Below are 264,365 nucleotides of genomic sequence, written 5' to 3'. Positions count from 1 at the left end.
GGGAATTTGGCGCTGCGATTGTTCAGTGACCCTGGAAATGATAGGTAGTACATAACTTTGCCTATTCTTCGTACTTGTAGGTGGAGAATAGCACTTGTGGCTTCGTTTATTGCGGTCTTTTGGTTTCGCTTTGAAGAAATAAATGAACCTTTTTGAAGTTCGTGACCTTATTTGAAACGGTAAGCCTGAAAGAATGAAGAGGTGAAGTGCAATCGCAAAACATTCACTTATTATCGTTTCTTTCTCGAATATCTCTAAGCCACACGAACACACACGCAGCCAGATGTACGAAAATTGGGCAAATCCGTATACCACCCATCACTCCCATGCTCGCTGAGGCGCCATGCGTTGCAGCTTCCATAGACACTACCACAAGAGTTCCCTCCAGTGTATATTTAGGAAACTGTATGGCTGCAGCTGTTCATTACGCTGAGTTCACTATTATAACTTGGTGTATCTTCTTCAAATCGCCAACTAATTTGGTGTCGAGTTGGTTGCCGTACTACCATGCGCACCTGTTTCTTTGATTCATTTGGGATCTGGCTTCACTCCCCAAAAAGTCAATACGACCACCTGTCGCACGTGGCGCTGCAATGTTTTGCCAGGTCGTGATTGTTCCAGGCTTTTTTCTCGAAATTAGCTCTCGCATTGGCAATCTTCCCTTATCTTAACTCTATAAAACACCATAAGAAGCGAAACGTTTAAAGAGACCAACGACCAATATTTGTGGTGCCTGTTTTCTCTGCAACGGAAATCTTACTGGTCTGAGCTTGTAATAACAAAATGGTATCGCGAAAATGCCGTATAACATTTATAATCAGAATTTTTGAATATGCGGCGAATATGCAGTCTTAAGGAGACATGCTGAGAACAGTGGATGTGATCGCGATAGCGATTATACGCCAGTGTAACGCCATCAGTGATGAAATGTGAAACCTTAAGTACAGACACGTAATTTTGTGTTTGTTAAGCCAGCTGTTTCATGACCACTGCTTTCTAGCGTGCTAAAATGTTTCACAGGAGTTACATATGCAGCATTTTCCCGGAGCTTAAGCCAAGTCGAGCTTAGCCGAGTCAAGCAAAACGACGCTTTTACAAGTGATTAAAGGGTGCTATACACCTTTTCACAGGAGCAAAAAAAAAAAAAACACCGCCATGATGGGCTGCGCGCGGGAGTACAAAGGCTAAGGGCGCTGCATTGTCAGTGCACTTTTGAGGAGTCACGTCAATTTGCGCAGCTCAAAGAGGACTATGGCGGCGCCCAGGGAGGCGTTTTTCAAAATGTCTATAGAATGAGGCAGTGTGCTCCTTGAGGTGTGGAGAGGGACGCACTTTATGTCGTCGCCGACAGGCAGCACGGCTAGCACGCGGCGTCACGTGAAGCTTTCCGGTGGCGTGAAACGGCGAAAGGGCGCGCATATAAAAAATTGGTATGTGAGATTTAACGTCCCAAAACTAATATGACTACGAGAGACGCCGTAGTGGAGGGCTCCGGAAGTTTTGACCACCGGGCTTCTTTAACGTGCACCCAAATCTGAGCACACGGGCCTACAGGATTTCCGCCTCCATTGGAAAAGCAGCCACCTACGCCGGGATTCGATGCCGTGACCTGCGGATCAGCAGCCGAGTACCTTAGCCAGTAAACCACCGCGGGGGGGGGGGGGGGGGGCACACGTGATTGACAATTAACGCATGGTATTTCATGCGCTGCCGTAGTCAGACGGCTTCAATATGCCATCGCTTGACCACTTGAGCGGGTTGAATGAACGAATTTTGGCTCGAATGCGTGCGCGAAATTCAGACCCCTTTCAAGTAGCGCCAGAGCGACATGCATCGACGGACGGCAGCGGTAGAGACAAATGGAACGGACCCCCACCATCGCCACCACCACGCATGAGTGATAGTAATTTTCCATAGAACAGTAGGTCAATGGAATTTCGCCTGCCGGGGAGATCACAATGACAAGCTCGCGTGCTTCTTCCAACGCACCAGACGTGTTTTACGCCCGGGAAGACAGAGACACTTTGAATCGTTTTCGTGTGTTTCAGGATTGCGAAGACTTCATATTGCGCGGCACATGAGTGCGCTCTGTGAAATTAAGCGCCAAAAAAAGAATGGCGACTTATGTTCACTACGCGTTTTAGCAAGCTGATTTGATCAGACAGGGTAACTAAGGAGACGATGTGCTTTTAACATTACTACCGTGTTTGCATCGTTTCCATGCAGATTTTCAAAAGCCAGTACGCGAGTGTGCCTAGCTAATTCGAAGCAGCGCTTCATTTTTTAAGGGTAGTTAATGTAGCAGCTTCCCTGCATATCTGAGATTTTGAGTTTCATATATTTGCATGAGCACTACAATTCCAATGCCAAAGTTTCTGATTCTGCCATATGCATTTCTTTATGGAAAAGAAAAACGAAATGAGCTCCTCGGAAACGTCACGGAAATACACTTTCACCTAAAGCACATCTCATTGATGGAGCAACCAAAATCCCGCCACCCCCGAACTTCACCCACAAAGCAGTGGAACAGGCAAAAAAAAAAAAAACGAAATGATTGCGAACGAGGTACAAACAACAGCTGAAAAAGAAGGAAGAAATATCGTTGCAGTAGCAATATGGGGCTTTTTAAAACATATTGAGGCTGCTCGCAATTTCATTGACCAGAAAATGGAGCAGGACACATTATCAGATGAAGAATTGGATGTATTCCAAGAATCGTTTTCTCTGAATATCTAGGAGCTTCTCAAACGAGTGCGTAAAATGGCGAATACCCCCCCCCCCCCCCGCCCTAGCCTTAATGGTAAGTTTGCACACACGCTCCACTGTTATTCGCCAATGGCTTAAGGTTCTGTGCGAGTGAAACTGTCATTTTCACTGCGTGTAATCACTGGTTACTTGTGTTGTGTAGCAACTGTGTACGAAACACCTTAGTGATTGTTTTTTTGTTTACAGCGAAAGCAGTAATGTTCTCAGAACATGGGTCACGCGCGGCACCGTAGTTGTCCACTGCCATCACCGCCTGTAATCATGCAGTATCAAACGAAAAAAAAAACTCGGTAAATAAAAAAAACACCAATACCACAATGGGATTGCAGCCCGGGTCCACTGTGTGGCTGCCCAGTACTCTACCACTAAGCCACGCTATAGTGCTGTGAACTCAGTAAACAAAAAAAAAACTTAATTACATAACAGTATTCGAACCCGAGCCCGCTGCTTGCTAGCCCAGTATGCTACTAGGAAGTCAAGCCACTGCTTGAAACTCGGTTCTGAGCTGGCCTTAGGCAGGCTTGATGTCGGTAAAAGAATCGCGTTAATATGAGTAATAAACCGGTTTAAAACGTCAAAGGAACAGCCAGGCGTCACACAATGCGAATCGTATACCGACTGGGTCGTGGAATGCTCGAACCCATTAGAAAACTTGTTCTTGATCACCTATTACTTTGGCGTATACACGCATATTTCTTTATTGTCACAGCCACTGCATAAAAAATTGCGCGAAATTTCGTACAATTGCGTTGCGAATGCGGCGTACGCTTCCCCAAAGAACAACGAAGGATAGCATAGTGAATGCTGGCCTACTGAATAAAAATTAACGAATATTTATGGCACTGTCGGTACACAGTAGCTTGCTTTTAGCATCCCAAAGAGTGTTTGAAAAAAAAAAAAGGCTTTGAAAGGCCGTTCTTCTAGCTTCCGCGGCGACTGTTCAGCGCGTTCCGCACACGCCTGGCGTTTTTTTTTTAACCACGCTTAAAACGCTAAGTGTGAAAGAATAATTAAAGCATATGTGCATTAGGTTTCTTCCACGTTCCCTCGCCTCTCAAGAATAATGACCAGGTGCTTTAGTAGCTATAACAAACCGCACGGCCGCAAGCGCCCGGAGCATTATGGCGCCCAAAGGGCCGCCTCCTTCTGCCCTGAGCAATACGGCCACTGCGGTTTCACTTCTATACATGGGCAGGTATAGAGAACTGCCACTCCAGAAGTTTTAGTTTAACCTCCTTGGTTTCTCTCCGGCCGTCGCAATCGCACGGAAAGCACGTGTTTCCAGAGGTGGGCGAGGCCCGCTCTTCTCTCCACATTGCGGCGCTCTTACTTTCGGTTTAAAAGGCTGCCGCACTGTTGGTGAAGCTTCTATGAGGCGAGCAAATTAGGGTTTTGCGCTTTTATATACCTTTGTGTTCATTTGGAAATGTAGGGTCAAGAAGTACGAGAGGCAAAGTCAACGCTGGAACGTTTTCTTTCAAATGGTTTTTCTTTATTTTGCTGTAGATTGGTGCCACCCATATTAGAGCAGTTAAAATCGCGATGCTTCTGCAAGAAATCCGCATGTGCTCAAAACTATACTTTGAAGTTCACGGGCTGTATATTATCAGGGGTTTGGGGCACTGGCTAAAACGAAAGAAAACTGGCCGTCCAATCCGCAATCGAGGTCTGAAGAGTGCTGCATTTTACGTCTATGGATTACTTTTTACACTCGAGTGAATGGATTCTTCTTGCTCTCATTGACCTATCGCTGATTTTTATTGTAACGCTGTTGCGAGAATTTTTCGCATGCCCCCTAATCCAATCACAGCAGCGCCGCGACGTTGTTTTATTGCTCTTAGACGCGTTCTCCGCTCCTTAGGATGGCACGCCAGCCGTCCAGCCGTGGTCGCCACAACTGGTGAGGCACGTTCAGTGGGACTTCTCAACGAGGAGCAAAACACTGTTCGGCGTGCGAAGCATAAATAAACAAAACCACGGCGTATGCATGGAGTGGGGTGAAGCGTCCGTCCATGAATTCGTTCTTTAACGCGTCTCGACTCCTATCACACTACAGCACGCATTAGACGAACGGACGCTTCGTCCCACTCGTCATATCACCAAGTCCGTGGATATGCTGGCTACGCTGTACAACCGACCAAGTGCTGCTAGAAAGAGTCTCTAAAAGCAATAAAACCACGCCGGGCTACCCGTCACAGCTCTCATTACGTCAGCGTGCCTGTAATAATTCTCCAAACAGCGTTACAATCTAAGTCTGGAGTACTTCCGCGAAAGGAACAAGAGTGTGACCCATATATTTGTGTTTATCCCGTGAGCGCAGAATGCGGCATTCTGAGTTAGCTTGTTGATCGGGCCGTCAATTTTTACTAAAGTTGGAGCATTTTATAGTCGTACCTACTGGCGAATTCCGCGTCGTCGGTGCCGTTTACCCCACCACTGCTTATGCTGGTGCCTCTTGCCCAAGTTCTTTTTTCCTATCTGACGTGCAAGAAAGCAGTATGACATATTTCTGAAATTAAATGGAAGAAACAAGACCTGCTATACTTTCTCTACCAGAAAAACTACAGCACTGACGTAGTTTCAATTGTAAAAACCGTAACCATTTGGCAACCTAATCAATAAATTACTACTATTGAATCAAACATTCGTTTTGACTTCAACTCTAAAATGTTATCTCCTCTACGAAGAATGACAGTGAGCCATGCACGCAATGTAACCACTCGAACGCCGCAGCATGAGCGCGTGACGATTAGGGTTCCTCGATGTGTGCGCCCTCTCCACCGAAGGCGGCGCGCGCGTCGAAGAACCCTAGTTACGCTGAAGAGGAACGGTTGCTGAGCAAGGAGGATTAAAAAAAATCGCTGGAGTGGAAATGATTGCGCAGAATTGAAGCCGTTCCTCTGGCAAGATGGCGGCTGTGGCGCCCATCTTACTAGGGGCATGATAAAGTATCGCCGTTCAGCGATTAAAAACGAAGCATTTCCCTCGCAGGCCCAACGAGTTTAATGTGGGAACATTTTCGGGCCACATAGTGCTCCAAGTGCGTCTTAATGTTACTAGTTTTCCGTAGTGAGCCTCTAATTGGAGGCAAAGTTCTTTGAAGATTCAGTCATCCATACTTCTTTCTGTGTGTTATTTCGTCGGGAACAACTATCATTTAAATTAAAACTAACGTAGCGTTTACATAACGTATCAAAGCCACTTGATCTTTATATGGGCACTATCAGAAAGGAGCATGTTTCCGCCATCTTGGCAGTGGCAATAGGTGGCTTCACTTCTGCTGGCAAGACATCGCAGGAGCTTCCACTCCAGCAATTTTTCTTTAATCCTCCTTGTTGCTGAGCCGACCAAACTGGCGCTCAGCATCAGCAACTGTATTGCTCTCCTCGCCATGTGCCGACGCCGTCAAGTCTGGCGCGAAAGCCACGCTCTCAAAACGTGCAACGCTTCGCAGTCTCCCACGAGGCTTCCCCAATTTCTCTTTCCAACTACCTCCCATCACGCCGCAGAAGCAGGAGACAGGGAGGAGCTCTACACTACGTCTAGACTGAACGTAACCAGCTCTGTGATGACCACGGGCTGGTTACAGGTGCGCTTTGGTCACTTATGGTTGCCAATTCGCACTGTGTGTTCTACTGTGTTCAGTGGATATGTTGGAGAAGGTAAGAACGAACATCGAGATCTTTTGCTGAAGGGGAACGCCGCATGAGTTCAGAGTTCTGTGTATCTGGTATGAAACACTGCGCGTTTTCTCTAGTAGTCTACCTCAACGAATACTTAGTTTTTAGAAAGATGCCGTTTGGACGCATGTGTGACCCTTTGATTTGGATGCAGCAGAGATGACTGTAATTGAACACGATACTGATATTGCCATAGTGCTACCAAAACATAATGAAAATACAGATGACGAAAAAAGGAGATGCTGATAACTTAAGCACTTTCACTGTGAAGGACGTAGGGAGTAAGTGTAGGTCGGCTAATAGTAGCCTTTCACAATACTCCGGCAAAATTACTTATCACAATATTAAGTGACACGATCATCCACCTGATAAATATCGGTACGCAATAAAGTAGTAAAACGATATCTGACATTAGGAAGGCAATATGATTCAACGGCAAAAACTAGTCCAGTTTACCCCCCCCCCCCCCATATGCGTCTCCAGAGAAGAGGAATACTAGAATGCCTTTGTCACAGACGAAATAATACATCCTTGCAGTGATCTATGTAAGAAAGATTCAGCAGTTTCCAAGCTTTTATTCGCCAGTTGGACAAAAATTAAAGCAGTAACAGAAACAAATACTTACCTTCAATGCAGCCAGAAGATTTGTCAGTGATTTTTGCTCACACGCGAGAAAAAAAAAAAAAAACACGTGCACGCTGAAACACCGCGCGCTCTGCTTTCTCCCGTGCTCTCCGCCGCTCCAGGATGAATGGATGGATGGATGGATATGGTTGCACTCTTGAGATCGGGCGGTGGCTAGCGCCACCAAGCTATTATGTAATACTTAATGAACTCAAAACTATATTTATTTATATAGGAACCCACTTTAAACGCGCCTCCTCACGGTAGCTGGGCGCGTGAGGCGATACTCGCTGGTTTTGCTGGGGAGTGCGGCGATTGGGACGGCCGGAGAGAACCAAGCCGTGCGCCCGCAATCTTGGAGGCTATGCGCGGTGGCGCTGGCACATACTTGAGAGAGGTGGTTTCTATAGAGGACTAGCGGGTGACGCCATAAGGAGCTTCTTTTCATCATATATTAATTATGTACAAGTACCGCCACTTAGGGGACAGTTTAGAAGCATCTTTTCATCATATACTGATTGTATACAAGTATTGCCGTCTAGCAGACCTTATAAAAATTAAACTGCCCTGTGCATGGCTTGCGAGATGGCGGGTGCGCGGCGGGTTTCTTTTCGGTCGTTCCAATCGCACGGAGAGGTCGTGTTTCCAGAAGTGGGCATGACCCGCTCTTTTTTCCGCACCCCGGTACTCCTCTGTCTGGCCGGAATGACTGGCGCGCTGTTGGCGAAGCAGGAATGAAGCGAGAAACAAAATAATTTTGTGCTTTTATCTAACTTCGTGCTCAATTGGTGATGTCCGACCAAGGTGTACCAGAGGCGAAGTGAATGCTTTGGCGTATATATTCTCAAACTGACTTTTGTTGCTGTAAATTTACGCCTACTATATTAGAGCGCTTATAATTGCGATGCCTCTGCGAGAAATCCGGATGTGCTGTAAACTTACTGTACTTCAAAGTTTGCAGGTTGTATAGCAGAGAGGGCACTGTCGAAAAAAAAAAATGACAGCCCAATCAACCAGCGAAGTCAGAAGAGTGCCACGTCCTATCAGAAGAGTGTTATGCCCTATGCTCACGGGTGACACTCGATTAAAAAGGTTGGTTTTTCTTTCGTTTCATGAAACCAGCGCTGCTTTTCAATATAACGTATTTTTATAAACCCTCCCGTCGATCCACAAAAGCAGGATTCAGGGAAGAGTGTGCAGGCGGTCGCCATGCGTCTGGACCATGTCTAGACTGAACGTCACCGATTCTGCAACGACCACGGGCTGGTTACAGACATGTTTTGGTCACTTAAGGTCACCCATTCACACTGTGAATATTACGGTGTTGAACGAATACGTTAGGCAATGTAGGGACGAACATTGAAGTGATTTGCTTGCTTGAGAAGTACGCAAAACGCGTTCAGAGTTTGATGTACTTGGTATGAAACATTGCGGTGTTATGTAGCATCGGCAATTTGCATTTTTTCTTTCTTTTGTAGTCTACATTGGAGAATACTTAGTTTTCATTAGAAAGATGCCGTTATGCTAGATGGTCAATCCTTTGATTTGAATGCAGTCACGAGTACTGATATTGCTATTGTGCTATCAAAACATAACAAACGTTCTTATGATGAACAAATAGACGATCACAACTGAGCCACCTTCTGTGTTAGGACATGGGTGGTGGTAGTTATAAGAAGGGGCCTAATTTTTGCAGCCTGGTGAGGTGCATGGCGCAATTCCCTGAAAAAAAAAAACGAAAAAAAAACGTGGGGAGTGATTGTGAGTGAGCCAATTTAAACCTTCTAGAATAATACCGCACAATTACTTCTCATGTACCGTACTTCGATGACATGAACAGGGCACTAAGTTATCTAGAGCATAACAGCGCTTCGGCTGACTCTTCTCATAAATATCTCTACGCGATATAACACTAAAATTATGAGAGGGGATTGGATGTTAATTGACCCTGTTTTTCCCTATACAGCTCTTCAGAAAGGAGAAATGCTAGAATGCCTTAAGATTTCTCAAATCAAGGTACTTAGCACTGAGCCAAATGGACTGTAATAAAGAAGTAATACTGCCATACACAAATTGATACCTCCTTGTGATGAGGTTTATGGCTTAATTATTTGTTGCTCGGAGGGAAAGCCTCGGAACTAAGAAATGACAAAGGCGTTTAAGGTGTGAAAATAAAAAGAGAAACTTTAAGCCTAATTAACAAAAAAGATGAAGTTGCGATGTGCAGACACCGAGTCTAAGTAGACAAGCTGAAACTTGTCCTAAAAGTTCTCCAGCTGGAATGTTTATGAAAGTCAACAGTCACCGGTGGCGCTGATGGTGGCGGTGGCTTGGTGGGTTGAGGCGGCGGATGCTGGCGATGTCTCAGCAGGTGGAGTCACGCGTTGACCAGCACGGCGACGCTTGGCGGAAGATGAGGTAGCCCTTTCCTTAGCAAGAACCAGTAACTCTGCTGCTTGGAATGTGCTATTGTCCCCCACAAAGCAGTCCAGACTTTCCTGAGAAATTCAACAATATACTGAACTACCTCACTGGTAAACAACCCAACGCGCATGTCCTACTTTTTGGCGATTTTAGCTATCCCGATATTGACTGGAAAGACCAAGTCGCTTTGGCAGGGAGCAGTGTTGAAACAAAAGAATTTGTAAACATCTGTTTAAACTTTAATCTCACCCAGCTGGTATCGGAGCCAACCCGCGTGACTAACAACTCAGCCAATATACTAGACTTGATTCTAACAACGCACCCCGAAAGTTTATCGTCACTTACATACCTTCGTGAAATCAGCGATTACAAGGTAATACACTCAGTCTTGAATTTTGACCACTTGTCCCGCAAGTCTCATCCTAAAGCTATCAGTCTGTATGATAAAGGAAACTACGAGGCAATAAATAACGTACTTCAAAATTTTTTTCTGGACTTCGAAGCAGACTTTTGAAACAGATCAGTAAAGGACAACTGGACGATTTTCAAAAACAAAATATGGGGACTGGCCAAAAAGTACATATCGAAAATCACATTTCGCGCATCTTGTCAGAAACCATGGTTCACAAAAACCCTGAAAAAGCTATGTAATAAGAAGAAAAAATTATTTCGGACTGCCAAGATAAAACCTATAGCTCAGAACTGGGATAAATACTACGCGGCCAAAAAAGCGTATTTTCTCGCCATACTCAGCGCAAAACACTCGTTTTTTCACACAGATTTACCCAAGATTCTAACCAATTATCTCAGGAAATTTTGGAAAATCATTAACCCCCAGGAACCCCATACAGTTACATTGAAAAATGAAGCTGGCGATGATATGAGTACCACTGACGTCGTTGAACTTTTCAATGCTGCCTTTTCATCTGTTTTTACCAACGAAACCCACATACCGTTTCCTGCGTTACCGAAATGTATCCAGTCTTTTATGTCGCCTATCACATTTATTCCATCGGGTGTTTTGTCTGTTATCAAAAAATTGAAACTGTTTTCCTCAGCAGGTGTGGACGAAATCAATACTAAAATTCTTAAAAACACAAAATCTATTTCTTCAGTGATTTCGTCATTATTATTCTCACAGTCACTTCGCACAGGCATTTTACCAGACGACTGGAAGGTGGGGAAGGTCACTCCGGTCTTCAAATCGGGTAACAAAGACAGCCCCCTAAATTAGCGCCCAATCTCTCTAACAAGCGTACCCTGTAAAATCATGGAACACGTAATCTACACCCAAATCAATCACTTTCTTGATGCCAATAACTTCTTCCATCCTGACCAGCACGGGTTCCATAAGGGTTACTCTTGCGTAACCCAATTAGCCCTTCTTGTCCAGAATCTGCACACAAGTCTAGATACTAACCTGCCGACTGACGTAATATTTCTGGATTTCTCGAAAGCATTCGACAAGGTACCTCATAAGCGACTTCTAATGAAACTTAGATCTTTAAATATACATCCCGATGTTTTACCTTGGATTGAGGAATTTCTAACTAACCGCTCCCAGTTTGTTTCAATTGATTACGTGCCCTCTAACCCCCTTCCAGTAACATCAGGTGTCCCCCAAGGCTCCGTTCTTGGTCCCCTTCTCTTCTTAATTTATATTATAGATTTAGCTTCGCATGTCTCCTCCAGTATCCGTTTGTTTGCTGACGACTGTGTAATCTATCACTCAATCACTAACCCGACAGATAAAACCGCTATTCAAGATGACCTTAACCACGTGCAGGACTGGTGTGAAAGCTGGCTTATGAAACTTCACCCTAACAAATGAAAAACTGTCTCTTTCCACCGCCGTAGCAACCCCTCTTTGCTCCTTTACTCAATCGCTAACGTCACCCTCCTACACGTGCAATCATATAAGTATCTCGGTGTCACCCTGTGCAACGATCTTAACTGTCACCTGCACGTTACCAACATTATATCATCTGCAAACAAATCCCTAGGTTTTCTGAAACGTCACCTTCGGCACGCCCCGCAGGACGTGAAGTTACAGGCCTACAAATTCCTTATTCGCTCTAAATTGGAATATGCCTCTGCAATCTGGAACCCACACCAATCATATCTCATCGACTCACTTGAGGCAGTTCGAAACCGTGCTACTAGGTTCATTCATTCTTCGTATTCGTATACTATTAGTGTATCATCCCTCAAAAAAGAATCTTCTCTCTTAAACCTTGACGTTCGCCATCGCATTTCCAGCCTCTGCCTGTTTCAGAAAAACTTTCACAGCCCATTCCGTCATCCCTACACTGTTCCACCAGCCCGCCTATCTCACCGCACTAGACATCCACTTCAAGTTGCCCGTCACACGCATTAGAACGACCACTTTTTCTATGTCCTTTTTTGTACGGACTGCAAACCACTGGAATGATCTTCCCCACCAAGTTGTGGCCATTTTCTGTCCATCAACATTTTTCGACCAACTGTCTGCACGTCTTTCGCAATGAAAACCCGTGTCAATAAAAAAAATAACAGAACTTTATTTGTTAACCCACCCCTTATGTAATACCCCCTCGGGGGTCTTTAAGGAAATAAAGTGAAGTGAAGTGAACTGCGGCCGCTTGCCGATGCTGGCTCGTACCGAAGAGATGATCACCCCGCGGACGATTCCACCCTCCACGGGTGGTTCGGGATAGGAGTCGAAGCCCGGACACTTTGGATGTGACCTTGAAGAGTCACGGCCGGAACGAACACCTGGGACGTGACCTTGAACTGTCACGGCCGGAACTCTTAAAGGCCGCGTACCTCCGAAAGGGCCGCTGGAGCGTCCTGGCCCTGCCTGACTTCACGCGGTCGGGTCCGCAACCCGACACTGCAGTCGCGCGACACCCAGGATCTGCCCTGCAGCCTGCTCGATCTCGTTCTGCCCCGACTCGTCTTCCTCTTCTTCCCTCTCGTGCATTGTCTGCAGCACAACCTTTCAGGCAAACTTCCTCTTCCTTTATGCGGGCCGCAGTTTCATGCGTGACGTTTCACGCCAACGTCATCATCGTCTTTCCGCCGCTCAATCGTGAAGCACCGCTGCCATCGCCTCCGAGCACGTTGTACATAACACCACGGTGCCACCACACTTCACAAACACCAGTACGTCACTATACTACACCCCAATAGGCCCCTTTTTGGGAAAGTTTTTCTGCACGAAAAACTGCTGCTCAGTTCTTAGATAAAGTTACTCAAAACACACACTCACACAGTTCACTACATCGTCCAAAGGTCCACATTCACTAACCACTATATACACACGAAGCAAGAAAAAGTATGAACAAATCTAGTAGTTAATGAAAATCCACAAGTTAGCCTGTTTAGTACATCACCTTTTTTCATATATACCCCATTAGGTAAAAAAAAGAACTACACGTCAGGTCAATGTTACATTGCATGAAACACCCTTCCGTGGTCCGCAATCAAGATACAAGTGAAACCAACAGGAAATCGAACTTGATGCTTAAGTTATAGCATCCCAAACAAGGAGTTTTCAGGTTGAGGCTCTTCATAATGCTTCAACATATTGATATGAAAGAACTTAGTATTTTGGCCCATGTGCAACCAGTAATCCAAATTTCCTTTCTTTCCCGTGACCATAAAGGATCCCTTCCACTGCATCAGTAGCTTGTTCTCTGTACTTGGCAGCAGTATGAGGGCTCGATCACCTATGCTCAGTCAACAGGTTTTACTTCCTCGGTCATAATACTTCTTCTGGGTCACTTTGGCATGTGACAAGCTCTTTTGTGCCAACGATATGGTCTTTTCTAAACGATCTCTGAAGTCTAAGACATACGCATACGTGGTGTTTACTTTTTCGCTTATATTATCTCCTGTCCATAACTCTTTGAGTATGCTCAGCGGTCTTCGAACATGTCTGCCATACAAGAACTCAAATGGCGAGAAGCTCGTACTGGTCTGTGGTACTTCGCGATACGCAAAGAGCAGAGGTGCCAATAATCGATACCCTGACTTGCGTTTCTCTTGACTCAATTTCCGCAGCATTTGCTTCAACGTACCATTAAATCACTCCACCAAACCATTACACATTGGATGGTAAGGCGTCGATCTAAGATGCTTAATGGCTAACAAATCATTCACTTCTCTCATCAGCTCAGATGTAAAACATGACGCCTGATCGCACAGTATCTCGTTAGGGAACCCAATGCGAGAAACAATTTCCATTAATCCGTCGGCGACAGCAGCGGAATCAACCGATGGCAGATCTACCACTTCTGGGTATCGAGTAGCGAAGTCTACCATAGTAAGCATGTAGCGGTTCCCCCTATGCGATGTGGGATTTAAAGGTCCTATGATGTCCACCGCCACTCTTCCAAAAGGAGTGTCAATTACCGGCATGCGACCAAGTGGGGCCTTTCCAACCTTGCTTTTAGGATAGGTCCGCTGGCATATGTCGCAAGATCGTACATATCTTTTCACTGCCTCCTGAATACCAGGCCAGTAGAATGCGCCTAAAACTCGGTCGATAGTCCTTTTCATTCTCTGATGTCCCGACATCAATGTTTCGTGAGCCAAAGCCAACACTTGACCACGCAGTTTTTGTTTTGGGGTAGCACCACTTGTTGAATCACTTTGCCTGAGGGTCCTCGGTAACAACGGTATAGAATTCCCTTTTCTATCTTGAACGAGTGCGTTGCACACTTTCCTCGGAACACTTGACCCACTTTCTTTCTACATGAATCTAAAGTTCTGTCTTCTTTTTGAGCTTTGCTCACATCCTCTCTGGTCAAATTCAATGTCTTCATGTCGACCGTTCTTGGTCCTTGACACCAACCACAACAGAATCCAGCAAAAATCTTCCTTCGTTCCTCTCCCACATGACCATTCTGATTTCGACTTACTTTCAAGAATTCTCTCTTTCCAGTTTTCGTCGGGATTGCGGACTTCCCTTGCTCTTGGAACATCGCCAATGATGACATCGTACAAAGGTCTTGTCATGAATTTGGCCACTGAAATACTCGAAAAACAGGGTGACTGGATTTCAACCTTTGCCTCCGGAACGGCAATGCTACTGCCATCGGCAAGAAACAACGTATCAGTAGTACCTGTTAGAACTACATCTGGTACCAGATCTCGACGGACTACTAGCGTATTGCTTCCCGTGTCTCGAAGCACTGAAACTGTCTGGCCAAACACTATGCCCTGCAAAACCGGAATCTGGCGAGTCACAACTTTTGGGCGAGTTCTCACCGGGCTAGCAACATTTCCCTCTGGTTCATTGAATGGTGGATCGGTACGTTCAGTGGGGTCCTCTTCAGGAGACAGCAAACAAGATGTTTTTTTATAGAGCCATCTCTTTTTGTGCAGACCTTCGTAGCATTTCCAGACATGTGACAATATCCACAGTAAGGTTGTTGAAGCTTGGTTTGGCAATCCGAGGCCCTGTGACCAGCTTTTCCACATACAAAACACGTTATGGTCGTTTTCCCAGATAAGCCTCCGCTCTTCTTTGTGATACTACTATTATCCGTTCTCTCACAAAACAGGAGCAAGTTGGGCTGTCATTGTGCCTCTAAAAATCATCGGCGGCTTCTGCTATGTCTACAAGCTTGCTCTGCTTCTTTTCACAAAGAACCAGCGTTAGCCGTTGATGCAATTTGTTCGAAAATTGCGCCAACACAATTAGATTACGGAGTGCCAAGTACTCTTTGTTTGTCTTTGATATTTCTCCCCACCGATCTAAGAAACTCGAAATCCTAGCCGCGTATTGTTTTCCGGTCTCGCCATCTTGGGGCTTGCTCTGGCGGAACTTCTCCCGGTAGCCCTCCGCCGTAAACCAAAATTGTTGAAGCAAAGCTACCTTCGCCTTATCATAGTCGAGTGAATTTTCGGGAGACAACCGTCCAAAGACTTTCAAGGCCTCCCCACTCAAACATAAGCTTAAGGCTGCAGCCCAACTTTCTTTCGGCCACTCCTGTCCGGTGGCGACGTTCTCGAACCTCTTTAGGTAGGCATCCAAGTCGCCGCGGTTTTCACTAAATCCTGGAATTAGGCTGTGAGGTTTCATGTTGTAAATAGCATTCCCTCCAGATCAACGTTCAGGCGTTCTCGTCTCGCTACGATTGCCTCCCGATTTGGCTACTTCCAGCTGCAACTGCAATTTTCTCTCCCTTCTTTCTTCCAGCTCTAGCAGCTCCTTTCTTGCCTCACGTTCTGCAGCTCGCTCATCTCATGCCCGTGCCCCCTGCTCATCTAACCAAGCCCTCAGCTCTTCTCCTTCGAGCCCTATACGCTAGGCCAAAGTCACTAGATCTCGTGCGCTTGCCATTCTTGATACGCCTACCACTACTGCTAACGGCTTCGTCCTGTCGCGGCGGACGCCAATTTGTGATGCAGGTTTATGGTTTAATAATTGTTGCTCGGTGGGAAAGCCTCGGAACTATGAAATTACGAAGCCGTTTAAGGTGTGAAAAGAAAAGTAGAAAATTTAGGCCTAATTAACAGCAAAAATTTGAAGTTGCGATGTACAGACACAGAGTCTAGGCAGACAAACTGAAACTTGCCCTAAAAGTTATCCAGCTAAAATGTTTATAGGAATCAACAATCACCGGCGGCATTGTTGGTGACGGTGGCTTGGTGGGTTGAAGCGGCGGACGCTGCCGATGTCTCAGCAGGTGGAGTCACGCGCTGACCAGCACGGCGACGCTTGGCGGAAGACGAGGTAGCCCTTGCATTAGCAAGAACTGCGGCCGCTTGCCGATGCTGGCTCGTGTCGAAGAGATGTTCACCCCGCGGGTGGTTCGGGATTGGAGTCGAAGCCCGGACACCTGGGACGTGACCTTGAAGAGTCACAGCCGGAACGAACACCTGGGACGTGACCTTGAACTGTCACGGCCGGAACTCTTGAAGGCCGCGTACCTCCGAAAGGTCAGCTGGAGCGTCCTGGCCCTGCCTGACTTCACGCGGTCGGGTCCACAACCCGACACTGCAGTCACGCGACACCCAAAATCTGCACTCCAGCCTGATGCTGATGCTGATGACCTCTGATGAATGGCGCTTACCCACAAAGAGGGATGGGCCAAGAACCGGGCGGCAGGAAACTTAAATGAAACTAAACTGAAAATGAAGCCAGTCTGAAAATGTAGCTTAAAATATTACTACCAAAAAACAAAAATGTTTTGCTGAGCAAGCGGTCAAACCATCTTTTGTTTTTAAAAGACATAACTACGAATTATAAACTAAAGATCTGAAAAGGTAGGGGTTCACTAGCACGGTAATCTATTAGTTGCGTTGATGTAATCAAACACAGCGGAGCATACATCCCTGTGGCAGTAACCAAATGAAGTTCCGCCCAGTGATAAAATTACTGGTAGATTTACTTGTATTCCTAGCTTTTGTAATGGGGCTACTAAAAATCTTTTTCCCTGATAAGAATAACGATGACAGAATGAAAAGAAATGTTCAATTATTTCAATTTTGGTGCACCAAATGCATAGCGGTGACGCCTTGAGCCGAGCTTTGTTAAGTTAATAATTTAGTTGGGGAACTGCACAGCGCAATCTGGTATAAATGACCTTTAAATGGCGAGGTACACATCACTGTTTGTTCCAGCAATAGCTCAAATGCTCGAAATCTTTGAGTTTATCCAAATTACCTTTTCCCCATTGCAAGCAAGCATTTCGGAACCTTAGCGCTGTTACGTAAGCCGTATCTGGCAAAACTGGGATGGTGGGCCCACCCAGGGATACTGCTGCTAAAGAGTCCACCATTTCGTTCAAATATAATCCGCGGTAGCCTGACACCCATAGCAAATGCAGTTTTTTTACGTTTTTCGGTACTAAATGCCGAAACGTATTCATGAGCTCTGAATTCACTGTCGCAGAAAGTGCATTACAAACTGATAACGAATCTGTAATGATAACTGCTAATGATTCGCTTGAGGCCAATTTGCGTAGGGCAAGAACAATGGCCAATAATTCTGCTATGAATACCGGCGTATAATCTTGGAGTCGAATCGAAAAGGACCAGTCCAAAAAAGGAGAGAAGATGCCAACCCCAGTCTTTTCTTTTGACACAGATGCATCAGTCGCTATGATATTGCTTATCTCTAGGTGAGCTAGATAATCTGCTAACTGGTCATTTAAATACCTATATGCCAATTGTTTCGCGTTATGAGGAAATATATCATCGAATTGTATGCTAAGCATTAACTTTAGGTTGTGTATTGGACCAATATGCCTAATTTTTACATTCAGTTGCTTTAGTAGCGCTTGTGCAAATACTATTTGCGGGGTGTGTAGTCGTGACCAATGGGTTTCGAAAAATAAAGTCTGTTCTTGAAGGAAAGCGTAAAATGAGATTCTTTGGTGTGAACTGTATATCTTTAGGAATGCTTGCACAGTAAGAATTTTAAATCTGTTTAGCTCGATCTCGTTTTGCCCCCGACTCGTCTTCCTCTTCTTCCCTCTCATGCATTGGCTGCAGCGCAACCTTTCGCACAAACTTCCCCTTCCTTTTGGCGGGCCACAGTTTCATGCGTGACGTTTCGCGCCAACGTCATCATCGTCTTTCCGCCGCTCAATCGCGAAGCACCGCTGCCATCGCCTCCTAGCACGTTGTACATAACACCACGGTGCCAGCACACTTCACAAACACCACCACGTCACTATGCTACACCAGACTCCTTACAATTACTTATCAGCGAAATACCGCAGTTGCCATGCTTTCCTTCGTAAATGGAACCAAAATAATTGACGTAACAAAAATATTTTCTTTCAGTTTAGCCAGAAGATTCTGGCGGTAATTCTTGCTCGTACGCGAAAAAAAAAAACATGCTCAAATTGGAAACCCATGTGTTCTGATGTCTGTCGTGTGGTCCACCACCGCCGCCAGAATCCACGCACTTTCGCGGTAGCCGGGAGCGCGACGTGATACTTGTTCATTTTGCTGGGAAGCGCGGCAATTGTGACTGCCGGAGAGAAACACGCCCGCGTCCGCCATGTCGGAGGCCATGCCCTGCGGCCCATACCCTAGAGAGGTTATTACTACAGGGGACGATCGGGTGACACTTTAAGGAGCTTCATTTCATCATATATTGGATGGATGGATGGATGGATGGATGGATTGGCATGGCTGTACCCTTCAGATCGGGCAGTGGCTAGCGCCACTAAGCCGTAATACTTAATGAACCAAAAACTATATTTATTTTTTCCTTAAAAAGTGAGTTTGAGGATCCGTACTTTGCAGTGAAGGGTTTAATTTTTACTCGTGCATTGACTTTAGCCACAAATCAGATAACCTCCTTCTAGTTGAGTCTACCCGCTTAAAGTCTATTTACCCTCCCGGTCCCTAAACTCCAGTGCTTCAAAAAACTCTGCGCCATCATCCTGAACTATAGGGTGAAGCCCTTTACAGAACATTATCAAGTGTTCGGCAGTTTCTTCTTCCTCTCCAAACGCACTGCATACTGTGTCTATCCCTTCGTATTTGGCCCGATATGTCTTGGTTCGCAGTACTCCCGTCCTGGCCTCAAACAGTAGAGAACTACCCCGAGTATTATCATAGATCCTTTCCTTGGCAATTTCTTGCTTAAAAGTTCGATAGATCTCTAGTGCGGTTATATACAAGTGCCGCCTACTAGCGGTTATTCCAAGAAGGACCTTTCATCATATATTGACTGTATACAAGTACCATCCTCTACCGGACATTCCAAGACTTTAATTTAAGTTCTCTGTGGCACATACCCAAAAGAGGTGGTTACTACAAAGGACAATCGGGTGGCTCCTTTAGGGGCTTCGACCCTAAAACTGCGTGCGAGTTGATAGAAACAATTAAAAAGAAAGGAAAATGGTGTATCCATGACACGTTGGTGACGTTGTACGCACCGTAAGAGAGATGGTTCGACAGCTGAACAGCGTAAGGCTGTGTGAAGACTGCGCATGTCTGTATGTTGTATGCATATTTCGGGGTTTGCACTCAGTGTATTTTTGTTGGAAGTGTTACTAGTGCTTGTCGTTGTATGTTCGTTTGCTCTTTATTTGTGATATTTCACGGCTAAGGTATGACATTAAGGAAGTACCAAGCCAACAATCAGGTTTGATACAATATACTTTAAAAAGGGCTGCAGCGGCATCGATAATGTAATCAATCTCATAAACTGCAAAAAATTAACAATGTGACCGGTAACTTCTATATCTGCCTGTTCCTTGACATAATGAAAGAGTTCGATAACGTGGTTAGTATGTCTACCTTACACACCCTGACGTCTTTTGGAGTCGGAAGTCGCATGCATGACTTGATTTCGGACTACCTTACAGACAGGCCACTCTACATGTCCGCAAAAGGAGTTTATACCGCCCCACATACAGTGAACCAAGGGGTTCCCCAGGGTGGTGTTCTAAGTCCAATCTTATTCAACATCTCTCTCATTGGATTAGAGAAGTGCATCCCTGCATTGGTTGAAATCTCACTATGCGCCGATGACTTTTGTGTATGGAGCAGTGGTCGCAACAGACGTGTTATACGAGCGAAATTGCAGAAAGCTATCAATGCAATAAAAAAAATCTTTATTCAATCAAGGGCCAGCGGTGTCCCCAAAAAAGTGTACCACCGTTACTTGTACGAAGCGTGATGTGTCACGCTGTACATTAAAAATTGCGCATTCTCCCATTCGGTACGTGACAAGTCAAACGTTTCTTGGAGTGACAATTGACCGGCTAAGCACGTGAACTTCCGCATTCGAATACTAAAAGAAAAAAGTTGCGTCATACGCGAGCATCTTGCGCATGTTAGAAAGCAACGCTGGTGGCTGCTTCGTTAATGCCAAGTTGCGAGTGTATACGGCTCTCTTTAAAAGTCTTGTACGTTGTAGCCTTCCTATGTTACCTCGCATTTCTCGAACCAATATGCAAGCACTGACTGGATCTTGAGCAAAGGCCCTGAAGATGTGCCTTGGCCTACTGAAGAACACATCAAGCATCGAAACCCTTACTGAAAGTAGGCGTCTCTCCGCTCCCACTCTTCTGCAGCAGTAGTTTCTTCGAGTCCACTTGCATTATGCCACCAAAGTGCCGGCTAAACTGCTTGCTTCTGACAGTGGTCCCGTTGTGCCTAGCCTCCTTCCGTTATGCCATCAAAGCACATCAGTGCATACAAAACAATTGTGGAAAGCTCCTTCGTCGACCATAGTCACCTTCGTGCCGGGGTTCAAGAACAAGTGACGCACACCCATGGAGACCAGCACTCACATAATTTACTCTAGAGCGTTTGGAAAACAGCTACAGAGCTCACCGTCACATTTGCACTCACGGCTCTTTTACGTCTACATCATCCGCGATTGGCATCTGGGTTCCATTTGTAAAGGTCACCATTTATGTAACGTCAGTCACTGCATCACTTTACCGCCACTTAGCTGGCTGCAGTATGGACTGCCTTTAGGTACTTTGTAGATGAGATAAATAAGTCCTGGGTCATCTTTACTGACTCAAGCGAAGCGTTGCAGTCGCTAAGGTCTCCATTCACGCAGGAAGAACTCGTCATGGGCATTGAACGGTTATGCAAGAAAGCATGCGACTTGCACCATCACGTTGTTTTACAGTGGATACCTGTCGACTGCAGAATACAAAACGACGTCCATGCTGATAACACTGCCAAATCTGAACATGATAGACACTTGGAGAGAAATCATCGAGATACCTTTCTCGGGGAAAGACGCTTCCACAATAGTGTCGGCACACGCTTTGGCATCTCCAGTGCTTCCTCTGGAGAGACGCTAGTCAAAAGTATAGGCCTCTGTACAAGATCGATCCATTCTGTCACTTCAGTATGCGACGACACCTCAACAGGCAAGACGAAACATGCTTACACAGCATCGAAATAAATGTCTGATATACCAATTATTCAGGAACAAAACGCGACTGTCACGCTCATAATTGTGTGTGCAAGGTAACGTTGTAGAAGACGTCAATCACGTCGTCTGTGGGTGCACGATGTGCGCAATAGAGACAGAGTCTTTGAAGATGGTCTTAAAAGTGCAACGGGACTCAAACTTGGAGTTGACAGATATCATGGGCCTATGGGAAGGCAGCTCCGGTGTGTTACATGCCACAAAAGCACTACTGACATTCCTGCGGGCCACATATCTGAACGAAACGTTGTAAATAGTGTAGTGCATGTGTGCAGTTGCATGTGTTACCTGTTTATCTGTTCATCACTGTATGCATTATAGTCCTCACCCACTACCTGGAGTAGCATGTCAGGTAAAAAATTAGACATTTCTTCTAGTAATATCACTCTCATGGTTAGGTTTCACGGCGACTATTTGTCCTAAATAGACATATTTATTTACAACTTCCAGCGTCTCTCCACCTATCGCAAAGCGCAGTTTTCTACCAATACTGTTGCAAATTATTTAAGTTTTATGCATAATAAATATCAGGCAGACTCTTCTGATTTCCGTGTTGAGGTAATTAATGATGAGCTGTAGTTAGTCCCCTGAGTTATTCATGAAGACAATGCTATCAACGAATCGCAGGTTCCCAAGATAATTTCCAATAACCCTTATATCCAACTGTTCCAATTCTAGGGCTCTTCAAAGCTATTCTAAACACGCGGTGATTAGCATTGAAGAGATCGTGTCTTCCTGCCTTACTGCCTTCTTTAATTAAATTTTCTCGCTTGCTGGAGTATAACTATAGTGGCTGTGGATAGGCTGTACATTTCTTTCGTTTTTTTTAATGTAAGTTTTGTCCATGCCTTGCTTCCATAGTGTCTGCATCACTGCTGATGTCTCGTTTAAAACAAACGCATTCTCGTAAATAATGAAAGTTATGTAAAGGGGTGGGTTGTATTCTGCGCATTTATCTATTATCTGATTCATAGTGTGATCATGGTCTATTGTGTTGAAGGCTCTAGGAAATCTTGCTCTGTCGTTTGCTTTGTGAAACTTTAATGTTGCCCTTGTTTTCTTAGCTCTAATTTTTGTAAATAGTTTGTAGACAATAGATAGTAAGTGCTTCTTTCTACAAGTTTTCATTTGTGTGCGCCTATAAATTCATTCTAACATGGCATGCTTCATTTTTATTCAAAGTTCAGTGTAGACGCACATACTTTTTCATTTGATGGTTATTACAGCCCTACTGAAGCAAAATATTTTTAATAATGACATCAAATTGTGTCTCTATTACTAAGAGAAATTTAAAAATCATCCAATTATTGTGTACAGGGAAAGTATGAGCAACTATGAACAGCTACTTTTTGACATTGTCTCCAAGTCTCCATTGTCTCCATTTGGTATTCAGGGCAACGTATCAGCTCTTGTGCCACAATAAACATTTCTCTCTCTTTCTCCTTTAAGTTGAGGGCATGTTTGCTAGCGCAGTGATGTATCCAAAGGTAGAAAATGCTATGTTACAATAGAACATTTATTGGTGAACTTTTCCTCATAATGTTTTACGACAGTTACCTTTCCACATAAAACATAGTGTACTAAACAGAGTATAAGCACCATGCACATTTATTTGCACGTGTTTTCAATTTACATGTGCCCGACAACCAGTAGTGAATTCGCTGGTGGTAAATGTGGAAACATTTCACGGCTTGTAGACTCACACCGCTAGTATCTAATGCCTGACCAACATGTGGTCTAGTATCGGTAAGCGTTTGGATTATATTCATCCGCTCGTGCCCGCATACTTTCTTGAGCACCTGTTTCTGTCACCACGATGAGCAGGGTTGCTGCGATAAAAGAGAATCAAGGCGTGAGAGCAAAGAACAAATTAAGGAAGACATGTCGTGAGTTCACAGAGCACGTTCCAAGTTATAACAAAACTTTCAGACCCCTTGTTTTATCTAATACTGAGCAGAAGCATGGTTTGGGTCAAACACAAGGGGCTGTCAACGACGAGGAGATTCAGAGCCCTTGTGAACACAGAACGTTGCCGTATGTAATGCTGACAATTGTGGTGTGAACCTTAAAAGTGGCGTGTTGTTGTGAAATATATATGAGATTAATATCAGAACCGAACACTGGTAACATAAAAATGGTCCCTTCACACAGACTTACAAATGCTATCCATATGCTGTTTATGTGCAGCGAGCTCCTGGCACGTCTATCCAAATTTTTGAGTTTGCTTTTTACTGCTACACACATTTCTTCACTGACAATCCGTAATCAGCTCTAGTCTTGCAATATAAGCGTAATAATACACAGAATACCAGTATTACATATGCACTTAAGTAATATGTAGCTGCTTTTCTAATATATTGTATAAAATGAATTCATTGATCTTACCTATAATAGCAGCTGCACCCATCAGCAAGCCAGAAATGCGAGACATACCGGTGAGTGCTGCCGAAACCAATCAGTGCACTTTAGTCAATAGATTCCCTCCCTACTTTTGAACTGTCCTTCATGTTTTTACTTTCGACTTTTTATTACTTCAAACTTAATTCATCACGCTATTCGCGACCGATATGTGAGCGGATATCAAGTTATGGTTTCCCAGAAAGCTCTTCTATATGCCCATACTACAGAAAGACATTGTACTTTGCCTGAACATGGACCTGTGCCATCGTGGTACACACCGATATCATAAAAACATTATAAGTGAGTTTTTACCAAGTTCACTTTTTTATTAGTTCGTGTTTATATCAACCCTATCGTATTCGGTGAAAACCTCAATGATTGTAATATAAGTTAACGTAGGCCTTGCTGTCACACTAGCATTTCCTTTCATATATAAAACAGCAGTTATGAATCAATATATATATATATATATATATATATAAATATATATATATATATACATATATATAAATATACATATATATATATATATATATATATACATATATATATATATATATATATATATATATATATATATATATATATGTATATTTGACAATAGGTTCTTAGTTGGTGGAAAGACATCATGGCTCGTCCACGTTTTCTCCTGCATGTACACGCAGTAGCTTTGTGTTAATAACTTTGCGTCAGAACTCGGCGAGGCAGTTTCGTCCCAAGATATCTTTCGTGAAGAACGCCCCAACACCACAGCGAGAAAATCTGAAGAAGTAAATTTAAGTGGCAACCTTTGCAGCATGCTGTGCAATGTTTAGGGTGAAATTTATCAGGGCCATCGAAATATGATTGGCAAGTACAAGGGAAGCGATTTTGTTCAGTTCATGGTTTGAAAATGCTTATTAGAGAATAAATTAGTAACCTTTATAGAGAACTCACAAGGTTAAGGCTGGTACGAATAAGCAAGCACGCATTAAAGGATTCAAGCTTTTTTTTAAAAAAAGGTAAGTCCACTCATTACCTTCACGTGCTTTTGAGAAACCAACACGCGCTTAAAATATTCCGTCGAATTGAAATTCTGTGTCTTACCTTTGAAGTACGGTACCGGCGAGAACAATTTCAAGTGAATTGTGGCAAAGGAGTTGCTGCAACGAGATTGTCACGACTTATATATACTGCACTGATCATCCCTTTCATGCGATTCTTTCAACAATAGAAAAAGCGGATGCACAGGTGTCTGAAAGCAGTTTTGTTCTTTGCTTACGATAGGTTTCGTTATATGGTTCTCTGACATATTTCTCTTCAACGTATAGGAACGATCGGCTGGTCAAATTACAGGAAACGTACGGTAATTACCCGTTCGCGAGACGGATTATACATTGACTCTCCAACAGATGTCTAGTAAGGGCAATGCACAAGCACAAGGACTTGCTATGCTTTTTCAGAGTCATTATTGAAGCTGCACCATTAAGTTATAGCACTGATTCTAGTTTTCAGTTTTCTTACATACGAAAAAAAATCACATATAGAGCTGCACCAGAATTGTTTGCAGCATAGTTTCATGCCAGTGTTTTCTTGACAATCCTTTGTCAATGGTACAGAGGTTTCATTTTAAGGGTAAAAGTTATACAAGGTCATAAGGACTGGAGTAAAGTAGCAAAGTGGGCTAGTTTGAACATACTCTTCCCAATCAGCGCACAAAAAGGACAAGAGAACATAAGAAAGTGCACGACACAAACGCTGTTTAACAAATGAAAATTTAACGAAAGAAACGTGCCATACATAGGCAATATTGAAACCATAAAAAACCTTGACACCCCGCCCCCCCGCCCCCAAGCGCGTGATCAAGTAGGCTGTAGATACGCATTGTCAGCGTCTGTAAGAGCGATTGAATGATGTTGGCTCACGAACCTGTCTCCTTCGTTTAAGATTTCATACGCTTCAGCAATTTCACGCGTGTACTGGTCTCTATGCCTCATCAACACAGTGGTCGTGTGAAACTCAACTGCGCAGCCGCACCAAAGGCAATGGAGGGCAAGATGTGTGTGACGCGTAACCTTGGAGAGCTAGCATGTTCCCTTAGACGGACGTTGAGGTAACGTCCCGTCTGCCCAATGTACATGTACCCGCATCACAGAGGGGTGGAGTACACCAATCCGCTCGTACAGTCATGCCGAGATTGCGTATCTACAGCCTACTTGATTACGTGGTTGCGGAGGGGTGTCAAGGTTCTTTGATGTCTTCGTGTTTGCATATATACGACGTGTTTCTTCCATTGAACTCTTAGTTGATAGACAGAATTTGTGTCATGCAATTTCTTGTGTTGTCTTGTTCTTTTTTTGTGCGCTGGTCATGGTGGGTGGTAGGCACACTAGCAAAGATAACCGTTTTGAGAGAATGCTGGAGAGAGTCAATTATTAAAGTTTATACAGGATGCGAGCAGACAGCTACATAATGATATTCGGATAGCAGAATGTCGCCAACAACAGTAATAGGAAAAAAGAACCAACGAAAAACCACACCAAGAAAGCGAAGAAAAACAACTACACGGGACAAGCACTTTCCTATTGAACCAACTCGCCCAGAAAGCTACGTGACTGAACAGCTACAAAAACACTTCTGTGCGCCTTTCAAAGTATTCGGAGTATCTCTTGCTTGAAACGGTGACTCCATCAATTTAAATACGTTCATAGGAAACAGATGAATATATAGTACAATAGTGACGTAAAAATACACAAGAAATTGCCAGGTTAGATGAAGATGAAAAGCAATGCAGATCATAAATATTTTGATCATACTGAATTTCTTTTCATCCCTGGCATTTCAAGTAACATAGAAAGCGTATTTCTCTATTTTGGCTGATAGAACACAAAGCTCCGACGGGCATGAAATGTAATAATGACATTGCCTATTTTGACGTCAGTTAGGCAACGCTTTGTGGAAACACAGTGACATAAACGTAATGAAGCCGCAGCCACAGAGGCACCACACAGTAATGGAGTGCTGGCTGCAAAGTAAAACGTGGCTTTTAAAAGCAGACAGAGAGGTGCAAAAACAAAAGCGACAGACAAAAATTCAGTAAAGGTTATTTAGCCTCATTCCATGCCAAACGTCACAGCCATTTTGGCCACCATCTTAGATGTATTCGCGAAAAAATTGTGCTGATAAACTGCAGTAAAAACAGTGAATACCTAGAATATTTTAAAGAGAAAAAAGTTTTGGTCATATTCGTGCGTTATGAATTTCCCAGAATGTCGCCCAAATACCGGTCATTTTGCTATACTAAATTCGGTCTACAAGTTACATATAAATGCCTGCGTCAGTTGTTTGAAGCTTAGTAATAATAGTGCAGTTTTTCTACCAAATACGCCTCCAAGAATTTAGCCAAAATGTATTATGTTTGCATTATTTCAAACTACTACTGTACTTGGTATGAATATCTGAGAACTTGGTACTTATTTCACGAATAGTATATTTTGGGGGAAAAATACTTTTAGAACACTCAAGCTGTTAAACTCACAAAAAAGAAAGAACATTTTGACAAAATTGTTGCCTTCGTCCATATTTAGAGGCAGTTTGCACCATGTGGTGGTTCAAATTAAAATTACCTGTATGGCTAAATAAAATCAAATAAATATTTCTTTTTATATTACAAGCTCTATCATTACAATTGTTGTTTTAAGCAAGAAAATACTCTATGATGTTTTTCATCGACAACACTGGGCAACTTGAAGGTGGAAGCTGTCGTATGAATGACCAAGTGGGAAGATAGCCGTCAGTCAGAAAGCTCAAAAAATATTTTATGAAAACAAAAAATGAAACATAAGACGCGCGTGTGTGTGTGTGCACATGTGTGAGTTTTGTAAAACTGCACTCAACCTAATGCGTTTCCGTTGAAGTGCTTCGGGTATTCATCTGATTTAGGCATGCATAAATAATGTCGATAGGTGACGTGTGTTTCTAGTTCACCGGTTGTCGTAATGCATTCGCAAACAGACGCTGTCTCCCAAGAAAAGTTGATGATGGGCTCCAAATGTATCTTTCTTACCATATTGAACTCAAGGTAGCTTCGTAAGATCAATGTGGCTTAGGTTGGCTTAGGTTGGAAAAACAAATGCCCCCCCCCCCCCTCCGCGAAAGTAATTGTGGGGAAATGCAAATGCATTGGATAACACAGCATTAAAAGAATGATCTTTTATTTTTTCTTACACCGTTCAGCCAATATCGCCTGTACAATTCCGGTTTTTACGATGTTGTGAAAGCAACTCTCTCCACTCGGCGCCCAATACGCACCACCCGAGGTGGTATAACAAAGTGGGAGAAAGTAACGCACTGCCGCTATGCAAGTAGCGCCAACTGACTTTCTGGTCACTTGAGTAAGAAGTCAAAACGCTGGAGAACTTCTATTAAGGCTAAAAAAACTCACAGACTGCACATAATATCGCACGTAGTTACGGACATACAAGTTGCAAAGAGAACGCACTTCGGAAATAAGCGTCTGTAGGGCAACCCTTTGAAATTTGCCGGAGCTGACGGTGTCTGAAATCATAAGCCTGATTCAGAACGCGTGGTGGAAAATAAAAGCGTCTTATTATTGCCTCGATGCTGCGCCTTTACACAACTTTCGGCGAATCGTCGCCTGTTTGTCCTAAGATAGGACTTGGCAAATCAAAAACACACCACAAGCTCGCCACAATAATGCACGTGTGAGGGCTCATGCCCTCGCCCAAAACTATAGAACAAAAATCTAAAAAAACAATAATAAACCAAGGTTATAGTAGCCAGCGCTAGCTCAGCGGGCGCAAAAGTATGTGTACCTAGAGCTACGCGTTATGGGATTTGCGACGATAAGAATGACATCCGTGATAACAAGTCAACTTCTTGCTGACATTACAGTAACCCACCTGTCCCCTGTGCGCTGTAAGTGGAACCACTCGATCCTTGCACGCAGTTCTACTTACAAGCTTGCTTGAAAGGATTAGCGCGGAAATAGCCGAAGCCATGCTGGGTGCCCTTTACCGTGACGTAAGCCACGTTTTCACGTGCGACATGAGTTCTTATGTACATGCGACAGCCAACCTCATGTAGCATTGTACGCTGGAAGCAAGTCATTTAGACACCCGTAAACTCGAAAGGATATTCAGGCTTGCTTATTCCGTAAAACCTCCAATATTTTTGGAAAACTATTGTCATGCTTATTACGTAAAACGTACAATAACGGCACACCAACGTCATCATATACAAAAAAGTTTCAGTGAAAAAGCACCAAGTATAAAAAAATTTGAGATCCGACGCAAAACGGGAATCACTTTTACGCGAAGCATTGGGACGGTAGGTGATGATTGATTGACATGTGGGGCTTAACGTCCCAAAACCAGAACATGATTTGGAGAGACGACGTAGTGGAGGGCTTCGAAAATTTAGACCACCTGGGGTCCTTTAACGTGCACCCAAATCTGAGCACACGGGCCTACAGCATTTTCGCCTCCATCGAAAATGCAGCCGCCGCCACCGGGATTTGGTCCCACGACCTGGTGTTCAGCAGCCGAGTACCTTAGCCAATAGACCACCACTGCGGGGCGGGAGGTAAGGTGACTGTGGCATACTTTTTTTTTTATTGAGCTGAGCGAAGGGATACGAAATGACGCTGAAGATACGTACATTTTTTTGGTTGAAAAGTGGCACATTCTCATATAACGAATTTCTTATAGTTCCGTAATGATGCCAACAGAAACACGGGTGTTACCAAATTCAGATGAGGTGAGCTGAAATGAAGCACTTGCGCTTGCGAGGATGGTAGTCCTGGATAGTTTGCTTTCACTGTTGTTTCTTGAAGGCTGGGGGTATTTAGAGGCACATAAAACGTGGGTTACAAGAAGAACTTCAGTTGACGTGCTTCGACGCAGACCAATATCAGTGGACGGTGCTTAAGTGTACAGTTGACGTTCACCTGTTGTGACGCCTCTTTTATTGAAATATATACAAGTCTAATGTTTCAAAAATTTCACTGCTAAAATTTCAACTGTAATTATCGTTTTTCTAAAATTACAGCTGAGTGTAAGGTCTCTTTCCAAAGCGGTTTGAGACCAGGCGTGTCTCTGCGGCAGAGTACTTGATTGTCACGGGAAATGCTTGTGTTCGATTTATGCTGCGACCACGATATTCATTGTTTGAATTCGGGGTGTCGAGGCTGCCAATGTCAACTCTTATAAAGCCCTAGCATTTAAATGATATATCTTTGTTCTCGACATTCCTGGGCAGATATAAACCTTCGATCACCTTTGGCGCATACCCGCATACTCTGGCTTGTGGCATACAAGTACGTGCAACACGTGGATGGAGGAAAAAAGGTTTGCCCACATACGCTGTGGCGTTTTCACGCTATTCGAGTCGTGACCATGGCCAGCCACAATCTCCAAAACGTCTTATCCTCTTATACAAATAAGAGCTAAGGAGTCGATAACGAGAGGAGTGCATCAAGATGTACGTCAATAGATAGATAGATAGATAGATAGATAGATAGATAGATAGATAGATAGATAGATAGATAGATAGATAGATAGATAGATTAGTAAATAGCACGAATTATCAAAACTGCTCCTCACACGATGGCAGATTGAGCAGGCTGTCGACGATGGCCGCTAGGTGATGACAAAGGTGCAAAGTCTTGAAAAAACAACACACACACACAAAAATTCACAACATACCCACGGAATTAATGATCATGAGTGAGGCGAAGCGTTCGTCAATTCGTCCGTGCTTCCGTTCATGCGTCCATCCATGCATCCGTCACTCCTTGCGTCTGTGCGTCAGTCCCTCCGTACGTGCGCCGTTCGTGCGTCCTCCTGTGCGTGGGCCCGTGCGTCCGTTCGTCCATCCATCCGTCCATTCATGTGTCTGTCTGTCCATCTGTCCGTTTCCTTGTCTGTCAGTCTGTGCGTACATTCGTCCGTCCGTGCATCTAGTGAACACTTCAAGTACCACCATCTCGCTTCTTTCTATCATACATTCATCATATACAACTACCGCCATCCGGGTGAAAATCCAAGGACTAAACGAAAATATGTACCAAATTTCTGCTGTAAGCGCTTAGTTAACACCGAGAGCGCGATAACGATGCCGTGCTACGTTTTTCAAAACATGTGGACAATCGGATATTTTCCCGAAGGCGGGTATGTGCCACTAGTATGCGGGTATGTGCTACAGGTTACGCACGACAACGGGACACCTACAAGCCATGCTATAAGAAGATTAGCCCTTAAAACGGAGCAGTAACCTAACAAATGAGCGGCCGTCACTTGTGAGTGAATATTCTATCTTGATCCTTCATCACACTGTCACCCTGGCCCCTTCCAATGTGTTTCTTCGTCGGTACGAAAAGAAAAAAAGAAATGCCTGTGTTGCTTCAAACGCTGCATTAGATCCCATCAAGACGTCATCACTAGCAAGCACGTCAACCGTGAAGGCAAGGAATGAACGCTGGCCGCATACCATTCTCTTCATGCCCGTGGATCCTTCGGTCAGCCTTCGTAAATTGAACAGGCAAGCTATCTTCACTGTTCTTGAGGAAATAGCACAGAATGAAATCAAATAGGTCCGGCTAAACACACGTAAGAACGTTTTAGCTGCTGACGCAACAAAGGCAGACACGCTGGAAAAGCTTCGAATGATGACGGAGTTTGGAGATGTCAAAGTACGAGCGGTCATACCGATGACTGGGACCAGCACTGCAGGTGTCATTTACGACACTGACTTCACAATCGCGAATACGAATCTACCCATTCTGATAAAACCGGCGTACGAAGGAGTGGTCATTAAGCACATAAGCCGCCTCGGGAACAGCCGCTGCGTTAAGATAGTCTTTAAGGGTGACTCAATCCCTATTCACGTCAAGGTGGGACATTTCCGGCATGTGGTACGAAATTTTCTCTTAAAGCCGCTTCAGTGCGGCAAGTGTTTCAAGATCGGCCATGTCAAGGGTGTCTGTGCGAATTCTACCGTATGCCCCGGTGCGCGGAGGCGCACACAGTAGACACCTGTTGTGCAATAACTTATAGGTGCGGCAATTGTCGAGGTACGCATGAAGCCACGTCTAAGGAATGCCCAAGACTCAAGAAAGAAATGTGTATCCTGAAAGAAATGGTCAGGGATATCTCCACCCGTAGACAAGGTTCACAGAAAATCCGGCGTCGACTTCACCACCGACAGAAGTGCTCCAATCATGGTGATATTCATGCACCACTTAAGACTACACCACCATCAACGTTTAGTAGAAAACCAGAGAGTTCAAGAATACTTCCACCGGCGAAGCATTTCTCCCCTGAAGACTGGCCGGTTCTTGCGAACGCACGGCCTTTCGAGCAGCCTTCCCGCTCTCTGCTCCCAGTGAAAGCTAATGCTGCTGTTGATGAGGCTCCAGCAGCAGATCGTCAAATTATTCCTATGCTGCGATCTATTGTGAGTGTCATCCGAAGTCTTTTGACAAGCGTGAATACGCCAACTGCTAGGAGCTGCCTACAGGTGCTGGACCCGCTGAGCCCACTCCTTGCAAGCCTCCAGTAAAGCCATGGCCGACAATCACAAGTTGTTCCGACAGGAGGTTAGAGAATCGTGGATTTTTCAGTGGAAGGCAACAGGTCTCAGATCTCGCATATTTGATTTTCGCCAGTTCGTTTATCTGTACCGACTTCCTATCATGACTATATGTGAACCAAAATTATCGCATCCAATCAGACTATCCGGCTGCAAGTCATTATTCTCCTCAAGTGGCATCGAAAGTAGCAAGGTTGTTGTATTTATTCGCCGGGAACTTACCTACGTCATACAGCCAGTGCAACCTCACGACGGCAATCAGTATGCGTGCTTGTCTGTTTAAAAGGAAAGGTGACATTTGCACTTCTAGGTGTGTATATATCCCCATCAAGTCAATTCGACACTAATAAACTAGACGGCATATTGTCACGTGCTTGCCCAAGAAAGACGATGACAGTTGTGCATGTGCCGCGAAGGACTACGAAATGAACCAAGAAGAAGAACTTGCTTGCGCGTTCTAATTAAAAAAGATCGACCTGCTTCTGGTGTCTCAGTCTCTATGGCAAGACCTCTGTTTTGACGTCGGGACACTGGTGGATGTGCTGGAGCCTACAACCGGATGCAGGACAGTCTTGCTCGGACCCGTTCACCTAGTCCAGAGACCCAGCCCCTCGTCACGACTCCGGTGCACCAATTCAGTCGGCGCCTACTAGGCCTAAGTCCGGAGTCCGTACCTGTTCCGCCTCTAACCAGCATGGCAGCTCCTACCACATCCACAGCTACCCTTCCATCGCAGAACACTCTTCCCTCCCAGGTGACTCTTGAACATCCTCGCGTTCCTGAAGTTTTCCATGGGGAAGAGTATGAGTATGTCGAGGACTGGCTCGAACAGTTCGAACGGGTCGCTGTATCTAACCACTGGAACGAACAACACAAACTTGGCCGTGCATATTTCGCCCTGCCAGATAGCGCTCGCACGTGGTACGAGAACCACGAGGCTACTTTCCAATCTTGGGAAGATTTCCGTCGAAAGCTCCTCGCCACATTTTTGAACACAGACCGACGGAATCGCGCACAGCAACTGATTGAGGCTCGCGCACAAAAACCCAACGATACAGCCGCCATGTACGCAGAGTGTATGATCCGTCTGTTTCGACGAGCTGACCCTGACATGCCCGAGGCGAAGAAGGTGCGTCACCTAATGCAGGGTGTCAAAGAACCAGTGTTTGCGGGCCTCGTACGAAATCCACCTACAACAGTAGATGAATTCATAAGAGAGGCGACTGTCATCGAGCGCGCACTGCGACAACGCTACCGACACTTTGACCGCCTGCCGAACCACACGGCAGTAAGTGCTGCAGCTCAGAACACTGCCGTGTGTGAAAGTTCCCTGCGACAAATGATTAGGGAAATACTGCGTGAGGAACTTCGGACCCTCTGCGTCCCTCCTACCCAACCGCCCGTCGCATCTGTTGCCGAAATCGTCCGCCAGGAGTTGAGGCAAGCCGTTACACCACCGGCGCCAAGTCCTGAGCCACATCCAGCGAGCTACGCTGATGTGGTCCGTCGTCCTCCACCGTCATTTGTGGCGACACCCTTCCAGCCACGACCTGCGGCCGTACCTTGGTGGCGACGGGATTCCATGAGACGACCACCAGTTCGCCGAACTGACTTGTGGCGCATGGCCGACCGTCGACCTATTTGCTTCCGCTGCGGAGAACCAGGTCACATTGCTCGCTATTGCGGTCATAGCGATTCCGGCTTCGGGAACTTTACTCGTCCCGCTTCTTTCCGCTCTGAAGACCGTCGTGCTCACGATGCCGATCAACTGTCGACTGGCCAAGCAACTACACCGCGTCGCTGGCGATCTCCATCTCCTGCGCGTCACCGTGACTTCCCTCAGAGCTACGCGGACGTCACCAGAGGCCGTTCGCCTAGCCCGCGCCGGGGAAACTAACTGCTGCGACCTCCGGGGGCAATGTTGCCAATCGTCGAGACACCAAAAAGTTCCCCCTATCATCGCAAGAAGATATGACGAAAACCACGACGAATACGACGACGAATACGATGACGAATACGACGACGAATACTATTGCCGGGGAAGTTGTACGTGCTGATCTTGGCGTTTTCATTGACGGACATTACGTTACAGCACTGATCGACACTGGCGCCGACTTCTCAATCATGCGACAAGAACTCGCCGACCGCCTTAGAAAGGTCAAGACACCGTTGACAGGGCCACACATAAGGAGTGCTGGTAATCAGCTGATGATTCCCACGGGTGAATGCACCACTCGACTTCGCATTGGGGATTCTAGCTTCGTGGCCACTTTCGTCCTGTTGCCAGACTGCTGTAAAGAGCTAATTTTGGGCATGAATTTTCTTCGAGATCTAGACGCTGTTATCAACATCCCTCAACGTATGGTGAAGTTTTGCGCACATCCGTATGTCGACGACAGCAGCGATGAACTACGCGGCAGTTTGCGAATAGCCGACGATGTGACGCTCCCACCGAGATCCTGCTGCCTTGTGTCTGTGTCCAGTGGGTGGCCTTCCTATAAGGATGTGATAGTGGAGCACATAGTCGCTCTTTTGCTCACGCAAGGCATTTCCATCGCGAGAGGCATCCTAACGCTTACTGGTGGACAGGCAAAAGTGCTCCTTACAAACTTCAGCAACGAACGCCGTCAAATCCAGAAGGGTACCGCAATTGCCTACTTCGACGATATAGACCAAGCCGGGGATTGCCGTGCTCTGCAATCAGATGACGCGACAGTCCCTGCCTCGACAACTTTGTCGGTGGACATCTGCTCCACGCTACCGCCCTCTGATAGGAAGCGTCTGCTTGGACTTATACACCAATTCGAAGACTGCTTTTCGCGTACGTCAAAGGTCCAGCGGACACCATTGACCAAGCACCACATCATCACCGAAGACAACACGCGACCGATTGGGCAGAACCCCTACCGTGTGGCTCCGAAAGAACGCGAGGAGATTCAGAAGCAAGTACAGAAGATGCTCGTGGTTGACGTCATACAACCTTCTAAAAGTCCTTGGGCGTCCGCCGTGGTTTTGGTCAATAAAAAAGACGGCAGCTTGCGTTTCTGTATTGATTATCGCAAGTTGAACCAAGTCACGAAGAAAGACGTCTATCCACTGCCTCGCATAGACGATTCACTCGATCGGCTGCGTCATGCGCGCTATTTCTCTTCAATAGACCTCCGAAGCGGCTACTGGCAGATAGAAGTCGACGAGAGAGATCGTGAAAAAACGGCCTTTGTGACGCCTGATGGCTTTTAAGAATTTAAGGTGCTTCCTTTTGGGTTGTGCTCGGCGCCAGCCACTTTTCAGCGTCTCATGGACACCGTACTATCGGGTCTGAAGTGGCAAACATGCTTGGTCTATCTGGACGATGTTGTTGTATTCTCAGCATCATTCGAGAAACATCTCAGCCGTCTATCCACCGTACTCCAAGCCTTACGCTCGGCCGGCCTGACTTTAAAACTAGAAAAATGTCATTTTGGTTTCAACGAACTCAGCTTCCTAGGCCACGTCGTCAGTCACGAGGGTGTTCGACCTGACCCGGACAAAATAGACACCGTAGCGCAATTACCTGCACCCCGTGACAAAAAGGCTGTGAGACGCTTCTTAGGGTTGTGCGCCTATTACCGGCGATTTATCGAGGACTTTTCGTCTATTGCGGCGCCGTTGACACGACTCACACGTGAGGACGTCCCCTTCTTTTGGGGTGAACAGGAGCAAATGGCATTCAATGAACTGCGACAACGCTTGCAAACACCTCCAGTCCTTGCGCACTTCGACCAGGACGCCGCTACAGTACTAAACACTGACGCCAGCAATGTAGATCTAGGTACCGTTCTGGTGCAGTGGCAAGACGGCTGTGAAAGAGTAATCGCCTACGCCAGCAGAACTCTCTCTCGCACGGAGGAGAACTACTCGACCACCGAGAAGGAGTGTCACGCCGTGGTGTGGGCAGTCATCAAATTTGGTCCGTATTTGTACGGCCGCTCCTTCAAGGTTGTTAGCGACCATCACTCTTTGTGCTGGCTCACCAACCTTAAAGATCCATCTGGTCGTTTGGATCGCTGGAGCCTAAGACTTCAAGAATTTGACATGACCATCGTCTACAAATCTGGGAAGAGGCACACTGACTCCGACTGTCTCTCACGGTCGCCAGTGGAAACTGTCGCTCCTGATGACGAAAACATCGACGCGACATTCTTGGGAGTTGTCAACACGGCCACTACTGCACGAGAGCAGCGCAGTGACCCTGAGCTGTTACCACTCATTGAATATTTAGAAGGACGACGTAAAGACGTGCCGCAGTTATTTGCTAGAGGACTGCCATGTTTTTGCTTGTGAAACGATGTTCTCTATAAGAAGAACTTCTCACTAACCGGTAACCCATACTTGCTCATCGTGCCTGCCTCTCTTCGAAAAGAAATTATGGAAGCGTGCCATGATGAAGCAACTTCTGGTCATCTAGGCTACACCTGAACATTGCGCTGACTACGATGCAAGTACTACTGGCCAAAGTTACCTGCTGCTGTTAACCATCACGTGCGAACGTGCACCGACTGCCAAAGACGCAAAGCGCCTCCCAGCAAGCCAGCCGGTCTTTTACATCCAGTCGAAGCACCAGAAAAGCCGTTCACCCAGATTGGAATGGATTTCCTGGGTCCTTTTCCAACTTTCACAACAGGGAACAGATGGATTATTGTGGTCACAGATTACCCGTCCCGTTATGCGGAGACTAAAGCTATGCAGCGTGGCACAGCAGCAGAAGCCGCTCAGTTTTTTATTGAAAATATCGTCCTTCGGCATGGCGCTCCGACAACAGTGATCACAGACAGAGGACCTGCCTTCACCGCCGAGCTTTCGGAGTCGGTTCTCAGACTCAGTGGTACAGCTCACCGCAGAACAACTGCATACCATCTGCAGACAAACGGACTGACGGAGCGCCTCAATAGGGCCCTCACAGACATGATCAGTATGTAGGTTGACACGGAACATAAAAACTGGGATCAGATATTGCAGTACGTGACCTTTGCTTATAACACCGCTCGACGAGAAACCACTGGAATGACACCGTTCAGTCTGATCTATGGTCGCGAAGTCACGACAACAATGGACGCCATGTTGCCGCATGAGTGTGACGACATCCATGTAGACGCCGAAGAATTCACTCAGCGTGCCGAAGAAGCCAGACAGCTCGCGCGCGTGTGCATCTGTCATCAGCAGCATCAAGATGCACAACGCTACGACACCCGACACAAGTTTGTTAGCTACTCACCAGGCGACAAGGTGTGGGTCTGGATTCCGATACGTCGACGTGGACTGTCTGAGAAACTGCTAAGACGGTACTTTGGTCCATACAGCGTCACGCGACGCTTGAGCGACGTGAACTACGAAGTTGTTTTCGACACTAATTGTAGTTCTAAGCGCCAAAAGCGTTTGCCCGAAGTCGTGCACGTCGTGCGTATGAAACCGTATTTATCGAGTTAATTAGCTCCCGGTTACCGTTTTCGTACGACCACTTCATACTCCTGGTAGAGCACCTCAGTTGCGCATCGGGACGATGCTTCTTCAGAGGGAGGCAGATGTCACGTGCTTGCCCAAGAAAGACGATGACAGTTGTGCATGTGCCGCGAAGGACTACGAAATGAACGAAGAAAGAGAACTCGCTTGCGCGTTCTAATTAAAAAAGATCGACCTGTTTCTGGTGTCTCAGTCTCTATGGCAAGACCTCTGTTTTGACGTCGGGACAATATTAAGGGCACATTCGGGTCCGTGGGTTACCACCGAGGATTTCGGTGTGCATCATCTCATCTGGGGAAGCTCAAGGCTTAATTCAACGGGACGACGTCTAGCATCATTGGTTTCCAGCCATGGTCTCGTCCTTCTGAATGACGCCATTCCTACGTTTTTGCGAGGCACTACATATGGCAGCGGCCTTGATTTGTCCTGTGTTTCCCGCCGATTTCCCACACGGGTAAAGTGGTTTTTGGACATTTAAACACACGGAAGCGACCACATCCCACTTACGTGAAGATTAAAGGTATTTCGAACACGTACTCCTCTACCACAACACGAAAAATAGATTGGACTGTGTTCAAAACTCAACTTGAGGATGCTTGTGAAGAAGGCCTGTCCAATGGTCTTCAGCAAGCTAATAAAGAAACTGCACATGCGGCTATGCGCACAGTAATATGCTCTACGAAGTACTGTGAATTTGACCTCAAGCTGGAGCGACTTCGTGCGATCCGCCGTCGTGCCGAAAGACGATACCGACGCACCAATTCCACAGACGATCTACGAACAGCCCGGCGCATCCAAAAGAAGATACAATGGTGCCTCGACAAATTAGACACCAAAAGATGAAGGAAATTTTGTGCGTAGCTAGATCCTCATAAACCACTGTCTCAGATATGGAGAATTGTGCGAAGCCTGCGTTCTGTTCTAGAGCAGCGCTTTCCCTTCAAAGCCCTTGCACTTTATCATCGCCGGCACAAAATTGAGGTAGTAGAAGAGTTCTGCGCTATGACCGCGGGCCAGGCAACGTACACAAGCCTACATACAGTGAATCATGTTCCTCACTCACGGGACCTGCGCAAGGATCTACCGTTTACATCACAGGAGCTCAATGCGGCGCTCGTGTTATGTAATAAGTTGTCGTCGACTGGCCCGGATAACATTTTATACAGGATGCTGTGCAACCTTGGTAAACGGGCACGAGAAGCACTCCTTAACATCTTCAACGATTACTGGCAAGCAGGCGTTGTTCCCCAAGATTGGAAGACTAGCCGCTTGGTACCAATTCTTAAGCCTGGCAAATCTCCCCTGGACATTACCTCTTACCAACCGATCGCACATTCAAGTTGCGTAGGAAAGGTAATGGAGAGAATGATCTTGGCCAGGCTTGAATGGTACCTGGAATACTATGAGATATATCTGAACGCCATGGCTGGTTTTCGCCGTCACCGATGTTCTATCGACAATGTTATAGATCTCGTCACACATGTACAGCATCAAAAGGCGCGTAAACGACTATCTGCTGCCATGTTCCCTGACGTAAAAGGAGCATACGACAACGTTCTTCATGACGCCATCCTCGAAGCCATTGAGTCAGTGGGCATAGGTGGAGAACTGTATTGTTGGACACGCAGCTATTTACAAGGGCGGGCCTTATTTGTGAACACTGCAGATGGTCCAACCTCCCAACACCCAACGCATCGTCGAGTTCTGCAAAGTGGCGTCTTGAGTCCAACCCTCTTCAACCTCGTTCTTATTGGTTTTGTAGGACGACTACCAAGTGTGGTCAAGTTATCTATGTACGCTGACGACATCTGCGTCTGGGCATCTGGCGTGACAAGAACTCAGGTACGCGCAAGATTTCAGAAAGCTGTGACGTTGGTATCAGTGTACCTCAAGGAACAGGGTCTGAAAATGTCGCCCGCGAAATGCGCACTGATTACTTTTAGTCGAAAGCCAATGAGACCATACGCTATATCTATCGACGGCTAAGTCATACCATATGTCAGGACGCACAGTTTTCTAGGCGTATTCATTGATAGAGACCTCTGCTGGGGCCCACATGTGGCCCACTTGAAGAGGCTGACAGAAATTACTAACTTATTCAAGTATCTCGGAGGAAAAACCTGGGGGGCTTTAGTACATGCAATGATTCAATTGTACAAGACGCTTTTTCTTGGCTATTTGCGCTACGGTGTGCCTGTGTTGACCAATACCTGTAGAACCAGCTTTTGGACACTCGAAAGCATCCAGGCTATGGCTGTGCGAGTTTCTCTGGGGCTACTGCAGTGTTCATCAGCAGATGAGACAATCGAGATTGCTGATGACTACCCGCTCAAGACGCATATCATAATGGAAGTGCTCAGAGCACACTTGAGGCATCTTACTCGCGCCTCTGCCCATCATCTAGCTTCACTGCCAGAATACCAACCTCGTGCCTCATTTTGCCTGGCAGTCTTGTCATATCGCACACGCATTCCTACGGGATATAGAACTCCCTCCAGAATTTCAACACCACCATGGAGTATGACCTATGCACTTGTTGAACTCACGATTCCAGGCATAAGGTTAAAAGCCCGGCTCTCGTCTCCAGCGCTAAAGAAGCTTCCTCTTCTCTTCTTATATGATATGATATATACTTCTTCTCTAAATACTGACGCTTCAACTAAAGCGGATGGGTCTGCAGGGCCGGTGATCTTTCCTGCAACAGCGACAGTGGTGAAGTTTCGGTTATTGCACCAGACATCATCGACAGCTGTGGAACTTGCTGCTCTACGTGGCGCAGTCAAAGTCATTAACCACCAAGAAGCAAAGAAATGGAGCATGTTCACGAACTCTAAGGCAGCACTACAGTGTTTGATATTCGCCTTACGCCGGGGACCTCATGAACTACTAGTGCTGGAAATTAGAGAGCTGCTTCACCGCCTCTTCAACGAAGGACTCAGAATCACGTTTCAGTGGCTTACAAGTCACTGCAGCATATTGGGCAACGTACATGCCGATGCAGCTGCTCGATCAGCTCACGAAGACGGTGAAGAAGAATCTATACCATTTTCAAGGACTGATGCTGTAATGACAATCCAAAAAATTGCTAATGCAGAATTAAAATCCCTGTGGAACGCCGAGTGCTAACGACACACGCGACTGCATAGACGGGACACGTCTCGTCGACTCCGGTCTCCGTCTGGGCTCTCTCGACTCGAGACAACGGTGCTTTGCCGACTATGGCTTGGTGTCGCCTTCACCAAAGCTTTCACCTTCCCAATCAGCATGGAAGACAGTGCTGCTTGCGGTCATTGCGGCAGCGATGAAACTATAGAGCACGTTCTCTGTCACTGCCCTCGTTACAGCGTGCAAAGACGGGAACTAGCTGCTGCGTTAGCTCGCCTTGACGAAAGACCTTTGTCTGAACAATGAGTGCTTGAAAGGTAACATAATTTGTGTGCTCACAGAAAATCCGTGAAGGCCTTGCTGAACTTTTTGCGTGGCAGTGGCCTATTGTATAGACTAAAGCACTCCAGCTCCCCCTTTTTGCGCGCGTCTATTTCCCTCTTCGCTTTCATTCCCATCTTTCTTCTCCATTCCCCTTCCCCTAGTGCAGGGTAGCAAACCGGATACTCCATTTTCTCTTTAACCTCCCTGACTTTCCCTCATTTTGTTTTCTCTCTCTCTCTTTCTGTTTAAAAAGTCGAAAAAGAAACAACTTCGCCGTAACTGATAAAGCGTTCTTCCTCATTAGCGCAATCGTTGCAAGATTGTGGACGGAACCTCACCTTTCGGAAGGGCCGCGGGCGTTTCAGTTCACAACTTCGGTCCATGTTTGTTCCTTTCTGTCGCATAATTTAAGCATTTGGCACCATCCTAATTACCGTGATGTGACCATATATAACCAGATTGACCAGCTGTTGGCACCATAAAAAGTACATATGCTTTCTTGTACCCATAGAAGCGTGCGCTTTATCGGTTTTTCTTTACGAGTGGAGTGAGTCAAATTAACGAGCTTTCACTGTATAAGCTTGTTACCAGTTTCTGTCTTTTTTCTTTTTTTCTGAAAAATAGTATTGTGGTTGGATTCATGCGTGTTCTAGCGGTAAGGATTGCATTCGCCACTGCATTTACTCTATTTGAAAGATGCGTGTAGTTCGTAAGTATGCCAGCAGTGTACGCTAAACTGGTGAAAATGCAAGAAAAGTAAATAAAAATAACGTTATTTTTAAGCATTGAAAGAACCCACGCGTTTAAGCCAAGTTTTTAGAGGCGAGCTCCTTGTAGCGTGGCTTGTGCATCCCCGTTGTGGGTAACCGCCCCTCGTTATTTCTTGAACCAGCCATAGAGGGCGGTACTTCTACTATGCGCTGAAAAATGCGAATGGTACGACACGGTAGAGGGCGTTCCTTGTATAAAAATTATCGATGTCAATCGTGCGGAAGGAAAGAGAGACTATCGCGCAACTAAGATGACGTGTTCTTCGGCTGCGCCGTACGCCTGGCGGCACTCTATAGTACAATAAAAGGGGCGAGTGGAAAGGGAGGGCAGGGGCGTGTGGACCCAGGGAATGCTTACGAAATCGTCACTGCAGACCTACCAAAATTTTAAGGAGAAAACTGCAAGAGAAAAGATGTACGATTGTTTTCGAGGTAGTTCTCTGCTCTTCGAGGCTAGAACGGGAATAATATGCACCAGGATTTACCGAGCAAAATATGGAGGCACATACACGGTATGTAGTGCGTGTGTAGAGGAAAAGGAAACGGCTGAACATTTCATAATGTTCTATAAAGGGCTCCGCCCTATATTTGAAGATAATGGCGCCGAATTTTTCAAAGCATTGGGGTTTAGGGACAGTGGAGGCAAAATGCCTTTAAACAGGTAAAAATAACCAGGAGGAGGCTAACAAATCGGTGGCTACAATCGAGGCGCGAGTGAAATTCAATCCTTGAACACACAGTTATAGTACTTAACTTTATAGCTAAGTGGCGTGAGCCACCACCCGATTTAAAGGGCACAGCCGCTTACATCCATCCATACACCCATCTGTCCATCCCTCCAAAGCGTACTTGTGGCACGCGCGCACATTCCGAGGCTCAGCGACGGAAGATAGACTAGGCTGCTGAGCGGCGTAAGTGCAGGGTGGCGGCGGCTCGCACTCAAAGAAGGAATTCCGACGTGCGGGAACGCGAGGCCGTAACGCGCCCCGAAGCTGTGCGGTGGCGCTGCGAGGACCCTGCAGTATACGACAGCGGGAGGCCGAAGCGGCGCGGCAGGGGCGTGTGGCACCAGCTTGGTCCCACTCTCCATCATCCACCCCGTAAATATGCTGTCATTTTTTTTCTTTTAACTGTAGGCGTAACAGAAGCTTAGAAATAAGAATAGCATTTGCATTTGAGTCCAAGTATTTGCCATTCTCGTCACTTGTTCAAGAGGAGGATGGTACTGAGTATAGATGTGGGGCCAATGTTGCTTGGGGAGGTGGCTGTGGTGGAATTGGCATATCCGCTGGAGAATTGTTGCTTGGTTACGCCCCTATAGATATACAAGCATTACTCTGCGGAAACTGGTGGTCTTGTTCTGACATTTCACCAGAACGCTTGCATGCGTGAATATTTCGCGATTTACTAGATGTTATCCGTTCATTTTCAATATCAAAGGTACGCTAAGGCAATGTCACTGAAGTGAACAAAAAAGGCACTTTCATTATTTTATTTTCCTGTGCAAAGTGTAACGTAGGTCCTCGCAGTGATAGCAAGGGAAACTTGCAATCGGCTAAATATTATGAACTTGAAAAGCGCCTTGGACACACAGCACCCTGGTACTCGTCAATCTCGATAATACCGAGGATCGAATGGAATTTTGGGGGATATTGAAATGCGTATCGAAGCTGTTGAAAAACCTGCGTGTTTATCATTTTGCGAAGTGTAATAGGGCACGCACACTAAAATTATCAAAGTGCATTTTTTTAGTTTTCGTGTAAGGGTCATTGAGAGTTCGATCTAGTGGTGGCCCTACCTCCAATAATTTGCTTTCGCTTAAGATTGCAATCTCTATGCAATTTAGAGGCATTGCGTGAAAACAGAAAATTTTACTTGAACGAAAAAAAAGTATTGTAGTAATATGTGATGTTCAACGTACCAAAACTACGATACAATTATGAGATAGTTGTAGTGGAGGGGTCTGCGAATTTCGATCACTTGGGTTCATTAACGTGCACGTATATCTCAGCACAAGAACGTTCAACACTTTCACCCCCACCGAAAATGCAGCATCTGTCGCCGAAGATCAATCCCGCGGCCATCGGGTCGGCAGCCAAGTGTCTTAGTCACTAGACCAGCGCGGTGGGGCAGCTAAAAGAAAAGCTGAGACAACTGGACATGAAGAACCTGAAAAGTGATAGGTGAATTGATTTTATATAGTTTGTTTTCTATGATAAAAATGACACTCTCATTTGCTTTGCTTTAGTGCCTGGTGGCTTTCCTCGTTGAGAATGGTTCGGACACACTGACGAAGTTTTTCGGTTGCGGCCTAACCACATTCTTCTACACCTTTTTTGCCTGGCTTTGAATATTCAATATAGATATCGCTGCTCTGTGCAGTTCAATGTGCGTTAGGCATCAAGTGCATCAGTTGCTATGCGAAAAAATTGTTAGAACATTGATACCTTACAAATTGTAGGCGTCATCGTTTTTGTTTTCATTTTACCGTTGCTGGCAATTACTGGTGCACTTATTGATAAACAAAATTATAGTAAACCTATTGTTATTCGCAGAATTAGGTTCTCAGTATGAGCACGTATTTATTGTATAAGATCTCGCCAAATAGTAAGTTAGGAAAAAGTATCGCAAAGGTAACGGAATATCACCAGTGAGTGCATGCAACGAAGCTTGCGAAGATTTTAACCATGGTGAAGATAGTATGTCGGGAACCACTGCCTGTCAAATGACTGAGAAACAAACAACAATGATTAGAAATGGCTAGAAACTACAGGAAGAGTTGCACTTCATGTACAATACTCACCCCCTTTTTTATTCAATAAAGGTTTCATTCAAGCGGTGCCATTTTTTTGTCTTGCAATGGTTCTTGTGATGTGAATTTGACCGTAGTGAATGTTAGTTTCATTTTATGCTTCTTAAAGGCTATTTTGATACAAAAACTTACCATGTGATCTTTCACTGCAATGCATAGTTCAAGTTTTAAGCTTAACGATTGGCGGTACGAAGCTTTTATGCATCACTTCGCCATTTATCTGCGAGTTCATAATCTCTGACCTGAACAACTCCTTGAGGCGTGAAAAAATAATCTGGTCTTCCATTCATATTTAGTAATGATAGCCGTGCCAAAAGTTTCCAGTTACGTTCAAGGTATACAAGTAACTGTATGAAAGTATTAAGATAGGCCATTCAGACCCATGTCTGCACAAGACATAAAGTTGTACAGTCGGAAGTACTGCCACGCATTCTCCTAAGGCACAAAATATAGTACTAAATCCACAGAACCAGAAAGATTTCTAACATGCAGTGCATCCTTCCAGTCAACGGAAGTGTGTATCTTGTGGTTTCCTCTTTTCCCTCACCAACATCATATACCGCCAATAAACCGCTGTGTCACGAATATAAAGTAATGCCATACGAATCAATATCCTCCCCTACCCTCTAGCACACCTTTCGCAAAACAGCCGACGTGGCTGTGCGGAGCAGGATTTTTGGGTGACTGCTAACGCGGAAGTTCCTGTCCCACGTGTTAATATATCTTATTCGGCGTCGCGGTAGTTAATTCTGAGCGAAAAATTGCCAATTGCCGTGATTTAAGCAGTGTGGTTGTTGCGAATACTAAATATAGAAAGAATAAAAATTACAGCATATCCAAGGAGTGAATAATGATAAGTGGGGCGAAGCGTCCGTCAGCGCATCCGTGCTTCCGTCCGTCCGTTCGTTCTTGCTTCCGTCCGTTCGTTTTTGCTTGCGTCTGTCCGCGCGACCATCCGTGCGTCCATCAATGCGTCCATCCATGAGTCCTTCCATCTATTGGTCTGTCTCTTCGTGCATCCATCCATCCGTCCGTCCACGCTTATATCCATCGGTCCATTCATCTGCGAGTCTGTCTGTCCATCCGTTCAAGCGTCCATCTAGTAAATGCTCCAAGTACCGCCATCTGCCATCTCGCATCCCCTGTGGGTTGTACCAACTCTAGAGCTGGTATGTACCGCCGGTGGCTACGTATTACTACATACATACAAAGAATGGACAGACCCACGCCTTAAAGAGTTTCGACCCTAAAATAATAAAAGCTCACTTTAAAGGCAGAACAGAACCTAGACCATCTGTGTTGCAGCCATGTCTCATACCAAACAGCTACGCCTGCGCTCCAAACATCTTTATAAAAAAACTTCTTTACAGTTGTGAAGTAGCGCAAGCAATCGCGTTAAAATTGTGATGTTTTGTTGGAGAAGTTTGAATTACACCAGGCGTAACACCAGATACATTGCACAACAAGCAGGTGATTTAAAAGCCTACCCCATACCACGCTAATTTATTTCAACAACACAACAAAACACTATAACAAAACACGACGCAGCAAAGAACACGTGTTTCCTCTCTTGCGATTGTGTTTTGCGCCAAAAAACCAATCATGAATATACTCTGATTCACTACCCAGAAAGTTCGCCTACACCATAAAGTTGCTAATGCATAATTTATCATCATCATAATCATCATCATCGTCGTCATCATCATCATAATAAATAACTAGAGCATCATGAAATCGCGAACCAGCGTTATTAAACGTACTTCGTTCCTAACGCGTAGTGATTACTTGGCTATTTCACCCAACTAAGTGTGCCATAGTGGGCACTTAGCGGCTGCAGCCAAAGTGAACTTCACATGGGTTTTTATCCTCGCCACGTCCCGAAGACGTCCAACTAGAAGGTAATCGTGGCAGGAGAACGAGAAAATACCAACGGGGCCTCATTGCGCTATCGGATCCACTCTTACAGGTGAAGCTCAATTATCCTCTAGCGTTTTCCCAGATTCGTACAATGCCCACAATAAGGAGTACATTCTATTCTTAACTCTACTTCTTATCCATAAAAAAGATCCTAGGGTGAAACGCAGGCCGAGAGTAATACAGTAATGAAGTGGCTCCAATTTCCTTATCGGTACGAGTGGGTATATGCCACTTGCTTTCTAGTAGTCATCATCAAGAACATCAACGGAGGAATGCTATGCACTGCCGTCATAAGTCACCTGCTGGAAGCTGTTTGATCGTGCTGATCTGTCTGATCTTTCTGAGTCTCCTATCCTTTCATTCCAAAAGGAAGCTCCCCAGGCACCGGCCTTCCTTAGTGATGCCCATCGGAAGCCTCTTCGACACACCTGGCTGCGCCATGCCGCTCTACCCACTGTTCCACAAAACTATTATCCATGCCAACCACACAGACATCAGTCTTCGTTGGCGCTGTCCTGGTCGCAGAGCCACAGTCGTCTACCGCAGCGGACGAGCCCTCTACTTGAACGCGACAAGACTTACGGAGTACTACGGTGTGGAATCGGCGGCGCATGCGGTGTGCACGTACCGCGAAGTGCTCAGAAACGAGACCTCGGGTGTGCCTCACGACATGGGCTACAAGCTGGGACCCAGCCGAACCATGAATTTTGGTGAAAACTTGGACGAGGAGTTCGTGGCTGTCGAGTGCGTAGCGGGCATAGAGACCCTTTTCACTGACTACTTCCTCATTCCACAACTGAAAAACATTAGTGACGGAAAGCCGAGAAAGGGACTCATGAATGTGCTCGTTCTGGGCATAGACTCCACGTCACGGATGAATTTCAATCGTCATATGAAGCGGACGCGGCAGTTTCTTTTAGGAGAGCTGAATGCGTTCGAGTTCCTTGGCTACAACAAGGTAAGAACAATGTCTACATCGCTCGCACTTGAACTTATACATAACAACTCTTGCCTGTATTAAACCTTTTTTTGTGTTAACATTTAACATCCTAAGGAACTACATTAGAAACTGCTACCCAGTCATCCTAGTTTGTTGTTGGTGCACGTAATACCAACTTGCTACTTAACCACGCAACTTCTGTCTCTATATTCACTCCAAGCCGCGTAACCAATGAATCTTTATAAATCGAATTAACAGACATATCCTTGTGAAACAGCTTGTCTATGGTAATCAGACTTGTGGACTTCCAGATGAACAGGTACTTTTTTGTTGGCATCATTTTTCTACTAATTATCAAGAACATCAATAGCTTACTAAGAACGACTGCAATATGTGAGATTGTGGAAAGGGAGTCAACTTTTTTTGGAAGTTTATGCATGAGGGTTTGGAACAAGGTGAACTAGGATATGATCGCTTACCTCTACTAAGATGCATAGGCTGACCGAAGGCGAATGGTGCTTTATCACAAGCATTCGCGTTTCTATATTTCTCTGCATGTTACAATGAAATTGTGATAGACTGTTTATCACACGGTTCCTTTGCGGTAATGCCTCGACTGCATCACCTTTAAGGTCCAACTGCGGAGAGACGTTGGTCCAATAATATTATTGCTATGTTACCAGGAATATGAAAGGTGGAGCACGATGGCGTTTTATCAACATCAGCCCAAGCTGCGAGTGAGACGTGTTTGTCGCCTGCGATTTGTAAGCGCAGTTCACTAATATATTCCTTCCACATATTGATTCTGCAACACAGGTTGCAGCTTTATCTGGATCGCTTGCAGGACCTATAAGCTACCCTCATTTCTGACTGCCATCACACTCATGGACTCATTAGCACAGCAGCCTTACCTTCAATAATTACACCAGCCTTACCTCTGACAGATGAGACCGTTATCACATTCATCCGCCAATCAAGTGCAACCTGAATTTCAATTGTAGATGAGTGGCAAGCACAAGCGCCTAACACATCAACCTTCAGATTTTCTTTTCGAGAGTTGTCACTATGTAGCGTTACATTTAACGGAGTGGTATGCATCACCATTCGAATATTATTTATTATAACGGATTTATCATTTTGTTAGATGCAAAGGAGCATTTGACTAGCCCGTATAACGCTGTCCCTCCGTACGAGTGACGTCACGCTCCATTTGCAGTGCGCGCTAGGGTCACACTTTTTCTCGCCTGCCACACGCTCGCTCTGCTACCGCGACTGCCGCTCGCTAGACAGCCAACTCGGTGGTTAACACGGCATAAAGCTGACACGCACCTAAAGTACACGTTAAAACATGGGTGTACGTGCCACCTCTTTCTCACATCATCCTCTCCACCACTCGCAACGCTGGAGCGCACATCGAGTGGTAACACTTTTTCAGCTCGTTTGTCTGTGATTGAGAGGATGCCGGAAGACAACGCTCCTTCAAACACTGAAACCTCCGCCGATGCGCATAAGCCTAAACAGGCCGTCGCTGGAGTTGCGAGGGTCAGCGAAGCCGAGCACGTTCACGAAGGGTTAAGTTATTTACTCGAGTAAGCGTTACACCAAGTTTCGCTTCAAACAGTTTTTCCAGCACCCGCGTCGACACGCGTTTGAACCGGGTCAACACCGTGCGCACCGCTGCTGCTTTGCATCTCCTCAGGGTTGACTTCAGAAAAGAACTCCAAGTTTTTTTTTGCTTTTTCTTGCTTTTGTAAAATGTTTATATGCTGTGAGATTCTTAAATGTTGACTCACTCTAGTATGGCCAGTAGTAGTAAACGTGCTATATTTTAAATGTGTCATGCGTTGTCACTCTTTAAAAATGTTTATGTTTCAATGTTGTTTCATAGGTAGGTGACAGCTCCTTCGGCAACCAGATACCGCTGCTCCTGGGAAAGCCTGCGGACGAAGTGAAACGAATCTTTCGTGACGGAAATTTAGACAATTTGCCCCTCCTGTGGAAACTCTACTCGGCACTAGGGTATGCCACTCTATTTCTGGAAGAAATGCCCTGCTACGGTTTATTCACTTACCCGAACTACCGCGGTTTCTGTAAGCAGCCAACCGACTATTACCCCGTACCCATTCTGCACGCCATGGAAGAAAACGGAGGCATCGACACCTATTGCGCAGGCTCACGCCTGAAGACACAGGTTAGTCTCACTTTCAGCAATGGTTGCAATGGCCCGTCGCCCAATCCCCCAGACTTCTCGTAGTGGGATGGTTAGCTGACGCCTTGCAGAATATCACGCACAAAATGGAGCTTTCATGCAGATGATTAGATTACATGAAGGGCATGTAGGTCAATCTGGATATGTGCCCCTGGCTGGCTTTGTTATATTTAAATTGACGCACTAAAACAAGTAGGTGATCCAAAATATCGGACAATGAACACCTTCCAGATTATAGCTTTTAATAAAAGGGCCGCTCATTGTAGCACAGTCCCACAGCTCATGCCAAGAAATATGTACCACTCCATAGGCCCTAAGACACTGGCAGGTTTATTTCATTCGCCCCCAAGCTGCAGATTTTTCGACACTAGTGATGGTATAGGGTTTCAAGGATGAAACCATTGACCAGAGTCACGAGCTTCGGAAAGGCCACAATTCCATAGCCTTTCTATGAAAACGACCAAGCTGTGCCACGGCGTCTGTCTATACTTAAAGGAGATCGGCAACGCTTTCTAGCAGCGCCACAAAAACTTGCCAATAGAAAGTCGAGGCTGCCGAGAACACTAGGCTAATAACATTGCATAGCTACAGTTGACAATGTATTCTGAAATTCAGCTGAGAAGTGCTACTTCTTTTTAAAGAAATGGTGCCATATGTCCCTTTATTGGCACCATAGTCCGATGCGTAAGTTAGTTGTTCGTCTATGAGCGGATAAGCAAGGTACCCGCTACACCTGTAAGGTATTATGCGCATTGTGTTGATATCGCAAGAGGCTGATGTTAATGAATAAAGGCTGAGCACAAAGCAATGCCGAGCATTGCTTTAATGGCCGAGCATTAAAGCCACACACTCCTTTCGAAACTAGGGTTTTGTGGTGTCTTATGGTTATTCGACTTTTCTGCCATGGTACATCACACAGGTGGAAGAGATTCTTTGTCAACATGACGCTGCATAGGGTTTTTTCTCCTAAACGTCGTTCAAGCACTAGCGTTGCCTTGTGATAGGATGCTCGACCGCCACGCTGGGGTCCCGGGATCAAATCCCATTCCGTCTTGCATATATTTTCTTTCTTCTTTTTTGTTTTGCGTCGATAAGTACCTTTGCATATATCAGTTACGTCACCGATGGCAATGCCACTCAACGAAGGAACGAGCTCCTATGAGTCGCGCTCGAAGAAAGTCACTCATCTTCAACTACGGTGTATAACGTTCAGTAACGTCTCTACGACGATGGGCTGCGACATACGTTTTCAGAGTTCCGTACAGCCTCCAACCTTACGCAACGTACCTGTTATGCCATGATTGCAACACCAAAATCTACTTCCAAATGCTGCTACATCAGGCCGCAGGGGTGTGCGCTGTGATCAGAAATGTCTGTACTTTGTACTTTATGTACCTCGCCTTAAATTCGGTAATTTACCACTTTGGCGTTTTTAATTTCGGGCTGATGCCTGCTCGCAGGTATTACTCGAGTACCTAAGAGATCTTCTCGAGTTGAACGCCGACCACGGCATCACACTGTTCTCGTACGTCTGGCTCTCGGACATCCCGCACAGCAACGACCACGCACTGCTAGTGCTGGATGATCCTGTACATGATCTACTGCAAAACATGCAAAAACGGCATGCTTTCAGAGACACTGTGCTTGTCATGCTGAGTGACCACGGTGCCAGGTTTGGCAGCAACCGCGCCACGGTCATCGGTCGTCACGAGGACAAGACACCGTTTGGATACCTGGTGCTGCCACGCAGCTTTCTAAGCCGTCATCCTGGAGGCGCTGTTAATTTAGAGGTACAGACGAGCAATTCGTAATGTCTATGTTAGCACATCCCATATTGAACATAACTTAAGTTGAGCACTAATAGCCTCGCTTCTACGCTATTTGCTTACGATAATGTCTTTTGCTACAGTGACCAAATTATTTTTTGTGTAGTACTTCTGCAGCACATACTAACAATATTCATTACGTAAAAGTAAGATTATTTATACTCGACCTATCACTTCTATGAATAGCCTAAGTGTAAGTGGAGACGAATACTTGTTTTGCATGGGTTGATCACTTGCGCAGTTATACAGCGCGAATGCCTAATTTTGCATGAACTGTGACCTGGCCCGATAATATAGTCCGTCACCGAGGACTTTTCGGTGCGGTTGATTTACCAACAAGCGAGAACATGAGGGTAGTGGACCACATAAAATACTCTGCTTTCTGGACCTTTGCTAGACAAATCCTGAAGCCCTCATGTCAAGCTTCAAATTGTTCAATAATTAGACCTCTCAAAGCGATAAGTTGGCTTTCCTGTAAGCATAGACGGTAGTAGTTCTGTCTTGAAAAGGCGTTCGTTCCCAGTTATAATAATGGCAAAGATGAATTTTGCGTCAATTTGGAAGCATTTGTTGTCAAGAAATATGTACGTGCCATGTGGTGACATGTTAGAGAAAAGCTTCTTGAGCTTAATTTAATCAGCAAGAAATTATTACGGAAAAATTAATTGAAGTCCCCGTCTAATGTTTGCCTGCCTAATGTCTCACTTCATGTGCCCAGGTGAATCAGCGGCGTTTGGTTACAGCGTACGATGTTCACTCTACCCTCGTGGATCTGTTGCGCTACACCAGCTCTGCCTCCGAGGCCTCTTTATCCGCAAATCGGGGTCTTAGTCTTCTTGATCAAGTATCTCCACACAGGAGCTGTAGCGACGCATTTGTGCCAATAGAATTCTGTGAATGCATCGGAGCTGGAGCATACTTGGATGAACAGTCAAGTCTTGTGCAGTCATTCGCCAAGTTCTTAGTGGAATACCTCAACAGCCTCAACGAGGCCAACTTTCCTACTATGTGTGAAAGGTAAGTGCTAAAGCTACGTATTTTTTGTTAGCTGACATATGACTCTCGTTGAAAAAATTTCGCCTACCCTACCTATCTTTTCTGAAGACTACTTCCAGTTAATCTGGCATGTGAAATAGGTAGAACACCATCTGGGCTCAGATACGAGTACTATCTGGCAGTTTGAATAAACCTCTCTCTTATCAAAGGAATGCATGCCACTCTCGACGTTGAACGCTCTCGTGATATTTTAGCTAATGCTATGGCTGGCGATTATAAGCCCCATGTTGATGAGTGCAATGAAACGTGTTGTAAGAAATAAAAGTAGACATTTATAGCAGCCGGTTTATTATGTAGTGTAGCGGTGCAAGGCATATAACCAAAAATATAGAAAGTCAAAGAGTGGGCTCTACTTTCTCGAGTTCTCACTTATAAGTTGAAGCTAAACAAGATGTCTTTCGATGTTGGTATTTGAAAGCATCCAATATATTTGGTAATGTAGCTAGCTGAGTGTTCGGGCAGCGCTCCGAAGGCTACATAAATTTCTACGCGCGTAGATAGTTGTAAATTTAGAAAATGCATGTTCTCTTCTTGTATGATGGGGCCGTCTATTGTTTTCAGCGCACCGAAAAAGTTTGTCAACCTAGACAGCCTATTTGAAGTAGTCGGCCGTCTTTTGCGAGCGTTTTGTTCACAGTGGTTATGACGACAATTCAAGATACCCACTGGCAATAAAGCGTAATGCTAGCTGACGATAAAAATCGGGCAGATTCTACGCATGACGATAGTTTTATCGCGAGAACAAAACGATGACACAGATACAAGAAGGATACTAAAGACACGAGCGCTTCGTGTCGTTCTTGTATCTGTGTCATCATTTTGTTCTGGCGCTAGAACTATCGTCATGCCATACCAACTAGCCCAAGCTGCCACACTCCTAAGGTTCTGCGCCTCTTGTACATCGTTTTCAAGCGAAACAGTCGGCGAGTGATTTTCTGTGCTGAAATTTTCGGCTTGGAATTAAGCGGTACCAAATTATTTGATTTGTTTTTTTTTATAAATTTACTTCTTGTGCGTACATCATGGGCTTCCCAGGAAGGTCAAATACAACGTTGTTTAAAGAACAACTTATATTTGCTACGACGTCACCGCTGTACTTATAAAGAAAACGTCAGTATTATCAAAACGAAGAGCACTCGGTGGTGTGATGATATGCATTTTTTAAACAGATTTCATTACCGTAGTCCTTCAGAGTCGAGCGACGTCGAATATAGCATGCTGTCTCATATGACCACAAATGTATTGCTCATTAGACTGATATAGATGCGTAACCAACGCGCCAACCGCCCTAATAATTCTCCCGAAAATACTCCAATGTCACATGAGTACGTACGAGAAATTTGTAAACATGACGTTTACATTTCAAAATTTACAAGCATTTATATACCCACATACTGTAGTCCATGGTAGACGAGTATGGGCCAGACGTGTCTGCAAGAGCGGGTTTCATGTTTGATGACGCACGCGCAAGGATTTTCATGAATTTCACACCACGACCAAACATTTGTGTTTGCGAAACTCTCTTACCATCTGATACCAATAGTTGTCTCCTGCAAGCTGAGAAGGTGGCAGCGGCATAACTTAGCGGTGGTTAGATAGATAGCCAGGTGTGTCTATGGAAGGGCTCAAAGTGCATTTGGTTCACAGATGAGCGCTTGGTATTTAGCAAGTGCCCGTAAACACCACCATTGTTAAATTCAGTCCTTCGAATACATATGGCTTTTAAAGCTAGAAGAATCGTTCCAATTACACAGCACACTTATGAGTTCGCTATTTCTTAACATCCCAGATTTCGGTGCGGGTTTTACTTTTGTAAATCACTTGTCGCATTCTTCAGCTTGATGTTTCCGCTGCAGGTGGCAGTTGGGAAGCGTGACAGACGCCTACATCTTGGATGGTCGGCGGAGCAGCGTCATAACCATGCGGGTGGTGATTGTCACTCAGCCAGTAGCCCACTTTGAGGCCTACGGTGAAGTGCACGACGGCAGTGAAGAGTGGCGAATGCTGTTTGTGCAGAGGCTGGACTGGTACGCCAACCAGACCGCATGCCTACCACCGAGCCTATGGCAGAAGCTGTGCTACTGTGCGGCCACTTAGAGCGACCACCATTGCGGCAAGCTGACAGCCAAAAAGGCATCGTCTTCAGTGCGTAGGCACATGTGGAACAATCAGAGCAGTCACGCCACCTTTCGCGCGGCTTGAGAATAAGGTGGGGCTTTAGGCGCAAGAGCAATGATGAAATATTTTCTTGGCTATCTGGAAACAAAGAATATTGCCATGATCTTACAAAACTACATAAAAACTATTTACACCAAATAATATATTATATGAAATCAATGATAATCCTCATGTATCTAAGCAAATCTAAGAAAAAAATTGAAAAGGTTTAAAACATCAGCGTGCATACAAAGACGGCTAGTCACAATCACGTATTCTAGTTATTCTATGAGATTTCACGCAGGGTTCTGTGGGAAGACTTTAGAGATGGGGCAGACCAAGACGCAGTGTGAACTCATAGCATCGGCAATGGTATCTTAAGAAGACTTATTTGCAAAACTACTTAAGGGCAAAAACATAGTCGACGGTTATCTTTTACGCTGGGCAAGGAATACTCATAGTAAGAATACCTATATTTATATAAACAAGCGCTAATAAGTACTTAGCTTTGTCTAAATACGAACCCTTAGTGAGCGAAAAGTGCCCCAACTTTCATTGCATTTTCGTCCCGGATTTCAGGAAGATTGCTTCAAACTTTACACGATGTGACATTAGGTTTAAAACACAGCCATTCCAAGTTGTAAATTTGAATCAAAACCTGATTCCCTTCAGCAAATAAGCGACATTGAAACGTTAATGATAAAACAGTACCATGGATGTGAGCAATATTTCAAACAGAAGAATTTAAAGGTCTTAATTGTAGCGTAGCCTGTTTTCGTCGAGACCAAACAAAGTCGGCCCCTCGCGGGGAGCCGTGTCGATCGTTATTCGCCTTGCCTCCTATAGTCGCAACGTGTTCGCATAAGTGCATACGTAATACGCGTATTCAGTAGGCAGCTTATGCTGTTGTGTTAGCAAAGTGTCGAATGCATTTACGTATGTCAGCGTTATACATACAAAAGCATTTCTCCTTCCTAGAATTGTGAGCACTCGAATAGTTGAGCTTGTTCACGTAATTGTATGATGCTAGAGGGCTATAGGGACAATCATCACACCGTTCGTACCCGCAAATAGTTTCAATATGTGCGCCACTCTGTCAGGCCAGCACATCAAATAGTGCATTTGCCGTCGTACTAATGAAAAATGTACTAAATTTTGAATTGTGAGTGCAGAACTTTAGTGACACTGTCTGGTATAGTTTTGTTGGTTTCAAAATCCTTGATACCGCAAACCATGAACGAGCACCTGCAAAAGCTGTTTAGCAATAATAAAGAAAAAAAAACCCAAGCTTAGTACATTTACAGTGTTGTGCTACTCATGCAAGCATATGACGAGAGTGCACAAAATTGATCTAATTGTGCACAAATTTCATAGGTGCTAAATTGAGAAGTAAGCACAACTGTTTCACGAGCGCAAAACGAATAATATTGCTATATAATCGAATTTTCCCAGGTCCAAAAAAAAACTGACAACCAAGGAAAAAGGTTATCTACTTTGTAGCTTTTATGAGACTCGTGCTCGTCCTGAAGCTCTCAACAGACGTTCTTCGTGAATGCCACGACGGAATCATTTGTGCTGTGCCACGCGCTATATGTCGTTTGTTATTTCATTGCGATCCTCGGGAAATGTACGTCTTACGTAGCTTAACCAGCAAACTGGCATGGCGTGTGTCAATGGCACGACAGGTATGCATAACTTCAGAAACCACGTACGGCGCGTTATATGAGCACGAGGCAAGATTAACGCAGGACGAGTGCTTTCAGCAGCGTAAAGAATTTTCGGGTACATAGTGGTATTGTCGATTTGTTAAGACATATCTTATTTTTAGAACTGTGCTGTGATCTTATGTAGAGTGTGTTGATTGCACTATTCCTGTCTTATCACGCTTACTTGAGTCTTTAAGCAGGGGTTTGAAAACAACAATAAATACTTACAATGACTCTTTCGGCGAAGAATCGCACTATGAGAACTGGTATAAGACAAGTTTTGTTGTCATAAGTTTGTTAATAGCGGAGAAAATTAAGGCTCAAGTATCGTTTTTTCAAATTTCATGCCACAGTTTCCGAACGTGTCATCAAAAATTTGAAAATGTATTCTAATACTATCACTACGTTGGCGCGATAAAATTTTCTGAATCATCGTACGCTAGGTAAATGGCACCCTCAGTCAACAAAATACTTCACTTTTTTTCAATCAATCACAAGCTGCGTAGGACCCAGTAGACGCCTTAAAAATTTGTGAAGTGACTTTCTTTGGTGCAAGAGTTTCCGTGTGGCGTCTCCACATAGATATTGTTTTCACGCGTTACTCTGTTACAAAACTTGTATCTCATTAAAGGTGGTGTTTTCGGGATCGAGAAATTGTATTTTACTAAAACATGCAACATTGTTTTGCTCTCTTTGTTTCTTTAAGCTGCTCAGCTTCACTGAGGAATTCTCGTAGACAAGTTTATGAGCCTCACAAGGTTCAGGCTGAATTTTAAAGCCGAACACGTGGTTTATCATTCCACAACCGACAAAGCCGCCCATAGGCTACACTTCAGCAGAATGAAAACATTATAAAAAGCCAGAATGCGCCTATTTTTTTGAACACTCTGCACAAACTGCGTTCACTTCGGCGGATGAAAGCTTTTAAAACAAAGTGGCACATCCGGAAGCTGCGCGCTATTGAAGGCATGCCATAGACCTGGTCACTGAAGCCCTACACCGAAAAAAAGAAGTCTCCATCACGCCTTCAGGAAGAAGAGAGAAGGGGGTTTGGCATAATGACGAAGTAAAAAAGGTGAAGAAAAGTTCACCGCTTGGCCTGCCCTCACAAAGTTTCCAGAATTTAAAGAAGTTATGGCCGCGGCCTGGTGTGGAGGTTGTGTTCTTAGTGCCTAACATATTCTGGTGTTGGTGCAAGTTAAGCTGCTGAACGAGAAAGCACAAGCCAATTTTCGCTATGAGACCTGAAGATGCTTACTTCCCGTGAAAAAGAATGCTTTTCTCAAAATCGTACTTCCACATGGAAAGCATTACGTAGGAGTGACTGCAACATGCCTCAACGTACGTCTGCTCGAGTACAGCAATAAATCTGGCGTTACCGCTGTAAATGAGAAATTTGCTGCCCACTCTAGAAAATTTAACGCGAAGCCTCTGCACCTTCCTCCTTTCAAAGAGACAATGGCGTTGTATCACCTATGAAGCCCGGCTACCAGAAAAAAAATGCTGGGGCACCTTAGAAAGCCGGGGCTATAAAGAAGTGAGTTGACATGTCATATATTATTTTACATAGGAGAAAACTTGATTCTCACGGGCATGCACGATAAGTGTTCGTTTGCTTTCTATTTTCTGCCAGTTGTTTTCTCTTGCCCTTTCAAATGCGTGTTTATACGTAATCGGGATAGAAAAAAATATATCTCGGTTGAAAGTAAGCGCTTGTCCAGTGCTCATTTTGTTTTGCCTACGTCCAGTGAGCAATAGTTTGTGAAGTATGATGAACAACCTAGAGTCTGAACATTTTTACTACTGGAGTATCAATACAATAGACGGACGGAGGGACGGACGGACGGACGGACCGACGGACGGACGGATGGATGGATGGAAGGATGGATGGATGGATGGATGTATGTGACTGTACCCTTTAGATCAGGCGGCGGCTAACGCCACCTAGCCGTAATACCTAGTGAACCACGAACTAGATTAATCTTTTTTTCTTTAAATAGTGAAGTATAGGACTGGTACTTTGCTGTGAATGGTTCAATTTTTAACTCGTGCCTTGACTTTAGCCACCAATTAGATATTCTTCTTCTAGTTAGTTCTACCCGCTAAAAGTATATTTTGCCCTCTCTGTCCCTAAACCCCAGTGCTTTGAAAAACTCCGCGCCATAATCCTGAACTATAGGTTGAAGCCCTTTAAAGAACATTATAAAGTGTTCGGAAGTTTCCTCCTCCTCTCCACATGCACTGCATACCGTGTCTACCCCTTCGTATTTGGCCCGATATGTCTTGGTTCGCAATACTCCCTTCCTTGCCTCAAATGGTGGAGAACTACCCCGAGTATTATCATAGATCCTTTGCTTGGCGATTTCCCGCTTAAAAGTTCGATAGATCTCTAGTGCAGACTTTTTAATCATGCCAATTCTCCACGTGGTAGTCTCCATTTCCTTCACTTTCTTCTTAACTGATAGTTCTTTTTGGTTTGGCCACCTCCTGTTTTCTAAGTACTTACCAGTCAATTTCCTGGTTCGCTTCCTCCATTTTGTATCGACATTCCTCGTGTACAAGTAGCTAAAAACCTTCCTAGCCCAACGCTCCTCCCCATTTCTCCCAGTCACTTCTCAAATTTTATCGTGATGCTGGCTTCCCTGCACTCAAATGATGTCCATCCCACATCACCCTGTGCTCCCTGATTTGGTGTATTCCTGTGAGCTCCTAAGGCAAGCCTATTTATGTCACGTTGCTTAATTTGTAACCTTGCTTAACCTTCTGATCTCATGCACAAGACCGCATTGCCGAACGTCAGTCCAGGAATCATGACCCCTTTCCATATGCCTCTTACACATATTACCTATTGTAATTCCAAAGTGCCATATTTTTCATCACTGCTGCATTCCTGTTACCTTTAGTCGACACGTATATTTCATGTTCCCTTATGTACTCGGCCCCATTGCTTATCCATACGCCAAAATATTTGTATTTATCTGTTATTTCTAGCGTGACTTCCTGTATCCTAAGCTCAGAACCTTCAATATCATTAAAAATCACGACTGCTGATTTTTTTTTACTGAAGCTGAAATCTAACCCATCTCCCATATTACCGCAGATGTCCATCAATCTCTGCATATCTTTCTTGTTGTCGGCCATTAGCACTATATCTTCTGCGTGCAATAATGCTGGTAGAGCCTGATCAATGAGTTTTCCTTCTTTGACGAAAGAGCGGTTGAAGCCAAGTCAACTTCCCTCTAATTTGGCCCCTAAACCTTGTTGGTACGTTATGAATAACAAGGGTGACAGAGGACACCCCTGCCTAAGACCCTTTTCAAGATTCAGCACCACCTATTGAACGAAACCGGAAACCAATTTTTCCGCCTTGTCTTGTTCACTCAAGGTACGCTCATTGGCGTACCATCCAAACGCGATACAAGTCCTGCAGGAAAGCAAGTGGTGTCCGTGTGCACTACAGGGTACGATCATCGGCGTCGCTGGGACACACAGCCCGCCAGCTTACACTAGTGAACAAGATATGGCGGAAGATCCATCTTGCCAGGCTGATTTTTCTAGAGGGTCTATTCTCTACAAACTTGCTTTGTATATCACACCAATGTTTTGAAGTTAAAATACTGGTGGGATTCCCTATCGCTGCCTTCTAACCTTACATCACATAGATAAGTACGCATACATCAAATTGTCGCAGCTACTAGGCAGAACTAATACGCGAAAAGAGTATTCATGGACATCGGCTGCTTTTCCTGGGTGATTTCTGCGACAGTTGATTTCATAGGAGCATTGCTCTAGCTCATGCAGTCTGGCTCTACATAGTCATCGAAGCGCGATGTTTTAGCATCAGAGCTGTTTAAGGTCAAAGTTGATCCTTATAAATTGTAAATGAAGCCTTACCGAGTATGTGCCACACAGTTTGGTCAAGTCGTCCAACTCACCCCTGGTTCACTAACTATGAAGACATCTGTGACAGGCCTAGAGGGTATGTGACATGGAAACTCGGCAGGTCTCACTGATAACATCCAGTACACAAAACGTTATAAGCAAAGTGAATGATGTGGCATTATTATCCCACCAGCGCGACTTTTAAACAGTCTTCTCAAAGTAAACCAAATGAAAATGTTTGAAATGCTTACGCATTTATCGATAGACAAGTACAGTCGCTAACGTTGATGACTGTAGGGTCGTGAGGTGCACAACAAAATGATCTCTAAGGTGTATAACCAACATCGAAAACTTGGTCCCAAATGTAACCAACGATTGATTGATTTGATTAAAATCTTCATTGACTTATATGTTCTGTGCTTTCACTGGTTGGCTTCTGCTTCGTGGTATAGAATGACAAGAAAAGAAACATAACAAAAAATGTCTCACTTTTGTATTCTCCTGCTGGGCGGCGACCCTTGTTCATGATGTGCCAGTTAGGTCTCTCGTGTCATTTTATTTCTATTTTGAATTGTCTTGCCTTGCAGTTAATCCACCTTGAAGTTGCACTTTTTACCCAATTAGGGAAATAAAGGAAATCCACTGAGTTCAAGTATTGGGGTAAGTTTTATTTATAAAGCTACATAATTTGCGTAAAATATTTTCATTTTTTAGTGCATTCTTTTTTTTCAATTGTTTACGGTAGCAAAATTGCCACCTTAGACAAACAGCAGGAAAAAGAGGAGCAGCATCGAACAGCGTCCAACATGTGACGTATGCACAGACTATTTCGTCCAGAACATTGGCTTCAGTGTCAGAACTTCCAGTGAGAAAATGAGAATGAAGGTTGTGTTGTGCATTTTCGTCGGTGTGGCAGTAACAGTATACCGAGCTGATGTTAATGATAATTATGGCAGGGATGTTTGCGTTAACATGAGTTGTGCTACTTGGTAATATGGTGCTGCAACAATACTTTGACAATGTTTCACTTAGGCTAGCAAAAGGGAATAATTGACGGGAAGCATTTTGGATAATCTGACATAAGATGAAAAAAATTACGAATGACTGTCATATAGAGTCAATCCATGCCAAGTGTCCCAGACGTGGCGCTCAACCATCACGAATGTTGCCGATAAAATATACCCGTTTTTCGTATACCCCATAAAGTATTGCGGCCAAACATTTTTCTCCAAAAACTTTTGAAGACCATGGTTCCCCCTCGATGTTCCGTTCTTTTTGCTAAAGTGTGCGCAAAAAAATTCATATTAAACTTATACTTGTTTGCGCAACATCGTAACTGCGCTTGAGCTATTTAAGAGGCTTTGCATCCAAATAAACCATTCTCAAATGTTTGCGTTGACCTACCAGCTAGGCCTTTACAAAAAAGCAAAACTCTGCAATGTCTGCCGTTCTTTCTTATGCTAGGTGGAACTCTCTTTAAGCAGTCTTCTTATTAATGTGATTTCTAGGAATTTCGTGCAGAAATGTTTTAGGGGATAACTAGATTTAAATTCGTCCAAAAAAATTTGGAATCAGCCAAAATATGCCATTTATTCCATATTTGACCGTATTTTTCGGGCTGTTGTGTTCCGAGAAAAACTTCTCATGATGCGCCCTGTGATAAACCGTTACATGATCAAGTATTACAGAAAGTTACATAAAACGAATTTTGTTTCAAGAAAGAAACTATTTATTGAAACTGGACCTCAGAACGCATACGGCATTCATCTGTTGCCACTTCACTGCAAAGCACGTGGTCACCCTTTCTGCTGACACTCGTCACAGAAAGCGGCAAGGTGCGAGATGTATGTAAGTAGCTCGTGAGGGGCCGAAAGTCTTGATGATTTGACATTAAGCCTACGAGTATTGAGCTCGCTTTAAGATGACGGCTTGCTTGGCGTGTCCACTGGGTAGTATAAATATTTACAGTAGCTTGCAGTATCACTGAAACACTGTGCTACAGAGGTGTCTGTACAACCAGTGTACCCGAAAGAAAGTGTGCACAATGTGCCTCATTTGTCCCTGTCTCCGTGTACTATTTGTGCCCAAGCTGCGAACGGTACTGCAAGCTGCTGTACTGCTTCCGTACTTCCTAATGAACACGTCAAGCAAGCTCACATCGTAAAGAGAACTCACTACTCATGACTTTGACTTCAAAGCAACAAGAACTTCAGCCCATTCCTAGCCGCTGATATACATCACGTACGTTGCGGTTCCTGTGACGAGTGTCAGCCGAAAGGGTGACCACGTGCCTTGTGGTGAAGCGACAGCAAAGAAATGTAATGTGCGTTCTGAGGTCCAAAATCGAAAAGTATGTTCTTTTTTAAACAAAAAATAATTTTTTTTTAAACTTTATGCATTAGCCAACTGCAAAATAGTCTTTCAAACGCAGCGTCATGTGAAAATTTTGCTGGATCGCATCAGCACAGAAAATACGGTCAAATATAGAATGAATTACATATTTTTGCCGGTTTCAAAAGTTTAGGGGAACATTTGAAGTCTTCTTTGTCCCTAAACAGTTTTGTGCAAAAATAAACTTTCTGGAAAATCACAACAATATTAAGAGTGCTTAGAGAGTTCCAGCTAGTATAAAAATTGACGAACTTTGAAGATCTTTGGCGTTTTTTAAAAGCCCTCCCTATTGCAAATCCTGGGTTGGTGGATGCTGGAATCGTTGGTGAATATGATGGAAGAATAGTGGATATGGTGGAAATATTAGTGGTCATGGTGGAAACTGTAGTGGGCATAATGGATGATGACGGCGAAAGTGGAAATAATGATGGCAGATGGTGGTGGCGAGCCAATGGTGGTGACGTAGAAAATGCCGGCTGATGACGGCTAGAGTGGAAAAAAATGGTGGCGGATATTGGTTGTGGTGGAGAGCCAATGGTGGTGGTGGTGGAAAATGCCGGCTCATGGTGGCGAGGCAAAACGTGTTTGGTGGAAGGGTTGGTGAGCAAGGTGGATGACGGTGGCATGTGAAAGCTTGGTGGATGAAGGCGGCATGAGGAAAAGCACACGACAGTATGCGAAATCAGTTATTTGTAGTGTTTCATTCTTGACTGCCCAGAGATATATGTTTACGTTCAAAAGAAACCAACGCTGGTCATTACGCTTTCTAGTACGTTTGTTTTTTATTCCTGTGGTGTCAACAACGCTTCAATTTCTGTGGAGTACAGAATATGTGGCCGGGAATATGTTTACATTTCGCGCACGTACTAACATCAGTTCGACATCGGCGATGTGTTTCTTTGCTGTGATGTTTAGAAGACTAGACTTGTCATTGTGAAGATGTCGATAAATGTTTTACGTAGGAGCGCAGTTGTTGACGAATTAATGGGCCCCAGTTCGGGATTGCCCTTTCAACCATTAGAGCAGAATACAGCGGTGGCTTGATGTCGCCACGCTAGAAACGCAACACCGGTAATTCTTGCGCACTCTGTTGTTTGAGCCGTATCTTAAAGTTAACAAAGTACGTGTGACTATGCATAAACATTCACTTTAGACATGCGTCGAGATGAGCCCCAGTGAATTTGACTTTCACGCTTCTGTTCTACCAAAATGATTTCCACCTAAGGTTAGTCATACCAACCAAGCCCGTACAAGTGTTATCGGTGCTTCTGGGTTTCAGAATACACAATTTTGACGAGCTAAACTGACAATAGAGCCCATATGGGGCATGGTTTAACCGAAATGAAGCTGTTTTAATTGTGTACGGTGTCCGCGCAAGAAGCGACAAACATCAATGCGACGCGCTTGCAACGCTTCCACCAAAAGTACGCCTCCTCTCACCGACAGCCGCCGGTCGCACTCGCCGGCGCTTCACTGGCTCTTATGCGAGAACATAGACACGTCAATTCGTATGTTTACTGAACCAATATGATAGCATAATGTTTCTGGCGCACTGCATTTATTTTGGCCAAGCCGTTATGTTGTTGTTCCTAACAACCGAGGAACAGCGGTGCGCTGACATGACTGCGATCTGCGTTGCGCGAAAAACATCAAAATCAATTGTGAGGGCGTATCTATCGAATGAGCATAGAAGCGTCATACAGCATGAACTGATATCGTTCTTTAGAAGGAGCAAGAAACGGATAATAATTTTGGCAGCAACCGCCAATAAACTCGACCTGCTCCTCAGTCCACTGAGTTGTTGTTTTTTCCTTGTGGTTGTAAATTGTAACGAAAACATACCGCTGTTGCCATTATCGCAGTGGCGATTGTTACACGCAGCAGTTGTTCGTGTTTATCAAATGTGCAAATTTTAGTATCAGGTGCGGATCCCGTCCCTCCAGAGTAGACAACAAACAAGACTGAAATTAAACAGTGACTTTTTGAGTTGGCTACTTCTTTAACACCCATAGCACCATCTGTTGGCGTGGCGCAGGGGTTGGTGTGTTCAATTCAAAATTCAGAGGTGGCAAGTTTGATTCTGCGCTGTCGCACCCTTTATTTTTTACGGCTGCTTTCTACAAGTTTTTTATACAATTATTTTTATTATTTCTTTTGTGGCAGCTCGTCACGGGGGTTCTGACGCTGCTTCGCTCTCCAGCATTGCCAGCTGGAGTGCGCCATCCACCATCCGCTCCACCATACGCCATCATACACCATGTGCCACCAACATTTCCACCGCCATAATCCACCAAAATGGTGGATAATGAAATACTTCTTTCCTATGGTGGGCGTTTTTCAATAGTGTTTGTTGTTAAAGAAACACAAAAATTTCGGGATGGGGCTCAGTAGCACAAAAAAAAGCTCTTTAGTAGCTTCAGCACAGTTTTAAAGTTGAGCAAAAATATGAATTGCATATGTATTTTTCTATTGCGCACACTTTAAGGCAACAAAGGGAACTTTGACGGTGCACCACGGTCCTAAAACGTTTTTTGCGGCCACAAATATTTGAACGCAATATTCCATAGGGTATGCAAAGGACGTTGCAGTTTCATCGGCAGAATCTGCGATGGTCGGAGCCACGTCTGGGACACTTGGCATATTACCAAATCCAACTTTTCAGCAGATTAGTGTCTCTGCTTCTTTCTGTTCGCTTAGCTCCAACAATAAAGAAAAAAACCTATTTTGGGCTTTATGAACCAGTAAATAAATTACAGATTGTCTTGAATAATCATGGTGGCTGCTTTGTCGGCAATCATCATGGTAGGCGCGTTGAGATTTCCACTCACTATTGTTGGCATGACAGATGCGTCCACGACGCGCAGATTCTTCACACCCCTTACCCTGAAAACAAAGGGGCTTTCAATAGGAAGGCAGTATGAAGAGATTAAAAAATAATGAGTTCGACATATTACGCGGACATTTGAACAAATTCAAAACTGGGGGGACACTAATCAGGCTAATTGCCCATCGCCTTCGATTGCGCTACTAGGAAATGTTTTCATGCGTAATATTGATTGTTTTCAACAACAATGACTACAGACAATCCTGCAATGCCTGCTGGATGTGCCGTTGCTGAAAATCCACTAGGCTATCTAATTTAGTAAAATCGCTAAGCGTTCGTATGGTACTTCATGCAACTGCGAAGCTCCCAATTTTTTAATTGGTTGGCAGCGTTAAACCACACTTTTTGCACCATTAATGTGTTCTGACGCCTTATGCAATTTTACGCTACTGCCCCGCAACATTATATGCGGTAAAGAAACTCTATCCACGCATTGTACAGGAAGTTCTTAAAAATTGTTTTTTAAGTAGTTGCCAGCAATGGCGTGGCTTTGTGGTTGAGCACTTGTTAGCCAAGCAGAAAGCCCAAGTTATATTCTCACTCGCATTAAATATTTTTATGCTTTATTTTATTTGAATTTTTCTCGACATTTTGTTCACGGAAGACACTGATTTTTCGCTGGCAACCTACAACACTGATGCCTTCACTGGTACCAGATTTGTGTGAACCAAGCTCCTTCACGGAATCATGCTATAGTTAGGGGTAGAGCATTAGGGCATGTTAGAAAAAATATTCTAATTGATGTGTTATTTAAGGTAAATGACTAAACTACCCTCCCCTCTGCGAACTTCTACTTTTTGTTCGCACCCTTCTAGCATTTTACGGTGCAAAATCGTACGCTGCAAAATGTTCGGCGAGGACGCCGCACTCGCTTTTGAGGAAATCGTAAGCGATGCTCACAGACACGCGATTTATTTACTTCGTGGGTGTTGATGAAGGTTACTATGCGGTGGGGTCGCGAGGTGATCGAGTAGGAAGCAGTGCATACTTGGAAAATCAGCGTGAGCTCAGCGGATACACAAGAATACTTAGGAAAGAGAGCGCCTAAAAACAGACCAGGGTGAGGGAATTTATTGAAAGGTAGACGCATGGTACCTCGTTCATTTTAAAGCGCCGTTTTTCCTTCCTAACAATAAATCACCGACTAGGCCAAGTTTTTCTTCTAGAAGATATAAGAGGGGGACACAGTCCATCACTGTGTCCTCGCCATCTAGTGTTTTGGCTGATTCACGCTGTTTTATTTTCAAGTGTGCAAGTGACCAAGGGACGATTCCAAAGAAAGCCCACCTGAGGTCAGGGTTCAGTACTGCCCTTTCGTCCATACCCATGGGACACGTGCAGCAGGCGTGCCACGTGGTGTGAGCCAAGTGGCGTACAAGGCAGGTCAGGTAGGGATCACTCCAGACCGAGCCTTCGGAGAGACACCATTTAAAAGGAATGTTCCAAGGCTTCGCCCCTACTGCTCGCATGGCATCGCTCTTCATAAGGCGTAGCGCAATCTTGACCCCTGCCACAGAGATATAAATTGTGAGAAATGAACTTTTTCTACATGATGGCAGAAGAGCTCCGCATTGCTACTAATATTTTGAAACTAAACTGTTCCAGTTTAGACACCTCTGGAAAGTTATTGTCAATGTTATGTCATACACAATATCTACAGCCTTTGTATCCCTGTAGCTTGGTCATCCGCATGAATGTTTGAACTCAGCCATGTCTAGTGGTTAAAAGTGATATTTATTTCACCGCGTCCCCAATAAAATTATAATATTCTATAGTATATCCAAAGAAGATATATGGAATGTTGCATACATTTAGTAATTTTAATGTAGATGTGAAGAAAAATTTGGACGAAAAGATAACTTGACACCGGTGGAAAGGAAACCAGCAGCTTCCTAATAACGCGTCTGATGCTTTACAAACTGTGCTAGAGTGGCGGTAATTCCTTCGTCTCAATTATAGTGTATATATGTGCATTAAACGCGGGAGCATCAGTTAGTGATGAGAGTACCCATTACGCGATTGTGTAACACTTTTCTTTTTTTTTTGCCGTTGGCGTTTTTGTAACGTAAATGTGGAGAAAGAAAAGTGGAGCAAAATATAATAACATGCAAGGACCACACCTGCATTCTTCGAATGACCGGGTATTATGAAAAAGTTAACAGACATGTATTAAGAACACGCTAGTCAATATCAAGATGAAGAAATTGGCATGTGCGAACATTTATTGCGTTGTCGTTTATACATGGTGCAATGGTCATTGGATATGCCACGCCGCGTTTCTGTAGAATCTAAGATGATGGCGTAATTTTCGTCAAGAGGGCCTCATAAAGTGTGAGGCCCACGGGATGGCTCTATGCTCCCTCTTAGTAGAGTACCTAGAACTCCGAATCTTTTTCTAAACACGAGGTACGTAGTATGTAGGCAAGATAACAACTAGTTAAGAGTGACAAACTTAATTTAAAAAGAAGGCAGGTGCACGAAAGAAAGTTAGGTGTTCAGGTGAGAGTAAGAACTGTGCAGGTATGAAGTGGGAGCAGCAAGCATAGCACAGAAATAATTAGTCATAGAAGAGGCACTTGACCTGCAGGGGACGCAGTCAGGCTGATGAAAATGAAGAAGAATAAGGACACGCCACTACACCTTTACAGTCTACAGTCTCAAGCCACGCACCTTCTACTGCAGCTTTAACATCGTCAGGATGAGTCAAGTACTTTGGGTCGATGATTGGCTTGTCAAACGGGTCAGTGGTCCTCAGTTTCACGTAACCCCGCGACTTCGGCCTGTTCATTACAGGAGCCAAAGCAAATCCGTGCCGTCCTCTGTTGGGCAGGTAATATTGATTATAAACCTGCGCAAGCATGAACACACATTATAAGTGATCATAACGGCTATTTGGATTAGACTACATAAAAAAAGGGTCACTCTCAATTCACACTTTTTTCTTCCCGGACCATAACAGTGGCATGTGTAGTGAACATCCGTTTAAACGTATTAACCAACTAAGGCGAAAGTTGACATCACTACTAGTTTTTTCAACATAACTTAAGATACACAAGTGGTACTGCAGGTTTTCCGGGAGAAACCTGTGGCCGAGTATACGCGGACTAAGAAGTCTATATTAGTGCCAGACCACTAGTTGCCTCGTCAAGTACAATAAATGAAAGTCGGTGATGTCAACACAAGAGAATTAAAAGACCATCATGCAACATCATAGATCACCGAAATCTGCGAGGTAATTTTGTCGTAACCATGGTGTCAGTTAACTCCACGTTTCATAACAGCATCATCACATGACATCCTAAGTTGCTAAAAAATGTCCCGGTCATTAAGGTAGTGAATCGTTAAGTTCAGGTGTTTGAGCGTGTCCTAGCACACGCAGGGCGTTCTTTTGAAGTTGACCGTTACAAAGCGACTTCCGGTGCGTGATCATGGAGTGAGTTATACTTGCTTCACAGCTGAGACGGTGCGCCAAGGCCTGTACGAGAGCCGGCCTCTGACATCGCTTACAGAAGATCTGCGTGTTTCCGGCTATCTCTTTCGATAAAGAGCGTTATCCTTTCCCACTTGTTCCTTTCCATAGAAGACATAACATTCGCCTTCGAACGATTCCATGCCTTCGGAAGCAGTCGACAAAAGTGTCCTAAGCTCCAAAGGCTTTCCGCTCGAAAGCAATCGAGCGTGTTCTTTTAGAGTTTGGAACGCGCAAAGTTACCGCGCCCAGTGAGAAACAAGGCAATTTGCCGGAAGCTAGCAATGCCTCCGATTCTGGACGCAATGCGAAACTAGGTTACACGCAGCAAGCTTTGAGAGGTAGGAGGGACAGTATTGATACATCGACTGCGAAGAAAAAGAAAAGGGTGCTGGCTTTCTGTCTTGATTCGCCCTGCGTGAATAAACAAGGAACCCAATGAATTTTTGAAAGCTTCAAATTATGGCGAAAATGAACTTTTTTGACAGGAAACATATATCAGCATATGGTTGTGTTAAACGCTCACGCCTCTCTGAACACGCACGCCCTACATTCCTTACCGAAGCAGGCTCTAAATGAAATGGGTGAATCCGAGCACCTTCTCTTTCTGATTAAGTGAAATAACACAAGGAAGCACGTGTTTCGAGCTGTGGCTATGATGCCCCGGAACATGGGAGGCGTGATGCAGGGAGGCACGTCTAGGAGCTACGTAGTGGCGCTTATGACTAACAAGGAATGAATTGAAGAAAAAATTATGCAGCCTTGAAGTAGTGATGCCGAGCGTGAAGAAAAGAGAGAGAGAGAGAGAGAGAAACATTTATTTATATCAATGCTAGTGTTGTATGCTTACTGTGGGTGGTGCCGCTATTCCTGGGCTCCACTAGCTACAATGGCTTGGCGTTCCTGGTCATTGGTCGCCAGTTGGCTTTCCATGTTCAGTTCTGCGAGCTGTGCCTCCCACGACCAATTCAAGGGCGTGGTTTTCAACAGAGGCGACACGAAGGCTTCCGGACGTTGTGTGCACTCATGTGTAATGTGCTCCAATGTCGGTGTCGCTTCGCACCGCGCACATGTGTCGCTGTATCTGTGACGGTACATTCTGTGAAGTCTATGTAAATGTGGACAAGTGTTTGTTTGCAAGAGACGCCAGTCCCGTGCTTGTCTCCTGTTCTGCTTAGGATAAGGGGGAGCTTTAGTTCGTCTACATGGTCTTTAACACTCGAGAATTTCTTTTGGCGCACTGGGTGTCGAAGTGTCCTCCCGGGAGATGTGGTCCGTGACTCGGCATGTAACGCCTCGAGCCAAACGGTCGACCTATTCGTTCCCATCAACTCTTGAGTGTGCCTGGCACCAGGTCACACCATGATCAGTTCTTACAGCCGTCCCCAGCATGGGTAATACGCAGTCCGGTAAGACAGGCTCAAGGAGAAGATAACAGGCGACCTATCATTCGTCCGAATAAATGCTGATTCACCCTTGGCCTCCGCAGCGCGTATGACCAAAGCTATGGGTGCAGATTAGCCATTGCAATTGATCTCCTGAGAATGGACACTGCAGTGGTTGTTCGCCGTTGGTTAGTCACAACTGCAGCGGAAGTAGGGACCTTATTTGCGGTTCGATGGCAGAGACTCGCGTCAGTAAAGTACGTGTTAGGATCGTCCCGCCACTTTTGTAGGTTTGCCGCCCGGGCTTATCTCCGTGGTGCACGATGGACAGGGTGCATGTGACGGGGGATCGGAGACACGTGGATCCTCTCACAGATATCAGGTGGCAGTAGCACGGTTCAATCACCGCGGAGCTGTAGCGAGCGTGGGTTTGCACAAGGGCGTCCTCCTTGGAGCACCACAAAAGCACATAATTTGACTGGTGAAAGTTAGTGGTGAGATGGCGAGAATTGGGGGAATTGGAATATGTATAGTGTGAGTGTGTGCGTGCGTGCGTGTGTGTGTGTGTGTGTGTGTGTGTGTGGAACAGCGGCCTTTAAGAGCCTTTACTAAACACTCTTTGGGTAACTGCTAAAAGCACACTTGCTGGGTGCCAACTAGGCCCGCCATGAATAATCTTAATTTTTGTGTAGCAGTCCAGCATTCACTATGTTATCTTTCGGCATTCTTGGTAGAATCATGGTATCCACTACACACATGCTAGGAATTGTGTGCAATGTTGAAGCAGTGGCTGACGATGATGAAGAATTATGCCTGAAGTGGGTATGCGCCGCAGTTAATAGATGATCAAGAACAAATTTTCTAATGGGTTAGAGCACTGGACAACCCTCAGTTATGCCATTCGCATTGTGCGATGCCTGATTGTTTCTTTTATGTTCTAAAACGCTTTAGTACTTGTTAAGTTCCAAGCACCCCTGTGTCACGAGCGCTCCGAACCCGCGAAGGACCTTGGTTGCTGAAACTGCTTCCAGATGTTGACTCTTCTTCTTCCCCCCGCTCGGCGCAAACGAGCCACCGTCGTTTTCCCCGGCAGTTCGGCCGCCACCTCCATCCGAATAGGAATAAACTTGTTTTTAACCGTTCGAGGCTGTCTGAGCTTTTTGGACTACCGCGACCAACGCGTACGTCTATGGGCCGACGACAACACCGGACATAACAGTGGCGACGAGGAAGTGGATTTGGACCAACGCTACGCAACGACATTGACAAGCTACAAGCTATGGCTACGCACGGGCTCCCAAATCGGCTACCCGAATTCAACGGCTCATCATGGTCATCGTGGTTTGGACGCCTGCAATTTTACTTCGAGGCTAACAACATCACTGATGCAGCAATGAAGAGGGCCAACCTGCTAACACTGTGTGGGGAGCAGACATACGACACAGTCTGTGCCCTGATTCAGCCACGCACTCCAGCAGCCGTTGAATACGACGACATCGTAGCAGCGCTACAAGAGCACTATGACCCAAGGCCATCGGAGGTCTACTGTCGAGCCCGCTTCCAACGGCGAGACCAACTGGAAGGCGAAAAAGTGGCCGAATACGTAGCGGCTCTCAAAAAGCTCGCTGCTGACTGCAATTTTGGGACGTTGACCGCGACAACTGCAGCTACTGCGCAGGAGGGAGGATCGACTGCCACACCTGCTAACACCACTATGCTCCCCTTGGATGTTATGTTGCGTGACCGTTTTGTGTGCGGACTGCGTGACGCAGGCCTACAACAACGCCTGTTCGCGGAGACGGGTCTCACCTTCTCCAAGGCCTACGACATCGCCCAACGAGCGGAGAGCGCCAGTCACCAGCAGAGGGACAGGCGACGGAACGTCGAGCCGGTGCATCACACCAGTCAGCAGTCAGGACATTCCACGCCTAAGGCGAAATCAAGCCGAAAGACACAGCGCTGTTGGCGATGCGACGACATGCAGGATCCCCAGGTATGTCGATACAAGACAGCGACCTGCAATTTTTGCCAAAAACTGTGACACAATGAAAAGGCATGCATCTCGAAGCGCAAACAGCTCGGACCGAAGACTTCAGTGCAACGGAACAACAATTTCGACGCACAGGAGGGCCAGACGCAAGATACAAGCCGAAGAGTACTAACGTCATCGGCACTATATGACTTAAACGCCGTTACAGTTCACGATTCCGAGCCTTGCCAATGCAACCACAGAAGCCCGCCAAGAGCTCCTATTCCTGAATGGGAAAGACCAGACACGCCTTGGCACACGCTGCACATTGATTTTGCTGGACCTATCGAAGGGTGTTCGTTCCTGGTGGTTGTAGAGGCATTCACCAAGTGGCTGGAGGCAAAACAAATGGCTACAACGACATCGGCAGCAGTTATCGACACTCTGCGGTCGTTGTTTGCAACGTTTGGCCTACCGCGCAAGGTGGTCTCGGACAACGGCACTCCGTTTGTGTCCACGGAGATTCTCAAGTTTTACAGCGACAACGGCGTCTCGTCTGTTACATCAGCTCCTTACCACCCGGCTACGAACGGACAAGCCGAGCGCTACGTGGCTGAGCTAAAGCGCGCCCTTACTAAAGACCAGACTGGGACAATGCAACGCCGCATCGCGCGCTTTCTCTTCAGACAGCACAACACTGTTCAAAGCACTACTGATCAAACGCCAGCGAAATTGATGTTCGGACGAGAAATGAGAACCCAGCTGACAGCAATTGTCCCGGAGCCCTCCGCGAAAGCACCGTCGAAGGAAGAAAAGCTCCCGCATAGCAGGAGAATTGAAAGTGGACAGCGCATATACGCCTGCCAGTTTCACAGAAAGCCCGGCTGGGTTGAAGCGATGGCACTCAAACGCATAGGTTTGCGGTCATGGCTCGTCGACATTGGTGTAAAGGCCACACGCCGCCACCTTAATCAGCTACGCCGTTTAGGTAATTTGCCAAGGGAACCTCCCATTCAAGCAGCCACCTCGACGGAAGCTTCGTTCCACTTAGCCTGGCATCTCGCACCAGATGAATCGGCGCCGCCGCCCGCCGGCCCTGAACACAAGAGAAACGACACCCAGCGAGCGGAGGCTTCTCTTCCTAGTGCGTCCAGAGCGTCCACGCGCCCATGGCGGCCCCCAGATAGCTTCCAAGCGACAAGCTAAGGAGGGAGGAGATGTTGTGTTTCAAGCACCCATGTGTCACGAGCGCACCCGCGAAGGACCGGTTGCTGAAACTGCTTCCAGATGTTGACTCCTCCTTTTCCCCCGCTCGGCGCAAACGAGTCACCGTCGTTTCCCCCGGCAGTTCGGCCGCCGCCTCCATCCGAATAGGAATAAACCTGTTTTGAACCGTTAGAGGCTGTCTGAGCTTTTTGGACTACCGCGACCAACGCGTACGTCTATGGGCCGACGACAACACCGGACATAACAGTACTCATATCAACGCAATTTCTTTCCCGACCTCGCCCCGCCATGGTGGTCTAGTGGCTAAAGTACTGAGCTGCTGACCCGCAGGCCGCGGGGTGGAATCCTGGCTGGGGTCGTGGCATTTTCGATGGAGGCGAAAAAGCTGTGGGCCCGTGTGTTCAGATTTGGGTGCACGTTAGAGAACCCCAGGTAGTCTAAATTTATAAAGCCCTCCACTTCGGCGTCTCTCAAATTCATATGGTTGTTTTGGGGAATTAAACCTCACATATGAATCATTAATCCCTCTCCGACAATATTTCTGCCAAAGGCCAGTTTCTAAACAAGTTCCAAGCACCGGCATGACTCAGTCGTAGAATATTGGGCTGGCACGCAGCGGGCCTGGCATCAAATTTCATTTCGTGTTTGGTGTTTTGTTCACTGAGTTTTTTTCTTAATAATATCGATACTAGTTACGGACACCGGCGGTGGCGGACAACCACAGTGCCGCGCGCGACCCGTGTTTTGATCTCTAAACCGTTTTCGCTGTAAAAGACACAAAACATCATTATTACATCAGAGACGCCATGAAAAAAAACTTTTCTTAAAATCTTTGTTGTTTTCTCTCTCTTTTAGGTGCAATCTAGCAAACGAGTGCTAAAATTAGGGTCGACCTACCTCCCTTCTCTCAATTTATCGTGTTTGACTCCCTCTCTCATGAAAAAGGAAAGAAACAAGAATGGCTGCATATTTGTACCCTGATCGCCTAATGAAGATGACGCATGTATTTTTGCCATAAATACATGTAAGCAGATGACTAGTTCCACCTAGGAAACCTCATGTATCGATCTGCAACCGGCTTGACAAATGTTCATCGCGCTCCCTATCGCACTTCAACGCACGATACCACTGCTGTTAACCTGGGACGAAAGACGTTTTTTTTCTGAAAGTGTGCCAGTTAGTTTCATTGCATTTCTAAGCAGAGGATTTTCTTTGTCAGTGCATTTCTAGGCAGACGCATGGCTGTGTGGTAGAACACACGTGGATGCTGTTGAATCCTGTCCGCTTTGGTGGATGAAGAGTTAGGCTGCTCGGCTGCTCACCTGAGCGTGGTGCGTTCGATCTTGACCACAATCCGAACTGTTAGAAAGCCGTGTGCTGTGCTACGCCAGTGCACGTTAAAGAACACAAGATGTTCAAATTTTTCGGAGCACTCCGCTATGGTGTCTCTCATCATAATATCGTGATTATTATTATTATTATTATTATTATTATTATTATTATTATTATTATTGGATTGATTCTCACTCGGACGCGAATATTTTGTTTGTGTTATTTGTAACTTTCTCGATTGTCTGGTACTGAAAAAGGTGATAATTTTTCGCTTACAACCAACGACGCCCACGCCGACAAGAGAATTATTCCGAAAAGAGCACTTTGATGCTATCCCCTAATAATAAACAAGCATATTGAAACAATCCTCTACACACTACTATCTTGCACAATAGCTAATATGTTATGAGCATTAAATCCACTGGCATTGACTGCACACAAAGGCAGGTTGAAAATTACGTCTTTCCGGAGACCCATGCTTGCGAAGTAGCATTCCAATGGTAACGCCGAAGATGGCAGTGATTGCAAGGCGATCTCTGCGTCCGGAAATTCCAGTGATTCATTCACAAATGACGTACTGACAAACGCAAGGGCTTCGATGGATGCAGGAATGGATAAGGGACCTGAGAAAGCAAACAAGAGAAGAAATACATGTTGGGGTAAAAGTTCTTATTTCCTGAGGTAATTATTACAGCACGCGTATATTTGTATATACTACTACTTCGCTAAGTCACGAACATTTAGACACAGTATATACTACTACTTCGCTAAGTCACGAACATTTAGACACAGTATAGAACGTCTTGGAACTCTTTTCACTCGGTTAGCACATGTATGCTAAAGTATTCATAAACTTAAAACCTTTGTTTATTCTAAATTGCAGCATCTTTGCCTGAATATATATAGCCTTACACATAGTCATGGTGCCTTCAGATAATTCCACAACATTTTGCGAATATTGCCTGCCCGTTTCATTGCTAGCATTAAACATGCTGTTGCTTATTCGGCCTTCGTGGTTCAGTTCGCGAGGTTGGTCAGCTTCGTTCCGTAATTTGATCAGGGTTCATTTGGTGGGCAAAGCAGGTGCATTGACTGCCCTAACGTCTCAAAGGTTCATGTAACACCAGCACTCACTTTACGACCGAAGCATAACTTTCTATCAAAATGTGGCGCAAGCAGAGTTTTTTTAGCGTGCTCATGTCGTGACGAGCACCACTAGGTTAAGTATGGCTGCTTATTCTACAGCACCTCATCTGAAATGTTTTTTACTTCGCTTAGGGAAATAATTGGCAACACAGCAACCACAATAGGTATAAAAAATTTCTACCGAGACAAATTATATTAGACAATGGTTTAAGTTATACCTTCATTTACAGTGAACACGGCCTCGTTGCTGGCTAACTATCGCGGCAGCACGTTAGGGAGCTTTTGTCTAGAGCATTCAAAACGCCCATTGAAGTGTATTGTCAGTTTTTATAGTGTAACGGGGTAGCAGCAGTTTTCTGAGGACCAGGAGAAATGCAACCGATGACTAGGCAAGGAGCCGCGAATCCTAATTTTCCAGGCTAGTAATAATCGCTGATAATTGAAATGATACCCATTGAGTGTTGTGGATGCAAACAGACACATCCGTAAAAAGTGACCTGACAACACGTTTCCTCAGGACATCACGATTGCTTTTGTATAGTTACTTTCACTCGTATGCACTTGACATGGCAAGGAAATAATACGTTATGCATTTGAGGCAAGCAGCCAATAAGAGCACATGACACCAGATTATTGAGCAAATACCTATATATTTATAGTTAAACTTCAACCACCATTTTCAACGCGCATGTCTAATACAGTGAGCTGTCATATTTTGGCCATACGTGAGTTTTCAGTAAACCTGATTAGAACATGATCTCAAGTATCAGATTATGAGCGCTGAAATTGCAACTGATGTGACTCCAATTACTAGTCTGAAGTTCAATAAGGAGCAATAGACAGCTTTTTTTGCTCTGGCGGATAATCATTCCAATAAATACAATATGGTTTTCTTGATTTTACGTCTAATTCGAGCATGAGCGCGCCTGAAAAGAATTTTTTCACGGGTTATGATACATAAAAGTTTGCAGTTTGATCAGCGGCACAATGTATTGGTAAGAACATGAAAGCATGTCGTCACCTTCTTCGAACTACGTCCGCCTCTTTTTAATGCTGTAAGCTGGGGAAAATGCAGAATGCTCTAATATTTCCTTTCCTATGGACATAAAGCTGTACTTACCTGACCGCTTGTACGCGTAGTCTGTGACCGTCGAAAGCCTGAAAAGGTTAAGGCCGGTCGGTCGACGAAGTGTACCAACGATGCCATCGACGTGCATGTGATCCTGAAGGTTCTCGCCCACTGGCAGATCGCGGATGACGGGAATCTGTACGACAGATTTAAAGGAATCTTGTTCGCAACTCAATTCGATCCAGTTGCAAGTAAAGAGCATTACTACCTATGTCCGGCAGCAACTGAACTTACCTGACCCATATTCTCTGCTATGGGGGCTTAGAAGCTAAATTATGGGTGCTATACATTCATAACGACGGCAATGCAGAAAAATATAAAAGAAGCATGAGAGCTCTGCAAAAACCATTTAAGAAGTACTCAGTCTACAATGTCTAAACAAGGCAGCATTATTTGTCCTCCGTTCACTAAATTGTCTTTTGAGACAAATTTCTACAATAGCTAAGATATATAGAGAGTGATTCTGCATCTGCTACAGAAATTGTAATCAAATTGGGTACAGATTCATTGATTGATACTGGTGAAAGTCAGGATCTATGTTTTTTGAAATCTTAAACAGTCTCATACCACCGAAACCTTTTTCTCAACGTTATGACTGACAGTTACCCACATAAAAAGACTTAGAATAGTGTCAGGTAATTATGTTATTACCGATGTATTTTTAGACTAGAGTGTCATTCTTACCTCCTTCACTAAAACATTGAAACCCATTTCGGACAAACCTGAAGCTTCTCCAGATCACGCCGAGGACCGATGCCGGACAGCAAGAGCAGCTGTGGAGAAGCGACAGCGCCAGCCGAGATCAAGACCTCGCGAGTAGCGTTAACTTCGTACACCTTGCGCTTATTGCCAAAGCGTATTCCGAAGGCACGTTTCCTATCGAACAGCACCTGGAAAAAACGGACAAAGGTACGGGACAAGCGCTAAACGGTAACAAATTGACTCGTTTAGTTCTGGCTCAGCGCTTGCGTTATTGCTTGTTTACATCTGTCCCGTTCAGAATTTTTCATATTTCTGAATTTTTCATACTTAGAACGTGGTTTAAAAAGACATGTAGAAGCAACCATGGAAACTAACTGGAAGGCTTTAAAAGAAACAGTACCACCTCTTAATCTTCACATCTTTCTGTACGCCACGCCACACATTCGACTTGTACAAAGGGAAGCTGAGATTTTTTTTTTTTATTCGTTGACAGAACCACTTTGAAAAGCAACAGACACTGGCGTCAAAGAACATTTTTCAACGCTATTTGCAGTCACTGTGATGCAAATGTAAAGGTAATAAAGTACAGGAAAAGACAAATACCACCGTCAATGACCGAAAATGTAACCTTTCTATAACGCATCCGGTGCTTTACAAAATGAGCTACAGCAGTGATCGTCCATCCATTCAACGTCTTCTAATTTTTGTAACGAAGGTGATGAAGCTATGTTACCACTTTCTTGAATGTTTTCTTCCTTACGTAGTTCTAATTGACTAATGATAAAAGGACCAATAAACGTATAAGTTTTTTGGCTTCATTTCACTGGCAAGAGGAAAGTGAGAGCACAAAATGATTTTGAGTCCATTAAGGCCCTGACAACAGAGCAGTACAATTTGCTCGACTGACGGATGTTTCGAAAGCACAAGCAAAAGAAGCTATGTCTATGGCACGCACAAATCACAATATACTTCAATTTTATTCATTACAAGCTATGCAGGACTCAGTAGACACATTGGAAAATTGATGACATCCGAGTGTTTGCGGCAGAAATCTTTAGGTGGCTTCTCCACCCACACAATATCTTTGCGCGTCTTCGCACTGAGGAAGTTTCCTGTTGCAGTAAAAGAGAAGTTTTTGGTATTGTGAAACTGTGCTTCACAAATATGCAGAAAAAGCACTTTGCTCTTTAGTGGCCCTTAAAGTCTTGTATATCATATTCTATTTCTCAGAAAAAGAAGTCACTGATTCTCTCAAGCATCCACCTAGTCTGATCTTTTCCTTTCCAGTCCAGGTATCGATACTCCTGTCCACTGTTCTTCGAAAAAAAATCACCCCATATCCACGTAATGAATTATGATCAGTCGGGCGAAGCTTCAAAGGGTTTTATCGATAAACCGTGAATCATCCCCTGCCCGTGTTCGTCTGTCCATCCATCCGTCCGTTAATGCACCTATTCATTTGTCTGTCTGTCTGTCTGTCTGTGTGTGTGTGTGTGCCTGCCTGCCTGCCTGCCTGTCTGTCTGTCTGTCTGCCTGTCTGTCTGTCTGTCTGTCTGTCTGTCTGTCTGTCTGTCTGTCTGTCTGTCTGTCTGTCTGTCTGTCTGTCTGTCTGTCTGTCTGTCTCTCTGTCTGCCTGCCTGCCTGCCTGCCTGTCTGTCTGTCTGTCTGTCTGTCTGTCTGTCTGTCTGTCTGTCTGTCTGTCTGTCTGTCTGTCTGTCTGTCTGTCTGTCTGTCTGTCTGTCTGTCGGCATGACCATCTTTCTGTATGTCTGTCAGTTTGTGCGTTCATCTAGTGAACACTTTAAGTACTGCCATCTCGCATGTTTACATCATATATTCATCATATACATGTACCACCATCCAGCGGATATTCCAAAGACTTAAACGAGAGGTGGCTGCTACATACGGGAGACGCACGACTCACACCTTAAGGCGCTTCGCCCATAAAAAAATTTTTGTACAAATTTTTGTAAAAAAAATTTTGTACAGGAGCATTCCTGTCCTAGTTGCGAGGCTGACCGCATCAGAGCCCGGTGCTGGTTCAAGGTTTTGCCCCTCAGAGCCAAAACCAGCTGCTTGCGTGCTCTACAGAGACGTGGCCGCGGCTGTACTTGGCGTAGAATTGAATTGTCTCCAGGATCGAAGGCGTTGCAAGCTTTCTGCACCCCACTTTCTTTTGAAGCACCTCAGTGATCGTCTCAACTTTGACCGAGTGACCACCATGTGATGACGCCATGAGATGGCGTAACATTATGTGTCGCTGTATTGACGTTACCAACACGCCACCAGTTTTGACGATGTGAGACGTCATGGTAATATCATGTTCTGACTTCATCGCGCGATATTTGCATCAATTGTATTGACGCTGACGGTCAGGTTTTGCGTTTATGAGGCATCTGAGGCTCTCACCCTAATAATAACTCTTCAGTGAAAACCCCTTCAAATACAAGCGCAACCAGTACAAACCGGCCAAAAAACCCGAATGAGTAGCAGTATACGAAAGACCACATGGCACTCACAAGTAATTCCATTCAATTTATGCAACGCTTCGATGACCACTCTCTTCAGCTCACCTTGGTAGCATGGCTGTGTACCGAAATGTGCAAATTTCGCCTGTGTAAGATAGGCGTGATGAAAGATTTGCTAGCGCTGCAGCGCTCACCGTTGAGCATATTGGCTTGTAGTCTGGAGCAGCCTATAAGAGAAAACAGCTGCTATAGCAACATAGTCTTTTGGAGGGCTGCATTTTTTTGTTCACACACATCATTATTTTGATTGAGCTACTAAACGAATGCTCCCTCGGCGTTCTCCGTTAACGTCGGCTGGTTTCCGGAAAGCGTGCAAATGATGCGAATGCGTCCGCCGTCGGTGTTACCGACAACCTTCATTTCTCCTGAAAATTCCATTACATCTACAAGCTCCAACTGTGGCTCGTTCGCAGACGACATGCGAGCTGGTGCTGCTTCTACGGCACTGCAATCAATCAGAATTTTTCGGTTTACAGACCTATCAAGAATTGTGCCGAGAATGTGCGTGTTAATGGTGAAATGTGGAGTTACAGTTCATATTAGAGGAGCAACAAAAGAATTTTACTCATGTGAAGACTTTTGCATCCACAAGCATTTATCCCTAGTAGCGATTCACGACCAAAAACGCAACTTTGCAACAAATAACTACTCGTTTTATTGATTTGTATTCAAGTATCTAACACGATTAAAAATGGCAGCATATTCACGCAGTGAATGATGGGAAGTGGGGAGAAGCATTCGTCCGTCCATTCGTTCTTGCTTCCATCCGTTCCTGCATACGTCTGTGTAACCGTCCATGCGTCTATCCACCCGTCCGTGCGTGCGTCTGTTCGTGCGTCCGTCCCTGCGTTCGTCCATGCATCCGCGCCTGCGTCCGTTCATGCGTCCATCCATGCATCTGTCTGTGTGTCCGTTCGTCCATCTATTCAGCACTCCAAGTACCACCATCTCGCATCTCTTCATCATATATTCTCCATATAGAAGCACTGCCATCCAGCGGACATTTCAAGGACTAAACGGGAGGTGGCACATGCACACTTTCTTACGGCTTGCGCTTCGGGTTTACTTCCCTCATTTAACCACCTCGAGTTCGTGGTATATACTAGTTCACTGTATTCATTGCTATGCGGCCCAACGCTCGCTAAACCTTTCTAAAACCAAGGAGGTTACACCCAGCGAGTATAACGTAGCACCCTTTCTTGGTCAGATCGTGCTCAATGTTCATGTCAATAGCTGCTAATGGGGAGCGCAGCGTGCGCGTTACCTAAAGGCCGAATGCTCCTGTCTCTCATTCCCCCTTAGCAGCCATTAACATGTGCATTGAGCACTATCTTTTATTGTTCAACAACGCACAGAAGAAATCTCTCACTGGAACCACCTTGGAGGTCAAAATCGTAAGGACCGCTATTTCGGGTATGTGCCACTGGTGGTTACGTACTACGAGGGATGCACAAGCCACGCTATAAGGAGCTTCGCCCTTAAAACAGCTGGCATGCTTGCCAATTTTAACACTGGCAGCGCTTTCTTACACTTCTCCTCATATCACACCCCTGCTCACCACTTTTCACAGAAAGGGTTGACTTCACAGAAAAGACCTACCAGTCAACCGACCGATGCTAAGATTTTTTTAAAATACATGGCACAAATAAACACGCCCTAATTGCAGAGGCACAGACAGCGACTTCACAGAGCACCGTAAAAATTACAGAGGGGAAGGGGTATGCTCCTGTCAATTGCTTGATTTAAAGCAATCAACGTTGCCGTAACCTGTCCACTCACTTAAGTGTTCAACACTGTGGCAATATTTGCTGTTGGGGACGTAGAAGTACCCTACAATATGCAAATTGGTGATTCACATTGCTTCATTTATCTGGCTGTTGCTACAATAGTGCTGTTTGTACCTCGAATAACAATTCATTCAGGTATATTGTGGCCATACCAATGACTCCACTGTGACGTACACATTGGGGCGTATGAATGAAACCAAAATAATATTGACAACCTGGATTTTCACTACGCGCCCCTCAAACACCATGCATGCACCCGCACCCATCCACTCTACACAATGAATGCCTTGTAATATGCTAGCCGTTACATGCGTGGTCAGTATACTTATTTAGACACCTGCGGATATTATACCATACTCCTAAGTGACCAGTCAGTTATGACCTTCACAACAAGTGATTAGTAGTTATGTCACGGTGATTGTGGACCATAATGTATTCACTAACTTTGAACAATCGCAATATTTTCGACCTCCGCCATAATAATTTCATGGAGGGGAACTCACCCGCCTGTGATCTTCCATTGTAGTCAATTATTGGGTAGCCATTTTCCTTGCAGGCTTCCAAGAAAGCTTCGCTCAGACGAGTATGGGAATTCGCGTACACCACAGGTGTTTCCCCAGTAGTACCGCGATAAGATTCTGCATTAGCAATAAACACACGGTATATCTTTTAGAGTTCACCTTCAAGCAATCAACTCGCCCTACATTCATTGCATTTTGAAATGCCAGGACATTTATTTCCTACATTTGTTTAGGAAATCTATATGTACCAAGAAGTCAGAGTTACAGGCCCTGCTATTTGGTTCCAAGGAGGTTACTTTTTCTAATAAAACGTCTTTACTAAAACATACCTTGCTTGATGGTTTGACGTTATGGATAATGCCTGGTCGAATGGCACAAAACGAAATTTGAAGTCCAGACAGAACGAAAATGATCGGCTAGTGTAAGGTTTTGCTGACAATATTTGCATAATGGTTGGGAAGATGTTTTCGCAGGCCGCGAATGCACACCTGCTGCATTGTAGCAGTTCAGTATTTCCTTTTATATCATGCATCATGGCAATATTTCCCAGCTATTTAACATACCCTATTGAAAAACAAACGTACTCCATAACAATCGTGCATTCCACCATCCACCTTTTTGGTGGATAATGGAGCTGCAACTATTCGTGGAACACGGTGTATGGTGGCATATGGTGGAGGATGGAGTGCCGGCAATGCTGGAGCGTGAAAGGGCGTCAGAGCTACTACCATTTTTTTCCACTATCGCCGTCATCGGCCATTATGACCACTACAGCTTCCATCATATCCACTATCGTTTTACACCTATCCAGTATAATTGACATCATGCCCACCCCCGATACCAGCATCCACAAATACCGTATTTTCAATAGTTTCAGACGTTCCGGATTTACTGAATAAATGCTACAGCACTGGCAACTGAAGATAATTACCGTTGCGGTAATATTTCATGAAATATTATGCCTCTCTTTATTAACAGAATAAAACTAAGACGAAAAGATGATCTTACTATTGAATAACAAATGAGTCAATGATATATTCCCTCGATCTCTCCGAAAAATTTTATACGGCACTGAACATATCACTGCTCGTGACTTCATTGGCGCATCATTCTATATCAGCCAGCAGGATCTTGTCTATAATGATATCACAGAACTAACTTTTATTTTCTTAAGTGAATAGGTGGTGATGCTTGCACTAAAAACGTATCGAGACGTCAGATTTGTGCTTTAGATGAGAAAACCCTGCTTTCATTCTCTGCTCATTAGCTTTATTGCGCTACTCACATATTCATAATTCTGGATGGCATTGCAGAAGACAGCTTTTTTACCAGTATGAATTTGCAGTTCATGGTTATGCCGAGTGCTCTTCATATTCTAGCTTCTATTTAATATTCCCTGCTCACTGAATGATCTTCTTTACCTGCCCTGCGAATGACCATTACTCACACTGAGTGTGGCAGGCACTAGTCCTATGTTGTTCCAGGCGTTTGATCAGTATGACGTCATGACCCAAGGCCTTATGTGTAAATTCCAGAACTTTTAGCTATGTCTTGGTCCCGGGGTACACGCTAGAGTTTCTCCTGAAAACGCCCACCACTGAAGCAGCTCACGCAAGCCGCATTGGAGTACGTAGGAAAGTTTTGTACTCTTTCGAATAATTCGACTACACTCACTTGATGCCGTGGTGGGAACGATGGGTTAGCGGACAAGGATGATCTTACAAGACTCGCTGTGGTACACTTTGAAGAGGTCGCACTATGCTCTCTGCTCGCCTTGCACGATTGTGGACAACGCATTTTCCTAAGGTTAATGTCGTAATATGAGCAATATTGCCTTCTAGCAAGACAGCGTTTTAACTTAGTGACACGGAAAACGTACCGTCATGCATTTAGCACCGTCGTCTTTCTGAATACTAAAGGTTGGCAAACCATGTACCTCTTCTCCCGACTCTTTCATGTGCCGTATTACCAATACAGACTAAAGTCATCCATAAACATACGCTATCAAAGGAACAAGGCTTCTACTCATCACTACCTCCCAGATTCGATGCTATAAGTAGGACAGAAAAAAACTTAAACAAAACGTTTTAAGAAGAAAACACGAAATTTGATGCGTATGTTGGGGAAACTTCTTAATAGATAATTAGCACGGATGCGTGTCAAATTTCACTCTTCTTTGGCTAACTACTTTGGCATGTCTACATTACATATTTTGCTGTAAGTGAAAGACATTTCATTAAGTTTCAAGAGAGGATTTTTAAATAAATTAGAACAAAGGGATAGTGCGTACCAATTTAACAACACTGTGTACATGTTGGCCGGAGAATTTTCGCAAAATAACAAATGTTGAATTGTCTGTAAAGGCAACATTTTCGCAAATCATTCTAATACCGCTTATGTCCAACTTCACCTACTTATATTTCAGGTCAACGGTGTCCGGCAATCATACACCCTACCTATCAAACTGTTCAACAGGATAGTGTGCAGGATAAGTGGCGACCACTGCTTTGGAACACTTTACGCAGGTTTGCACAGGCACTTAAAATGAGCAATAACTGCTTAACCATGAACCTACTAATCACTTACAGGAAACCACAGACGTGCAGTTGTCAGCAATTGAAATTCGTTCATGGGCCACCTTAGTGAAACAGCTTTAATTTGTTGGAAGTCAACGCTATTGAACAGCGATTTATTTGGTCGTTATGGTGCACAGTAGGAGAACCTAGTTTTGCAGCGGCATTTAATCCTAAATGATTATGCTGTGAAGCATGCCCAGCACTATACACACCAGTCATCTTGTTTCACTCACGTAAATACTATGTTCTGGCGCCAGATGGTTGTTACTTCTTTAACGCAATGAACGACTATATCCTTAGCCGCAAATGACTATGGACTTAAATCATCCCGAGCATGAATCTACTTCTAAGTGGTTGCCTTAATAAGAGATTGCAATTCCCGTACCGAAGCATACTCAAAGTCCTGTATTGACTCCACAGTGACCGATCACAGGCTGGCCATTCTGTATATACAGCGTCTGCTTGCTCCTTTATTACTTCGGCCTATTATTTCGCTCAATCAAAATTGTTTTACGAGGACACTCACCGTCATGGTCTGGCACTCTCGAAGTTTCTATGTTTTTGAAGTGCGGCAACACGTGGTCGTAAGACCATCCGTTCGCTCCGAATTCGTCCCTCCAATTGTCGTAGTCGCGCCGGTTTCCTCGGACGTAAAACATGAAGTTTACGGCGCTCGAGCCACCCATGGCCTTCCCGCGCGCCCATGGACACCTCTGGAGAGATATAGCGGAAAGCAGTAACAACGAGGTTTCTCCTGGCCTGAATTTTACGCATGTGCGTGGAATGCATTTCCACGTTAGTACAAATGATCTCAAAGAACAGAGAAAAAATAAATGCACTTGTGAACGTATGTGCGAACAGCTGAACTGCGGGTAGGCACTTAGAATTGTCTTTGAAAAAACTTGCAACTTGGAATATTTATTCCATGTTGTTCAAGTAATATCGTGGCCAAGTTAGGTAAAAGCATTCAAACAGCGACGCCTGACAGAATAACACTGTATAGGATTTCCCAAGTAAGAAATAACCATAGGATTACAAGCAATGCCGTAGAAACGTGGTCCGCAAACATCGACCTTGTGGTGTTTTGTAACGTGAGCTGACAACGCACTGTATAAGGCCCTATAGCATATCGCCTCCTTCAAAATGCGACTGCCGCGCTCGGGATCGTAACCGTGATTATCGCGACAGCAGCCAAACATGATGACTTCACGAACACACACATTCCTCAGCATATATGAGGTCAACATTATGAAAGAGACTGACTATATTACATATACAAGCAAACCCACTTTCTACTAACTCTAGTGCTAATACAATAAGCAAAGCGTTTTTTGTTCCGAAATGCAAAAACAATTGTGCAACCAAATCACTATACTGATTTTACACCATGGGCTGTAAGGTGAGTTATTTGGCCACTAAGATCATTTATGTCCACCTGCTTTGTCATCGCAAATAGCTCCACTTCTGTAAACGCTTTCGCACTGACTCACAGTGTCCACGTAGCCGCAGATTTTGATCACCTCGTACCGTGTCCTCATAGCGCCGATACTACCATCGTAATACGCAGGAAAAACTCCAAACACCTGTCTTTCAGCATCACTACGCTTGGACAGGCGTACACAGGTGACATCCTTTAGAGAGGAGCAAGTGACCCAACCTTAATAATGACGGACGGTCGGCGCAGGTGATGGACGTAACGCCACGCGGAAGTTATGTATAAATGTCGCGTGGTCTTGGCCTTGACGTAGGATGTGATGGCGTATACCAAAGCAAACTCTTTATTCGGCACAAATTGTTGCCGAAAAAATTGAAACAAATTACCCCAAACAATGCACATTGTACGCTGATATTGGTGAGTAGAGCTTGAGCCGGCGATAAATTACTGACAAGCACTCAAGCGCGTCAGCATTTACCCATGTATCATCAAAGATTCCAGCGTCATCGCTAGCAGCCGTGTAATTTGCAGAACTAACTGTTCACGAACTAATATTTGTCGAAGAAGAACGGCTATTTGGGCTAGTTGGTTAGAATCCATGGTGCTATTCGTCCCTTTGCGGTAGTCTAGTGGCTAAGATTCTCGGTTGCTGACCCGCAGGTCGCAGGATCAAATCCCGGCATCGGTGGCTGCATTTCCGATGGAGGCGAAAATGTTGTAGGCCCATGTGATCAGATTTGTGTGCACGTTAAATAACCCCAGGTGGTTGAAATTTTCAGAGCCCTTCAACGGCACCTCTCATATCGAATGGTGCTCTTTGGTCGTTAAATACCCCCTATCAATCATCAAATCAACGAACCAATCTTCGCATTGTGCACGCAATCTCATCGATAGGTTCGAAGAATGTCTGTCTAGTTCTGAGACATTCTGGCGCGCTTTGCACAAAGCAGCAGTCACATTGTACGGGGGTGGTATCACAAAAAAATAGCAAAAAAGGAGCACGTGTGGCAATATTGAACATGCCGTTACTACCGCATCTACTGGAATATACTTCATAACACAAAAGGGAAAATTGAACGTATCACAATCCTCTACACACCTGGTCCTTCATAGAAAGGCAGGCGTTTTCTTGCGGCTCAGGCAAGTATTTCCAATCAAATTTGTCACCGATGAGCAGTGGTGCGAACAACGGAACCTGCGCAAAGGCGTCCTCCATGCCTCCGGCCTCGATCAACAGGACCGTTTTGGTTGGGTCAGCAGACAGGCGATTGGCCAGTACGCATCCCGCGGAGCCTCCACCCACTGCAAGATGACGTGAGGCGTTGGGCAGTTAACGAAAGGAATAAATAATAATTTATACTTCCGCAGTCTCACTACAAAATTTTCAAAGAAACACAGTTTCAAACACAGCAATCTCGAATAGAAATGACCTCCACTACAGCGTGATTCACCGGTGGTGCCTGGTGAAGCGACGTGAATGGGTACGGCCTCTGAAAGTGCGTAACAACTATAGAGTTCTTCTGTCAACTCTCTCAACAAAACACTACGAATAACAAGACACGCAAGCCCGGGAAATCTGCCGCAGATTCGAATCGCGTGAAGATGGCAGTGCCTTGCACACAACCACATACAGACGTTCTTTTTCCCGTGTGGTAACTTGCATCAAAAACACTTAATGTTTCTTAAAATTATTCGAAATACACATACAACATTTTGCTTCCGTTTACAAGTCTTAACAACACTAGTGCAACAATAAAAGTGCGTGAAGCTGAGTGACGCTATAATTGAAATTTCTATATATTATTGCATCGACAACAATGCCAATGTGCCAGCATATTGGTGCTTATATGGTATACACTTCATCGGACCAGATTTTCCTATAGCGTCTCTTACGTGAACTCTGTGACGCCAGCAGTGAAATCTCGGCGACCATGTATGTACAGGGTGCCTTGATGCTGTTTCGAATGTCTTAAAAAAACCTTGGGTAAATACCACGCATTGTGGGTCTCGCTTTCATGCGGAAGGCTTGGTGAGCGATTTACAATCTACCTTTTCGGCGTTCAGCCAAACTTTACGATCTGAGTGTACCGACATCCAGTATAGTTATTTCTGTGCACATCGCGGGCTTGCGAGGCATGTCAAATACACTGAAGGTTAAATGGTAACTAGTGCTCTGAAAAGAAAAAAAAACTTCATCAATAACGTTAGAGCACATGCGCCAGCATTATCGAAACTATGTGCAGTTTACAGGAAATCGGTGTGAATATCGTACGAAACTACAATTAGCGCATTGCTCGAGGTGGAGCCATGCTAGATTATAGTTTTCTAAATCTTAGCTATAACAATGCAATGTTTATTGAACTATTATGAGAGCCGAGCTAACACTGGAACCCCAATTGGCCGCAACACGACTTGTCTCTGTATCATAGGAGTAGATATTGCTAGTTATTATTGGTTTCGTATAAAACTACACAAACTTGCACAACATCACTTGACATCGCACCATTATTACGCCTGCATAGCGCCATTGCTCGATTTATATCGGGACCAGATTGTCACATTTGCCAAATTCTATTACCATCCTACAGTAATGTTCGGATACACTAGTTTAGGAAAGTTATGAGAGTACCCAGACGTTAGCGGCTAGATACCTAAGTAGGTAAAAATACCAAAGTGTGTTTGGTTCGCTAACACAGGCTTCGCATTGCTTACTGACCCCAATCACAATAACCTATTTATGAACGTTCTTAGAAACATTTTGGTGCGCACGCAATAGACAAAAAAAAAAACAAGTGAGAACATAGACAGGCATGCCTGTTTGTCTCAAACAACTCGTGATTTCAAACTAACTCGCTGATCTTTCCATACTAATATTTATGAATACATTGAAATCTGAATTTTGGGAACGTTTTATGCCGAAACCAGCGTTTTACGAAAGGTACTATCAGCGTCAAACAAATGACGGACAGTGGAGGGCATGCCACCAGCGCTGTTAACGATCCAGTGTGCGCTGTCCTGCCATCACCACTGACATGTGAGCACATCCGGTATGGCAACGCGATCCTCCTACAGCGCGTTATCCTCACATCTGTTCCAGCTTTCTTGCGGCGATAGCAGTGGCTGGCGTGAGCTTGCACTTAGTGGAAACTATTGTTCGTTTGTCGGTTAAGATGAGGTATTGTATCCCTTGGAAGCAAAATGAAAGATAAGTAGTTGTATATATGTAAAAGACTGCACTGACCTGTATGTCTATTATGTATGTATGTCTGTATTATCAACACTGGATCCTATACGAGCCTTGCCAGGCTATCAGTCCAGATATCTGTATCTGCAATATTGTAGGAGGAGATAAAAATAAAGCACTTACAAAAAAAGCACGTTTCGTCGTACCGCGTGCAGTTCTTTACTCCAGCGCTGCATTGCAATCACCGTCGGGGCAAGAGAAACAGAAAGCTCCAATTGCTCTGGGGTTGGTTTCAAGTTATCGTCTTTGGACGTTGAAAAGCACTGCTCTTATTTTACATCTCTGTTTCTTTTATTTTTGAAGATTCAAAAGAAAAGGATCAATTTAGGCTGAAAATGTCGAGTGTTTAGTTCGGTGAACGACCACGCAGTTTTTCTTTTTAGTGGCATGACGTAAGCCAGCGTCAAAATGCCGTCACTATGAATCGTTCTTAGTGTACTGTTCATAAAATTTACCAGGCATTCCAGGAAGAAAACGCCTCGGTGACCTTCCCAGTGGACACAGGCAGCGGGTGATGGACATTGCAAAAGACCTGCATGCTTATAAAACAAGCAGCAAAAGAGGCACTGGGAATCACGGCTAGATGGATCGAAGGCAACTCAAACCTGGCTGCCAGCACGTCAATGATCATACGCCGACAGCGCGACAATGCGGAAGCTCAGCACCCCAACTCATATCGTGCCCAGACGCTGACAGCGCCACAATGATCAAGCGAAGCAGCACAACTAAATCATTCACAAGCGATTGGCACGTCCATGCTGGAATACGTAGCAGCTGTGAACGATATGCTACGATGCGCAGGTTTCCTGATCGAATGCGTGATTGTTGCAGAATTTTTTATTTTTTTCTTTCTTCCTTTGAAAATCTGAATAAAAACACTGGCAAAAAATGCAATTCAGTGGGGTGGCGCTGAGCTACCAAAGCAAATGTGTATGCTGCCTGCGCTGATTACTGGAATGCGAGCACTGTTTCCTACCGCTTGTGGCACGTGCTCTGCTGCTCGACTTTCATTTGACACTGAGAGTACATAGGTGGTGTATTCCTAACTTCGTCCGATGACCAGGAAAAGCTACAGAAAGTAATTTCACAATTAAATGCTGGATATCCTACCACGCGATTCTCTCATACGTATTCAGCATCCACCATCACCTTTCTTGATGTCAAGCGCAACATCCGTGAACAGAGAACGAATAGATCAAGACAAATAGTCGCATTTTTTGAGCACCCATGCGGCGCACTGCGAAATGCATTCCCCTTCAGCCATGTACTATGCGTCAAGCTCATATGTACTAAACGCGAAGACTTTGCATCTAAGAGAAACAACGTATACCAGAGGGTCAAGCCAACACCACACATACGGCTAAATACTCAAAGATTGACTCGAAGAATTAGCCAGTGTTCTCAACCTATGAAGGTGCCACTTAGAACGTTCAGGGACGCTAAATAAAAAAAAACGTTTATGCACGAGGCAGCGTACGTCGATATGACAGAATGGCGTTTTGGCCCACGGTTGTTGAGGTGGGAGTATTCATTGTCGATGCAAGCACGCCGGAAGGCTAATAAAGAGCATATATACACACACATTTCAAACATGCGCGCATTTTTACTAGGTATTTGAGACACATAGCAGACACAACCAACGAAATGCAACACGAAATTCATTCTAAAAAATGTTTATTCTAAAAAATGCACCCCCCCCCCCCCCCACGCCTAGTGATGACGCTGGAATCTTCGATGCCACATGCAAAAATGCCGACGTACTTTGCCGCCGATCAGATTATTCATGGCCGACGCTTCATTCACCGTTGCCAGTGCACAGCATACATTGCTTCCTGTAGTCCGAGTTATCACTTCTTCGACACAATTTCTGCCAAAGAACGAAATTCGTCTTGGGCACCCGACTACTGATTTCGTCGGCATCACGACTACGTGACAAATTGTGATGTAGTATAGCAGTCGCTTAGCCAAGCTTGTTAGTCAATTAAAAGCCGAATATTATTGAACTTGATATTTACACAGTTGAATTACATGTGAAATGAACCACACTTTGTCTACAGTTCATGGCTCGCATCAATAGAAACACTCACGCATTTAATGTCTCGGCTTTACCATTCGCTTTCAAATGACACTGTTGCGAAAGCAGATGAGGATAAATTTAGACAACTCTTGACCCTACAGCATTAATCGTAACAAATATTCATAATCATGACAATATGCATCGAGCCGTATCACGTCACGGAATTTTTTTTTTTTTGTTGTGCGAGCCATGTGTGAAGCTCTGTGCTACGAATTCCTTTCTACTTCGTTTTCTCGTTTCTACGAGTGCACAAGTGATGTATAGTTTTTACATAACTTATGTGGTGCTCTCTTTGCAAAAATGAGAAGTCTTTTATCATTACTTTCTGAGTATTGTATTCTTAGTATTACTCTGTTTGTTGATAGTTCGTGGCCTATTTTTATTTTTTTTGAGTATTGTTTTCATAATATTGTCTAGTGAGAAGTTGGTGTTATTCTTAGTGTTATCTCGTCATGTTATTCAGTTGGTTTCACCGTCTCGCAAGCACGTTACCACTGCGCTTTTCAGACTCATGTGTCGCATTCTTTCCCATTTCTTTTTGTTATGCTCCCCTTACTCATGGCTCCCTGAGGAGCCTGTAAGGTACTTGTAAAGAAATAAATACAGTTTAGTGTACGTCACCGTATTATACTGACGTGTCAACTTGCGAATATTGTGCGACAATTATGTCCTTATCGTGGTGGGAGTGGTTACACTTGCTCTGGATTTATAATACCCTCTTCATGGAGGGTAGTCTCATCTTAAGTAATTACCTAGTTTGCACAGCTGTCAATAAGAGTGCACTTTATGTTAAGCGTCACATGTCAAATTAGAACTGTCAGAATCCTGCAGATGCGACATAGATAACGCATATGTGGATTACCTTTCTTTAATTGTCTACGTCTGTCCTGATTCTGAGAGTTGTAACGTGTAATCAAAATTGCATGTGGCTCAGAACTTCAATTCATTGACAGAAGTAATTGGCCGACATTTCAGAAATCTGCAATTAGGATTCAGTTTAACGTATCTCATGATTGTGACCAAGACTGGGAAACAAAGTGTTAGTGAAAATGTGTTACCCGCGGTGGCTTAGCCGTTGGGTATCACGTTACTGCACTCGATCGCACTGGTTCGATTAGCAGCCATTCTGGCCGAATTTGCGGCCATTTGCGGCCAGTTTGTGGCCAATTAGCGGCCATTTTGGCCGAATTTTGACCAGGGCAAAATGTGAACACAAATATGTTTATCTTGCGGTGCACGTTAAGTACCCCATTTGGTCGAAATCAATCTTCAGTCTCACATACGCTGCACGTCATATAATATTGTGGTTTTGACATGTAAAACTTCATAAATTATATATTACCATGCTTTACCGCATGCACTACGCAGTATGTGACGTATGCTGAATTGTCCTACACTAAACTTGATGCTTATTTATATTGCTTGTAGTGTTGATGAGCACTATAAGTACCATGCAAAACTAAAAAGCCTGTACTTTTCATCCAGAAAACATTAATTTTTGATGTTCAGTCTAAGGTGTTCAATAAAATGGACTGTCTTTTGAAGAACTTATTCAATTTATGACAAACAATGCACAAGAGTATAGGAAGAGACACACGAAGGTATACTGTGTATCGGGCCAACACCGAGGGGTCAACAAATTACGGTGGATCGCTCCGTGATGGGATTCGGTAGAACACGAACGTAAAACGTGTCCTTACAAAAGTATGTTCATGTTTACTGTAAGCGTGCTCGCGCAATGTCCATTGGTGTTTAACAGCAATAGCACCGCTTGACGTGCATCCATTCACGTTGAAGATTAGTCATACACCTCCGTTCAGATGACTAACGCCAATAATTAATGATTAAACAAACCTTTATGGTCATTGCTGCCTATGATAGCTGTAGTAGTTAACGGTAAGAACGTATCCAGAGAAAGCGACGCCACTGCCAGAGAAACGTGACTGACCAGACGCTGAATTTGAGATACTCGCGGCATGTTGAAGTCATTGAACACCACACAACGCACGTCACGTCGTCGCTTTGGGCGGCCGCGTCTATTCACCGGAGAAGCATGAGTAGAGAACGCTGAGTTAAAGCAAGCGGGCGTTCGCATTGATGGATACTATATGAGTGGCACTTACGCTTGGTGTAAGGTCTTCACAAGTGGGTGTGTTAAGGCTTTGACTAAACTGCACTTATTATATTGGAAACGTGTCGAATGGAAAGGACCCTTAGAAATGACGTATTGAACGATGTAATCGCGTATGTGACGGTCACGATGCGGTGCTGCACTTTACCTAGAACGCTGAGAAGACAGTGGTAGACAAAAAGGGCTTATATCTTAAGCCTATGAAGCATATGCCTATAGAGCTGTGCATAGCATAATCAGCATGTATGGTTGCGAACCGAGAGATCATGGGTTAGACGCACAGTTACTGAACTCCTTTTCTTTGTTATCTTATGTTGCGTATTTTCTCCACGTCATTCTCGTCACGGAAACACTTCAGTGAAATCTTGTTGGATCCCGGTGTAAAACACTTTCGTGTTAAAGACAGACGGTACTGTAGAAATAAAAACAAAATAGCACAGTGCGCATTTCTGCCACCAATGGTAGGCACAAGCAATCGCACACCACTAGCTGAGGTCGGGTAGAGCTTGGCTGTCCGGCACTGCCGAAGGCGCGCAAAAAATTGCCAACAAAATGGGTAAGTCCCCATACTAACATGTTGGGAAGGGTGGTTCACATCCACTAACGAAAAACATGGAGATGGGTGAAACAGTCACCGTGTTGAGAAAGATTTCTTCGACGAGGCAACAACGATGTAAAGCGTGATACCGAGCTTGCAGGGAAGGCTGTTTCTACTCCACTAACTTCTTCGCGAAACTGCGAAAATGCAATTTGCCCGAAGGTGTGACTTTTCTTCTTCTTAACCTTTCTGTTCTTCTCGTTTTCTCGGTTTTTTTTTACTACCACAGGGTTGTATGTTCTGCTGCTTTTGAATACATCAAAGCAACAAAAAGTTTTCCGTGTTAGTCTATCGTTATGCATATTCTTGCTTTGTAATTTGTAATTATTCCTACCAGGCAACATTGATGGTTTGCCCGCTTGCGCGTATTTACTTAATCTAAGATTTATCTCTACACTAATTTTTTCAGGTTGGTTTTAGTTCCACAGTCCATTACTTAAGCTCCCTGCCGCAAGGTTCTTCATTCATCCCCCATTGTGGGTGAGCGCCATCCTTATGAGGTAATCATCATCATCATCATTACGATGATCAATTCTTACCCATGAGTCCAGTACCATTTCTTTAGTAGGGAATGGTATTTCAGCTTCACTGTCATAGTTGACAATTGGTTTGACTAGCTATTGCCATCTTCTCTGTAGACTGGTGGAGAATGATAGAATTCACTGAATTTTCTTGACACATGCCCTTTCATGAAAGACCTTACCTAGTTGACATACCATGACGACAGGAGACGCTGACAAGCAGAAACCCTAGGGTGCTTCAAACCTATTGTAATTCCCAAAGCGAATAGGGCAACAAATTTACACCGTTCTCCAAAACAAGGAATCATGTCGTCACTCGGTGTGCACATGCGCAGCCTCGCAAAACCACAAATTTGTCGTGATTAAGGAGAGACGCTTATTCGCTGGCCCTCATCGCGAGAGAGGCAGCGGGTAGAGCGACGGCTAAGTACAAAGTCGATTTGCTGAAGTAGCAACACAGGCCGTTCCTCCTTCGCCCCTCACCCCACCTCTTGAGTCTAGAACATCTATCTATGTTCGCCAAACAGCACAACTGTTTCTTGGGCCGGTCGCTTTAAACATCTGCCTCAGCGATGGAAACAAAAGGTTACGTAAAGTATGCTACAGAACAGCGTCTCTTTACTTACCAATTACGTAGTCGTAACGGTCATAGAGGACGCGAGTGTCGACGGCGAATTCCGTGGGCAAGTTTACCAATTGAAAGATTGACACCAGAATGCCGAGGAAAGTGAACAGGGGTTCGAAGCCAAAGGTAAAAAAGCTTAGTAAGTTCCCCAAGGTGTCCCAGAAAAAATCGAGAAGCATCGTTTTTCGATCGATCGGCTGCGAACAGCACGTGCGGCACACCTGCTTGCGAAAAGGTAACTGCTTGCGAGCGCTCGCCGGAAGGTGACCACGTGGCCGCTAGCTATTACCGATGACTGAGCGGCCTTTCTGTTGTTGTTGTCATGTTTTTACATCAAACGTTTTGCTGCTTACGTCTGAAATAGGCACACTTTCGAGCTCTTCCTGTGGTGAGAGCAGGAGCAACGTATCCAGGTGCTGGCATTGCGATTATTCAAAGTTTCGGGAAAAATAAAATTCTACCAAACAGCACCGCAGGCACGCGGACGCCAACATCAGGTATAATTTTTCTAGTGGTATATAAGATCACCTGTGGCATGGGTTACAGTGGTAAACTTGTCTTTCTTCTGCATGTTTTTGGTGAAATCTAATCCTACTTACCACAAGTGCAGATGCCTAATCCAGGAAACGAGTGATATGGGTACATGTTACCACTTTTACATAAACCAATAGGACAATCAGGCACAGTTGTTGCAAGTATTATGAAACCAATGCCAATAATTTTGTTCTTTCCCCGAGAAGCAGTGTATCAGCTGATTTGTGTGGAACTCAGTCTTACTGTCAAAAATATATATCATCCAAATAGTCACTGGTACGAGTAATTATTAAGCAAGCTGAATTCAAAGTGCTTCATTGTGGTAGGAATTCATATTTGAATTGAATTTTAAGACCCCTAATTTAATGTTTGTCTTAAATATCAAGCTACCCTTTAGGTACAATAGTAATGAACAGATAATGGTGCCATGGAAAGTTGTGTGTTAGTTCTCGTTATTATTGTTGTGTAAAAAAGAAAAGGAGGCCTTGAATTTACACTTTTCTTCATTTATAAGGGCCAATGTTATGAGGCACGGCTTTTCCGTGCGTTTTGCAAAGCTTAAAATTTTTCGACTGAAACAGCAACGAGCAGTGACAACCACTGCGTGATCGGCTTCCATACCAACTGTGATTTTCTCAACTATTAGCATCATAAAACTACCACAAAGCTCAAATAGTGCCACGGTGGTCAACGTGACTCCTCGGAAGACAACGAGTCTCTATAGGTTCTATTCCGAAACAATTTCAAGTACTAGTGTAGCTAGTACCTAAAAGTAGAGCACTTCCTTACCACAGGGAATTTCTAGGCAGAATTGCGAGTTGGGCCAGTTAGATGATGTTTATCGTAGAATATTTTACAGCCCTACAGGTTACAGACAGACAGAGCTGTGTTCCTTCTCTGTCTGTGTCTAACCCAGTGGGCTGTAAAATATTTGAAGGTGAACTCCTAGGCTTGACTATGCCTGGAGCTGTCCACGCGTTTCTACCGCGTACCTAACCCGTAATCCTAGGTTTAAGAGACCGATGCCTTATCCAGTAGGCCATGAGGGCTGTATGGAGCTGTCGAAGTTTCTAGTATTGCGCGATAGTGTCCGTAGACACAGTTAGCAGCTTGAATGACGGTGCGGACACCAGCTATTGCAGAAAAGGCGTTAAAATTATGCCGTGAATCAGAAAAGAAATAAAAAGGAGGCTTTTGAGCCGGAATAAAAACCAATGATTCTCTGTGATAGTCAACGCCAGACCGCTCAGATGAAGGATGGAAGACCTCGTCTCTCAATAGCCTCCCTGGCCTGCTGAATAGCCAAGGTTTGGTCTTCTAGTTCGGATCTGCGCAGCATTGTACGCCACCACTCCCAGAGAGGTTCTGGGGAGTCTGTGCCTTTCTCGACAAAACTGAAAGTGAGCCAAGAACTAATATACTCATTCTGCTCGTATCACTATATTCAAACGCCATTTTGCGGTCTGTTGTGATTTTTTTCCTCGATGCTTCGCTCCTTCTTTAGTGTTTAAATTACGGTAGGGTGGGGTGCCACTGAACTTGAAATAGGTGCGGTGAGAAATATTACAACGGGTTCTAAACCACTGCTCCACCTTACGCTGTGACTGTGCCTTGTAATCAGCACAGGTCTGGTGACAAAACTGCGAATAATTTCTGAGAAATAGGTAATAAATAAAACATTCTTGGTTGATATTTGCCAATTTACCCTTATGTCTGGTGTCCCTCGTCAATGCATGCAGAAAGACTTCAAAATCTAAATTGATAATAGCAGCGTATCAGGTGTTTTCTTTCATTAAAAAGGAGGCTTCTACTGCCTTGATAGCGCTGAAGCAACCTAGTTCCATCTACCATTCACTTGGAAGAGGTCACAACGCGAAAAAGCGTGTTCCGCAGAATGATCGTTTCTTGCATCAATAAAGAAAGCGGGCGTTTTGAGACACAATCAAACTCATTCACTCTTGCGAGACGCGATGTCTTCTTCAAGATGCGTAGCAAGTCGCGCTTTCGATGGCAGCCAACAGGGCACACAGCATATTCGCGAGGGGTTTTTTTTTTTGTTGCTACGTAGGATAATGAAATATTATCGTAGAGCCTTTTGAGTTAAAGCTCGCTCTGTTTTACTCGCATATCATTCGCCAGTATTTTTGCACTTCAAGAATCCCGTAAATTTGCACGTGGGAAGCCCCATGGGTTTCTCAAAGTGACATTACTTAAACATAGGGTAGTTTGTCCTCCGCCAAGAAGTGCTGCTAGGTAGAGTGCAAGTGTTGTTTCAGAGATTCGAAGATGCACTTGCTCCATGATAAGCACATAGCGGAAGTTCCAAATGCCATCCTTCACTAATGTTGATGGATAGAAACAATGTTGATGTTGATAGAAACAATGATTAGCGCACACTACAAACATCAGCTATGCAACAGCTTAATAGTTTTTTTACTTCAGTTAGTCAACTCAGCAGGAACTATAACTATAAAGAAAAACAAGAAAAGTTTATCTTGCGTTTATTAGGACATCTCATAAATTAAGGATTGGCTTTCATAATCATTTCAGCTGCTTTGTCAGCAATCATCATGGTAGGCACGTTTAGGTTTCCGGTGACTATTGATGGCATGACAGAAGCGTCCACGACGCGCAGATTCTGGACACCTTTAACCCTGCAAAGAATAGCAGGACTCAAAACGGGAGGCAATACAATAAGAAGCTTAAAGCTAGCAAACTAGAGACATGCGGCTTAGTTAGGTGGTGCGTATTACACGTGCTATGTTAATGAATTTATCAACCAATCAGCTTTGGAGACATTGCAGTTAACAATGGCACAGCATATCATGCCACAAGTGAAGAAGGAGCAAAAAAAAAATATGAATTTTCTTATGGCATATAAACCGTGTTTGCAAGATTGCTCTATACTTTTCTACAAAGAAAGCACACCCATGAGTGCTAAGTAAGTATGTTGCAAAGTACTATCAATGGCGTTGAATTGGCGGCAAGTGTCGTCGTCTTGTAGCCAGAGCCAGTTTTAGCATTCTTTCTTGTGGTGTATATCTATGCGTAATTGCAGGTGCATGAAGAAATAAATTTAGATGTGGTGACCCTGCTGCGATTTTGTAAACATCGGTCTGGTGTCACAAGGTCGAACAGAAAATTAGCGTTTTTTTAGATGCGCTTGCACTCATTGTATAATACAGTATCCATGGTATACCAAGTACCGAGCGTGCCAGGTTCTAGGAAAACAGGTGCACTGTGTGATCGACACAAAAGCAGAACTGCACAGCTGAATTAGAACAGAAACCCTGGGACCTATATAAAAGATTCGAATTCAATGGATGAAGACACGCAAAACGTGGTGAGAAAAATGACAAGTGCTTTCTTTCTGAAGAATAAGAAAGCAGGATGGGTGAGAAAACCAGTGGAATTTGACTAAACCTTAGTCGAAATACAGGAGAAATAGACATGCGCTGGGAATCCAGCGAGATTGTAAGATTTGTGGGTGTCATCAAGTGTAACCGATTGAATTTATGTAAAGAAGTTGTACGCCAGGGTTGGGCACAATATCATGTGGGTAGATAAGTTAAGAAACAGAACTATAATGTGGAGCTGTTGTCATATACTTAAATTTAAAAGCTGGTAGGACCAGCTATAGTCAGAAACAGCTTAAAGAGGTGGCGCCACCAAATTTGTGGCATGCGTGTTTTTTGCTGTAAGGGTTTCCGTCGGCTCCAGGAAGCATGATACACGCACCAAGAGTCGTGTGTTTTCGCTAAATAGTTTATATTGCTCTACTTATGTGGACCATTTTCGGTTTTGGTTTCGCGACGCCAAGCTTGGCAGTGACGTCGATGCATAGGTGGCTTGGTCAGGTGACCATAGAAGGCTGTGACGTACATTGTGCTGAGTTTCGTCTGCTCTCACAGACGTGCCACACAAGCACCAGCAAAAGAAACGTGCTGACAGTCGTCGTAGCCAGCTGCAGTAGCATCCAGGCACTGACAAGACAAAAGGCAGCCAGAAGGAATCAATGCCTATATATTTACAACGTATGTACAGAACGCTGAAGGAGGCGGCGGCAGCCACGCTGTTGGCCGCGCGCAGCGTCTCTGACGGATGCCTGCGTTGTTCGCAAAGGACGCATAGAGTGTCTCTTCGAAAGCACCTAGTGGCCTTGACCGACGCTCACAGTATATCTGAGGGAGACACCAGCACGTTCGAAACAGCAGCCTCATTTCGGAGATGGCGGCGGTCACTCACGTCACTTCAAAACTGGTGTGACGTCACGACAACTGCCATTGCTTCTTCTATTCGGAAGTGTTAGTGTTTCTGCGCGAGCGATGGGACTAGATTGCGAGAGTCATCATTCAGGTACACTTTTAGAAGTGAATTAAATATATATTTTACGCGTTTGTCAAGTCCGACCCTTCGTGTGGAGAGTCCACGCATACAGAGGAAAACCACAACAGGCTTGTGATAGCCTCGATATTTGGTGGCACCAACCCTATAGGATGGCTTCCGCAACTGAAGAAATAGCCCTGCTTATCCGCTTGGCAAAGTTGTTCGATAGGACAGTCGCCGGCCGTCCAGCTCAAAATGTCAGGTTGGCGCACGCGCTCATTGGCGAATACCTGAGCACATTCGTTTTGGATAAAAAAAAATGCTGCCGACTTCTGCTGTTTGATTTCACTATACAAAAGGTATGACCGACTTTAGAACACCTACAACAATGAATAATAATTCAACGACTGCACAGCTGCCTGAAAAAGATAAAACAATCATTATTGTTCTTCAGTCACTCCCAAACACACCTCGGATTCTCATCGTCTCGTCGGCAAGCTAAACTCACCGTACGATCAGCCCGCGCAACAGATTCTGGATGCTCTGGATGCAGTACTTGCAAGCCTTCAGTAAGCCTTATTAGTCTACAGTAAGCCTCATTACATTAGTCTTCAGCAAGCCTCATTAGTCTCATATGCAGACAGAGACACATGATGCGCCCTAGATTCGGCGTTCACTCCCGTGGAAAGCAGCAGTGTTTTTTTTTTGCTCCCTTCATTCTATATCCTTATCTTTCAATACCTCATTCCCCTTACCCATGTGTAGGATTGCAAACTGGAAGCACGTCTCACTGTTTGTCTTGCAATTTCGTTCTGCCTTTTCTATTTACCAACATGCCCTCATTATTCCACTTGTTTTCAGTTGACGACGGGCTTCGTTCCCCATTCGGAGGAATTTCTTGTCTCATCTATCTTAAGGCCATCCTAGAGCTATTTTCAAGTTTAAGCTAAGTACCGTTTCAAAATAAGCACCTAAGTTCTCCCCCTTTCTCCTCTGTCGGCTCATGCTCCATGTTCTATTGTTTAGCCTTTCTTTTCTTCACTGTCTCTTCATTCCCCGTTCCCCCGTTAGTGTACCGTATCGGTTGAGGTGTGCTCACATGACATTTATCATGCACTTCACGCCCCATTTCCTTAACTTTTCACCACATGCACGTGATTTCCTAGCGACAGCAGCAAGCGGCAGCGAAAACCTGCTCCATCGCGACGGCTGCAACCGCATGTCGGCGACAAAGTGTCATAGTTGCTCTAATTAAAGCTATCACGTGCATACTAATAAATTGCGAAAAGAAGTTTAAAAGTTCTTCGATGACAACATGATAAATTTATACTATACTGTGTTACATAAGCCACAAACGCATTTCACGACCCTCTTTTTTTCTCAATCTTTGGTTTAACCACGACAGGCTGCCTATAAGCGTACGTCAAGGTGACTACGACGCACTTCACATGACGTTTTCGCATTGTAGGAAGTGACCAAACTGTCAAGCTACCGTCGATACATCAAAACAAACCTTCAATATCAAGATTTAGGACAAAATACGGCCGCTATATCAGTCCCCGCGTGAGTTGAGAATGTAAATAACGTAGTCAATGCCTTGCATCCCTTGAAGTTTACGCGGATAACAAGCATTGAGAGCAAATTGTAACTGAAGCGAGAACCAGTGGCGCAGCCATGTTGCCGGAAATCGCCACGCTGGCTTCCGGGCTCCAAGTGATCTTTTATAATTTCCCAGAAACGCACGACGCGACAAGCGGCGGCGACGGATGGGCCTCCGTGAGAGCAAATCTTGTCGCTAGTCACTGTCGTTTGTCGCTGTCGCGAGAAAATCACGTGCATGTGGTGAGGGATTCACAACTACGGCCATTTTTAAGCAATATCACTAATATCGGTTACGCAAACGAAACTTACTCAGAGTCACTCAAAATAATATCTTGCGCTTGGAGCACACTTGGACTCACTCATGTCGGAAAATTACTAGCGCATCCACAAGATGCACGTGCCCTGTTGTGGACAGTATGAAAGACGACGACGAAGTGACAGAGAGACTGGTGTAGTATGGCCAGTGTGGCATTTTAGTTTAGCCTGTGTGGCGTGTATTTTAGTAGGTGTTAGTAAATTACCCTTTTTATTACGAGGTCGAAAATTACAATTCAGAAGTGAGATCGACATCCAAACGCCACAGTGAGAAAATGAGTTTGGTCAGTCTTCGAAGCCTGTTGACGTTACCATAAAGAAACGCACCGACAACAGAGACAACCGACTGGCGGTGGACACACTACTTCTAGCCATTACGACATTATCTCAACTCATCACCTATCCCAAGTTCTCCAAGAAAAGGATCGACTACTAGAAACCCTGCTTGAGTGACTGTATGTGACTGCATGGCGCAACCTCACCAACGCCAATGTTCCAGGTGATTTCAGACTTCAGCCACAACATCAGTGCCTTCGCTGGCTCCGAGGACACTCCATGGGCGCGCGAGTGGATCGAGAACATTTGTCTTACGTCTAACCTTCACGGGTGTCCAGTTACTCACACGATTGAAACAGCCAAGGCCTATTGATAGGAGCTGCCAGGGACTGGTACCGTTCGAAGAGTTCTCATATCCAGTCGTCGGAAGACTTCGAGGTCCATTTCCGTTGTACTTCTTCAGACAGACTTTCATTGAAAAATGATGGCGCAGGCTTCGAGAGCGCTTGCAGCAGTCTAACGAAAACAGTACTGCCTACTTGAATGCCAAGTTGGTTCTTGGCTACGAACTCAACCTGGACTTTATCCATACGCGAGAGCAAGTTCTCTCGGATATGAGTTCTCGCAAACTCTGTATTATGGTCTTGGGTATAATTCATGACGATGTCAACGACCTACTACACGACATCTTGGAGCTCGAACGCATCGAACTAGAACGACAACGAAATTTCGGCACATACAACCGAAGCCTGAAACTACCATCAGGATTGGAACGCTGCCTGCTGGCTACCACGCAAGAAAATTGACTACCGACGTGAACCAAGAAACAGAACCATGCCAACCAATGCCGCCCGTCAACCAACACGTTACACCACAGCCCGAAGCCTACGTGACACACCGTCGTCTGCTCCCAACAGAAAGCGCCCAGGCAGAAAGAGACGACGCCCCGAGTCTACAAGAACTGGAAGTCGTGTGATATGCCAACCCCAAAGTATACGCGATCCCGTGTCAAACAAGCTCTACCATATGTAGAGAAATTCGGAGGCAGCGAAACGCCGAAAACGAAGGTAGGCGAAGAACCGAAGCCGAATATATCTGCCGGAGAAACAGGAAACCCAAAAGACAAGGAGACAGCCGAAGCTCAAAACAAAAAAAAAAAGCAGATGAACTTCCAACCTTTGCGAGAAAAGACAGTTACGCGGAGAGAGTGAAAGGAAAACCCGCAGCAGTGAAAGAAACGGCAAGAAAAGATGGTGAAGAAGGAATGAACAAGAAAGAAGATGAAACAGCAGTCAACGGACAAAATGCGACAGATAATGATCAGCAGGAGAACAGAGAGGTTGCACAAGACAAAACGCCGAAAGGCCGGCCATGCCGAAAAAACATAAGCGACGACAAGCCACTGGCAAAATAAGAAAAAGTGCCAGAGAAAAGTTGGAAATAAATTGGCATATCCCATGTACAGTGGGAACCGATGATATGCGAAGTAGGAATAAAGAAGGTTGAAATGCCACTTTAAAATCAGCACAACGTAACGAGGCTGTGGTAAATTATGCCGTATATGACTTCCATGCCATGATTATATTGTTTAGACCTGTCATTTACAGTCTTCTTTTATTCAAGTCCCGGAATGTTGAATTTGGTGTATGTGGAGCTGGTGAAACGACCGCGAGCACGCATGAGCGTAGCGTGTAGTCATGCTTTACATGACACTATATCAAGATTATCATGTATAGATGTGTCAAGTACCTTAGTCGTCTATTCACGTCACGTGTTATCAAATTTGGTATATGCGGAGCTAGTGAAACGGCCGCTAGCGAATCATGAGCGTGGTATAATGTCATATTCTTACATGGTGCCTGCCATGCTTATTATGCTTGCACCAGTCATATACCTTCGTCATCCATTGACGTCACGTAACACCAAATTAGATATATGTGGAGCAAGCGAAACGGCCGCGAGCGCATCATGAAGGGCCCAATATACTCCGACCTAACGTTGACGAGCGCGCACGCTGGGCGCAGTGACGCTGCGCAAGCAAAGCGCATGCCAGGCGCACCTCGTGCGCCTAGCGTCCGTCGGCGCGGCCTACGGACGCTAGGCAACATGCTGCAACACGCTGCATTTCGCGCCCATCACGTTACCCAGCTCTACCCAGATAGCACTGCGTCTGCCTCTCTTCATGATGGAGGGACGCCAGGCGCGCTCAAACGCGCATGCATCAAAGCAACGCAGGCGCAGATCGGCGCTTGGCGTGGCATCGCTGGCGTGACGCGACGAAACAAACGCCGGCGCGCACGCGCGCCTGGTCATGTTGAAGTGCATTGGCACCTTGAGTGTGGCATGTAGTCATGTTATTACATGACCAGAATCTCATCAATATCATGTTTGCACCAGTCACATACTTTCATCATCCATTCACGTGACGTAATACCAAAAATACCAAATTTGTAATATGTGAAGCTAGCGAAACGGCTGCAGCGTCTCATGAATTTGGCATGTAGTCACGCTGTTACATGACACGCATGTCGTGATTATCATGTTTGTACCTGTACTTTGCCTATGTCGTCCGTCCGCGTCACGTAGTACCAATTTTGGTACATGTGAAGCTAGCGAAATGAGCATGAACGTATCACGAGCGTAGCATGCAGTCATGTTGTTACATGACACGTATTTCATGATTATCGTGTTTGCACCAGTGACATACCTTCGTCATTGATGCACGTCCTGTAATAGCGAATTTGGTAGATGCGAAGCTAGCGAAACGGCCGTGAGCGTACCATGAGCGTGGCGTGTAGTCATAACTAGTCATAACATGAAAATCGTGGCATGCATTTCGTAATTTTCACGTTAGGGTTTGTCACTTATGCTCGCTATGCAGTCATGTCATACCATAGCAGTTCTGAAACATGCCATGTGAACAAAACCACCGAAAGATCAGCAGGATCATGAATTGTAAATCATGACATTCATGACATACATGTCATGATTTTCATGTGATGACTAGTCAGATATGTTCTCCATACATTCATGTTGCGCCATACCAAGTGTTCTGCCGATACGATTATCGAAACGACCAGGGGAGCTAAAAGTCGTAGGTGGCCAGATAGATAAATAGATAAATGAATAAATAGATAAACAGATAAATAGATAAACAGATAAATAGATAAAATAGATAAAATAGATAAACAGATAAATAGATAAACAGATAAATAGATAAAATAGATAAACAGATAAACAGATAAATAAATAGATAGATAGATAGATAGATAGATAGATAGATAGATAGATAGATAGATAGATAGATAGATAGATAGATAGATAGATAGATAGATAGATAGATAAAGTGAAAGTCGCCGAAGTTCGCTAAGAAATGCTTCGCATTCAAGAGAACACGAGCATCGTGAAGCCGGCACGCAGCAAAGCAAGCAGGTCCTCTTTCAAAGAGAAATACTATGTGGTTTTTTTTTTATGTGGTGCGAAATATTTCCTTTCTCTACTACGTGTTGTGGCTTTCCCTAAGGTCAAGCTTGTCCAGATGGCTGAAAAGTACGACATTTCCTTCCACGTTTCACGCTACGAATGGACGAACTTCTTGGTACCATTAGAATTTTAAGCGTCAGTATTGCTTTTATGTTATTTTGCTTGGGTTCCCGCATCTAGTTATCATGCATGTGTCAATTAGTAAACTGTTGAGAAAATAAGTTTAATAGGATGGCCGATCATTTTGAAGTAAGATCTGTCAAGAACTTTGCCAAGAGTGTCCTAACGAGGACGATAAGCGTTTCATTATTGGCAAATCTTGGCAAATTACAAGTGCATCCACGAGATGGACGTGCCCTGTTGTGGACAGTGTGAAAGATGACGAAGTGACTGCGAGACGCTGGTGCAGTATGAGCTGTGTTGCGTTTGACAGCAGCCTGTATGGCAATTTTTAACACGTGTTACTTATTTATTCTTCTTATTACGAGGTTGCAGATAACACTCACCAATACTTTCCTACGCCGCACTCAGTTGGACTCACACTCACGAGCGCTTTTTTTTTTCATTTTGACTTGCTCGGGCTTAATCGCACCAAGAAATTACTCACTCACCCAAACTCACTGATCGATATGAGTCGGACTAAGTCAGCTCATGAGCGAGTTCATTGACCTATGGTCTTGATTGTACACTGCAAGACTTCGATAATGCACTGCAATTTATCAAGACAGCAAATAAGCGAGAGTTTATAGAGTATCTTGAAGAAATGCCTGAATATTGGCATTCTAGCACTCTTCTATGTACTCATGAGCGACATAATATAAATATACTTCATTACTACCCTTGCGCAGCCGATTTCAACAGTGTTATTTTATCTTTCGCATGTTGAAATCACATTACTTTGCCTACTAGAATTACTGTTGACACTGCCACTATCTTAGACGTTTTTGTTACAAACATGTAAAAGGGTGGCTAAAGTTGAATCTGGACTGCTGAGTTTGCACATTACTGAAAATATTCCTTTTTTTCTTTATCAACAGAGTAAGCAAACGCAAGGTTAGAGTTGATAGATATATGACGAGGCAAAAAAATAATAACTCAAGCAAATTTTGATACCTCGGTCGGAATACAATCTTGCATACCAAATGCAGTATAAATAACATAAACATGGCATACTCTAATTTATTCGAAAGTTTTCAAATGCATATAATGACGCTTTCCCAATAACTACAAGAAGAGTAAATAGGAAGAATTTCAGAAAGCTGGGAATAACCAAACATTTGTGTGAAAAAATGTGCACCAAGAACAACATGTACCATTTATTTTAAGAATCGGGATCCTGAACTTCTAAAAGAGGATAAACAGTTATGTAATCAACTGAGTAAAGAATTGAACACAGCAAAAGCAAATTATTTCATTGGGCGTTTCACGAGAATCGAAAACGACAGTGGTTAAGTATGAAGAGAAGTAACTTATCTAAAGAAAGGTGAAGATAATAGTTTGGCGAACAAGACAAGTGCGCCGGAAGGGAAGTTGTGTGCCTTTGATTAACTTCTACCTTTAATGAGTACTTTGTCAATGTTGGTAAACCACTCGGTCATACACATGAACTTGGTAATATATTTATTAACACTATTAATAATTTATCGAAGTTTGTTTTTTCCGCCCAGTTCCTCTCAAGAATAGTGGCTTTAATCAAACAGTTACAAGTTTATTTACCTGCGGTTCACGATGATATGAAATCTGTATCTAATAAGGACATTGCCCCTTTGACTTCTGACATATTGTCTTATCTTGTCAACCTGATGTTTAGTACTGGTGGATTTCCTGATGATCTAAAAATCACCAGGGTTTGTCTATTATACAAAAAAAGTCATCGAAATAAAATGCCAAGCTACCGACCAATTTCTGTGTTAACAGTATTTTCCAATTTATTGGAAGGAGTCTTCAATTGCAGGCTTGATTGTTTTTTCACTAAAGACAAGCTGATATCTGTTTGCCAGTTTTGTGTTTTAAAAAAGACAAATACACAGAGCAGGTGCTACTGGTTATTAGAGACAAATTATTTCAATATATAGAACAACAAGACTACTATCTTGGTCTCTTACTCTTTATATATGCGTTTGACGGCGTACAGCACAATATTTATTTAAAAAAAGTTAAATTACTATGGCGTTTGTGGTGTTCCAGTTAACTTAGTGCAGGAGTATTTATTGCATAGGATGCAGTATTTACGGGCGAATGATGTTGACACCTCTGTGGCGGGGATAGCAGCAAATTCACCTAACTGTGCAATCAGGTTTACATATATTTATGTCAGGCTATACAAAAGCGCTGAGGTCTCTGTAGGGCAATTTATTTTTTAGCCCGGCTTTCACCCTTGTATGAAAGAAAAAAAATGAACTTCATTCCACTTCACTTTGGCAAACATTATTCAATATAGGGAGAGAAAGAATTGCGACACCCGCAAACACTGCATTCTAGGTGAAACTTATGTTTACGAATAAAGTTCTCATAGTAAACGCGTGAGCGCGCCACTACGCTTCCTGAATTCATGAAGTACTAATGTGGTGAATGAAGAAAAATAGTTGTTGAAACCTAACCCTTTCGAGCACTTCAATTTTTTGTCTGTTGTCTAGGAAGTTCGCACTAAACAAGATATCGTAAATTACCAACGACACCAAACATCAACACTCTATGCTGCCTACGATTGCTTGTCGAAGCTCAGGACATTTCCCGAAATATATGAGCGAATGTCCACACATATGCAAAGTGCGTGTTGTTTCACGTCGTACACTCCTAACGAAATGTGTGAGAATGCGCACCTGAGCTCATGGTCCACCACGGCGTCTGTATGGGAACCCATGGAACACGTGCAGCAGGGGTGCCACGTGGTTTGTGCCATATGCTGCACAAAACAGCCGAGGTACGGTTTGCTCCAGATCGGGAGGGCCCATAAACACTGACGAAGAGGGATTTCCCAAGGCTTCGCTCCAATGCGCTGCATGGCTTTGCTCTTTATGAGGTCCAGAGCAATCTCGGCTCCTGTCAACGAGAAACAAAAGATGAAAGGAGCGTTTCTTTGTATTTCTACACATCTCCACTTTTCTTTTCATGAACAAGCTAAGGTATTCTGCTGGTACTTTGGGAAGATCCCCGAGGACACCATGGAAAGGCGTCGTGGTATAGTTTCTATTAAAGCCACGCAGGAGAACATTTGGAATGGTAGTTGTAAAGAACTTTTAAGGGAAAAAAATGAAGTTACAGGAGGAAAGCTATTGAAGCTTATATTAGAAACTGGCAGACACCACGTTCTGGGGAAATCGATGATATGCGAAGCGCAAACGAGGAAAGTTCATATGCCCCTAAACATCAGCATATCAGGCGGGAGGACGTAAAATACACCAAACACAATTTTAGGAATACCAGCACCCGCAGTGGTAGACATGTAGCCATGCAGATAATGCTGTACATGGCTTAGATGTAATAATAAACATGCTTGGGCCTGACATTTGTGTTCGCCATCCATTCAAGTCACATTATACCAAATTTTGTTATATGTGAAACTAGCGAAAGGACCACGAGTGCACTCTGAGCGTAGCAAGTAGTCATGTTTACATGACACGCATGTCATTATTATGTACAGACGTGTTATTTGCCTTCGTCGTCCATTTGCGTGACGTAATACCAAATTTGGCATACGAAGCTAGCGAAACAGCTGCCAGCGCATCATGAGTGGGCATGAAGCCATGTTCTTACATGACACGCATGTCATTATTATGTTTACCCAGCCATATACCGTCGTCATCGATACCAAGTTTAGTATATGTGAAGCTAGCAAAACGGCCACGAGCATGCGTAGCACGTAGTCATGTTTCACATGACACGCATATCATGATTAACATTTTTGTGTGTCATTTACCTTCGTCACACGTTCACGTCACGTAATACCAAGTTTGGTATATGTGAAACTTGCGTAACGACTGCGAGTGCATCATGAACGTAGCCTGTAGTCATGTTTTACATGACATTCATGTCAAGATTTCAACGTTAGAGCCTGTAAATTATGTTCGCTAGACTGCTATGTCATACCATATAAGTTTTGCAATATGTCATGTGAATAAAACTACCACTTATAATACGAATGCCATGAATATCATAATGTACATTATGATATTCATGACATACGTGTCATGATTTTCATGTTATGACGGCTTTCTTAAGTTTGTCATAGTCATGTTAGCCCATACCTATTTGGTACAGATCCCATTATCGAAACAGCCAAGAGAGCTAAAAGTCATAGGCAGCTTGAGAGATAAAAGAATAGATACATAAATAGATAAGTAGATGAATGAATAAATAGATAGGTAAATATATATAAATATATACTAGATAGATAGATAGATAGATAGATAGATAGATAGATAGATAGATAGATAGATAGATAGATAGATAGATAGATAGATAGAATCGGGCAATGTCGTCGAAGGTCGCTAAAATGTATCGGGCTCAATAATATCTGATAATTCACGCCCCGAAACCACGAACTGTAAATGAGAGACGCCTTATTAGAGCGCTCTGCGAATTTCGCCCATCTGGTGTTCTTTATAGTGCAGTGACATCCCAGTGTACTCAAGCCTCTACTTTTTCGCGTACACTCAAATACGACCACCGCGACTTGCAGGGAACTCGCAACCATTGGTTCAGCAAGCGAGCAGCATATCAACTTCTTCCCCACAGCGGACAAGGTAAAAAAGCTAACGACTGCGCACATTTCAAATGATGACAATATCCATCAAGGAGGCTAAAGTTTACATGAATTGTTGTGAGTTAAAGCCCTTCATAGAAAGGTAAGCAGAAACAAAATAGACTTAACGGAAGTCATTTCGAAGATCAGACGCCCGTATGCAGGGCGAAACAACAAATAGAAAACCATATAAAAATGAAGGCTGAAATTATCAGATTTTTCATTTTTTACGGATTCAAATATCAAACCACCAACACGTTATTTTGAATTAAAAAAAAGGTACGAGATAAAAGGGGCGGACATAAGCGCACAAATACAACGTGGAAGGTTATGCTTTCTTTAAATTCAGCCTTGTACCCATACATGTGACTGCGATGTCGGGAATGACTTCCGATGCTTCTACTATATCTTCCTAAAATATCTTCCGACGCTTCTACTCTGATAGCGATGGTGGAACGCAACGAAGAAAGAATTGTGCTGCTTCGATTTTTGTTGTTTCAGGAAAGAAACAGCACACAGTAGCCTAGGATACAACTTTGTCTTTTGTGAATTAGGCATGACGAGAGACGATGATGAACTGTTTTGGTTTAACGCCATCAAACTATGATATTGTTACATGACATCTGCAACGAGAGAGCATCAGGTAGACGATGAAGACTATGAATGTGACTGCGCTCGTGTTCTTGCTGTTGTTCCTCCATCTTGGCTGCAGCTGCCTCTGACTCTACCTATGTATTTTGTAAACACATTTATTTCATTCATACTCTCACCCCCGCTACGTTTGGTGGTGGTGCTGGGTACAATACGATATCTATTGTTACCCGATTTCTTTATGATATTCAATTGTGCTTTGTAGATGTATTTATGTTGTACCCTGCCCTTCCTGCATGGGCCACATGGCCTGCAGTATTTTGTAAATAAATAAAATAAAATATAACGGAGCTGCTCAGTGGCCGACGTTTGAATTTTTGCACCATGGCAAACCAGGAACCCGCTCCCGCCGAGGCGACCTCAACTATGAGTGTTGTTCTTTCGCCGCTAAAAGATCTAGGTACGTTCTGTGGCACTGATGATGTCGACATTGAAGAAAGGTTGCCGTTGTACGAACGTACAAGTAAAAAGTACGACTGGGATAAAACTTTTATGTTGGCCGACATCCTTTTCTACGTGAAAGGAACAACAAAATTGTCGAAAAAGTGCCGAAAATCAGAAAATGGCATGGAAGAAACCGACAAAGTTTAACACATATTGAAATTCATTGCAGATGTTGCTTTCAAACTTCTCCTATGCAAGGACTGCAACACAGCGCATGCCATAATCAAGGAGTGCAAGCGTTCTGAGGCCGCAAAAAGTCTACCTATCGCCCACCATTTTACTAGACTTCCAAACACAGCAGCAACCTGGTCGTGCGAAGATGGGCCTGCACTACAGACGCCATGAACTATCGAGCACGTGACCAAGATTATCAGACATGAACTTGAAGCTCTGTCTCCTGCGTCCACGTGCTCCCTGACTGACTCTAGCCCTCGATGGTCTACTGGTACATTCAAACGTGCGACAAGAGCTTTCCCATGCCGGGCTGACCTCCGAGTGCACTACAGCTCGCTCTCAGCCAATTGACCATCGTCGAGCCCCTGTTTCTTATGCCCAAAGCGAAAACCTTCCGTTGCGCACTCGCAATCCAGCCGAGTGGAGGACTGCTGACAATCGTCCGATTTGTTTCAACTGCCGCCATATCAGACATGTGGTTCGGCATTGTAACATCCCCCGGTATCTTCATCAGGCATCCTATGGGTACATCGATCGCCCAGAGAGATTATGGACGCTTTCAACCTTACCAGAAATCACCTCAGGCCACCGACGAAGACGTTCCTTCAATGCCGCTATATCACCGTCGTTCTCCATCTCCGCATGCTCACCAGTCCCGTTCACTGCTCTCCCGTCGCCCGTCGTTTCGCTTGGCCCAATTTCGCCGACTAAAGTCGCCGACTGACCACCTGCTACGAGAAAACTAGATGATTCAGCTCTCAGAGGTGATGCTGCATTGACCACTTGCCTGCCAAGTCCTCTGACCATGATGCCTTGTAGACGCAACCTTATTGACATTGAAGTAGACGACACACCCGTTGTTGCACTTGTGGACACAGAGGCTCACATAGCAGTGATGAATTCAGAACTTCATTGCCGTCTTAGGAAAGTTAACACCACCAACAGTACCACTCATCTAGGTCACCGACGGTGGTGCTTTTCCCGTGCTTGGAATGTGCTCCGCACGTATAAGTATTGGTGACCACTCTGCGACAGTACTGTTTGCTGTGCTCGAGAAATGTTCCCATGAACTTATCATCGGCATCAACTTTTTATCCGCCAACTGTGCCCGTATTGATTCTGGGACCGGCATGCTTCAACTTGATTTACCATGTTACCATGGCGACCCAACACCAACTCATCTACGTTTCTGTGCTGCAGATCACGTTCGCCTAGCACCTCAAGCCGTTCCCTACGTGAACCTGAAGTCTGTCCCTCCTGTTCCCTATGGTGACTACATCTTGACACACCTATTGGTGACGTTCTACTGGCCAAAAATGTTGCAGTGCCTCACACACTTTTGACAGTCGCGGGAAATACAGCATCTCTTGCGATTCTGAACTTCAGCTGGTGCGCTCAAGTTATACCAGATGGCATGACTGGCAAGATTCTCTTCTATATATGCTGCTTTTTGGGCGTTCGCTGCCGAATCTTCTTCGTCCACTGCTCCATTCTCCTCCTCGCAAAGCGCAGTGGATGCCACGATTGAGAACATGATCACCTCTGACATTCTTCCAGCACGGACATCTGATATCCGGCACCTGCTGAAATCCTACCATGACGTCTTCAATTTTGATGACCGCCCTTTGTGTGAGACGTCCTTCGTAACTTTTAGGATCAACACTAGAGACGCCGGTCTCATCCGATGGCATCTTTATTGCGTGTCCGATGCTCAGCGACAAGTTATCTAGCACGAAGTTGAAGAAATGCTCACCAAGGACGTCGAGGAACCTTCCTGCAGTCCATGGACATCGCCGGTCGTGCTAGAGAAGAAGGACGGCAGCTGGCGCTTCTGCATAGACTACCGTCACTTAAAGTAACACGTAAAGACGTGTATCCACTGCTACGAATTGACGATCATCTGGACTGCATACATGGGTCTGCCGAGTTTTCATCTGTCGAATTAGGATCAGGATACTGGCAGATTTCTGTCCATTATTGAGACCGTGCGAAAACCGCATTCATTTCACCGGATGGAGTTTTCTAGTTCAAGGTTATGCCACTGGAGTTGTGTAATGCCCAGCTACATTTTAATGAATGATGGACTCTCTCCGGCGTAGATACCAATGGTCAACATGGCTGTGCAACCTCGATGATGTCATCGGATTTTCACGCACATTTGAAAACCATCTTAGCCGCCTGTCGGTTTTCCTTGAGGTTTACTGGACAAGATGATTTCAGCCCAACTCTTCCAACTGTCGTTTCGACCGTCGGGGGAAATCACTCTTCTGGGCCACCTTGACAGTGATCAAGGCATGCAACCCGATCCCGACAAAATTTGAGTGTTCAGATTTTCCCGTACCACGTTCCGCAAAAGATGTACAGAGTTTAGTCGGCCTGTGTTCTTACTTTCGACGTCATGTGAATAATTTCGCTTATATTGCCCGACCACTTACGGTACCGCTGAAGAACGGCATGCCTTTTTATTGGAGTACTGACCAAGCAACTGCCTTCTGCACCCTTACAACATTACTTACTTCCCCAACTATCGTGACCCGTTCCGACCCGTCAGACCATACTGAAGTACGTACCGATGCCAGCGGACATGGAATCAGTGCTGTTTTTGCCCAGCGGCAACGAGGACAGCATCGCGTGATCGCTTGTGTCAGTCGCTTCTTTTATTCTTCTGAGAGCAAGTTTTCCATCACAGAGCGTGAGCGCCTCGCACCAGTCTGGCCAGTCAGAAAATTTTGACCATACTTGTTTGGCCACACCTTTTCGGTAGTTATGGATCACCATACCTTGTGCTGGCTGTCGTCCCTTCAAGATCCAACTGGACGACTTGACAGTTAGGCCTTGAAACTCCAAGAATACAGCTTTGATGTGGCATACAAAATTGGCCGAATGCACCAGGATCCCGTCCTCCGTCTATCCCGTCCCCTCCGTGAACCCACCCGACCTTTCAGCACATGATTCGCATTCTTGTGTCTTCGCCATATATGCTTTCACTGACATATGCAAGAAACAGCTCAGCAATGTCCACTTGCGGTCTATTATGCACCATCTACGTTTACCCCACGTCGACCCGTCCCTACACTTGTTCGTTCTACGCCATGGCACTCTTTACCGACGCAACACCTGTGCCGAGAACCAGAGATACTATCCGTAGTTTGTGACACTCCCTTCCGCTGTTCTTGAAGTGCTTCATGACGCCCCAACCCCTGGACATCTCCGGGTCACGTGCACGTACGTTCGCGTGCGGCGTAGGTTCTTCTGGCCAGGCCTTTACAGTTCTGTGCGCCGATACGTTGCTCCTTGTCAGTTCGGCCAGCGCTCCCAAATTTTCCACCTACCCACCAGCTGGTCCACTGGAGTGAATAGGCATACCCTCCGCCCCCTTCTACCGCGTTGATCTCGATCTCGTTGGACTATTTCCTACTTCTCTGACTGGAAACAAGTGGATAGCTGTAGCCATTGATTACGCCACGAGATACACTATCACACGAGTGATACCGGCAAGTTGTGCCACTGACGTCGCGCACTTCTTTCATGAAGTTATTCTTCACCATGGAGCTCCTCGTCAGCTGCTGACCGATGGCAGTCGCTCATTTCATTCAAAAGTCGTAAGCGACCTCCGTCACTCGTGTTCGACGCGTCACAAGCTCAATACGACCTACAGCCCGCAAACAAATGGTCTTCCCGAGCGCCTAAAGCGAACCTCGACAGCAATGCTCTCTATGTATGTTTCAAAAGATCCCCTTGATTGGGATAGCACTCTGCCTTACGAGGCCTTTGCATACACTTCATCACGCTACGACATCGCTGGCTTTTCCCCCTTCTCTTTATTGTTTGGCTGTCATCAAGCGTTACCCTTCGAGACTTCTCCCATTAACTACGCAAATGGTTACAGAGTACGCTCGGGATGCCAGTGCTAAGGCTCAAGTAGCCCGTCAAATCACACGGGAACCTCTTTTTGGCTCGAATTTCTCTCAGAAGGCCCCTACGATAGCCATCACAAAGTATTTTCTACTCTCCAGGCTCATTGTTCGTTCTCTGGACACCCTGCCGCCACGTTGGCCGGTCTTCGAAGCTCCTTGATTGATATGTTGATTGGTATGTGGGGTTTATAGTCCCAAAACCACCATATGAATATGAGAGACGCCGTAGTGGAGGGCTCCGGAAATTTTGACCACCTCGGGTTCTTTACCGTGCACCCAAATCAGAGCACCCGGGCCTAAATTTCCGCCTCCATCAGAAATGCAGCCGCCGCAGCCGGGATTCAATCCCGCGACCTGCATGTCAGCAGTCGAGTACCTTAATCACTAGAACACCTCGGCGGCGTTGTCTCTGAAGCTCCTATCTCGCTAATCGGGGTCTTACAAGGTTTTATGCCGGCTTACTGAGATCACATATTTTCACAAGGACGCAGGGACGCAGGCACAAAACAGGGCGTTAACTTTCGGTCCAAAAGGCCAAAAAGAAAGTACACCAAAGAACGCGCACACAGAACAGCTTCGTTCTCCTTCTCGAAGGCTGGCCACTATAGTTACCAGCCTACCTTAAATCAATTCCCCATTCCAAGAGCGACCTTCCCGGTAGGTTGGGTAAGTTGCTGAAGATGGTCATGGAAACAGATGGTCACGTCAACTAAAACAAAAGTAACCCCGTGCTGTTGTAGATAATAAAAATGAAAGTGCTCATAGCTCGCAGGCGTGGTATGATTTCATCCACACTACGTGGATTACTTCTGAACATGAACGTCATGGGAATAAACTGGTATCGGAGCTTTGGAGAAATACCTCGTAATTCATTTTGCTGAGGCAGTGCACAACTTCGTGTGGTTGAAATAGAACCGCAATAGCTTCTCCAATAGCCCACGATGTCAAACTAGTGTCCACACCCATACATAGTCACCACGTTCCTTCGGCCTTAGTTGTAACGACGAGTGTCGATATCTTGCTGCTTGTGAATGCGAGTTTGTGCAAGCTGGCGGGCTTTCTCGGCTTTCTGAACTAAGTCGTCATCGCTGTCATTTGCACTGGTGTCCTGGTCTACGGGGACCATAGCGTCTAGCGGTGTAGCGACGCGATGGCCATAAACAAGCTCGATTGGTGTCAGGTCTGTAGTCTTCTGCACAATGGTATTATAACTAAACGTGACGTACGGCAAAATTTATTCCAACGTTTCGTACTCTATATTAACATGCAAGGGGAGCATGTCGGCCAGTGTTTTGTTAAACTGCTCTGTGAAGCCGTTCGTTTGGGGATGATAAGCTGTTTTCTGGTGGTTGGTATGCGTCAGCTTGGCACTCTTTTGCAATAACTGTGCCGTAAATGCTGCTCCACGATTGCTTATGAGAAGAGCAGGTGCCCCATGATGCAAAAGAATGTCGTGGAGGAAGAGTCTGGCGACTTCAATTGCAGTTTCCTTAGGAACAGCTTTGATTTCTCCATAGCGAGTCAGATAGTCAGTTGCGACCATTATACACTTATTTTCTGAGGATGACGTAGAGAATGGACCAAGCAGATCTATTCCCACGTGCTGAAATTGTGCTGGAGGTGGATCTAATGGCTGGAGGTAGCCGGCGGGCTTTATTGGTGAAACCTTATGCCTCTGACAGTCACGGTAGGTTTGGACGTAGCGCTGAACGGACGAATACAGCTGTGGCCAGTAGTACTTTTGTCGGATGTGCGCTTATGTCCTAGCAAAGCCTTAGTGAGTCCTCGAGAAAGCAGTACACATAGTGTAGCTAACGCTCTGGGGTCCAATCGTTCGTGACGACGGCCTGGTCAAAATGCTCAAGCCAGTCGTCGGCATCTTCAAAAGCAGCTCCGTGAAATGTCATCGGCGTCTTGGGTTGGTTGACAACCAGGTGCGCTGGTGCTAGCGTGGTGACGTTAGGGCGCGTTTGTGTCATAGTCCTCTGTTGTTCAGGCAGCAAACCATGCAGTGCCTCGAGTTCCCGGAGACGACGACTGGAATGTACGTGCACAGGGGTAAGCTTGGCTGAGCTACTCGATAGGCTAGCGCCAGCGGTGTTCTCCAGGGACCGCAGCAGCTACCGAACCCGGCACTTCCACCAGAAAATGTCCCAAGGACGCATGGACGCAAGCATAAAACAGGGAGTTTACTTTCGGTCCAAAAGGCCGAAAAGAACGAACACTACAGCACGCGCTGACAGAACTACTCCGCTGTCCTCCTCAGAAGCTGGTCACTATTCGCAACTTACAGGAACCATGGCGCTGCTGAGCAGTGGCGGCCGGAAGCTCTGTTGATATGATTGAAATTTTGAACCTGCTTCAAACAGCCGACGCCACTGCTTGTTCTCACGCGTTTGTGGTGTTTTTTCAACCATATTACCGGCCTAGATATTAGCGCAACACTTCGAGTTTCTCAAGTTAAAGGGAAAATATCAAAAAGAAAAGGCCGACAGATTTCACCGCAAGTCTTGATGCTCACAGCCTATATACACCGGGAGAAAAATCGGGTGTACCGTTCACATTAGCGTCCCAAAAAGCCATCAGGGGTTAAAGGGGCTAAATTTAGCAGGCGAATAACAAAGACAAGGCCCGTGAATGTATGTAGCACCCTTTTTCTGCACAATTACAGCAACGTATAGGTTTGCAGTTCTCGCATTTAGTTCGCCTACTCGATGCGTTCCGCTTCTAAAACAGAATGAATGAACTGGTTTGAAAGTGCTTATCGCATCCTTACACATCTGAGGCGTGTGCGAAGTGCTTCCATGACCTTCACACATGCAGCGAATTGTGCAGCGTTGCGCGCGATTACGTACAGCCAGCATTGTGAAGGGCGTACGTGTGGGCGATATTTACAACTTTGCGCATATTTGTCTTCCCATTAGGGTACTTGACATTTTTCTTACTCAATATAGTACCTTAGAACTTTACCACTTTAAACACACATCCAAGGGCCACCGAAGTGCGAAGAATTGAAGTCTTCGCCCAAAGTGTACTCTCAGCTATCGTCTCTTTCGGGGCGATCATCTCAATGACTGCCATCTTGGATGTATAGTCGCACTACCAATAGGTCTTGAAAGTTGCGAATAATTGCCAGCCTACCTTGCGTCAATATGGGATCGCTTCGTATGACAGTCAGTCGTGGTCGTCCGCACCCGCCACTGACGTCGCCCACGTGTGCCGTCAGAAACCATACATCTCCGCCTATGATCCTACTCTCCATTAGGCGCCGAGATGGCGCTACCGGCGGCAGGGGGTTATATTGCCACGTTCCACTCCTCCAGCTTTGTTATCACCCAAATACACTACACAATTCTCAGCGCAAACCGCGCCTGCAGTTTTCGAGAAGCTTGGGTACTGTAGTAGATATTTTTCATAAGATCACGCCCGTCATTCTTTCTGCAAAACGATCTTCTTGAGAAAATAAACTTCTCACCACTCCGAGCCCAGTACTTACTTGTGGTGCCTTCAGCTCTGCGGCCAGAACTTCTGCAGGCCCTGCACGATGATCCGACGGCAGGGCACCTCGGTGTTTCCCGCACGCTCGCGAGGATACAAGAAAGGTACTACTGGCCACGTCTTACCACCGACGTCACTCGTTATGTGAGGACATGCCGGGACTGTCAGTGACGCAAGACACCACCGACTAGGCCAGCGGAACTTCTGCAGCCAATTTAACCGCCTCGCTGACCATTCCTGCAGACTGGTATAGACCTACTGGGGCCGTTTTTGACGTCGGCTTTCGGAAACAAGTGGATCACGGTAGCTACCGACTACCTCACCCACCACGCCGAGACAAAAGCCCTGCCCAAAGGCAGTGCATCCGAGGTAGCTAAATTCTTCGTCGAAAATATCGTCTTACGTCACGGTGCCCCGGAGGTCCTCAGCACCGACAGAGGAAAGGCATTTACTGCTGACCTAACTCAAGGGATTTTGGCGTACAGCCAGAAAAACCACCACCAGACGACAGCGAACTACCCACAGACCAACGGCCTCACCGAGCGGCTAAACAAGACTGTTTCATAAGGACCAGAGAGACCACAGAACCGATACGTCTTCGGTTTATTGTTGACAGAACAGGATAATAAAAAAATATGCAGAGCATTCACCTGGTTACTTCTTCTTCCTCGCCTCCGAGCTCCATTTTCAATCTGTTTTCTACATCTTCCCGCCGGCCAGATTCAACCGAAGCAACCTTCGAGCGAATACAGTAGTTGAGTTGGCCTCTTGACTAATTTTCCTTAGGTGTACGAAGCAAGGATGTTCTCACTAGTCCGTCCTTGCCTGGGAAAATCTTTTCGACCTTGCAGAGTTTCCACCGAGTTCTTTTTCGCGCTTCTCCAAGCAGAAGTACATCTCCTTCTTGTACATTTGTGTGACGCTCTGTTTTTCTTCTGGCACACTTAAGCTCCCTCAGGTACTCCTTTTTTTATCTGGTCCACCATGTTATCATTGCCCGTTTTCTTGCACTCCAGTAATTCAGCAAACTGTATTCTCCGAGTCTGTTTTCTTCCTGCTTGTTCATTGCTTGCCTGCCTCCTATAAAGTCCGCCGGTGTGATGGGTTGTGGCTCGTTAGGATCGTCATACACATAAGTAAGAGGCCGGTTGTTAAGTACACCTTCTGCTTCAACAACCACAGTCCGTAGTTCTTCTTCATCCAAAAGTCGAGCACCTATAGTTTTTGCCATGGATGTCTTAAAGCTTCTGATCAGTCTTTCATAAAATCCTCCCCACCATAGAGCTAACTCTACAATAAACTTCCATTTTATTTTCAGGTTACTGGTATACTCTTGAACCCTTTCATCTTCCATCTTTAATATCTTGTTCATCTCTTTCTCAGATTTCTTGAATGCTCCTGCATTATCACTGTAAATAGTTGTACACAATCCTCTTCTAGCTACGAATCTTCGGAATGCTTTTATAAACGCTTCTGATGACATCCTCTCAACCAACTCCAGTTGTATGGCTCTTGTTACTGCACACGTAAATATCACAATGCAAAACTTTGTAACTTTTTCGCCTTTCTCCTCGCGAGCATTTAGCGGTCCAGCAAAGTCTATACAAACTGTGTCGAATGGCCTCGTCTGTGTTATCCTGTCAGCTGGTAGTGGTGTAATTTCTTGTGCCATTGGTCTAGAATTGAATCTCCCACATGTGATGCATTTCTTTATCACATATTTCACCATCTGTCGGGCACGCAGAATCCAAAACTTCGTTCTTAGATGTGTCAATGTTGCCGCAACGCCACCGTGCATTGTTACTTGATGCGCGTTCAGAACTAGGAGTTCTGAAAAGTGACTTTCTCTTGGTAAAATAATAGGATGCTTCTCATAAAAGCTCAAATCACTCCACTGAAGCCTCCCTTTTACTCTCAGGACATCTTCGAAGATGTCCTCTTCGAAGATGTCCTCTTTTACTCTTGATCATCTTCGAAGATGTTCGTGCCGTACAGATTCATGTTGTCATATATTCGTGTCACTGCATTTTGTAGCGTTTTCTGCTCCTGCTTTATCAGCACAAACTCTGCCTTGTCCAATTTTTCTCCCGTCAGCGAACTTGTTTTCCTTTCTTTTCGTCGGTTTTTTATATAACGCATCACCCACGCGGTAACTCGTAACGCTTTCTTGTATGATTCAAATCTGCTCACATCAATTATCTTTTCTTCACTCGTGGTGGTAGTTAAGCATGCCACTGTCTTTTCTTTGTCTTTGTTGTCATCACTGTCCGATTCTTGTGTGATGTCATAATCAGGCCTTTGTTTTTCATTCTTGATCCACCGTAATTCACTGTTGGTCACCTGGATAAGTCTTCTCTGCAATGGGTTGTTGTCGTCCAATGTCACGTTTTCCTTCCATAGTAGCCGTACTTGGTACCTTCCTGCCTTGAACTCCATTGTTTGTCGGACGTACTCTAGCACTTGTTCATCACTCATCTTTGTTGCTGGTTCCTCCTTGATGCCCATGTTTTCCAAGTCCCAGAATCGCTGCAGTTCATCCACAGTCGTGTCCGACTTGGCACTGACCTTGAATACCATAACCGTAGATGATTTCATCGGCGCACAATGAAGTCCTACAGGACCTTGAACCGTCCATCCCAATATTGTTTCTATTGCCATTACTTTTGGATGGATCTCGAGAATGCGACCAGTGACTACGGTCCAGTAATAACCTGCTCCAATTAATATAGAAGTTTCCATATTTTTTTCTTTCTTTGTCCGTCTTCTCGTTGTCATCAGCCAAACAAATTCCCATCGATCTTGCTCTTTCGTGTATTGTCAACGGTGGCAATGGTAGCACGTCACAGGATATAACATCTATCTCCAGTGCCTCAATCATGAATGGCTCCGAGATGGGATCCTTCCTCACGCTGACTTCGACGACTTTCATGTCTAGTTCCATCTCTCCTCCTCCAAATGATCCTACAGTAATCCTGTCGGATCTTTTTACCTTGCACGCTAGTTTTCTTGACAATCTTTTGAGGATGAATGTCCTCTGACTCCCGTTGTCCAGCAGAATCCGTGCGTAGCACCCACTGTCTTCTCCCTCCGTCTACGAAAAAGCTGTCTGCAGTAGTATGCACTTGTGTTCATCAGACTTCTGTGCGTGCATGTTGCAGGACTTGCTGGTGTCTAACCGGTCAGGTTGCGCGCTTTTACGCACTCGCTCATCATCATTGCCGCTTTGCTGCTGTGCTGACTTTCCTGCAGGCGTACGTGGTCGACACATGGATGTCGCGTGCCTTCTCTTGCATGTTTTGCAGCGTACGCTAGCGTGACATATCTTGGCCATGTGGTGAAGTCTGGTGCATCTGAAGCACCTTTGTTCCTGTTGCAAGGCTTATTTCTTCTGTTGCATACTAATGCTTCTTCTGCAATCTTCCGTGTAGTGTCCAGTCATCTCACAGAAGATGCATTTTTTCATCGAGGTGCTTTGAAGCGCAGATGTTCTAGTCCGCCTCATACTGTGCTGTGACTGGGTAACGTCGTATTTTTCCTCTCGAGTTTCTTCTATGCTGCGTATATATATGTTTAAAAACTTCATACTTTCTTTCAAAAAGCTCGTGCTGTCTCTTGACACTGAGTCTGATTCCGTAGTTGCTGGTCTGTTGTCACCTTTCTTTAAATCCTTCATCTTCATCTCAATCCTCATATTACCGGTAGCGCAGATTTTACAACAGGAGTTATCACTGTGGCGTAACTACCCATTTCCACTCCTAATGACTGCAATGCAACTATTGGAAGAGTTTCTCCAACCCATCTACATCTTTAGGACTCTTCACTGCTTCCAAATTTGCAAGCTCTTTTATGTAGGTCTCTCTCAAATTATCTTCTCGTCCGAAGATTTCTTTCAGAAGAGTGACTGCATGCTCGTAATTCTGATCAGAAAACTGCAAATCTTCTATGAGGGACGCAGCCCACCCTGCTCAGAGACGCCAGAAGATAATTAAATTTTTGATTCTTCGGCATGTTCACTCTGTTATGCACCGATGTCTCGAACTGGTGCCAAAACCTTGGCCATGCTGTTTTTTTCCCATCAAACTTGATCATTTCAAGGCGTGGCAACTTAACAAGCTCTTGCGTCTCCGAGATTTGGTTCGTACCTTGCACTGAGCTCGCCTGTTCTGTGAATATTCTTGTCAGTTGCGTCGCTTGTTCTAACTTGCGTAAGTGCTCTTCTATTTTTGTCGGTGCTGCGACGATCTTCATCTCATAATGCAAAACTCTTTCAAATTTTGCCTCCGCGTCGTCTTCTTCAATGAACGGTTCTATCTGTTCGTTATCTTGTCTTAGCGTCTATGATACGCTCTTCATCTGGTTCAGAAGCGTCATAAGTTGCGCTCGATCGGCGTCTTCTTCTATCTTCTTATCGATTTCGCTCGTAAGCGTCGTCACATTTGCTTGAAACGTCTTCCGCTTCTTCAATAGGACCTGTTTATTTATGCTTGAAACGTGTTGAAAGAGCTCTTGCCTGTTTATGTGCGTCGCCAACAGTCGTCGGTCGTGGTCCTTCTCTCGACGGTTCGTCCTTGAGCCAGACGCCACTGCTTCGTTCTTCGACCCGTTGTTGCGAATGGGTTGAAGTGTGTGCGTCTGTCTTCAGATCCTCCTGGTCACGGCACCATGTTTCAGAAAGACCAGAGAGACCACAGAACCGACACGTCTTCGGTTTATTGTGGACAGAACAGGAAAATAAAAAAATTATGCAGAGCGTGCACCTGGCTACTTCTTCCTCGCCTCCGAGCTCCATCTCCAATCTGTTTTCTACAAAGACGATCGCAGAGATGCTGGCAATGTACGTCGATGTCGAACACAAGACGTGGGACACCATTCTTCTGTACGTGACCTTCGCATACAACACGACGGTGCAGGAGACGACGCAGATATCTCCATGCAAATTGGTCTACGGAAGGAGCCCGGCAACGACGCTCGATGCCATGTTACCCAACGTCACCGACGAAGAAAACCTCGATGTGAGTTAGTACCTTCAACGAGCCGAAGAAGCCTGACAACTCGCGCATCTCCGCATTAAGAATGAACAGATGACCGACAGCTGCCATTACAATCTTCTACGACGCTTCATGGAATGCCAGCCCGGTGAACGTGTTTGGGTGTGGACGCCAATACGTCGATGTGGACTCAGTGCCCACGTCGACGTATTGATAGTCGTTCGACATCTCGGCCCACTTGATTACGAGGTTGTCCCCGACGGCATCATGAACTCTCAACGACGTCGATTACGACCTGAAGTCGTCCATGTCGCAAGCCTCAAGCCGTTTCATGCGCGTTAACTGAAACAGTGTCTTTTTATTATTGCTGTATCGTAATTTATTCATTGTACCTTCTTGCATAATTGTTGTACCTTCATCTTTAGTTAAAGCATCGCGACGATGTCTTTTTCAGTTGGCGGCAATGCCAGGTTCTATTCATCAATCTTTGTTATCGCCCCAATACACTACACAATTCTCAGCGCAAACCACGCCTGCAGTTTTCGAGAAGCTTTGGGACTGTAGTAGATCATTTCGATAAGATCACGCCCACTCATCACGTGTCCTCGGTTCATCAGGTGACCTCGCTGTCAACCGGCAGCATCAGGACTTGTGTGTGGTCACGAGAGACGGGGAAGTGGTTGAAGAACGCCATTGTGGAACACGTTTGCAGTAGAACTAAACCACCGTCATTACATTCTAAAGCTGTTTGCGTCACAGATACGTTGCGCTGTAAGGTTTCTTCAAAAAGCTGTGCACCTGCTTGAAGGTATGGTGTTCAATATGATACACTCGAAAAAACTGGCGTATCGAACGTCACGCCATATGCTGCTGTCAGACATCTCCCATGAATTTAGTAGCCTCATATGAGAAACAGTCTGAGGTAGTGCCATTTCCTTGCGGCTATTGTAATGAAGAAGAAAAATATAAAAATTCGAAATCGCGAACTTGCTCACTTGCGCTGAAATTAGAGATACGTGTTTTGAAGTTTCCTTTAGAGATTTGACAGCTCGCATGGTGCAGGTTTTTCGTTAAATAACGCAGTTGTTTGAAATTTCGCCACACACATGGGGAATTGAAACAACGCTATTTAACAATAATACTTAAACCGGTGACATTTGCAAAACTACTAGCTTGTGCAGCTATTTGTCCCGTCTGTCTCTCGTGCAACGGTCAGATATGCTTCAGTGGTAATTCATTGTCTCGGCTCCTACGAGATTTTCGATTGTCGCATTTATATTTTTCACACGAGCCCATGTAGTGTAGACTTGGCGTTCAACATCAACCTATAACACGTGTTCTTTAGTTTCCAATGTTTTATTAACTAAGAGCAAGAGATGGAGTAGACACTGCATCGTACGAAAAACAAGACTTGCGCTCTTAAGAGACATGGCGAATGTATGCCTATTTACTTAACTCGCTGTTTATATGTACAAAGTTCGTTACTGTGGTTCAGCGGTCGTTTTGTCTCAGGTGTGCTCTATTCTGTCGGCCTTGAAACGTTCTGCAAAAATATGGTCGTTCAGCTCATCAATGTGAATCCTGTTGAAACTGATACTTCCTTTAACTGCGGAGTCTGAAGTACACATGAACAGCCTGTTTTTCCCGGCCACTGATGCCTGTTCCATGAATATATATTCTAATTTCTGTCATTCGTTTTAATAAAGTTGCAGCGATATTTCTGAGATAAGTGGTTTTTAAGGTACACCTACCAACGTCATGATAAGTCGTTTAGAGTTCTATGATTTCTGTCAATGTATGAGAATTTTCCTAATGTAAATCACGGGGTGCTTTCAAATCTTTCTAGCGAATGTTAGCAAAAGCAACCTCCAAGAGCATCGAAAGTGATGTGAAGTAACCCCAATCAGATTCAACTAACCTTTCGCGTCTTTGAAGAGAGTACTTATACCACTTATAACAATTTTCGTGCGTGCTGGGGTTGCTAGTTTTGTAACATATTCAGTCGAACATTCACTGAATGCCTTGAGGGTCGCTGACCATGTGGTGGCTTCAATTTTCGGTCAATAACGCACCAGGAGATATCGTCACAATTCTCGTCCGAATATCTCGTCACATTCATGAAGCTATTGAAAAAAAAACTGCTTGACACACTACAGAACAACCTCAGCCATTACGCAAGTGAGGTTGCCGCTTGCGCACCACACTTAGTGGTTGTTCTCCTGCATCCTACAACCGTGAGCTACAGTGGACCTCCTCACTGACGACGGATGTTAACCCTAATAATGCTACTCAATGGAACAATAAAAACTGTTTAGCATTCAACAACGTTACTTTTGAATACAACGTTTCATGTGCAAGAATACATACAAGCAGATAACTTGTAAGTTTTCCTCAGGACGAATGCTCGGTAGATTGTCCGGGAACATCGACGAAGAATATTTGTTTACAGAATGCAGTACGACCACGGCATTCACTTTTGCTTGCGCATGTTATGTAGGTACGTTGAGGAGCATCACAGCTGATAACCTAATCAGTTTTCATAGATAAGAGCACACTCCTGCGATGGTTGTTACGACCCAGGCCTGAGACATATTGTACTGTGAAAAAATACACACCCAAGCGCTTCGTACGTTTGGTTAAACAGCGAAATAAAAAATTGCGGCCACCGTTGGTAGCAGACATAGCAAGAAAAGTCCCAGAGCTGCTCAAGAAGTGGCAGCCAAAAGTGGGGGTTCGTTCTTGCAAACGCGCTCCTGCCATCGCCAGGTTTAAGGTACTCCGCCCACCATGCCGTTTTCTCGGCTTGCCATTGCCCTTTCATTCGGTTTGGAGGAGTGCCGGATTTTCAGTGCGCTCTTTATACTTGCGCTTCGCCACCTGGACCTGTTCTTGTGCCCGCACTGCTGCTTCAGTCCCGCGAACATAAACTCTCTCAAAGAGCTTTCGGCTCTATTCTTCATAAGTTGTATGCTGCCTGGGCGTTTGTAAGTTTAACCTTCCCTACACACCAAACTTTTACGCACCCGTGAGCCCATCATGAGATGTTTGTTTGCATGCCTTGTTTGCCTGTCGACCGGCTTTCCTTAACTGAGAAGGAACGTAGGCGCGCACGCGGACAGCGTGAGGCCGCATTACCACCTTTCCCACCCAGTATTTATTCTCTTCCTGCTACATTTATTTCTCCCTCTCCCCATTCTTATGTACTGCTGTTGAGTTGAGGTCCACCGAATAAAAAGTAACAATGCTGCCTTATTTTTGATTTTTTTTTATTTTAGAGCACACTACGTTGACACAACTGCGCGTGGGCTCAGCGGCAAGGCAACGAAGGAATGAAAAACGTCAATGGAGACGTTCCCGCAAAGGCGCGCGCTTGGAAGTGACGTAGACAATGGCGTAACATATGGAGCAGCCAATGGAGACATTTCTCGTTTGTCATGGTGAATGGTTTTTAGTTTTATATAGCAATACACAGTGTTCGCTGTAAAATATTGTGGAAATAGCACTACAATATCATTATTTCTAACAAATAAAAAGACGATGTCATACGCAGATCAGTAGAGCAAAAATAAAGCAATAAAGTTAAAATGCAGCTGGTGTAAAAAATAGTCATAAAAACATCCAAGCTAAGCATACTAAATAATCACAGCTGACTACACTTTTGCTGCCTTAGGGAAGAATATGATTGTGGATGTCTCGGTAGTCATTATAGAAAGATCAGATGAAAATGACATCACCATGAAAGCAGTGCAATCAAGAACTCTTCGTTCAAAGTCTATACACAAAACTTGATTGCACACTGGTTGATTACTTGCAATGGCACTATCAAATTAAAAAAAACGTACCTTCCACTGCCGCAGCTACGTCTATAGGTACCGTCAAGTACTTCGGGTCGATGATGGGCTTGTCGAAAGGGTCAGCACTCTTCAGTTTCACGAAACCACGAGACACCGGCCTGTTCATGACAGGAACTAGAGCAAATCCGCTGAGGTGTTTGTTGGGCTCGTAATATTGCTTGTAAACCTGTTTGAAAGCAGAAGTATATATTTGTAAAATTATGGGTACTTTATCCCTTTGTTTGTTTTTAAAAGAAGGCATTTTTGCAGGTTGGTTGAGTTGACACACAAAGCTTACCGTAAAAATATTTTCGTGAACATTTAACCAAAGCAGAAAGGAGTCCCCACTCCAGTTTAAAAGTACCTCAATATGAGAAATTACTAAAAAATGAGTACAATATTGAAGTAATAATCACTATGGGATAGAACGCCTTAAAAGAACTATGATTACGAGAGACGCCATAGTGGAGGGCTCCGGCAATATTTACCACTTGGTCTTCTTTAACCTGCGCCTAAATCTAAGCATACCGGCCTCAAACATTTTCGGGGTGCCACAGTCTGATAGCCGAGCAGGTCGTGCTTCACATGGGCTCCATACGTTTCCACGCGCCTCCCGGAAATTTTAATTTTAGTGAATTCGCACCAATACCAGCACATTCCCGATGTCTCCAGGATATTTCGCACACCTTCTTTGGTGTAGGTCGACCCATTTCAAACATATTCAGCAGGTTTTCCGTTCCACCATGCCCACAGCTAATCAAGCTTAGCGCGCTGTCTTGCGCTCCTAATCTCATGACGCGGCCTCGCCACCCACTTCCATGAACTTGGATTACGCTCGCGCGCTGCCGTTGTGTCGTGAAGGGGATCGTCGTGGGCACAGAAATAATCCCGAATGAATCTGAAGCCAGCGAATGGCTTGTGCAAGTCAACAAGAGTTGTGAAGCCCGCACATCAAAAGAACCCCCCCCCCTCCCGGCTTGTGACACTCAGGATGGACGACTGTCGTTCAATGCCACAAATAATGATACCGGAGTTAATGATCGTTCGCTCACACTAGGCCAACGTGGGCGGTGACTAGTCCTCTACCTAGTGGCTTTAAAGCAACCTCGGCTGCTCAGCGATGCTCTCTAGCTGATCGTCCGCCCCAGGAAAGGACTCCTATCCTCCACGGTTGCCAACTTTCAACTATTCAAAGTGGTTTGTACAGCAGCATACTTTCCCAAGGCCTGAATTCACGGCAAAGACCTCATTCAAGTAAATCCGAAACAAAACACGTTCGCCTAATGCACTCCGGCCGTCAAGCCACACGGGTACTGTGACTTAAAGAATTGGTGATTAAAACCCGCAAATACGAAATTTCGGTGTACTGTGCACCCGAAAAAAGTCAAGGACGTGGTTGGGTAGGAGGTGTTGACTTCGGCCTAGATTGCCAAGGCTTCCAAGAAGAATTATAAGACCTTCGAAGCTTTTCCATCATTGACTTTCGCGTCTGCAGAACACCACTGCTATGCTGTTGACTTTCGAGAAACTCCGTGTCAGCACGTAGATCTACTTCTGCAGTGCCCGTAACCATTGTAACCTGCACAAGAAGTTCGAAATGTGTTACTGGTGCAGTGAACTGGACAACAGAGCTGACGTGTGTTCCAGTACAAGGGTGAAGTGCCGAGGCTGCGCCATCCCCGACTCACCCAGAGATCACGATTAGGGCCTGACGTGCCACCATTGCGGAAAACAGCATATCACAAAGTACAGCCATTGTACGGAAATCTGCAGGTCCCCGTATATCATAAAGCAGCTCCAATGGGAGCCTCTCAGGCAAGAAGAAGTCTTCAAGCAACAAGATCAAGCGACTCAACGGTGGGTCCCCATAAAAGCTCGAGTACTGGGACCATCGTCAGTCTAGTAGTACCCAAGCGCATACAGATTGTGACTGCTCTTCTTCATTCTCACACCTAGGGGCAATTTCTTCCCACAAGTCATTACGGGCATCGTTCAGATCGAGGATGTCCATACCTGCTACTACTCCACTAGGTCTACCGACAAGGAAGCCGCGTGAATATGCAGTTTCAGAAACTCATGTGGCGGTGCCGGTGTGTATGCAGGGAGGAACTACCAACACCTTTGTAACGCCTTTGGGCAATGCGGGGTAACCTTTGAATAAAGAATAAAGAACACGACATTTTGGTAGTTCATTACTCACCTTACTGCGGTAGTTCACAGCTTGTGCACAGAGTTACAACAACAGAACAGTGCAAATGTAGCGGTGCTTTTTCACATCAACCTTGCATAATAGAAGAACCCACATCCGTCACTATTACCACTGACCCGTTGGAAGGCACAGGCACAAAACGATAGGCCAATGAGGTGGGCGGGACACAACCGGTGACACGCAGGTCCAAATTGAGTACTTCAAGTCGGCTCTGAGCATCAATGAAACATGCACAGACCAACTTTTGGTGGCTCTGGAAGTCACTATGGCGAAATGGTTTCAAACACTCACAGCGCCGTTCACCCAGCAACTCGACTCGTTGGGTATTTTATTAGACGCTCGGTGTAAAGCTCATAAAGCTGCCCTAGTCCCCGCTTATTCTCCGGTCGTAAGAAGCACAAAATCTCATCCTAATAATTGCGGGCCACTTGCGTAAAGCCACAATCTTGCAGTGGAACTGTCGCGGCTTCGCACGTCGGCGTAGTGTGCTCCAGCAGTTTCTTGCTTTACACGATTGTCCAGAAATCACAGCGATTGAAGAGGGTGGCAAGCATGCTCAATCACCTGGATACAAGACATACACGTTAGGACGCGCCAACTCTGGAGTAGCAACTCTAGTGAAACGAAAAACGAATGTGATCTCTCATAATATTGGCTCTAATTTCTCTGATCTAGAAGTTTTGCCCCTCCCTTCTCGTGAACCTGATCACTGTCTTATTGTGCTCAACGTCTAAAACCCTCCCAAGGATTGTCAGGTCTAATTCGGTCCTTCATTTCTCTGTGTTCCACATCTAGGCTACCACCACCCGCATAACATAGTGGGGGACTTCAACCCTCTGCACCCATTATAGGTCACCATTGAGTTTCCTAATATACACTAGAGAGAACTATGGCGCTAGTGTCTGAGGGAGCTGCAACGAACGGGGCTTCAACAAGCATAGGAATGATGGGTAGTACACAGATTTTTCTTATCATTGTACTTCTGGCCTGCTACTGGCTATATGTGTGTTCGTGCTGCTTGGAGCTGCTTTCTTACAAAAAATTCAACAAAGTTGAGCAATTGCTCTTGTTTACAATATTCTTTTAGGCTTTTCAAGTTGAATCGGGTCACGTAATTGAAAAAGATTCGTTGTTTTTTTCAAAATGAAACTGAAACCAGCAATGAGCAAAGCCACAAGTGCGATTCGCCGCTCTCAAGTACGAAGGCTAGGCGAATCTGTGTACTACGCATCATTCTCATGGTGGCTGAAATCGCAACGCCAAAGTTACCTCTAGTAGTTAATTTTAGGAAAATATGTAGGTTGCCACTACACCTTTCTTGAAGGCCGTTCTCTATAGAAATAGTGGCACTCGCTACACCTGAATCTTCTTACGAACGCAGCACATTCCATGGGTAGAGGGGTAGTAGTTCAGCGTGACACCACAACGGATTCCGCCATCGTAAGACCTGGAGTAAATGCCACCTAGTGCAATGCACAAGAAACTTTCGGCAGTGGCTATTATGTTCTGGAAGCAGTTATCTAGGAACCTACACGTGAGCGTCTTCGTTCATCCAGCCTGACTGACTGGGACCGCTTTCGCACCAAACGCCAGGCATCTAGAACCTCGCAGCGTATTACTGATATATTCCTTATGTTCAGCTACCCTCCTCCAGCACGTCACTGATGCCACAATGAATGTCGAAACTGAGGAGTCGGTACCTAGCTTTGACAGATACTACGCCAAACTTTGGGCGCGAAAACGGGAACTTGATACCCTGCTGCAGGCCCGAAATTCGGATTAAGACATCCGCCCCTGGTTGGCACGAAAGCACACAAACACTGAAAACTATGTCATAGAACTCACCAATCAGAGCTGAAACAAGATCTATTCCCGAATGGATAAGTTTCCTAATTCTAAGAACGCATGGCCGCTCCTGCGTCATTTGCTTGATCCTGATAGTGATAAACGGCCAGCTAAATATCAGTTTGAACGTATTTTTTATGAATTTTTCAGCTATTCCGCTTCTTTATGTGAAGAGTTCATTAACGACTGCATCCATTTTGGACCCGTCATCTGTCTTCCTGCATATGACGGGGTTCATAACCCACCCCTTGATGCTCCCTTGACTACAGCAGAAGCGTGGGACGAGCTTAACATTCTCACGACGGTTCTGCAGCTGGCCCAGATTGATCCCTCAATCGCATGCACCGCAACCTGAACGAATCTTTTATGGAAGCCCGCACGGACCATATGCAGCAACGTTGGGAGCAATTCACCATTTCTCAGAGCTGAAAACTTTCCAACGTCATCCTGATTACCAAACTGGGGAAAATCCCCACACTAGCCAACTTGCGTCCTATCTCTCTCACATCCACTGTAAGCAAACAGAGCATGTTCTCCAGACCCGTCTTATCTCCTCATTGGAAGATCATCATGTACTTCTCGATGCCATGTTCCGCTTCTGTGTACACCAGGTGGTACCGGATATCAAGCTCCTACTTAAACGCCAGGTGCTCTACAATCGCACTCTGGACATCGAAGTCATTATTGGTCTTGCTGTTTCCAAAGCTTTTGATATTCTAGAGCACTCTGCCATCCTGCATAATTCACCAGTTTTGGGAGTGGAGAAGAGGACGTATGCATACGTGAGAGGTTTCCTAAGCAATCGCAAAATGCAACATCTCACCAGTGACAGAGCTTTCTACCACCACCCCCGGCAACCGTGCACAACCCTAAGGCTCCGTGCCATCCCAACTCTTCAAAGGTGAACGTTAGAATTTCCGAAACTTCTAACTGAACTGCAGAATCTGCAATACACACTACGTCAATAACCTCACCTTGTGGATTACAAGGGGTAGCGATAGTAAAATCAAATAAACCGTACACACAGCCATCGACCACGTGGGCAGCTATCTATACGATAGGCCTCTCCTGCTCGGCAATCAAATCTAAATACAATTTCATCACACCACAGGAACGCAAAACAAAGCAGTCCTCTTTGTATCTCCAATTGCAGGGATAGATAGATAAATAGTTATGTGGGGCTTAACGGTTTGAAACCACCGTATGATTATAAGAGACGCCGTCGTGGAGGGCTCCTGAAATTTTGACCACCTGGGTTTATTTAACGAGCACCCAAATCTGAGCACATGGGCCTACAACATTTCTGCCTCCTTCGGAAGTGCAGCCGCCGCAGCTGGGATGCGAACCCGCGACCTGCGAGTAAGCAGCCGAGTACTTTAGCCACTCGACCACCGTGGCGGGGCCCAAGTGCAGGGAATGCAAATCCCCTAAAAAGCTCCATGAGCATCTTAGGATTCCACCTATGAGTCAATGGTGGCAACTCCACAATTCTTTAGTCACCATTCTGACTCACCCTTCTATGAGTCAATGGTGGCAACTCCACCATGCAGATCGGTCGCCTTCTCAAGCGGGTTGCTAATAACCGCACGCAGGTATGCGCTAATCCAACCTCCTCCTGGTTCAGGCATTGGCCTGCACGCGCATCACTTGCGTGCCTTTCTACTTGTGCTTTGCGCACACTGAACTCGATTGCTCCATTTTTCTGCTTCGCAAGGCATAAAGACCGCATTAGGACATCTGATATTTACTTCTACTTCCATCTCTATGGCCCTTGGGGTGTGAAACATGGTCAGTTAGCTTATCGAAGCTACTCCTACACCCTAGTACCAGCGGTTCTTATTCACGCACGCGGAACATGTTGTATTGCACCGAACGGGACTCAATCCCACATAAGTGGCCACCACTTACCAAGACGTACCAACAGATCATCGATTCAGCCTTCGTATTCATCTATTACCCAAGCACATTCACCTTGAACACCAAGTGTACCCCGGGGCTGACTGTTCACGTCAACTACAGAAAAGTTGCTCAAATTGTACCGATGTCACCTAGACACAAGCTTCTCGACACCCACATCGAACAAGAATAGTGGGTGTCTCCCGGGCCCCCCACCATGGTTGTAGAGCCGTTGTATAGACTGTAGTTCCCTCCACAGTTATAACAGTTGCCAAAGAGATGCGAGATTTATATGTGGGGCTTAACATCCCAAAACCACCTTATGATTATGATAGATGCCGTAGTGGAGGACTCCGGAAAGTTTGACCACCTGGGTTCTTCAACGTCTACTCAAATCTGAGCCCACAGGCCTACAACACTTACACTGCCATAAAAAAAACAGCCACCGCAACCGGGATTCCATCCCGCGACCTGCGGATCAGCAGCCGAGTACCTTAGCCACTAGGCCACCACGGCGGGGCAGATGCCAAAGTGGCTGCCATTCTTTTGGCAATGACCGACCCAACAACCAAGGTAATCGTAATTTCCTACTCACCATTCGAAATTTTGACGTGGGCTGTATTTCTGCACAGTCATAATCATATAGCATCACACCCCACCTGCCTCACCTCACTTCTTAAGTGTGCCCGAGCCCATGAATCTTAGTGGAAATGCGCCGGTACAAACTCTCGCCCGAGATTTACACTGCCGGGTGAAATTCCTTTCGCCTCGCACTTCCCGTTCTTCGCCCTTCCAGGCCTACAAAAAACTGCTTCGGTTACTTACATATACATTCTACAGCACAACTGGCTAGGCCGTCTCCACTACCTTCCAGCTCATAAAGACATCCACCGACGTGATGCCGTCCAGCGGCGCCAACATTAGAAGGGTGTTTCTCTCAACCCTTGGCTTTATAGCAAGGTGTACTCACACCCCGTGACACCATGCAGTAGATACTGCTGACAATCGTCAACCCTCAAACACTTGGCATGGATGTGCCCACAGTACGCGGACGCTTCTCACACAAAAGATACGCGGGAGTCCCTTCTGCATACCACCGCCATGGCACAGCAAAGCCGGGTAATCTCACGTGTATTGGAGGCCGTGGTGTTCCAAGGGATACCCGCTAACCTCCTCTAAGCAATGTTACCGACCTCTGGGGCTGTCCCCTTTTTTAGAGAGAAATAAAGTTTTCATCACCATCGTGATCAAGCATTGTTGCCTGCATTGAAAATGCACGCCGCTGCGCCAGAGATTTGATACCGCGACTAGTGGGTCATCAGCCGAACACATAATGTTGAAGTTTGGTATTGGTAGCCAGTCTGCATTCCATAACAAACTTGCTTACAGTGAAAAACAAAAAAAACTAACTGACCGAACATCAAGTCGAGCACTATCCACTAATTGTTTTAAAGACGTTAGTATTTCTTGAGAAACGCCTAGAAAACAGTGTTAATGATTTAGAGTATGAGTTACTCGACTATGCGGGAGCATGAAGCCGTCTCATGGGCCTCACTTAAAGCCGCGGCAACAAAAATCACACCGCGAACGAGCTAATGACGAAGCCTGCCTTAAAGAAGGCCAACCACTGCGATAAAAACGCGGCAATGTCCGTCGGGCTTTCTACTTCTGTCCGCCAATTGAGTAGAATGGCGAACGGTTAACGCCTGCCAAAGCGACCAGCCGTCTTGATGTGGTGGTGATGATGATGATGTTTGATGTTTTGTGGCGCAAAAGCCATTTCACGGCCAAAGAGCGCCAGTTCATCTTACTAAAAATATGGACAATGATTGTGATAAGCGGCTGTATAAGAGCCATAAAATTCCTCGCGATAAGGCGGGTAAGAACATACAAGTAATAAAATCATGACCATGCCGTGAAAGGTGCGTGTGGTGTGAATAGACGACAAGAGTTGGTGATAATAAAAGACGATGGTGGATATGTATGGCATTAGCACAAGTGCCTCACTCGTTCATACCCTTGCGTACAAAGGGCCGTGAGGCAAGTGCTTTCTTGTGTAGCCACCGCAGCAAAAACCTCTCTGGAGAGGTCGTGCTACGGAATGCCCGGGTATATGATATGAAAACTATGAATTTCTTTTAAAAACTCTAACAATGATTTATGACTAAAAAGCGGTTCCCTACCGACGAACTTTGCAGGGTGTAAAGGTATATGTTGTCGGTAGGGTAATGGAAAATGTTGTTTTCTTAGAGTTTCTAAGTGTTTGCACTGGATTAGTATGTGAAGGACTGTTAATGTTTCACCACATTTGTCACACAATGGTGGATCGTCACCAGACAAAAGATAAGTGTGTGTCGCGTATGTGTGTCCTATCCTGAGTCTCGTTAGTATTATATCTGTATGACGCGATTTCGATACGGGCAGCCAATGACCAAGGTGTGGCCTAATAACGAGTAGTTTGTTTTGTGTGTGTGTATCCCACTTGCTCTGCCACTATACCCTGAGGTTTCGTTTGAGAGACGGCTTAAGATCAAGGGCCGGGATTGATATGGGTGTAGGGGCAGTGCTTTTGTGGACGTATGCAGCGAGCTGATCCGCCCTCACGTTGCCTTGAATCTCACGGTGCCCTGGCACCCAGCACACTACAACATGTTGTTTGAGTGTGTAGAGTGTGCACAAAATGGAGTAAAGTGAGACAAGGACTGGGTTTTTGTGTTTTTTAAAAGTGTGCAGAGCCGTTACCACACTGAGGGAGTCCGTGTAAATTAATGCTTTTTGTATTTGTAATTGCTTGATGTGTTTAGCCGCCACAAGTATCGCATAAGCTTCCGCTGTGAATATACTTGTGTCTGGATGTAGAGGGCCAGCATCCGAAAAGGATGGGCCGACAGCAGCGTAGGACACAGAGGAGTTAGACTTGGAGGCATCTGTAAAGAACTCAGGACGTGTGTATTTGTGTTGAAGTTCCAGGAAGTGTGTTTGAATATGGGCAATAGGCGCATGTTTTGTAACTTCTAGAAAAAACACATCGCAGTCTATAGTCTGCCATTGTCACGGTGGCGGGTATGCTACAGGAGCCATTAAACTGTGTTCAAGTGAGACTCCAGTTTCCTCAGCTAGACTCCTTAGGCGAATTGAGAAGGGCTGCCTCATCAAAGGCCTGTTTTGAAACAAAATTGAGCTCGACAAATCATTAATAGTAGAGTATGAGGGGTGCTTCTTGTCTGCTTTTACCTTAAGGAAATAAACAAAGGACATGTAAGTTCTCTGCAGATGAAGCGACCACTCATTTGACTCAACATAAAGGCTTTCTACGGGGCTGGTGCGAAAAGCACCCGTAGAAAGGCGGATGCCCAAATGGTGCACGGGGTCCAGCATCTTCAAAGCACTTTGAGTCGCAGACTGATAAACAACGGCCCCATAATCTAAGCGGGTGCGAATGAGGCTTCTATATAGGTTCATGAGACATTGCCTGTCACTACCCCACCTAGTACGTGACAACACTTTTAAAACATTCATGGATTTTAAACATTTTGTTTCTAGATACTTGATGGGCGGTACGACGGTCAACTTGTTGTCCAAGATTAAACCTAAGAATTTATGCTCTGCATCAACAGACAGACGTTGACCGTTCAGTTCAATGTCGGGTTCCGAGTGCATGCCTCTCTTTCGGGAGAACAAGACACACGTTCTTTTTGTGGGTTCAGTCGGAATCCGTTTTCCTCTGCCCATTTGGAGACCTTGTTTAAACCTAACTGAACCTGCCGCTCACACATTGCCAGATTGCAAGATCTAAAGCCAAGCTGGACGTCATCGACATATGTACAATAAAACATATTGCGAGGAATGGACAAGCGCAAGGAATTCATTTTCATGAGAAAAAGTGTGCAGCTAAGTACACCACCTTGTGGCACGCCTGTTTCCTGGACAAATAATTGGGAATGAACCGCGCCCACTCGGACATGGAATGTCCGGTTTGACAGGTAATTTTCGATTATGTGAAACATTCTTCCGCGCACGCCAAGGTGGGACAGGTCTCTTAGAATTTCAAAGCACCATGTTGTATCACAAGCCTTTTCGATATCAAGGAATACAGAGAGAAAACATTGTTTATGGATGAAGGCGTCCCTGATCTGTGCCTCAATACGAACAAGGTGGTCTGTGGTGGATCTACTTTCTCGGAAGCCGCACTGAAATGGGTCGAGCAAATTGTTTGTTTCAAGGATATGTACAAGTCGGCAGTTTATCAGTTTTTCGAAGACTTTGCACAAGCAGCTTGTAAGTGCAATAGGCCTATAACTCGAAGGTAAATAAGGGTCCTTGCCCTCTTTCAAAATGGGAATAATATTAGCCTCTTTCCAGGAGGTAGGGATAGTGCCAGAAAACCAGATAGCATTGTACAAACAAAGTAAGGTTTTTCGTGTTTCGATTGGTAGGTTTTTTAACATTTCATACACCACACGGTCAGAACCTGGGGCAGAAGTACTGCAGGAGTTTAGAGACGTTCGCAGCTCAGCTAGACTGAAAGCTTGGTTATATGCCTCGTATCTAGTGCCTTTGTGTTCGAGTTTCTGCTTTTCTATTCTTGTTCTGTATTTTTGGAAAGTGTCAGTATAGTGGGATGAGCTGGACACCTGTTCGAAGTGTGCACCGAGGAAGTTTGCCTGATCTTCCAAGGTATCACCCTGAGTGTTTACGAGTGGAAGTGTGTGTACTTGTTTTCCTGCTATCCTACCAACCATGTTCCAGACTTTAGCCTCCAGTGTGTATGAAATGATCCCTGACAAAAACTTCTGCCAGCTTTCCCTTCTGGCCTGCCGACGCGTTCTCCTGCCTTGAGACTATTTTCTTGAAAGTGTCGAGATTTTCGGCTGTCGGTGAGTTCCGAAGCAGCCTCCAAGCTCTGTTTTGCTGTTTGCGCGCGTTTCGGCATTCAGAGTTCCACCATGGCACACGCCGTTTTCCAGGGTGTCCATTTGTTTGTAGGATGCATTTTGTTGCAGCATCAATCAAAAAGGCTGTGAAGTAGTTGACAGCAACATCAATGTTCAAAGTACATATGTCATTCCAACCTAGACGAGCGAGGTAGAAAACTGTTCCCAGTCGGCTCTATTTATGAGCCACTTGGGAACACGTGGTGGGCACTCAGTTATTGTAGTTGTGCTCCAAACTACGGGGAAGTGGTCACTTCCGTACAGATTACTGATGACATTCCACGGGAGTAGAGGCACAAGAGATGGAGATGCTATGCTTAGGTCTATGGAGGAGTAGGTGTTATTAGCGAGATTGTAATAGGTTGGTTCTTTTCGATTCAGGAGACACGCGCTCGACGAGAGAAGGAACTGTTCGATCAGTCGACCTCGCGCGTCATACCGAGAGTCACCCCATAGCCTGCTATGCGCATTAAAGTCTCAAAGGAGAACATAAGGCTCCGGAAGTTCATCAATTAGAGAGTGTAAATCACGTTTTTGCAGCTGATAGCTAGGAGAAATGTAAATAGTGCAGATTGTGATCAGTTTATCAAAAAGAACTGCTCGAACAGCCACTGCCTCAAGGGATGTTTGGAGTTGTAAGTGTGTGCATGCAATTCCTTGATTCACTATGATGGCAACACCTCCGGATGATGTCATGGCATCAACACGGTCCTTTCGGAAAATAACGTATTTACGAAGAAAATTTGTGTGTTTTGAATTAAGGTGTGTTTCTTGTACACACAGCACTTTTGGTGAGTGTTCGTGTAAGAGTTCTTGGATGTCTCAAGGTTTCTGAGAAGGCCCCTCACGTTCTATTGTATAATTTGAGTGTTCATGATGAATGTAAAATAGTGCTGTGTGTACGAAAAGCGAGTAACTGTTTAGACAGGGAGTTTGAGTTCACTTAACAGGGCCATCACCAGGCCCTGTTATCTGCTTTTTTTTGTTTTCTTGACGCGCTCCAAGGAGCCACGCCGCTCTTTCGGCACCAAGGGTACCGATGTATCCATTGCCTCCTCGGAGGCACTGGATACCCGCACGTTCGGGCTGTTAGTACGAATTTCGGGCCTCGCCTGGTGAGGTGAGGCCTTGAGACCCGAGGACTCTGGAGTCTCCGGTCTGTTTGGGAGTAGGCGGTGTAGCCTGGGCTACAGCCGCCTTGGGGGCAGGTGCCACAACCACCGGCTCGGTATGCACGGGCCGAAGGTGTGGCGAGGGCTGGTGCGGCGGTGCCCTTTGACGCGCCGCATCAGCGTATGTAGATCCATAGATTGGAGCGACTCTTCGCCGTGCTTCCTTAAATGTAATGTTCTCCTTCATCTTCAATGTAATTATTTCTATTTTTCAGTATGTGCAGGAACGTGAATATGTGGCATGGTTTCCTTCGCAGTCTACACAGTGTGGCGGTTGTTTGCAGTTCTCAGACACGTGGCCTAGGACTCCACATTGTGCACAAGTCTGGCGACCACGACAGGTTTTAGAGCCATGGCCATACCTCTGGCATTGGAAGCAACGACGAGGGTTTGGTATGTACGGCCTGATAGATGTCTTCGTGTACCCTGTTTGAATAGATTCCGGTAGTTTACTGGATGCCAACGTGAGTATTAAGTGTTTTGTCGGTGTTTCCTTATTATCTCTTCTGATGATGATTCTCTGTACATTAGTGACATTTTGGCTCTTCCACCCCTCCAAAAGTTCAGTCTCAGCCAAGTCAATTATGTCCATGTCAGATACCTCTCCGCGAGTTGTGTTCATTGATCTATGTGGTGTTATGGTTATTGGTATGCCACCGAAATCTGAAAGACGGTCTAGCTATTCGAATTGTTCTTTGTCGCGGATTTCGAGCAGAAGGTCTCCACTAGCCATTTTGGTTACCTTGTATCCTGTGCCAAGAGTTTCGGTGAGACATCTAGAAACTAGGAAAGGAGAGACGGTCCTGGCTTGCTTTTCAGTTTTTTCACAGTGGATAACATGAAAGTGAGGATATGTTTCTTTTGGCTGGTTGAAAAATTTTATATCATCGGTGCGTACCCGCTTTAAGCCGGTACGATCAGACAGTAGGGGGAATGCTCTATGCATGCCTTTCTTATTTTTGTTCAGCAGCGTTGGCGGCCACCCACCACGCAGCCCAACGAGGGGACGCTACAAGTTTACAGATGCTGAAAACTGCGGACGCCAGCCGTACAACGCCACTATAACCCAATGCGCCTAGACCAAGGTAGGCTATTTGCACAGGGTTAACCCTAGCCGCCAGGAAGTTTGGAAGTAAACGGGAGAGAGTAGAAGACAGGACAGATCAATAGTAAGAGATAAAGGCGAAGATGTAAGGAGAGAGAGATAGGAAAAGGCGACTGCCGATTTCCCCTGGGTGGGTCAGCCCAGGTTTGCCGTCTACGTGAAGCCGGGGCCAAAGAGGTGTGTTGCCTCTGCCGGGGGGCCTTAACGGTCCAATCACCCAGCGTCTGCTCAACCCCCAGGATCCCCTTTTCCCCGGACACGGCAAAGCCACGCACGGCAAGGCGTGGGAGGGAGTCGAAACCCCCCCCCCCCCCCGTTAGCTCGGGTCCGTGGTGCGCTACACACCAAACGCCTGCTTGCGCAGGCGCCCCTGCGGGGGTCTCGATGTGATTTTAGTGTTCATGCGGGCTGATATTGTCAAACACAACAGCAATACTACGCATAGTTTTGTGCAATATCAGTATGAGGTCATCAGGTTGAGTGTTGCTTTCTAAATTGCATAGATACGTAATTAAAATGACCACAGGACTTAATATGAGGTGCTGGGAATGCGACGCTGTGACCAAAAAGAGGAATGTTTTGGATGTTTCACTAAAACTGCCTGGTGCTGCTACCTAACAGTTACTTCGCTGTCCAGAAAAACTTCGTTTCTTCAAATTACTGCTAGATGGCGTTCATTTCTCACGAAGCACCTATTCAGTTTTTTTTTTTGCAGAAAACGTCAAATAAACGTTTTATCCTCTTTCTCAACAAACATGACTATCGTCTCTTGGTGATTGTTGCCAAAGAAACAGCCAGATATGCCACCAATGTTTTTGTTATTTGTCTCCTGTTTTTTTGCGGTTTCCGTAGGTACAATAACGAAAACTTGAAGCCAGAAAAATACATAGGAACATATTTGATCCCACAGTCAGGGGAATCGGTATAACACGGAGCTAAAACGCCTCCTTACTGGAGTTTAGCGCTTACTTTACATTGATACAAAAGAACTTATATGGTATATGTTGGTGTTCAGCTAAAACACAATTTTTTGTAAATGCATCTGCATTGACAAAAAGTGATGCATCTTTATCCCGACGAGCAACGTTCATAATTAATAACTGAACAATGAATAAGTATGGCCTTGTGGTCATACACACCTCTGGTAGCTAGAATAGTTGACCGCGAAAGCGGAATCAAAGAAAGTGGCGAGGAGCCAGAGTAGCGGGACTGAATGTACGCCAAACTTGGACTAAGGTCCAAGCAAGAGAAACAAGCAAGGGAAAATAAATACGCTTTGCAATAACCTAACCACCACATTCAAAGTGATAAAAAATGCACATACGATAATTCAACACATGAAGCAAAATACACAGTTTGCACAAAATATTGAACGTGGGAATAAATTTTCAACAAAACTTTTGAGCATAAACATAATTACCATGTCAAACAAAGCTTTCTGTGTCGTTTCCTTAAAATTCTTTCTTGGTTTTTCTAGTTTTTGCCTTACTCATCTTTGCATTGCCGATTTTTGTCGCATGGGTTTCTTTCACGTGGTTCACTGTCTCCTTCATATGTCTTCGTACTCTGCACAATAAACTTATCTGGAAGTTAGTGCTTGTCGTATTGTTTCTTTGTCGTCGTTCTCAGCTCACGCTATAACAATCTTCGTGACCTACCAACTAGCCCAAACCACTATGCTCATGAGATTAGCAAGCGAATGTATGATCCACCAGTCATTGAAATAAAGCCGAGGGGGTGGGGAGCCTACTTAAGGCACAGGCACTCCCTAGTCCATTAACTGTTAAGCACTTCGTGTCGTGACGGAACTTTCCTCAACACAAGTGCGAACTTTACGGTAATAGGGCAGACGTGCGACGTATGAAATGGGCATGCCATTTGGCCCTATTATGGGCGAATTTTGAGACAGACGTTTGCGAAAGGTCACGCTGAGGTCTGACACACAAGTACGAGTGCGTTTATTTTGGAAAGCGAAAAATTGGCTCCATATCTGCATTTTCAACTGCACTTGTCGTCCAAAGACAATAGCTTTCCGTCTAGAGAGAGTGAATAGACGGAAACATTTATTCGGGGTTTTGCACGCAGAAATTTGTGAATGGAATTCTGGATGCGCTGGCTGTGACACGGGTGCACTCTGGCAGTAATCTCAGAAAACGGAAGGCCTCCATTCATGCGAGCGTGTAGCATGCGCGCACAATCATCTTGGAGGTCATATATTGTACATTTCCAGGTAGGTGGCAGCACCGTATTTTCTCAGCAAAGCATAAGAAACTCCTTTTCCTGTATAGCATTCCATTTTTGGTGTTGCGTAATAAACGCTACAATTCTTAGAAATACTTATACACATGCGTTTTCTAGCATGAAGAAACACACCGCGAAATATTGACAAATTCATATAGTGCCTCAAATATGGCAGTGTTTGGTTTTAGGGGCGAAGCTCGTTGAATCGCTGTTCGGGCGTCACCTGTATGTATGCATGTAGTAACCACTTCACACATATCCATGGAGTGAATGATGATGAGTGCGGCAAAGTTTCACAGTGGATTTTATCGGCAAACCATGAATCATCCGCTGGCCGCGTCTGTCTGTCGCCTGCCAGTCTGTTTAGTGCACGGACGGATGGATGGTCAGGTGAACACACGGACGAATGGACGGACGCACAGACGCATGGAAGTATGGACTGATGCACGGACGCACAGCGGGACCGACAAACGGATGAATGAATGGACGTACGAACGCTTCGCCCATCTCGTCGACTCGGTGGATATGCTGGGATTTTTTTATCGACAGTCGCGCAAGTATGAACGCAGAATTCAGAGCAAGATTGGTGAGTGCTGTAGGTGTGGTCATACTTGAACCGTTTTGGTAGACAAACAGTCCGACAAACTCAGAGATAGATAGGCAGACTGAAAGTTTCACGTTGAAGCATCCCAACAAAGAATATCGTCTTTCAAAACCGAAGGAGCTGCTCGGATCACGGCTGACATGTAGCTGAAGTGCCCACGTCCTATAAAATGGAGGGAGGGGGATTTCTGTAATATTATTATAGTTTATTCATTCAACAAAAGCTTGGTTTTACTTGCAAAACGTAGCTACTAGTCACACTGTACGTTCCATTACTGCGCCACTTGTTCCTCGATGCAGATGTAGTACCGGTCGTGTTTTTTTTTTGAGATTTCAGTATTAAATGCGAAGAATTTCTTAGCGAACTTCAGCGACATTGAGCGTATCTATCGATCTATCAATCAATCAATCAATCAATCATCTATCAATCATCAATCAATCATCAATCAATAAATCAATCATCAATCAATAAATCAATAATCAATCAATCATCAATCAATCATCAATCATCAATCAATCATCAATCATCAATCAATCATCAATCAATCATCAATAAATCAATCATCAATCAATCAATCGTCAATCACCAATAAATCAATCATCAATCACCAATAAATCAATCATCAATCAACAATCAATCATCAATAAATCAATCATCAATAAATCAATCATCAATCAATCATCAATCTATCTATCTATCTATCTATCTATATCCGCTTACGTTTGGGCGCTCTCGTGGTCACCCCCTTAATGTGACGTGAACGAAACAGCATGGGAGGGTAAGATGATTTTACGAATATGATGCGCTGGTCAAAACATGTATAATATCGCAATCCCGTCGCATACGTCGTCAAACACTTCCCGCGAGACAGTTGCACATACCCAGGGGTGGGTATGTGCCGCTGGTATGCGTGTATATGCTACAGATAATTGACACTTGGTATCTACTCAGGAACGACGAGAACAAACATAGGCATTTTTAACGCGCGAGCGTCAAGAAATACCCGACATCCGTAGCGTCGACCCGACGAATTCAACGAATAAATGTCAGGGTCCCAGCTGGAATCAAACCCAAGCATTCTGAATGGCAATGAAGCATTTTACTACAGAGCTACGCCAGGTCTCGGTACTATTTTTCAAATAAACACCAATCTTCATGAAACGTCAATAGTAGTTGCAGTGCAGCCTACTCACTTTTATAAACGTTACATATATACTCCTTTGATACAGACGTCACGTCAGGTTAACGTCAATTGTGGTTAGATACCACATGCGCTGAAGTTCGTTTATGTAGCAGTGTTCATGGCCATCCTCCTCGCCAGCGTCAATGCTTCATATCAGCTTCTGGTGTTTCTAATACGTATGTTCCAGTTGGCACCATTGCGCAAGTGCAAACAACTGGTTATGTGAACATCTGCAACTCTTCCACAAATGTCTTTGTATGCACCATTTGTAGATATATTTAGTCATTTCATGACGTATTGCTCAATAAAAAGTTGCAAGACGGTCACCTTCCTTTCGCATGCTTCGCATAACGTTGATTCCCAGGTGCCTGGGATCTGCCGAATCTTTTCTTTTGCTTTGCAAAGCAAGGCGCAAGAATCAAAACAGGAATTAAAGTCGGCAGGAAAAAAAATAATTTGCAAGTGGAACATGTCGAGAGCGACAGCTGTAGTGGAGCCGGATTTGTTCGATGAATTCCACTGTGCAGCAATGCATAAAATACCAAAATTTTTTGGCACTTACATGACCTTGGCATAACTGTAGGTAGACTACAAATTGTGCTTTCTAGATTTCAACACAACGTTTTCGAGAAAGGCACCACTGTGGACAACTTACAAAGACGGGAACGGAGAAAAGCGCTCATTTTCAAGTCATGCGCTATCGACCTGTTTTATGAGAATTGATTACCGACTATCCCAAGCTGATGTCTTCTTCGGAGAAAGCAATCCATTCTCAAAAGTATGCTGTCGCATGTTCATCACCATGAAGCACTGTTCATCGCTTGTAATATTGTAGGCTAAGAGGCTAGTGATTGTGAAATTGTTTCCAGTGTTATGGTAAATCGTGATCCATGATGCTCCTCTCATGTCCACCTTGTGAATCTATTTTGTGTAACAGACTATGAATAAAAAGTTATTCTGATTAGATTCAAAATGTTAGGCGTTATAAGGTTCGGTTCAGAAGGTCTACTCTAGATTTACATATCCTTAACTAGCATCTTAGTCATTAGCTCATTTGGTATTATGTCATTTTCCTGCTATTGCTGATTTCCAATCAAAACAGTAGGCACTATCGTGCTTCATGCGAAAAATAATCCACCCTTTCTTAACGTGTCTTCTGTGGCCTTTTCTAAAGGCTGGCCGGCTGTAAACCCCGAAGTGATTGGGAAAACCACATCTAAAGCCCGATTGCTTGTACCGCGCAATATTAAACGTTGTATTGTGAAATATGTATAGATAACTCATACCCTTTAAAGCATGCAAGGTATTTCCCCTGCGTTTTGAACAAGTTAATTTTTCCTTGTACTTCTGAGCAGACGCGTGGCTGTGTGGTGAAACACCTGGTTGCTACGCCCACGACCCGGGTTGAATTCCCACTGATATTCAGAAGTCTGTAGTGTAGTGACAAATACGGGCTTGCTACAGACGATGAAGAAGACGTTTGTTGTGGCGGAGGCTCGTGCTTCTGCAGCTACCACTGAAACCACTGGCTGCTGTCTCGCTGCTGTTCGGCCCATGAAACGGTTGCCTTACCACGGTGTGGTGTATAACAGTACTCTTGAAGTTGGTGGAGGTGCTCGTTGTCTCAAACTGGAACTCCGTTCCCGGACTCTACCTCAACCCCCGCCTCGACAATGCTGACGACATGATCCAGCCACCTGCAGTCATAATCCCACCTGTCACCTGTTCTGGAATGCCACGACAGCGAGATCCATTGACTTTCAACGCGACCGACGACCAAGAAGCCGCAGACTGGCTGTCCCAGTATGAAGCGGTAAGCGCCCACAATAAGTGGCATGACACAGACAAGTTCGGTTACCTTCATTTCTATCTCGCGGGTTTCTATCTCGCGGCTCCTGAACTACGAGGAACCTTTCGTCCACATGGGAGAGTTTGCGATGTCGCAGGCTTCTTTATATAGGAGGCTTTGCCCTGGCATGCGTTTTCTCTTGCTTAATTTTTGTTTCTGCTGTGCTCGAGCTCCCTAGCAGTGCCCAACACGATGATATTTACACGTGTGCAGCGGGTTTCGAGGCTATTTTTCAGACTTCTGGTGCGTGGTCTCGGTTGGTATGCGTTTTGGCTTACTTTTGGTACAGTGGTGGCTACAGCATAACGTTAAACTGGTGGCAATTCGCATTTGGATTCCGTTTGAGACATGATATGCACCACGGAGGAGATCTGGCTGCATGACATCTGCTGGGATGACTTCAAACCGTGTTGACTCTGAGGTACGCAAACGTCTCTTCGAACTGTGCTGGAACCTTTAGGTTTTTGTCCTACGGGCTGCATAATCACTCTTGCGTTTATATTGATGTTTGTCCGCGGCTTCCATGAAGTAGTCTGCAAACGCTTTTAGGTTATTTAGGGTTCAAGATTGATGCTTTTTAGCTGGAGACGCTTCTCGGCTTGCGCGCAAGGCGCGTTCTATGGCAACGTTGACGTGTACCACTTGTGTGAAATAGCTGCGTCATTTAGCGAATAAATTTTATATTTCTTGGCAGCACCATTTGGTTTGAAAAAGCGTTATTCGCTGTGCATAATTCTGCCGAGAGATATCGACCACCACCAGCAATACGATAAAGGGCGCCGAGACGCCCGGTTGTTTCTCGCCGCCCCCCAAGCGCAACAGCAGCTCGATGACACCACCCGGCATTCCAGCTTGCTGTGGTGACTCGAGCTGCCAGTGTCATCACCGCGAAAGGCATGCGCGACCGTGTATATGTGGCGTAGGAGCGTGTGGCGGTTCAAGGACCTGAGGGGTTCAAACACACTTGCCAATAAAATGTTTCAGTCTGTCCGTCTGTTGATATCCTCTCGTTGTGTTTCAGAAGTGAGTAATAACTTCACACGAAAAAAGAATCTTGGCAAAATATCACCTGACGAGCGAGACCACTTGGCGGCAACAGTGTTGGACGCAAAGAGCATTTGCCAGTTCTGCACTGCGTAGGTGGAGCAATAGTCGAAAATTTAGAGCAAACGCTGACGCAGGAGGAGAAGAGAGGAGCTGTTAAGAAATGTGGGGTTTAACGCCCCAAACCATTATATGATTATAAGAGACACCGTAGTTAGAGGACTCTGGAACTTTTGACCACCTGGGGTACTTTAACGTGCACCCATATCTAAGCACACGGGCCTACAGTATTTTAGCCTCCATAAAAAATCCAGCCACTGCAACCGGGATTCGATCCCGCGAACTGCGCGTCTGCAGCCGCGTACCTTAGCCACTAGACCACCACGATGAGGCTGCAGCAGTAGATCAGTAATTATCTTACTAGGCTGGAGTCCATCGCACCTGGAATTCCGGCAGTGGTGGTCGAATTTCGATGGCCGTGAAATGCTATAGGCATTTGTACTGTGCGATGCCAAGGCACATTAAATAACACAAGATGGTTAATATTTCCAGAGACCTTCGCTACGGTGATTCTAAGTTATTTGTGAGTTTGGCACCTAAAACCCAATTATGATTAATATTTATAACGCGACTAGAACATATGCTAAAAAAGATGAGAGGACAGTGTTTCTAGCAGGAAATACTTGTATAAGAAACTGTCTACGTTTTAACACGCCCACGTAGCTACTCTTACGGGCTTTTCGGAAATGTTTTTTGAATATATGGTGTTTAGGAGAGGTTGGCGTGACGTTGGAGCACTGGTCAATTGTTTTCACGCATCAAAGTATATGTGACAGTTATTGACGAAAAAAAACAAGAATTATATAGTACAACAGCTACACAGAGCTCTATAGGACTCATTAAATGCTTATTAAAAGAACCAAAACAAACGAAACTTTATATGTGTAGATCAGACACGTGGCTAAAAGCAAAACACGGAAGGGCGACCAAGCATGAGTAGCAGAGCTCAAATTACGTAGCTACCTGATCTGATATTAAATGCACTTCTTAGCGAACTTCAGCGACTTTAAGCGTATCAATTTAGCCGCTCACATTTGGGTTCTCTCGTGACCACTCCTATAACTTTGCGTGAACCAAAATCACCATGGGAGGGTAAGATGTTTTGACGAACATGACGCGCTGGTCAAGACATGAATATTGTCACAATTCCATAGCGTACGTCGTCGAACAGTTCCCGCCAGACAGTGGCACGTACCCAAGGGCGCGTATGTGCCACTGGTATGCGGGCATGTGCCACAGGTGATTGACACTTAGTATCTATCCAGGGACTACGAGAACACACATGGGAATTTTTACCGCATGAACGTTAAGCAATACCCAACGTCGGTAGCGTTGACCCAAAGAAGACAGTAAATGTCAGGGTTCCAGCATGAATCGAACCAAAGAACTCTGCGTGACAATGAAGCATTCCCGCCAGGCTTTAGCAATACTTTTCAAATATAGACGCCAATTTTCGCAAAACATTAATTCTCTTGGTTGCAGTGCCGCCTACCACACTTTATAAACATTACATATGCACTCCTTCTATACAGCCGTCACGTCGGGTTAACATGAACTGTGGTTAGGTTCCATGCACTGCAGTTGATTTATGTAGTAGTTTCGGGGATCAGCATCTTCGCGAGCATAAGCGCTTCATATCAGCTTCTGGTGTTGGTAATACGCATGTTCCCGTTGGCATCATTGCGCTAGTGCAAACAGCTGGTTCTATCAACATTTTCAACTCATCAACATATGTCTGTGGGTGCAACACTTGTACATATAGTTAGCATCATGTCATGCCGTATCGCCCAATAAAAAATATTGCAACAGGGTCACCGTCTCTCCGCATGCTTCGCATTACGTCGATTCTCAGGTACGTGGGTGCTGCCGAACGTTTTCTCTGAGTAATGTAGGTAGGAACAATGAGAAACAAATGACTGAATCAGTGCAGCTCAACAGAGTGTAATCAAAATGCTGCCACTTTGTCTGGAAGTTAAGCTCATCTAGTTATGTTTCGCAGCTGAGCACCACAGCTGCATAGGAAACATGTTTCAAATTCGCGTATTTTCTGGAAATCCTTCAAGTATTCATCAATGCATTTTGTCCCATAAACGTCAACATACTTCAAGTTTCCTATAAAAGGCTAGGAATGTGTCGCACCTAATGAAATATGCGAAACTGCTTACGTCTTCACGAAGACCCATGTTTTTTAGGAAGACATTGAGAAAACAACACGAAGAAGGGAGGGACTGCAAGGCGATCTCCACGTCCGGAAATTCCGCTTCTTTTTGGACAAACCTTGTGTTAACGAATGCAAGAGCCTCAATAGATGCAGGAATAGAATACGGACCTGCGAAAAAAGCAACAGCTTGTAATCATGTCCAAGAACCTCGAACAAAGCGGTGATTTGGTGAAAAACCTACATGACACGATATCTACGGCTTCTGTGCGAATTGGAAATGGATACAAAAAACATGAAACCTCTAGGATACATTTTACTTAGAAAATGTACACGCACTAGAATGCAGTGCAGTTAGTGAAGAAAATGAGGCTTCTAAGCACATTTGCTGGCGAGAACGAGTAAGTTTTCCTGACGAGAACGGAGTCTGTTAAACTCTGAACATATACCATCACAATCGTCATCACCATCATTTTTGTTAATTAGTGAATTTATCTCCGGCTACCGAAAGACGAAGGCATCTCTTGTTTAATAAATCTGAACATTCGATCTGAATGCCTCAGTAGGTACTGCGAAACGAGTTGCTGATAGCGCGCAAAAAAGCCTCTTTTTACCCGGATTAAAATAGCTTACTCAATCACGAATGCGTTCATTAGTAGTACCTAGAAAAGTGAATTGCATGAGGGCGTCTGAGAAACATTCACCACACTCAGTTCACGATCGTGTTCATAAGTATGCTGCTGAAAAAAGTAGGCCCAATATTCACTAGCGAAATAGTTTAGATTCGTCTGCTTGGACAAAAAAGAAATAGTCTTCACCTGACCGCCACTCGTTGAAGTTTAAGATACCAGAAAGGTTAATGCCGTGTTGCTGACGTAGCGTGGCGCCGATGCCGCTAATATGCATATGATCTTGAAGGTTTTCGCCAACCGGCAGGTCACGGAAGACAGGAATCTGCAAGAGAGATTGTCAGAAAACTTTATTTGGTGTAATTTTCATGCAAGCACAATTGAATGTAGTTTGGTCCCTTACCGGCAGCAACCTATTGTTATGACGACGAAAGCACTTATTGAAAAGCAAGAAAAGAAACTAGTGAACGTTTGGTCAGATGTTCAGGCAGGAATTATGTTGGCTAGGCCCATTTAGATTTCACGAGACCCTGCTTTTCCTCGAGTGCATAGCTAGAGAGGTCTGCCTTCCGTCTTTTCCACATTAGCTACTTGTTTGTTACTGAAGTAACGTTACATGACAAGCCCACACTACGTGGTATAAATCTCCTTCCGCATAATGCACCTTAGGCTGAATTTTTTCTTATTAGCATTTACCCCTGAAATAAAATTAACAGCGCAAAATCAAAACATTACCCAAAAAAAACGACACACACGAGTGCTGCTTGTGCTTCTCTAGCTTACATGGCAGAGATCAAAGCTATTCAGTAGTCTTTAGCACTTCCGGATTAATAAATGCCACAGTTTGCAACCTCTGTCAGCGGCACTTTGTTTCATTTAATTTCTTGACCGAAAATGTGAATTCTCACCCCGACAAGCGTAAGTGGTGTAATACGTTTGCCTACGTTATTATGCATAAAAAAAAATTTAGGAGCGGGAAGAGGAGGAGGAAGCCCACGGCATAAATTTGGGTATATTTAGTGGCACGTACGCCTTGAAGAGCAATTAGGTTATTACTTTTGTGTCAATGTCATTGGCTATATGCTTTGTTGGTAACACGATGTAGCACCGAAACAGTGTCCTGGTGTTGCAAATGAATTATTGAAAGAAATCTTAAAATATTCATCTGTATGAAATGTAACAAAAAGGTTGAATATCCTTTTTCTATAGCGCCAGCTGGAAACTACTAACAGAATTTGCTGAATGTAAGTACTTAGATGCCACTGTAACTCAATTTTTGCTTGAATATGTTCTTGTCTAATATCTGTAAATCTGCTTACTGTAAACTGCTATTTGAAGCGAAAATTTGAACAAAACCCCACAAAACACGTGTAAAAGCTAATTACGAGCATATCAATTCTAATTTGCAATATGCATAGGTTGTGGACGACAACGTCCCCTAAAGTAAGATTGATTGATCGATATGTGGGGTTCAACTTCCCAAAACCACCATATCATTATGAGAGACGCCGTAGTGGAAGACTCCGCAAACTTCGATCACTTGAGGTTCTTTAACGTGCACCCAAATCTGAGCACACGGGTCTACAGCGATTTCACCTCCATCGAAAATGCAGCTGCCGCAGCCGGAATTTGATCCTGTGACCTGCGGGTCAGCAGCTGAGTACCTTAGTTACCAGACCACCGCAGCGAGGCCAAATGTAACACTGACACCTGAGGAATGGTACAAAGCAAACCAATACAATTCATTTCTTTTTGAGGGTCGAAGCTCCTCTTTGTCTAACCTTGCCACGTGCCACGCGTAACCGGCCAGGCGGACAAACAGACAGACGCATGGATAGACAGACAGACAAACAGACAGACGCATGGATAGACAGACAGACAAACAGGCAGACGCATGGATAGACAGACAGACAAACAGACAGACGCATGGATAGACAGACAAACAGGCAGACGCATGGATAGACAGACAGACAAACAGACAGACGCATAGATAGACAGACAGACAAACAGACAGACGCATGGATAGACAGACAGACAAACAGACAGACGCATGGATAGACAGACAGACAAACAGACAGACGCATGGATAGACAGACAGACAAACCGACAGACGCATGGATAGACAGACAGACAAACAGACAGACGCATGGATACACAGACAGACAAACAGACAGACGCATGGATACACAGACAGACAAACAGACAGACGCATGGATACACAGACAGACAAACAGACAGGCCCGTGGATACACAGACCGACAAACAGGCAGGCCCGTGGATAGACAGACAGACAAACAGGCAGGCCCGTGGACAAACAGGCAGGCCCGTGGACAAACAGAGAGACCCGTGGACAAACAGACAGACCCGTCGACAAACAGACAGACCCGTGGACAAACAGACAGACCCGTGGACAAACAGACAGACCCGTGGACAAACAGACAGACCCGTGGACAAACAGACAGACCCGTGGACAGACAGACAGACCCGTGGACAGACAGACAGACCCGTGGACAGACAGACAGACAGACAGACAGACAGACAGACAGACAGACAGACAGACAGAGACAGACACAGACAGACAGATACAGACACAGACAGACAGACTGACAGACGCTTCGCCCCACTCATCATTCGCTCCATGGATATGCAGCGATTTTTTCCAGAGGTTAACCAACAGTCTTCCCGAAAACCTTAATGCACTAATAGGTGAGCACGGTGGCACCGCAGAAGCCATGTCACCTGTAAGTCGTCTTCTGTTCCTTGAACAGGTGCTGTTGATCTGCGCATCCCGCCATAACGTATCCAACTTGTGTATCGCCGGACCGGATCCTGATAGGACCATCCTCGAGTGGGAAGTGCCTGTCAGCGACGGCATCACCACCAGATACTACGGAAGGATGACGAAAACGTCGTCCAGTCCTATAAAGGCAGCGGACTCACCAGCATGCATCAGTGGGCACGGTGGCACCGCAGAAGCCATGTCACCGGTAACTCGTCTTCTGTTTCTTGAACAGGTTGGTTTCTATTCGCACTATGGTTACAAGAACAATAATCGCTTCATTGTAGTGCTGCCGGGCCCGAAAGTGCTTTATTTGTCATTCGCTTCTTTGTGTATGTTGCTATCTGGTGACATCAAAACGAATCCAGGTCGTAACATGCCAGCGCTCTTGAAAGAACTGCTTGAAGGGCAATAGGTCATCAAAACTGATTTAGCCGCGTTGGGCGAAAAAATAAAACAAGTTGAGAAAGTGGTACAGGTTGTCAAGGACCAAGGCAAATTGCTAGCCGACTTGAATAACCCAAACAAAATCCTGAACGCGACTGTAAAAACGCTGCACAATAGGCTTTTTTCACATGAAGACAGAAGCCGCGAAATAACCTTATGCTTTTCGGAATTCCGGTGGGCAAAAAAAAAACAATGGCGGAACTAACTACAAAGGTGCTTAGCGATTTATTTGATAAACAGCTGAACGTAACCCTGCACACCGTTGAACGAATACACAGGATCGGGAGGCGGCGGACCAAGTCACGTCCTGTTATTCTGAAGCTTTACGATTCCAGAGAAAAATCAAAAGTATATAAAAACTGTAAGAAACTGAAGGGAACTGGTATATCTATTGTTGATGACTACAGCAGGGAAACAGTTGCCAAACGCAAGCTTCTTTGGAATTCTGCGCAGGATGAACGAAAACGAGGACAGCGTATACGTCTTGATTATGATAAACTGTTCATTGATGCTGATATGTTCACCTGGGGCGATGAAAAGAATCGACGAGTCAAAATCAGGCGTAATAACAACGCGCTGTCAGTGGCGAGCCAGGATTGAACAAAATGAAGAGAGCAACAGGAATTCCGGATAGTCAACTTTAATGCTAGAAGTATTGTCAAGAAGACGGCAGACTTAGAATACATTTTAGTCAATTATGATTCTCATGTAGTTACAATCACAAAGACGTGGTTACATTCAGAGATTCAAGATAATGAGATCATTCCTCCGGGATACAAGATAGTGCGTCGGGATCGACAGTCTCGTGGAGGCGGCGTTGCAATAATAATGAAGGAAAATATTGAATTCAAAACACTAGGCGGTATTGCAGGGCACGAAAGTGTTTGGTGTGAAATGCATATTGGAACGTCACTAGTCCTTCTAGGTACCGTTTACCGACTGCCAAACTCAGCTCTCTCATTCTTAGAGTCGATACAGGGTTACATACAATCAAACAAAAAACGCAACTGCCAGCTACTCCTAACCGTCGACTTCAATTTACCTGCAATTAACTGGCACATGTTCACAGCAGAGTGTAGGGAACAGGCACACTGCGATTTCCTCCTAGACATTGCATTCACCTATGACCTTTCATAGGTTGTTCGCCAAAGTACGCGGAAATCGAGGGAAAGTCCGTTTATTTTGGATCTGGTATTCCTTGACGGGCGCTTCGAGCAGTTCAAAGTGTCAGTTGATAAGGGTATCTCAGACCATGAAGCTGTCTTTGTCGAAATACCACATAAAGAAAGAATGTGAAAACCTAAAGAAGCGATTACGAATGTTCCCAACTTTTTTGAGGCTGATGACACAAGTATCATTGACTACTTTTCATTTCCACTGGATAGTTTTGATTCTCAAGGTGACGTCAATGGCAAGTGGGAATCTTTCAAGGATATTATCTTCGACTGTATCAAAACTTCGTACAGTTTCGGAAAAGAAGTAAAACTAAGCGGAACCCTTAGATAAGCAGAGAAATAATCCAACTGAAGCGTAGAATAAGCCGCCAGAGACGCAAAGTAACAAAAGACCGCGCAAAAATAACCGAATTGTCGTCACAACTGCGTTCCATGATTACAGAAGCCAAAAATAGATATTACAAAGAAACACTGACATAGTTCATGACAAAGTCTTCTGATAAATTTTGGCGTCACATGTTGGATAACACAATGGTTACTGATCCTGCAGTAATCGCTTCTTACAACGAATTCTTTCAGTCGGTGTTTTCTACTCCGTCATAATCCGGTGTCGAATCCGCTCTCTCTCTATATCTTCGCTCGGAAAAATGCCAGATGTTGAAGTCTCCTATAAGGGAATTGTGGTCCAACTACTAAATATTGACGTAAAAAACTCTGTGGGCCCTGATGAAATACCGAATGCGTTTCTGCACAGGTATGCGGAATGGGTTGCTCATTACTTAAAGATTATATTTGACACATCACTCGCAGATTGCCGAATCCGTGATGATTGGCTTACGTCAAAGGTTATACCTGTGCACAAATCTGGTGATAAGCAATTCATTGAAAACTATCGTCCAACATCGCTGACCTGCGTTTGCTGCAAGCTCCTAGAACACATTGTAGCCAAGTCAATATACACGTATATTAAAAATGACAACAAAATTTTCCCCAACCGACATGGATTCCGACAGCGCCTTTCCACAGCAACACAGCTTCTTGAAACAATTAATGACTTTGCCATGACGTTAAACAAAAAGAAACAAATAGACGTCATCTGTCTTGATCGTTCAAAAGCATTCGACAGAGTGCTATGTGCAAAACTGCTTATGAAACTGGCAGTTATGTGAAAAAACGAACAAATAGTAAAATGGATAACCGCGTACCTTCGGGGCAGAACGCAGTACGTAGAAGTAAAACAAATTAAATCAAAACCGTTGAACGTGACGTCAGGTGTTCCCCAGGGGTCTGTGTTAGGCCCAGTGCTATTCCTAGTCTATGTTAAAGATATCGCCTCTGAAATTGACGAAAGTATCACGTTCCGGCTTTTAGCTGATGATTGTCTACTGTACAAAGAAATTGATAGCCGGTTGACCAGAAGTTACTCAGTGACGCTCTTAGGACAGTAGAAGAATGGTGCGACAAATGGAAAATGAAAATAAATGAGAATAAAACTGTTTTATTGCGCGTAACAAATAAAGTAAATAACATCTTCTACTTTAATTACACAGTGAATTCCTTAATGCTTTCTGCGGTTGACGTGCTGAAATACTTAGGCGTTAATATATCCAAAAATTTAATCCGGTCTTAACATGTTGGCAAAATATGCAAAACTGCGGAAAAGAAGCTCTGGTTCTTGCGACGGAAACTGCAATTAGCCTCAGTCGGTAAAACTAACAGCTTATTTGACCTACGTTCGGCCCACGCTAGAGTATGCCAGTATAATCTGGGACCCTCATCAGTCAGGGTTCATTCAGAGACTGGAAAGAGTTCAAGGACGAGCAGCAAGGTTTATTCTAGCGCGATACTCTCGTACAGATTCCGTCACCGAAATGCTCAGTCTGCTAAACTTGCCCATGCTTGCTGAACGCAGGCGCATAGCAAGACTGAAGTTTTTTTACCTTCTCTCTAAAAACAAATTCAACATCAATGGCACTCAGTACTTGATAGCACGACAAGGTAGAGCATTGCGAAGAATCAAAGATGGTACTGTCGAAATACCTCAAATGCACATTAACAGTTACGTGTTTTCTTTCTTCCCGAGAACCATTAAAGAATGGAATCAATTGCCACTACAAACGCGAGAAAGTAATAGTGTAGAATAGCTTGAAAATAACCTAGTAGGTCATTCAAGACGCACGCCTTACGCATGCTGTCTATTTAGTGGTTGTCCGAGTTCAGTTGTTGCATTGTGTTGTTAGCTTTGTATCGTTTGACCGGTGTATGTACAGATTATTTCGCATGTACTGCTGTGTGATTTTGTACGGTGATGGTCGGTTATATTTTCGAACATCGCTTGTTAATGGTGCATTTATGATGTCGTATAATTTGATGATGTATACAGGAACTATTTCGCTTATGTGCGGTTATGCTTTCTTGTGTGTGGTATCTTATGTACGGTTTCTTATGCAATATGGTTTCTTTGTTTTTTTATGTACGCTTGTGTTTTTTTATGTAATATGGATTCTTATTTTTCTTTTCTCAAGTCACACGATGTTGACCTTGCAAATGTCCCGCTTTGACCCACCCTTAAACGGCCGACGGGCCAACAGTAACGGTAAATAAAAAAATAACATTCTGGTATTTCAGCTAGACACAAAATTATCACCTGAACTAGTGTTCTTGCTGAAAAACAACTGTTTATTGCTTAGTCCGCCGCCTTTTACACATCCGCTTGAAGCACGTCGAACAAGGCACCGCCATACTGTATCCCTAACTCTTAATAGCACTAGAGCCAACAATGTAATGATTAATTTTCTGCACACAAAGACAGACAGAACAATTTGCCCGGTGAAAATCTGTATAATAGTGGCGGTATTGGAGAATGAGGATGCTAAGGTTTTTGTCTGCTTTTTTTATTTCTGTGTATTTGCATATGCTGTGTTCATACGCTACCATCAGTATTTTTCATCAGTTATATGAATGCATTGAATGACTTCTTTTCCATTGTATTTTTATGCTTTCTTATCCCCAAGCACCTCCTGATTGGGCCCTTACTTGGGCCAACTTTACGTCCAAAGTAAGAACAGCATTGATGGTAATAATAAAAATTATGTTATTATACATCAACCTGTTAACAGCTCTACTAGAATATTACCATATTCGCACCACGTAGGGCAAAAACCACGTCGTCTCCTTGCCGTATAAGTGAAACTTTATGTGCTACTTAGTATATGCAATGTTTAAGTAACAACCCGTTGCGGCATTATTTCATACTGAATAAACTCCGTCGGTAACGGTCCTTCGATAGCATCTGTGTATACCAATAAGAACGAAACCTTGATGTTAAGAGTTATGTACTTCTGAAAATATTGGCTTGAGGGCATGTCGGATCTGTCGGGCAGTAATTACCTTGTAGATTTGCGCCTGCAACTTATTTTTCGATTGACGACTACAGTGGTTGAAAAGGCAATTGTTAGCTTAATTGCGAAGACGTTCCTGTCTATTTTCTCTCTTGAGACGCTATGCACAAAATTGTTTACACCACTTGTTTTTGCCTTTTGCATCAAGTAGAGCCTCAGAAAGAGCAAAATATATCGCACTTTAGCCTAATTTGCCCTCATGTATAACACAATTGTCTTCGCTTAACTTCATTTTGCAGTGTAGTGATACTTATGATCACTTTTCTGAAGTCGCTCTACGTTCGATGTGTCGTGCAACGTGCCGGTTCGTGCAAGCAATGTGAAGAACAGAATTTCTTCTTCGCTGAAAATCGACATAACCAAAAATAAATTTGTACTAAAATCCTTACGTGAGATGCGATTGTGGTTATGCCAATGGTGCGCATTATTGATTTTAGCATATGGATATATATTTGCTGTTTAAATAGCACTAGGTATTATAACACAAAAATTCAACACTACTCCCAATATCCTTGTTGCAATGGTCCATTAAGTGCATTGAAGTAACGTTGTAGTGATTTCACGCTTTTACTACAGTTCATAACAGATAGTGTCTGAAAGGGTTGAACAAACCTTAAGTCTCTCGAGGTCTTTCCGGGGGCCAATGCCAGACAGCATGAGCAACTGAGGCGAACCGATGGCGCCAGCCGATATCACAACTTCACGAGTAGCTCGAACGTCGTAAATGAATTGGTTATATATGAAACGAACTCCTATGGCACGTCCGCCATCGAAGAGCACCTGCAAAAAAGAATTACATACAAATGCTCTGTAGAAAAATCACCTGGACTACGTGGAACGCGCAATAAAGTAAAAAATCTAGAAGTAGAGAGAGGCATTCATCATGTCACAGAGATGACATTATGTCACATTCACAGAGAAAGCTGGAAGCACTAGACATTCTTTATTCCGACCTTTGTCATTCTTCAGAGAAGCGCAGCACACCGTACACATTTGAAAGGAGTTTTATACAATTTCTTAGCGAACTTAGGCGACTTTGTGCGTGCGTATCTATATATCTACGTATCTAGCGTCAAACTATAGAGTGCTCGCGGTTTGTTAACAGTTCCTTCCACCCACCCACCCACCCACTCATCCATCCGTCCATCCATCCATCCATCCATTCATAACCCCTCCATTCATCCATGCACCTCACTAAACGATGCAAAACGTTAACACCAAATAAAGCACTCAAAGCTAAAATTGAAGAAATAACGCAGCAAGCCGAGGTGCATTCTAATAAACTAGTTACAGCCAAATGGAAACAATTCTGCGATTTGCTAAATGGAACCCTAGAAACCGCCAAGACACGGAATATTCTTAGAGCCATGATTGACCCACTGAAAGCTAAACAAGAAGGACAAGAATTTTTAGAAAGATTATTGCACACATATCCAGGCACACAAGACAATATCCTTCGAGACAACTAAACAAAGTGTTTTGAAGCCCAAGCCATCGCAGCCCCTTACCAGGCTAACACACAATGGGTTCCCAAGCTCAGAACTGGACGTTCCCTCCTACGCATGCCGACGTCACAGCGCAACCATGAGCATGAAGCGCAACACAGCGCCTGAAGTAGCTAAAAACTCCAATTCCATGATTTGCGACATGAAGAAATACGCCATCACAGCGCTTCTAAGCTTCATTAACAAACGCTGCGTGAATGGGACCACAGTAAATAACTTATGCCGCGATAGTAATTTATTTATTAATTTATTATTTATTTAATAGCAATACCCTCAGGGCCAATGGCATTATAGAGGGGAGTGGGTAAATTCATAAGAATAACAAAAAAAAAGCAGCGAGAGAAAGACATATCAAACAAACATCTTATACAATATAAGGCCAAACAAAAAGAAACGCAGCAAGCAAGCATAACTCTACACAACAACCAAGAATTACAAAATGTTGACAATAGCATTTTTGAAAAGCGTGTGATTTACAATGGTTGCTGTAGAAGAGGGAAGGCGATTTCATTCTAATGACGTACGGAGAATAAATGATTGAGAAAAAGTGGCCGTTCGTGTTGATGCAATGCCGACTTTGTGAGCATAATCAAGGCGAGAAGAAACGTACAATGAAGGCAAAATGAGTTCTTCACGCAGATGTTGGTGATAAAATATTTGTGGAACAAAGAAAGTCGGGAAGTTTACGTCGAACTGCTAGGGATTGAAGGTTATGGGTAGATTTCATTGTTATTATGCTGGCGGTTTGGTAATAGTTAGACAGGATGAAACAGGTAGAATTTTTTTGTACCATTTCAAGTGAGTTTATGAGATTGTTACAATAAGGACCCGAAATACACGGGGCGTATTCTAATTTAGAACGAAGAAGTATTTTGTACAAAAGTAGTTTAAGAGAAGTTGGTGCCTTAACAAAATTACGCCTCAGGTAACCCAGCATGCGGTTTGCATTGTTAATAATATGTTTAATGTGAACGTTCCAGGTGAGGTTGCTAGTACTGTTAACACCGAGATATTTATAGAAAGAAACAGTCTATGGTGATGCTATCAAGGTAGTAAACAGGTAATTGGTTATTTTTTCTGGATACACGCATAAATTTACACTTACTAACATTGAGTACCATGAGCCACTTTAAGCACCAAGCCGTTATAGAATTCAGGTCAGTTTGGAGGGTGATAAGGTCATCGGCACAGATGATTTGTCGGAACACTACGCAATCATCAGCAAATAAATTTATATTAGACGAAACGCACGACGTTGAATCATGAATATATATTAGGAAAAGCAGAGGGCCGAGAACAGAACCTTGTGGCACACTGTATTGAAAGAAGGTATTATTAGAATTTTGGTTGTTAATCGAAACGAACTGCGAGCGAGTAGTTAGAAAAATCTGAAGCCATGCAACAAGTTTCGTTTCAATATTAAGCTGACGTAACTTGTGTAGTAATTGTTTATGGCGCACCTCGTCAAATGCTTTTGAAAAGTCTAAATAAATGAAGTCAGTAGATGATCATCGATCAAGTATGGTATGAAGCTTATGTGTGAAAGATACTGTGTTTCACATGAGTAACTTTTGCGAAAACCATGCTGTGATCGCGTAAAAAATGAATTTGATTCTAATAAATTAACAAGGTTTGAAAAAAGAAGATGTTCCAGGATTTTACAAGGGATGCTAGTAAGTGAAATGGTTCGGTAATTAAGCGGCGAGTTTTTGTTTTCTGGTTTATGAATCGGAATCACCTTTCCCACCGTTCAATCGGCAGGCAAACAACCGTCGTCAAGTGATTGCTGAAAAATCTTTGTTGAAATGATGGATGAATTGGCGCAATTGCTCTGCAAGAATTTAGGGCTGATGTCGTCACAACCGGGAGCGGAAGAAACTTTGAGTGTTTTAATTACTTTAGCGATTCCGCTTGGTTCAATATTTATTGGCAACATATCAATGTAGTTATATGTTTTGAGGGGTGGCATGCAGACGTTTTCAGGAAAAGAAAATTTCACACAAATGTCTCATTTAAAGTCTTAGCGAACTATCCCGAAGGAATTGCAGCACCGTCGGTGGCGGTTAGATGAACGATATTGTTATCACGAGGATTGATGGAAGGAAAGAATAAACTTTATTTTGTATCTGGTGTGTTAGTGGGCTGGGCTCCCGCCTAGGTGTCGGCTAGAAGGTCTTGCCTCCTAGCGGCTTCCTCGGCCCGCTGGATTGCCCATAGCCGATCGTCCAGGGCTGAACTGAGCAGCACGGCCAGCCAACGCGCGCGGAGGCTGTCGGTGGAGGTCGCGTTCTCACTACTGTGTTTTAATCCCTGGCATTCCCATAGTAAATGTTTCAAGGAAGCTCGTGCCTGACAATCTTTGCATTGAGCGGTCGCGTAGATTTCTGGATACAAAGCATGTAGTAGCGCTGGATTCCTATAGGATCTGGTTTGTAATTGTCACCATCGGACAGACTGTGCCCTGTTGAGTTTATAATGAGGAGCGGGGCAAACACGCCACTGTAATTTATAATGCTTCGTAATTTCATTGAATTTCATTATAATGCTTCGTAATTTCATTGTCATTCGGTCCTCCAACTGCCGCACATTCGGAAATTCTGAGGAGGGATCAACATTAGTCGTAGCCCGGAAAGTGAGTCCTCGAGCTACGTTGTGTGCCACCTTGTTAGGGTTGATATCTCCCGTGGTGTCGGCTATGTGAGCTAGGAATCAGAGAATGCAAACGCATCTGTCGTCCTGGTTGGTTTTGCCTGTCCTAAGAATACGCAGTGCTTCAGGGGAGATTCTGCGATTTGCAAAGCTGCGTACAACTGCTTGTGAATCGCTGATTATATAACACGCGTCAGTTTGTGACATGGCCAAAGTTCAGCTATCTCTTCCACCGTTTCAAGGCGTCTCGTGTGTATTGTCGGACTGGTGCTGAATTGTTTCTTGTGGTTAACTACAGCTGTGACGGAGCAGCTTTTCTGTTTGTAACGAGACATCTACGAAGACCGCTTCTTTGTTGTTTCCGTAGCTCTTTGTCATCGTCTTGGCTCTGCTCAGCTTTCTACCTGCGTTGTGCACGGGATGCTTGTTTTTAGGTAACAAAGGCACCATGAGCTTAGCTCGTACGTCACGAGGAATGTTGCTTTTGGTGCCAAATTGTCTGTGGTAAGTGATTCCTAATTTTTTGAGGATGCATCTACCAGTCTTGGTTTTAGAGAGGCGCTCGTACTGTGCAATAGGTTGCGCCTCTATCAGCTCCTCCAGTGTAATATGTAAACCTAGCTCTAACAGCCTCTCTGTACTTGTGCCTTGCATGAGCCCCAGCGCTTGTTTGTAGATTCTTCTTAGGAGGCTGTTTAATTTAGTTTTTTCTGCTGCAAACCATCTATAGTACGCAGAAACATACGTAATGTGGCTGATGACAAACGCGTGGATTAGCCTTATGATATTTGCCTCTTTCATGCCGCTATGCTTATTCGTAGTTCTTTTGATTAGGTGCATCGTTTGATAAACCTTCGCTTCGATATTGCGTAACGTTTCCCCGTTGGTACCTTTGGCTTCTATTATTAACCCCAGTACCCTTATCTTGTCGACAATGGGTATGGTGTGTCCATCTCGTGTTTTAAGTTGTATGTCTGTGTAGGTATGTGCGTTGTGGTGCTTGGGAGGTCGGCCTTTTAATGTTGGTCTATATAGTAGCAGCTCAGATTTTTCCGCTGAGCACGTGAGACCAGCTCCTTCTAGGTATTGCTCTACGGTGCCGATCGCTTCTTGTAAACGTTGTTCGATTGACCCATCACTGCCGTCGCTTACCCACAGAGTAATATCATCTGCATATATTGTATGGCGCAAACCTTCTATTTTTTCTAATCTACTTGGTAGGCCAGTTAGGACTAAGTTAAATAACAGGTGATATCACTGATCCTTGGGGTGTACCGGCACCACCCATAGATATTTCCTCGGATGTGAGGCCTCCTACAACGATTTTGGTCTGTCTATTCGTTAGAAAATTTCGGATGTAATTATACGTCCACTCACCTAAACCTGAGTTACTGACATGACTCAGTAGGGCTTGGCGGGTGACATTATCAAATGCCTTTTTTAGATCAAGCCCGAGAATGGCTCGAGTTGATCTGCTAGGGTCATCTATGATCTCGTGTTTTAATTGTAGCATAGCTTCTTGTGTACAGAGATTTTTCCGAAATCCTATCATTGTACATGGGAGTACGTTCTTGTCCTCTAGATAGTTAGTCAATTGGGTCAGTAAGGCGTGTTACATTACCTTACCCAGGCAAGAAGTTAGTGAAATAGGTCTTAGGTTTTCAAGCTGTAAGCGTTTTCCAGGCTTGGGTATAAGCACGACGTGCGTCGCTTTCCATTGCTGCGGTATGTGACCTTGTCTCCAGCAATCATTAATAAACACTGTTAATTTGCCAACGGACGTATCGTCTAGGTTTCGCAGTGTTTTGTTCGTAATGGCGCCAGGGCCCAGTGCCGACGTAGTATTTAGTTTGTGTAGAACTGCTCGCATCTCGGCTTCGTTGAATTCTTCATCAAGGTCAGAATTCGGCGCTCCTACGTAATTGGCGTGAGTGCATGGTGGTGCCTGGAATATGTATATAAGCGCGACCTCTCTGAGAAATCTTTTTCTGTGCCTTCATTCGCATGCAGAATTTTGTTCATATTTTGTTTGTGTACCGTTTTTGTGTCTTCTGGGTTTAGGAGGTGTCGAAATAAATTCCACGTTTTCCCTAGGCTCAGTTGGTTGTCCATGGCGGTACAAGTTTCTTCCCATTGTTGGATATAAATATGCTGTGCGTATTGTTTGATTTCCTTGTTAAGTGTGGATATCTTTTCTTAGTGTGCTGTTATGTTTCTGCGTTTTCCAGCGTTTTTGTAGCCCTTGTTTGGCTTTCCACATAAGTAATAGCCTACTGTCCAGAATTTCAAGCTTAGCTTCCGGTGGGACTATTTTAGTTGCCTCCGAAATATCCTTCTTTAGATTTGCTGTCCATTGGTCAATGTTTTTTTTGCTTTCTGTGATGCCCTCTCGCATATTTCTGAATTTAACCCAGTCAACTAGTCTAAGCTGTTTGCCCATAGGTTTGGTGGGCCCCCCAACAAGCTGGGTTTCAATGATAGAATGACAGCTTTCAAAGTCTTGCTGTGTATTCAGTCATCGTGCAGATTGCGTGTTCTTTATAAAAGTAAGGTCGGGCGTGGTATCACCACAAACACTATTCCCTTGCCTTGTGGGTATTGTGGGGTCAGTGTTGAGTGTTAGCCTTTCCTGCTGCGAGTCCAACGAGAGATTCCTGCCCCTGGGGTGGACGTGTTTATAACCCCATGTACAATGAGGGACACTAAAGTCCCCTCCAATTATTACAACTCGGTCACCCGCTATGGTAAGCGTGCGCTTAAACAGAGTTAAAAATCCGTGCCATGTGAAATTCGGGCTACTGTACACGTTTAGGATGAACACACTGTCCCCTGTTTTTCTTGTGGGTATGATTTCAATTAGTATATTTTCTATATCGGTAACCTGTGTGCTGTGTTGCACTGCCGTGTGATCCCTCCGCACTAAGGTTGTAAGGGCTTTAGTCTCCCCCTCGGCACTGCCGATAGAGCGGTAGCCAGACAACTTGGCGAGACAATGCGTCTCCTGTAAAATGATGATATCTGGTTTTTCTTTATCTTTAAGATAGTGGTGTAGAATGGCTTTCTTGTTTCGGTAACTTCTACAAATCAATTGCCATAATACGTATTTATTGCGTCTGTCCATGGCAGCAAATATTGCTGAGGAGGCGCCGGGTTCATAATAGCCGGCTTTAGTAGCGCATGTTTGATGATTGGTTTAAAGGGCGCTACTCCACTGGCTTGTAGGCCTGTAGCAGAGGGAGACTTTTTAAGTTCTGTTACCCTAGTAGATAAGCTATCTAGTTGCTGCTGGTGAGGCGGAAATGGTGTAGGCCCGCGTGCTCAGATTTGGTTGCACGTTAAAGAACCCCAGGTGGTCAAAATTTCCAGAGCCCTCCACTACGGCGTCTCTCATAATCATATGGTGGTTTTGGGACGTTAAACCCCACATATCAATCAAATCAATTAGTTGCTGCTGGTGAACCTGCTGCTGTTGTATAACTGTGTTAATTTGCTGCATAATAGCCGTTCCCCACTCTGATTTGTGCTCCCATGGTTTCCTTAATGTCGTTTATTGCCTCACTTTGAACTTTCACAGCTTCTTCAACTTTGCTTATTCGTAAATATACGCATTCTTCAGATTCCTCTTGACCTTTGTGCAACATGTTAGCAGTCTTGGTTTTCTTGTGCTTGCTAGTACCATCGTCGTTGTTCTCTAAAGCCTTACGTTTTGAGAGAGGGGAATCGTTGCTCTCCTTCATGCTGGTTACACTATCCTGTGTTATGATTATTGCATCATTGCACTGTGCCGTGCCTGTTCTGTAGTTATGAATTTCTTCCCTTAATTTTTATTCTCCTCCCTCATGGCAGCAATTATATGATTGTTTTGCATAATCATTTGTTTCAGTTGTGCTAACTCTGCCTTGAGTTTGGCGACTTTGTGGTCAGAAGCAGCGTCCGCCTCCGCGCGCGTCCCCTTGATCTTGTTTGCCCAGCTCACCTTGAACGATGTATCGGCGCCGTGGTGTCGGGATTCCTTGGCCCTCTACTGGGAGCGTGACTTTGACCTTGAGCGGTTCTTGGACCTGGATCGGTTCTTCGACCTTGACCGGCTTTTCCTCTCATGCGGCAAACTGGGGGAGGACTCCGATATGTTGTCCCTCGCTGCGTTGACGTGAGATGGCCTGTCTTCTGCGGCAAGGGACGCGTTCTCTTGTTCTTGTCTGGCTCTTTCCCAGCGGCGTTTCCGCACTAGGAATGGGGTCTTATACCTTGCTTTGCAGGTTCTGTCTGCTGTGGGGTGGTCTTCGTCCCACAGCTGGCACCTGGCCTTGCATTCGTGGCTTTCGGGAAGATTTGGCATCTTGCAGCCTCAGCAGATTTTATCTTTAGGGTTGGGGCAAACATCCGCCCTATGCCCCAAGCGTCCACAGTGGTAGCACATGTCCAGTTTTCTGTACAACGAACATCTTAGCGATGCCCCGCCGTATTTCACGTAGCTTGGCACACGGTAGCCGTCGAATAGTACAATCACATTGGTGGTATTGCCCATTCGCTTGGCCACGAGTGCAGTTGGGTTCCTGGACTTACAACGTTTTCAGTTATATTTCGGGCAGTGTATTCTAGCGGTATTCCCCAGATCACTCCCTTGGAGGTGTTTTCTGGGCCTGCTTCATAAGCGCTGGCTTCAAAATCTTGCGTGCCTATTTTGATATAGGCAATTTGCTGGTATCTGTTGGCATGTTCTTCAACAGGAGTGCTGACCACAATAATGTTTTGTTCGTAGTTGAGGCAGATTGTGTCTTGCTCTCGGACTTCTCTTGGTATATTGGCCGATTCATAGACGCTGTTGGCAATGCGGGCGGCACTGTGGTCACTGACGCAAAGTCCCCCACGAGGTTGAACAATTATCTTGTAGTCTTCCCTTGGAAGAGGGGGGGGGGGCATTCTGCTACCTCTGGTGATTTGGCGAAGCCGTTATTCTCTCAGTTTCTAGTCCTTCTGCCCTGTCGAATGCTGCTCGCTTGGTTGGTCAAACATTTGCTCTGTAATTTTTTGCTGTCCCACCGGTCGCCATCTGGTATTATCCTCGAATTCTTCTTTCGAAATGCTTTCTCCCTCCACGGTCACTTCCATCTGGTCAAAAAAAAATTGCCCGCAGCTTCCCTCGGGGGAACACTGAGGAGGATGCGGAGCATATAATTGTTTAACGGGGTGTTAAAGTGCGACTTACTTGGGTCGATGGCTAAATTGGTTAACGTGGTTGTGAAATGGGGTGTTAAATTGCGACTTACTTGGGTCGATGGCTAAATTGGTTAACGTGGTTGTAGGAGGGGGTGTTAAATGAGTGAACACGTACACACGTATGCGAAAGGGCGGCGCTGGTCGAAGGGACGTCGATCATTGTGTTTGTGGATTCGTTGGAATTCATTTCACCGCGACCTTGGACGTCGACGCGCCGTACAAACCAACCGACGAGCGGCAACTGAGCGAGCGAGCGCCGACCTTGAGTATATATACAGCACGACGGCGCATGCACTGTCAGCTGTTGAATGTTCTCGAAGCGCGACGCCACATGCGCGTCCACTGGAGAATCAGGAGAATTGTAGATGTCGAACGCGGTGTGTAGAGGAGGAAGGGTGCACAGATGGTGGAGGAGTGAAGCGCGCGCGGTGTGTAGAGGAGGAAGGGATGCACAGATGGTGGAAGAGTGGGCGACGGCGCGACGGCGCATGCGCGCGCGTCAGCTGTCGAATGTTCGAGAAGCGGTGCGGACGGCGCGGACGGCGCACTACAAGGCGCGAGTATAAGATGCTTCCGCATCTAAAAACTCGAAACACCAAGCGTGCAGGGCGCCGCGTTCTTCGTGGTTCCACGCGACGCCTAGGTGCGTCGCAGCGGTGACGGCGGTGTATACGGCGAACGCTATACAGGTGGCTCTTCTGCCGGCACAGTGAACACGAAAACGAGCATAAAATGGTCAAATGCAAGTCCACCTACCTGATTTTTCGTCAGGATGGTCACGATGACTTGTGGCGTCGATTCGTAACGACAAATCCGCTGGATATGGTGATTTCCGCCGAGAAACATCCAGAAAACACGGAGCCGACGCGATGAGCGACTGCTCCTGCCGGGCGCCTCACGCCAGGATTGATGGTGTGCCAAAACTTTTTAGTGTCAGCAACTAGCATAGTGGGTATTATGGTACGAAAAAATTTCTCTTTGGCTGACCTTAGTGCCGCAACATAGTTTTCATTAGCCAGTTTGTAAGTCGCCCAACGTGTATCATTATTAGAAAAATTAGTTGATCGGTACAAGTGTTTTTTCTTGTTAGAAATTACGGACGCCAGGAAAGAAATTGGCGAGCGGAAAGCTCAGGCCGATCTCTCTTACATTGTGCTTAGGCAAGGTGTTTGAGAGATTAATAAATACCAGACTTCAATGCTATCTCGATCGAAAGAACCTCTTGGCAAAAGACGATGTGTTGTTTCTACTCAAGCCTCTCGATATAGAAAATCCTTCTGCTTTTAAATGAGGAAGTACTAACAAATGTTCCAAAAGAAGGAGAAAACAATGCCATGGTCACCAAAATTAAAGGGGCATTTAACAACGTAAGCCATGAGGCTATACAAGATAGACTAGCAGAGGAACTGTGGTAAAAAAACTTACCAATACGTCCAATAGTTTTTTACCAAAATAACCGCTGTCATCAAAGTAGGAAATGACGAATCCAAACTGTACTGACAACAGTGCAAAAAGGGATAAGAGATAGAAAGACCCACAGATGAGCGATGACTTGAAATTAAGTTCATTTGTGGAATGAAGCACAACGCAAATAAAAATGACAAGTGAACAAAATATTGAAAACCCATATTTGCAAAAACCCAAGAAGGAATCAGCTTACGTCATTTACGGCAGTCATGCCCACGGCAGAGATAGTGCACTTTTTTTGCCGTCACAGCAATTGGTAGACTTCGAATCAACTGCGTGAGCATCTCGTCCGTTGCTATCAAAGGAACGTGCTCTATTTGTTCTGCGCGCATCACCGTCATAAGTGACGTCGGCCGATTACTCTTTTTAGCTTCTTTTATTATTGATCTGCGATATTTTTTTCATGCGTGGTTTTTCTTCATGTTCTGCTCCATTTTTGAAATGAAATTCAGTTGTAAGCGAGCGCTCGCCTATATATATATATATATATACTCTATTTCTTGTCCGTTGTTGTGCTGTTGTCAATGTAATGAACCACCATTTTGCCCAAATATTTGCTCGCCTAACGAATTCAAAGTCGTCCACACACCAAAAAGGCACACAAAAAGGCGCGGTGATTTCGCCGAAGCTTCCCTACATAGTCACAAGTGCTCTAGCTAAAAAACTCGAAGTTATTCCAGATATCCGACACTGATAAACGGATTACCTATATTGATACCGAAGGGCAGCTCAGCAGAAAAAAAAATTGCCCGCAGCTTCCCTCGGGGGAACACTGAGGAGGATGCGGAGCAAATAATTGGTTAACGGGGTGTTAAAGTGCGACTTACTTGGGTCGATGGCTAAATTGGTTAACGTGGTTGTGAAATGGGGTGTTAAATTGCGACTTACTTGGGTCGATGGCTAAATTGGTTAACGTGGTTGTAGGAGGGGGTGTTAAATGAGTGAACACGTACACACGTATGCGAAAGGGCGGCGCTGGTCGAAGGGACGTCGATCATTGTGTTTGTGGATTCGTTGGCATTCATTTCACGGCGACTTCGGACGTCGACGCGCCGTACAAACCAACGGACGAGCGGCAACTGAGCGAGCGAGCGCCGACCTTGAGTATATATACAGCGCGACGGCGCATGCGCTGTCAGCTGTCGAATGTTCTCGAAGGAGAAGCGCGCGCGGCACAGATGGTGGGCGACGGCGCGACGGCGCATGCGCGCGCGTCAGCTGTCGAATGTTCGAGAAGCGGTGCGGACGGCGCAGACGGCGCACTACAAGGCGCGAGTATAAGATGCTTCCGCATCTAAAAAAAGAACAGCCCACCTAACAGCTAAAGCAATCGACTATTACACTAAAAAAGAGGTTTTAGTGCCCAGCTGACCAATCGGAGCTTATTAGATTCTCCAAAAGTAAAAAAAGCAAAAAAACAGACCCGAACATTCATGTTGAGGTCATTTTAGAAGCTAGTATTATTCCAGGAAAACAACTGTTCAAATCCTAGCGATATGACTACAGTCCAATCAGCGATGTCTAACACACTGAACATGATTAAACAAACAGCCCAACAAATTCTTCGCATGATATTCCAAATAACAAACAGTCCTGTTAGGTTCAAAGAGCAAGACGCACTTCGTTTGGTTAACAGTTCAGTCAGCAGCAGACTGACGTAGTCGCTACCCTACCACAATATGAACAGAGAGGTGAAAAAGCAGACATATACATAGGGTGGCAAATAAAGTAACTCTGTGACTATGACAAAGCACTTTAACTGTGAAGCTATGAGCGCTTGGATTACGCCATACATCTTATGAGATGGCTTAAGCGCGAGCAACCACCCAGATTAACCACCTGCTGCAGATGCCAGCCGGCAAATAACTACAGATGATTGGCCTCAGTGAACAAGTGCAGGCATATGGAAAAGCTAAGGAATTGTCGTGCTTAATCGTAGCCTGTTACATGATTTGTCCCCTGCCAAAGAAAATGGATCAAATTTTACTGGCTGCAAGATGTGAAGCAAGCGCAGTTTACATAATAAGAGAGATAAAATATTTCAATATGGCGAGATTTACAGATGTCTCACCATATCAGACAAAAAAAGTAAAGAACATGATGGCCGTTGCTCTAGAACCAAAAATAAACATTACAAGTTGTGCCTCCACAGCCCAAGAACTCCATTACAGAAGCGTGGGAGATAGCTATCGCACAGCCAGTCAAGGAGGACCAAGAGTGAAAAGCCCCGCTGGGAATCCTGGTTCGAAGGCTGCATGTAGGAACTATGGAAAAGGTGGACTAAGTACGAGGACAATCCAAATTCTGAGAATTGGCCATAAAGGCTCAATTTAAATACAGCCAAATCGTTATCTAGGCGTCAGGGCACGAGGGCGTCAACGGGAACCAGTTTGCGGATGAGGAGGTGCGAGGCTTCACAAATCACAGTGCTTCCTTGCGTACTGTAACAGACGACTCAACGTCTAAAGACCAAATTTTTTCACAATTCATTATTACCGGCATAATAGAAAATCCAGCACTGCATAACTACCGCAGAGCAATGGAATCTGTGGCGTTACGTACACTCCAAACAAACACTTGCCTTAACTTACACAGACAACATGTATTCTACCCCACAGCATACAAGGATATGTCCTGGTGTGGGCAACACAAACTTTGTGGGAGTGCAAACTTCATAATAAAAAACAGCACAACAAGAATAGCACAGAGGAACAATGGGAGGGTCTGCTGTCCAGCTCAGCATTTAATGATCAGTTTTAGCTAGCCCAATGGGCAGAGAAGATGGCAGTGGAGCCCTAGCGTAGGGGCCCGACCAATCGCAAGGCTCCGTGTTATGCGCAAATAAAGTTTCTAACAAAATTGCTAACAGTGAAGTTTGCTTTAGCAGTGCTGTTGCCATTTCTGTGGGCGAAATGTTTGAAAGGAGGAGAAGGAGGAGGAGGAAGAACAGGGTGGTTAGACAGTTCTCAGACCGGCTGGCCGCCCTGTGCTGTGGAAGGGGGTAAGGTGAATAAAAATGACAGAAACATACATTGAAGCAAAAAAACTTCACAACTTTGCCACAAAGGCGAAGCAACAAACGCGATAGCAGCAAATTTAAAAGACACGTGCAGAATGGCGAGCAGATCGAAACGTGCCCCGCGTTTCTCACTCACAAATGACGTACGAAACGTAATCCACGTACAGATGAACGCGAATAATCGTATCAGTTGTTACTTGAACCTGTCTGAAAAATCCGCCCTTTTCGCAAATGAAGGATGTGCAGCGATTGCAGTGACCTTTGTGCACCCGGTAACTACAACACAATACGTACGAGACGTGCGATTCTCCGCACTGCAAGATTAGAGCGCGCGATCGAGCGTACACACCCTTATTCTCTACGTGGCCAAAGTACGTGCGATGGATGAGATCCGCTACGCGCTCACGGCACCATCTTGTTGATAAGGCTGAAAACACTGTAGTTGCCTCTCGAGATGGCCGCCAACAGCGTTAAGTGGTAGATATGAATAACTTGCCGTTTGAACATCCAAGAAGGTACCTTACGATGGCGCAGTGGAAACGCCTCGCATTCACGACGCGGAGGCCTCACGTTCTATTCTGCGCACTGGGGTCTTTTTTTCAGAGTTTTTGTCTTTTTTGTGTTTTCATATATATAGATACGTATACATATACGATGCAGGACTTCGACACCGACGTCCATGTCGACGTCCACGCTGACGCCGGCGGCGAAATCCAGCTGAGAGTGTCCATAATTGCCATGGAAATGATATGGACACTCTCGGCTGGAAAAAAAGAAAGACGGACAACAGTACAATCCACGACGCTGCTCACAATCTGTCTCTAAGACTGCTTGCCCTCAAACAGTGCATTACCGCTCTTAACGCCTTGCGTGCCGAGGACGGTCTCGGCCAGTGTCCTAACACTCTTTCTTCTGACAATTGGAGATTTTCAAGTATGCATCGAACTTTCGACAGTTCTTTTCTTGTCGCACTGAAACTAGGGCATTCGCAGAGAAGATGGGAAAACGTCTCAGCGCAGCCACAGTTCTGGCACGCCAGGCTACTGGCCATTCGGGTTCGAAACGAATAAGCATTGGTAAAGGCCACCCAATCCACAGACAGCACAAAAGTGTCTCTCCAGCTCTGGTTATTTCTGATGGAAGACAGAGCTGTAGTTGTGGGTCATATTTATGAAGGTGGATGTTGGTAAATGTCATCGAATTTCACTGAGCGAGTGTTGGTTCTCGTGCAAGTGATGGAAGCCTTGTTGCAGCGTCCGCTCTTGATAAGGGTATAGCTGCACAAGGGACCTCATCATGAGCAGATCAGGCTGCTTCATCTGCACGGTCGTTTCCATTGGTGCCGCCGAGGCCCGGGATCCACTGATACGCTATGTCATGCTGCTTTTTCTATTCCCCAGTAATAAAGCAGTCTTATTTTAGCGACTAGCTGTTCATTTGGTCCATGACGATATGGCTAGGCAATGCCCTGGAGGGCTGTTTTGGAGTCTGAGATGATTGACGATGTCTGCGGTGGTTCTTCAACTAAGAACTCCAAAACCGCACGAATGGCAGCGAGTTCTGCAGCCGTGGACATTGCCAGATGCGATGACCTGAACTTTATCGAGGCGGATTTCTCTGGAATTACCACTGCGCCTGTTGATCTCGCTGAAGTAATGGACCCATTCATATAAGTGGGAACGCGTTCGCTGTGTTTCTCATGCAGAAACAGTAGACTTGTTTGATTTAGAGCTAGAACTTGATTTTTTTTTTGTCTTTTGCATTACGGAGATGATTGGCAGGGCTTCCAGTGGACCGAGATACTACAATGGTTATGGTGGTCGTGCTGCGTGCGTGAAATTCGCGGAAAGCACCGTGCGATTTGGAGCAAAAATAGTGCAAAATGCAGAGCGTGGCCTAGAAGTTGGAAGTATGGCGAGTTGATGCGATGGAATTCGGGTGGCATGTCTCATGTGCATTCCTAAACCATCGACACGAATGTAGGTTGTGATAAGGCGTTTACAAGTGATTCTGATAGTGATTGCAAAGCACGCATTGACGGACCGGTGTTTCCTAAGAGAGCTTACCAATTGCTGCTAATGGGGGATGAAAGACAGAAAACTGATTGTACGGAGACACGCAGTCCACTTTTATTAACGTGCACGCTGCGAAACTTTATTGTTCAACAACGCGCAGGAGAGATCACCCACCGCCACTACCTTGGAGGCCAAGGTCCAGTGCCTTTATATACGGGTGGGGGGGTTGGGGGGCAGTGAACGGTTGTTCTGTGTGAGCAGTTATTTGTTTTTCAATCAAGAAACTCGCTAGCACGCGTTGCCTGCATCGGCGTTGCGAGGCGAAAGGGGGAGGAGCATAGGAGAGAAGAGAGGGAAGGGAACGGGTATGTGCAATGGGGATGTAAGCGCCTTCGACGGATGTCTAGAGAGGGAAGTGTTATAAACGAGAGAAGGGGAGGGCACGTCAATGCATAATGAGGCTGGTCACGCCGCACACCAGATTCAGCTGGACCACAAGCGGCTTGGCATCTAATGTATTGATTTGTTAATGGGGTAGGAAGCATAATCGAAACCGGCCGCAGTGGCGTACAACAGCTGCAGAAGAAAAGTTTTGTTTTAGATGCGGAGCATCTTATACTCGCGCCTTGTAGTGCGCCGTCCGCACCGCTTCTCGAACATTCGACAGCTGACGCGCGCGCATGCGCCGTCGCGCCGTCGCCCACTCTTCCACCATCTGTGCATCCCGTCCTCCTCTACACACCGCGCGCGCTTCACTCCTCCACCATCTGTGCACCCTTCCTCCTCTACACACCGCGTTCGACATCTACAATTCTCCTGATTCTCCAGTGGACGCGCATGTGGCGTCGCGCTTCGAGAACATTCAACAGCCGACAGTGCATGCGCCGTAGCGCTGTATATATACTCAAGGTCGGCGCTCGCTCGCTCAGTTGCCGCTCGTCGGTTGGTTTGTACGGCGCGTCGACGTCCAAGGTCGCGGTGAAATGAATTCCAACGAATCCACAAACACAATGATCGACGTCCCTTCGACCAGCGCCGCCCTTTCGCATACGTGTGTACGTGTTCACTCATTTAACACCCCCTCCTACAACCACGTTAACCAATTTAGCCATCGACCCAAGTAAGTCGCAATTTAACACCCCATTTCACAACCACGTTAACCAATTTAGCCATCGACCCAAGTAAGTCACACTTTAACACCCCGTTAAACAATTATATGCTCCGCATCCTCCTCAGTGTTCCCCCGAGGGAAGCTGCGGGCAATTTTTTTTGAAGCGGTCAGGTTTTGCTTTTCCACCCGCTTTGGCGTTTTCGCTTGATTATTCGCTTCTGAAGTCTCAATGCACCTGAACCGTATAACTGGCGTGGCAACCTTACTCGGTGAAGTGCAACCACAAGGCAGAGTACATAAAATATTCAGGTGCCCAGTAGCATCAGCCCACAGCCGCTAAAATAGCTGCCTATCACCTCTACGTGAGTACTTCAATGGCTCTAATGAAAATCGAAATACAATTATTACAATGCAAGTATTTTCTGCCATGGTCCACCAAGGCTTCATTCAGTTGTATGTTATCACGTCCTGATTCTACCGTTTTAACGAATGCATGCATTCGGGTGTCCTACCAACGCAACTTACATTGGGTACCTTCGCACGTGGGCTTTAGAAGTGGACCGGCTTGCTTTGTCGTACAACCATAATATTAATACTATGTGGGGTTTAACGCCCTGAAACCACCATATGATTATGAGAGACGACTTCTCATACAACCATGATGACTGTGACTGTCCAAGAATTCCCTGTACCATGAACAACGCTCGTCTACTTATACGCCGACACCACTTAAAGCAGAGCCCAGACCAGCGTGGGACGCCTGCATCGTTCCCTCCCCGTGTACGTTGCCGTGGCTAGCCTCATCGTTCCAGAGTGCTGCTGTACAAACTAAGAGTGGGCTCTGTGCTGGTGCGTGAACGATTACACCGTCAAGGGCGTGTGGACAGTTCGTCATGCGCAGCTTGTGGCTCCTGCGAAACACTTGAGCATCTCGTAGTGCACTGTCCCGCATTGGCTACGCAGCGGGCTTTGCTGGTTAAGGAACACAAATTCCCAAAACAGGCGCACGACCTTAGACGACTAGCTCTTTCCGACAGCTAGTGCTTCCCAACGCGACAAGGCCCACCGAGCTCTTCTTAAATTTATGAATCAAAAGGAGTTGGCCACACATTGCGAGATGGTTTTAGCAATTTTCATTTAGCTTTTTCCTTCTTATACTCGCCTAAGTCTTCGTCAGTTTTTCTCTACATCCCTCTCTTTTTTTCGTTTTTCTCCCCTTTTATCTTTCGTTTCTCTATTTCTTCCCCACTCCCGAAAGAGTGAGCAGACATTGTGTCCCTCCAGCTGGCAGTCGCCAGCTTGCTCTCTCCCTCTTTCCTCTATGTCCTTTTGTTTCTGTGTATGCAAATCAATATTTAACCTAGGTGGAAATGACGCTAATATATTTGATTATTATGTGGGGTTTAACGTCCCAAAACCACCATATGATTATGAGAGACACCGTAGTGGAGGGCTCCAGAAATTTTGACCATCTAGGGTTCTTTAACGTGCACCCAAGTCTGAGTACACAGGCCTACAACATTTTCGCCTCCATTCAAACTGCAGCCGCCGCAGCCGGGATTCGACACCGCGGCCTGCGGATCAGCAACCAAGTATCTTAGCCACTGTAAATAAAAGTACTACTACCACTACTATTACTACTAGACCTTCAAGGTGGGGCATAACATTGACCCTACTCCACACAGCAGAGCGTGAGCTTCACATTTACCTCCAACAACGTCTCATGAATTCTTGTTAACAGAGGAGGCCACAAGCAATTTGACCCTGTGATGACGAATGCTGCTTAAGCACCACTGATCTACAACGGCTTCAACGGCTAAATATCGCACAATAATTTTTATGCAGCGAGAGACCATTCAGAGGAGAGAGGGAAGCCTTCGAATGTTCATGGCTCAAGCTGAAAACTTCAGCTATCGTGTTTTCAAAGTTCAACGCATCGCGATCCAGGTGGCTGCCATACCCATACCAAAGTAGGACCGAGAAGGTCGTACCATCGGGCGAACTGACCAACCAGCAGGACCACAGCTCGCTAACACGACGGTGCATGTAAGGTACATCCACGGAATGGTCGCCGACCGCTAAATAATGATCCTTCGCTCGAGCTGACCTCGAGTTCACAAAAGTATTTATAAAAAGACAGTTTTGTTTTGCTTGCAGGGTTATAGAACGCGTAGTTCACGTGTGATTCGCGCGATCCTCCGGTGCGCGCAATACAGCGTCCTTAGAAGGTGTATCACGGTAGCCAGTCGTCGCTTGTCTTGACAAAGTCGAAGTGTGCGTCAACGTGGGCGCGTCAACGTCGAAGAGGGTTGTAGCTAATAAACACGTATATGCAATATATTTCATTGTACAATAAACGTGCAACTATTTTTCTAATACGCAATTCAATTTCGTGTGTTATACCAGAGTGCTATACTGCAATCAGCGACATTTTTGCCACTTGCCTTTGTAGCATGACTATCCGTCCAAATATGCAAATTTCTTCTGTGAGCGATTGGCTTGATGAAAGCCCTGTTAGCACTCCAGCGTTCACCATCCCTGATATTGGCTTGCACTCTTGAACAGCCTGTAAGAGGAAAACCTGCATTTCAACCCCAATCCTGTTCAATGTCTGTTCACACCATGTTTGTTCTATTTCATTACAACTACTTAAGAATGTAGTCTACATCATACCAATTAGCTCATTTTCTGCTTTATGGTGAAAGTGGTTGTCATGAGAGAGTCTGCTCCAAAAGCCGTGCTTAGTCTACTTTTCATAAGAGTCCATCAAATATTACTGATGGGCATTTGTCTATTGTATTTGTGCAGGTTCCCTATGCACTTAACCAATAACTTTAACCCTCTCATATAGCCATTGAATATCATGAGATTTGTGCAAAACGTAGGCAGACTTCTCGACAAAAACTTCATTAGTGCCTAACAGTTGTACTTATAACTGATTTAGAGAATACTGTCATCCCAGTTAACCGCAGATTGATAACGCAGCCAGCAGGAAATTTTCGTTATTTGAAGAACTGGTGTCACGGTGAAGAAAGGCGTCGGCTGAGGCTGAGGCTGAGGTGCTGTGAAAAAAAAGGCAAGACCACTTCGAGGGAAAACAATTTAAAAACCAACTATTTATGAAGTAAAGCTCTTCTCTTCCCACTCCCTACATTTCACGCAAGGAAGAGGAGAATTAGTATGAGTAAAGCCTTGATCTGACAATAAAAAAACACGGACGCATTTTTTTCTTCCTAAAAGTGTACCCTCGACGCCAATTATACATCTTGAAAAACCCGTAAAATATTACACCATCTCACACCATCTCTCACTATGTGTGGATGTGAAGCAGCGGGAGTTGATGCACTTTATGGACAGCTTGTGCTAGCGCCAATGCTGGCGATGGCGGCGGCGTTGCGCAGCATTGCGCTTTAGAACGAGGCGGGTCCACTTCGCAATTTCATACCGCGGAACTACCATGGCGTCCCCTTTGAAACATACAGCTGTCGCGCGACCTGTCATGCGCGCCTCTCTATGGATTAGATGATTACTAATAGAGAGGGAAAGGAAGCGTAGGAAAAGAAAGAGCTGGAGAGGATGCTCATGCGTTCGGTGGTGTAGACACCATGGAAGGAGACAGAGTAGGGAGTGTAGGATAGGCGAGATTCAGGGGAGGCGCATGCGCAGTTAGGTGCGGACGCCGCCTGAAGGACGATTGAGTGGTGGACGCAGAGCTCACCATAAGCTGCTTGGTATCTAAACAAGGAAGAGGGGCAAGCACCTTCCTGAAGGGCAATCAATGGCGCTAATCATGGCCGCCAAGGCATGTCTGACCCATTACATTTAAAGTGCTCATTACAAACACAAACACACACACACACACACACTATATATATATATATATATATATATATATATATATATATATATATATATATATATATATATATATATATAAGGGACAAGATTTTAGATGGGAGACTACAGATGGACACACGTTGTGTGATAATCAGTGTGAACAGTGGAAGTGCCTCAGATAGGCTGGCTCACGTTTTGACAGCAGGACCTACCTTTGTCAAAGGCACTTTGTAATCGTTGGCGTGTTAGTTTTAACGGGGTCAGTAGTGAAGGTGCCTTGAGGGAATTTGAAGTGTTTGAATATATGCGTTCTCGAGTGTCCCCATCATGATGACTGGAAGTGCACGCCAAAACTTAAATGTACCACTGTGAATGCCACGCAAAAATGGAAGAGATACATTCCCACTTTAGCATTTAGTGTTGCAAGTGCTTCTGCGATCGTCAAGCCCACTTAGCGTTTTGACCTTTTTAGGGTAGTTTTGGGGCTCCATTACATATTTACGCAATAGGACTAGACCTCTCGTTTTGCGGAAATGCTGGCGTTGGTCTGCGTCGTACGTTGCAAATAAAGAATCAGTCCCGTCAGGGATAAGTATTTTGATATCTATTCATATGACAAAAAAAATTGGCAGATTCTACATACAATGGAAATATATAATATGCCAAACACGAATGAGGAAGGTTGATATGCCACTTTCAAATTACCACAGTGTTAAGAGGTGGATGTAAATTATGTCGTACACGACTTCCGTGTCAGGATTATTATGTTTGGATGTGTCGTTTACCTTCATCTATTCACATCAAGAGATTCCAAACTTAGTATGTGTGGAGCTACCGAAACAGCCACGAGCACGCTATGAGCGTGGTATGTTGTCATGTTCTTACATAACACGCGTCTCATGATTATCATGTTTGCACCAGGCATATATTTTGACATTCATGGACGTCAAGTAACACCAAACTTGATATATGTGGAGCTAGCGAAGCTGCCTCGAGTGCATCATGAAGGGCAAAGTATACTCCAATGAAACGTTGACGCGCGCGCACGCTGGGCACAGAGATGCTACGTTAGCAAAACGCGAGCACTCTATAGTCTGACGCCCGGCGCGACCAGCGTGACCAGCGTACGTCGTTGCGGCCCGCGACGGCAACCGGCGTGAAATGCCACATGCTGCATATGGCGCCAATGCGTAACCCAGACAGCACTGCGTCGGCCTCTTTTCGAGACGAAGGGACGCCGGACGCGCTGAAACGCGCATGCATCAAAGCAAGCACAGCGCGCCTGCGAGCATATGGCAGGACGGGCGCCTGGCGTGGCAACGCCGGCGTGACGCGACGAAACGAACACCGGCGCGCAGGCGTACCCGAGTCACGTCTAAGTGTGTTGGCGCCTTGACTGTTGCATGTCGTGTTCTCACATGAGACGAATCTCATGATTATCATCTTTGCACCAGTCGCATACCTTTGTCATCCATTGACGTTACGTAATACCGAATTTGGCATATGTGAAGCTAGCGAAACTGCTGCGAGCGCATCATCAGTGTGGCATCTAGTCATGTTGTTACATGACACGCATCTCAGGATTATCATGTCTGGGTGTGTCATTTACCTATGTCGTCCGTTCGTGCCACGTAATACCGAGTATGACACTTGTGAAGCTTGCGAAACGGTCGCGAGCGCATCTTGGGCGTAGCATGTAGTCATCTTGTTACATGACTCGCATCTCATGATTATCATGTTTCAAACACTCAGATACCTTCGTAATCGATTCACGTACCGTAATACTAAATTTGGTATATGTGACGCTAGCGAATTGGCCGAGAGCGCATCATGAGCGTGGCATGTAGTCATGTTAGATGACACGCATGTCACGATTTTCATGTTTGTGTCCCTCGCTTGTGTTCGCCATGCAATCATGTTATACCATACCAGTTTCAGAAGATGCCATGTGAACGAAACCAACGCAAGAGCTGCAGGACCTTGAAGTGTATATCATGACAGTTATGACATACATGTCGAAACTTTCATGTTATGGCCAGTCAAATGTGTTCTTCATACAGTCATGGCATGATGCACCAAGTTTGGTACCGATACCATTATCTAACGGCCAGGAGAGCTCAAAGTGCAGACAGACAGACAGACAGACAGACAGACAGACAGACAGACAGACAGACAGACAGACAGACAGACAGACAGACAGACAGACAGACAGACAGACAGACAGACAGACAGACAGACAGACAGACAGACAGACAGACAGACAGACAGACAGACAGACAGACAGACAGACAGACAGACAGACAGACAGATAGATAGATAGATAGATAGATAGATAGATAGATAGATAGACAGACAGATAGATAGATAGATAGATAGATAGATAGATAGATAGATAGATAGATAGATAGATAGATAGATAGATAGATAGATAGATAGATAGATAGATAGATAGATAGATAGATAGATAGATAGATAGATAGATAGATAGATAGATAGATAGATAGATAGATAGATAGATAGATAGATAGATAGATATCTTCACTCAACGCTCCACCTTCACTTGATGGATGGATGGATGGATATGCCTGTACCCTTTAGATCGGGCGGTGGCTAGCGCCACCAAGCCGTACTACCTAATGAACCAAAAACTATATTATTTTTTCCTTAAAAAGTGAGTTTGAGGATTCGTACTTTGCAGTGAAGTGTTTAATTTTCACTCGTGCCTTGACTTTAGCCACCAATCAGATAACCTCCTTCTAGTTAAGTCTACTTGCTTAAAGTCTATTTTGCCCTCCCGGTCCCTAAACCCCAGTGCTTTGAAAAACTCTGCGCCATCATCCTGAATTATAGGGTGATACCCTTTACAGAACATTATCAAGTGTTCGGCAGTTTCTTCTTCCTCTCCACACGCACTGCATACTGTGTCTACCCCTTCATATTTGGCCCAATATGTCTAGGCCACCTGCTGTTTTCTAAGTATATACCAGTCAACTTCCTGGTTCGCTTCCTCCATTTTGTATCGACATTCTTCATGTACAAGTAGCTGAAAACCTTCCTAGCCCAACGCTCTTCCCCCATTTCTCTCATTCGCTTCTCAAATTTTATCTTGCTGCTAGCTTTCCTGCCCTCAAATGATATCCATCCCATATCACCTTGTACTCCCTGATTTGGTGTATTCCCGTGAGCTCCTAAAGCAAGCCTACCTATTCCACGTTGCTTAATTTCTAATCTTGCTTGTACTTCTGATCTCATGCACAAGACCGCATTGCCGAACGTCAGCCCAGGAACCATGACCCCTTTCCATATTCCTCTCACAACATCATACCTATTGTAATTCCACAGTGCCCTATTTTTCATGACTGCTGCATTCCTGTTACCTTTAGTCGTCACGTATATTTCGTGTTCCCTCAGATACTCGGTCCCATTGCTTATCCATACGCCCAGATATTTGTACTTATCTGTTATCTCTAGCGTGACCTCCTGTATTCTAAGCTCACTACCTTCGTTGTCATTGAAAATCATGACTGCTGATTTTTCCTTACTGAATCTAAAATCTAACCTATCTCCCTCTTTTCCGCAGATGTCCATCAATCTCTGCAAATCTTCCTTGTTGTTGGCCATTAGCACTATATCATCTCCGTACATTAATGCTGGTAGTGCCTGATCAATAAGTTTTCCTTGTTTGACTAAAGAGAGGTTGAAGCCCAGTCCACTTCCCTCTAATTTTGCCTCTAATCCGTGTAGGTACATCATGAATAATAAGGGTGACAGGAGGCACCCCTGCCTAAGCCCCCGTTTTACCTCCTCAGGCTTGGATACCTGTTTTCCCCACTTTATAACTACCTTGTTACCTTTATAGATACCCTTTAAAAGATTAGTGACTACATGTTCAACGCCTAGTGTATCCAGTATTCCCCACAATTCCTCTTGAACCACGCTATCGTACGCTCCCTTGATATCCAAAAATGCTAGCCACAGGGGCCTGTGTTCCTTTTCTGCTATTTCGATGCACTGCGTCAGTGAGAACAGATTGTCTTCCAACCTCCTGTGTTTCCGAAACCCATTCTGCAGTTCCCCCAGCACCCCCTCATCTTCTATCCACGCCTGCAATCTTTCCTTTATAATCTGCATCGCCAGCCTCTAGACCACTGGTGTCACTGTTAGAGGACGGTAGTTGTTTATGTCAGCTTTGTCCCCCTTTTCTTTATAGATCATACTCATCCTGCTAAGTTTCCATCCATCGGGAACTTCACCATCGATTATTATTGTGCTCACTGCCTCTCTCAAAGCCTGCTTGGACTTCGGACCTAATGTCTTTATCAGCCTAATTGGAATGCCATCTGGGCCTGTTGATGTACTACTAGGAACCCTTTTCTCAGCCCTTTCGCACTCTTGTTGTGAAAACGGAGCCATTGCACCACTTGATTCGTTCTTGTCTAATGTGGTGCATAAAGTACTTCTTTGTTGAAATTTTTCTGTCACCCTTGTTCTTATATATTCAATAGCTTCATCCCCTTCTAGCCTAGCACCTTGGGCTGTAGTTATGAAACTCTGCTGTAGGCTCGTTTCATTTCTTAGGGAGTTTAGATGGTTCCGAAATTTCGCAGCTGCCTTTCTATCTTTTTTGTACTTCTGCCAGCCACTGAGCTCTCTTCCTTCAAATCTTTTCATTGATCAGAAGGGATGCATTCCTTCTACAGCTTAGAAAGTTTGCCCATTTTCTTTCAACATCATCTGTCGGTTCACCCCGCTGCTTAGCATGTCTGTGTTCCCTAGAGGCTTCCTGACGTTTTGCTATGGCTCTCTTAACTTCCTCATCCCACCAACTTTTGGGTTTGTGTCTTCTTTTCCGGGGTGACTTGTCACGCGTCTTAGCAAGCTCTAGCTCAAAGAGTCTAATTATATTCGTGTATGTCCACACTGTCCTATTATCCTCCGTGATTACTTTCTCAATTTGTTTAGTGGCTATTTCAATTTGCCTTTCTGGATAAAAATTTTCCTGTAGATGCTCATCTTGTCTCCTTCCCACTTTCACTGCTCTTCCAAAACTTAGCTTGATACGTTTGTGATCGCTACCCAGACTTCTGGAGCCACCTTCATCTATGTGCATTCCCCTGAGCTTATCATACATCCTATGTGACATCAGTGCACAATCTATCGTCGACTGAAGCCTTCCTACCCCCCATGTTATTTGCCCTTCACACTTCTCGGTACTGTTGCAAATTATCAAATCAAGCCTTTCACACATATCCATGATCATTTTGCCTGTCGTGTCGGTATACCCATCTATATCTTCTATGTGCGCATTCATGTCTCCTAGTATAATTATCTCGCGCTCTCTTCCTAACTCCTGAATGTCCTTTGATATACACTCTACCACTGCCTGGTTTTCCTCTCTGGCCTTTGCTCCCGTCCACAAGTACACGAAACCAAAGAGTGTCATTGGACCTGCCACTTTCCCTTTTAGCCATAAATGTTCCTTGCAATCCTGCTTGACCCTTTGCCAGTCTGTACTTTTATAAATGAATGTCCCAATACCACCCCCCTTTCTGCTGCCTTCTGTTCTAATACAATATTCCCACGCGTAGTCCGGATTGTTCGGAGGTTGTTCCATGTCCCTGAGATGTGTTTCTACAAAACCGTATACCATCGGCCTCTCTTCCCTTAGCTGTTCTTCTATCTCTTCCCAATTCAGCCTGTTCCTACCACCCTGCATGGTAATATACCCTATGTCTGAATTGGCTCAGCGCTCGTGGCTACGTCTATTTATGCCCCGGACTCTACCTATCTTAGATATTGGTGCCACTTTGGAATCTTATCTGTCCATACCACCTGTCGAAGAGTCTCCCTGGTTGTTTTCCTCGTTACTAGCTCTCCTGCACCCCGAAGGGCTCGCTTGCCCCCCAAAAAAGCTACTGCGTGTTCTGCAAGTCGCCAACCCACCTCATGACCTAGCCACCCATCGAAGTGAATTCTGTCTCGTTGAAAACCCCCCCCCCACCTATGCACCTCTCTTTTTTTCCACCACCTCAAAGCCTTTCCCTCGACTCATCCGCCATATCTCTTGGTTTGCGTTGACCACCGCTCTTTGCAGGTTGCAATCACGCATCGGTACCTCCGGTATCGTGCATATCACTACCTGTACCTTAGGAGAAGTGGCGCGCATGTCATCGACGCCTTTCGCCAGTATGGCTGCTAGTCCTGCTGCATCTTCATTTAGGACTTAGTTTAAACCGCCTGAAATTATCACGAGGTTTCGTCTATCAGCTGTCGTTTTGAGCTTTGCGCTCGCTTGCCTCATGACTGCTTCCAGCTTGCGTCCTGGGAACGCCCCTACTGCAACTCTCTTGTCACCTCTTACCCTCTCTTCGATGGCTTCTGTGCATCGATTTAAATTCGAGTCCCCGGCGATTATCACACGCTGTGACTTTTCAGCTGGAGCGTTCTGCACCTGGGGGCTACTTGCACCTGTGACGCCGGCTGCTTTGTTCCCTCCCTGCCCCACCACTACCTCGCTGAAGCTGGGCCTTGCGACAGTTGAACCGGCTAAAGCTGTTTTTTCCAAACTTGCTTGCTTTTCCTTCTCCACCGTTCTGGTTGCCGGTTTCCTACTGTTCTCTCGGTAGGTCGCTTCTTTGTTCAGCTTCACTAGCGCATCCTCGGCGGACTCCAGTCTTTCTCCAATTGCCCTTGTTTTCTCTTGCTCTGTCGCCAACGCAGTCTCGAGCTCGGCGATTCTCATCAGCAGTTCACTCTGGGCAGCCATCATTTTCTCCATTTTTTCCTCGACCTCACATTGCTACACTTCGCGTCAGCCTCTTCTCCATCCGCTTCTACGCTTGGGTCCACTTTCAAACCCACTCTACACCCTGAACACTTTACACTCTTTTTAACCATGCCTTTCTGACACCAATCGTCCCTATACTCGATAATTACTAAACTCGAGCCCTGCACTACCAAAAAAAAGAAAGTCTAAGCTCTACTACAAAAACTTGCGTGTTCAATGTACGCGCACCTCCCCCACGGGGTGGAAAGAAAAAAAAATTTCGAACACACACCCGCCTGAGAAAGCCGATGGAAGCGCCATCTATAGGCGGGAAAAGTCACTGCGTATCAGCGATAAATTGCTGCTATTCTTGAGTAGCTCAGCGTCAATTTCAGCCGAGCATCGGCGCAGTGCGCAGCTCTGTCAAGTGAAGGGTGAAAGTCGAGTCGAGGAGCGTTTGTGAATACGGGGGTAAGTGTGCGATTCATACAACTGAAAGGTTACAAACCGGTCACAAAAGACATGCGTGTACAGACCCCACGGCTTTACGAGCTTCGCCTCTAAAGGGGCTGGAAAGGCCGCTGTTCCCGCTTTCGGTGTGACAGTGCGGGCTTTTCACGCCAGCCTGCCGTTTTCGTTTTTTTTTTGCGTTGGCACCGACATGTGACCATGCAGGATTCCGAGACTGTGTGCGTGCGAAATCTGTTTCGTGACAATGATGGCATTTTGTTTGTTGCTCGCAAATTCTTGTCTGTCTTGTTACTCGACTTTTACATGCGGAGCATTTCTTAGCAAACTTCGGCACTTTGCGCGTATCTAGCTATCTCTATCTAGCCGTCTACGACTTTTAGCTCTACTGGCCGTTTCGATAATGATATCGTTAGCAAACTTGGTATGGCATAATATGACTATGAAAACCTTATTTCACTAGTCATAACATGAAAATCATGACATGGATATCATGCATGTCATAATTTACATTTCATGGTCCAGCAGCTCTTGCGGTGGTTTCGTTCACATGACATGTTGCAAAACTGGTATGGTATGACCTGATTGCATGGCGAACACAAGCTACAGAAACTAACATGAAAATCATGACATCCGTGTCATGTAACAACATGACTACATGCCAAGCTCATGATGCGCTCGTGGGCTTTTCGCTAGCGTCACATATACCAAATTTTGTATTACAGTACGTGAATTGTTGACGAAGATACGTGACTGGTGCAAACATGATAATCATGAGATGCGTGTCATGTAACAACATGGCTACATGACCCGCTCATGATTCGCTGGTGGCCGTTTTGCTAGCTTCACTTATACCAAATTTGGCATTACGGGACTTGAATGGATGACGAAGGTAGGATACTAGAGCAAACATGTTAAACATGACATGCGTGTCATGTAACAACATGACTACATGCCACGCTCATGATGCACTGCAGTTTCGCTCGCTTCGCATATGTCATATTTGGTATTACGTAACGCCAATGGATGACGAAGGTATGTGACTGGTGCAAACATGATAATCATGAGATGCGGGTCATGTGGAAACATGACTACATGCCACAGTCAAGGCACCAATACAATTCCACGGGACGCAGTGCGCGTGCTCACCGACGTTCATTTCATCGGATCACGCCGGCGTTGCCACGCCCCGCAACGATCCTGCCTTATACTCGCTGGCGCGCGCCGCACTGCGTTGCTTTGACGCATGCGCGTTTTAGCGCGTCCGGCGTCCCTTCGTCACGGAAAGAGGGAGACGCAGTGTTGTCTGGGTAACGCATCGGCGCGAATAGCAGCATGTCGCATTTCCCCCGGTTGCCGTTGGGCCGCATCGACGGAAACTGGTCACACTGGTCGCGCCTGGCGTCAGAGTATATATGCTCGCGTGTAGCTATAGCGTCGCATTTAGCTATATGGTTGCCGTGGGGCCGTACCGACGGACGCTGGTCGCGCAGGTCACACCTGGCGTTAGAATATACAGAGTGCTCGCGTGTTGCTAGCGTAGCGTCGCTGTGCCCAGCGTTCACGCACGTAGACACTACATTGGAGTATATTGGGCCGTTCATGATGCGCCTGCGGCAGTTTTGCTAGCTCCACGTGTACTAAATTTGGCATCACTTGACGATGACGAAGGTAAACGACACATCCAAACATGATAATCATGACGCGCAAGCCATGCACGGCATCATTTACCTCCACCTCGTATAACGTTGGGCTGATTTTAAAGTAACATATGAAGATTTCTTCTTCGTGCTTCGCATATCATCGATTCCCACTGTACGTGGGATATGCCAATTTTTTGGCGGGCCGCTTATTACTCAATCTTTTCGCCCAGCTGTGTGGGCGAAAAAAATCTGTTAACGAGGAGATGCGCATGAACTGGCTACCCACTGGCCCTTGCAAAGATCCGCGTTCGTATGTAAGGTATGCGGGCAGCTGCTGTAGAGCCAGTTTTTTTTTTTTTGGCTCGCTAAAAGCCTTATGAAGTTGTACAGTCTAGGTAGAAAATGAGTTTTGAACGCGCGGAGATATTTGGTCCACTTGGGGTTGAATGTGATGATATGCGATGGCGCGAAGATGCTGCAAGTGGCCGGTGTCGGAAGTTTTCGTAACCGATTCTGTTGAAAACAAAACAAAAACATAAGCATATTTCAACTCATTCCAGGAAGGCGTGGTGGCACGCTTCCATGTCACAAAGAACATTTTTGCTGTAGTGTAATATGTATTTTTTTTCCCCACTCGTGGCTTCTTTGTCCTGTCGCAGCGACTACCGTCTGTATATCTGGTTGGGCGTGAGCACGCAGTATTGGTTTCCTGGCGCTGACGACGCCTGTTTGCTGCTCAGAAATTTTCATCTACCTTGTTGCTTGACTTTTAGGTGACCCCTCGCTCACTCATTGCCCGCTGTTGGGAACAAAATCAATGCTCTTAACGGGCTGGTACATAAAAATCAACTGTGATGCTTACGTGTCAGCGCGCTAATTTTTTGTCTTCATTTGAGAGTCGTAGAGCTTGACTGGATTTCAGCTTTGATGAAAAAAAAAAATATGGTTCGAGAAATTTTCAGCCGGTGAGGTGCGGAGACCACCAAGTGTCGACCTTATGACCTACATTGGAGCTCTAGTATTTTTTTAATAACTTCATCTACGAGTTGTACTGTTTTCGGAATATTCTGGCTATTCGCAAAGCAAATTAAGTGAAATAGTTATAAAAACACTAGACAACGGTAACAACGTAGGTGTTGTTTCGCTCTCAGATTAGAAATAAAGATGTGTTGTATATTGTTGGATTACTTGACGTACAGTGTTCTTCACTGCGTAAAAATTTCTATTTTTGATAGTGTTATACTTCACGCGAAGGGACAGAACTTTTTTTTTCACTATTTGGCTCTCAAATCGCACATCGTACGCAATACATCTCGCCAACTAACAGATGTTTACACTCATGACTTGAATGTCACTGTGTCATTATCATGTAGTGTTCATTGTATATTTGAGTGATACAAAGCATGTGCGGCGCACAAATAGGGGCTTTTAGATTGTACGCACTGTTCTTTACGTTACCACGTTACCAGATACCAGATAGAGTCTGCGCATGTGCGTGTCTTTACGAAACGTAAACCTTTACGTATCCCGCCGGATGGGATTTTGAAGTTTACGTTTCCCGCTATATAGGCTTTACGTTTTTCGCCCTATCTCGCAAATCCACCTGCGTTCGTAAAACCTCGTGCTATCCGTATTGCCGGGACTTGAGCTATGAAGATGGAATAAGCCGAAGTGTGAGCGCCAGTAGCCATTACATTGTCTCAGCCGGATTACCAAAGCTAGAATGGCCTGGGGCTTAGACGCCGTGAACGTGCGAGCTCCAGACAAGCTGGATAGGAGGTGTCATCTAGCGGAAATATAGCGAATTAGATAATCCCAAAATTTTTATTGCATAAACATAGTGCATTGTAAGTCTCATGCAAGAACTGTGCAGTGGAAAGTAACAAAGGAGTTACTCTTTAACTTATTTTTACCTTAAAAACACTACGCATAAAACAACGTCTTCGGGACTGTCGTTGCACGAAGTGTCACAAGATGTCGACACCATCGTTGCAATAGCGTTGTTATGGTGGATAGAAGGAGAGGTGTCAGCATCGTGCCGGACGCGCCTTGAAAGGAGTCGTACTGGTATTTCATATCGCCGCTGATCGGCACGCAAGTCGCCACCGTGATCGGTAGAGAGTGCTCGCTAGCAGCTTTCTCGTGTGCTCGCAAGTCGCAACGTCTGTGCTTTGCCTAATTGGACTTGTTCGGGATCAATATTGGCCAATGTGACCGTGCCACAGTGATGGGTAAACAGCAAACACACTGCTTTGCACCTGGATGCTATGCGGGATATCGTTCGGCTCGCAAAAAAGAAAAGAAAGCGCCTCTCTTCTCTGCTCGCGCTGACGATTAACGGCGCAAGGCTTGAGAGCGTGCGATTCCTCGCTCTGACACACCACTGGATAAGAACTGCGTTATGTGCGAAGCTCATTTCGACGAAAGATTCATCGTCCGTAGCTACAGGCAATCAACGGGTTCTTAGCAGCTTCGGAAAAAGCTTTACCTATGGAGGGTGGGTTCCTGGGTGAATCAACTGCCGAAGGAGTCCGCGTCTCTTTAACCAGCACCCTTTCCATCTTGCACTATGTCACGAAAACCTTGGGCTATAAATACTTGATGACGTCTCGCCTCTGCCAAGACGCGCTTAATACCTTTTTGGAATTCTGGAGCAAATGTCGGGCTCGCATGGTCCCCCTTCACCGACACAATTTTTTATCTCTGTGCATTGCCTCAGTTTTTACAGTTTGGCACACTCACCCTCCACTGAAAGCATATCTTCTGGAATTCTGAGCAGCTTTCTATGTCCGAGCATCTTCAATAATTTAATAAAATTGCAGAATAAGCTGGATGAGCTGCCTGATGTGGGATGCCTCAATGAGGTTCATGAAATGATTGTTGCTTGAGAAGCCCTTCCTGACCACACTGATCTCAATAAACGCAAAAGTGACTCCCGGATTACTTATTACCTCAGTGGCCATGTGGTCCGGAAGATTGTGAAAAAGACGAAGTGCAAAGAATGTAGCAAGTTGTTGCTTCACTCTGAAAATTCCAGCTCGATTCCGGGAGAATGTCTTCAGTACCCGTTTGTGTTCTTAACACACCTGGTCAAAGCTATGGAAGATGCATTCAGCTATTGCTTCAGCTTCAACAAGCTGAAAAAAGACGGCATAACAGACCTTATAACTGGCCTGTCTGTGAAGAGGGTAAATATGGTTGGCTGTGAACACCACAAACTGGAAGTGACAAATCAGATAATTAGGTTCTTTACGCTGGCCAAAAAGGATTTTGTCGTTGCTGAAGGAAATGCACCCAATAAAAAAAAAAAGATATTGAGACGTATGACTTAACTGTCATAGTGTTAACTCAACGAACAAGGTTTTGTTTTATGTTATTGTGCATTACACATTTGCACATTTGTTTCTTGTGATTTTACTATTGTCTTGTTCACAATGCTTCAAATCTCCCATTAACAACTGTGATGTCACTGTCTGGCTGTTCTTCACATATGCAGAAATCATTTTTTTCGTGAACTGGTTTGTAACTGTATGTATGTTTGCAAATCAGATCTCAATGGCATGTGTGTATGTACGCCCATTGTATCATCGTATATTTACAGTTATTTTTAGTTGCCTTATTCATTTGCTTTAGGTGAGTGTCGCACATTCTGTTCTCTTCAACCTTAGTGCATATGTTGTGTTTTTTTCATGTGTTTTACTTTAGTGAAAATAAACGCTTTGCTTGAAAATTAGACCTTGATTGCGCTAGTCATAAAAATAACGGTTGCCGATATTTTTACGTGCATTGAGACTTCGCGGAGAACACTGCGGTATCAAAGTGAAAACAGAACAGACTTCGTTTTGGCGTCAAGCTAACGGAAAGTCACTTGATTCTGTTTTCTAAGCTTCGTATTTGATATAATAAGAAGTGAATTGAAAACACTCGTTTTCAGTGCCAATACACGCTCTGCAGCGCACCACCATAAATGTTACAAGTAGACTGTTATAATCCGCAGGGTACCGTGAAATATTTCCAACGAAAAACGACTGATACGCACGCGCGGGCACGAAGAGGTGGATCTCAAAAGCGACCGCAGCGCCGCCGCATATAGATAAACTCGCGCTCGTTCTCCGGCGCGCCGATGCTAACACCTCTCCTTCTAGCCACCATTGCCTTGTATTTTCACCTGTTTCCGCACACGAGAATACTGTACGCGATAAAAGAACGTCTCGTGATTTTGCTACTAGGGTGATTCGACCCTATCTAAGGTAAATCCAGTTTATATGCAGTTAGCATCACCTTTTACGCTTTGCTCAAGCATAAAGGTATACGTGGTTATATACGTACGTAAATTTTTACGTATGAGGAGCTAAAACGTTGATAGAGTTGCGTTCTGATTAGACAGAAACGCAAAAGGGTATCCGGTAACACGTTAACGTAAAGAAATATACGTACAAGCTAAAATTCTCTAATAATTGTGTTATAACGGTTATCGCACTGAGAAGTGAGAGATTCCTCGTCGATGGTAACACAGCTAAATCAACGGCAGTGACTGTCGAGTTGAACCGCTTGTGTTTGCTCGCCGACTGGCCAAATTTGATTGTCATTCCACTGGGTGTACCACTGGGCGTTCCGAATATATTATGGCAACTACCAATACTTCTAACGCAACACCAACGATACACCTTGAAAATATATTCAACCTCCAAACAGGAAATTTGGTGATGCAAGCAAAAGCGGCACAGTTGTTCTCGTTGACTTTTTCCTGACTGACTTTGCAATAAAGAGGAAAAAATTCACAATTTCACTTTGAAAACTTCCAAATTGTTCGACAACGCCACTCATCTAAGCACCTGTCCGTAGACTCTGCACCGTCTGTACAAGCCGATTGATTGATATGTGGAATTGAACGTCCGAAAACCACCATACGATTATGAGAGACGCCGCAGTTGAGGACTCCAGAAATTTTGCCCACCAGAAGTTCTTTAACTTGCGCCGAAATCTGAGCACACGCGCCTACACCATTTTCGCCTTTATTGAAAATGCAGCCGCCGCAGCCGTGATTTCATCCCGCGACCTGCGGGTCAGCAGCCCATTGCACCTTAGCCACTAGACCACCGTGGCGGAGCCCTCTGTACAAGCCAGAAGGGAAGAAAGCGCTAGTTGGCAGCCCAGTACTCCTAGCCCGATAAAACGTTGTATAATATGAAATGCTCTATAATAAAGGCATTGATTCATTCTTTGCTCTCACAGACAGCGCAGTGGTGTGAACGACGACGTGATCACAACGAAAGCGGAGACGAGGGCACGCAAAGCGGCTGCGGAACAGTAGCGCCAGCAACACCCGTAGTTGAGAGATCGCACAGCAGTGGCACAGGGGCGTCGGCAAGAGGGGACCCGGAGTGCAGAGGTCGACAAGCTGTGACCAGTAACGGCAACGACCTAGTGGAGCTTTGTGGTCCGTAAACTGTGTGTATCTTCTTCAAGTTGATGATGTAGGAAACGCAACCATGATAGTCTATGGTGATGAAGAAAGAGTATCTCTTTAGAGAATTTCAGGTCAACACACAGCTGCAACGCACACTACTCAGGGCTCCTTTTATGAAGACATGTCTGCGTTTTTTCCCCAAAGAGTTCCACGAAAAGGCATTGCTGTGTGGAAGATCCGCTTGTCACGCGTATTGCTTGTGATTTCCGCTAAACAGAAGTTATTTATTATTTTTGTGTATCTAAGTTGTAGCTGAGGGAGAACACCTACGGATATCACAAGATCATGGATATCAAAACGATACGTTGGGTTGTGTGCAATCTTGAATTATCACCGTTTGTGTGATAATTCGCTCTACTTGTTCTGAACGTTATGTGGTTTGAGACATGGCTAGGGAAAAATACTTTGTACTGTATTGTGATAGAAGATTTTCATTCAACACGTATTAAAAATACACTTGCAAGAAAGTACCGTAACAGCTGCACCTAATGCGACATTTCTAAACTGTATTTTTGAATGATTCGATATATTCGCAAATTATTTCGTGTAGGTGCCCTGAGTGGAGTAGGGAACACCAAAGCAAAAGATAGTCTGTCTGAATTTTTCATTATACGGTTTTGAGTTTTTTAAAATCCCTAGGTATCCTGGTATAAGGTTTTCTTGGTATCTCAACGTTTTGGCCCTTCCTGGTGAAATTGCATCAGTTTAAAAACAAATCAAGGCTTGTTTTAACTGCTTAGCGGAAAAGCCGTTTAGAACCTTCGTCGAGAGTGGTTTTCGCTTGTTTATTTTCTAATTGACGGGATGTCGCAGTTAAGCTCACCGACCGGTTATATAATTGCAATATAACCAAAAGAACTTCAATAAAAAGCCGCCAATCGATTGCGCAAACAGCGGTGTGCAGCTTTACCATGTCCAATGAAGAGTTCATGCTCTACAAAATCACCGGTGTGTAGCAGCAACATTGCTGGCCGCGTTGTTTTTGTGACGCAATCTGCACAAGTACTGCACAGCCAGTTTATTTCGCGCTGTTTTAGTAGTTAATCAAATAAATCAAACTTAACAAGTTCAATAAATTTTCCTTCAAAAATAGAACATGTGCACCCCAGGTGTTCCTCAGACCTACTGTATTGTCTATGAAGAAACCGGTATTCACGCTGGTAGCAACAAAACTGTCTTTTGGGTCAACTGCTTTGTTTCCAGAAATTCATGCAACTCAACGTAAAAGCAAAGCGCGCAGTAAATGTCATCGATCGTTGGTTATCTGATCATCTCCCAAGTGAGTCCTGTTTTAAACATCATTGATCCCACCTTCCAGAGTTATCACAGGTGCGCACTCTTGATAGAGTATGCACGTCATGCGCTCAATTTTCGCAGAGCAATCTGACACAACCTCGAAAGTTCCTGAACATTGTGGAGGGGTATGCGTCGAACGCTGCAATTACTTCTCAATAAGTAATAATGAAAAAGTAGGGAGACGCGGAAGAGAAAACTAATATAACTGAAATAGAAAACTGGTTCTGTATAAACATTCATATAGCAAACACGTATGAAACAATACAGTCTGCGCTCCTAATAGCTTAAGTATTGTGAATTTACCTGTTATCTTTTAAAAATAGACAACAACGAAAAATTCAGAAGCTGTAAGAAAGATTGCCTGAAAAGGCTGGATGGCCGTCTCATGAGAAAAACGAACGATTTGGTATGACGACGTTTCTGAAATCCTCTTAAGATCTTCACGTGGCTCTTTTCTTTTACTATAATACAAACATGACTTAGTGATTTACCAAGCTGTAATTACAATTTTTGGCAGTGTATATCAATGCAACCTCACGTAAAGACATATTTATTTCTCAAACCACCTTCGCAGAAGAGTAAAACTTTAGTGAATACAAATGTGTGAGCAGTAGCAGAATTAAAGCAAAAGCTGAAACTAAAGACAAAACAGAAAGCTCATATTGGCTGCACTTCAGGACAGAAATATTGCAGTCATTAGAACCGAAAAAAACACAGTTCACAACCCAGGTTGATCTATGAATTCAATAGAACATCTAGAAAAAATACCTGTTCTAACAATATTTTGATTTCAAGAACTCTTTGAATAAAATAGCAGAAAGAAATAGGTATAGTTGCCAAGATTTTGTCTGATAGGTAAACGCTCGTTTTAATACATATACCATGAGTAACGACTGTTTTATGGTGTATATTTTATTTGTGCCAATGAGAATGTTTAGTTCTAACTTACATCCACATGATCCTTCGAAACACCTATGTGTGAAAGCCATGGGATGCAAAGGAACGCCGCACTACAGATTATGTGCCGAAGTACTATGCTGCAGAGTGTAATTACAAATTTTATGATCATCGTCATACGCATTGTGGTGTGCGGCCACGTTAAGCGGCTAAGGGTGTCATGGCACTGAAAGAACTAAAACGGGAAAACTTCAAGACAACAGAATGCACGTGGGCAAGCGTGTGAACGTCTACGTTTGTGCGCTTGTTCCGGGAGAAAATGCTTTAGTGCTGTCATGTTGCTGCACTCCACCTAAAAAGAGTTCGCACACCTCATCGGCTGCCATCATTAGTTGAGTAAAGACCGAAATATGCCATTGCCTTTAGTTATATTCAGGTGTCATTATGGCACCACTACAGTTTTGAAAAGCGAAGTTTGGGCAGCTATTACAGTTACGCAAGATAGTGTTGCGATATAAGTACCTTGTACCTTAAGATGAAAGATGCATTAGTACAAGATACAAAAGCAGTATCTAAGATAAAATCTAAGATACATGTAACTGATACTGCCCAGCCCTGGTTCGAGAGTGTCAATAACATCCATTATTTCCGAGGAGCAGCTTAGAACGGCATAAACATAGGCATTATGCTACGAGTGGCTCATTAGAGGCCCAACATCTTCCCAGTCCGCAGCCATAATTATCGGTCTGAACAGCAATGTCAACAATATGTGGCAACAAGAAGTTGCACCTGCCGCCTTTCAGATGCACAGTGCGCGTATAGCGAGCTGGCAGTATAGCCGTTGAATGCCTTCCAAGAAAAGGCAGACGTGTGAGAGCGAGCTAAAACGTTGGGTAGGCCGATGAGATTAGCAAGTTTGCAGGTATAACGTGGAAGTAGAAACGCCTCTTTTTGTACAACACTATTATGGGGTCCATTGAGAAGTGATACTAGACTAGTGGTTGAGAACACGATGAGAAAAGGGTCCTAATATGCTATAACGGAGCAGAAATGTGGAGGACTACAAATAGGGTTCAACTGAAGTTAAAAACGACGCAGCAAGCAACGGAAAGGAAAACGATAACTGTTAGCCTAAGGGTCAAGTAGAGAGCAGAGGGTACCAGGAAACAAACGAGTGTTAAAAACATCATAGTCGAAATCAACAAGAAGAAATGGTCATGGCCTGAGCACGTAGTGGGAAGGTAGGAAACCGCTGGTCATAAGGCTGCACTGACTGGATTTCAAACGAAGGCAATCGGATGAGGGGAAGACAGAAAGATAGGTGGGCAGATGAGATTAGAAAGTTTGCTAGTATAAAGTGACAGGAGCAAAGAAAGGGCCGAGTTGACTGGCGGGAAATGGGAGAGGCCATTATCCTGCAGTGAACGTAGTCAGGCTGATGACGATACTATGACGTTTACTACTGAAAGCGAAGCTCGAGCGGCAGCTAAATTGTTGTTCACGGGAAAACAGAACTGTTAAATCAAATAGAGGGGTGTACATGGAGCCGCCGTTTACATTACCTATTTCCTTTCTCGTTTTATATCCGGACCTTACCACCCACTCATAATGGTAAAGTTTCACGCGGCAGCTATGACAAGCGTGGTCAGGAGAATCGTTGAAACGACCGCATTCCGTTTCACATTTCCTGGCAGCACGCATGCGAAAGCGGTCACCGCATGTGACTACTGCGTCTTTTATACACATGTAGAGACTAATAAAAGAGGTATATTCACTTTGCCACCACAATCAGTCAAGTAAGGCGAGCTCACCCGCTTGAGTTCTTCCATTGTAGTCAGTAGTAGGGTAACCAAGCTCCTCGCAGGCTTCTAAGAATACTTTGCTGAGATGAGTCTCTATACCGGCATACGTTACAGGCATCTCCCCAGAAGTACCACGATACGCTTCTGCGTTTCAAATGAAGAACGGGTTTTGAGTTTGATTTTTACACTACATGATAAACATGTTTTAATACTACTTGATGAAAATGCTTGAGGAGCAATTGAAGCAGCAATATTGCGAAAGTATTGCGACAAAATTGGTAGAAACAGCGCTCTGACTCGTATTGCAGCGTAATTTTGCAATGTACCTCTCCAATTAAATACGGCTTTTGAATTGTTGTGTAACATTGCTCTTCTGTAAGTCATGCCAAAAAATTCAAAGCTACAGTTTTATTTTAAGGGAGGAAACATCTTTTTCCAAGTGAACAACTACAATGTAGTATAAAGCTGGCCTTCCATGCCTTCACTGCTTAGCACGTCACCGAGCGGTTCCAGCAGGGGCTTACCGGCAGCCAATAATTCCTATCATAGAGCTGCTTGTCAATTGTTTTGGCAGTACTGCTGTTTAGGACATCAAAACGGGGCAATGATGATTTCCTGAGGGTACATTATGTTCTCACTTGTGGACAATTAAAGTACAAACTATATTGAAACACTTCTTTGTGCCAAAGTCTGAATTATAGTTCAGGCGATCGCCTGCAATACAGCATTCAGCCGTTTTGTTCGAATTTTGATAATGCCCATGCTTTCAAAAAAATATGACAATAAAGTATAGTTCATCTATAAGCTGTTTTTTATAATTTTTCAGGTATAGACCAATGCATCATCGCTTACTACTGTAAGCACCATTAATTAATTTATTTGCGGTGTATACGGTCGAGATGATTCGATATCGTGACCAAAAATTACACTTGAATCACCATTGCTTCAGATCACCTAAACTTCTCATTCATGTTTCCTAAATGGTCCTGAGTTGCCTAAAACGTTTAAAATACGTCAGCATTAAAAGACGGGCTTTCTTAAAAACATTTTCCGCCCCTTCGGACTATAATAAAATAGGAAAGTGAGAATGTTAGAATGCCTGCAGAAATCGTGGCTGAATTATATTTTATGGTCACAAAATTGATTCATCAATAACGTGTCTAGGATACATAATTTCATCATGCATACTAGTGGTAAACTATCACACTATAGAGAGACCATATATATATATATATATATATATATATATATATATATATATATATATATATATATATATATATATATATATATATATATATATATATATATATATATGTATGGGATATGGCACAACGGGAGCGTTGTCAACAAGGATAAATATATTTGTCTCCCAACAGTTTCGGGGGGGTCCTGCCTTCATCAGGGGATGAGTTATCCATATCCCATACCTTCAAGAAGACTAACTGGACCATTGAATTATTACTCCCACTAAATATATATATATATATATATATATATATATATATATATATATATATATATATGATGAAATAGATGATCAGAGTTTCTTCCGGATACCGTAATAAAAGTTATAAACTTCGAGAATAGTGCATTATAGGAAACAAAACAATAAAAAAATTTTTTAATCCTAACAGTTTCGGCTGGTGGACCAGCTTTCTTCGGAGGATCTAAGTGAAATGGTACAAGTTCCCATAGCAGAGTGTCACTCTCACAGTTTGAAGACCCTCAAAAAAAAACCCTCGTTCGCCCGTTTGTCTCGGGTTTTTTTTTTTTTTTTTGAGTTGAGGGTCTTCAAACTGTGAGGGTGACCCTCTGCTACGGGAACTTGTACCATTTCACTTAGATCCTCTGAAGAAGGCTGGTCCACCAGCCGAAACTGTTAGGATTAAATAAATATTTTATTGTTTTGTTTCCTATACTGCACTATTCTCGAAGTTATATATATACATATATATATTTCTTTCAAGATCCTAAACACTGATAATGACCTTAGACTTCGTGTGCAATAATATATTTGCAATACTTTTTTTATATTTGCTTATAATCCTAGTTTTACAATTCCTCTTTCTTGTGTCTAATTATTAAGATGAAGAAACTAAGTGATGCACTAGCATAAATGACAATCAATATTTAGTGCACTTTAGTATTATCAAACAGCAATGCTATAACTATTCTTGTGGTACTTTTGTTGTAAAAGTTATAAACTGGTCCATCTGACTTGTAAAGGCAGTTCTGACCTACTTATGCTGTTCATGAAATGTTTTAATTAGTGAACCTATCCACCTATCAGCGCAGTGTCGCCTCTTCCTCTGTATTTACTAGATTATTATTCGAAGCTTTCTATTGGCCGGTATGACGCCGTAGCTTTGTTCATTTACAAGAGCCAAACACGAGTAACGGTTCAACACAAAGGCACTCACGATCATGACCTGGCACCGTAGACTCTTCAATCTTTTTGAAGTGCGGCAATACGTCATTGTAAGACCAGTTGTGTGCTCCATAAAAGCGTTCCCAAATGTCGTAGTCAAGGTCATTTCCACGAACAAACAGCATGAAGTTCATGGCACTTGATCCTCCCATCACCTTACCGCGGGCCCATGGGCAACTCTGGAAATACAGAAAAATCGTTTTTTGCGCTTCCCGTAGGAAAAGTATAAAAAAAACAGCATGAGAAATATTTTAATCTGGAGAAATGGTGCGGGTGTCTTCATCCATTAACATGGTCACTACACAGGCAAGAAATAAAGGTAACGCCACACGCAAACGACTTTTGCAACTGAATTTGCAGAGGGATTTTCAGTGTTTGTTTGAAAAAAATTTTAAGAAGTGAACAAAATTGAAGTATGTCTAGATGTTTATTCTATAGCAATAATTCAGTTTTGTTCACTTCGTTCCTCCCAGCTTCGCGATGTGCCGACAGCCAGTGACGCGAGTGCGGCACGGACGTGTGACAGAGTTGTACGGCTTAGAATTTAGCCTGGTCTGTAACGTGACGGCTTCGTTGTAGTACTGCCCAAGACCTTTTGTCAACGTCGGGCTAAAACCAACCACTCATAATGCTGAAGCCTTAAGCGAATCGATTCGGCGAGAAGGCCGTTTTACTAAGTACGTGTTGACGCTCTCCCTTTTTTTACGTCGGTTGTGGCATATAGGGGTGCATCTCAATAAAACATAATTACGCCATTTATAGAGCAATTACAGGGGCCCCTGTTCATCTCATCTCGCCGAATTCCTGCCATTCAAAATTAGCCGGCATTGGAAGCCCCCTGGTAGCTTTTCGCTCAGCGAGGCCGCTTTCTTTCCAACCATAATAAAGAACTCCTATGCTCCTGCTCAACTGGACAAGGTTTGATTGATTGATTTGTGCGTTTTAACGTCCCAAAACCGCGATATGATTATGAGAGACGCCGTAGTAGAGGGCTCCGGAAATTTCGGCTCCTGGGGTTTTTTAACGTGCACCCAAATCCGAGCACACGGGCCTACATTTGCGCCTTCATTGGAAATGCAGCCGCCGCTGCCGGGATTCGAGCCCGCGACCTGCGGGTCAGCAGCCGAGTACCTTAGCCACTAGACCACAGTGGCGGGGCCTAAACAAGCTTTCGAATGCTAATAATTTGCAAATAAACAGGACAACAAAGCCTTTGAGTCGAATCCCTCTCGACATGTTGCATTATGTCTGCTCCAACCAGCTTGTAACATTTGCCTATAAGTCATATCGAACCTACATGGCTAGGTTTCCTTCGTTTTGTTTTTCTGCCATAATCTCTTCTCGGCACCATCCAGCCAACCAGATTTAGTTACACGTTGGAGTATTATCAGGATGTCATACCGAATCCCGAGTAGGTGCGTGAAGTTCGTCGACCAGTTTGAGGTAACTCGTGGGTCTATCACGAGCACAATTATTACGCTCGCCATCATGGCATCTACTACGCACCCGGTAGCCTTGTTCTGCTTTCGGAGAGGCCCTTACAGCATGTCATCCCAACTAAGCGACCTCAGCAACGAAAGCTTCCCTAGTAACCCCAGCGTGTACACCCACGTACAGACGTTGTGATTTTACGCGCCTGAAACAAGATCGTACATCTTCACCTTGATAACCACAGGGTTGATGCGTGAGCCACCGAGAAAAGATGCGACGGGGTGAAGAGGTTGATAGAAAAAGCGGGAAAGGTGATGGTTTTGACCTTCGCGTGTATTATGCCCCTTAGTCAGCCGCTGCGCATAGTGCAAACATATTCTCCCCATAAAATATTTGTTTGAGACAATAATGTGATTCGAAAGTATTTTGGGCTTTGTGGAGTTTCTAACGTCCGCCAGTGTATAGGTGTACGGGTGCATTTTTGCACTTTCTGTTTAGAAAAATGCGGCTGCTTTGGAGGCAAGTATAAACCATTTTCGCAAGCCTTGCAGCTTATTCCTTGAAGCACAAAGTCTTAATGGCTGTCGTAACATTGTATATAAGAAGCACGAAATGGTTGTCTTCGAAAGTGTACTGATTATCGAAAGGCCTTCGACGTATACACGTTGGGTAAGCAATTGAGAGCGCTTTTGGTCTCTCTCGGCCTCGACTGAAACGCAGCATCGGCGTCAGAGATGTTCACTTGGTTGCCGTATTTTTGTGTGCACGCGCGCGTGACTACGCCTCAGCCTATAAATGGTTACGCATCTATCAATTGGCCCGACCCGTTCTTGGAGTTACCGGTGGCCACTGAATAGCGCCAATTTGTTCTAAATATATTGTCTTCACGATATGAATTAGGAACACTTTTTTGCTAGGTGCACCAAGCAACTCGAGTGATTGCAATACAGTGTATTTTTAACCAAAGCATAGATAAAGGAGACTTCTGATATGTGAACCTATTAAGAACCTTGTAATAGGTCCACATTTTTTTGCCACATACCTGGTTCACCATTGAGAGGCAGGCGTTCTGCTGACTTTCAGTGGGATATTGCCAGTCAATTTCACTGTTGATAAGCAGTGGTGCATACAATGGAACTTGTGTACCGATCTCCACTAGCGGGAACTCTGTAAATGGCACAAAGTCTTTCTCCAAGCCTCCAGCCTCGATCAGAAGCACCGTTCTGCTTGAGTCAGCCGAAAGGCGGTTGGCTAGTACACAACCCGCCGAGCCTCCACCTACTGCGAGACGTCGAGTGTGTTAGTACATAAAAGGAAATAGGAGTTTAAGCCAACAGCATTCATTGCTGTATCAGAAAATACATCCCGTCTCGAACAGAGAAAGCACCACGAAGCGCCGCCGTGCGTATCCATATTAGCTCTAGGTTATTCGAGTCCAGTCGTGGTTTTCTCGTAGTTATGGCATTCCTCTGCCGACCCTCAATTCGCGGGATCTATTCCCGGCCAACATGGCCACATTATGTGTGAAGGCGGAAGTGTTGAAGGCCCGTGTATGCCGATTAGGTGCACTTTAACAAACTCTCCAGTTTATCAAACCTACCAGAGCTATGCATTGTGACATCTACCATAATCATTGATTTCAGGCGTTAAACTGCAACAAGTATTATCATCAGGTCATTCGAGTCGATAGATGCGCGTCTGATAAACTTCAGAATGGTCGCATCAGAATGACGTTTAGAGAGGCCATTACGTGACCTTTATGTTTCAAATTTAGCAAGGTTGCATAAATATTTGTGTGATCGTTGTTTTCATTTTCTTCCTTCTTATTTGTTCAGCACAATCACTTTTTAGGACATGTTTTCTAAATGTGTGCCTAAGTGCAACTTCAACTTCTTTTTAACGCGTCATTGCGAGAATCATATGTTTTTAGTTTTCGCTATGGCCATGAACACGATGAAGCATATAATGCGTGGGACAGCTATTATTGATTGGTTGATTAATATGCGAGGATTAACTTCTCAAGGCTACCATATGATTATGAGAAACACCGTATGTAGTGGAGGGCTCCGGAAATTTTGCCCACCTGGGGTTCTTTAACATGCACCGAAATCTGAGCACACGGGCATACAACATTTCCGCCTCCATCGGAAATACAGCTGCCGAGGCCAGAATTTGATCCCGCGACCTGCGGGTCAGCAGCCGAGTATCTTAGCCACTAGACCACCGCGGCGGGGCTGGGCAGCAATCAACACGGACGTTAATGTGATTGAGTAGGCACTAGACTAGACGAGGTTTCGTACAGGTAATCCACAACAAGGATAAAAATGGAACAATTTGTTGCTTCTCAAAGTTAACTCATCAGCAGACTTCAGAGCTATTGAGTGAATAGGCAGAAGTTGGATATAAAAAAGATTACACTATTCAGGCTTTATGGAACTGAGGAACAGGTATTGCATGTTGGCAAGGTAAACAAGCAAAAGATCAGGTTCAATGCATGAGTTAAGCTATGAATACGCTAGCAACAATGTGTGGCGGCAGGTATGGGCTACGCCAGCTTGATGACGCCAGCTTGATGAAGTGCATAACTTCATTGAAATCATAAAAAATGCGTCCTGGCACGCAGATAAAGTGCCTTATACTAAAATATTCACCATACAAATTTGTGTAGGTGAACACTTTTTGCATGGAACATGTAAGAAAAGCACGATCGAATGTTCACAAGTTCATTAATGTGAAATATTCAGTGAACCGACAATCGTACGAGTGAGAGTTCCCAATATGGCTTTTGTGTAACTGCTTCATTGGACATTGATGCCACAGCGGCATCCTTTATTTGGAAAAATTCATATTTCATGTGGTGTTTTTGGAGAAATGCTTTAACCTTTGGGAGGTTCTGCCAATAACATCTAATGGATTTTAACATAGTGCCCCAAAAGTATTTCTTGGTACTGCAGCATTGCACCCATCATCTAACCTTCAGCACTGACTTTCTTAAATAGTGTCGCCCTTATGTACAATGTGCAACAGGAGAACTTCCTGCCAGTGGTGTAACTGTTTCTGCTCTAGTTGATACCGCCCGCGGAAAATGCGCTTAGCAGTTCTGGCGAACTGACAGCACCGCCATGCTCGATGATGTCAGTTGCCACATTTGCTACAGTCTCTGCTGCGTTCTCCGCCAATAAACCTTTCCTGGTTCAGTGTGCTAAGAAAGCCACATTAGTGTGGCGCCGGCGCGTCGCTGTGTCGCTGAGTGACTACATCTGAAGGGGTAAACAATCTGGTATACCTCGCTCCAGACGACGCGTATCTCAACTGCCGTTTCAAGACGATAGTTATAGCGCGAGAACAAAACGACGACACAGAGACAAGAAGGACACGAAACACTTGTCTCTGTGTCGTCGTTTTGTTCTCGCGCTATAACTATCGTCATGCCATACCAACTAGCCCAAGCTGCCACACTTCTAAATGCCGTTTCAAGCATGAAACCGAGATAGTGCAGTGAAATGTATCGCATATGTTGGAGACCAATTTTATGAATCTGCCTATGAATATTGATTGGATTAACTAAAAGCAATGAACTAAAATTGGAATGTGACAACATTTGTGAATAAATTCTCTAGCAAAGAGCTAGCGCCGCGAGCAGCACAAGACCAGCTGAAGTTAAAAATGCGCAGCAATAAAAAACAGAAAAACCATTGATTTCTATGGCACATACATTGCAATGAAGAAAACTGAATTTTCTAGCCTCCTATTTAGGTCTACGTCCTTCATTGAAGGTTTGGTACACCTAAGGGTAGCAGAAACCTACGCAGCTGTTCACTTTGTTGATGCTTCTGCTGCTGAGGATTATTAAATAAGTATAAGTGCTTTGTGATAGGTTGGCCACTCGTTACTCAATTCAAGTTTTTTGACACCTAGCGCAAGGCTACGTTTCAGCGATGCAATGTATAATGCGTTAGGCAAACTCTTTCGACTCCATAACATTCATGTAGAGCTTTCAAAGACGATAGTCCTTCTTGGAGACCTTCGACAAAAAAAATTTCGTCTGTCTGTGTCTGTCTCTCTGTGTCTGTCTCTCTGTGTCTGTCTCTCTGTGTCTGTCTCTCTGTGTCTGTCTCTCTGTGTCTGTCTCTCTGTGTCTTTCTGTCTGTGTCTTTCTGTCTGTGTCTTTCTGTCTGTGTCTTTCTGTCTGTGTCTTTCTGTCTGTGTCTTTCTGTCTGTGTCTGTCCGTCTGTGTGTCTGCTTCTGTCTGTCTGTGTCTGTCTGTGTCTGTCTGTGTCTGTCTGTGTCTGCCTGTGTCTGTCTGTGTCTGTACATTTGTCTGTACATTTGTCTGTACATTTGTGTGTACATTTGTCTGTTTATCAGGTCTTAACGATACTCCGAACGGCACCTAACAATACCCGAAACGGCCGACCCCATCCGCAGCGCCCACTAATAATGCTCGAGATTCAGCGCTCATACTTGTGTAATTCTCAATTAAAAAGCAAATATTGCGCATATCTTAGGCACCATAACAGCACGTCAATATTCTGTACGTGTTTTACTAGAACAGGCATACACAAGCAATTCTAAGGACCGTACCGTTTATCACGCTGTGCTGACAAATGCAATGCTTGCACAAAAAGGCAAGTGTTTTCATCGCTTTGCTAAGATGACCTGGCGGTGGCTCGTACCTGTCGCCTTGCTTTTTACACCTTATGGCCTTCAAGACGGGAGCGCACTCCGCGTGCTTCGATTTTCAATATAACTGGCAGATAGCGCTCGATTCTCACTTGCAACGTGACTTGATACGCTCATTCGCCTCCGCGTCACGCTCGAGGCACTAACGCAGCGCCTCCAGAATAGCATTCACCGATTCTTTTTGCGATAGATAAAATGAACGATTTCTTCACTCTCTCCAGACGCAAGACTATTGACTTTGGACGACATTTGGAGTGTAACATGCCGATACGGGGCCATTTTTTTTCTAAAGCATTTTCAACAATTACTCTATATCTGGGTTGGAATGCCTGTTTGCCTGGCAGACGGTGTGGGTTGAATGCTCACTTTGAGCCGAAAATTTTTATGATTCAGTTTTCATCTTTCTCAATCTCTTAGGCACGCAGATGATTTTTCGCTCGCAATCTACGCTGCCCACACTGACGCCAGAATTTCTGTGAAACGAGCTCTTTAACACCATCATTTTAAAATTAGCTATCTTTATGACCAGATCTTCTTCACTGAATATCTCATTAGGCTCAACACCTCTTCGCTTCCGGGGACCTATTTAGTACTGCCACATCACAGAATTTATTCGGAAACAACTCTGCAAAAAAGTGAGCAAATGCTTTTCGAAGCTCTGGTTTGTAAAATAAGATATGCAACCGTTTTAAATAGCGTGAAGCTAGCGTGCAATACCATCGCCCTCTTCCCCCTTCCCCGCCCAGGCCATTGGCTGTAGTGAACATAATCGGGTTACAGATCGAATTGAGAATCATATGTTTACCGCAAAACGATACATGTAATCAACTACTTCACGTTCAGCGAATAAACGCGCGGCTGCGAGCGCGAAAAAAATGCGCATGTGCATCACGAGGTCTCCCCATAACTGACGCCCAATTGACGAATGGCGGGCTGATGCTATTTCAACTAATTTTGGCCGCATACCACTTGCCCACAGTTACTTTACAAGCCACTAAGAGTCGATACGGAGGATTGGTAGTGGTTTGTTTCTGAAACACTGAAGAGCAAGCGAAAAATAGGAATGAAGGAGGCAAATGTCGCTTCTATGCGAGACCTATGTCTCATTCTGCGACTACTCTCCTGCGCTAACCACCACACAGCGGACACTTGCATACAGCCCGATATTTTTTAGTAGCCATGATATCCACCCTTCATGCTCGCAGACGAGGTAAGTGACATCCCGTAGCCAAACAGACAACGTAGCTTTTGCAAACTCCCACACGCACACACACACACACACCAATTAGGTTACAAAGACGGAGGCGTGTGCTTGAGTACTACTGCAGGTAAAAGCAGCGTTGCAAAGTTTAGGACAGAAAAAAATTTGACTACACATAAAAAGCGCTTCTAACCGCTCAATCAAGTGAAAAAAAAGAAACCTAAAGTGGGAGGGGGCTGACATAAAAAAAAGGGCACTAAAGGCGAGCCAAACATTATCTTACCGGGGTGCTTGCTGTGCAGTCCACTTTTTCCTGTCCTCAACTTTGTAGCGCTGCTTTCACCTACAGTACGTTCCAACCAGCCAACACAATTTTAACGTATGGTGTAGTCGCGCAAATTAGCCGGGGACACAGAGGACAAGAAAACACGACACTCACTACTCTTTTTCTTGTCCTCTGGGTGCCAGTCGAATTGGTGCTACTACACCATATGTTAAAATGATATCTTACCAACTAGACCAGCTCTCAAACCTACTGAACTTCATTTCTACAACAACGGGCCCTTTTATATGTTCTAACAACTTCAATCAGAATGAGCCGAGCTGCCTTGCCACAGTCCTAGGAGTGTGTGTTTGCAAGGCAAAGGTGGCATCCTGGAATGCCAGATACAACGTAGTGAGTGTCGTGATTTCTTGTCCTCCATGTTCCCGCAGAATTCGCGCTACTACACCGAATGTTAAATGATATTTTACCAACTATCCCACCTCTCAATCCTACTTAGCCAGCACAAGCGTTTCTGTGTGTACTACGCCTCAGATTAAAGGGCGGTGCGCAGCCATGCACCACCCCGCAGAAGAATAATACTATCGGTCCGCTCACAGTGGAAAAGCTGTGAAAGCTTTACGCTCTGTGTTTTAATTCTTTCAGCACTGCATTTTTTTTGTTTTGGTCGGATACAATTTTCGTGCGGGTTCTCCTTGTAGTTGGGGCCTCAAAATACCATAAACAAAAAATTGGGCCAGTGGCACAAGCACTTTTGGATTAAATAACGTGGCATCAAATGTCATCGGGGCACAGTGATTAAAAATGCAAAAAATGGCTTATTTTTTTCTGCTATTCATTTGTGTACACAAAATGGGAACCAGAGTTTTACGTGTCATCCGAATACTAATAGAAACAGCGTCGTTACAACGCGCCGAAAGCCGTGCTTGTCCTCCTAAACTTACGCGCCTCGACTTCACCGAAGGCTTCGCTTACGCTTCTTTGTGGCTGCTACCTACACAATCGTGCCGCAATATTAATGTCAATTACAGTTGGGATCATTGAAGAACTATTCCCTCAAGAATGAGCAGTACTAGTTTTGTTTCCGAGATGCTCGGGGAAATGTGCGGTGGTTTCCATTGACAGCGCCAGGGCTGAAAAGGTTGCCTCAGCTTTAGTTTTGCCCATAGTGGTGACACGACGGCTTGTGCGAATCGGCACTGCTTAATCGGATATGTTTGCTCGAGAGTGAAGACAATTCTGGTGTAATGACTTATTTTAGCCTAATATCACTGTTTAGAACGAGGAATGCAAGGCAGCACGAAATAAAATCCGCGCGGATGATGTCGGGAGGGGGGGGGGGACCGAGCGGGGGGGCGTGTCGATTACTTGTAAGCTTGCGTATGCACGGTACGGGTGTGTTTCTCAGAACGCAGAGGACGTTAGTAGAATTTCACGAACGGCTCTCCGCGTTACTGCTGCAGCGCTTTGAAACACAGGCACTAATTAAGTGTTAGGTGAAACGAATGTCATAATTAATTAGCTAAGGAAAGGCAGCTCAAGAAAAAAAAAGAGCGAGGACGCAAGAACGTAGCGCACAAGACTAGAACGTAGCGCACAAGGGTGTTCAACTCAGAACTGATCAGATGCAACTTCAGCAATAGTCTTGTTCACTGTGTTCCTGCGCCCTCGTTCTTTCTTTTTGTGTGTGTGCTGCCTTTTCCCAGCTAAGCATGTACCAAATTGCCCAACTCATAATTTTTATCCCGCAATGAATTCTTCGTCAAAGCCAAAGAACAACACAACCTCACTTACCGATCACGTAGTCGTAATGCGTATAAAGAATGCGCTTGTCCCCTTCCGCCTGTGTTGATTTCATGGGGAAGAATACTGGTGCTACAAGACCATAGAATGCTGCGAACAAGTAATACTGAAAGAGAAAGTAAATCATAGCTTCCAAATGCTCTGCTGCGAGACAGCAAGTGAACAGCAGCTTGCAAACGGGATAACTGCTTGTGAGTGCACCGCCGAATTCGGTCACGTGGCCGGTGATTGTCACGGACGACTGACCTGGCCTTCCGCTATCAATATTGCTGTTTGACATGCGCATTTCTGTGCTAACGCATCAGAGACACCTCAGGGCACTTACTCTGATCACAGCAGGAAAGATGTTTCCACATGAGTACGTTACCTTGCATTGCGTATAAACTCAACAAAAGGAACGGTGTACAATTTGTATCCTTTATTTTTTGAGCAAGTCCACTTTAACTGAAACATAAGAAATTGTGGTTTTCTGCTACTGACAATAAAGTAAAGCCTGCCGTAATAATTTTTGTCAGTGTGGTAATGTAAACAAAATAGCTCAAATGAAAATTTTGCCTAAATTATATAATGTGGTATATTAATATAAAATCTATATAACACGGTATGTCCATTTAACCCAGTACACAGCTGAGGACTTATCGTTGTGTGCGAGAGTAGAAGCCAAGAGTCATCGGAGTCTAGGAATTCAAGCTGACGATTTGTGGTGAGTGATGCGAAGACGACACTGCTTTGTACGAACAGTTTTTCCTTCTGCCACTTTCAAGAACTAGAAAGATTTCACTCCTTACCTTCCCTCCTTTATTCTACGTTGTTAGGCTAACCGTTGACGTAATTACTAACACGTATAGCTGGCTCCCGTGTGAGGGCCACTGTCTTCTTCTATGTCGATTTACCAGAGTGTTCTTCTTTTAAAACTTACTACCCCAAAACGTCAGCAAAAGAGGATACAGTCTTAAAAGCAGCGCTTGTCTGATCTTTAGCAGCTAGAAAATTTTCGAGCTTAGTTTCCATGCACTCCAACCACCCACGACGTATACGCTCAACGTAACAATCGCATAAAAGTAGCCGATTAGTTGAAAAACAGTTGCGCGCAACTCGTCCGTTTACAGGAAATGTCAATGTAGGGATGCGACTACTGGGAATCAGTAAAATGCCGACTTTGCGGACACTTTGAAACCAACAATGTCAATATCAAGCGTGACAAGAAGAAGTTACGAAAGAACAAACGCGTGAGAAGGAGATTAATTTAAGGCATTAATCCGGCATCAGCTCACAAGATCAGAAACCACACAGGGCGTTTTTGTTTTAATAGGGAAATTAGATTTTCAGACATTTAGGGAAAAGGTGAGGCGATGTACAAGCCAGGTGAAGTTGGGAGCTCATAGGTGGTCAGGTGGTTTTCTACGTTGCTAGTAATGTGCAACAGACCATCTACTTAGGCGCAGCAGCCAAGCATGCCATGACAAAATTTGGTTCGAATAGAAATGTCGAACCACTCCTAATTGCATATCTAGTTAAAATGCGTGAGGAAGGAATCGTTAAAAATTATGAAAAAAAGAGGTCTCGGGTGTGGCCTCACCGGTGACCACCGCCGGTAATGCACTCCCTCACCAGAGAATGATTGGCCTCCCTGGTGCAGTATCTGGCCATTACCTCCGACATGCATTCGTCAATTAACTCACGGCAATCAATCCCCAGTGGCTGCGAAGCAACTGTCCAAGGCGGCGGTGAGACCTGCGACGCAGCAGAGCGTGCTAAGAATCCCTGGGTATGGACAGGCCACCTTTGCAACCTTGGCTACCTTCAACACTAGAACGCTGTTTAGTGATTCTAGTGTAGCTCTGCTATTCGAGGAATTAGAGGGTGTTAAATGGGATGTAATAGGGCTCAGCGAAGTTAGGAGGACACGTGAGGCTTCTACAGTACTGAAAAATGGACACGTCCTTTACTACCATGGATTAGTTGACCGAAAAGAACAAGGCGTGGTGTATCTCATACACAAGAATATCGCTGGTAACATAGAAGAATACTATAGCATCAGTGAGAGGGTGACAAATATCATAATTAAGTTTGAAAAAGGTACAAAATGAAGGTGGTACAGGCCTACGCGCCTACATCGAGCCATGATGATCATTTGGTTGGACGCTTTTATGAAGAGGTAGAGTCAGCCAATAATAAAGTAAAGGCATGTATACTATTCTAATGGGTGACTTTAATGCCAAAGTAGGCAAGAAACACGCCGGCGATCATGCAGTGAGGAAATATGGCATCAGCTCTAGAATTGCCAGAGGGGAGTTAGTAGAGTTCGCAGAACGTATTACTTTATGGATTTTAAGTACCTTCTTAAGAAAACAGGCTAATCGTAAATGGACGTGGCGAAGTCCTAATGGCATAACTAAAAACGAAATTGACTTCATTCTGTGTGCACACTCAGGTATTGTACGGGATGTAAAAGTAGTTGGAAAGATTAGATGCAGTGACGAAAGAACGGTAAGAACTTGTATTCACCTAGATTTTAAAAAAAACTGACAAAAACTGATACGCAAGAAGTCAATTAATGAACAGGTGGTGAGAGAAAAAATGTACGAATTCATGGTTTTGCTTGAGAATTGATTCAAGGCACTAAACAAGATAACCGACGTTAGCGTTGACACAATTATTGATTGATATTTGGGGTTTAACGTCCCAAAACAACCATATGATAAATAGAGATGCCGTAGTGGAAGGCGCCGGAAATGTCGACCACCTGCGTTTCTTTAACGTGCACCCAAATCTGAGTACACGGGCCTAACCACCTTCATCTGAAATGCAGCCGTTGCAGCTGGGATTCAATCCCACGACCTGCGGGTCAGCAGCCCAGTACATCAGCCACTAGACCACCGCGGTGGGGCAATGTAATGAACGCTAATCTTACTAGTAGGATCAAAGAGTGTGCAATTGAATTTGGGGGTTTAGTCACTAGACGGGAAACTGGAAAACTATCTCAGAAGACGAAAAATTATAATTATGAGGCGACAAACGGTGAAAGCCTGAAATGCAACCGGCAAAATACAGCTCGTTGATCTTTCTAATTCAATCAATAGGCGTAAAGTAATCGACATCAGGAGGTAAACTATGTAAAGAATTGAACAGGCTGTAAAACAGGCAGAAGCCTAAAAGCTGTGAAAGCCGACTTGTGCACATGCAAAAATCAGATGTATGCATTGCGAAATAAGGAAGGCAATGTAATAACCAATATGGATAGGATAATCGAGATGGTGGAGGGGTTTTACAGAGAGCTGTACACAAGTCAAGAGAAACGGGATGGTATTGTGAGAAACCATATTATTCCCAGAGAATTCGACATCCAGGCAGTAACGACTGGGAAAGTAAGGAAAGCCTTAGAAGGAATGCAAAGCAACAAAGCTGCTGGTGAAGATATGGTAGCAAAGGACCTCCTGAAAGATGGCGGAGAAAATGTGTTGGAAAAAGCTCCCAAGCTCTTTCCCGAGAGTGAACATGGTTAAGGGGGAGTAAAGTTAAAATCCGTTGGCATTCGCCAGTGAGTTATCGTAAACTTCCCCGTGTGATCACATTGCGGTTTCCAGGAACCATTAGACCCTGTCGGGAAATCTTGGTGAGATTACGCGTATATGCGAGGGTAAATTCGCACTACAATGATATTTATGCCCGCAGCTCACTTCAACTGCTTGCGCTCGGCATCACGCGCCCTTCGCCGCGCTGCTTTGTCTTCAACAGCCGCGACATCTACAATGACGTATGCAATGCTCGCATTCGATTGCGTTTTACTCATTGTTGGAGGTATTGCAATCGAGGTTGATGCCTGCGATGAATCCATACCTATGACGACTTGCCAATCTCGAGCAAGTCGTGGCTGCGCGGGCGCACGCAGCCACGGAGCGGAGGGCGGAGTGCGCGCAATCACGTGGTGTGTGACGTCATAAAGGTTGCTTACCAGCGCAAACGACAGGGCAGGAGGGGACAGGAGAAGAGACGAGACAGCCTGCCCTGTCGTTTGCGCTGGTAAGCACCCTTCATGATGTTATACCAGCACGCCCAATCCCACTGTCTCTTATGTGACGTCGCTGTGCCGTTGCTACAGACGCTCCTCTCCGCTCCTCGCGCCGTTGCTAGGGGAGAGGAGGAGGCGCACAGTGGACGGTGGATTCAGGGTCGCTTATAAAGTGCATTCGCACTTAAAATTAGCCCATTTTACATACAAAGTGTCTCCTTAAGGGAAGGGTACCAGAATCTTGGAAAAACGCCAAGATCATCTTAATCAATACAAAAAGAGACGTCAAGGTCTTGAAAAATTACAGGCAGATCAGTTTGCTCTTCGTTATCTTCAAACTACTCGCAATAATAATATTTAATAGGATTAGCACGATATTAGAGTTGAATCAGCTAAAGAACCAAGCAGAATTACGTACCAGCTACTCCACAGTAGACCATATTTGTACTATTGATAAATCAGGCAATAGAGAAATGCGCTGAATACAACCAACCCCTGTACATAGCTTTCATGCATTACGAGAAGGCGTTTGACTTAGTTGAGACATTAGCAGTAATGCAGGCACTACGGAAACAGGGCATCAATGAACGCTACATAAACATAGTGGAAGAAATCTACAGAGGATCAACAGCCACCATAGTTCTTCATAAAGAAAGCGAAAGAACCCCATTAATGAAGCATGTAAGGCATCGATACACAATCTCTCCAATGCATCTTTACAGGAGGTATTCGAAACCCTGGACTGGGAAGAGTTAGGGATAAAAGTTACTAGAGAATACCTTTGTAACCTGCGCTTCGCCGATGGCATTGCGTAGCTGACCAGCTCGGGGGACGAATTACAGTTCATGATTACTGAACTGGACAAGGAAAAAAGAAAAGCAGGTCTGAAAATGAATATGCAAAAAACTAAAGTAATGTTCAACAATCTTGGCCGAAAACAACAATTCGTTATGCGTGGACACACGCTGAAAGTTGTGAAGGAATATGTCTACTTCAACAGATAATAACTGTGGAGCCGAAGCACGAGATTTAAGTAACTAGAAAACAAGAATGGGGTAGAGCACGTTTGGCAAGCACTTTCAAATCACGACAAGTAGGATGCCACTATCCCTCAGGAGGAAGGTATATAACAGCTGCATCTTACCGGTACTTACCTACGGAGAAGAAACCTGGAGGCTTACAAAGAGGGTTCAGCTTCAATTGAGGGCGATGCACTGAGCGATGGTACGGAAAATGACAGCGGTAACCTTAAGAGACAAGAAGAGAACAGAGTGGGCCAGAGAAGAAACTGGGGTTGAGTATACCATAGTCGAAGTCACGCAAATAAATGCACATGGGACGAACACGTAGCTCGTAGGCAGGATAACCGATGGTAATTAAGGGTAACTGACTGGATTCCCAGAGAAGGCAAACGCACAAAGGGGAGACACAAAGTTAGGTGGGCCGATGAAATTAAAAAGCTTGCGGGTATAACGTGGCAATTGAAAGCACAAGACCGGATTGATGGGAAGATCATGGGAGAGGCCTTTGCCCTGCAGTGGGCGCAGTCTGGCCGATGATGATAATGAAGATGATGATGATGATGACAGCTAAGGAGTAACATTTAGATCTGTGTCATTAAATTAGGACATTACGTTTATTCTTGAATGAGCTCGTAAAATAAGTCAAAATGGAAAGTGAATAAGCCATGTAGTAAAGTCTTGCGTCAAAACTAACACCATTTCTCAGCTTCCTTTGATGCTGGCCATTTTCGCGTGGCTCTAGCGGTGGTGACTAGGATTGTGAAGCGAGGGATTCTTCTAGGCAGAAGGTGCACTGATCTCATGTGCCGCCTGTGTTTTTAGGGGTGAAGCTTCTTGTGCCGTGGGTCGTGCGTCCGCGATGCATGTAGTAGTAGTAGTAGTAGCAGTAGTAATAGTAGTAGTAATAGTAGTAGTAGTATTAGTAGTAGTAGTAGTAGCTGGGTAGCCACCTCTCGTCTAGTCTTTGAAAGATCTGCTGGATGACGGTGCTTGGAGTGCTCACTAGATGGACGGATGCACAGACAGACAGACAGACAGACAGACAGACAGACAGACAGACAGACAGACAGACAGACAGACAGACAGACAGACAGATGCACGGACCAACGCACCGACGGAAGGATGGACGCGCAGACAGATGGATGGGCACACGGACGGGTGGACGCACACATAAACGGAGGCACGGAGGGATGCATGAACAAACGCAGGGGTGGATGCACGGATGGACGCTCGGAAGGACTCACAGACGAACGGTTGGTTGGAAGGACGGATGGACACATGGATGCACGGACGAAAACAAGAACGATTGGATGAATAGACGCCCGCACGGACGGACGGAAGCAAGAACAAATGGACAGATGGAAACATGGACGGACTGATGGACGCTTCGCCCCACTCATCATCATTCAGTCCGCGGATATGCTGCAGTTTTGTTTAATACTCGCATCAACTGAAGGCCTTCAAAAAAGCTTCTCCTCTTATTCGTCTTTTTGTCGAAGCTCCATGAAGCTCTGGGGAGCCCCGCTCTTTACGACCAAACCTGGGCGACCCTGCGCCCGTGAGGCCGCGCAGAGGCCAGCCCTTGACGTCCCCTCATTGGAGGCTTAAGCCCGGCCACCTAAACCTGCTGGTTACTTAGAATAAAGTTTATTCCTCCTCCTCCTTAATCGTCTTCCCCGTCATCTTTATTGCTCGTTTTATGGCCGACCGTTTCAGGTCGTGTCTGCTTCAGATAGATCGGTGCACAATGCCTTCAGTTTAGTCAACTTCTATTTCAAATATGTCGTCTTGGAGCGAGAGAAGCGCATGAATACTCTAGCGGAAAAATGCCAACGAAACACTGAGATGCTTAAACAAATACGAACGTTACCACCGTACTTTTTATATTCAAGCTTTGCCCTTTGCCCCCATGTACATTAGTTTTTACCAACACTGCCAAAAGGAAAATGAATATGGACCATCTGCCCGAAGGCAACCATGATAAGAAGCGAAAGAGCAGCGGTGCGCACGCCGTTACCCAGCTGAAACGGGCGTCGACGCGGGTGCTGGAAAAATGGTTTCAAGCGCAACTCGGTGCAGCGTTTACCCGAGCAAACGTTTTCTTGAAACATAAGGACACGGGTGGCGGTTTGGGTTTCGTGTTTCATCGCAGATAAACGAGTTGAACTCGACGTGCGGTCGAGCGTTGCTGGCAGCGGAGAGGGTGAAGCGAGAAAAATTGTGTTGTGAGCTAGTAGAGGAACCGGCAGCTGCGCGCGCTGCGGTGAGCGTGCGGTGGGTGTGGGAGTGACGTCAGCATGAACCTGCAAGGAAAGCACTGAGGGGAGCCTGACGTCAACGCGCGCTTGCAGCGTGACCTACTTGTTCCCATTACAACACCGGCGGCGAGTAGAATGCGGTGCGGCGCGTTCGTATGGATGCATGCATGTACGGCGTTACATACATGAGTCAAAGAGCTGCCTCGCATTTTAATAATGAAGGCGTTTCCCCCGAAGGGGACCAACGGGTAATGAGGAGCATAGCGGTTGTGCAGCAAGCGCAATCATGTTTTTCTGGTCAAGAAACTCGCAAGCAGATGCTGCATGCGTCGTCTTTGTGAGGCAGCAGAGGAGGAGCATAAGAGAGGAGAGAGTGGTGGGGACGCCCATGCTCATTGGGCGAGCGAGCGCAAGCAGGTGGTTGGAGAAAAGTGGGGACAGTGACAGCAACTGTTGGACAGAAGGAAGGAGGAAAGTCGCGTATGCGTAGTGTGAGTGCGTACTATTCCCGTGTGACATTCTGCCGAGTATAGTGAACTGGGAGAGTCGCGGAGAGCCTCGCACGGAGCAGACGTGTTTTTTCCCCGTCCCCAGCCCTTTGATTTTGGTAGTTTTCGCTCACTCCCGTGGGCGTATTTATTTCTCGTCTAAACCTTAAATAGCACTCTCGAGTGCAGCCTTTTTTAGGGCTCTAAGGTTTAGCATGTGATTTCTCAATGCCCCTTTTTTTCTTTTTTTATTATTGTTTACTTTAATTTCTATGGCACCACCATGGATGGTCCCTCAATCCCATTGCTAATGGCGGACGGCCTGCCTGAGGGCTTCCCGTCAGGTTATGCTCTCGACTTGGCAGAAAGAGCCAAGGCCTGCGACCTACTGCTCAAAACCGCGGCACAGGTTTTGCACACAGGAACGGCCGGCCGACCAAGCCCGCCGCGTCCCTCACCTACCTCCAGCGCACGTACCAGGGCAGGGAGACTCAAGGCAGCCACAAGCCTGCTGTCCAAACCTCCGCAGCAGACCGCGAGCAATGCTGGTCCTAGGCTCCGCGCACGAAGGACGAAAAACTTCCTACCGAAAAAGCGCGCAGTCACAAGAAGGCAGACAGCAGCCGCCGCCATTTTAGGGACGCCCGCCATCCTGCAGAACCGGTCTCCGTGCCAGGAGACAGGAATTCAAGCCAGCAGCAGTAATGAGGTTGGCTACCCAGAAAAGGCAGAATGTGAGCTGTCTCCCTCCCCTCAGAAGAACGACGCAGCCAGCAGTGGTTCTTCCCCCATCACTGAAACGTCGTCCCCCACCTCTTCCTCGTCGTGGTCACACAACACGCCGGCCTCCTCTCCCAACACCTCTGTAGAAGAGAGCAGCCCGGAACACAAGGAGCAGGGCTCCCCCTCCCCTTTGGTGACTGACGACACAGGGACACCTGGAAAGGCAGCCCCCTCTACCCCACAAGCCGAGGGAGAAAAACAAGTTTTCCTCTCGGTCCCGAGTACACCTCTTTCAAGACCGCCTAATCAGCTACGCCGGGATGTAAACAAATCCAGCGCATCTCGAGAAACGCAGCCGCGCCCCCTTGCTCGCAACAGCTGTGTGCTGGGGCCGCCCGAGGAACCATTTCCCTCACTGCCATCCACAGGGGCTCCAAACGGCACCAAACTCTGCGAACCACAGGTTCCTACTACCAACACACGGCAGAAGAACCAGGGGGTACAAAAACCTGCGGTTTCAACCCAAAAATGTACCCCACCCACTCAGCTACCTGCGAGACCTGGGTCTACTTCCCAGCTGGAGACCGTCCTCTACAGGCCAACTGCCAGGAAAACCTCCTTTCGGTCTGCGACACAAGAGGCAATCTCCGCACAACTAGCGGCAGTTGAGGGGGCACACCGCGTGCGAATTAACTTCTGCCGCAATGTTATCGCTGTCGACGTTGCCGCGGGAGCACCGCTCGCGCCCCTCCTCGCAGTTTCCGACATCTGCGAGATTCCCGTGCGTGCCAGGCAGGCGTCAACCAACACCTGCAGTGGAATAATCCACAATGTCGACCTAGCACTCACGGAGGAGGAACTACGCGACAAAATCGCATCGCAGCTCCCTGTACTGCAATGCACGCGATCCGGACGCAATGTCGTGATCATGTTCTCTGGACGGAAACCTCCACAGGACATCGAACTCTACAAACAACGACGCCCGGTTCGTGCTCGCCGCCCTCTTCCTGTGCAGTGCGAACGGTGTGGTCGCTACGGCCACACGGACATCACCTGCACAGCACATGAACGTTGTGTGCGTTGTGGCGGGCCACATCCGCGTGCCGATTGCACCGCGCAGCGCCCGCGTTGCATATTCTGTGGCGCCACCCATCTGGCCACAGAACCCCGCTGTCCTCGCTGGCAACAAGAGCGTCAGCTACTAGAGGTCCGCGCGCAATCAGCCCGCACCATGACACGCCGCGAGGCCTTTGCAGTTGTTCGCAAGAACAACCCCATGGCACACAATTCTGCCACTCGAGAAGGGTTTTCATATGCGGTGGCCGCTGGTGGCTCTACTGCTGATGCATCAAGAACACCACCACCGCTCCAGAGAACTCCTCGGCGATCTCGGTGCTCGCGGCCGCAGTTCGTGCCGCGTTGGACTTCCTCCCTCGCGACTGTCCGGTTCGCCCGCTCTGCATAGCAGCGCTGGCTACGCAACAAGCTCTGACACAGCATGGCGAGTAAAAACTGTGCACGGCGGCCGCGCATCCTTCAGTGGAACTGTCGTTCTTTGCGCCGCTGCCACAGTGAGCTCGCTGAGTACTTGCTGCTCAACGAGTACGACATCGTCGCACTACAGGAGGCTTATGTACGCGGAAGCGAATGTAGACTCACTGGTTACTCAAGCTACCACTGTACAGCGAGGTGTCAAGTGCGCGATGGCGACTTAGATGTGTGCTGCGACCCCACACATCCTCCCGCCCGCTCTTACGCCTCCATCTACGTGCGCAATGCACTCTCACATTGCACTGTTGATGTTTCTGACACTTCGTGCAGTGAGGTTGAATGTGTGGCGGTTAAAGTGCGCCTCGGGCAGTGCGACACGGCAGTGGCGTGTGTTTATGTCCATCCTGTCCACAGGTGGGACACGACATTTGTGACCCGTTTGGTGCGACGCCTACAAGGTGACTGTGTGATCTGTGGAGACTTCAACTCGCACCATACGGCTTGGGGGAGTGACCACATAGACTGCAGAGGCAGAGACCTGTTGGATACCATTGCTGCGACAGGCTTGCTTATTATAAATACGGGCTGTCCGACTTTCGTCCGTCGCGGCGTAAAAAGCAGTGCCGGTACGAATTACCGGTACGAATGGAAGAGGGGGGCAGAATCGTGGGGCTCAGATCATTACCCCCTCCACCTAGAGCCACTTGATCGGCGCCGCGCGGGCACGCGCACATACACTGTCACTGACTGGCCACGTTTTCGGCAACTCTCGGCTGCCTCCCCACCTTCTGTTGTCGCCTACTTCTCGCACGTCGCCCGCTGCGTCGAAGCGGCCTCACGCTAGTGCACAGTGCCAGTGGGAACACCAGCTCCGGACATAAAACTTCTTAAATTACGCGCGGCTCGCCGGAGGCTCCAGCGCCGTGCGACTAAAAGTGACCGCAAGGAGCACTGGACACTGTATAATCGCCTTGACGTCATGTGTCGCCGACACGCACGTCAAAGACGCGACCGCTCCTGGGGCAGTCTATGCGTCACGCTGGACGACCCGCGACGCTCCGCGCGTGCGTGGAGGATATTCAGTGCCGTCCTCTGCCCCGTTGAGTTACGTTTCCCAGCTCTCGCCATTGCTGTTGCACATTGTCTCACTTACCAGCAATCGGCCGAGCTACTGGCTGACACCCTCTGCCTCAGCGCTCCCGACAGCTTGCCCGAGGCTCCCCAATTCCCGCTGCACCATCGCCGAGAGTGGTACAAACCTCGCCGCTTTTTTCTCACCACCAGCATGCGCAATCAAGTGCGTGCTTTATGCACTGAGAATTTCACTCTCGGGGAGTTGCGCCTGGCTTTGGCGTCGCGCAAACGGCGCTCAGCGCCAGGCGCTGACGGCGTGACATACCAGATGCTTCGCAACATCGATCAGTCCCAGCTCCCAGTGGTCTTGGCCGCCTACAACGACGTGTGGCGCACGGGTATAGTGCCGCAAGAGTGGCGCGAAGCCATCGTCATCCCCGTGCTCAAAAAGGGCAAACCCGCCTCGGAGCCAGCGTCCTATCGCCCTGTTTCCCTTACCTCCGCAGCGGGCAAGCTCTTCGAGGCCATGGCACTGAGGAGACTTGAATGGATTGCCGAGGCACTGGATGTTTTCTCGCCTTCGCAGTGTGGCTTCCGCCGTTCGCGTGCTACTGTCGACGCCCTTGCCGACGTCATCGCAACGCTAGAGGAGGCACAGCACAAAGGAGAGGCCGGGTACCTCATCTTTTTAGACATCAAGGCGGCATTCGACTCTCTGCCACACCCCACCATCTTGAACGCGGTGCGCGATCTCGGAGTGACCGGTCTCCTCTTCACGTACATCGCTTCCTTCCTCGGCGGCAGATCCATGCGTGTGCGCGTCGGTGGAGTCCTTAGTGAGCCGCGTCCCGTGAGTGTCGGTGTTCTGCAGGGCAGTGTACTCAGCCCCTTCTTGTTCAATCTCGCCCTGGCTGAAATCGACGATTACATTCCCCGTGCTCTTCCCTGTGATGTGCGCGTGGCGGTCTACGCGGACGACATTGCTGTGTTCGCGACGGGACTTGTGCCCAGTGGCCGGGGTATTCGCACCAGTGTCCAAACCGTCCTGAATTCTATTGACGCGTTCATCACGGGCAGGGGGATGACGCTTTCACCGGCGAAGACGGAGGCGATGCTGCTGCACCCCAGTTATGGCGCCCAGCGCTACACACCGAAGTTCACTCTCCAAACGATCCCCATCCCTTGGAAGAGGCGAGTGACCTACCTCGGAGTGCAGCTGGACCAACGCCTCAACTGGTCACCAGTGGTCAGCGACCAGCTTCGAAACGCGCGAAGGGTCGCCTCCGCCACTCGAGCGCTCCTTGCTCGCGGCAATGGATGCACACCGTCCCTAGCTCTCCGCATCTACAACGGAATGGCTGCGGCGCGCATTTTGTACGGCCTTCCTCTCGCAGCGCTTACACGTTCCAACTGGGACACACTGGACGCAGCGCATCGTATCGCGATTCGCCAGTTTTTCAGCTTGCCCAGATCATCTCAAATCGGCCCAACACTTGCTGAGGCGAGAGACATGCCACTGTCACTTCGGGCCGATCTTCGAGCGCTAAATCACATAGAGCGTATGAAACGCTCGCGCCACGGACAGCAGCTGGTATTCTGGCTCTCCTCACTTCCGCACTCACGGATGGGGCAATGCGCTGCGGCATTCTACGCCCTCATCCCGAGCTCACCGGATGTGAATGACTATAGTGCCCCGCCCTGCCACCATCGCCCTTTCAAGATTCGGACACGGTTACCGGGAGTGGCAAGCAAACGAACGACGCCAGTGTGTGCGCTTCGGCACGAAACTGCTGCCACTTTTGACGAACTTCTCGCGGGACGACTCCTCGTCTTTACTGACGGTTCAGTGTTGAACGACGGGTGTGCCGCGGCTGCGTGTGTGGTGCCTTCGCTGGAGCTTCACAATCAGTGCCGCCTCGCCTGCGAGGCATCGTCGACGATAGCCGAACTCGCCGCGCTTGACCTCGCCGCCGATGCCCTCATTCAACATAGAGTTCCGTCAGCTGCCGTTCTCTCGGACTCACGTGATGCTCTCCAACTACTCGCGCAGGACGTCCGCAGACCTCCGGTTGCCACGCGCATCGCGCGAAAGCTCGAAGCAGTGCAGGACCTAGGGTGTGATCTTGTGCTGCAATGGATACCGGCGCACGTTGGAATATCCGGCAACGAAGCGGCCGACGAGCTGGCCAAAGAAGCACACTCTCCGGGAACCTTTGTGACTACAGCGGTGAGCAGATTCGACGTAGCAAGGCTTCGCACACGGTGCTCCGTCACCGCTCGCCACCCAGACCCACGAGTTGCGGCAGGGCAGCCACCACGCCCACTCCCGAAAACAGGATTTTCGAGAGAGGAGCGTGCCCTCCTTCTCCGCCGGCGCATCGGCTGCTACCGCACGGCGGAACGGGTTCTCAGACAGTCGGGACGTGGAGACCCAAACTGCCGTCATTGCCCACAGCCCGAAACACTTCATCACATTATCTTCCAGTGTGAGGAGTATTCGGACGCGCGCAGATCACTCTTCGATGCTTACAGCAAACTGGGACTCTGCACCTGCACTGTTGATGTGATTCTTTTTCCCCGTGCGCACGCATGCCTGGTGAAGCGCGCGCAAGCTGCCCTCATCACCTTCCTCAAGACCTGTGCGCTATTTGAGCGCTTGTGAACTGAAGGAACATTAGTGCCTCCCCATCGATGTCCACTGGACGCGTATTAGTGAGTGCTACGGTTTTCCGTACAGTGTTTTCTGTACAGAGATTGCGCGCTTCGGCGAGTGCTTCACGCGCTTTGTACGACGCGCCAATCAAACCGTTGTCCTCCTCTCGATGACGATACCTCTCCGGCCCTTGGGAGCTTTCCTAGTCAGCTGTGCATGGCACGTGGGGCCTTGTCAGTCCGTTGCGGAAAGCAGAACGAATGACCCTCGCCATTCTTTTTTTTCTCTCTTTTCCAATCTTTCCCTCCCTATATCTTTTATTCCCCATACCCCATTCCTGTGCTGACCTGTTGAGGTGTCCTTGTAAGGAGCGACAGTTATGGGTCGGCACCTTTCTTTTCTTCTGTTATAACCACTTATATATATAGTGAACTAGAATATTCCTGAGCGAAACATTCTCTGCATCTAAAAAACAACACAAAAACAGGCCCACGCATAATAGACAGAGCAAAAGCTGGAAGAGCGGCATTTCTAGAGCTTTGTTAAGTATCTTGACGCACCGCGGTGGTCCAGTGGCTAAGGTACTCGGCTGATGGCCCGCAGGTCACAGCATCGAATCCTGGCTGTAGCGGCTGCGTTTCCGATGGAGGCGGGAATGCTGTAGGCCCGTGTGCTCAGATTTAGGTGCACGTTAAAAAACCCCAAGTGGTAGAAATTTCCGAAGCCCTCCACCACGGCGTCGCTCATGATCATATGGTGATTTTGGGATGTTAAACCCCATATATAAATCAACCATTGTTAAGTCTCTAGGGGTAATGTTAACACTTGTTCATGTCGTCGCTTACCGACATGAAGCCTGTATAAGGTGTTCTTGTGAAGGAAAACCTTTCACCGGCATGGCGCTTTCGTAGAATATTGGGCTGCCAAACAGAATAGCGGAGGTCGAAGCTCGTTCTGTCTTAGATATTTTTTATGTCATTTGTTTTTGTTCCATTTCCCGCGACAGTGTTTGGTGACGCCAGTGGTGGTGGACAACTACGGGCCGAAAACGACTGCTGTACTTTTCTCATAACTTCTTTCTTGATAGATTTGTGGAAAGTAAACATGATAAAAACTAGGCAATTAAACAAACCGAGTGTGCTTCTATGTGACAACGTTTTATTTGTTTTAAATGCAAAGAATATTTTAGTCTACTTCGGCGACTTTGAGCGTATCTATCTATCTATCTATCTATCTATCTATCTATCTATCTATCTATCTATCTATCTATCTATCTATCTATCTATCCATCTATCTATCTATCTATCTATCAATCTATCTATCACTCTATCTGTCTATCACTCTATCTATCTATCTATCTATCTATCTAATTGGTTGATATGTGGGGTTTATTGTCCCCAAACCACCATATATTTATGAGAGACGCATCTATCTATCTAGCCGCCTACGACTTTTAGCTCGCTTGGCCGTTACGTTGATGGTATCAATACCAAAATCGGTATGACGTAACATGAGTGTACGACGAGCGTAAGTGACCAGTCATAACATGAAAATCATTACATGTATGTCATCAATGTCTTGATATACATTTCATGGTGTTGCTGCTCTTGCGGTGGTTTCGTTTACGCGACATATTGCAAAACTGTTATGATATGAAATGACTCCATGGCGAACATAAGTGACAGACCCTAACGTAGAAACCATGACAGGCACGTGATGTAAGTCATGGCTATAAGTCACGCTCATGGAGTACTCGCTGTCGTTTCGCTAGCTTCGCATATACCAAACTTGGCGTTACGTGACGTCACTGAATTTTGAAGGTATATGACCATGATTCAAAGAAGTATGAGACCCGTGTTATGTAATTTATATGGGGGGTTAACGTCTCAAAACCACCATGTGATAACGAGAGACGCCGTAGTGGAGGGCTCGGGAAATTTTGACCACCTGCGGTTCTCTAACGTGCACCCAAATGTGAGCACATGGACATACAGCATTTTCGCTTTCGTCGAAAATGCAGCCGTCACAGCCGGGATTCAATCCCGTAACCTCCTGGTCAGCAGCCGAGCACCTTCGCCCCAAGACTATCGCGGTGGAGCATGAGTCTCATTCAAGAACATGACTACATGCTCCGCTCATGATGCGCTTGCGGCCGTTTCACCAGCTTCACATACCAATTTTGGCTTTACGTGACGCGAACAGACGGCGAAGGTCAATGACACCCCCAAACATAATAATCATGAGATGCGTGTCACGAAAAACATGACTACTTGCTACGCTCATAATGCTTTTGTGGCCGTTTTGCTAGCGTCACACATACAAAATTCGGTATTACGGGACGTGAAAGAATGACGAAGCTATATGACTGGTGCAAACGTGATTATCATAAAAACATGTCATTTAGGAACATGACTGCAAGCCACGTTCATGATGTGCTCGAGGCTGTTTTGCTAGTTTCCCACTTACCAAATTTGGTATTAAATGACGTGAATAGACGAAGAAGGTAAATGACACGTCCAAACATGAAAATCATGATTTGCGTGTCATGTGAAGCAAGACTACATGCTACGCTGATAGCACGTTCACGGCCGTTCCGCTAGCTCCACATTCACCAACTTTGATATCACGTGACGTGAACGAACGACGATGGTGAATGACACGTTAAACTTGATAATCATGATAAGCGCGTGATGTAAACCTTGACTACATGATCGTGGCCCTTCGGCTAGCTCCACATATACCAAAGTTGGTATCATGGGACAAGAATAGACGACGAAAGTGAATGATACGCCCAAACAAAATAATCATCCCATAGAAGTCTTGTAAGGCATTATTTGCGTCCACCTCGTAACATTAGGCTGATTTCAGAGTGTCATATCACATCCTTCGTCATTCGTGCTTCGTGTAGCATAGAATTTTGGTGTACGTGGGATCTGGTAGTTTTTTTTTTTTTGAATTGTACACATGGGTATCACCAAATGAATCTAGTGACTCAGTTTCACACAAACAGGCAGAATCTCGCAAGTTTTTTATTTTAAATTTAGTGCTACCTTTTGTGGGAATGCAAGAGTAAAAATAATGTAAATTAATTTTCCATTGTTTTAAAAGTGAAATAGCTTAAGGCTACATTGAAATTTTCTGCAGCTTCGGGTTTGTTATCTCACTGTTTTAAAAAAAAAGAAGACACACGTCCTGCTGACAAGCTTGGCTGGTGAATAGGCGCAAGGATGTAGAACACTTTATTAGAGCTGTGTAGGTTGCACTGACAAAACATTACGGCACCGCAGTGGTCCTCTGACTGCCTATTCGGAAAAATTTGATTGCAATGACTACAAGGAAGCAGGAACACCATACTCGTGCAGAAGAGGCTTCCAAAAGTTTCGGCGTGTATATATATATATATATATATATATATATATATATATATATATATATATATATATATATATATATATATATATATATATATATATATATATATATATATATATATATATATATATATATATATATATATATACGGGTGACCTAGTCTGGGTCCAAACCCAGACTAGGTCAACGGGTTCATATATTACTGCTTTGTGGTGGGTGTTGTACCGCAAGCATCCTTGATTTTGTCGCGATAAATTGCGAAAGCGCGCAAGCTGCCTGGCGTCTTCGGCACGCTGAACGAATACTTCTGCGTCCGGGTAATCATGTCCGGTAGAGTTGGTTGCAGCATGGTGTCAAGCATACATTGAAAGCATATCCGCATTCCTTTTGTTATGACGTTCGGTTAACCAGTTAGTCTGCGGGTTGTATGAAGTTGCTGTTCGGTGCGTCATGCCACTCAGTAACAGGAACTCGCGGAGCAACTGCGCCGTAAAAGCAGTACCATGATCTGTGATGACGACAGCGGAAGCATGGTGGTGGAGAACTATATTCTTGATGGAAACGTCGGCCACCTCAGAAGCAGTTTCTCGCTGGGCGACTTGTGTTTCGCAGGATCTGGTCAAGTAGTCAGTGGCAACCACAATCAAGTGCTTACCAGCCGTATATTTCGGAAATCGGCCGAGTAAGTTCATCTCGACCTTTTCAAAAGGTGCGTGAGGGGGTCGCAAAGGCTGAGGCAGACCGGCTGGTTTATTCGTTGGATTTTCGCGACCTTGACAGGCTGTGCTGTGCATGTCTTGACGTAATGCCGGAAGGTTTTCGTAGGTTTACGCCAGTAGTATTTGTCCTTGATCCGCGCCAGAGAACGAGCGAAGCCAAGATGCCCTGACGATGGCTCGTCGTGACAAGCATGCAAAATATCATCGCGGAGAAAAGCAGGAACGACGAGGAGGTGAACAGTTTTCGTTGGATGAAAGTTGCGCTTGTAGAGGATGCCTTGGCGTAGACAGAAAGATGACAAGTTACGCGCAAACTGACGTGGGGGTTGTGGGCGACGTCCCTCAAGGTATTCAATCAGTGGTTGTAATTCTAAGTCTCCGCGTTGCGGCTCAGCCGCGTTTAATGATGCGAGAATAGCAAGGCAGCTGAAGTCTTCACACTTGTCGTCTGCAGTGACCTCGACGGGTGCGCGGAAAAAATAGTCAGCATCGGTGTGTTTCTGGCCAGACTTGTGAACCATCGTCATATCAAATTTCTATAACCGAAGGCTCCATCTTGCGAGACGGCCCGAAGGATCTTTCAGATACGCTTGCCAGCAGAGAGAGTGTTGATCTTTGATGATTTGGAAGGGGCGTCCGTACAAGTAAGGCCTGAATTTCTTTATGACCCAGACAACCGCCAGACATTCTTTTTCAGTCGTTGAGTAGTTCTCCGCAAATGACAACATGCGGCTATTGTAGGCAATGACGCGTTCCACGCCATCTTGATATTGCAGGAGAATAGTTTCGAGGCCAAGGTTACTCGCATCAGTGCGGACTTCTGTGTCTGCTTCGGTGCCGAAGTGACCAAGTATCGGTGGCCTCTGTAGGCGTTGTTGAAGGTCGCGGAAAGCGTCAGATAGTTTGGGGCCCCAGACGAAGGTGACGTCGTCCTTGACGAGTTGTTGTAGAGGGTGAGTGATTTTAGAAAAATTCAGCACGAAGCGGCGGTAATAAGCACAAAGGCCCAGAAATCGGCGTACATCATGCTTTGTTCTCGGTATCGAGAACAAAGCATGAAGGAAGGAAAGGGAAGTAACGGGCGTGTCGCCAGCGATTCAAGGAGTCATCAGTACGAGGATGAGGATATACGTCTTTTTTCGTTATCTTGTTCAGTTCATGGTAGTGGACGCAGATCGTAATGAACCATCTTTTTTTTAACCAGAACTGGTGACGCCCAAGGACGATGGTTGAATCACGTCGTCGTTAAGCATGTTTTACTTGATGACGGATAGCATCCTGATCCTTCTGCGACACGCGGTAAGCATGCTGGCGCACGGGTTGTACGTTGGGTTCAGTGATAATTCTGTGCTTCATTAGGATTTCTAACTTACGATTAGTAACTTCCTAACAGACAGGTCGCAGTTCGTGGGATTAAACCATGTCCAATCTTCAATCGTACCGGTGACCTCTGGCATACCGCAAGGCAGTGTTTGGGCGCCGGTATTATTCTTACTTTCCGTGAACTATCTTTCTTCATCTGTTAATATTGGATGCAGATAATTTGCGGATGACTGCATTTTGAACAAAGAAATCTACTCACACGATGACCATATCGCCATACATACAGTGCTAGATGCAGTTTCAGCCTGGTGCAGTGATTGGCAAATGAACATCAACGAAAAAAAGTCCGCTCTCTTATCCATAACTAGATAAAAGCACCCATCCAATTTCAATTACGCCATCAATTCAGCTACCCTTTCTAAAGTCACGAAACATAGGTATCTAGGGGTCATTCTGTCACAAGACCTACGGTGGGACGCTCATATCTATTACATCACATTATCTGCGCTGAAAAGACATTTATAAAAAGGCGATTACAGCAAGCGCCACCACACACAAAGTTACTGGCCTACAATACACTTATACGACCCATCCTGGAGTACGCAAACACTGTCAGGTTCCCGCACACACGCACACACACACACACACACACACACACACACAGACACACACACGCACACACACACACACACACACACACTCACACACAAACTTACCAGCAAGCTCGAAGGTATTCAACGAAGAGTGCTTAGGGTCTTTTTTAACAAATTTAACCGAACAGATTCACCTACGGAGTTGCTTAAGAAGGCTGGACTAATAAACATAAAAACCGGGCGATATTGGCACGCTTAAAGCTGATGTACCAACTGTTACATGGTCACCTAACATAAACAAGTCCTGCTACATAAAGCTATCCGCAGCTAGAACTAGCGGCCACAAATACTCTCATACCCTTGCCCCTTAGAGATCTCACACAGATGCTTTCGAATTCTCGTTCTTCCCGCTTGCGATCAGAGAATGGAATAACCTCTCCCCCTCCATTACCAGCAGCACATCCTTAGCCACTTTGTCAACACTAGTAGAAAGCGACTTGATAGCCTCACAAACATAATATGGTGCTATGTGATTTTTCTTGTTATTAAAGTGCCAATATAATTGTACTTTGACAAATGTGCTTATATGTCTTGTTTTTTGTTGTTGTTTTGTTAATTTTTTCTTATTATTTTTACTTTTTGTTGACTGTACTTAATCACTGCCTTAGATTGTCCACCTGTTACGATCTCTCTGTTATTGACTGTATGCGTAAATAAATAAATAAATAAATAAAAAAGGGGGCTGCCGGACCTTCAAAGTAGTGGGAAAACAGTCACTAAAACACGAGAGGAGACTGAGGAGCCTTGCTCTCTTAGGTTCTTTTAATTGGTGTTTAACGTTGAGGCGACTACTCACGTCAGTATCGCACAGTATCGCAGCTATTCTCAGTCGAGATCGTCGTTATCTACGAGAAGGCGTACAAATCATCCAATGACTCCAAGTAAGCTATGATTGTGTGTTTCGCAAAAAGCCTGTATTCGCCATTGAAGTTCGTAACTAAAAGCGTAGTCTGACCATTTCGGATAGAACGAGACTTCTAGCAATGGCGACTTCCCAATCAAGCAATAACGTCCGGTTACTTTTGGCGATGCCAGTAATCGACTGCTCCCGTGGACACTCAACAAGTACGAAGATACTACTGCAAGGTGGCAACGTGACGCAATCATCAACTACGCGTAAAGCCACACCACGCTGTTCGTTCTCGATGCCGAAATTTGGAAAAACGCAGTTAGCAAAACTGACGAACAAATCACGCAGAATAATTATCGCGCCATACTGTTGCAGAAAAATTCATGCCGAAAACAACCAGCCGAGAACAATTGGGCAGTACAAGGAATGACGCTACGAAAGCCGACGCACAAATCTTAATCCTGGTGCTGCGCCTTTCTATAGGAGATACGAGGTTCCTCCAACGGTGATTAGTTGAGGGCCGTCACACGTTGTCAGCACCTTGTGTACATGGGTGGCCAATGAAGCCCTCATCACCGAGTGATCAGCTCCCGTGTCCACAAGCGCAGTCACCGGATAACAGTCGACGGAAACGGTAATGGCAGCGGACGTTCTGTTGGTGGTTTCAGAAACAGGCTTTAACGGTACGTCGTAAGGCAGCGGCGGAGGGTATTTGTTGATTCGCGTGACAGCGGCCTCACCTTCGGAGGTCGCCGTTTCCAATTTCCCCGGCGTGGGCTTGCGTCACTAACACCAGGGAACCCAGAGGCGGGTCGGGCGCGGTACATTGATGCGGACAGACGGGGTGATGGTGACCGTGACTGCCGTCGTGGCGGGAGAGGAGCGTGATGGCTACCTTCCAAGTAATCCGCAATTTCTTGCGGGCTCTCACTATAGCGTGGGCAAAGGGCATCTGGGTGGAATCCGTGTAGGCCCATTCGTCAGTAGTTACAGTTTCGGCACATGTGTCCAACTTCGCCTGAATGGTAGCACAAAGGACGATTGACGGGTGTACGCCAGACGGTGGACTTCCGCGGGCCAGGACGAAAATTGGCCTGAGAAGGAAGGTGATGGGCTGGACTTGGAAAGCGTCTGGCGGTCTAAGGAGGTGCAAATGTGCCGTCGACAGCGTAGAGACGTATAGGGCATCCGCGAAGGAAAGCGTGGGAGGTTGGACATGTGATGGTGGTGAGGAGTGAACGAACTGCCTGATTTCGTTATGAACGACGTCCGTAAGAGCAGCGCTACTGGGAGGGGACGCTGCATATGATTTTCGAAGTTCTTCTCATACAACTTGTTGTATGAGTTCTGTGAAGACCTCCCTGTTATCACCTCCTGGTACAAGCGAGCACGCAGCAGATATGGCCGTCTGAAGCTCATACTGTGACAACCACTGCCGAAGCATGCGCTCCGTATTTGTGGCCTCACGTATGAACTCCGACACAGTCGTAGGAGGGTTGCGCACAAGGCGGGCTAAAGGTTGCTGCTTTATGCCTCGTATTAGCAGGCGGACCTTCTTGTCTTCTGGAATGTGGGGGTCATCCTGTTGAAATAATTGCGACATCTCTTCGAAAACATGGCGACGCTCTCGTTCAGCATTTAAAACCGCGAAGGAAAAGCCTGCTCCGCTCTCTCTTTCCGTTCGTGGTTACTGAACGCCTCGCGAAGCTGCCGATGGAATTCCTGCCAACTTGTAAATGAAGTTGCGTGGCTCTCAAACCACATGCTTGCCGCGTTTAAGAGGGAAGTGTACAAAATCTTCAACTTACGGCGATTGTCCCAGTCGTTGATGGCAGCGACTCGGTCGAAATGCTCAAGCCAGTCTTGGACATCCTCAACAGCATCACCATGGAATAGGTTGGGTGTGCGAGGCGTATTGGTGACAAAGGGTATGCTAGCGAATGGGTCATTCTCGGTTTGGGTTGCGGATGTGGCAAACATTGTCCTCACAGAACTTACGAAGGGGCCGTATGTGGTGGTGGTAGTCCTTGAAAGTGGCGGTTGCTTCGACAGATATCAACAGACGCTGGTGCACTGGTGGTGGTTGCTCCTGGTTCAGAACCAGCAGGCATAAGACGTTGCAACAGTACCCAGCACGTCCACCAGTCTGTCGCGAGAGGAAACGACAGACGGGAACTCGAAGTGGAAAACCATTTACTCAGCTACAGCAGCCGTTCACCATTCACTTCTTCACTCTCCTCTTCTGCCACCAACACAGCGTGGCAATATATATATATATATATATATATATATATATATATATATATATTTATATATATATATTTATATATATATAAAACTTCCCCTGTACACTCCTTGGCATTACTGTCTGTTGAATCTCATTAATATTGTGTTAAAACACGGAAAAACGAGCCCTCAGGTATACACTTCTTTCCCTTATATATATATATATATATATATATACATACATACATATATATATAAGGAAAAGAAGGGTATTCTTAAGGGATCATTTTTAGTGTTTTACACAGTATTATTAAGATCTAACAGACAATAATGCCAAGGAAGGTATAGGGGAAGTTATTAGGCCAATTGTAATGTAAACGAGAAGAAAGAAAAGTGGGTGAAAAGATAACTTGCCGTGGGCAGGATCCGAACTTGCGACTTTCGTATAACGCGTTCGATGCTCTACCACCAAGCTTTCACGACAGTTAACCCCCCAGCCACTTTATTGGGTATCTATGTCAATTTAATTGTGGGAGTGTCAGTCAGCGCCACTAGTAGCCATGGCGGAGAGTGTGGTACACTCTTTAGGAGCCTGTTTGGCGTCACGTGGCACGTGAACCTATTACTAATTGGCAGCTGACCAATAGTCCACCGTACACAACCTCGAGGCACCAAGTCTGCCAGTACGAGACCCTCGTTAATGAATAAGGGAAACAAGGGTATACTTAAGGGCTCATTTTTCGTGTTTTACACAATATTAATGAGATATAACAGACAATAATGCCAAGGAAGGTATAGGGGAAGTTATTTGGCCAATTGTAATGTAAATGAGAAGAAAGAAAAGTGGGTGAAAAGATAACTTGCCTTGGGCAGGATCCGAACCTGCGACCTTCGAATAACGCGTTCGATGCTCTACCACTGAGCTACCACGACAGTTATCCCCCCAGCCACTTTATTGGGTATCTATGTCAATTTAAATGTGGGAGTGTCAGTCAGCGCCACTAGTAGCCATGGCGGAGAGTGTGGCACACTCTTTATGAGCCTGTTTGGCGTATATATATACATATATATATATATACATATATATATATATATATATATATATATATATATATATATATATATGTGTGTGTGTGTGTGTGTGTGTGTGTGTGACGCATTAATAAGGTGATTCTAGGAGAAGCCGACTAAGAGAAAGGGCGCGTGCATTAGAAAAAACGCATGGCATCTGGACCACGACGTGTCTCCATTTTGTAGCGTCACACAAGCCGACAGGATCGAATTCATCAACGTGCCATGGCTCGGCCAAAGCCTCCACTCGATATGTAGAAGTTCACGCGAACACCAGAAGACGTCCCCATTGACAAGTGGCTTCTTCTTTTCGACTTGAAGGCAGCCGAGGCGTTATGGACTCAACGCGATCAGGTCATTATCAGTGAATGCATTGAAGGGTAAGTGTTCAAGTGGTACCTGACAGAGATTTTCGGCAACGGCGAGACAACTTGGGACGATATCAAGTACGACATGCAAGCCCGCTTTGCTACGACTGACGGAGATTCTTTCCGTCTCTTCATTCGCTACCGACTGAAAGGAGGGCCGACCATCAATGACTACTACGACGAGAAAAAGCGGCTGAGTCCCTTGGCTGACATGAAAGAGTGCCTCATCATTTCTGGACTGACTGATAGTGTTCCTTCTGATGTAGAACTGGCGCTCGCCGGACTGTCTTTCAACTCGTCATTAGAGTGGCTCACATATGCTGAACAGGTCGAGACATCTTTAAAACGTGTGAGAGGAGTTTCCTTTGCTCGTAACGCTAGTATAGAATCAAGAGCTCCACGTCTCTTAAGCAGACCGCAGCAGCCAACAATAACTCCTCAACCACGTGCCCCGCAAAACGAATGTAGATACTGCTCACCTGCTGGTTTCCCACGACAGTTTCACTAGCACAACGAATGTTCGCGCCGTGGCAATGTGTCCGCTATTGATACTGAACGGGAAAACAAGGAGGGCGACCCAGAGTTTCTATAATACACTTCAGTGCTCTCATCAACCGAGAGCCAGTAAATGCAATTCTCGATACAGGAGCAAAAATTACTTGTATCAGCGAGGATGTGTACAAACAGCTGAAACTTCAATCGATGAGAGACTCTAGCATCATGGTCCAGCAAGTTGCATCAAGCATTCGAACTTCGGGTTGCGTAAACATTCAGTTACAAATTGGGAACGTCAGGAAGAAAGTTTTTGCACATGTGCTGCGAGGCATGAGAACGCGAAGAATTCTTGGCCAAGACAGCGCTTCGTACTTCAATCTTTCTGTAAACCTGGAAAGCAAGTCAGTGACACAAGCACGTGATAATATGAACCTTCCGCATCACAATGAAAAGAAAACCATTCAAACCCCGCTGATGTGAGCCCTGACTTCAGAAAACTTATCAGAGCATGAGCATGCGGCGCTCGACTCTCTTTTGAGCAAGTATGACGAGATATTTTTGAATTATCAGACAGATATTGGGTGCATCACTACTAGGATACACAGGATCGCACTTACCCATGCTGTCCCTATTCGTCCATCACCATACTGATGTTCATAGGCAGACAAAGTAGAGATCAACAAACAAGTTGACGCTCTCCTCAAGCAAGGTGTTGTGAGGCCTTCATTATCGCCCTACGCTGCACCTGTCTTTTTAGCAGAAAAGAAATGTGAAGGACGCATTCGTCTATGTATTGACTACTGAAATCTCAATGCCATAGCGGTACCCGACTTTCAACCAATTCCATGTATAGATGAGATTCCTGACCACTTGGGAAAGGTGGAGTTTTTCACTACGTTGGACGTAACGTCGTTATACTGGCATGTCCCAATGCATTCTGCCAATGTTCAGAAAACTGCATTTGTCACGCCTGATGGTCATTTTGAGCGGTTGGTAATGCCGTTTGTGATGAAGAACGCTCCAGCTACATTTGAAAGAGCTATAAAATTGATAATCGCGAAACATCAGCTCAACAATGTTAGTAATTACTTTGACGATGTGGTCGTATACTCAGAGACATTTATAGATCATTTACGACACCTTGAGGCGCTATTGAAAGCTCTCAAAACTTAGAACGTAAAAATCAAACGAAAAACTGCCAATTCGCACGCTGCAGCATTGAATACCTGGTCCACAAAATTTCACAAGGAACAGTCGCACCTAAGAAAAGTAATGTGGCTGCCATACTCAAATATCCGACACCAAAACGAGAAAAAGATCTCCAGCGTCTGTGCACTTCACTCACAAAACTACTCCACAAAGGCAGCAAGTGAGTGTGGACAGAAGCATGAGAGCAAGCCTTTTGTGAACTGAAGGAGCGTATAACTGAAGAACCGGTGCTTCGCATATACGACCTCCCGAGACCATGTACGGTGTATTGTGACGCATCTGGCGAAGGCACCGGTGCAGTGCTGAAACAACCTGATCACAAAGGCAAAGAACATCCTGTTGCCTACTATTCCCGCAAACTACTTCAGCACGAGGTGAACTATGCTAATAAACAAAGAAAATGTCTTGCCACTGTAGATGCCATTGATAAATTGCATTGCTAACTTCATAAAAAGTCATTCACTGTTGTAACAGATCACTCTGCACTCCAGTGGTTGAAGAATGTTAAAAATCCTCAAGGTCGTCTCTTCCGCTGGTCTTTGAAACTGCCAATGTATGATGTGATCATCAAACATCAAAATGGCGCAACTGATTTCGAAGCAGATGCGCTCTCCCGAGCCGCAATAGTTAATCTTCTATCACACGACGACCTTCAACGATGCAACAATGAGCGTCCAAAAGGAACGCATTCATTAGAAATTAACATCATCATCGTCAAAAGAAAAGAACTACGGATAATATACGTGCCCCATGAACTGCGCTCAACCAATCTGAAGAATGCACATCAACATTTCGGGCATGTCGAAGTCAAGAAGACGCTATCACTTCTGTCTCTGCAATATTATTGGCCGCATATGGTAACCGATGTTTCCACTTACATTCGGCATTGTTATACATGCCAGAGATGCAAGAAGACGAAAACAAAAAAGTTTGAGACGCTCGAATCACTGCCTCAAGCTGAAGAGCCCTTCGAACTCTTTGCAATAGACATTATTGGAGGATTTTCTGGATATGGCTCGTCAAAAAGGTTTATACACTTGGTTATTGATCATGCCACTCGCAACGTATGGGCGTTTGCTCATAAAAGTGAGAACAGCGACGCCTACATTTCACGCTTAGAAACAACTTTTTCTTCTGGAAAACCACGGAAGCACATTTAAGATCGTGGAACAGGACACACTGCAGCAAAATTCAAGCAGTTTTTAAAACAATCGTATACAACAACTATTCACCTCATCTAATCATCCACAATGCATTGGCATGAACGAGCGGAGAAACCAGACTATCGTTACAAGACTTAAGTGTTAGATCAATAACGAACCACAGAAGTCTTGGACTAAGCTGCTTCCAGAGGTAATTGACGAATACAACAGAACACCTCACGAAGTGACCGGCTACGCACCTTCCTTCCTGATGTAGGGAATTCCATCTTATCCTACTGTACTGGAGCAACGAGACGAAACTGTCGAAGAAGCACGAAAAACTGCAGTTACCAATTCTATTGCCTACCACAATAAGAACAAAGTCATTTATGATAGAAAATTTCTTCCAATCGAGTTCCAAGTCGGTGACTTTGTCCATTACGAGACACCATGGCATCCCGACAACGGCAAACTGAGTTCCGTCATGGAAGGACCTTACAAGATTCCGCGCAAGGTCTCAGCAGTGAACTATGAGATCAACCACTCCGTGCTGCCCTTAGGTAGAAACTCTGACATTGTGCATGTTAGCAAACTGCGGCGTTATTTTGTACCTTCTGAACTGAGACTTTCTCGAGGAGAGGGGGAAGTGGGACGCATTCACAAGGTGATTCTAGGAAAAGCCGACGAAGAGGAAGTGCGCGTGCATTAGAAAAAACGCATGGCATCTGGACCACGACGTGTCTCCATTTTGTAGCGTCACAAGGACTTCATCGCACAAGATCGCACGAGGACTTCTCAGGAGAGGGCAGCAATCCAGGGTTATCAAGTACGGCTCTGGTGGGCGAGGCTGGCTGTTACGCTCTGGACAACATAAGCAAGCTTTGAGCATGCAAACAGATGGAAACGCATCCGGCGTTTTTGCGAAGAATGAACGAGGTTGGAAGGCCTTGCTGGATCGACAGTTTTGTTGGCATCGCATTTTCGTCGTGAGTGATACAAACGCCGTACATGCAGTTTACGTGCCCGATGATCGTGGCTGATCGGACGCTGCTTGTGTTCCTGCAAAGTACAAGCTGTTGTTTTGTGGCGTTTAGGGATCTTCCTATGGCGATGGAGCTGATGTTCAGGCAGAAGGCGATATCTTGAACGCTGGTGCAGAAAAGTTCCTTGGCTTTTCTTTCTGTGAAGATGGCTCAAATGCGGAATCAGACTTTTCTGTAGGGGTCGTTGTCCACGACATTTTTTCTGCCACAAGTATACTTGCGATGTGGCTTTAGTTCTTCGTTGTCCTTGTTAGTGTGGCCGTTTTAGCTGATGGGCCTCTCCTTGTTGCTTTTGTTGACATTGCTTATGTTGCACTATCTGAGGAGGTAAACTTCCTTTAGAAACATGAGCCCGCTTTTCTTTGTAGGTTGATGTGACCAGTAAATAGTTGATACTTGTTAGGTTGTCGCGATTTGTGTCAAGCAATGAAGATAGTGTGCCAGAATTGATCGAAAGGTCTGCTGAGTTTCTTGCAACTACATTCTTAATGGACGTTCCTGGCACAGGGCAGTACTTGAGAGTTGATCCTTCCGAGCCTCCTGTGTTGGTTGGGCTCTCAGGTAGCTGGGCACTCGACGGTGACACTGCGAAAGGATAGGTTTGGTCATATATATATATATATATATATATACATCTATATATATATATATATATATATATATATATATATATATATATATATATATATATATATATATATATATATATATATATATATATATATATATATATATATATATATATATATATATATATATATATATATATATATATATATATATATATATATATATATATATATATATATATATATATATATATATATATATACCCATTGCGCGTCACACCATCGATTGAACCCCGTTTAGCTTGTTTGGCGATGGAGCCTGCAACTCGACCACTTCTCCAGCTACCCACAATACCCTTCACGGTCGGCGCTTATGCCTGTTCGATTGTTTCAGGGCATCAATTGACAGGCGGCAGGCTACCGCCTTCTTGTAAGAATGCCTGCGGCCTGCTCTCATCTGAGAACGTCACCCAGAGTATTACAACAGGCGAACATCCAAGAGACCCTGTTCATGCTTCCTTCGACGTGCGTGTCGCCGCTGTTAGTACTACTAGTACCACATAGTCCGTGGACGTGAACCAGCACTGTTCCGGTGCCTCGTCAGACAGCACCGCGCACCGGCGGCGTACGATCACGCGAATACGCGTCACACTCAACACAGTGATAGCAAGGAGCACCGCCGTCTCTCCCGACATTCTTCCGGCATTTACCGTGGTTGACGCTATGCTGAATGTAGCCGCCTCACACGAGCTGGAGGTGAGCGCAGTCGAGCAACGCAGAGAGACCCGTGGTGTTCTCATGCAACTCAAGGAGCAGCTGGACGACTTCGCGTTCGCACTCAGTGCCTTTCCACCTGCGGTCTCATCATCGCAAGCTGAATGCGCAATAAGAGATTTCAGCAGAATTTACGACCACACTGAAGATTGGTGGTGACCATCAACGCTGATGGATTTTGCGAGGCCTGGTCGGACTAGTAGAAATTCTTGGTGGACATCGACCGCCTTTGGAATGGTGCTGTGGCGTGGTACAAGTACAAAAGCGTGAGCCAGTATTCCCGGGCGGCATGGAGTGCAGCCCTGTTTGCCACTTTCGGTCATATTATCCGTCACTCGAGCAAGCCCAACGCGACCTTCGCCGAGGGCGTAGCTCAGGAGGAGCCCCACCTCGAGGATGCTACTACCATCATGCGGCATCAAGCCGCATCCTACCAGAAAACTGCGCAGCTGGGTTTTGTACGAACACCAAACTCAAACTTTACCATGACTCTGCTTCAGCAGCCAACAAGAGAGCATCCCACTCAGTAGAAGAGAGTAATTACTATCCACACATAGCGAAAAATGTGCTCTCATGCTCGTCACCACGTGGGCAGATGAAGGCGCTGGCCCGCGTCTTACTTGGTGGTCTACCATCTAAACACAGATGCGTGGCCGTGGATTCCGTAGAGTTTCTGTCTCATAAGGTGGAGACAGATCCACAGTCTGGTCGCCGCAGTGTTTACAACTTCCTGAGAGATGACTCTCCAAACTACACCAAGCTAGTTAGGGAGTCTAACATCAATTTGATCACAGACTTTTTCAGGCAGCACGAATTCATATTAGAATAGCGTTGGATGAAGATTTCATGTTTCAATGCTGAGATTCTTCAACAATGTAAAAATCGCAAGGCTGAAGAAGCAGAAGCCACAACGCCGAACTGCGAGGGAACTTGACTTTTTGATGCAGTAATCCATTAGGAAAGCCAAACGACCCATGACCTACTGCAAGACACAGAGACGATCGCAACCCATGCTGCAACTACCGTTGGCGAATCTGCCATTTCGTGTCCTGCTATTGAAAGATTAGTCGAAGAAAGGCCAGTGCTTACGAAAAAATCGGCGACCTGGCTGAAACAGCCAGGGCCGTCTGCCAGAATCATTGCCGAAAAAATATGCATCAAGCCGCATCACTGAAGCGAACTCCGACTACCGTGACACTGCTCACTACGTCCCCCATACTTCCAATAGACAAAAGCGCCAACCAAGCCTCCACGATAACTCAGGGAACGACCACAGCGAAATAGCAAGTGTCAGCCATCAGAACCGGCTTCGACAAATTACCAGGTGAAGTTGCTCCATTGCCGAGTCCAGCCACTCCAAAGCAGCCAACCCTGCCCACCAGAAAAACTATCGGCAGATCCGCGCTCATAGCCAAATGTGATGGCTACTTCTGCACGTGAGTCTACTACGTGAGCACACGTAGACGTAGACTTCACCACACTACAGCTAACACTAACCGAGCGGCATAACAGACCAAATGGTTTCTGCGTCTTTCGTGAAAAAACAATCCTAAATTCTTTGCATAGAGCAGTCTGTGTTATCATTGCAGAGAAAAGGGGCAACTAATCCTATTGTGAAGGACTCTAGTTGCGCAAGACTCGTGTTTCCATCAAGCTCGCGCAGCGGAATGACGCCGCTGGCATATGTGAAGCATCTCCTTGCTGCAAGAAGAAATACAAGGGGGAGGGTTAGGCTTAACATGCCTGACTCAATACATGATAACGAGTCACACACACCACAGCAGCGTTTACATTCTAGGAAGTCTACTGCAAAATGAAATGTGAAAAAAAGGCAAGTTCAGCCAAATGTTACTTGGCAAGCCATATAAATGTTGAAGTGGTGGACGCTCTTCACATGATGTCTGTTGCCAAATGTAGCAAGAGTTTGGAAGAAATTCTGCAGCACTTCAAGAAGGCACTATATTTTGTAGCAGTTAAAGCTCCCCTCAGGTTAACTTAGCTTGTTGCCTATACACAGCTGGGTGACATTTCCATGAGCCTAGTCACCAATGGGCATTCTAAGCAAAATTATGTGGAGGGCGAATAACATTTACCGCCCGAACATATCAAAATAGATATTTAGCTCGTGCACATAGTTACTCTCGATTCTATTGTTCTACCATACGCTGCTGGGTGACGAATCCTGCAATACCTGTAGGGACAAGCCAACCATGCAAAGCCTGCTTGAAAGCAAGTTTTTTCAAAGGCTACATTTATTTATTTATTTATAAGTACTGCAGACCCTCTTCGGGCCCAAGCAGGAGTGTGTAACAAATGTCAGTGACAAAACAGAATATAGAACTATAAGAAAATACAATACTAGTTACGAAAATAAAAAAATTCTTAACATCAGGAAAAATATAATTAATACATAGCAATAATTGCATTCATACAGAAATACAACAAATCTCAGCACTAATGAGGAACATAATATATTGCATATTAAAAAACATGATGATCATGAGTAAATTTCCTTGTAGCTGACGCAAACGGCTGGACAAAACTTATGACACAAAGAAACAAAGACTGCTATCTTCAGACAATGTTTAAATTTAGGAGACTTGGATGCACTTTTTCAATCAGTTGACGAGTCACAGCCACGAGATCTGTGAACATAATAACATATCTTAAGGCATGAACAGATATTCTAGTTCTTTGTCCGACAGTGTCATAGATAGCTTGCCGATGCACATATATCTGAGCGCAACAATATGTCAAGCTTTTATTAATTCGAAGTTTTTTTTGGTTCACAGCTGAACTGGTTACTGCTCTGTCGGACAATTTGAAATAAGTGCACCGTGGTTTCCAAAAAAAAGCAATATTGGAAGTTAGCACCCGGTGTGAATGTCTGCTTTTTTTATTTTGTACTGCCTGCCTCATGTACCACAGAAACATTTGTTGAGAATGTGCTACCATTCAAGCCCACGTCGCAAATTTGGTCAACTTGATGGAAATACAAACATTACAAACACTGCCACCTACAGTAACAGCATAACACTTCAGGATCTTAGAAGAGAAGAAGGTGCACAAAAAAGTTGAGCACACTCTTGCAGAATATTAAATCAGAATTTTTCAGGGTAGGACAGGTAGCAGACAGGATGCAGTGGGACTTTTAAACCCACGAAACTTTTGCAAATAACAGGGTAAAGGTGAGTCGTGAAACACTGTTACGAAGGCCTGCGCATGGACAGCTTTGTCAATCTAGGCCCAAGTGTTATGCTTTGTGCAAGCCAAAACCAGTGTAAATAAGAAAACGTAACTTTAGTAGCACCAATGTAAACGAATCTTGACAGTTGGCCTTCAAGTACAAAAAGCAATTCCTGCAATGATAACATAAACATTTTATCTCATCCGTAACAATGCAAGCACACACATGAGCCACCGTAGCCATGTCAAATTATCAGTGCCAGCGTAACCATGTGGTATGATACACTATTCACTGGCCGACACATGCGCAGTTTGCCCCTCAAAAAGAGATGCTTTCTTATACGCACACGTACAAAAAGTCTTCACTTACCACAGTTCACTTGCCTTTCATACTTTAGCATCACCGGGGACATAATTATCTGCATTATATCCATATATGTGTCATCAACCTGAAAAAAAGTGTTAAAGGACATCGATGAAATATTGTAAGGACATCGATGAAATATTGGTTAAGAACAGCCAAGTGGGAAAAAAGCCTAATTATGAGCATATAGCAAATCCCAAACAGCGTTACTGAGTTCATTCAACGATGAAATGTTGTCGATTGGGCTTGACGTCAAAATGTGACAAGCGGCTTGCCATGTTTTCACAGCGCATGCAGATTCCATGATGCAGAATAATGGCAACGCTAGTGTGGACCTATATCCCTTATGAGTTTCTTTCACAATATTCAGTTTTGCAAAGGTTGTGCATAACAAAAGAACTGAAAGGTTTGGATCATTTCGTCTCAGATTGTTCTGTCCATGTGCAAATTGCGCGTTTGAGGGTGCCCTTATAATACGTTCAGCGTGGAGGTGAAGCAAATGACACAATTGTGTAGGCCAAAGTTTTTTTTTTTTGAGGCATGAGAGGAGGGGGTCGCTCATCTGAATTGGAGGCCGGGAGTGCAAACCTAAAAAATTCTGGGTATACGGAGGGGGGGCACAGGGGTTCCATGTGCCACCACCTGGCTATGCTACCGAAGTGATGCGAAAATAATTTGTTGCTTTACTGGTCTACATACCCTACAGCTATAAAAAAATGTGGTCGAAGGCCTCAACACCCAGCCGTAAACGTTACAAAAAGCCAAGGAGAGGAGTCAAGTGCCAATATCAAGCAGCTAAAGCCCACCCTATTCTTTTTTAAACTATGTATTTTTCCAGAACGGAACTTTTAACAGCAAAAGAACACTGGCACTGCAGTGGTGGCAGTGGCAACAAGGGGTATGCAGGCGGTAATAATAGTGGTAATTTAGTCCTATACAGCTAGCACTGTACATGGAGAATGAGCAAGAACAATCATTTCTCTTTTGATAGCGCAACCACTTATTGTCTTTAGAGAAAAATCAATCAGCCAGCTGTTCGAGAATTCAACACTTTTCACAGGCTGTGAACGGGGTTGAAAACGTCACAGTGAATGCTACACTGTAATTACCCACACAGTGAAAGCATTAAATGTAGCTGGAAATGCCACTCACCTGCAAGCTGATGCATGCGCAGTTTTTTGTCCGACGAGCACACAGGTTTGCAGATAGCTGTAGACGTGTTTACAATGTGTTCTATCCAGCAGCAAAAATCCACAACAAGTTGCGCTCTCCAAAGATAAATATACACTAACCTTTATAACGAATGAGTAGAAACGCAAGTCTGCCACCCACATCCATGATCAAAACATTGCACATGAGCTCGCCCGTCCATGTGCTCACCAACCACAAACCATATGATTTCGAATAGTGCGAACGCGAACCGAGTTCCGCCGAAAGAAAGTCAAGTGGTGGCAGCACAGGCGTCATCGCTATGCTTTTAGCGTGTTCTCCTGACACACTTATAACAAACTTTCAGGTATAGTAAACTTCATAATTGTTAATTGTTCAAAAAATTTTGAGTTAACTTTTTCATTCAGTGCTAGTACACATAAACGATGAATACCCATCACTTTGTCAAGTACATCGCTTGCTAGGCGAGCGCCAAATTTGTCGTACGAGTGCAGATGGCACAAATTTGTTAATCTGCCCTTCAAGCTACACGTCGAAGCGTGCTAATAAATTTAGCGGCTGATGAAGTACACGTCTGGGTCTGCTTTCTTTTCAGGCCTCTTTTTGAACGTGTTTCTGTGCTTCATCGGTTTTGACGCCCCTCCCTAGCGAACTCATGCCACGTCTAGTCTTTTCTTTTAATATCCTTGTTCTGCAAGTGTTCAGGAGTTTTGGCCACTTTGACGTGCCAAATTCTGCTCCTGCTTGTGGGTTGTAGCTGTATTTTCAAGCCTTCTGTGTTCAGCCAGCGCTGCTAGTTTATTATCTGCGGATGCTAAAAAGAATCACTGTTTTGGTTTGGTGAAGCTTGGCGCACAAAACGAATAATAATCTGTTCCGAAATTATCAATGTGGGCGGCATGCATATTTGTCTGCGGTGTCCTTCAGAGTAGTAACCATTGCGTAACGAGAGCATTTACTTCGGTTCCTCTTTCCGTTGTTCTCTTACAAACTTAAGACTAATACAATTGCTTCCCCGTTTTCGAACATGGCTCTCTTTTCCCGCTTGGTAGTTTCGGAAATAACAGTCAGTCTGAAAGAATAAAAGCAGCCGTTGCTCCCATTTCGGTCGTTTTTGGCCTAGAGTGTGCGTTAAGGCGTTGACAAAATTGCACTTAATATATTGGAAGCGCGCCGAACGAGACAGACACTTAGAAACGACGTATTTATTTATGTATTAGTTGATGTCACGGTTGAGATGCAATACTGCACTTCACCAAAAACATGAGGACAGTGATAGACGTAGCGCTTATATCTTAAACCTACGAAATATGTGACTATAGAGCAGTGGATATCGTAGCCGGCAAGTGTTGTTGTGGACCCGGAGGTCATGGGGTGGACGCACAGTGACGGAACTCATTTTGTTTGTCATCAATATGGTGCGTATTTTTGAACGTCATTTCCGTGACAGAAATATTTCAGTGAAATCTTGGTGGATCCTGGCACAAAACACTTTTGTGTTAACAAGGGGACAGACAGTGCTGTACAAAAAAAATTATGCAGTACGCATTGCTGCCACAAATGGTAGGCACAAACAATCGCATGCCGCTGGCTCAGAAAGCTTTCAATGAGGAGGCACGAGCAGTGTCAGGCGCAAAACTGATTGTGTAGGGACGGTTATATCTGCTCACCTAACATCGTCGCGAAACTGTGGAAATGCAAGTTACCCGAAGGTGTGTCTTCTTCTAACCCTTGTTCTGCTTGTTTTCTCGGTTCTTTTCGTTTTTACTGCCACAGGGTTGTTTGCTCTACTGCATTTGAATACATCAAAGCAACAAAAAGATTACCGTGTTAGTCTATCCTTATACGCATTCTTACTTTGTAATTCGCCCTTATTCCTACCAGGCAACATTGATGGTTTGCCCGCTTGCGCTTATTTACTTAATCGAAGATTTATCTGTGCACTAATTTTTTCAGATTGGTTTTAGTTTCACAGTCCATTACTTTAAGCTCCCTTCCGCACGGTTCTTGGTCCGTACCCCTTTGGGATGAGTGCCATCCTTATGAAGAAGACGTGGTCGTCATCGTCGTCGTCATCATCATCATCAACATAAGCATCATCATCATCATCATCATCATCATTATCATCATCATAAACTCTTACGAGTCCAGTTCCAGTTCTTTAGTAGATAACGGTATTTCAGCTCCACTGTCACAGTCGACTATTGGTGTGACTAGCTGTTGCCATCTTCATTTTTCGTAGACTGGTGGTGGTAGACTAATTCTTTCAGGTGGGTTTTAGTTTCACAGTCCATTACCTTAAGCTCTTTGTCGCAAGGTTCCTAATCCATCCCCCATTGTGGGTGAGCGCCATCCTTGTGAGGTCATCATCGTCATCATCATTACGATGATCAATTCTTACCTACGAGACCACTTTTATTTTAGTAGGGAATGGTATTTCAGCTTCACTGTCATAGTCGACAATTGGTTTGACCAGCTGTTGCCATCTTATTTGTAGACTGGTGGAGAGTGATAGAATTTACTGAATTTTCTTGACACATGCACTTTCACGAAAGACCTTACCTAGATCCCATACCATGACGACAGGAGATGCCGACAAGCAAATACCCTAGGGTACTTCGAACCTATTGTAATTCCTAAATCGAATGGGGCAGCAAATTTACACCGTTCTCCGAAACACGAAATTATGGCGTTTTTCTGTGTGCACATGCGCAGCCTCGCGAAACCACATGGTTGTCGTGATTAAGGAGAGATGCCTATTCGCTGGCGCTCATCGCAAGAGAAGCAGTGGGTAGGGCGCCCGCTAAATACAAAGTCGATTCACTGAAGAAGCAAAACAGGCCGTTCCTCCTTCATCCCTCATCCCACCTTTTCAGTCTAGGACTTCTATGTATGTTCGCCAAGCAGCTCAATGATTTCTTTGGCTGGTCGTTTTAAACATCTACGTCAGCTATGGAAACAACAGGTTACGTAAAATATGCTACAGAACAGCGCTGCCTTACTTACCGATCGCGTAGTCATAACGGTCATAGACGATGCGAGTTTTGACGACGAAGTCCGTGGGCAAGTTTACTAGTTAGAATATTGACACCAGAATGCCAAGAAAGTGAACAAGGGTTTGAGGCCGAAGGTGAGAAAGCCCAATAAGTTCCCCAAGGTATCCCAGAAAAAATTTAGAAGCATCGTTTTTCGATCGATCGGCTGCGAACAGCACGTGCGGCACACCTGCTTGCGAAAAGGTAACGTTCCTGCAGCAACGGCTGGAGATCGGCTCAAGGTCGAGCGGCAGGATCCTTTTAGTTAAGATTTGGTTTGCTTTTGATTCCTCGCGTTCCTTGTTAGTTTCTCTCAAGTGAAACGTTGTTGCAGCCCTTTGGAGGTCAGGCGAGTCAGAATATTCTGATGTCTTTCTCATCACCTAGTCAAGGGCACTCCCCTTGGCTGGCCTCGCTACCGGTCAAAAATTGGCCGCTTGATACCTTGCAGATAACTACGTCCCTGTGGCTATGGTTTCTACAAATTGGCGTTCCATTGCAATGAAGAATCCGAAGGTGATACAAGTGGAGCTTCAGAAAGCCTCGTCGCTTTTCCAGAAAATTACTGAGGTCCGACAGTTTGGCCAAGGGGGTATCCTGTGCTTCTCTGCAGACCAGAATTGCGTCCGAGAGCTTCTGAATTGCTCTGAACTTGCTGCACAGCCAGTGAGCCCATTTATTCCAGCTCATCTTGCATGTACGAAGGGCATAGTCCGTGGGGTGGATACGAGTCTGTCACCTAAAGAAATTCTGGACTCATTTGCTGTAGCTGGGGCAGTTTCAGTCTATCAATTCAGCCGAACGACTGATAAATCAAAATCGCCAACTGAATCAGTTATAGTAATTTTTGCAGGAAGAATCAGACCTACAAAAATCAGGGCATGGCCACTAATCTACAAAGTAAAGCCACTTTCCCCGAACTCTTTGCAGTGCTCGAAATGTTCGCGATTTGGCCAAAGCATGAAAGGATGCAGATCACAGGCTAGATGTCGTCTAGGCGGAGAAAGCCACGACAGCCGCGATTGCAAATTTGATTACCAGAAGTGCTGCTTGTGTAATGGAGCGTACCCTGCAGACTTTGCTGCATGTGGCGCAAAGAAAAGAGAAATGGGTGTTCTATAAATCATAGAACGCAAGCGTCGCTCTAGAAGAGAGGCGGTAGCAGAAATGCATGAAAGATCAAAAGGATACGCAGGCATAACATCCCGGCACACTGTGGCAATGGATGCATCGCTCGCAAAGTCGATAACTGAGGCTATTGAAAAGTCTACTGAAAAGGCAATGCAGCGTCTGGCAGCTACTTTTTTGAAGCCTTGGCTGATATGTTGACACAACAGCTGAAACAAATAATTTGTACTGTTTCTGTGCAAAATTGGGACTCGCAGGCTCTGTTGATTTCAAGGTGTACAGAGGAGGAAAATCTGACTGTTAATCATTGATCTATCTTTCCGTAAGCAAGACCTTCTAAAAATAGAATTCAGGCTGAGTCAGAACCTGTGACAGATGATTCAGGAGACTTTACAGATATGGACACAGAATCTCAAAAATCTTTGAAACGTAACAGATCTCCCGCTTCTAAACAGTTTTTTCATAACCCCAAAACCAAGATATACCTGTCAAAGAAAGACTTTTTCGAGAACCTTTCAAAAAATGATTTCTTGAAAAAAGATATTCTGGATCGGGCAGTTTCTTCTGCTGGTATAGCATCAAAATAGGTTCCCTTAAAATTCTGCAGTGGAATTGCCGGTTGATTTCGTCGACAACTACAGACTTACAATATATTTTTTCGCAAATTTCTCTTGACATAATTGCCATTCAGGAAACCTGGCTTGCTAATGGTAAAAAAATTTACATGGAAAATATCAACTAATCCGGCTGGATCGGCCGAGTAGAGGTGGCGGTCTGGCTTTCTTAATATCAACGAAACTAGTCACAGAGCCAAGATATCGCATCAGTGTATGGATACGAATTACAAAATTCTGGTGTTAGACATAAAACTACCCGACTGCTCGCCTTTCTCTTTTGCAAATGTATACTTTCCTGCAGGAGTTCAGGACACGAGATGCCTCGATATTATGTTAGCTTCATTCAGAAAAGAAATAGTACTGTGTGGTTATTTTAATTCACACCATGCGTCTTGAGGCTTCAGATCTGATGTATGTGGAAGGCGTTTGTGGGAATAAACGCTTGATAATCATTTTTTCTGCTTGAACTCACACGTTGCTACATTTGTAAGAGGTAACTCTAAATCGACTATTGATTTAAAATTTTCCAGCTTCACTTTAAGCATAGTCTCGTGGAATATATTAGATTGTGCTAAAAAGAGCGACCACCTTCCCATTAGTTTTGAAATTAAGTTCCCGAAGTTTAATTTGGCAGAGAAAGTTGGCTCATACGTAAATTATGGTAAATCACAAAAAGAATTAAAATCTACGTTAAGTTTTCGCGAGGAAATGCAAGAAGACCTTACGGCTATGAGTCTATGTGAGGTATTGAAACGATCATTTAAAAGTTCAACGTTTACTATAAACTCGAACACAGTGGGATCTTCTAGCCTGTGGTGGAATCTAGAATGTGTCAGGGGGTATAGAAAGCGAAAAGTGGCTTTAAAGAAGCTGTTAGTTAACCAATGCCCCAAAAATTTGAGTGGTCATAAATTTATGGCCGCTGATATTAAGCGTATAGTACGCAAAGCAAAAGAAGACTATAATGTGAATAAATAAATTATCTGTTCAATTCTAAAAATAATAAAGTGCTTTTCAGGTTTTTTAGGGCGAGAAAAATGATTGCACAGGCAGAAAGCATTCACTCCACCATTATGTCCCCTCGCGAACTCTCTGATTTCTCGGAAAATATTGCTAAAGGCTTCCAAACCAGGTTTACGACCTGGTGCAATTAAGGGTAGATTGTGATTTGCAGGAGGTATCTTTAGCTGAACTGAGGGAGGTGATGAAGAGCTTACCGCCCACTGCTCCTGGACCTGATAGGGTGACCTCTACAATGATAAAAGTGCTATACAAAATATCCCCACATGAAATCTGTAATATACTTAGTTATTCACTGAAAAATTCTTGGATTCCAGCACATTGGAAGCTTTCCAAAATAATTCCGATACTTAAGAAACAGAAAACGGAGTTTACTCTGGACAACGTAGGGCCTATTTCATTCACGTCTAACCTGGTCAAGCTTGTAGAGAGAGTCTTGGATGCATGTATAATGAACTATATCAATGAACATACAATATTAATCCCCGGACAAATTGGCCTTAGATCGGGATACTCCATTTGGTTTGCACATGTGGATTTCGAAAGTCGCATATGGCTGACTCGGCATCAGCGCGAATACTGTGCACTAGTCACTCTAGACTTAGCTAAAGCGTACGACAAAGTGCAGTATCCTATTCTAATCCAGTAGATGCAAGACTATCGCTTTCTAAAATATATAACATCATGGATTACAGAATTTGTGAAAGACAGAGAAATTTATTGCTTCTTTGGTGGGTGCTCTTCTAAAGATGTAAGCAGACACTAGGTGTACCTCGGGCTCAGTATTATTCCCTGTTTTATTCAACATATTGTCACGGGCTAAGTAGATGCCTGAGGTTGACGACGACGAAGTGCTCTGGGGAACGTGCTCGGACTGCAGCAGCGTTGTACGCATTTTGCTCGCCAGTATATCCATTGTGTATACTTTATTCTCCGTAACATCATTGGTGGAAGGTGCGGGATACAACTCGCTATACAGCCCCAAGAGCTTGATCTTCGCAGCGGACGGCGCATTGCCGCTACCACGATGACTGACCAGGCTACTCAATGTCAACAAGAGACGTCAGCCCCGCAACCGATCGTTGTGGTGCAACCTCGTGACCCAGGCCCATTGAACGGCACAAGTGGCATAGATGTCGACGACTGGCTGGTCCTATATGAGCGCGTCAGCAGCAGCAACCATTGGCATCCGACGCTTATGTTGGCGAACATCATCTTCTACTTGCATGGCACGGCAAAACTGTGGTGCGAAACACATCAAGAAGAGTTGACCAGCTGGGACGTCTGTAAGCAGAAATTGCGCTATCTGTTTGGGAAATCCATCGGACGTCAAGTGGCCGCAAAGACAGAGCTTGCGACTCGTGCCCAGACATCCACAGAGCCGTACATCGCGTACATCCAGGACGTGTTGGCTTTTTGCCGCAAGGTCGACAAGGACATGCTCGACGAGGACAAAGTTGGACACATCCTGAAAGGAACTGCCGATGGCGCTTTCAATTTTCTGCTGTGCAAGGACTGCTCGACGGTGGAGTCGGTCATCGAAGCATGTCGTCGCTTCGAACAGGCGAAAAGTAGGCGCATAGTTCACCGATTTGAACGCCTTCCCAACACGGCTGATACGTCCTCTTGCGAAGATTTGCCCACACTACATCAACCACCAGCGCCGGAAAACGTCACCAGAATAATCCGTCGGGAACTCGAGGCTATGGCACCCGCTATGTCTAGCGTCAGCGCGCCAGGACACAACCTAGATGCTGTTTCAATGATACAGGCCGTGGTTCGTCAAGAGATCGCGAATATGGGCATTTCGCCACCTCATCAAAACGCCCCTGCTACTTCCAGCTCGGCTCCAGTCGTTGCGGCTGCCACTCCGAACCACACGTTCGCGCCAAGACGAAACCCAGCTGAATGGAGCGCTCATGATGATCGGCCCATATGTTTCACGTGCCATCGGATAGGACACATTGCTCGCCATTGCCGTAGCCGTTGGACCTCATCAACTCGACCGAGATTCTACGATTGGGGACCTCGCTCCGAACGTGCACCTTATGCCCCGTCCTACCGTGCAGAGACAGGTGCAGAGCATAATTCAGAACGTCGGACCAGCCGCTCGCCATCGCCCGTGCGTCGTCACTCCCGCTCGCCCCAACCCCGCCGTTCTCGGTCTCCCTACCACCGTCGCTCGGAAAACTAGCCGGTGCAGCCCCCGGAAGTGACGCTGCATACACGACTCGGACTGCAAATCCTCTGATTACTCCCGACCAGCGGTGCAACCTTCTCACAATTCTCGTTGATGGTTTACGTGTAACTGCTCTTATTGATACCGGTGCGCAAATATCTGTGATGAGCTCCGACCTGCGCCGTCGCCTCCAAAAAGTTCTGACGCCTGCGATTGCACCTACCGTTTGTACAGCGGATGGGAGCACTCCTGCTGTCGTCGGAATGTGCACTGCGCGAATAACGATTTCTGAGCATCAAACTTCAGTTCTGTTTGCTGTACTGGAAAATTGCCCTCATGATCTCATCCTTGGACTCGACTTTCTGACTTCACACGCTGCGCTCATTGACTGTTCCAAAGGTCTTCTTCGGCTCGAACTACCATCCTTCTCAGAGACCGTCTCTACTAGCTCACCTCGTCTACGCTCTGTTGATTTTCTCAGACTTCCGCCGCAAACCGCAGTCCAAGTCCAACTCTCGTCATATCCTCCAGTACCCGATGGTGATTATGTTGCTGCCCCAATTTCTGACGTGGCCATGACACGTAATGTTGCACTCCCCAACACGGTGGTTACCGTCAAGGACAACCGAACTTCATTTCCCGTCCTCAATTTTGGCTTCTCAGTGCAAGTTATTCCTCGCGGCATGTCACTTGCGCATCTGACACCACTGGTCGACCACACAGTTTCTGCCCTAACCACCGATCCGCCACCCAATTTTCCATCAACGTCGCTCTCGTCACGTTCCTGTTCCGACCTTTTCAAGCCAACGCTATCTGACAAGCTCACCTCTGAACAAGTCTCTGCTCTCTGCCGTGTTCTTGCTTCTTATCGAGAGATCTTTGACTTCGGCGACCGTAATTTGGGCCAGACATCCGTGGTAACTCATCGCATCGACACCGGTGACGGTCAGCCCGTTCGCCGACGGCCCTACCGTGTGTCAGCCCCGGAGCGTGCTAATATACAGCAAGAAGTCGGGGCATAATCGAACCATCATCTAGTCCCTGGTCTTCACCCGTTGTACTTGTTAAAAAGAAGGACAAAGCTGGAGAGGTTGTGTTGATTACCACTATCTCAACCATATTCCCAAGAAAGATGTCTATCCCCTACCGCGCATAGATGATGCACTCGGTTGCTTACACGGTGCCAAATATTTCTCTTCAATAAACCTTCGGTCAGGCTACTGGCAGATTGCTGTGGACGACAAAGACAGAGAGAAGACAGTCTTCGTGACTCCTGATGGACTTTTTCAGTTCAAGATGATGCCTTTTGAATTATGCAATGCCCCCGTGACTTTTGAGCGCGTGATGGACTCTCTCCCTCGAGGCATGAATTGGACCATCTGCCTCTGCTATCTTGACGACGTTATTGTTTTTTCGACTACTTTCGACGACCATCTTACCCGTCTGTCCACAGTGCTTGATGTTTTCCGACGTGCCAACTTGCAACTTAACTCGTCTAAATGTCGCTTTGGTCAACGCCAAATCTGCGTACTCGGCCATCTTGTTGACGCTGCGGGCGTTCAACCAGACTCTGCGAAAGTCCGAGCAGTTCGCGACTTCCCCACACCCCGCTCAGCCAAGCACGTCCGAAGTTTTCTGGGACTGTGCTCCTATTTCCGCCGTTTTGTCGAGAAGTTTGCTGAAGTAGCTCGTCCTCTAACCGGCCTCCTCAAAACCAATGTCGCATTCACCTGGGGCCAACAGCAAGCAAACGCCTTCTCGTCGCTCGTTGAGATTCTCACCAATCCACCAGTCCTAGCACACTTCGACCCATCTGCCGCCACGGAGCTTCGTACTGACGCCAGTGACCACGGCATAGGCGCAGTGCTGGCGCAGCGGCAACAAAGAATGCACCGCGTCGTCGCCTACGCAAGCCGACTGTTGTCGCGCTCGGAACAAAATTATTCGATCACAGAACGCGAGTGCTTAGCTCTCGTCTGGGCAATTGCGAAATTCCGACCGTACCTCTATGGCCGACAATTCTCAGTTATTACGGACCACTATGCGCTTTGCTGGCTCTCCTCACTCAAGGACCCTACGGGACGCCTTGGTCGCTGGGCACTGCGCTTACAAGAGTACACTTTTTCCGTATCCTATAAATCCGGACAACTTCACAAGGATGCCGACTGCTTGTCCCGTTACCCAGTCGATACCCCTGACATGATGGAAGATGGACAAAAGGTACTCGTTCTTTCAATCACCGACTTCACCGACATAGCTGCTGAACAACGCCGCGACCCCTCTTCGCGTGCTATTATCAATGATCTGCACTCCCCCCACCCTGACCACTCCTTACAACTGTTCGTTCTTCACAACGACATCTTGCACCGCTGCGACGCCCGCCCAGATGGTGCTGAGCTTTTACTCGTTGTTCCTGCGCATCTTCGCTCAGATGTTTTGGCCCAGCTCCATGATGCCCCCTCCGCTGGACACCTAGGGGTTTCACGCATGTATGACCGCGTTCGCCGCCGATTCTTTTGGCCTGGCCTCTACCGTTCTGTGCGACAGTACGTTGCGGCATGCGACCTCTGCCAGCGCCGCAAGACACCTGCTTTGAGACCTGCTGGTACCCTCCAGCCTATTGAAGTACCAGATGAGCAATTTTTCCGAGTCGGCCTCAATCTTCTAGGACCTTTTCCCGTGTCGGCCACCGGTAATAAGTGGATTGCTATTGCTACCGACCACGCAACGCGGTATGCCGTTACACGTGCCCTCCCCACCAGCTGCGCTACTGATGTAGCCGATTTTCTTCTTCATGACATCATTCTGCGTCATGGTGCTCCTCGTCAGTTGATCACCGACCGCGGCTGCTGTTTTCTATATAAAGTAGTCGACGAGCTCCTGCGATCCTGCTCTACCCTCCACAAGTTCACTACAGCGTACCATCCGCAAACCAACGGCCTCACGGAACGCCTCAACCGTACCCTGACGAATATGTTAGCGATGTACGTCTCCAAGGATCACAAATATTGGGACATCCACTTACCATTAGTTACCTTCGCATACAACAGTTCACGTCATGATACAGCTGGATTTTCCCTTTTTTACCTACTGTTTGGTTATGACCCGCCTTTGCCCATGGACACCATGCTCCCATCTGACGCCCCCTCATCGACTGCTTATGCTCGTGATGCCCTGGCACGAGCTGACATCGCCCGCCAAGTCGCCCGGGATCGTTTATGTGCCTCGCAGCTTAACCAAAAGAGTGCTTACGATCGCCAGCACCGCGACGTACAGTACTCTCCGGGGTCGCTCGTCTTGCTGTGGTTACCATCGCGTCGTGTTGGTCTCTGCGAAAAACTGATGTCCCGTTTCGTTGGCCCATATCGCGTCGTACGCAAGGTCACCATCATGACCTATGAGATAGCTCCACTCCATACCACGTCAGTTCCAGCTTCAGTCTCGACCGATATAGTGCACGTCTCACGGCTTAAACCATACTACTCACGCCCCGAGAATTGATCGCACCGGGATGGTGCTTCTGCCGCCGGCGGGTAATGTCACGGGCTAAGTAGATGCCTGAGGTTGACGACGACGAAGTGCTCTGGGGAACGTGCTCGGACTGCAGCAGCGTTGTACGCATTTTGCTCGCCAGTATATCCATTGTGTATACTTTATTCCCCGTAGCATCATTACTAAGTTCCATTCGAACTTATCGGGGTACCTAAATTTACGTGTATGCAGATGATATGGCTTTCCTTGCAACAAACAGTGATCAGCACTCATTGTATCAGGCATTACAGAATCACATGAACATGCTAGAAGGACGGCTTGACGATATCCATATGTCATTGAACGTCAAAAAAGTGCGCTTCTGCCGTTTTCTTTTAAGGATCCTGTCAACATTTCCCTGATGTATCGTACCGAGCTCATTCCCCAGGTTCATTTCCTGAAATACTTAGGCATCGTATATAATAGGAAGGTAAATTGGAAAAGCCATATAGACGAGGTTGGCTGTAAAACGTCACGTGCCTTCGGGTTGTTACGCATATTGGAAAGCAGAAAAAAAGGATTGCGAAGGAGTTCATTGATAATGATTTGCAAGGTGTATGTGCGGCCTATTATGGAATTCGGGTGTGTATTATTTTCAGGCAGCGTGGCATACAAGATGAGACAGTTAATATTATTAGAAAGAGAAGCTTTGCGCTTGTGTCTTGGACTCCCCAATTTGTGGCAAATATTGTTTTGTATGTAGAGGCACGTCTTCCACCTTTGTAAACACGGTTTAGAATACTTACAGTTCAGACTTTCTTAAAGTTATACAATTTGCCTGTGAGACAAGCGTTTACGTTTTTATTCAAGAACCAACCGCATTCCTTGGAACACAATGGTCTAGACTACACTCCCCTCAGATTAGGCTCGTCCAAGCGCTGCTAGAGCCTCTCAATATAAATATTCATCAGATTCTCATAACGAAGATGCCTAATTCAAAACTTGAAATTACATATGATGACATTTTTCCCTCTATAGCGAAACAACTGTCCCTTCGATATTTAAATATTCAGTTACGAGTTTACTTGACTCATCTGTTCATAAACAACATTATTGCGACGGATGCATCCGTAATAAACGAAAAGGCTGGAGTAGGCACCTTCTGTACTTCTCTAGACTGGTCTTTTCCAGTTCGATTACCAGATTACACGATTATACTCATCGCTGAATTATTTGCTATAATTCTAGCGCTTCGTAAACTTCATGCAAGCGAATCAGAAGTGATCATACTTATCGATTCTCTCTCAGTATGCACTGCACTATCTACAGCAAAAAATTTGACATAATTGAGTATGAATAGCAGTTTTACTACCAAACCTGACAAAATTTCACTTGCTATGGATATCGGGCCACTGCGGGATTTATCCAAATGAGATGGCAGACTCGTTAGCCAAAGCATAATTAAGCGGAGCCCTCTTGCCAATTTTAACTTATTTCGCCTATGTAAGAGCACTCAGATTTAGAAATGCTTGTTTGCACAAGGATATATAAAAAATATCATTGGATAAAGTCAGAGAATTCGTACATCTAAGTTTTTGCTAGAACAAACAGTGGCGTGTATCTCGGCAGTTAGAAATTACAATTACAGGATTACGATGCAGAATTCCGCAGCTGAATTATTACCTACATATAGCTGGACTCACAGCATCTCCGTTATGTCTTTTCTGCAAAGAATCAGAATCAATAGATTATTTATTTTTATCGTGTCAACGATATTCTTATCAAAGGAAAAGATACCTGGTCGAACCGATTGAGAAGCTAGGTTTAAAAATAAACGTTGAAGTAATTTTATCCTTCGGAGGGATTACATTAGGTTATAGCCACAGGGAGGTTTACTCTGCCGTGTGTGCGTACATATTGGCAACAAAAATATTACCTTGTCAGTCTATTGTTATTATTATTTACGGCTACGAGACTACCTGAATGCCTGACTTATAACTAACACACTTGATGATCCTGCCACCCGGTTCTTGGCCGATCGGCCTCTGTGGGCGAGTGGCAGCAAAGCTGAAGGCTCATCATCATCATCTAAAGGTAATTGCTTGTGAGCGCTCGGCGGAAGGTGACCACGTGGCGGCTAGCTATTACCGATTACTGAACGGCCTTTCTTCTGTCGTTGCCATGTATTCACATTCAACTTTTTGCTGCTTACGTCTGAATTACACACTTTAGAGCTCCTCCTGTAGTGAGAGAAGGAACAACGTTTCCACGTGCTGGCATGCGTGTATTCAAGTTTTTGTGAAAAATGAAATTCTATCAAACAGCACCACTGGCACGCGGACACGAGCACTGGGATAATTTCTCCAGTGGACTATAAGATCATTTGAGGCATGTGTTACAGTGCTCGGCTTGTCTTCTTACTGCATGTTTTTGGCAAAATGTAACCCTACTTACCAGAAGTGCACACTCCTAATTCAGGTAAACAAGTTATATGAATAAATGTTAACGTTTTTATATAAATCATAAGGACTGTCACACATAATTGTTGCAAATATCATAAAATCAATGCCCACGATTTTCTTCTTTCCCGGAGAAGCCAGTTTGTCAGCCCATTTGTGCGGAACCCAGCATTACTGTCAACAATATATATCATCTAAATTGTCGTTGGTTTGAATTAGTTAAAAGCAAAGTAATTTCAAAGCGTAACCATGGCGGTCAGATTCAATCTTTCAATTGAATTCAATGACACTTAATGTATATTTGTCCTAAATATTGAACAACCCTTTAGGTACAATAATAATGAGAACAGATATTGGTACCATGGAAGGTGGTGTGGTAGTTCTCGTTATTATTGACTGTAACAAAGAAAGGGAGAACTTAAATTTAAATTTTCCTTCATACATAGGTGCCGATTTCAGGAGGCATGGCTTCTCCTAGCGTCATCCAAAGCCTGAAACTTTTCGATTGAAATAGCAACTGGCAGTAGCAACCGCTGCGTGATCGGCTTCTGTACCAAATGTGATTTGCTGAACTATTAGCATAATCAAAGTACCACGAAGCGTAACAACAACAGAGCCGCAGTGGTCAATGTGACTCTTCGCGGCAGACAAGGCATCTTGGGCTCTATTTCGAACGAATTTTAGGTGCTAGTGTAGCTAGTACTTAAAAGTAGAGTACTTGGTTACCCCGGGGAACTTCTTGAATGAATCGCGAGTTCGACTAATTGGTTGATGTTGAACGCAGAATATTTTATTGCGCTATGGGTCACAGACAGACAAAGCGGTGTCCCTACTTTGTCCATCTTTAACCCAGTGCGCTGTAAAATACACTCAGATGAATTTCTAGACTTGACTATGCCTGAAGCTGTTGAAGTTTCTCATATTACGCGATAGTTGCCGTGGACTCACTTACAGCAAGAATGATGGCGCGAACATCAGCTTTTGTCGAAAGAACATATCAAGAAACGCTGGAACAATCAAAAAAAGAAAGAAAGAAAATGGATGTTTTTAGCCAGAATCAAACCCATTGATTCTATGTAATACTCAAATATGCTACTATAGATCCACTTTTTTCTCATTGAATTTATTCACAATACAATTGCTTTTTGGATGAAACTGAATACGAACCGAGAACCTATGTACACATTCTGCTTATATCATCATAGACGAACGTCATTTTTTGTTCTTTCTTGAATTTCTTTTGGATGCTTTGCACATTTTTGTTTAAATTACGGCAGAGGGGTGCACCATGAAAATTCCAAGGGGACCGTGATTATTATTACAACGGGCCCGGAATCCACTGTTTCACCCTATGCTTTGACTGTGCTGTGTATTTTGCACAGGCCTCGAGATAAAACACCTATGCCCTAAAACACCTAAAACACCTAGGTATAAAACACCTATGCTCCTTCTCTATATATCTACACCTATGTTTGGTGCCCTCCGTTAATGTGTACAACAATGATTTCAGGATCTGAACAGATAATGTCACCGTATCATGCACTTATTTCACTAAAAATGACGTTTGGATGGCCACGATAGTGCTAAAGCTACGTAGTACCATATGCTCCCCGCGAATAAATTTGAAATGCCTAAGGGGTGCATGAAATCAGCACAGGTTGTATATATGCGTGAAGGAAGGTGCGGATCCGGCTTGAAACGCGCCGATCATTCATCGTCGCTATGACTCTCGGTGTTTTCGCCGCCTTCTACTTCCAGCGAAAAATTCTCGTCGTTAAGATGCTTCCCTTGAACACCATTCTGGCCGCTAGGTGAACAAATTTCTCTAATGAACGACTTTGACCGCTCTACGTCATCGTGTTTGCGTCTGTACATGGAGACCATGGTGCTTTCTAACCAGCCATTAAGCAAACCACTTGCAGAGTTCAGTCACCTATATCAATGCACGTACAAAGATTACACGCATCACCGAAAACAGTATGGGTCAAGGATGGTGTGGTAAGAGCGCACCAAAACCGAAAGCTAAAGTAAGAACCGGAGTGTTGACGCAAACGAAGACGACGAAGTGTGCGCGCGAAAGGCGAGTGTGAGGCAAGTGGGCCTTGGAACTTTGACTGGCAGAGCATGCGTTGCCATGTCAAGATCATCGGATCAGCCGAGACGAGCCTGGCGTTTTCTGCGTTGGGCGGGTGGCTTCCAGACAGGGCCTTGCGGCGCGTTTCTGTGGTGAACATGTCAGCAGGCTAGGATGGACTGCTGATCGTGGACAGATGGTATCCGAGACCAACCAGCTACAGAGTCGGTCCACGGTGCTGGGTCTGCTGGGGTCTGGCACAACCGCATGCTGAGAGCATGGCCTTGGCGCCACGTGTAGGTTCTCAATCCTGCACAGCCGACTGCGGCGTGGTCTTAGCACCACGTGCAGGTCATGATCCGGCACAACCGACTGCGACGTAGTCTCGGCGCTACGCAGATTCATCGTGCTTCGCAGCGTTCCCGAGCTGGATGAGTCAGCGCGCCTTTCTCTCCTGCTTCAAGCGTGCTCCGACTACACGATCATAGGTGCCGCGAGTGTCGTCTACGAACGACAGTTACCGAACGAGTCGGGCATGTGTAGGAATACTTGTATCTTAGGGGACTGTAAGGACTGGGGTTAGAGGGAACGTTAACGTGTTGTTCTGCTCAGTCTTGTATTGAAAGTGAGTGTATTTGTAGATGAATCGTGTTGTGCATAAACGTTTTCTTTTCCGTGAAATTGTCTGTCTCTGAGAGCCCACGAACCACCCCAGACGGCATTCAGAAGTTTCGGTATATATACGGCTATAGTGGAGAAAGTGCATCTCCAAATGTCGGAAACATTGCTCGCCCTCTTCGAAACAGCACTTTTTGGCAAAGAACAAAGCACCAATGTTAAAGTATTTGCAATCCGAGAAACCCACGGGGCTTCCGAAGTAGAATGTTACGAGATTCTTGAAGTACGAAATACTGACGAATGCCACATGCAATTAAAACACAGTAAGTTTGAGTTCAAAAGGTTAGACCATAGTACTTAACTATCTAACGTGGCTGTAGATCTGCCGAAGTTGTGTACTCTATGGGCTGTTATCGAAAGCTAGACTTGGAACGCATTTTCTTGAAAACGCCATGCCTTGCAAGAAATAATCAGATAGATAGGTCATGCCTCGGAGGGGCCGGTTTGTTTTTTGGTGCAAGATGTTCGCTTCATTGCATCACGCTTCGTGGTATTGCGACATCCTCCAAATGAATCGTTGATTACCGTGTTATTTCAAGCTTGTTTTAGCTCCCTATATATATATATATATATATATATATATATATATATATATATATATATATATATATATATATATATATATAGGGAGCTAAAATGTGAGGAATAAATGCTAGTCCCTTCTGGGGACTAACTGTTTGACCCGGTGCCGTTAGTCCTTAAAGCCTTAAAGAGTATAATGGTTGCGGCAGCCTCATTAGTCCCTAAGAGGACGAACCACACACCCTTTTTGACACACTTTTGCTTTATATATATATATATATATATATATATATATATATAAATATATATATATATATATATATATATATATATATATATATATATATATATATGTGTGTGTGTGTGTGTGTGTGTGTGTGTGTGTGTGTGTGTGTGTTCTATGCTTGTTCATTTATCCTTGAGTCAGGACTTCCAGAATTGGAGAATCTGGCACGACATAAAGCTGCCCCTCTCGACAGCAAGGCAGTTGCGAGTGTGAAAAAATAGTTGATATTGATGCATATTAGGAATATGCGAATAGGAAATGCTTTCCGGCTTGTGCTTTATTGCAACATCAAGCCAATGCCTTAGCAGAAAAACAAAACATTCTCATTGGCAGCCTTCTGTCCTGAAAAAATTTCTACCACAGCCACACGAGACACCGAAAGTCAAGACGCCAAAAGCGTAGGAGTCCTGCGTCTGAAAAACAGAATATGCTTACGAGGGACGTTGTAGTGGAGGGCTCTGGAATTAGCGATCACGTTTGTTAATGCGCACATAAATGAAAGACACCGGTGTCAATCATGCCTAATTTGATACTTTAATGGCGGACACAATCTTTGCGAACTGCATTAACTTTCGGCGTCTATCAGCGCAATAATCAATCAATCAGTCACTCTATTTTCTGATCAATCAACTTCTATCTATCTATCAATCTATCAAGGGGCTCTCAAAAATATAGAGGAAGGCAAGATGGTTTGACGAATAAGATACGCTGCTCAAGACAAACCATATGTTACAATCTCGTCGCATACGTCAAACACTTGCCGTCAGACAGTTATACATGCCCATGGGGTGGGGGGGGGGTTGTACCACCGGTGTGCGGGTATGTGAGACAGGGGATTAACACTCGGTATCTTGCAGAAACAGCAACCATATACTCGGGTAATTTTAACGTGTGAGCATTAAGGAAAAGCTAACATCGACAGCATTGACCTGGTTAATGCAAAGATTAATTTTCAGACTCCCAGCAGGAATCAAACCCCAGCATTCTGCGTGGCTGGGTAATCACTTTTACAAACATTAGATTTGTACTCCTATTATTCAGCTGTCTTGTCTGGTTAACGTCAATTGTAGGTCGGTAGCATCCGCTAAAATTTATTAGTGTGTCCCCGGCTACCATCCTCGCGAGCACCAGCGCTTCATATCCGCTTTTCTCTTCTGGTGCTCCTATATCTATGTTGCTGTTGGCACCGTTGCGCGATGACAAAAAACTGGTTATATAAACACCTGCGCTCATTCCACATGTCTGTGCGTGCAACATTTGTCCATACAATTAAATCATTTCTTATTGTGTCGCTAAATAAAAAAATACAACAGGTTACCTATACCTCTGCATGCATCGCATAACGTGAATTCCCGGTGTACACGGGAACTGCCGAACCTTTTTTTTTCTGTGCAGACTCATATGTTATCAGTGTAGTTTCAGTGTGCTCTTTGGATATTATTCTCTGAAAACATAGTCAACACAGAAGCTCAAAAGCATGTGGCTGCATTTCTCGATATTTAAACTCTCTTCCCGACTAAAGTAAATCGTTGTACAGTTTCAAGAAAATACTTGCTTGCGTCAATGACCCAAGCGATCATTTTTGATGAGTTTCTTCTGGAATTACTAATTTTCTGAAGTCTACAACACAAATTTCAAATTGACTTCAATTGTCGCTAGTGGTACATCAGGTGTACATAAAAAATATGCTACATCGTTTATGGTCTCATGAGAAGGCATCAAGGCAATAGCGTTAAATTTCAGAACATTTTTATAATAAATACTGCTGAAACACCACAATGTTTTCGCTCCAACTCAGGCGTTACATACATTAGTGGCTGCTGGGATGTCCTTCGCAGACACCCTGGTGGCTTAAAA

General features: G+C 45.1%; 3 protein-coding genes and 1 long non-coding RNA gene across 6 annotated transcripts; 1 reads left to right on the top strand and 3 right to left on the bottom strand.

Annotated features, from left to right (window-relative positions):
* Positions 1-22,992: 22,992 nt before the first annotated feature.
* Positions 22,993-24,975, bottom strand: LOC119179738 (uncharacterized). Its single transcript, XR_005110861.2, has 3 exons — positions 24,889-24,975; positions 23,788-23,844; positions 22,993-23,231 (listed from the first exon to the last, which is right to left on the bottom strand). It is a non-coding gene; the product is annotated as an uncharacterized LOC119179738 (long non-coding RNA).
* A 22,117-nt stretch (positions 24,976-47,092) lies between these two features.
* Positions 47,093-54,946, top strand: LOC119179090 (uncharacterized). Its single transcript, XM_037430167.2, has 5 exons — positions 47,093-47,776; positions 49,647-49,949; positions 51,428-51,757; positions 52,512-52,810; positions 54,706-54,946. Exons 1-5 carry the CDS (start codon positions 47,096-47,098, stop codon positions 54,944-54,946), a joined length of 1,854 nt encoding a protein of 617 aa, XP_037286064.2. The 5' UTR covers positions 47,093-47,095.
* A 10,789-nt stretch (positions 54,947-65,735) lies between these two features.
* LOC119179091 (glucose dehydrogenase [FAD, quinone]) lies at positions 65,736-96,450 on the bottom strand. Its single transcript, XM_075870096.1, has 10 exons — positions 96,273-96,450; positions 88,175-88,377; positions 86,167-86,353; positions 84,486-84,490; positions 78,249-78,416; positions 77,518-77,662; positions 75,711-75,874; positions 68,540-68,717; positions 67,157-67,376; positions 65,736-65,868 (listed from the first exon to the last, which is right to left on the bottom strand). The coding sequence occupies exons 1-10, from the start codon at positions 96,448-96,450 to the stop codon at positions 65,736-65,738; spliced, it is 1,581 nt and encodes a 526-aa protein (XP_075726211.1).
* A 2,839-nt stretch (positions 96,451-99,289) lies between these two features.
* Positions 99,290-211,014, bottom strand: LOC119179092 (alcohol dehydrogenase [acceptor]). Of its 3 annotated transcripts, XM_075869609.1 has the most exons (11): positions 210,776-211,013; positions 203,857-204,095; positions 201,376-201,562; positions 198,962-199,096; positions 179,218-179,339; positions 160,400-160,567; positions 152,175-152,310; positions 151,364-151,527; positions 129,066-129,243; positions 109,630-109,849; positions 99,290-99,459 (listed from the first exon to the last, which is right to left on the bottom strand). In XM_075869609.1, the coding sequence occupies exons 1-11, from the start codon at positions 210,909-210,911 to the stop codon at positions 99,327-99,329; spliced, it is 1,818 nt and encodes a 605-aa protein (XP_075725724.1). In that variant the 5' UTR covers positions 210,912-211,013; the 3' UTR covers positions 99,290-99,326. The 3 variants fall into 3 exon arrangements, with proteins under 3 accessions (XP_075725724.1, XP_075725725.1, XP_075725726.1); XM_075869610.1 differs by lacking the exon at positions 198,962-199,096 and having other exon boundaries at positions 210,776-211,014; XM_075869611.1 differs by lacking the exon at positions 203,857-204,095 and having other exon boundaries at positions 210,776-211,012.
* Positions 211,015-264,365: the final 53,351 nt, after the last annotated feature.

This window comes from Rhipicephalus microplus, chromosome 7, assembly GCF_043290135.1.
Source record: "Rhipicephalus microplus isolate Deutch F79 chromosome 7, USDA_Rmic, whole genome shotgun sequence".
Lineage (NCBI taxonomy): Eukaryota > Metazoa > Arthropoda > Arachnida > Ixodida > Ixodidae > Rhipicephalus > Rhipicephalus microplus.
This window is presented reverse-complemented; position numbering and strand designations above follow the sequence as displayed.

What these genes read in the sequence shown, in the direction of transcription:
- LOC119179092 (XM_075869609.1), bottom strand. Translation starts at nt 210,911, where the DNA reads ATGATTTACTTTCTCTTTCAGTATTACTTGTTCGCAGCATTCTATGGT. An exon ending in ACATGGGTCTTCGTGAAGAC is followed by an intron (nt 129,244 to 151,363) that starts GTAAGCAGTTTC and finishes GCTTTCAAACAG; the next exon opens with GTTTACAAGCAATATTACGA. An exon ending in GTGGTGGACCATGAGCTCAG is followed by an intron (nt 99,460 to 109,629) that starts GTGCGCATTCTC and finishes TATTCTTTGCAG; the next exon opens with GGTTAAAGGTGTCCAGAATC.
- LOC119179091 (XM_075870096.1), bottom strand. Translation starts at nt 96,450, where the DNA reads ATGCTTCTCGATTTTTTCTGGGACACCTTGGGGAACTTACTAAGCTTT. An exon ending in CCGTTACGACTACGTAATTG is followed by an intron (nt 88,378 to 96,272) that starts GTAAGTAAAGAG and finishes GTCATCTTGCAG; the next exon opens with TGGGTGGAGGCTCCGCGGGA. An exon ending in TGTTAAAGCTGCAGTAGAAG is followed by an intron (nt 67,377 to 68,539) that starts GTGCGTGGCTTG and finishes TCTCTGTGGCAG; the next exon opens with GGGTCAAGATTGCGCTACGC.
- LOC119179090 (XM_037430167.2), top strand. Translation starts at nt 47,096, where the DNA reads ATGCACTGCCGTCATAAGTCACCTGCTGGAAGCTGTTTGATCGTGCTG. An exon ending in AGTTCCTTGGCTACAACAAG is followed by an intron (nt 47,777 to 49,646) that starts GTAAGAACAATG and finishes GTTGTTTCATAG; the next exon opens with GTAGGTGACAGCTCCTTCGG. An exon ending in GAGGCGCTGTTAATTTAGAG is followed by an intron (nt 51,758 to 52,511) that starts GTACAGACGAGC and finishes TCATGTGCCCAG; the next exon opens with GTGAATCAGCGGCGTTTGGT.